Raw genomic sequence first — 242,815 nt, 5'->3', positions numbered from 1 at the left:
TGTGCTGATGAAAATGGCGCCGGAAGAAATGGCAGCAGTTTTACGGGCGCCCAACCAATTGTGCTATTATGTGGGGGGGTTTCGCGATATTTGTCAATTATTTCGTACATAATGTTTCTGTAACCGTATCTTACGGCAGAATAGAGCTTCTATACGGTTCTACAGCTGCAACATCGAGAGCATCCTGACCAGTTGCATCACAGCCTGGTACGGCAATTACTCGGCCTCCGACCGCAAGGCACTTTAGAGGGTAGTGCAAAGCTGCTTGCCATCCAGGAACTCTACACCAGGCGGTGTCAGAGGAAGGCCCTAAATATTGTCAAAGACCCCAGCCACCACAGTCATAGACTGTTCTCTCTACTACCGAATGGCAAGTGGTACAGGAGTGCCAAGTCTAGGACAAAAAGGCTTCTTAACAGTTTTTACCCCCAAGCCATAAGACTCCTGAACAGGTAACCAAATGGCTACCCGGACTATTTGCATTGTGTGCCCCCCACAAACCCTCTTTTACGCTGCTGCTACTTGCTGTTTATCTTATATGCATAGTCACTTTACCCATACATTCATGTACATACTACCTCAATTGGCCCTACCAACCAGTGCTCCCGCACATTGGCTAACCGGGCTATCTGCATTGTGTCCCACCACCCCCTCTTTTACGCTACTGCTACTCTCTGTTCATCATATATGCATAGTCACTTTAACCATACCTACATGTACATACTACCTCAATAAGCCTGACTAACCGGTGTCTGTATATAGCCTTGCTACTGTTATTTTCAAATGTCTTTTTTCTCTACCTACCTACCTACACACACACACACACACACACACACACACACACACACACACACACATACATACATACATACATACATACATACATACATACATACATACATACATACATACATACCTTTTTTCCGCACTATTGGTTAGAGCCTGTAAGTAAGCATTTCACTGTAAGGTATTCGGCGCACGTGACAAATAAACTTTGAATTGATTAGATTTTGAAGCCAGTGCTCCTTGTTTGAGTCAGGTGGCCAGTGGTAAGAGTCAGTTCAAAAAGACTAACCAGCCGAGTTAGGCTCATGCTGGTTTCGCTGGCAAAGATTATGCACTATTCCTGATATGCTCTGTAGGGTTTTCAAAGTGAGAATCTGTTAACATGAGTCATCTTTGGATTCAGTGGAGGAGAGTGAACAATTGGTGGTAAACGTGCCTTTGATGGCGTTTTCTCTCCCAAAGCAGAGTTCCTCCAGGTTTGGATGAAGGTATTTATCTCCTGTCCCTGCAGCTGTGAAGTGTCACTTACCCCTGCTTAAAGTTTTTGCAGATGAGTGGTGAGTTACTTCACTCCAGAGACTAATAATGGATAATCCTAGCACAGTGCTTCCAAATAAACGTGTCGGTTCATCTGGATTCCTGAGAGGGACAGGCGGATGTATTTGGATGAGCCTTTTTCGTTAAAAAGGTTGTTTGGCTCGGGGCCCTTCTCCCCAAGCATTTGCTGTGGCAACAGTACCCCCAAGTGGCTTGGTCAATGGGGGCAACCAGGGATCTGGTTGCCGAGGTCCCTGAAACCGGTCTGGGCCAGGTATCAGAACGCACAATTATTTCTGCATGTTCAGAAACACAGTTGTCAAGAGTGATGGATATGAATAACATAAAATGATGGGAATTGACAATTCAGATATGGTCCTGTGTATGACCGGTAGGGGGCAATGCAGTTCAATCCACATGATCCTGGCTGGCTACCTACCTTCCTGCTGTCCCCCACCCACTGGGCAACGATAGTGTTTTAGGTTCTCTGTTGTGTGCCTCTCCCTGTTCTCAGTGGTTAGTACATGGAACTTCATGTCCCACTTCTCATTAATGTGATGGCTCGTTGCAGTGATATATGACAGCGTGTTCATAGATGTCCAACAATCTGTTGTTAACTCCACATATGGCATTTGAGACATTGCGCTTTGTACTTGCAGAACATTCATTGTAAAATTGATCCATCAGAACTGTCACGACATCCTCTACCATTGACAATGGCTGCATATCAACTGCAATCATTTCTGTAATCAGCAATGGGATTTTCTCACTCTGTCCCTTATCACACTGCTGCCAGCAATTGGTTGGGTCTCAGGGTGCGTCCCTTTCAGCATTACATCTGTACTGCCACTGTAGCCCAATTCCACCTCGCAAGTTTGAATTTCATCACCTACTCATTTAACTTCTCGAAGTATTGCCATACAAGACTTCGCTGCTTTCGCATTAAAAAATATATATAATAATAATAACAAAGGAATTGCAGCAATCTGCACACAGTACCCCATAATAACAAAGCAAAAACAGGTTTTTGGAGAAAAAAAAATTGAAAATTCTTACGTATTTACGTAAGTATTCAGATCCTTTGCTATGAGACTTGAAATTAAGCTCAGGTGCATCCTGTTTCCATGGATCATCCTTGAGATGTTTTTACAACTTGATTGGAGTCCACCTGTGGTAAATTAAATTGGTTGGGCATGATTTGGAAAGGCACACATGTCTATATAAAAGGTCCCACAGTTGGCAGAGCAAAATCCAAGCCATGAGGTCGAAGGAATTGTCCGTAGAGCTCCGAGACAGTATTGTGTCAGCGCACAGATATGGGGAAGTCTACCAAAACATTTCTGCAGTATTGAAGGTCCACAAGAACACAGTGACCTACATCATTCTTAAATTGAAGAAGTTTGGAACCACCAAGACTCTTTCTTGAGCTCTCTGCCTGGGCAAACTGAGCAATCGGGGGAGAAGGGCCTTGATCAGGGAGGTGACCATGAACCCGATGGCCACTCTGACAGCACTCCAGAGTTCCTCTGTGGAGATGAGAGAACCTTCCAGAAGGACAACCATCTCTGAAACACTCCACCAATCAGGCATTTATGGTAGAGTGGCCAGATGGAAGCGACTCCTCAGTAAAAGGCACATGACAGCCCACTTGGAGTTTGCCAAAAGGCACCTAAAGGACTCAGACCATGAGAAACAATGTGCCTTTTACTGAGGATTCGATTCCATCTGGCCACTCTACCATAAATGCCTGATTGGTGGAGTGCTTCAGAGATGGTTGTCCTTCTGGAAGGTTCTCTCATCTCCACAGAGGAACTCTGGAGTGCTGTCAGAGTGGCCATCGGGTTCTTGTTTCTCATGGTCTGAGTCCTTTAGGTGGCTTTTGGCAATCTCCAAGTGGGCTGTCATGTGCCTTTTACTGAGGAGTCGCTTCCATCTGGCCACTCTACCATAAATGCCTGATTGGTGGAGTGCTTCAGAGATGGTTGTCCTTCTGGAAGGTTCTCTCATCTCCACAGAGGAACTCTGGAGTGCTGTCAGAGTGGCCATCGGGTTCTTGGTCACCTCCCTGATCAAGGCCCTTCTCCCCCGATTGCTCAGTTTGCCCAGGCGGAGAGCTCAAGAAAGAGTCTTGGTGGTTCCAAACTTCTTCAATTTAAGAATGATGTAGGTCACTGTGTTCTTGTGATGAGACCAAGATTGAACTCTTGAAGATTGAACTCTTTGGCCTGAATGCCAAGCATCACGTCTGAAGGAAACCTGGTACCATCCCTACGGTGAATCATGGTGGTGGCAGCGTCATGCTGTGGGGATGTTTTTCAGCTGCAGGGACTGTGAGACTAGTCAGAATCGAGGGAAAGATGAATGGAGCAAAGTACAGAGAGATATTTGATGAAAACCTGCTCCAGGGAACTCAGGACCTCAGACTGGGGCGAAGGTTCACCTTCCAACAAGAAAATGAACCTAATCACACAGCCAAGACAACACAGGAGACACTCCCCATCCAACCTGACATAGCTTGAAAGGATCTGCAGAGAAAAATGCGAGAAACTCCCCAAATACAGGTGTGCCTGTCACACCCTGATCTGTTTCACCTGTCCTTATGATTGTCTCCACCCCCTCCAGGTGTCGCTTATTTTCCCTGGTGTATTTATCCCTGTGTTTCCTGTCTCTCTGTGTCAGTTCGTCTTATATGTCTTTCAAGTCAACCAGTGTTTTTTCCCGTACTCCTGATTCTATTCCCTTTTACTAGTCCTCCCGGTTTTGACCCTTGCCTGTTTTCTGGACTCAGTACCCGCCTGCCTGGCCATTCTGCCTGCCCTGACCTCGAGCCTGCCTGCCCCTCTGTACCTCCTGCACTGAACTGGTTTTGACCCTTGCCTGTTTTCTGGACTCAGTACCCGCCTGCCTGGCCATTCTGCCTGCCCTGACCTCGAGCCTGCCTGCCCCTCTGTACCTCCTGCATTGAACTGGTTTTGACCCTTGCCTGTTTTCTGGACTCAGTACCCGCCTGCCTGGCCATTCTGCCTGCCCTGACCTCGAGCCTGCCTGCCCCTCTGTACCTCCTGCACTGAACTGGTTTTGACCCTTGCCTGTTTTCTGGACTCAGTACCCGCCTGCCTGGCCATTCTGCCTGCCCTGACCTCGAGCCTGCCTGCCCCTCTGTACCTCCTGCACTGAACTGGTTTTGACCCTTGCCTGTTTTCTGGACTCAGTACCCGCCTGCCTGGCCATTCTGCCTGCCCTGACCTCGAGCCTGCCTGCCCCTCTGTACCTCCTGCATTGAACTGGTTTTGACCCTTGCCTGTTTTCTGGACTCAGTACCCGCCTGCCTGGCCATTCTGCCTGCCCTGACCTCGAGCCTGCCTGCCCCTCTGTACCTCCTGCACTGAACTGGTTTTGACCCTTGCCTGTTTTCTGGACTCAGTACCCGCCTGCCTGGCCATTCTGCCTGCCCTGACCTCGAGCCTGCCTGCCCCTCTGTACCTCCTGCATTGAACTGGTTTTGACCCTTGCCTGTTTTCTGGACTCAGTACCCGCCTGCCTGGCCATTCTGCCTGCCCTGACCTCGAGCCTGCCTGCCCCTCTGTACCTCCTGCACTGAACTGGTTTTGACCCTTGCCTGTTTTCTGGACTCAGTACCCGCCTGCCTGGCCATTCTGCCTGCCCTGACCTCGAGCCTGCCTGCCCCTCTGTACCTCCTGCACTGAACTGGTTTTGACCCTTGCCTGTTTTCTGGACTCAGTACCCGCCTGCCTGGCCATTCTGCCTGCCCTGACCTCGAGCCTGCCTGCCCCTCTGTACCTCCTGCATTGAACTGGTTTTGACCCTTGCCTGTTTTCTGGACTCAGTACCCGCCTGCCTGGCCATTCTGCCTGCCCTGACCTCGAGCCTGCCTGCCCCTCTGTACCTCCTGCACTGAACTGGTTTTGACCCTTGCCTGTTTTCTGGACTCAGTACCCGCCTGCCTGGCCATTCTGCCTGCCCTGACCTCGAGCCTGCCTGCCCCTCTGTACCTCCTGCATTGAACTGGTTTTGACCCTTGCCTGTTTTCTGGACTCAGTACCCGCCTGCCTGGCCATTCTGCCTGCCCTGACCTCGAGCCTGCCTGCCCCTCTGTACCTCCTGCACTGAACTGGTTTTGACCCTTGCCTGTTTTCTGGACTCAGTACCCGCCTGCCTGGCCATTCTGCCTGCCCTGACCTCGAGCCTGCCTGCCCCTCTGTACCTCCTGCACTGAACTGGTTTTGACACTTTGTCTGTCCACGACCATTCTCTTGCTTACCCCTTTTGGATTGAATAATACATATCAAAGACTCAAACAATCTGCCTCCTGTGTCTGCATCTGGGTCTCGCTTTGTGTCCTTATAGTGCCAAGCTTGTAGTGTCATATGCAAGAAAACTCAAGGTTGTAATCGCTGCCAAAGGTGCTTTAACAAAATACTGAGTAAAGGGTTTGAATAGTGTTTATTTTTAATAAATATGCAAAAATGTGTTTTTGCTTTGTCATTATGGGGTATTGTTTGTACATTGATGAGGGGGACATAAAAAAAAAAATTAGAATAAGGCTGTAATGTAATTTTTGGGGGCAAAGTCAGTTTATTTTGATTGTACAAATTCTATGGCATAGGCTAAATCTGTGTCTAGAATAAATGCAGGCAGCAATAGCCAGACATGCATTAGGTTATTTATTAGCCTATTTCATTGATAATTGAATAGAACTAAGTAAGTGAATCATGCGCATTTTCATATGTCGTTCTTGTTCTTTGTACTCTGAGATGGTCATCACTATTTACCACAGCCACAAAGCCATAAAACCCTGCATATTTCTACAATTTATCTTCTTAAAATCTGATTTTAAACCTAACCCTAAACTTAACCACACTGTTAACCTTATGCTTAACCCTAACCTAAAATTAATTTTAAAACATCATACATTTCAATAGAGCACATTTTTTCTCTGTGGCTGTGGTAAATAGTGGAAACCCTCTGAGATGCGCTCTGAGTGATAGTGCAGTAATGTGCACGTGAGATATAGGCTTTACAGGCATTTAAAGCCCACTCCTGGGTTTTCCGATCACGAGTGAATCCTATTATGAGACGAATAGTAGTTTGACGAGGTCGGCACACCCCTGTTTATAACTAACTGTACGTTGTGTGGATGGAAACCGCCTGACACACACACACACACACACACACACACACACACACACACACACACACACACACACACACACACACACACACACACACACTCCTTAACTGCCCACTTGTCATTCTAATCACAAGCTCTGAATGAGAATTACACTTGACTAAATGTGAATCTCTACACTCCACTATTTCTGATAGCACCGATACAGCTTTCCTGTCGCTAACATCTTTAAAAAAAAATCACACGCCCAGTCTATACTAGCAAGGCACTTTTAAAGTGCGTTCTGAAGCAGAAGTTGTGAAGTCTGACTGACAACCTGTAGCCAGCGCCGTGCTGCTAAAGTGCTGTTGTGGATTCCCTCTCACAGTGTAAAAATCAGCACGGCCTCACACCCAATCCCTGGAGCCACTTGGCAAGCCATGTGCTGAGAACTACTGTTCAACAGAGGCTATGTTCTATCTGATGTCTGCTCTCTCTGCAGGCCAGGGGTTTGGAGAGCAGAGCCTTTCTGCTTATCAGCAGGCAGGAGGAGTGATAATGGGTCTGTGAAGGGCTGTTCTTTGCATAACCCTCCGGGGAGAGTTTCTGAATGTGTTATTAAACGCTTCAACTCCCTCCCTAGCACTTTTATCCCCCTGTCTATCCCTCCCTCTCTCTCCCTCCCTAGCACTTTTATCCCCCTGTCTATCCCTCCCTCTCTCTCCCTCCCTAGCACTTTTATCCCCCTGTCTATCCCTCCCTCTCTCTCCCTCCCTAGCACTTTTATCCCCCTGTCTATCCCTCCCTCTCTCTCCCTCCCTAGCACTTTTATCCCCCTGTCTATCCCTCCCTCTCTCTCCCTCCCTAGCATTTTTATCCCCCTGTCTTTCCCTCCCTCTCTCTCCCTCCCTTTTCTTTCTCTCTCCCTCCCTGGCACTTTTATCCCCCTGTCTTTCCCTCCCTCTCTCTCCCTCCCTAGCACTTTTATCCCCCTGTCTATCCCTCCCTCTCTCTCCCTCCCTAGCACTTTTATCCCCCTGTCTATCCCTCCCTCTCTTTTTTTATATATACCTCTCCCTCTCTCTCCCTCCCTTTTCTTTCTCTCTCCCTCCCTAGCACTTTTATCCCCCTGTCTTTCCCTCCCTCTCTCTCCCTCCCTAGCACTTTTATCCCCCTGTCTATCCCTCCCTCTCTTTTTTTATATATACCTCTCCCTCTCTCTCACTCCCTTTTCTTTCTCTCTCCCTCCCTAGCACTTTTATCCCCCTGTCTTTCCCTCCCTCTCTCTCCCTCCCTGGCACTTGTATCCCCCTTTCTATCCCTCCCTCTCTCTCCCTCCCTAGCACTTTTATCCCCCTGTCTATCCCCCCCTCTCTCTCCCTCCCTAGCACTTTTATCCCCCTGTCTATCCCTCCCTCTCTCTCCCTCCCTAGCACTTTTATCCCCCTGTCTATCCCTCCCTCTCTCTCCCTCCCTAGCACTTTTATCCCCCTGTCTTTCCCTCCCTCTCTCTCCCTCCCTAGCACTTTTATCCCCCTGTCTTTCCCTCCCTCTCTCTCCCTCCCTAGCACTTTTATCCCCCTGTCTTTCCCTCCCTCTCTCTCCCTCCCTGGCACTTTTATCCCCCTGTCTATCCCTCCCTCTCTCTCCCTCCCTAGCACTTTTATCCCCCTGTCTATCCCTCCCTCTCTCTCCCTCCCTAGCACTTTTATCCCCCTGTCTATCCCTCCCTCTCTCTCCCTCCCTAGCACTTTTATCCCCCTGTCTATCAGCTCCCTCTCTCTCCCTCCCTAGCACTTTTATCCCCCTGTCTATCCCTCCCTCTCTCTCCCTCCCTAGCACTTTTATCCCCCTGTCTATCCCTCCCTCTCTCTCCCTCCCTAGCACTTTTATCCCCCTGTCTATCCCTCCCTCTCTCTCCCTCCCTAGCACTTTTATCCCCCTGTCTATCCCTCCCTCTCTCTCCCTCCCTAGCACTTTTATCCCCCTGTCTATCCCTCCCTCTCTCTCCCTCCCTAGCACTTTTATCCCCCTGTCTATCCCTCCCTCTCTCTCTCTCCCTAGCACTTTTATCCCCCTGTCTATCCCTCCCTCTCTCTCCCTCCTTAGCACTTTTATCCCCCTGTCTATCCCTCCCTCTCTTTTTTTATATATACCTCTCCCTCTCTCTCCCTCCCTTTTCTTTCTCTCTCCCTCCCTGGCACTTTCTCTCCAATTCTCCCTCTATCTCTCATCTGTAGGAAATAATCTGCACCCTCTTTCCCCCACAGAGTTTGAGTGTCAGGAATGAATAAAGCCTTTTCTATTGTAAACCTGCCTGCACTCTTTATGTCACTACCCAGCAGAGAGTGATGGCTTTCCTCGAGAAGGCAGTCATGGGGGGATTTTTGGAGCATTGTGTCAAGCGCCGCACACCGCCATTTGTAATTTGATTTACCGCCTCAGGTATTTTCCAAAGGGGATTTTAATTAAAAAGTGGCTAAAGGCTTTGGAGGGGAAAGTGTGCTCACTTTTCCAGTGACTGGAAGTCTGGTAATGACTGTCTTGTAATGCAGCTGAGCTGCTACAGTAAAACTGTTCTCCTGTTCTCTAAATAGGGCCTGTCTACCAGGAAGCTGGAGCCTGGGGGATTGGGAGATGCCAGTGGTGGTGGTTGTGGTGTGGCCAGGAATGGTGGTAGGAAGGGGTATGCAGGGGGAATTACCACTGGAAAGAGGAAGGGGCTGCTGTGGGCCCCAGGCGCTCTGTCTCTGGATGCTGTTGAGGAACACACACACACACACACACACACACACACACACACACGCACACACACACACACACACACGCACTAGAGGCAGATGGTGTCAGAAAGCTGTTTGGTGGTTGTTTGTGTTGATGATTGTTTTAAGGGTGCTGATAGTGTTTGAGATAACAGCTTTGCGTTGAATCATGAAATAATCTTGTTATTGACAGATGGCCTTTTGAATTCAGAGGAAGACTAGTAATGATGACTCATGGTAAACAATGAGCCATGTTACAGTACATTATGCCAATTTGACGTGTCTGTGCGTTCGTTGTGAGGTGACGCCATCATCCTGACCAGGCGGTGTGTCCTGTCTTGCCCCAGAGTTCTGGAGAGGATAGGTGCGCGGGCTCTGGTGGCTCATGTCAGGACGTTTGCAGACTTTCTGGTTGATGAGTTCTCCACGTTGGCCGGTGGCCAGCAGCTCAACAAGTGTATCGAGATCCTCAACAACATGGTGTGGAAGTACAACATTGTCACGCTGGACAGACTCATCCTGTGCCTGGTAAGGGCATGAACATTATTTATAATAAGGGTTAAATGGAGAAAATCGGACCTCTCTGAAATGAAAATGGATGGCCCTCCCTTTAGTTAAACGTATTTGAACTAAACCCAGTCTTAACGCTTGGAAACGTGCCCCTCCTCTATACCCCAAATAATGAATTTAAACAAAGTGGATAGCAGAGAACATGTCTACTGTTAACACTCACGTCTTGGACTAGAATTTCTAAGCAAACAGCTGGAGGCAGGGCTTTCTCCTATAGAGCACCATTTTTATGGAACGGTCTGCCTACCCATGTCAGAGATGCAAACTCGGTCTCAACCTTTAAGTCTTTACTGAAGACGTATCTCTTCAGTGGGTCATATGATTGAGTGTAGTCTGGCTCAGGAGTGGGAAGGTGAACGGAAAGGCTCTGGAGCAACGAACCGCCCTTGCTGTCTCTGCCTGGCCGGTTCCCCTCTTTCCACTGGGATTCTCTGCCTCTAACCCTATTACTGAGTCACTGGCTTTACTGGGGCTCTCTCATGCTGTCCCTGGAAGGGGTGCGTCACCTGAGTGAGTTGATTCACTGATGTGGTCATCCTGTCTGGGTTGGCGCCCCCCCTTGGGTTGTGCCATGGCGGAGATCTTTGTGGGCTATACTCAGCCTTGTCTCAGGATGGTAAGTTGGTGGTTGAAGATATCCCTCTAGTGGTGTGGGGGCTGTGCTTTGGCAAAGTGGGTGGGGTTATATCCTTCCTGTTTGGCCCTGTCCGGGGGTGTCCTCGGATGGGGCCACAGTGTCTCCTGACCCCTCCTGTTTCAGCCTCCAGTATTTATGCTGCAGTAGTTTATGTGTCGGGGGCTAGGGTCAGTTTGTTATATCTGGAGTACTTCTCCTGTCCTATTCGGTGTCCTGTGTGAATTTAAGTGTGCTTTCTCTAATTCTCTCTTTCTTTCTCTCTCTCGGAGGACCTGAGCTCTAGGACCATGCCCCAGGACTACCTGACATGATGACTCCTTGCTGTCCCCAGTCCACCTGGCCGTGCTGCTGCTCCAGTTTCAACTGTTCTGCCTTATTATTATTCAACCATGCTGGTTATTTATGAACATTTGAACATCTTGGCCATGTTCTGTTATAATCTCCACCCGGCACAGCCAGAAGAGGACTGGCCACCCCACATGTGCTCTCTCTAATTCTCTCTTTCTCTCTTTCTTTCTCTCTCTCGGAGGACCTGAGCCCTACGACCATGCCCCAGGACTACCTGACATGATGACTCCTTGCTGTCCCCAGTCCACCTGGCCGTGCTGCTGCTCCAGTTTCAACTGTTCTGCCTTATTATTATTCGACCATGCTGGTCATTTATGAACATTTGAACATCTTGGCCATGTTCTGTTATAATCTCCACCCGGCACAGCCAGAAGAGGACTGGCCACCCCACATAGCCTGGTTCCTCTCTAGGTTTCTTCCTAGGTTTTGGCCTTTCTAGGGAGTTTTTCCTAGCCACCTTGCTTCTCCACCTGCATTGCTTGCTGTTTGGGGTTTTAGGCTGGGTTTCTGTACAGCACTTTGAGATATCAGCTGATGTACGAAGGGCTATATAAATAAATTTGATTTGATTTGGACGGACCAGAGCCTTAGATATGCCGTTTTATAAACTGTTCTTCGTCCTGTGAGTATTACATGGTAATGCAGTAGTTTTCATAGCGTACCGTGGACAAGAGTAGGGATGGAAATATCTCCTTTATAGTAAAAGCCTTGCATGAATCTATCATCATATTTGCTGAGAAAAATAGCATTTTATAAACATTTCATGCAATTCTACGTCATTTTACATATTAGCAGAATCTTTTTTAATGCCACAGAGCAGCCTGGTGACCTAAAGGCCGGAGAGGGAGCACTCGTGACAGTATTTTACAGCATGTTTGCGCTGTTATAGATCACTTTATATAATCGGATTTGTATTACTTTCTTAAACATCTTATAAGTGGTAGGCCTGTCCTTTTTAACATTTTCTTTAAGAAGAGGTAGGCCTATGGCATACCCTCTGAAACACCCTCAATTCGAGTCCTGGTTTTAACTTCACAGCTTCTCACTGACCCGGAGGTAGGCTCTTTAAAGAGCGCATGGTGGGTGGAGGAATTGACCGATAAATCTATGGATATAGCAGCCTATAGCCTAATTCCGTCTATCAAACAGGTAGGCCTACCTGTTATTTATTAAATAGGAAGAAAGGCTACAATACAAATCCCTCTTTGTTGTTAAAGTCTAATTAAAATGAACTGTTTAAATGAATTATGACTACTCGGATTTACCTACTTAGAGCACCATGAGCTGTCCATTTCTGATTTATTTTTTTATTTAATCTTTGATTAACTAGGCAAGTCAGTTAAGAACAAATTCTTATTTACAATGACGCCTAGGAACAGACAGAGATACACTGACCTGACAGAGACAGGTTAACTGCCTTGTTCAGGGGCAGAATGACAGATGTTTACCTTGTCAGCTCTGGGATTCGATCTAGAAACCTTTCGGTTACTGTCCCAACACTAGGCTACCTGCCGCTCCTACTATGTCACGGCTGCTGTTTCAAGTTTCAGCACCACAGTGTAAGTTACTCAAATTTGACTTATTGTGAAGTCAATAACTCTGATAAATACATCATGGGCAAGAAACATATTGTTAGTTTTATCAAATCAATTCTAGTAGTAGCAAGCTATCAAAATTGACCTCCGGTCCTCCTTCTCATCTTCACGCTCTCCTTCTCAAACAGAACAGAACATAGGCTATAGGCACACAAGAGAGTTGAAGAAGCCTGACATTCTTCCTGAACTGCCACCGTAGGCCTACACAGCACAGCATTGGTTAGGCAGCACACAAAACGTTTTGATCAGCAAGAGCAGAGCAGGCCGGGGCTCTAGATTGGAATATCCATTGCAGTTTGTAATGCAGCCTAGTTGTATTTACACCATCCCAGCAGCGATCTTAGAAATATAAATTGGCTCTGTGCTTCTCCCGAGCATGCATTTTGTAGCCGATAGGCCATGGGTCATTTGATTGAGACCATACTATAGGCGCACTTGATATTGCGAGCCCAGAGGAGAATCAGAGATGAAAAGCTGCATCGGGCACACGTTGATATACACTGAGTATACCAAACATTAGGAACACCCTCCTAATATTGAGTTGCTCTCAGAACAGCCTCAGTTTGTTGGGGGCGTGGACTCTCCTTCTTTAAGGCCAGGCACCACAGTCAAACATTTTGATTTTGCTTCCTTCCATCTGTCGATTTTCAGATTTTGGGATATTTTACTATAACTTATAACTACTACTATGACTTCCCTACTTTCATAAAATGTAAAAAATAAATTGTCAATAATGTATATAAATACTTGATTTGTATCATTTTATCCCAACTCCGTCAACTACACCTAGCATACATTGTGTTCTTGTTAGCATGTTTCATGTAGATATTCAACCACTATTTTTAAAACTCTCCATGTTGAATCATATATCGTTCAAAAGCTTGTTTTCCGGAGCATATCGTTAGCTAGTCCATACATGGCGATATGCTTTGTAGACTTAGTGATTTGTGCTGAAATATTAGTAATTTCCTGACATCCGATTGGTTACTGGCATTTAAAGACCCTTTCCGGCAACCTGATTGGTTAAAATGCCTCACGTGCGCGCAGCACGTCCTTGTTTGAAAATATCTCTGGCGAAGGATCTACGTAAAGAGAGACAAAATGAGCAGATCTCGAAGAATATACCAACAGTATGTGAATAAAAATAGTTGAGCTCAGTTAGCCAATGCGAGAAAAGTATTGAATGAAAGAAAAAATTAGCCTGATCAGCTGATCGAGGCAGTGGCAGTACAGGTAGATGAGCAAAAGGAGGTAGCCGGCAGCAGCGCGTTGAGACGCAAATGAGTTGAGACGAAGATGACAGCTAGCAGCGGTCAACCAGCCAGCAGCCAGCCAACAGTGTCTTTTATTCCACGTCACAAATAAACCAACTTGTACATGATTTAATTTCCCCTACGTGTCTACACACTGGACTGAAAATCACTATTGACCCCACCAACCAGGGATTCTGTCATTCTGTCATGATACAATGTAATGTGCACACTGCGAAGGTGATCGTGATGCATTTAGAAGAAGTGTTTACACTTCCTCCAGGCTGCAGCACTCCTAGCACTCCGCTCCAGGAGAGATGTGGCATTTTACATAAATATGAGGATAGTTCTTCTAGCCCAAAAACTTGAACTTGGTTATGCAACACTTAAGAAAATAAGCAAAACCCTAGGGATTCCTTCTTGTGTCTCAGCTCATATCAGAGACATGACAAGAGAGTGACAGATAAATACAAGTGGAGTGTAGCCCATTATTGTCAGGTGACTTGCTATGTATAGATTTCCTTACTCCAGCAAATGTATTCAAAGTGAATAAACAGAGTGATAGGAAAACATAACTATACAATGAGACAATCACATAGGCAGGTCTACATTGTCATATGGCTGTAGCCTACTGTGATTACTGAGAAATTAGCTTTACGTAAAGTAAATACATGCTGATATGCAAATATTTACATAGGGTAACATGCTGATATTTAGTCATGCGGTTATGACAGGAATGTCGACAGACATAATAAGTACCCCCCCCCCCCCACACACACTTTAGTTGCAGAGATTCAGAGAGGGATACAGTCAATGTCATCATAGACATAGACATTCTTGTATCCTTTGATGGCACTTTGCACAATAGAGGTTTCACTTCCAACTACGGGATAGGTGTGTGCATAGACATTGCAACAGGTCTAGTGATAGACTATGAGGTGTTGTCTTCATACTGCCATGCATGTGTGATGAAAAGGAAAAGTGGAATTAGTGAGGAGGAGTTCAGAGAATGGAAGGATTCACATGACTGTGCTCAAAACTTCTCTGGTTCGAGCAAAGCAATTGAGCAGGAAGCAGCTAAATGCATGTGGGCCAGATCAGTCAGTCGCTACCACTTTCGTTACACCGAGATGCTCTCAGATGGGGACAGTACTGTATACAATGCAGTTGTCAAATTAGATCCCTACCCAGGCATTGAGATAAGGAAACTAGAATGCATCAATCATGCCCACAAGAGGATGGGAACAGCGCTTCGTAAACTTAGTTCAGAGAAACATTTTGGGGGGAGAGGTGTAGGGAAACTCACTGCACAAAAATGTAAGAGTCTGCAAAACTATTACAGGGGTGAGATTCTTAAGAACCAGGGTGATATAGAGGGCATGAAGAATGCTATCTGAGCTGGTCTTGTCCATTCCATGTCAACATCTTGGTGCTGGTACCAGCGAGCCCTAGAAAATGGTGAAGATCCACCCAGTCACAAAAACCATGGAGGCCATACATTTTTGAATAGAGAGGTTGCACAGAAAATGGTATCTCTATATCATAGGATGTCAAATGATAACCTCCTCAAAAGAATGCAGCACGGAGGAACCCAGAATGCAAATTAATGTCTGAACTCTAATATGGTGCCCCAAAACTGTCTTCGTGGGCAAAAGCCACATTGACGCAGCAGCCAGTATGGCAGTAGCCACCTTCAATGAGGGAGCCACTGTTATATCAAATGTGATGGACAAATTGTGGCTTGACAGCACCTTGGTGACACTGGAAGCAATCAGAGAGGAGAATGCTAGGCGTGTTGTGAGAGCTGATGCTGCTTCAACGGAGTGTGTCAAGAGTAGGCACAGGTCCCATGACACAGTCATGAAAGTAAAGCGGCACTAGCAACAACTCAAAGAGGACCTTACATATGAGGCAGGCATACAGTGCCTTGCGAAAGTATTCGGCCCCCTTGAACTTTGCGACCTTTTGCCACATTTCAGGCTTCAAACATAAAGATATAAAACTGTATTTTTTTGTGAAGAATCAACAACAAGTGGGACACAATCATGAAGTGGAACGACATTTATTGGATATTTCAAACTTTTTTAACAAATCAAAAACTGAAAAATTGGGCGTGCAAAATTATTCAGCCCCCTTAAGTTAATACTTTGTAGCGCCACCTTTTGCTGCGATTACAGCTGTAAGTCGCTTGGGGTATGTCTCTATCAGTTTTGCACATCGAGAGACTGACATTTTTTCCCATTCCTCCTTGCAAAACAGCTCGAGCTCAGTGAGGTTGGATGGAGAGCATTTGTGAACAGCAGTTTTCAGTTCTTTCCACAGATTCTCGATTTGATTCAGGTCTGGACTTTGACTTGGCCATTCTAACACCTGGATATGTTTATTTTTGAACCATTCCATTGTAGATTTTGCTTTATGTTTTGGATCATTGTCTTGTTGGAAGACAAATCTCCGTCCCAGTCTCAGGTCTTTTGTAGACTTCATCAGGTTTTCTTCCAGAATGGTCCTGTATTTGGCTCCATCCATCTTCCCATCAATTTTAACCATCTTCCCTGTCCCTGCTGAAGAAAAGCAGGCCCAAACCATGATGCTGCCACCACCATGTTTGACAGTGGGGATGGTGTGTTCAGCTGTGTTGCTTTTACGCCAAACATAACGTTTTGCATTGTTGCCAAAAAGTTCAATTTTGGTTTCATCTGACCAGAGCACCTTCTTCCACATGTTTGGTATGTCTCCCAGGTGGCTTGTGGCAAACTTTAAACTAAACTTTTTATGGATATCTTTAAGAAATGGCTTTCTTCTTGCCACTCTTCCATAAAGGCCAGATTTGTGCAATATACGACTGATTGTTGTCCTATGGACAGAGTCTCCCACCTCAGCTGTAGATCTCTGCAGTTCATCCAGAGTGATCATGGGCCTCTTGGCTGCATCTCTGATCAGTCTTCTCCTTGTATGAGCTGAAAGTTTAGAGGGACGGCCAGGTCTTGGTAGATTTGCAGTGGTCTGATACTCCTTCCATTTCAATATTATCGCTTGCACAGTGCTCCTTGGGATGTTTAAAGCTTGGGAAATCTTTTTGTATCCAAATCCGGCTTTAAACTTCTTCACAACAGTATCTCGGACCTGCCTGGTGTGTTCCTTGTTCTTCATGATGCTCTCTGCGCTTTTAACGGACCTCTGAGACTATCACAGTGCAGGTGCATTTATACGGAGACTTGATTACACACAGGTGGATTGTATTTATCATCATTAGTCATTTAGGTCAACATTGGATCATTCAGAGATCCTCACTGAACTTCTAGAGAGAGTTTGCTGCACTGAAAGTAAAGGGGCTGAATAATTTTGCACGCCCAATTTTTCAGTTTTTGATTTGTTAAAAAAGTTTGAAATATCCAATAAATGTCGTTCCACTTCATGATTGTGTCCCACTTGTTGTTGATTCTTCACAAAAAAATACAGTTTTATATCTTTATGTTTGAAGCCTGAAATGTGGCAAAAGGTCGCAAAGTTCAAGGGGGCCGAATACTTTCGCAATGCACTGTATATATATATATTATTATTATTTATTTTTTTCTGACTGCACTGTCCTCTTGAAGCATGTGTTCAAGCTTCATGTGTTAAGTATATATATTTATATATATGTTTTATTTTATATAGTCTAGAGCCCGTTCTCAGACTTCTCCCCCTCTCAATGACTGGTTAGCAGCCGCTGTTCGACCTACGAGCCTTGACCCCATGCTGACCTCTTGAGGACGACGCTGAGCAGAGCGTTGCCAATGTCCTTGCCGGGCACTGCCAGGGCCATCAGCTCTACACAGGTGACATGCAGGGCGTGGGCGGCCGGATTGGGGAACTCGTTGAACCTCCAGTCACAGTTCGGGAATGGCCCGACAGTCAGGGAGAATTTCAAATTCCAAAAACAATACCATTAGCAGTATATATTTTGTTTGAGCAAAATAACAGTATTAGTCTTGGCAAAATGCATAGAATTGCAGGACATTTATCTCGGCTCCATGGAAAAATGTGTAGAATTGTGGAAAATGCATGCTATACCAGGCTGTGTACACAATCAAAGCTACAGACCACAACCATTCCCTCTCCCATTCCCTCTCCCATTCCCTCACGTTCTCCCAGGTGGTCCAGTAGCGTCTCCGGACAGCAGCTCCAGGAAGCGATAGATGACAATGTTGAAGACGAGCAGGATAAGGAGGCACACGTTACCTAAGTAGATGGGCAGGTAGTGGGACTGATGCTGCATGGGTGGATTTACATGCTCCGCCTGGCCCTCAAAGTACATGAAACGTCAAACGCTGTAACTGTATCATCTTTAAGCTGTATTAAAAGAGCATGTTTGATAAGAGCAAAACAGTAAGTTGTCAAAGCAATAGTCACCACAGCAGAACAGAACGAGAGACAACCCATTTCCACTGCTCAGTTAGAGAACACAGTTGACCCAATGTAAATATCAAATTTAAACAGGATCAATCTTCAACAGGGAATGGAGCAGGCTGGACAATAGCGGCCTCCCTTTGACATTCACGTTCTTATCGCCTTGAGCCACTCTGTGCCTAGTGGTTCTTTCAAACTGTTTTTCAGGCAACGCTGCTCTTTTCATGCTAGCAGACAGCAGAGCTGGAGCCAGTATGGTACCTTGTGGTAGGTCATGTGCTTGGTGTGTCAGTCGCTCTGCAGCCAGTGTTCGGGGACGTTCTCCTTGACGAGGTCTGAGCCGCGGTTGCGGTTGTCGTTGGGCTTGAGGAGGAGGAGCTGGATGATAAAGTAGCAGACCTGGGCCTCGTTACCCTCGTGACTTCTCATGGCCTGGACAGGAGGGGGGAGGAGAGGGAGAGATGGGAAGAGGGGAGAGATGAGTGAGGGAAGTAATGGGAAAGAGGGAGAGGTTAATAGGGAATTAAACAATTGTTTGATAGCTGCTGAACCGGCACAGATTAATATTGAACAAAGAAATATGAATGTACATTATCACAATGTAATTGAAGCTTCCAAAGACTTAAATAGAGGTCAAACATATGACTGGACCATAGTTCTAAATATGTTTGTCACATCCTAAGGGATGGATCGAAATTTACAGAATGGTTACCTGGAGGAAAATTTCAGTCCCGGGGAGGGTTTAGTCTTTTTTAAATCTAGTCCAGCAGAGGGTCATGTAATTGATGAATTTAGAATTAGTTGCTTATTAGGCTACAGTATACACTGAGAATACTAAACATTAAGAACACCTGCTCTTTCCATGACAGCTTTTATCTGGTCAGTCCCTTATTCCCTTATTGATGTCACTTGTTAAATCCTTTCAATCAGTGCAGATGAAGGAGAGGAGACAGGATAAGGCCAGGCACCAAAGGCTAATAGGGATTTTTTTTCTTATTTAGTCTAGTCAAACTGAATCTTTACCAGTTGAAAGTATACATAAATACAACATATTATTGTATTACAAGTTTGATATATTTTAACATTAAAATATGCAAATGAGACAACCTCCTTTAATATGCGCTAATTTGCATATTACAAGAATCCATTTTTTTTTCAACACTGCTTCAAGGCAGAATGTTTTCATTTTTTATTGTGATAAGACACTCAATGGTCAGACTTTTACAGATCAGTTTATCAAAATATTGATAAACACTTCACATGTATGACTGATGCTTATTGTTCATATATTTACATATAAAATGCCTCCTAAAATCAAAAGATATTTAAAAAAGCCTCTGTAAAAGTCTGACTACAAGACCTAAGAACCTGTGTGTGGAATAATGTGAATGTACGTCCTTGGAAGACTGAGCAGAATGAATTGGCACAGGGGAAACATGTCATTTTCAGAAAATGGCCGATAAAGATAGGCTAATGCAATTAAAATGCACTTTCCATAAATATGACCATTTGTCACATTAATTAAACTCTTATTCGTATATCACTTCAAAACCGACAAATACACATCAAATATACCTTTTACAAATAAATACATGAGCATGTTTAATACATTTGTTTCTAGCAATAGAGCATATGCTTTGAATACTGGTCTGTTGTGCTAATATGCAGTTTTGGGCAAATTCTCATATCGCTTTGCTCAATTTGTCACATACAAGGATTTTGTATGGCTGTTGAAATGTGCAGAACATTAATCAGCTACAGTGCCTTGCGAAAGTATTCGGCCCCCTTGAACTTTGCGACCTTTTGCCACATTTCAGGCTTCAAACATAAAGATATAAAACTGTATTTTTTTGTGAAGAATCAACAACAAGTGGGACACAATCATGAAGTGGAACAACATTTATTGGATATTTCAAACTTTTTTAACAAATCAAAAACTGAAAAATTGGGCGTGCAAAATTATTCAGCCCCTTTACTTTCAGTGCAGCAAACTCTCTCTAGAAGTTCAGTGAGGATCTCTGAATGATCCAATGTTGACCTAAATGACTAATGATGATAAATACAATCCACCTGTGTGTAATCAAGTCTCCGTATAAATGCACCTGCACTGTGATAGTCTCAGAGGTCCGTTAAAAGCGCAGAGAGCATCATGAAGAACAAGGAACACACCAGGCAGGTCCGAGATACTGTTGTGAAGAAGTTTAAAGCCGGATTTGGATACAAAAAGATTTCCCAAGCTTTAAACATCCCAAGGAGCACTGTGCAAGCGATAATATTAAAATGGAAGGAGTATCAGACCACTGCAAATCTACCAAGACCTGGCCGTCCCTCTAAACTTTCAGCTCATACAAGGAGAAGACTGATCAGAGATGCAGCCAAGAGGCCCATGATCACTCTGGATGAACTGCAGAGATCTACAGCTGAGGTGGGAGACTCTGTCCATAGGACAACAATCAGTCGTATATTGCACAAATCTGGCCTTTATGGAAGAGTGGCAAGAAGAAAGCCATTTCTTAAAGATATCCATAAAAAGTTTAGTTTAAAGTTTGCCACAAGCCACCTGGGAGACATACCAAACATGTGGAAGAAGGTGCTCTGGTCAGATGAAACCAAAATTGAACTTTTTGGCAACAATGGAAAACGTTATGTTTGGCGTAAAAGCAACACAGCTGAACACACCATCCCCACTGTCAAACATGGTGGTGGCAGCATCATGGTTTGGGCCTGCTTTTCTTCAGCAGGGACAGGGAAGATGGTTAAAATTGATGGGAAGATGGATGGAGCCAAATACAGGACCATTGTGGAAGAAAACCTGATGAAGTCTACAAAAGACCTGAGACTGGGACGGAGATTTGTCTTCCAACAAGACAATGATCCAAAACATAAAGCAAAATCTACAATGGAATGGTTCAAAAATAAACATATCCAGGTGTTAGAATGGCCAAGTCAAAGTCCAGACCTGAATCAAATCGAGAATCTGTGGAAAGAACTGAAAACTGCTGTTCACAAATGCTCTCCATCCAACCTCACTGAGCTCGAGCTGTTTTGCAAGGAGGAATGGGAAAAAATTTCAGTCTCTCGATGTGCAAAACTGATAGAGACATACCCCAAGCGACTTACAGCTGTAATCGCAGCAAAAGGTGGCGCTACAAAGTATTAACTTAAGGGGGCTGAATTATTTTGCACGCCCAATTTTTCCGTTTTTGATTTGTTAAAAAAGTTTTAAATATCCAATAAATGTCGTTCCACTTCATGATTGTGTCCCACTTGTTGTTGATTCTTCACAAAAAAATACAGTTTTATATCTTTATGTTTGAAGCCTGAAATGTGGCAAGAGGTCGCAAAGTTCAAGGGGGCCGAATACTTTCGCAATGCACTGTATATATATATATATTCTGACTGCACTGTCCTCTTGAAGCATGTGTTAAGTGCTCCCAAGTGGCGCAGTGGTCTAAGACACTGCATCTCAGTGCAAGAGGTGTCACTGCAGTACCTGGTTCAAATCCAGGATGGATCACATCTGGCTGTGATTGGGAGTCCCATAGGGCGGGGCACAATTGGCCCAGCATCGTCCGGGTTTGTCCAGGGTGTCATTGTAAATAAGAACTTGTTCTTAACTGACTTGCCTGGTTAAATAAAAGTCCCTGTTATTATGCAGAAGCCTTGTGTGAGGAATGGATGATGAGTCATCTTGAAGTGGTGCTGAATCACTGCAGTGTTAGTTTTCTGCAGAGCTCAGTTAGACCTGTGTGCCCTGTGATGACAGTGTGTTGTGTTTTGTTATGTTGTGTGTGGATTGGCCTCCTGATGTCATGTGCCTTTTAACAGCCAACTGCTGTTGCCTCGGGGGAACATAAGTGCCTGGATGAACGCTGGTGATCACTGCCTTGCCTGTAAGATTCCTCTCTAAGCACGCACGCATTCACGCACCCACACACACACACACACTTTGTTATAGATCAGGAATGTTGTTCATGGCATACAGCAAACTTGTTTTTCCCCATTCGCATGATCAAGTTTCAACTATCCATGAAAGACAAGGTCCATAAATTGTGGTATTTTATTGCTCAATGTGAAATTCTGGGCAGTTAGACAAGAGTGATGGCTTTACCCAAATAAGCATTACTTCATCTGTCCTCCAGACTCCCGTCTGAAAGCTTCTCTAAAGTCTGAAAAGTAGTGAGCTTAACGTTGTATGTTTTCCTCTCTAGGAGCCTTACTGGGTGGTCCTGCAGGACCGTATTATGAGTGTTCTGGGCAGCCCATGCCTCACATCAGAGACTGAGTGGGTGGGGTACCCCTTCGCACTTCTGGACCGCCTGCCACCAGTCTTACTCTTAGATGTACTGCAGCTACGTGCTGGCCCTGGCCAACACCATCTGGCACCACTCCAGCATTGGACAGCTCTCCCTCCTACCCAAGGAAGACGTACCAGTATCCCCCTGATTAGCTGTTTTCCACCCCTCTAGTCCTGGTACCAGCTGCCCACTGATTAGCTCTTTTCCACCCCTCTAGTCCTGGTACCAGCTGCCCACTGATTGGCTGTTTTCCACCCCTCTAGTCCTGGTACCAGCTGCCCACTGATTAGCTGTTTTCCACCCCTCTAGTCCTGGTACTCCCTAAAGTGTCAGCAAGTGCCTTTCCTGCTCCGACGGACTGTCATGTGAAATGACAGCAGAGCTATGGCCTGCTGAGATTACATTACTGTAAAGCAGATGGAAATGCCATCAGTGTGGGCCGTGATGTGTGGGAGGGCGGAACATGAGACATGGGAGATCTCAGCGGGCACCGCAGCATTCTGACGGCAGAGCCCGGTGACGAGACACCCCTAGTGGCACAGGCAGCCGAGTGTGTACGCCTTCACACTGACGCTTCTGAAACACAGAACACACATGGCTCTCGCTCTGGAAAAACTGTGTACACACACACACACACACACACACACACACACACACACACACACACACACACACACACACACACACACACACACACCTGGGATCTATCTTGTCATCTGCAAACAAACTCTGACGCTTTTGTTCTGCTGTACATCTGGTTTATTATCAGCTGTCTGTTCATTCAGAAAAGCCTGTAGTTTATCATTCGAATTCAGTGCCTCCATTGTCTTCTTCCATTTTCACACAGCTCTCACAGTGAGAGCCTTAGTCACTTAGCATCAGGTCCTTGGCTTTACAAAGCCTTTCATTAAGTTCTGTAGAGATGTTTTTGTCCTTTTCTCCTCCTTCCCCATATGTCTTTGAGAGAGCAGTCCATTCTCTCCTCTTCAGTCTCTATCTTTCTCTAGGAGACGTCTAACATCTCCTCTCTCCTCCCTCCCCAGGTTCCTGTCTGAGGTGCTGAAGCCCCTAGTAAAGACAAGAGTTCCAACTCCTCTATGTGGACAACCTGGTGGGGCCCTTCCTCCAGCGCTTCCAACAGGAGAGGACCCACTGCATGCTGGAGTTCCATTTCTGTCCATATATCCCCCCTCCTTTCCTCCCCCATATCCCAGTATAACCTGAATACACCATACAATCCCACACAAAAGGCCTGTAAATGAAATTCCCTTTCACACTCCCTCGACCATTAGAGAGAATAGAACTGATGGTGGGTGTGTGGGTGGGTACATATATGTGTGTGTGTCCACGTGCTGTGTGTGTGCACATTTGTATGTGTGACCTGTGCGTGTGGCCCTGAGGTAAATCCCAGGGCTGGTCCCCCATCTCCAGGTTTAACCTCAAGAAAATGAACAATAGCTTGGTAGATTAAAGGGGGATTAGCTGGCTCAGGGAGAAATCCTGTTATTTGCGGAGAGCAGAGAGGGAGAGTTCAGGTCCTTGGTATTGGCTCCTCTCCCCAGCGGCAGTGTCTCTTCCCTGGGCTGCACTGTGGCTTCCCATTAATCTGCAGTTCTTCTGTTGACCAGCCTGCCACCCCCTGGACAGCTCATTGACAAAAATAGCCATTCTTAGAAATTCTTCGGTTTTTCACTCTAGCATTGTGTTCATGAGACGTGCGACACACCATCGCCATTCAATCAGGGACTGATATGCCTGTTCCTTTCTTAAAGATCTATGTTGTGAATCGCAGATTGGAGTGGCGTTCCATGAGATGCTGCAGACTGTGGACCAACACAGTCAACACCTGTCCTTCATGGACCCCATCTGTGACTTCCTCTACCACATCAAGTACATGTTCACCGGGGACAGCCTCAAAGGCCAGGTACAGTAAGAGCAATACTGTGTGCTGTACCTTGTCCTGTAACTGTATGCTCACTTGTTTCTGTCCAGTCCTGCATTTGTCCAGCCTCTCCTCGCCTCCTCTAATTATATTGTCAACACCCCAAATAAAAAAAATATCATTTGTTTGTCCTCCAAACATTTCCTCTTGCATTTAGCTTTGATGTCACTCTCTGCAGCGTCCCACTTCATTTCAGCGTCTGAAGCTGGAGTTGGCGTCTCTCCTCAGTAGAAGTAGAGCAGAGATTAGTTGAATTCTCCTCCCTCCTCAGTCCTCTGACTGAGAGCCCAGCTTATCCCTCGTATTTCCTAGTGTTGAGTGTCTAATGTTAAGAGCCTACTAATGTGTGTATGTGTGTTCCCAGATGGAGAAGATCATCATGGCCACGAGACGCAGCATCTGGCCACGAGACGCAGCTATCACCCACAGCAGCAAGATGGAGCCTGCAGCCGCCAGTGTTCCCCAGCCCTCCTCCTCTGTCCTCACTTGACCCCCAGAGCAACCACAGCCCCTCCATCCTCCCCCTGTCTTTAGCCCAGTAACACACCCACACCAAGGGAGGAGTCTACAAGCACCATGGCCGTGGTCCCACTGACACCAGCTGACACCAGCTGAAGTATTGAGATGGACACACTCCATGAATGTGTAGGTCAGGGTTGCATACAGACAATATGATCCCGAGAGTCTGGTCTCCTGAGAGTGACCATGCAACGACTCAGTGCTGTGGTGTGTTTTGCTAGCACAGACTGGAATATGTTCTGGGATTCATCCAATGGCATTGAGGAGTATACCACCTCAGTCAGTCACCGGCTTCATCAATAAGTGCATCGACGACGTCATCCCCACAGTGACCGTACGTACATATCCCAACCCGAAGCCATGGATTACAGGCAACATTCGCATCGAGCTAAAGGCTAGAGCTGCCGCTTTCAAGGAGTGGGACACTAATCCGGACGCTTATAAGAAATCCCATTATGCCCTCAGACGAACCATCAAACATGCAAAGCGTCAATACAGGATTAAGATTGAATCCTACTACACGGGTTCTGATGCTCGTCGGTTCTACACCGGTTCTACAAAGGGAAACCCAGATGCGAGCTGCCCAGTGATGCGAGCCTACCAGACAAGCTAAATGCCTTTTATGCTCAATTCGAGGCAAGCAACACTGAAGTATGCACTAGAGCACCAGCTGTTCTGGATGACTGTGTTATAACGCTCTCGGTAGCCAATGTGAGCAAGACCTTTAAACAGGTCAACATTCACAAAGCCGCGGGGCCAGATGGATTACCAGGATGTGTACTCAAAGCATGCGCGGACCAACTGGCAAGTGTCACACTGACATTTTCAACCTCTCCCTGACGGAGTCTGTAATACCTACATGTTTCAAGCATACCACCATAGTCCCTGTGCCCAAAGAAGCGAAGGTAACCTGCCTAAATGAATACTGCCCCATAGCACTCACGTCGGTAGCCATGAAGTGCTTTGAAAGGCTGGTCATGGCTCACATCAACAGCATCCTCCTGGATACCCTAGACCCACTCAAATTCGCATACCGCCCCAACAGATCCACAGATGACGCAGTCTCAATCACACTCCACACTGCCCTTTCCCACCTGGACAAAAGGAACGCCTTTGTGAGAATGCTGTTAATTGACTATAGCTCAGCGTTCAACACCATAGTGCCCACAAAGCTCATCACTAAGCTAAGGACCCTGGGACTAAACACCTCCATCTGCAACTGGATCCTGGACTTCCTGACAGGCCACCCCCAGGTGGTAAGGGTAGGCAACAACATGTCTGCCACGCTGATCCTCAACACTGGGGCCCCTAAGGGGTGTGTACTTAGTCCCCACTGGTACTCCCTGTTCACCCACGATCGTGTGGCCAAACATGACTCCAACACCATCATTAAGTTTGCTGACGACACAACACTGGTAGGCCTGATCACCAACAACGATGAGACAGCCTATAGGGAGGAGGTCAGAACTGGCAGTGTGGTCCCAGGACAGCAACCTCTCCCTCAATGTGAGCAAGACAAAGGAGCTGATCGTGGACTATAGTAAAAAGGCGGGCAGAACAGGCCCCCATTATCAGACGGGGCTGTAGTGGAGCGGGTCGAGAGGTTCAAGTTCCTTGGTGTCCACATCATCAACAAACTATCATGGTCCAAACACACCAAGACAGTCGTGAAGAGGGCACGACAACACCTTTTCCCCCTCAGAAGACTGAAAATATTTGGCATGGAACCCCAGAAAGTTCTACAGCTGCACCATCGAGAGCATCCTGACCGGTTGCATCACCACCTGGTATGGCAACTGCTCGGCCTCTGACCATAAGGCGCTACAGATAGTAGTGCGTACGGCCCAGTACATCACTGGGGCCAAGCTTCCTGCCGTCTAGGACCTATATAATAGGCGGTGTCAGAGGAAAGCCCATAAAATTGTCAGAGACTCCAGTCACCCAAGTCATAGACTGTTTTCTCTGCTACTGCACAGCAAGCGGTACCTGAGCGCCAAGTCTAGGACCATTTGGCTCCTTAACAGCTTCTACCCCCAATCCATAAGACTGCTGAACAATTAATAAAATTGCCACCAGACTATTTACAATGACCCCCCCCCACCCCCTCCACCCCCATTTGTTTTGTACACTGCTGCTACTCACTGTTTATTATCTATGCATAGTCACTTCACCCCTACATACATGTACAAATTACCTCAACTTAACCTGTACCCCCGCACACTGACTCGGTACCTTTTATATAGCTTAGTTATTGTTATTTTGTGTAACTTTTTATAATTTTTTACTTTAGTTTATTTGGTAAATATTTTCTTAACTCTTATTGAACTGCACTGTTGGTTAAGGGCTTGTAAGCATTTCACAGTAAGGTCTACCATCTACCGTATTCGGCGCATGTGACAAATAAAGTTTGATTTGATTTGTTCCAAAGCTTTAAAACAGCCAGTCAGTCCAAACACAACCGAGCGCAACCAGACACAGACATGAACTGTTACACATCACAGACATTCACTTTTTATAACCTTTAGCTTTATAGTGCTTTTTTTTATAGATCTTGTTGAGGAGTGTATTGGAAAAAGACAAGTGTTTCCTCTGCAATCATTGGTCTCCTAGTGTGTATATAAAAGACGAGGGTTGATGTCTGCTTCTCTGCTCTGTTATTGCTCTTCCTTTGTAATAACATGAGACGGTCCAGTGCCTTGTGACTCCCCACTTAATCATGAAAGAGGTGGTTTATGTTGTATTTTTCACATTAAATAATAATAATGAAAATGTCTTAGTACCCTGTAGTCTGTGTTGGATTGTTGTTTGTCTGATCATCTGTGTTATTCTGTACTGAGCTCTGTAGAAAGGATCTGTAGTCTAACAGCTCAGGACCTCTGCCAGATGTCTGTACAGATGTATGATCTTAATTTGATCACCCTGTTGCAGGATAACTTTGTAGTGTGCTTGAGATTTAAAAAGGCTTCTGAAGTCTGTCATTTCACTTCGAAATGTCAGACATGATATTTCCTTACAAAAACATTTATCAACCCCCTACAAAAATGTCCATTAAATATAATCCACATACTTCACGTTTCCTTTTGTTGCAGGATTATTTTCCTGCTGTAGCAAACTGTCTCAAATTAAGATCCTACATCTGTATGTTGATGCACAAACACTAAGGTCAGAACAAGGTCAACAACTCACTGTTCTTTAAACACAAACTGAGTGGAGAGGCTTAGTGTGTTAACAACACCATCTCCACATGATTGGAGTGAGTCAATCCACTCATAGTGAGATGTGTGAAAACATGAGAATGGATTTGAATGTATATTGATTGATTGGTTCTGAGGAAGCTCTAGAACTCCTCAAGCAGAATAAGAAGCTGTCAAGTGGATTTGACTGAATTATCGTAATTAACCTTGTCACTTGTGTTCCCTCTCCGGCATCTAGGTCACCAGGCTGCTCGTTAGGGCGCACACCTGTCACCAGCGTTTCACGCATAATGACACTCACCTGGACTCCATCTTGATTACCTGCCCTTTATGTCACTCCCTTTGGTTTCTTCCCCAGTCGTCATTGTTTCTGTTTTATGTCGGTGTGCTGTTTGTTTCTTGTTTTGTTCATTTCTGAATTAAATGTATTCACTCCCTGAACCTGCTTCCCAACTCTCAGCATACATTGTTACAAACCTCTTGTGGATTCTCTTGTCTAGTCCTTTGATGGTGTTTCATATAGTATTCTCTTATACATAGAAACAACTGCAATGTTGCTAGTGTTTTCTGTGCCTGTGTTTATTTGATTTACCAGGTGTGATAATTCAGAAAAGTCCTTTAGATGTGTTATGCAAAGTACACACCTTCATATCTCCCATAAATGAATGTACAATTTGGGTCAATCATACCTTATCACTGCCTTCAGTGCCGGTAGCTTTTTTTCAATAATTTGTCAGACATCGACAGTAAATTAGGTGTTGCTCCTAAAGCAGGCTCTTAAGACATTACCAAGATGGAGATGGGGCTCTGACAAACAGAATGACAGCACTAGCAGTCAGTGGGGGGGATGTGTGATTTCATGTCAGCACTGTTGCAAGGTCTGTGCCAACTGGAATGGAAGTAATTTTAGGTGGGTACTATGTACAGTATGAGTGGTAGTTCTTTCAGAAAGAGTATATGATAGCAACTTTTTAGGAATGAGTCCAGTGTTCATTAAGACGCACAAGGCTACTCTCTCCTAAAGGAGCCTTTCACCGTCCAAGGACACTAATGTCACATTGGAATAGGAAATGAACTCATAGACGAGTGGAATAGGGTAATCCACTTTTATGTATTTACTTAACCTTAGTAATTCATTTCCATGCCCTAGGATTCTTATAGACACGCATACTGAGTGACAGGCGTTTTGCTGAGTGATGACATCTAACTGGTGCTGTAGGGGCGGGCCAAGGGGTTGTGAGCGTTACACTGCATTGTGAAATCTCGACCAATCACAGCAGGCACCGCATCACTCCATTTGTTGTTTTATACTGCATAGCGCAAGTGATGCGTGCTTATGGAAACTCGCAAGAATTGATTTGCCAATCAAAAGTTTGGGCTTGACCAAAAACATCCCGGGTTGAAGCCCCGGAAGCCCAGGCCTAGTGCGATGTTCTATGGATTATGCGATTCGCATAATCTATAGAAAGAAATAGATTTTATAAAGAGGTTTCAGAAAGCTGTCAACTGCTGCCCTGAATTATGTATACAGTATAAGATCATTGTAATTATGGTGCTGTATGCAATGACACTAATTTAAAGATGCTCTTGATAAAAAACTGGGGCAGTGTATTTGCTATCATGCCTCTAGCACGTGTTGATATAAATTTAGCTGAGTATATGGTTTTACATTTTGTCTCTCCCATCTTTCCAGTTGGAAACTGGAGAAATATAGTAGCTTAGACCAGCATCCCCCAACTGATGGACAAATTTGGCCCGCAGGTGGATTTATTCCCCCGTCCTCCCCCCTAAAGTTTTCTAAGCCAAAAAAATCATACATTTTTAGATTTTCATTGTTGGACATAACAGACTGTAAAAACCCCAGGTAATCAGCTCCAAGTGATTTACATTTTGGAAATCTGTTCCCAAGTATTCCCGTGTATAATAGAGAGACACGTGAAATGCATCAAGTGGTTGCTGAAGCTGAAACTCAGTAAAAAAGCAGCATACTGTGGAGTCCTGGAGGACAGTGGCAAAGCACTAATGGTTTATCAGTGTTCATACTTCATACATTCCTGAACTAACCCTTACAGTATCTATTCTCCCAGTTGCCCTTCCAGATCGTTCACACCACATGACTTTTGATGGCTATGTATATTATTACATATCAATATACTATTGATGGCTATGTAAAAGGGAGGTGGCAACGGGCTCCCATCGATACAAATGATCACTGAGATGCTTAGCCTACGTACCGGGGTATTTGTCATCTGAGATGTGGAGGGGTTTCAGTTACTCACATCCTCTCAAATGTTTTGTATGCCCCTGGGGATCTATTTGCACAATTATTGTATCATCATATTTATGTCCCTGGATAACCGCCCAATAGTTTATTTGGCATTAATGGTTTGTTGTTTGGATTTGATAATATGTAGCTGCTGGGTGACATTAATAGAGTTATTCTCAGGAAGTATAATAATAAAATAATTTGGGAAAAGACGATATAGAAATACACGGTAAAGGCAACACAGGCCAATCGAATTTCGCTTGCTCATGATAAATCTAATTAATGAGAATAGATGTTACGTTAGGTTAAGATTTCTACTTTATGGAATTATGTAAAGAAAGTGTCACTAATAAATAAGTACACAAAGTCTTCCAGTAGCAGAACTTACTCTCTCCTACACAACCAGGATGCCCAAACAAATATTGTCCTTTACAGAGAGTTTTGGCTTGGTTACTGTGGAGAGACAGGGCCAAGTCTTCAGCTCCTACCTCACCTCTATTTCCTGTTAATGGTTCCAAGGGCCTGCCATTGGTGGACTGTTGCAGTTGCCATGGTCACAGTGACCAGCCAGACCTTTCAGACCAGACCAGAGATCCAATGTGACTCCAGGGAGCCTGAGGGAGAGAGCGAGGGCAAAAATAAGGAGGAAGAACTGAAGAGGGAGGGAGAAAGGGAGGGAGTGGGGACAGTCTGGGTAAGGTGCTTTGCTGCTTCCTGTGTCCAGAGGATCAGGCCCTTTCTGTAGGGTCGCACAGGTGCTAAAGCATGATTGCTTTCAGTAATCCCTGGTTCAAGCCGAACCGGTCAATTAAACAAGTGATGCTACTTGTACGAGGGCTGAAAGTTTATGTTCTGTTGAAGGGAACAGGCTAAACATAAGATTGTTTTTGTTCCTTATTCCAAAATGAAAAACAACCGTTTGTTTTTCTGGAAGTGCATGCTGTGTCTGATGTTTGATTGTAGGCTGCACTGTAATTGCTGCTATACCCCCCCACCTATTCAGTTGCCGTTAAGAGCTACAGTGCCAAAACATTCTGTTATATTATAAAGTGGGATTAAAATGGATTTAATTGTAATTTTTTTGTCAACGATCTACACAAAATACTCGTCAAAGTGGAAGAAAAATTCTAACATTTGTAAAAATATAAATTAAAAAAGTCATAATTTTACAACAAAAAAAAAAACGGTAGGTAGTATTCAACCCACTGAGTCAATACATGTTCAAATCACCATTGTCAGTGATTAAAGCTGTGAGTCTTTCTGGGTAAGTCTCTGAGGAGGACCGAGCACGCGCCCATTCTCATCGATGGGGCTGGAGTGGAGCAGGTTGAGAGCTTCTAGTTCCTTGGTGTCCACATCACCAACAAACTATCATGGTCCAAACACACTAAGACAGTCTTGAAGAGGGCACGACAAAGACTATTGCCCCTCAGGAGACTGTTACAGGAATTAAATTCCTATATGTTTTAATACTCAATTAAAATTAAACACGGTCAATTCCTAAGAATTTGTAAGGCTCTTATTTGCATAAAATGGACAGAGACTAGTCTCAAAATCAATCAGCAGCCTTTATTCTCGAGAGTACTGAACATGATACAGTTTACCACAGGTTATAATCTGAAAATGACGTCATTCGTTTTCGTACTACCCCGTCGCATCTCCACTCCAGTACAATGGCTGTGTAGTTCTCAAGCCTTCCCACATCGTCTCTCCCAACTTAGATAATTTATGACCCGAGCCAAGCCTGTCTGCCTGTGTAGATAAGCATTCTAGCCAGTCTGATGATAAATTCATTCATTTCTACCAAGGAACAGACAGTCATTGTTCTACTTCTTGATTATAATTACACACATTGTATTCAGTACTAGGATAAAAAGAAAATTCATACATATACAGTAACATAATAGTACTCTGATTAGTCAGTCCTGAATGAAATGTATACATAATTAGTCATTATTGATTAAAAAAAATCCCTTAACAGAGACTGAAAATATTTGGCATGGGTCCTCAGATCCTCAAAAGTTTTTACAGCTGCACCATCGGTTGCATCACTGCCTGGTATGGCAACTGCCTGGTATGGCAACTGCTCTGCCTCCTACCGCAAGGCACTACAGAGGGTAGTGCGCACGGCCCAGTACATCAATGGGGCCAAGCTTCCTGCCATCCAGGACCTCTATACCAGGCGGCATCAGAGGATGGCCCTAAAAATGGTCAAAGACTCCAGTCACCCTAGTCATAGACTGTTCTCTCTGCTACTGCACGGCAAGCGGTACCAGAGCGCCAAGTCGAGGTCCAAAAGGCTTCTTAACAGCTTCTACCCCCAAGCCATAAGGCTCCTGAACAGCTAATCAACAGCCTTGGTTTCTCAAATGACTGCTTCGCCTGGTTCACCAACTACTTATCAGATAGAGTTCAGTGTGTAAAATCGGTGGGCCTGTTGTCCGGACCTCTGGCAGTCTCTATGGGGGTGCCACAGGGTTCAATTCTTGGGCCGACTCTTTTCTATGTATACATCAATGATGTCGCTCTTGCTGCTGGTGATTCTCTGATCCACCTCTATGTAGACGACACCATTCTGTATACATCTGGCCCTTCTTTGGATACTGTGTTAACTAACCTCCAGACAGGCTTCAATGACATACAACTCTCCTTCCGTGGCCTCCAACTGCTCTTAAATGCAAGTAAAACTAAATGCATGCTCTTCAACCGATTGCTGCCTGCACCTGCCCGCCCGTTTAGCATCACTACTCTGGACGGTTCTGAATATGTGGACAATTACAAATATCTAGATGTCAGGTTAGACTGTAAACTCTCCTTCCAGACTCACATTAAGCATCTCCAATCCAAAATTAAATCTAGAATCGGCTTCCTATTTCGCAACAAAGCATCCTTCACTCATGCTGCCAAACATACCCTCGTAAAACTGACTATCCTACCGATCCTTGACTTCGGCGATGTCATTTACAAAATAGCCTCCAACACTCTACTCAGCAAATTGGATGCAGTCTATCACAGTACCATCCGTTTTGTCACCAAAGCCCCATATTCTACCCACCACTTTCTGAAGGCACTGTACATCATTATTACATTGTTTCCCTTGCAATTGTATTTTATCAAGTATGTTTACATTGACTGCATCTGAAAATGTAATGCATTCGTAGTCCTTGTTATTCTCCCAGCAGGCTACAACAAGCTCTTTCTCCAAATGCCACGCTCACTCGTCTGAGAATTAACGATACGGTGTGCCAGACAGACCTGTTGTTTGAAACCTGCTCAGAAGGCTGATGGGGCATCCATGACTGTCTAATCTGGCCTGACCCTGCCCTTGCCTTTCCCCAGCCTGCACCAGACTTCTCAGACACTCAGCACCTGCCCCCAGGCCATTAGCCCCAGCCTCTCGGGCTTCTCAGCCCTCCAGTTTCTCAGACGCTCAGCCTCAGGACCCCAGCCCGATCCCCTCCATCTGCTGCCTTGCGTTCTGCCCCTGGGACTCCTGATGAATAGTAATCAGGCCAGAGCTGTCATTAAATACTGGAGAGACAGCCAGCCCTGCTCTGGATGACAGGATGGCCATTAATTACGTGACACAGTCACAAATGGCACAAATCAATGAGCTGCAGATGTGAGACGGATGCCAGGAAATATGCATAAAATGTTTTCCCAGAGTACGTCACCATACATCAACGTTTCATGGCTGTAGCTTTTTCCTGCTGTGTTCAATCAATGCCATTTCCATATTATTCATGTTTTCTTTCCGGCCATACCACTCTCAATGCATGTAACAAGTTGACAATGAGTTAAGTTGATATACACTGAGTATACAAAACATTAACATGACAGACTGACCAGGTGAATCCAGGTGAAAGCTATTATCCCTTATTGATGTCACATCTACTTAAAATCAGAGTAGATGAAGGGGAGGATTTTTAAGCCTTGAGACAACTGAGACATGGATTGTGTATGTGTGCCATTCAGAGGGTGAATGGGAAAGACAAACAATATAAGTGCCTTTGAACGGGGTAGTAGGTGCCAGGCGCACCAGTTTGTGTCAAGAACTGCAACACTGCTGGGTTTTACATTTTCCTGTGTGTATCAACAATGGTCTCCCACCCAAAGGACATCCAGACAACTGTGGGAATCATTGGTGTCAACATGGGCCAGTATCCCTGTGGAACGCGTTCAACACCTTGTAGAGTACATGCCCCAACGAATTGAGGCTGTTCTGGATGCAAAAGGTGTTCCTAAAATGTTTATTATACTCAGTGTAGATAATTGATTTGCAGTCACTATTTGAAATAGGAAATTGTTAAGCCTCTACAAGAGAAAGGCACAGTTGTAATTTCCTAAACTGATGCTTTATCATCTCCCCGGCTGATGATGAGACAGACATATGATATGAACCATTGAAGTCTTTGACAGACTCCTATTTGTGTGAGATTTATAGTGTCTGTCGGTGATATCATAAGATTCTTCTTCCTGAGCCTACAGTGTGTCTGAATGATTCAGGAGTGCCTGTTGCTTGTCATTGCATGTTTGCAGAATACTGTTCTGTGTTACCTGGCAACATAAATGTAGATGGCAGCCTGAAAAGCCAGGGTCTGTTTCTGTCAGAAAAGTCATGCCCTCACAATTCAACATTAACTATTTCCATTTTAGGATTATGTAAATTCATGTAAGTTCACATTCTGAATCATATGGTCCTTCTGAATCATATGGTTGTATACATTTTTATGATGCTCTTAAAAATAACCTTTATACTGTTGCAAATCTCTCTGAGAAAAAAGAGCTGCAGTACATTTGTATTCTGTCTGAAAAGCTTTAGCCATAATGACTAAGCCAAAGACTTTTATAACTAAACCAAGATAGACCACACACTGTCGTTTCCAATGGGAACAAATAAGTCATAGCGGGCATAACAAGCAAGGAGCTGGGCAGAGCCAAGCATGAGCTAACGAGATCCTATTGGCCCTTTCTAGGATGCATCTGCATATTTCCGTTAGGGAACGCCTACTCTGAAGTGCGCGTGTGCAATAACTCAATTCGCCTTTGCACTTCTAAACAATGCAATTTTTTAAAACGTTAGCAAAGGGTAAAGTCTACAAAACATAGTCCACTCTGTTCATAACAGACTGTAGTTTTGGGAACGGAGGAGATGGCTGCCGTTTTATGGGCTCCTAACCAATTGTGCTATTTTGTGTATTTTTTCATGTTGTTAATAACTTATTTTGTACATAATGTTTCTGCCATGGTCTGTTATGACTGAAAAGAGCTTATGGATATTAGAACAGTGATTACTCACCTTGAACTGGAGAAAGATATTTTCTTTAACGAGTCGGACGCAAAGGATTTACTGCTGATACCGGACCAGGCCCAAATCCCTGTCATTCGCATGAAGAGACGCCGATATAGGAGACGCAGGTCCGAGTGCCTTGTGAGAATTCGTCGGCGAGTGGGTAACCCCCCTCTACCATCCGTCCTTTTGGCCAACGTGCAATCATTGGAGAATAAACTAGATGAGCTCCGTTCGAGACTATCCTACCAACTGGACATTAAAAACTGTAAAATCTTGTGTTTCACCGAGTCATGGCTGAACAATGACATGGATAATATACAGTTGGCTGGATTTTCCGTGCATCGGCAAAACAGAATTGCTGCCTCCGATAAGACAAGTGGTGGAGGTCTGTGTCTATTTGTCAATAATAGCTGGTTGGTTTTCTCAACACACAGAAACGCGTACAAAGCTCTCCCTTGCCCTCCATTTGGCAAATCTAACCATAATTCTATCCTCCTGATTCCTACATGCAAAAACTAAAGCAGGATGTACCATTGACTCGCTCAATACGGAAGTGGTCAGATAAACTACAGGACTGTTTTGCTAGCACAGACTGGAATATGTTCCGGGATTCATCAGATGGCATTGAGGAGTATCCTACATTAGTATACTACAGGAGTATACTACATGTAGTATAACTACATCGATGATGTCGTCCCCACAGTGACCGTATGTACATACCCCAACCAGAAGCCATGGAATACAGGCAACATCCGCACCAAGCTAAAGTGTAAATCCTAGACGCTTATAAGAAATCATGTTATCACTCCGACAAACCATCAAACATGCAAACTGTCAATACAGGACTGAGATTGAATCCTACTACATCGGCTCCGACGCTCGTCAGATATGGCAGGGAATGCAAACTATTACAAACAACAAATGAGCCTACTAGATTAGCTAAATTACTTCTATGCACTCTTTGAGGCAAGCAACACTGAAGCATGCATGAGAGCACAAGCCGTTCCAACTTTGTGATCACGCTCTCCGTAGCCAAAGAGAGTAAGACCTTTAAAAAGGTTAACATTCACAGGGCCGCAGGAATTCTGGAATTCTGATAGATTTTGGTTATTAATGTAAAGATGTAATTTAATTGTATTATTATATGTAATACAAAACGATGGGTTAGAAGAAGCCTACATAACCAACCCACAAAGTAAAATGTAATCTTTGTATCTATAAAAAATGTATCTATATGGCCAGCTATGTAAACGTTAACATTGCTTTATCCTGCAATAGATGGTGTTCAATTGGTAACATAGATTTTTGTCTTCTAATGCCTTTTTAAGGGAAATAAATCTAAAAGTAACTGAATGTAATCAGATTACGTTACTGAGTTTGGGTAATCCAAAAGTTACGTTACTGATTATAATTTTGGACAGGTAACTAGTAACTGTAGCGGATTACATTTAGAATGTAACCTATCCAACCCTGCCAGCCACCAAAGGTAGATAAAAAAAATCTAGCCGCTGCTCAGATTTTTTTCAAACCCAAATACTTTTTCCCTGCTAGAATTACAGCAACAAAACACCAACAAAATGTATGAGCATGCTTTGGAATGTTCCTAAAACAATACATGTATTACTAGTAAGAAGTAATGTGGTATATTATTTAATAACATTTTTGGTGACCTGAGTCTTATAACCAAAGCATTTCACCTGCCTCTTAGAAGCAGGTGACTTCTCTTCCCCTAGCAGTTGAAACTAAAACATGACAAAACAACCAAGCTTGTGAACAAAGTATCCAAGAAACACAAGGACAAAGTCTCACTAGTAGACTTTCATTTCAAGTAAATTGGATCAACTTTTATGCCAGTGTGCAACGCTTCTAAAATAAATATTTCGCTCGGCTCTTCAAGTGCACACAGCCTCAGCCAGACAGTCTTGCAGTACGAGGTGGAATATAGGATTCATCTTTTTTTTCAGCGATTAATTTACCAGCTATGAAACAAAACGGCAGAATTTATTTGACTATTAATATGATCATACTTGACCATTTTCTATTCACAAATACGAGTGAAATGCTCGCACTGTGTATCCCTGACCATCCACAAACTGTCACGACTTCCACCGAAGTTGTTCCCTCTCCTTGTTCGGGCGGCGTTCGGCGGTCGACATCACCGGCTTTCTAGCTGCCACCGATCCATGTTTCATTTTGTTTTGTCTGTTTACACACCTGGTTCCCATCTCATAATTATGTTCCTTATTTAACCCTCTGGTTTTTCTTTCTGTTTTAGCGTGATTGTCTTTCGTGTGTTGGAGTTGTATCCTGTTTTGTCCTTGTTGATAACGGGATTTTTGTTACGTTCTTGGATTGAGTAAACACAGTGTTTTTTTACTCTTACCTGTGTCCTTATGATGTCCGCCTCTCCATCAACAGGATCTGGTGGGATTCAGCTCTCGCTCCCGAGGGCGTATGTTGGGACAGCTGCCAGGTGTCAGGGGTTCCTACTCCAGCTGGAGCTCTACCTGGCATCTGTCCGGCCAGCTGCTTCGGGATGCGAGATAGTGAGCGCCCTTATCTCCTGTCTGAACGGTAAAGCCCTGGAATGGGCCAACGCCATCTGGGCCAGGGAAAGACAGACGTTGCATGACTATGAGGAGTTCGCCCGCTGTTTCCGGGCGGTATTCGTTCATCCCCCGGAGGGGAGAGAGGCGGGGGAACGCCTATTTCATCTACGTCAGGGGATGAGGAGCGCTCGAGATTTGGTGCTGGACTTTAGAACTCTGGCGGCCGGCACATGATGAAATGAGAGGGCCCTGATCGATCACTACGTGTAGCTCAGGGACACCGCCCTTACACTGGACAAGCTGGTGGACTTATCGATCTGGTTGGACAACCTGTTGGCCTCCCGCGGACGTCCAAACCAGGTCTCCACCATGCACATTCCCCCCGAATATGCCGATATGGCTCTCGCCTTCTGTAAAAAGAAGGCGACTCAATTACCACCCCATCGACAGGGGGATTGTGCGATAGATCTCTTGGTAGAAGCTGCACTTCCCAGGAGTCACGTGTATCCTCTGTCACAGGAGGAGACGGCGGCTATGGAGACATATGTCGCCAAATCTCTGGGACAGGGATACATTCAGCCTTCCATCTCACCTGTCTCCTCGAGTTTCTTTTTTTGTGAAGAAGAAGGATGGAGGTTTGCGCCCATGTATTGATTATCGCGGTTTAAATAAGATCACGGTAAAATACAATTACCCGCTACCGAGTCATTACACAGGGCGTGCTTCTTCACAAAATTGGACCTCAGGAGCGCTTACAACCTGGTGCGTATCCGGACGGGAGATGAGTGGAAGACAGCATTTAGCACCACTTCTGGGCATTATGAGTACCTCGTCATGTCGTACGGGTTAATGAATGCTCCATCAGTCTTCCAATCCTTTTTAGATGAGATTTTCAGGGACCTGCACGTGCAGGGTGTAGTGGTGCTGTTTTGTCCTTGTTTGATAACGGGATTTTTGTTACGTTCTTGGATTGAGTAAATACAGTGTTTTTTTACTCTTACCTGTGTCCTGCGCCTGACTCCTTCGCTATCTTCTAGATCACATATGTCAGAGTCAAGGCCCGCGGGCCACATCCGGCCCGCAAGAAGGTTTTTTACGGCCCCTGGGATGATCTTGATTTATTATTAGAACCGGCCCGCAGCAAGCCGGCAGCCCGCAGATCTTTTACACGCACCAATACTACATTTCCCACAATGCAAAGGTGACGCACCGAGCAGTAGGCTGCTTCATTTCAATATTTATTGGCACAGCAGTCGTCAGCATCACAGTAAAATTAACTTTCAGATACCCATCAAAAATGGCAAAACGGAAGGTGGATACTGAGAACCGGGGGTTTCAAACAAGGTGGGAGTCGGAGTATATGTTCACGAAGGTAGCTGGAAAACCTGTGTGTCTTCTGTGTGGAGAAAGTGTGGCGGTACTGAAAGAGTATAATCTGAGACGACATTATGAAACGAAACACGCGGACACACACGCGGACGCAACTGTCAAGGCCAGTTTTATTTTGGCAGAAGAGATCGCTAAATCAGCCCGGCCATTTACGGAGGGGGATTTCATCAAAAACTGCATGATTAAAGTTTGTGACGAAGTTTGCCCAGAAAAAAGGCAACTCTTTTTAAATGTGAGTCTGAGCAGAAACACCATTGCCGAGAGAGTAGACCAGTTGTCCATCAATCTAAAAGAGCAGCTTGTGAAAAAGGGAAAAGATTTTATTGCATATTCCTTGGCTGTGGATGAGAGCACCGACATTTCTGACATTGCCCAGTTGTCAATTTTCATCCGCGGAGTGGACTCCAACCTAAGCGTGACAGAGGAGTTTTTGGCTTTACGTCCTATGCATGGCACAACTACGGGGCATGATTTGTATGAAGAGGTGTCAAGATGTGTAAATGAGATGGAGCTGCCTTGGGAAAAACTCGTGGGTTTGACAACCGACGGAGCACCTGCGATGTGTGGACACAGGAGCGGACTGGTGGCGAAGATACGGGAAAAGATGCAAGAGGAAAACGCGACAGGTGAGCTGACAGCTTATCATTGTATCATACACCAGGAAGCGTTGTGCGGTAAAGCCTTGAAAATGGAGCATGTAATGAGCATCATCACGCGCACAGTTAACTTTATCAGAGCCAAAGGTTTGAATCACCGCCAGTTCAAGGCCTTTCTGACGGAGTTAGAAACGGAGCATGGTGATTTGCCTTATCACACAGAGGTGCGATGGCTAAGCCAGGGAAAGGTGCTTCAAAGATGTTTCGAGCTTCGTGAGGAGATTTGTCTGTTCTTGGACAGCAAAGGGAAAGACACAACACAACTCCGAGACGAAATGTTTCTGTGTGAAATGGCTTTTCTGTGTGACATTACGAGTCATCTGAATGCAATAAACTTGCAGCTGCAGGGTCGGGATCGTGTCATCTCTGATATGTACAGTACAGTGAAGGCATTTAAAACCAAACTGACTCTGTGGGAGACGCAGATGCGGAAAGAAAATTTGAGCCACTTTCCCAGCTGCCAGACCATGAAAGAGAAGCTCTCTACCAGTGCGTTCCCGAGCACACAGTTGGCTGATAAAATAGGTATGCTTGCCGCTGACTTTCGACGCCGATTTGCTGACTTTGAAGCACAAAAAAGCAGGTTGGAACTGCTCGGTAACCCATTTGCTGTTGACGTGGAAAGCTCACCACCAAACCTCCAAATGGAGTTGATTGACCTCCAATGCAATGATGCACTGAGGGCAAAATATGCGGCAGTGGGTGCTGCGGAGTTCGCCCGTTTCCTCCCCGGCACAATGCCCCAGCTGCGCATCCAGGCTGCTCAAACGTTGTCTATGTTTGGCAGCACATACCTGTGTGAACAACTGTTTTCTTTGATGAACCTGAACAAAACATCACACAGAAGTCGACTTACTGCTGAACACCTCCACTCAATTCTGAGGATTTCTTCAGCTCAGAGCCTTACCCCGAACATTGATGAACTTGTGGAAAAGATGGGACACCACCAAGTATCACCCTCAACCTCAAACAAGTGAACATTACTGTGCAATCACATATTTAGAGTTTTTACTCAGTTCAAGTTTAAAAGTTAAAATTTAATATTTGTTTTCACTGCATGTTACTTCTCCTTAAACAAAGTGTTGTTTTTGATTAATAGATTTTTGCACTTTATTTTTTTGTATTTCAATCCAATTATATTTTTAAAATATTTCAGTTGAGTGGATGATAGAAAATTGCTATTATTGTTTTTTCTTTGAAGTAAATTTAGCCCACTTTTGCTAAAATAGAAAATATAGTCTACTGATGGTGCCTTGAATACCGGTTTCTTTCATTTAATGTTCATGTTATGGGGATATTTATATAAAGGAAATTTGTCTTTTGTGTCTGTTGAAAATTAAAGATTACTGACAGAGCCATAAGAAAATATTGCTTTATTTATCTGATCATATTGTAATATATTTGTTAGGTTTTCAGTAGGTTCAATTAGGTTCACTAGACTATATGCGTCATTTAAAATTTTTTCAATGAACATTCGAACAGTCCGGCCCTCGTCTTGTAGCTGATTTTTTTATTTGGCCCTCCGTCCATTTGACTTTGACACCCCTGTTCTAGATAGACTCTGACACAAACGTGGCTGATGAAATGGACATTTTGCATGCCAATGTCAAAATTGGCAGGTGTTGGCAGGTGTTCATTTTAGGTCCTGGTCTCTGGCCTCTAGTGAACTCCAGTCATTTGCAGCTGAATGGAAAACTTCCCATTTCCCCCTCCATCTTTAGTGCTCTATTCTTTCACCACCAGCCAGGGTTTCCATGGAAACAGGGAGGATTGGTGTCTACCTGGTGTTTGTCAGTCAGTCTGTCATTGCCCCCCTCATGGCTGGCGTGTAATCTGCCTGCATCGTGGGCCTTGTTAAACCACCTTATTCGCTATTCATTACTTCAGCTACAAGCACTCACATCAGCCTCCAGAGGATGAGATGGAGGCAGACCAGACCCCGCTCGCCGGCTGCAGGCTTGTTCAGTCCAGCGACATGGGCCTCCCTCCCTCACTCCCCAAAGAGCAGCCGTGGCCTGGAGATGTGGGCTGCTGTCCAGAGATAGTGTACAGGAGTGTGTATACAGGAGTGTGTCTACGCTTGAGTGCTTGTGTGTGTGTCTGAGAGAAAAAGAAAGATAGAAAGGGAGGGAGGGAGAGAGATAATCCAGTGTTTCATGAACAATTGTAGAGTTTAATCCACAGTGATGACAGTGTGATGTGGACAAGAGACAGAAACAAAGCCAGAGCAAACCGAGTTCAGAGGAGCCTACAGGACAGTCACACCAGAGTCATGCGGTCACAGTTGACAAGCTAACATGGTTAAGGCTACTTGAGCACAAAGCAGTGTTACAGGGATTCAGACATTCAATTCAATAGATCTTTATTGTCCCAGAAAGACAATTCTTGACATTGCTTCCTATTGTTTCTAGCTCACAGATGCAGTTATATACCAGGCAGGCACACTATAGTATAATGACATACGTCTGTAGGCTGAATACCATTATGATTACACGATAGATCTGTTAGAGTAATACTCCACGAATTGGTACACGGTGTGGCATCCATCATTGCTACTGGGGGCATAGTCATTTTTTCACAATTGAATAGGCATCAGGTAATTATGCAGGCCAGCCCTCAGGCAGTTCTGGAGTGTTTATGGGGGAATTATAATCAGAATGAGAAGAGTTTTGGGAGAGCGTTCAAGATGACAAGCACTCGTTCTGGTAATCACACTTGATAAAAAGTGCCCAGTCTACCCATACACAACTGCCCTAATCAAGACAGAGGCATCGAAGGCAATGCTGTCTGAAGGGCACCTGCACCTGCAACAGCCACCTGAAATACATTACATGGACAAAAGTATGTGGACACCTACTTGTCAAACATTAATCATTAATACGGAGTTGGTCCCCCGTTGCTGATATAACAGCCTTCACTCTTATGGGAAGACTTCCACTAGATGTTGTAACATTGCTGCGGGGATTTGCTTCCATTCAGCCACAAGAGCATTAGTGAGGTTGGGGCACTGATGATGGGCAATTAGGGCTGTCTCGCAGTTGGCATTCCAATTCATCCCAAAAGTGTTTGATGGGGTTGAGGTCAGGGCTCTGTGCAGGCCATTGAAGTTCTTCCACACTTATCTTGACTAACCAATTCTGTATGGACCTCACTTTGTGCACGGGGGCAATGTCATGCAGAAACAGGAAAGGGCCTTCCCCAAACTGTTGCCACAAAGTTGGAAGGGCAGAATCATCTAGAATGTCATTGTATGCTGTAGCATTAAGATTTCTCTTCACTGGAACTAAGGGGCCTCACCCGAACCATGAAAAACAGCCACTGATCATTTTTCCTCCTCCACCACTATGCATTCGAGTAGGTAGCGTTCTCCTGGCATCCTCTGAACCCAGATTCATCCGTCGGATTGCCAGATGGTGAAGCGTGATTCATCACTCCAGAGAACGCGTTTCCACTGCTCCAGAGTCCAATGTCGGCAAACTTTACACCACTCCAGCCGACACTTGGCATTGTGCATGGTGATCTTAAGCTTGTGTGCGGCTGCTCAGCCATGGAAACCATTTCATTAAGCTCTCAACGAACAGTTATTGTGCTGATGTTGCTTCCAGAGGCAGTTTGGAACTCAGTAGTGAGGGTTGCAACCGAGGACAGACGATTTTTACACGCTATGTGCTTCAGCAGTCGGCGGTCCCGTTCTGTGTGCTTGTGTGGCCTACCACTTCTACTTTACAATAACAGCACTTACAGTTAACCAGGGCAGCTCTAGCAGTGCAGAAATCTGACGAGCTGACTTGTTGGAAAGGTGGCATCCTATGACGGTGCTACGTTGAAAGTCACTGAGCTCTTCAGTACGGGCCATTCTACTGCCAATGTTTGTCTATGGAGATTGGCTTTCTGCTCGATTTTATACACCTGTCAGCAACAGGTGTGGCTGAAATAGCAGAATCCACTCATTTGAAGGGGTGTCCACATGTAGTGTAGGTGGATCTGGAATCCACATGCTTGGTTCCAAGTACAGCTCAAGGTTGCTTTATTGTTGGATAAAAGCGATTATTTTCCAGAGAAATATAAATACATGCGCTGGTATATGTCTCTGTGCTTTTCTGTTCATTCCACTCCCTCACACTGCAGACTGGCTTTAGGCATTGCCTCAGGGGGAACTGAAGACTTGGCCCAATCTCCCACAGTAACCAAGCCAAGGCATTCTCTGCAGATGAAGATGAGGGAGAAAGTAAACTACTGGGATGCTTCATAGAATTATTTATTCGATAAGTAACACCATCTTCATATCAATAAAGTCTGAAGATAAAATCAATTTTCATTAGCTCGATTAATCATGAACAAATTGTAAACTATTTTATTTGTAAACCTATGTCATCATGATGGTTTTGTGTATCTTCACAACTTTAAGGTTACGTGTCTGAACTCTATTTTGAGAGGTAATGTTACGTGGATATCACAGCTCTTCCAGGAGAAGCACAATCGCACAGGAACAGTACTGACTCGAATTAGGGTGCACTGAGCTACTGAATAGATATCGCCCCCTTGCCTACACACAGTAAGATACCACACCATGATCATGTGCTGTGCCTTCTACATATCTGGTTGCCTGTGTTGTGTTCCCCTGTTTGAGTGATGCTGTGCTGTGGAGATTAGTTATGCAGTAGGATGATAAAATACATATCTTCAAGCGGTTTGACGAGGCACACAAGATGAGTGCATGTATTACTGAGCTTGCGGTGTGTCAGAGCAACATAGTGGAGGGAGGCAGCAGCTAGAGCCGCGTGGGCCTCACATGCTCTCCTCAACAACAATGTTATTCTAATGAATGCTATTCCCTCACATATCTCCCTTCATTATAATGTGGAAAGCTGGACGGCCACTTCTCCTCTAGCTGTGTAATAGGGAGTGATAACGATCTATCACAACTCTGACTAGGGGTCTCTATCAGGGCTGGAGCTTTAGATCTTTCCCTAGAAGGGAGCCTGGGAGGATGGAGGGGAGCCCGGGGAGGATGGAGGGACATGTTCCACAGGAAGTCATAACAGCCTCCCCTTCATTAGCAGACAGAGAAATAAATGGATGAAGAGAGAGAGCTAGAGAAAGAGAGAGAAAGAGAGAGAGAAAGGAGGAAGACATTCTATAGTCAATGGAGGTGTCTCTCCAAAATGGTGCTGCAGCTGCACTTTATGATGTCTGTGGATGCACAACCCTGAGAAGATATAGCAACACCGAACCCTCCCGCTCCATTTCCCGCTCACTCTTATCTCTTCCCAGGCCAGTAATGAGACTGGGAAGCCTAGATTTAAAGGAGGGGTAGAGGGGCAACAGCCATCCGACATGAAAACATACTATGCAGGCTTTACAGTTAATACTGTCATACTGTAGTATACTGCAGTCTTTACAGTTAACTATAGTATAAATACTATAGTATTTAGCAGATTGTAGTATTTACCGTAGTGTTTTTGCAGACTGTAATATACTGTTGTGTTCAGTGTTTTTGTTTTATTATCTTTGACAAAGAGGTGGAGGTTTTCTCCTTGAGGAAACCTACTGGAGAAATACTAAAATAGCATAACATGTAGGTAGGACTGGGGTCTGAATGGATAGCTCAGAGCTTTTGCTCTTTTAAAAACCTGTATTGAACACAATTTATTGTCTATACTTGGCATGTAGGTTTCTCAGTCATGGGTGGCACAAATTGGGATATGGGGAAGGGGAATGGGCAGGGTATATGCTAATTAGATACTGTAGAATTTACTATAGTTAAAAAAGTGTAGTGTTTTTGTGGACATTACTGTAGTATTTACTACAGAGTTTTTTGTGGTTAATACTGTAGCATTTACTATATTATTCTACAATTTACTACAGAATTCTATAGTACAGTAAGTCATTTGGGCTGCCCTGTGATCTCAGCTAGTCTAGTGGCTTCTGTGGAACGGATATTGCGTCAACAGAGGAGTTGACCATATGTGATAAACTGTACGGCTGTTTTAGACTAGTGCGTAGTAATGGAACAATGTGATAGTGTGATACAGTACGCTTGTTGCGCTAGCTTTGTTAACTACAGGTAGTTTAAGTAGCTAGATCTGTTCACTCACTCAGGAATAACATCTTCATCCACTGATGGTTTCAACCCTTTCAGTCTGTCTGAACTTGCTATAAAGGGACTTGAAAATATTTGCTTTCATGGTCAGGGATAATAGTGGGCTGAAATCTAAAATAAATAGCATTATAACTATGGGGGCTTCTCACTGTCTATCATTCTCTCTCTCCCTCCCCAAGGCAGGCATGATGAACCATTAGTGGCCTTCATACCCACTGACCATTGTAAGGCTAAGCTGATTTACTGGAATAAATGGCTTTGTAAGCACAGACACAGCGACTTAAGTGCTGGATTAAATCAAGACTTTGACCAGACCCACTCTATCTCAGCACTCGTCAAATAAATGTGAACATGCATTTCCACCATCATAAATAGTGCTTTAGCAGTTCTGTGATGTGTTGACCAACTCCACTGGTAGTAGTAGGTTTGTGATTCATTTCTCAGTAATGGAGGCAGGGGAAATTATGAAGTACTCCTCAATGTCAGGGATCCACCTACCTGGCTACCTGTAGTAGACACATTTATCAAAACAAGCACACTGTATCACGCTATCAGATCATTCCATCACTACGCAGTAGTCTACAACAGCAGTACAGTTTATCACCTAAGAAAGATCAGCTCTCTTGATGCAATTTCACTGCCGCAGGAGCCGCTAGGCTAGCTGAAATCACAGGGATATGACAGTCTGCAGTAGCAGGGCTGCTGAATCTATCTCCTCTCTATCCCTACTGCCTCTATCCCTACTTTAAATCTGGGCTTCCCAGTCTCATTACTGGGGTGGGTAGAGATAAGCGGAAGCGGGAAACGGAGCGGGAGGGTTTGGTGTTCCTCTATCTTCTCGGGTTTGTCAGGCTGTGAAGGCAGCGGCTGGTTACACAAGGCTAATAGCCCTGTCGGACCAGAGGTAATAACATTAGGGGGAAAAAGGCTTTTCTTTTCTCTCTCGTCCACCACTACAGTCCAACGACGTGATACACCACGGTCAGAATGGATGGGTGGAGCGCTGAAAGGTTCCCAGAGGGGTGAGAGATGAGGGTTTCATTGTGTAATTCTGGAGTTCCCATGAAACAGAGCTTTGTGAAGAGAGATGGAGAGGGTGTACTACTGTGTCTGCAAGAATAATGTAGAATGTAGAATGTAGAATAAAGCAGACTTCCTCAACTGTTAAAGGGTTCGAATTCTCACACATTAGTGTCATTTTTAGTTGTTGATAATTTCACTATTATCAAGGCCAAAATACATAAAGCTTACCTCTGCCATCATGAAGTGCTTTGAGAGGCTAGTCAAGGATAATATCACCGCCAACTTACCGGCCACCCTAGACCCATTTCAGTTTGCATTCCGCCCCAACATGTCCACAGATGACGCAATCGCCATCACATTGCACACTGCCCTATCCCATCTGGACAAAAATAATACCTATGTAAGAATGCTGTTCATTGACTACAGCTCAGCATTCAACACCATAGTACCCTCCATCATCAAGCTGGAGGCCCTGGGTCTCAACTCCACCCTGTGCAACTGGGTCCTGAACTTTCTGACAGGCCGCCCCCAGGTGGTGAAGATGGGAAACAACATCTCCACTTCGCTGACCCTCTACAATGGGGCCCCACAAGGGTGTGGGCTTAGCCCTCTCCTGTACTCCCTGTTCACCCACGACTGCATGGCCATGCACACCTCCAACTCAATCATAAAGTTTGTAGACGAAACAACAGTAGTGGACACCAACAACGACGAGACAGCCTACAGGTAAGAGGTGAGGGCACTCGGAGTGTGGTGTCAGGAAAACAACCTCTCACTCAACGTCAACAAAACAAAGAAGATGATCGTGGATTTCAGGAAACAGCAGAGGGAGCACCCCCCTATCCACATCGAAGGGACAGCAGTGGAAAAGGTGGAAAGTTTTAAGTTCCAGGGCGTACACATCACAGACAAACTGAAATGGTCAACTCACACAGACAGTGTGGTGAAGAAGGCAGAACAGTGCCTCTTCAACCTCAGGAGGCTAAAGAAATTTGGCTTGTCGCCCAAAAGCCTGACAAAGTTTTACAGATGCACAATCTAGAGCATCCTGTCGGACTGTATCACAGCCTGGTACGGCAACTGCACCACTCTCAACCGCAAGGCACTCCAGAGGGTGGTGCGATCTGCACAATGCATCAGCCGGGGCAAACTACCTGCCCTCCATGACATCTACAGCACCCAATGTCAGAGGGAGGCCAAAAAGATCATCAAGGACCACCCGAGCCACTCCCTGTTCACACAGCTATCATCCAGAAGGCGAGGTCAGTACAGGTGCATCAAAGCTGGGACCGAGATAGAAGCTGTTTTACAATCTCAAAGCCATTAGACTGCTAAACAGCAATCACTAACGCAGAGGCTGCTGCTTCCATTGAGACCCAATCACTGGACACTTTAATAAATGGATCACTAGTCACTTTAAACAATGCCACTTTAAATAATGGAACTTTAATAATGTTTACATATCTTACATTATTCATATCACATGTATATACTGCATTTTATACCATCTACTGCACCCTGCCTATGCCGCTCGGCCATCGCTCATCCATATTATTTTTTGTACACATTCTCATTCACCCCTTTAGATTTGTGTATATTAGGTCCTTGTTGGGGAATTGTTAGATTACTTGTTAGATATTACTGCACTGTCGATACTGCACTGTCGATACTAGAAGCACAAGCATGCTACACTCGCATTAACAGCTTCTACAGCTTTCTTTACCCCTCTCTAATAAATACCGCTACACCATGTGTATGTGACCAATAACAGCTGCTAACCATGTGTATGTGACTAATAACATCTGCTAACCATGTGTATGTGACTAATAACATCTGCTAACCATGTGTATGTGACTAATAACATCTGCTAACCATGTGTATGTGACTAATAACATCTGCTAACCATGTGTATGTGACTAATAACATCTGCTAACCATGTGTATGTGACCAATAACAGCTGCTAACCATGTGTATGTGACCAATAACAGCTGCTAACCATGTGTATGTGACTAATAACATCTACTAACCATGTGTATGTGACCAATAACAGCTGCTAACCATGTGTATGGGACCAATAACAGCTGCTAACCATGTGTATGTGACCAATAACAGCTGCTAACCATGTGTATGTGACCAATAACAGCTGCTAACCATGTGTATGGGACCAATAACAGCTGCTAACCATGTGTATGTGACCAATAACAGCTGCTAACCATGTGTATGTGACCAATAACAGCTGCTAACCATGTGTATGTGACCAATAACAGCTGCTAACCATGTGTATGTGACTAATAACATCTACTAACCATGTGTATGTGACCAATAACAGCTGCTAACCATGTGTATGGGACCAATAACAGCTGCTAACCATGTGTATGTGACCAATAACAGCTGCTAACCATGTGTATGTGACCAATAACAGCTGCTAACCATGTGTATGGGACCAATAACAGCTGCTATCCATGTGTATGTGACCAATAACAGCTGCTAACCATGTGTATGTGACTAATTACAGCTGCTAACCATGTGTATGTGACCAATAACAGCTGCTAACCATGTGTATGTGACTAATAACATCTACTAACCATGTGTATGTGACCAATAACAGCTGCTAACCATGTGTATGTGACCAATAACATTTGATTTGAACTATTTCATTGATCTATGCACTTCACCATGTCATGTTTTCAGCCTTTATTCTACCTGCTGTGTGCACTGCAGTAATCCCTCTCTCTCTGTCAGAAAAGCATCAACAAAAGGACAGACAACAATGTTAGGAATGTGGGAAATTAAAATAAAAGCAGAAAACTCGCTGTTCAATTTCCAAGGTTTGGATGGTGGTGAAAGGAAAAAGCACTCTGTGTGTGCAGTCTGTCGTGTCCTGCTGTGTGCCTGTTTCTCCAGCCCTAAGGTTTCCGCTGGAACAGGGAAAATACACTATGAACACATGCTAAATCAGGATTGACCAGCTTTTATATTTTCTGATGAAAGAGCAAAAAGTTGAAAGAACATATGGATCGTAAATGCGACAGTTGTATTTGGTGCATCGGCAAAATCATTAGTAGCAATAGGAAATTGATGAAGCGAGAAAAATACCAGCTCTCCCCTCATTTAACACAAATCAAACAGCCTCATGCAGGTTAATTATTCACTGACAGGATTTATGTTATGTTCTGTTCCTGAGAAAATCATCTCTGCACAATCAATTTGTCTTTGTCTTTGTTGTGAAAACAGCAGTAATTAAACTCTCAATGAAAGTGTTGGGAAGTGGAAATAGCTTCATTATCTATGGGGGGGGGGGGGGGGGGGGGGGGGTTGGATGCTCAGTGCTACTATGTTTTCCTTGTCCATGTCATAAAAAGAAAAATGCTAAATTATTGTTTGTGCATCTAATGAGGGGTGATTATTCTGGATCTATTTCTATCTGTTACCCATCACTGTAAAGCCAAACGCTCTAATCTATCTCTTCCTGCTTTAGTTCCATTAGTTCAGAATAGATCTGACATATTTTCTTTTCTGAATGAGAGATGTATGAATTATTATAACAATGAACAAAAACAGGAAAGATCTGGTTATGAATACATAATGAATGGAATACAAACATGGAGGATATGAGACAAATGTTAAAATATGCCCCAGAAAGCATAAATATTCACAAGGTAGAATGCAGTAGAATGAGGTGGAAATCACAGGCCTGCCAATGAAAACAGTAAAATATTAAAGATATGTTCTCCTAGTGGAGTGAGCCTGCATGCTGTCATTGTCTAGGAATACTTGCCAGGATTTATCATGAACAGTTACATTCATGCAAGGTGTTTGGGGTGACACAGCCACAAGCATAGCTACATACAGTGGGGCCAGAAATGATTGACACCCTTGATAAAGATAAGCAATAATTCACATACTGAGCTATATTGTATACTCTACAAAAATTGGGAGATTATATATTATATATTTGTTTAACAAGTAATACTTTCTTTCTCAAAAAGGTAGGGGGTCAAAATTATTGAAACCTAAAGATTGTTTTTAATAATGTCATCAAAAATGTAGTATTTGCTCCCATATTCCTAGCATGCAATGACTGACTACATCAAGCTTGTGACTCTACAAACTTGTTGGATGCATTTGCAGTTTGTTTTGGTTGTGTTTCAGATTACTTCTCAATCATTATTCACGATTCATTCAAGACTATCAGAAATTTCAGAGTCATATACCTAGAAATATAATAGTGTTGAAGATGGAGGTGATTTTCCAAGCATTAAAATATATTGTTTTTATTTTGGACATATGATTGACAGTTCACATGGCTCTGGCTCACAGGGTTAGATGCACATGGTCTCTTCTACATAGGGCTGTAAAGCAGCCAGCTAGTCCATCATAAAACACAATCTTAGAGAAAAGGTAGAGAGTAAAGAGCAAATGTCTGCTATATGATTCATATGACCCTAGTATCGACAGTGGAATTCAGCCACCAGATAACAATTAAATACTCAATTCTGACTTCACTCAAACATGGATTACAAATATATTGAAATAAATTGTTCTGGGACTGATATCATAACATGACACATTTAACTTGTGTGTGGCTGTCATGATCGACAGACAGTGGGGTCATTCTTGAATTGGAGCGTCAATTGGGCATGGCATAGAAAACATTTAATGTATTTAGGTACATCTTCCCATTCTAAATCAACTAATATGACAGCTTAAAGTGGGACTGACAGCATTTTATCTCATTAAAATCTGTTCATATACACCCCTAGGAAGAATATGACATCTTTTAAAACATTTGACACTCAGATATGGTCATTTTCACATTTTCATACATTTTTAGAATGTTTGTTACGTACTGTATACTAAAGGCATTTGTGAAAATTATATAGCAATAGAGTGTAAAAGCGGCTGTGCTTTTGGATACAATTCAGTAAATAAAACCTAATAAAAACATCTGTCTCGTCCAGGACCAGTTTACGCAGACCGGTGCACCATAGCCAGTCAGAGCTATATGCAAACAAGCCATTTGCACATGGCCTGACATCATTCACTTTGAACCGGACTGTGCGTTTACAGGCAGTTGCAACGGTGCGACTTTAGATCATTAGAACGCATTCACCAAAAGCCACAAAATACACCTGAATAGATTTCTGTAAATATGTCAATACCACTTGGGAGTCTTCTTACATTTGGGAACTTTAAAGTCCAATTGATCAAACAACCATGAAAATGTAGGCTCTTTCCCTCAGTTATGCACATCAACAACTTCAAGATCAACAACTAAGGCTAACCTGCGAGACATCTTATGAAGGAACATTAGATAAACCCTCTCAAACCTTTTCAGCTGGTTGGTCGCCAAAATTGCACCGATAAACGATGGGGAATTGTAACCTACTCGTCCTTCTGCAGCTTGTCCCAACCAAGCACCCACATCTAACTGGCTAAAGTTAGCAAGCTTGCTAGCTATCTACTTCCAGACACAAATTCAGAGCTGGTTAGGCTGTTTACATGTTATCTAGAGCATTCCTGACTAACTATTACTTTCTTTGCCTACGTTTACTGACACCGGTTATATTCAATGGATAGTGAGCATTAGTAAATTCATCCGTTATTCTGTGCTTTGGCACACTCAGATGAGCCTTCTCTGAAATCGGAATAGATAGCCAAAGTGAATTCCTCCTTCGGCCGCCTTTCCTTCCAGTTCTCTGCTGCCAATGACTGGAACGAACTGCAAAAATCACTGAAGCTGGAGACTCATATCTCCCTCACTAACTTTAAGCATCAGCTGTCAGAGCAGCTCACAGATCACTGCACCTGTACATAGCTCATCTGTAAATAGCTCATCCAACCACCCCATCCTCATACTGTTATTTATTTTGCTCCATTCCACCCCAGTATCTCTACTTGCACTCATCTTCTGCACATCTATCACTCCAGTGTTTAATTGCTATATCTGTAATTATTTCGCCACTATGGCCTATTTATTGCCTTACCTCCCTTATCCTACCTCATTTGCACACATTGTATATATACATTTTCTATTGTATTATTGACTGTATGTTTGACTATTCCATGTGTAACTCTGTGTTGTTGTTTGTGTTGCACTGCTTTGCTTTATCTTGGCCAGGTCGCAGTTGTAAATGAGAACTTGTCCTCAACTAGCCTACCTGGTTAAATAAAGGGGGAAAAAGTGCATTTTCGAATGCAAGAGATACTATATGCTACTATATACTATATTCTGCTATATGCTAATAGTCATTCAAGTTCTTACTAGCTAACCAAATGACACCTGAATCTCGAGCTGTGTATAACCAAGGAAAATTGATGAGGGGGAAAGTCACTCACCCACTCCTTCAATGACATGACATCCTCCTAGCAGCTAATGTCAGGCTGCGTTTTCTTTAGCTTGCTACATAAATAGATACGCTAGCCTATTAGCCATGTTATGACTGACTTGTGATCATTGCCCTTGTGGGTTTGATTGTAATGTCATTGCCAGCCTTAGTTACATTCGTCCGTTTTGGTCCAAAAATCTGTTTCACCTGTCTTTGTGCTTGTCTCCACCCCCTCCAGGTGTCGCCCCATCTTCCCCTGTGTATTTATACCCGTGTTCTCTGTTTGTCTGTTGCCAGTTTGTTTTGTTCATCAAACCTACCAGTGGTTTCCCCCTTGCCCCTGTCTTGTCTATAGTTCCTGTTTCTAGTTTTCCTGGTTTTTTACCTTTCTGCCTGCCCTGACCCTGTCTGCCACCCTGTACCTTTGCCCCACTACTCCGGATTACCGACCTCTGCCTGACTTGAGCCTGCCTGCCATCCTGTACCTTTGCCTGCCCGTGTTCGATTTAATAAACTTCTGTTACTTCGACACTGTATGCACCTGGGTCTTACCTTCAAACGTGATACAAAATATTGAGCCATTCAAACTGAAACCATGCATCCTGAATGTAGGCAGCAAACAATGTACCAGGCCAGCTGTGATTTACAGGCTGATAGCAATATTTTTTTTGGACTACCAAGAAACACATTGGTGAATTATATGAATCATGCATTGAACTGAATCAATCTATTCTGCCAATAATGGCTTAGTGTACATCATGGAATGTTGAGGCAAACAATACCTATTTTTAAAACCTCTTATGAAGTTGGTTTTGTAGCATAAACTGGGAATTTGATATTTTTGACTGATATGATTCTGTTTCATATCTGCAAAGTAGTTCAAATACGGTCAGTTCCACTTAATGACTTTTTTTAACATTGTGTCACTAGTATCAGTAGTAACACGAGACATTTTAAGTTGAGGATTTTCTTAAATGGAGCCCACAGATGGTCAAATCTAAGGTGATTAACCCTTTAAAAATCCTTTGCACAAAATTAATCAGATCACTTACATAATGTTATTTCCCTTCATTTAAATTAAAACCAAGTGACACTTTGGTTTTAGACACAATTATCAATGGAAACTATTCCATGAAAAGGGTGTGATTAGCTAACAATTTTCTTTAATATAGACCACTCCCCTGATACAGTTTTCCACTGGAGAGAATTGTTGGTAACACCAATTACATAAAACTGAGGGACAGACATTATACTAGCCGAAAATAGGTATTTTAATAGCCTTTTGTTTTTATTGATCTATACAATATATGAAATACTTTCGTTCACTCTCTAGAATTCTAAATAATAGATGTCTCTAAATCCCCAAAACATTTCACAACAACTCTACACAAGACACTTTGCATTAACATAGTTTTGCAGTATAAAGGACTTATGTTTTATCATTGATAAACAGCATAAAATATAAACAAAAACATGCATGATGTGTAATTGTCTTTACATTTTTATGATTACAAAGCCAAGGGATGAAAATACCTCCACAATTCAAGAACAACCCAATGGCTTCAATGCGGTAGTCATATCATACTGAGAGCTATTGAGTAGAGGGGAGTTTATGACGATAAAGACTGGTCTGAAGAGAAGGCTGCACTCTTAAAAAAAGGGTTCTTTGACTGTCCCCATAGGATAACTGTTTTTGGTTCCAGGTAAAACCTTTTTGGGTTCCATGTAAAACCCTATGGGTACAGCCGAATAACCCATTTAGGTACTAGCTAGCCCCTTTTTATTTAAGCGTGTAGTGGCTCTGGCAGGGAGCGTGCATCGATCGGAGCAGGCAAAACCAGAGATTCAAAAAATGATAAGTATAGTTTCAGCCCACAGCCTGCCAATCCTTATCCGCTCACGCTGTGCACTCCTTTGTCTTTTTCTCCTGCTTTGGCAGATGGATCCAGAGCTGAGGCGAACGGGAGCTTTGAGGGCGAAGACCAAAAATAGAAGCATATGAGTAAAAAACTGAAAAACAGCTTGAGGCAGATGCTTTAAAAATACAAGAAGTCACTGACCCATCTGTTGCGAGGAAATCCCAATATAAGGGTGCAGTGTGCATTACACAAGGCTCGCCATCACAGCACCTAAGAGTGAGAGCTCTTTGCCTTTAACCTTCCCATCGCCCAAGATAGACACCATAGTTCCCAGGTCCCCCTTGAGAAAGTGGTTTCTAACCTCAAGGGTCTTGTCCTGGTTAAATAAAAACAAATAATCTAAAACCACATGGGAAACAAACTCTGTTAAATCAATCTTCATATCATGATTTTTGTATTGTTCATTGTGGCTAGACATGATTCACAAACAGTTGACATCCAGCACACCTGTTATACAGAACAACATCTCGACTGTTGAGACCATGAGCAAGGAAGCAGACAATGTTGTAGCATCCCATGACACATCTGTGACAAAGCATATATTAAGGTTCTGGTGAAATGATGCAAAAGATCAACAAAAACATCAAACAAAAGCCTCAGTGAATAGCCTGTCTTTATTAAAGCCACTTGGAAGTGGTATTTAAAGCATAATGCTAAAAGCAAGTAAAAAAAACAAATTCACAATGTGCTTTTTTCCCCCAACTAGTTTCTTTCTACTCATTTCAAAATTAAACATTTTCAAATAAAATTAATCATGGAAAAGTGTGTACTTCCTGTTGTGTTCGTTCTGTGGTACAGTGCATTAGAAAAGTATTCAGACCCCTTCCCTTTTCCCGCATTTTGTTACAGCCTTATTCTAAAATAATTTCATCTAATATTTTCTCATCAATCTACACAGAATACCCCATAATGACAAAGTGAAAACAAGTTTAGAAATGTTTGCAAATTTATTAAATATAAAACAAATACTTTATTTACAGTATGAAACTCAAAATTGAGCTCAGGTGCATCCTGTTTCCATTGATCATCCTTGAGATGTTTGAACAACTTGATCCAAAATCAAATCTTATTTGTCACATGCTTACTTACAAGCCCTTAACCAACAATGCAGTTCAAGAAATATATATATATTTTTTAAATCACCAAACTAAATTAAAATTAAATTGATTGGACATGATTTGGAAAGGTACACACCTGTCTATATAAGGTCCCACAGTTGACAGTGCATGTCAGAGCAAAAACCAAGCCCTGAAGTCAAAGGAATTGTCCGTAGAGCTCCGAGACAGGATTGTGTCGAGGCATTGATCTGGGGAAGGGTACCAGAACATTTCTGCAGCATTGAAGGTCCCTAAGAACACAGTGGCCGATCACAGAACACAGTGGTCATCACAGAATGATAGACCATTCTTAAATGGAAGAAGTTTGGAACCACCAAAACTCTTCCTAGAGCTGGCCGCCCGACCAAACTGAGCAATCAGGGGAGAAGGCACTTGGTTAGAGAGGTTACCAAGAACCCGATGGTCACTCTGACAGAGCTCCAGTGTTCCTCTGTGGAGATGGGATAGTCCTTCCAGGAGGACAACCATCTCTGTAGCACTCCACCAATTAGGTATTTATAATAGTCGCCAGACGGAAGTCACTCAGTAAAAGGCACAACAGCCCGCTTGGAGTTTGCCAAAAGGCACCTAAAGGACTCTCAGACCATGAGAAATAACAGTCTCTGGTCTGCTGAAACCGAGATTGAACTCTGACCTGAATACCAAGCGTCACGTCTGGAGGAAGCATGGCACCATCCCTACGGCGAAGCATGGTGGTGGCAGCATCATGCTGTGGGGATGTTTTTCAGTGGCAGGGACTGGTAGACTAGTCAGGATCAAGGGAAAGATGAACGGAGTAAAGTTGATGAAAACCTTGATGAAAACCTGCTCCAGAGCGCTCAGGACCTCAGACTGGGGCAAAGGTTCTATTTCCAACAGAACAACGACCCTAAGCACACAGCCAAGACAATGCAGGAGTGGCTTCGGGACAAGTCTCTGAATGTCCTTGAGTGGCGCAGCCAGAGCCCGGACTTGAACCCGAGCTAACATCTCTGCAGAGACCTGAAAATAGCTGTGCAGCGACCTGACAGCGCTTGAGAGGATATGCAGAGAAGGGGAGAAACTCCCTAAATACAGGCATGCCAAGCTTGTAGCGTCATACCCAAGTAGACTCGATGCTGTTATCACTGCCAAAAGTGCTTCAACAAAGTACTGAGTAAAGGGTCTGAATACTAATGTAAATATTATATTTTAGTTAATATAATTCTTTATAAAATTGCAAAAAGTTTTTAAAACCAGTTTTTGCTTTGTCACAATACCCCATGTGTGTAGATTGATGAAGGGAAAAAACATTCAATCAATTTTAGAATAAGGCTGTAACGTAACAAAATATGGAAAAAAGTCAATGGGTCTGAATACTTTCCGAATGCACTGTATCTATCTACTGTGTGTAGTACACTAGCCTACTACAGTATCTGTAGTTCCTTGGTGCTGTCGCCGCACTGCTGGTGGGAGCTGGGAGTGTTCAGCCAGAGATCTCCTGGCGGATGCTAGCTTGGACAGCCAGCTGTGATAGATGCTCCTTTATGTCCTGTAGGTTCTGAGACAGAGAATGATTGTGTGTGCACCGGGCCTTCCTAACCAGACATGCTGCATCACCAGCCCCTCCTACAGGGGACAAACAAACAAACACGAACCTAACATGATCCTCATTGCTGGTAGGTCAACCTTTTTGTCATATTTTAACATGCATATTTTACCACAGGTAGCACATGGGACCCACTCTTCATTTACCTTTTCAAGTTTTAGCCACTTACAGCACAGATGAGACAGGATGGTGTAAACATAGTTCACAGCATATTGTCCAGCTGCATAGATGAGCTCATTTTCCCTGGTCTCAGGTTTTTGAGTTGCAGTTCCTTTTGTAGTGCTGTTTTGTTTTAGCTTAGTAGAAAGACGGCGAATGTCTTTGTACTGACTGCACCTTGGAGGGCCGAGGTACAGCCTAACCTAACCAAGATCAGTCTGTAGTGTGTGTCGTGACATGTCAGCTCCACTCTGAGCATTGGAACGACCCACACCTCACATATCATATTAATCAGAACAGAAATTTCCTTCAGAAGGCCAACTCTTTCTCCCAGGGCACAGATAAATCAAGAATGAACAAAGGTCCACACTAGACAGATGGACTGACAGACATGACAGGAGGGGTTGTGTGGCCCGAGGCTGCCTTGATCATTGGTGACAATCAGGTACACAAAATCAAGAACACAAAAAACTGCATATGGATTCCACACTCAATCCAGAGTTTTGCCACAAAACCTTTCTTCCTTCTCTAGTAAAACACCTCAACTGGGCTTGATCCAGTAACAGTACTGCCCATTGGCTCCTGGGTCGGTTGGCTGGCTGCCTGGCTGCCTGCCTGAGTTCCTGCCTGACTGGTTAGTGTCCAGTGCTGCCTGGGGGAATTGGCTGTGGTCACTTGCTGCTGGCACTGGTGTCGGCTGTTTTGACAGCGTTAGTGTTGAGGTTGTCTGAGGGCCGCGCCGGATCAGATGACGCGGCCCCGTTGTGTTGAGTCTCGTCCATGAACTGCTGCACGGCCAGCAGCACGGCGTCTTCCACCAGCCTCTTACTCAGGCTCACAAGCTCCTCATCGTCAGGCTCCGGACCCTTCTTGACACCTATACAACCAACGACACCACAACAGCTAGCATCACTACCCTGTTACTACTCACACCATGCAGCCTAGCAGCTCTAGGCTATATTACACTCGCTCTATTCCAGCCCAGTGTCAACTTCTGTCAACACAACAAGAGCCTCCTTGGTTAAATGCTCTTCAAGGCTTAAAGTTAATCAGTTAGTAGTGATGGTAAGATCATACAGTATCAAAGCACATTCACAAAGAGACTGGGAAGTACATTTGAGAAATTAAGTGACCTGTTTTTAAGGGTCTGTGAATTCACTATGGCTATAGTTGCATGAGATAGTCAGTGCCTGCAGTAATGTTCTCTTGTTAGCTATTGTATCAGTGACAGTCTGCCAGTGTGTTAGAGTTGGGATTGTGCATTAGAATGACAGGGGATTGGGTATTTACAGTGAGAACACTGAGAAGCTAGCGGAGACTAAAGCAGGACAAACACTGCTATCAATCTTTCATGCGGTTGCTCCAGTAGTGTTTGTGAGTCAGTCAGCTAGTCACACAATAACATGTCAAGGGAGGGAGTCAGGGAGAATACAGTGCATTAAATGAAATGGTGCTTTGGGCCTCAGAGAGCCCACAGAGACAGAGAGGCACGTACTTGTCCGAGCAGCCCGAGGCCCGCTCTGAAAAAGATCTGCAAGACAAACAATAGCCATTTAGCAACAGAATAGCACTTCTCAAATCAAATCAGACTCCATTTCTCACAGAGGAGTTTGTGTGGCAATTAGTCTATTCAGTTTTTAGATTGGCCATACATATTTTGATTGATTGACAGAGCATACCTTGATTTCAGTACTGAATGATTTGAGCTTGATAAATGTCAACACTCATTTTGAAATAGTACTTCAAAAGTACTCATAATACTTCACACATTTGATTTATGTGGTGTTTCATGGTCTTGTACTCAGAGGACCACTGTGTTACAGAATCAAGTAGTCAGATTAAGAAAGATTAAGAGTATTATTTTTCTCTTTGGGATGAGTCTCAATCTCCAAAGACATTTAATTAAATACTTACAGCAAAGGTGGATAAATAATTCGCTTTCTTTAGACTGCAAAGTAATGACCTTTTTTGTTAACCTACAGTGTGAAGATTAGAATAAAGAGAGAGCCGTTATATTAGTGACACGTGGAGCGTTAGTTCCTCATCGTCAGGAGTGTGAAGAAAAACATAACTCAATCAAGGCAGGAGAGTGCACTTTGAACCATGGAAGTCCTCAGAACAGAGACACAGTGTACAATACATATAAGGTTGTGCAGACATCCATTGAACTCTATGCTAGTCATTCTATTTCTAGGTATGCATACATCACACCTAGAGGAGACAGCTTTGCGTTGACTTGACACCAAACCTGAACATCGTAGACTAGACTTTCTCTTCCACTCTAGCTATAATATTGAGCAGCCGGAGAGGCTAAACTCTATTCCATTAGCTGCTGCACAACCATATGAGAGCAGTAAATGCTCCATCAGCACCCACAATAGTGTGAGCGATAAGGCTGACAGATTAAGAGCTGGCCAGCAGGGCGTATCAGAGAGAGAAGTGGTTCACCTTTTCATTTGGACTGAGACGATGGAAGCCCAAACCCAGTCTCGCCTAGGTTCGTAATCATGGCGATAGCATTAGAATGAGTTTGAGAGTATTGAACTATGCAGGTATCGAACACCACTCACTCAGTCTGTCTCTCTGTTGCCCTCTCTCCTCCACTCTTGTGGCCAGACATTTCATTAGAAATGCCAGAAATGTAAGTTGCTTTCCTCCATCCCCGGGACGGGGAGCTGTGCAGTGGGGCCTGCCTGGAGGTATTTCCTGAGGAAACGGCAGCTTCATTAGAGACATCCTGAGAGGAGAGTTCCTCCTAAACCACCAGGTCATCTAATGGAAATGAGGCGACAGGGGGCCTGGTGGCCTGACAAGGTTGTCATTGGGTCTCAGCTCCAATCTTTCCTAACGAGGTTAGCAAAGGCTGTGTGTGTGATAAAGCAAAGCATGTCTCTCTATCTTGGCCAGGTCTTGTTCTCAACTAGCATACCTGGTTAAATAAAGGTGATTTTTAAATGTTTTTTAATAAAACATCCAGTATGAGACGGAGTAAATAACAAATGGCAGGAGAGAAAAGGGCAGGGCTTTCCCAGGGCACAGTGGCTACATAAAAGCAAGCAGAAAGAGAGACAGAGAGGAGTGCAGACAGGCAGCAACAAGCAGGACAATAATGCATAGCAAGAAACCAATCAAGGTTTCTCTCACAATATGGATGCAGCATAGAACACACTGAAATGAGAATTGTATCACAGATCCAAATAAGGCAACAAGCACAGATTTTCTGTGTGTGTGTCTTTGTTCTGAGTCATTCCCCCATCTTTTCTCCTCCAGTGGCTGCTAACTGCACTGTGAAGGACAGGCATACCGATCAGCTCTAGCTGGGTACAATCCCCCCCTCTTACCACCACCCCACCCCTCTCCGCCATGCTGCCTTTTAAAATCCCAAAGCCATTATGTAGCCCTGTCGGGGTTGTCAGAGGCTCTGGGCTCACAGTTTGTGCTGGTGGAACAAAAGACAGCCCCTTTTTCCATGGAAAATACAGTATTCACACGGCCAGCCAGCGGCGAAACGAGCACACGCTTCTCGCACCCAGCTGTGCTCACGAGGGATGGCGACGTCAGTCATCACCCAACAAGCATCTGACCTCTTACAACAAACCTATTCACCCCTCTCATTCCCTTTGCCATCCCTCTATTTTCCCTCTCTCACTCCCCCTCACCCCCTAGCAAGAAGTAGGGCAAACAGGCTCTCAGAACAAGGCAAGCTCTCTGACTGCAGTGTTTCAGAGAGAAAGGGCTGCATAGAGTTTGAGACAGAGAAAGAATGCAGACAGAAAATGCTGCCAAATCAAAAAATACATCCCAATTTAACCTGGCTTTGCCAGAATGGTCAGACCTTTGGACCAACTCATAAAACTGTCTTGAGAAATAAAACATTAATTGGTTAGCAGCATGGGAGCTGCCAGTGCTGAGAGTGCTGCAATGTCCATTGTTGGAGAGGCTGTTAGCGCACAGCAGCTCTAGAAAGAGAAACTGTCAATTTGACTGACAGCCCCAAGTCCACATCTACACACTAGTTACAGAGACAGGAGCATGCACATTTATGGCATGTGCACGGTGTTGGACTGTAAACTCCTCCGCAACGCCAAGATGAGACCTAAAGTGCAAATACAAGTACACACGCACACAAAATCACATACTTACCCACACACACTACAATTATGAGCCACTTTATTTCTCCTATAGATCTGATTTAGAGTCCCAGCCACATGCAAACCATAAGACAGACACACACACACTTACTGATCTTCTCCTCCGCTCGGGAGAAGGGAAAGCAACACAACTGCCCCATGGCCGATCCTCTCCGCCTCTCTCTATCACTCCCTGCTCTATTCCGTTGCAAACGGATGAGTGGTAAAATCCAGTACAGCTTCCACACCGCCTGAGATGGAGTGAGTGAATGAGGGTGTAAACGAGGGGCTGAATGCTGCGTTCGCTCTGTGATAGAGAGGGGAGGGGTGTGAGAGTCCGGACAACGTGACTGGGAAGATTTTAATTTACTGGCAATTTGAGAAATTTACCGGAACCATATGCATTGGATGAGTAACCCATTAGGGCATCCACCCACAGTGCTCAGAATAACAGAAATCATACTTAGATTATGGTAATGCTTCTTAACAGAACATGCAACTCCTGTAATGAAGCAGCCAATAAAACGTCATTTTCAAACATTTGCCAAAATGCAATTTGCTGTAAATCACTATTCTAAAACAGCACACCTGATAGCAGTTCCGTAAAGACAAGGACATTTCTAAACTTTGAACGGTAGTGTACATTTGGCAAATGTATTTCCATGTACTTCCCTATTGGACCCACCGCTATGCCATTTCGCTCCTGTTCTATTGGTTTTCGTATCAACTTTCTTTCGTTGTCCAGAGCCAAAGGCACAATTCCAGTCATATCAGCAACCCATCCTAGTTGTTGCATCTTTAGACTCCCCCTCTTTCAAGTTCATAAGAGATTTTAATCTGAGCCTGTAATTGAACCCACAAATGCTGATGCTCTAGATACTCAACTAGTCTAAAGAAGGTCAGTTTTATTGCCTCTTTAATCAGACAACAGTTTTCAGCTGTGGTAACAAATGCAAAAGGGTTTTCTAATGATCAATTAGCCTTTTAAAATGATCAACTTGGATTAGCGAACACAACGTGCCATTGGAACACAGGAGTGATGGTTGCTGATAATGGGCCTCTGTACACCTATGTAGATATTCCATTAAAAATCAGCGGGTTTCCAGCTACATTAGTCATTTACAACAGTAACAATGACTACACTGTATTTTTGATCAATTTGATGTTATTTAAAAATTTTACAAAAAAATATTTTTTCAAAAACAGGGACATTTCTAAGTAACCCCAAACTTTTGAATGGTAGTGTATATAATGAATCCTGTCCATACAGAAATAAATAAAATAAAAGCCTGACATAGCCACAGAGGAATTGAGGATCAAATTAAAAAAATTGCTATTGATTGTTTCAAATCACAAGCTTGTAAGCCTATGTCTATTCAGGAAGCCTGTGTGCCAATAGGCCTAGCTGATTATTGAGTTGCGGCCGTCAGTGAAAAGCATCTAAAATATGTCTGAAGATAACGGGTCTCGAGTATAATTTAAAATGTTGAGACAAGGGGAGGGGTGTTTGGCGAAGATATAGGCGAGTCTCTCTCCAGAATGGCTCAGCTGTCTACTTCCAATTCTTGCGCGTTCACTGTGTGAATTGTTCGCCCTTTAATAGAAATGTTTTATCAATTCCCCATTACATACAGTGAGTGTACAAAACCTTAAGAACACCTGCTCTTTCCATGATATAGGCCAGGTGAATCCAGGTGAAAACTGGGATCCCTTATTGATGTCACTTGTTAAATCCACTTCAATCAGTGTAGATGAAGGGGATGAGACAGGTTAAAGACTTAAGCTTTTTGACAATTGAGATATGGATTATGTGTGTGCCTAATTTTTGTACACTCTGTGTATTTCAAAACTATATTATTGAAATTAAGCTCATCCACAAAAATTCGCATTTGAAAATCATAACTGGCACGCAGAATGGTACAGTAGGATACATCGTAAGCATCCCGACATTCACGCACCAGCTATGAAGTCTTTATGAAATAATTGCCTCCCGTTTCAGTGGTAGGATGTAGCCTATAGGCTACTTTGAAGCGAGGTAAGACATGCCTCATAATATAAAATAAAACATTCAGAATTAAAACCATTAAGTATATTTTCAAAATGCATACTGCCTTTAGCTCACATTGTAAAGTGGTGGGTGACACACTGATAGCCTGTTGCCTGCAGTTGAATGGGAGGCGAGCTTAAATTACCAGTTGAGAAATAAAAATAGTACCTCTTTAAATCGTGCACCAAAACTGTTTTACACACATAACTGCATTTAGAATTGTTGCACAATGAATGGGATAATAGAGGCACATGTTTTATTCCAGCAGCAAGCAGCTGAGGAGCTGCAGGAGAAGTTCTCAAAATAGGCTCTGTGTGCTGGGCGTGTGATAGTTGTGTTGGATAAATATGACACATGACTAGCAACACACAAAAGGCCAATTTAAATTTCACTAAATTATGCAAATGAAACTATAGACAAATAAGCATGACGGTCAAACGTATTGGTATTTCAATCAATGAACAAAAAGCATTATGCAATAGGATTTCTTTTTTGGTCATTTTGGCCGACGACTGTTATTTATTGGCTTAAAAAACAAATTGAAGCACTACGACTAACTCACATTTAATGCGCTAACCTACAGACCCAAAAGATCAAATAAGAATCACACCAACAGATCAAAATGTCAAAGTGCAACAGAATGCTGTAAGTGAAAATCCAATCATCCTTTTCTACAATTCAAAAGTTGAACAATTGTAAATGCTTTTAGACAGTGGCTTTTCGAGCAAAAACTAAGAATAGAATAATGACATGTCAGGCAGAGAGACAAGACATACACAATCTAGCTATAGGTAATGAACACATCTCTGATGTCCACTTCATTATTAGCCATCTCTGCTCTGACCCCACTGGCCCAGGTACCCCTCTCAACACTGTCACCACCTCTTACCCACCATCCAAGGCCCACTAGAAGGCAGCCTTTGTGAAATACTACGCCAGGGTAACTACGGTCCTCTCCTCTACTTAACCCTCGACATACAAGATTTAATTAGCAGCTAATTCAATCTAGTCTGTTGGTATTCAAAACATATGTGATTGTGGAGGAGTGCGAGATGGATGGGTGGGCACACAAAGGCCAGCTTGGATCTCTCTCACACACACACACACACACACACACACACACACACACAGACACACGGCCATGACAGGGTGACGCCTGCTTGGAAAATAATGAAATAAAACTGCTCTCTGGAGGTCAGCACTGCTAGACGCCTGGAAGTCTTTACTAAGGGGGAAAAAATGGTCTGTCTATCAGTCTGTGGACCTAGTCTAGATGACGGTGCTGATCTCAGACACAGCTCTGTTATTGTTGTTAAACACGGATAACATCAGAGCTATTTTAGCTTGGAACGCCAGCGTTTATTATTTCTGGAATGTCCCACTGATGGTGATTTACCAGGTCTAGTTGCGTTTGAAAGATGAAAGCCTTGATTAAATCAGATCTATCGACATGTATTGAAAGTCAAATGCACCCGAGCATTACTTTTAATGTTGGACAGCGTGAATCTGACAGATACTAAATGAATCAGGGACTTGTTTTTGTGCGAGAAATGAATAGATTTATTCAGACAGTGCAGTGCAGTGCAGAGACCACTGAGTCTTACAGTGTAGATCATCCACATAATTAATAATCGCACAACAAACAGCATCAGATCCATACAACAGCATGTTTCATATGCAGAGTCTGAGCGAGCAGGTAGGGCGAGGCCCTTGTTGTGCGGTGACAGGTAGTCTAGCAGTTAAAAGCATTGGGCCAGTAACCAAAAGGTTGCTGGTTCGAATCCCTGAGCCAACTAGGTGAAAAATATGTCGACGTGCTCTGAGCAAGGCACTTAACCCTAATTGCTCCTGTAAATCGGTCTGGATAAGAGCATCTGCTAAATGACTAAAATGGAAGCAGGGGGGAAGTTATCGCAACCAGCATGGGTCCAACTCACCTCGCATTTTTCCTCCACTAGTTACTGCTTATCTATACAGGGGGATTTTCTTATCGTTCACAGAGCTACTGGTATTGACGAGGTTTGACGAGGCAGCTGAACATCTTATCAAAGCTTTGTTGCTCGGCATATGTGAGCCTAAGTCGCTCCAAACTGTGGTTGTCATTGATGGGACTATGCTGTACTCTTAAACTGTGATTGGAAGAGATTTAGTTGGTCAATCTATTATGGAGGACCAGCAGCTGTCTGAGTGATGAGTTGTGGCCAATCCTAGATGCTGGATTAAACCTGAGTCAGGCCGTTAAGGATGTGTGATGGCATTGTAACAGGCCATTGATGGACCACATACACGGCAGCATTTGTCCTCAGCTGGCTGAGTGGGCCAGCAGTCTCCAGCTCCCAACAACAGTAACCACACAGCTGCTTCTACTCTAAAAAAAGAGATTCACTCACACGTGTAGGCAAAATTATGCACACACGCTCGTGGACACAGACCAAAATGGGCACACATACACTGTTAAACCCTCCCCCATCCCATTGTGGTGCTACAATGTGCCAATCGCTGTGCTTCAATGGAACAGGAGAAAAATTACAGGGTACAAAAACACATGACTGGATGTTCATGATGAGCTAGGGCAGTTCTAGGGCAGTTTCCCAACGCCAGTCCTCCAGTAACCCCCAAAGTACACGTTTTGTTGTAGCCATGGACAAGCACACCTGATTCAACTTGTTAACTAATCATCAAGAGAAAGAAAAGGTTTCTGGCCAAGGAAAAAGCTTTTAACAGATTAAATGATCACTCTAAACCAACAAATTGACAATTCTTCTAAAGATTCAATTACAACATTACCATTACTCAGTGGAAAACAGAGAGAGCTAGAGAGGTTTGGAGCCACATGGATAGAACATGTGAAAAATGCTCCAAACATTTCATGCATTTACAGCAGAGAAATGTTGCCAGGAGAAATATATCAAAAGCGAATTTGAGAGAGAATGGCATTGTCATCTCCCAATGATATATATAATATTTCAAATAGCTGTTCACCTTAGAGGAAGACAGCCCTAAAATCTGACCATTCTCAGAGATTTTATATAGAATCACCCCCACCCGAAACTTACTGACGAGCAGCAAGATTTGATCGAGGAGGAACTACTTTATGCCGTTGAATCATTCAAAAATAGGCAAGTCACCAGGTTGATGGAATTCCAATTGAGGTATATAAAATGTTCTTTACAGAAACCCCTACTATCCGGCACCCACCACGTGAGATTCATTTCATTATTAAAGCAACATGCAGAAGTTCAATATAAAGAGCCAATTAAACTGAAAAATTGGAGACCCATCACGTTACTTGGTTGTGATGACTGTATAATGTCGAAATTGTATTTCTTTAAAAGTTAGAACAGCATAACAGCATGCCGTACAACTATAAAAAACTATAAATGATTTTGGTCATTGTGTATGCAATTCTGTATTTGTATGGAATTGCAGAGTAAATTGATACACTGCTCAAAAAAATAAAGGGAACACTAAAATAACACCTCCTAGATAAGAATGAATGAAATATTCTTATTAAATACTTTTTACTTTACATAGTTGAATGTGCTGACAACAGAATCGCATAAAAATTATCAATGGAAATAAAATGTATCAACCCATGGAGGTCTGGATTTGGAGTCACACTCAAAATTAAAGTGGAAAACCACACTACAGGCTCATTCAACTTTGATGTAATGTCCTTAAAACAAGTCAAAATGAGGCTCAGTAGTGTGTGTGGCCTCCACGTGCCTGTATGACCTCCCTACAACGCCTGGGCATGCTCCTGATGAGGTGGCGGATGGTCTCCTGAGGGATCTCCTACCAGACCTGGACTAAAGCATCCACAAACTCCTGGACAGTCTGTGGTGGATGGAGTGAGACATGATGTCCCAGATGTGCTCAATTGGATTCAGGTCTGGGGAACGGGCGGGCCAGTCCATAGCATCAATGCCTTCCTCTTGCAGGAACTGCTGACACACTCCAGCCACACTCCAGTCTAGCATTGTCTTGCATTAGGAGGAACCCAGGGCCAACCGCACCAGCATATGGTCTCACAAGGGGTCTGAGGATCTCATCTCGGTGGCAGTCAGGCTACCTTCGGCGAGCACATGGAGGGCTGTGCGGCCCCCCAAAGAAATGCCACCCCACACCATGACTGACCCACCGCCAAACCGGTCATGCTGGAGGATGTTGCAGGCAGCAGAACGTTCTCCACGGTGTCTCCAGACTGTCACATGTGCTCAGTGTGAACCTGCTTTCATCTGTGAAGAGCACAGGGCGCCAGTGGCGAATTTGCCAATCTTGATGTTCTCTGGCAAATGCCAAACATCCTGTACGGTGTTGGGCTGTAAGCACAACCCCCACCTGTGGATGTCGGGCCCTCATACCACCCTCATGGAGTCTGTTTCTGACCGTTTGAGCAGACATATGCACATTTGTGGCCTGCTGGAGGTCATTTTGCAGGGCTCTGGCAGTGCTCCTCCTGCTCCTCCTTGCACAAAGGCGGAGGTAGCGGTCCTGCTGCTGGGTTGTTAACCTACGGCCTCCTCCACGTCTCCTGATGTACTGGCCTGTCTCTTGGTAGCGCCTCCATGCTCTGGACACTACGCTGACAGACACAGCAAACCTTCTTGCCACAGCTCGCATTGATGTGCCATCCTGGATGAGCTGCACTACCTGAGCCACTTGTGTGGGTTGTAGACTCCGTCTCATGCTACCACTAGAGTGAAAGCACCGCCAGCATTCAAAAGTGACCAAAACATCAGCCAGAAAGCATAGGAACTGAGAAGTGGTCTGTGGTCCCCACCTGCAGAACCACTCCTATATTGGGGGTGTCTTGCTAATTGCCTATAATTTCCACCTGTTGTCTATTCCATTTGCACAACAGCATGTGAAATGTATTGTCAATCAGTGTTGCTTCCTAAGTGGACAGTTTGATTTCACAGAAGTGTGATTGACTTGGAGTTACATTGTGTTGTTTAAGTGTTCCCTTTATTTTTTTGATCAGTGTATATTTCAAACGTATTGGGAAGATATGACAAGCCAAAATCATGGAAGCAGGTCTTAAATTGTACATATAAAACATCAATAGATACATACTCAAAAGCCTTTCAGTTAAAGATATTCTATAAAATTCTGTAAACAAAGCTGTCCTGATGCCAGATGGTGAAATGTGCTCCAGAATCCAATGGTGGCGAGCTTTACACCACTCCATCTGACGCATTGGGAATGGTGAATGGTGCTATGCCATGGAAACCCATTTCATGAAGCTCCTGACGAACAGTTCTTGTGCTGACTTTGCTTCAGCATTTGGCGGCCCCGTTCTGTGAGCTTGTGTGGCCTACCACTTGGCGGCTGAACCATTGTTGCTCCTACACATTTCCAGTTGACCAGGGCAGCTCTAACAGGGCAGATTTGGTGGAAAAGTGGCATCTTATGATGGTGCCAGGTTGAAAGTCACTGAGCTCTTCAGTACGGGCCATTCTACTGCCAAAAAAACAGAATGGAGCTAAGCATAGGCAAATTCCGAGATGAAAACCTGGTTCAGTCTGCTTTCCACTAGGAGATTAATTCACCTTTCAGCAGGACAACAATCTAAAACACAAGGCCAAATCTACACTGGTTGCTTACCAAGACGACAGTGAATGTCCTCTTTCCATGATTAAATGAGGTGGTTCGCGCTTTCAGTTTTGACTGAATGCCGCCATCCCAGTTTCTGGTTAGGGGATGTGACCAATATAATGTGATGATACTGAGTGTGTCCGAGTTAGTTTTGACTTAAATATGCTTGACAATCTAAATCGCAAATACCTGAAAATGGTGGTCTAGCAATCAACAACCAATGTGACAGAGTTTGAATAATTTTGAAAAGAATGGGAAAATATTGTACAATCCAGGTGTGGAAATCTCTTAGAGACTTACCCAGAAAAACACTCAGCTGTAAATCGCTGCCAAAGGTGATTTTACAAAGTAATGGCTCAGGTGTGAATACTTATGTAAATGAGATATCTGTATTTCTTTTTCAATCAATTTGCAAAAATGGCTAAAACATGGTTTTCACCTTGTCAAATGTCAATCTTGAATTTGGGCTAGAACACAACAGAATGTGGAATATGTCAAGGGTTTTAAATACTTTCTGAAGGCACACATAAGCAGATGCACACTAAAGATAACAAGGCCCTTCCTATCACCTTTCTGAATATGACTAGTGTTATTCATCGCTGTGCCATCATGGCTTACTCACTACACAAGATAGACGTTTCTAGTTGCTACCCAAGACGAACATCCAAGGTACATTATCAGCTGGCCAAGCCTAAATACCACACACACTTTCACCCACTCAAAGTCGAGGCCATTATCATTAAAACACACTTGAGCCTATATAAATATCAACTTACAGTGTATAGTAAAATCGGTCTGAAATGCCAGGCAAAGGATTTAGGCAGCACAATTAATAAATATTACCACAATATATCAATACATACACAGTGATCATTTTAAATGTAATGATGCCTCCAACTTGAGCAAGAGGACTGTCCAATAGGCCTATTGCACACGATGAAAACATCCTGTATTTCCTAGACATAGTTCAGCAGGACAGCTCAAATGCTATTCGCTCTCTTTTACCAATGAGGCCTGGAGGAATTGAGCATGTGCACCCCTAATCGGAGATCCTCCTACATCCCCCTAACTGGAGATCCTCCTACATTTACAAAAACAACACTGTTATAATACACCACCACCCTGCTACAGCAATGTCCAGCTCACAAAATCCTAGTTGATGTGTTCTGCAGCAGAGGAGGAAACAGCCTATCTTTAGGACTGTTAAAAATGGCTGGTCAGCTGATTTTAGCCATGCCTTCTGGTTAGTTCTAATCAGGCAGCTTAGTCTCCCATTCAGAGGACCCCCACTTTTGTTAGTGTCTTATTTGTCAATGTCACACAAAATAATCACCACCATATCTCGTTCAGCCTGTCAGCAGCCTTGATTCCCGGGATTTCAGTTTGTTAGTCTATGGCCCCAGCACGCTTTGTAGTCAGAAACATGAATTTTACATAATTATGACATAACATTGTAGGTTGTGCAATGTAACTGCAATATCTAGACTTCAATAAAATATGGAACGGTTTCGTATTTCACTGAATGAATAAAACGTTTTGTTTCTGAAATGATAGTTTCTGTATTTGACCATATTAATGACCAAAGGCTCATATTTCTGTGTTTATTATATTATAATTAAGCCTGATTTGATAAAGGAGTCAGACTGAGCGGTGGTAGGCAGCAGCAGGCTCATAAGCATTAATTCAAACTTTACTGCGTTTGCCAGCAGCTCTAAGCGCTGTGCTTCAAGCATGGCTGTTTATGACTTCAAGCCTATCAACTCCCGAGCTTAGGCTGGCAATACTATAGTGCCTATTAGAACATCCAATAGTCAAAAGGTATATGAAATATAAATGGTATAGAGAGAAAGTCAACGCGTCATAATTCATATAATAACTACAACCTATAACTTCTTAACTGGGAATATTGAACCACCAGCTTTCATATGTACTGAGCAAGGAACTTAAACTGTCGCTTTTTTTACATGGCACATATTGCACTTTTACTTTCTTCAACACTGTTTTTGCATTATTTAAACCAAATTGAGCATTGTTTCATTATTTATTTGAGACTAAATATATTTTATTCATGTATTATATTAAGTTAAAATAAAAGTGTTCACTGTTCATTCAGTATTGTTGTAATTGTCATTATTACAAAATATTAAAAAAGCAGATTAATCATCATCGGCTAATTTTGGTCCTCCAATAAATGGTATCGACGTTGAAAAATCATAATCGGTCGACTTCAAGTTCTCACTGGACCTGAGTCTCAGTTAACTGAACCATGAGTGGTCAGATGTGTGTGAATGTGGACATCTTCCATTAAACTCCTTATCCTTGTTCGCCTCATCCTTGTTCTGATCAGACATTCTGTAGTGGTTGCTACTGGCCTTAAGCCAGCACCTAAGATTTCTTATTACATTCATGGTCTTTCGATTCTCTACAACCCTACCCCTATTTTTCAAGAACCCACCAGTAGCACACCTCTCGCCAAATTCACCTACACTACCTTCTGCTAGTCTGCTGACGAAATGTAAAATCAAATGCATTCGTTACATAGTTTACAGCAGGTGTAAAATATAAGCATTTTGCCCTGTGTGCTAGCTCCCTCAGCAATGCAGTACATTTAAGGAATAAGGCATCTCAGGGGTTTGTGGTAAATGGCCATTATACTATGGCTAAGGGCTGGTCCTGGATACAGCCCTTAGCCGTGCTATATTGGCCATATACCACAAACCCCTGAGATGCCTTATTGCTATTATAAACTGTTACCAACGTATAAACAAGAGTAAAAATACATGTTTTGTCATACCAGTGGTATACAACAGCTTTCAGCCTATCAGCATTCAGGGCTCGAACCACCCAGCTTATAATAATTAATAATTTAAAAAAAATTAAGTTACCAGTAGCACGCTCCTCTCGCCACATTCACCCACACTACCTACCGCTAGTCCGCTGACAAAATCAAATGTATTCGTCACAGTTTACAGCAGGTGTAAAAGGTGCAGCAAAATGCTTATGCGCAAGCTCCCTCAACAATACAGTACATTAAATTAATAAGTAAAAAAATAAAGAGGTAGAAGAGGAAGCATCCAGTAGACAGTAATAGACTACTATAAAGTGGGTAGTGGAATCAATAGTATCAATAGCATATAATATACTGAAAAAAATTAAATGCAACAATTTCAAAGATAGTATGAAGTTTGAGTTCATAAAAGGAAAGCAGTCAATTGAAATCAATTGAGGCCCTAATCTATGGATTTCACATTACTGGGAATACAGATATGCATTTGTTGATCAGATACCTTAAAAAAAAAAACACAGTATCTGGTGGGCTACCATTTGCCTCATGCGACACAACACATCTCCTTCGCATAGAGTTGCTATGGAATGTTGTCCCACTCCTCTTCAATGGCTGTGCAAAGTTGCTGTATATTGGCAGGAACTGGAACGCGCTGTCGTACATGTCGATCCAGAGAATCCCAAACGTGCTTAATGGGTAACATGTCTGGTGAGTATGCAGGCCATGGGAGAACTGGGATATTTTCAGCTTACAGGAATTGCATACATAGCCTTGTGACGTGATGGAGGCGGATAAATGGAAGAACAATGGACCTTGGGATCTCGTCACGCTATCGCTGAGCATTCAAATAGCCATCAAATAGTTAATTGTCCATAGCTTATGCCTGCCCATACCATAACCACACCGCCACCATGGGGCACTCTGTTCACAACATTGATATCAGAAAACTGCTCGCCCAAATCTGCCCGTTCCAGTTGAAACCGGGAGTCATCCACGAAGAGTACAGTTCTCCAGCGTGCCAGTGGTCATCGAAGGTGAGCATTTGACCACTGAAGTCGGTTACGACGCCAAACTGCAGTCAGGTCAATATCTTGGTGAGGACGACGAGTAAAACAGATGAGCTTCCCTGAGACGGTTTGACAGTTTTTGCAGAAATTTTTTGGTTGTGCAAACCCACAGCTTCATCAGCTGTCCGCAGGTGAAGAAGCCAGATGTGGAGGTCCTGGGCTGGTTACATGTGATCTGCGGTTGAGGCCGGTTGGACATACTGCCAAATTACCTAAAATGACGTTGGAGGTGGCATATGGCAGAGAAATTAAGATTTAATTATCTGGCAAAAGCTCTGGTGGACATTCCTGCAGTCAGCATGCCAATTGCACTCTCCATCAAAACTGGAGACATCTGTGGCATTGTGTTGACAAAACTGCACATTTTACAGTGGCCTTTTGTCTCCAGCAAAAGGTGCACCTGTGTAATGAGCATGCTGTTTAGTCAGCTTTCCACACCTGTCAGGTGGATGGTATGGCACCGAGAGAGATGGTCGCTTCGAGTTCTTAGGAAACTATGCAGTAATATTATTATTATTATTATTTTTAAATGTATAATTTCTTACATTGTTACCCCAGGAAATCTTAAGTCTTATTACATACAGCTGGGAAGAACTACTGGATTGAGAGCGACTTCAACATTACGACCAGGAATAAGACTTTCCCGAAGTGGAGTCTCCCGTTTGGACCACCACCCAGGACAACGAAGGTAATTCCAGTAGGCAATCCAAAACAACGAAGCCGCAGAAGGGGCAGACGAAGCGGCCACCTGGCCACGCCCCGTAGACGGGAGCGGTGTGCACGAGTATACTACTAGCCAATGTCCTGTATCTTGACAACAAGGTAGATGAAATTTGAGCAAGGGTTGCCTTCCAGAGTCAGATTGTAACATACTGTTTCACGGAAACATGGCTCTCTCGGGATATGTTGTCGGAATCGGTTCCGACAGAGATAAACACCTCTCTGGGAAAAGGCCTGGCGGTTGTGTATGCTTTATGATTAACGACTCATTGTGTAATCATAACATAAAGGAACTCAAGGCCTTCTGCTCACCCGATCTAGAATTCCTTACAATCAAGTGCCGGCAATTCTACCTACCAAGAGAATTCTCGTCAGTTATAGTCGCAGCTGTGTACATTCCCCCTCAAGCAGATACCAAGAAGGCCATCAAGGAACATCACTGGACTACATGCAAAAGGGAAACTATGCATCCTGAGGCTGCATTTATTGTCGCTGGGGATTTTAACAAAGCAAATATGAGAACAAGTCTACCGAAATTCAAGCATATTGATTGCGCTACACGCATGCGCAACACCCTCGACCACTTCTACTCTAACTTCCCCAACACTCTGTTCGTCAAATCCAACCACAACGCCATCTTTCTCCTTCCGTCTTTTAGGCAAAAAACTCAAACAGGATGTACCAGTGATGAGAACCTTTCAACACTGGTCGGCAAGATTGTTTAGATCATGCGGACTGGAATATGTTCCTGTCAGCCTCTGAGAACAACATCGACCTATACGCCGACTCAGTGAGTGCATTTATAAAGAAGTACATTGGAGATATTGTACCCACTGACTATTAAAACCTACCCTAACCAGAAACTGTTGATGTATGGCGGCATTCGCGCAAAACTGAAAGCGCGATCCACCGCATTTAACCATGGAAAGAGGTCTGGAAATATGTCTGAATATAAACAGTGTAGTTATTCCCTCCGCAAGGAAATCAAACAAGCAAAATGCCAGTACAGGGACATGGTGGAGTCGCAATTCAACGGCTCAGACACGAGACGTATGCGGCAGGGTCTACAGGAAATCACGGACTACAAAAAGGAATCCAGCCACTCCAGGGACACCGACGTCATGCTACCAGACAAACTAAACACCTTCTTTGCCCGCTTTGAGGATAATACATTGCCACCGTCGCAGCCCGCTAACAAGGACTGCGACCTGGGTCTCAACCCCACCCTGTGCAACTGGGTCCTGAACTTTGACGGGCTGCCCCCAGGTGGTGAAGGTAGGAAACAACATCTCCACGTCGCTGATCCTCAACACTGGGGCCCCACAAGGGTGTATGCTTAGCCCTCTCCTGTACTCCCTGCTCACCCACGACTGCGTGGCCATGCACACATCCAACTCAATTATAAAATTTGCACATGACATTGTGGCGGATAATTTTAGAAAGAGGGTCCAGATTGTCTAGCCCGGCTGACTTGTACGGATCCAGATTTTTTTGTTCTTTCAGAACATCAGCTGTCTGGATTTGGGTGAAGGAGAAGCGGGCTGTCAATAATGGACTAGTGAAACAAACACCAAAATATTTTTGGTGGACTTTTCCTTTAAGCTGGAGACAGACAGCTAGCTCATTTGGGTGCTCATATGAGGCACAGAGACAGCGTTTGGGATAATAGGGTGGTCGTGTCTAACCCTGCTCATTCCTTCAACTCTACTCCCAACAATTAAATTATCACTAGAGAGCTCATAACAACTAGTGAGCTACAGGCAGAAATCAGCAATGCTAAATTGTAATTATTTCCACCTCTACGGCCCATTTATTGCCTTACCTCCCTACTATTCTACATTTGCGCGCACTAAACATAGATTTTTCTATTGTGTTATTGACTGTACATTTGTTTATGTGCAATGCAACTCTGTGTTGCTGTTTTTGTCACACTGCTTTGCTTTATCTTGGCCAGGTCGCAGTTGTAAATGAAAACTTGTTCAACTGGCCTACCTGGTTAAATAAAAGGTGAAATAAACATTTTAAAATCCCAGTAACGAGCCACCTATGGGGAGGGGGGCACCCTTGTGGACACTGACCCAAATTGTCCCGCTCACCCTGGGGAGACTAATATACCCCTTGAACCCTGTGAACAACATGGAACGCGGAGTAACTGAGACAGAATTAAACATGGACGCCCAAGCGTCCAACATACGTTGTGATTTCGTGAAACTGTATAGCCTGCATGATCGGCAACTTGAAGGCACAGGGGGCTCTGGAAATGGCTGATGTAGTACCCCATTTGCCAAACGTGGGAGCAGTATTTTTTTGTGGAGGCCCCTCGCTCTGGGAATTACCCCAGCCAAGTGATCGGGGGCTGCATGCAAACCCTGTTGTTTTCTTCATTCCCTCCAACTCCAGGAACTAAAAATATGAATTGTGTTGCCATAACACCAGGGGAAAGCTAATAAGTTATTCGTCAGAACGTAAGCATGCTAGCCAACGTTACCCAGAACGCTTTTTAGCATAAGTTAGGCTAGCTAGCCTCTGACCGCAGAAAGGTCTGTTTAGAATAACTAAGCGAGTTACCGCTACGTATACCAAACAAAAGAGCTACCCCAGAAACTTCATCATAGGGAGGCAGGAACCTGGCTAGCATGCTATGCAGTGCTTGTTTAGCTAGCCTGGTCTCAAAACTCCACTTAGGACCAGATCGCTTTATCAACAAGTCTAGGAAGAGGCAAGCGGTGCTAGACCGAGGCAGACAGGTGGCGGGGGGTACCCACCAGCCTCTCGTAACTGGTGACCGAGCGCACAGGAGCCGGTTGGGTGCAGGCAGCCACCACATACTCTAGGCAGACAAGACATTTGCTCCCACCACTCAACCCAGCTCCGCTTCCTGCATCTCAGTCTCAGTCGAGGTACCAGCATCCAGGACCTTGGCTGGGACCGAGATGCAGGAAGCGTTGGTAACTACACATTCTGTAAATCGTGAGTAAGTATCTTCCAGAGAAATGCTATAACCGCACAACTGGGAGAATGATCTCGACCCAGAGCCGGCTTAGCCATCATCGTCTCTGTCGTTTTCATAGCCATCTTACTCATTGCACCAGCAAATTGAATAACTAATTGTCATTAGAAAACTTATTAGAACAAGGATAACCTTCAGTGTACAACCGTCAGCACACAACATCCAGGGGGTGAATAGGCTCTACCACTATGGGACAGTTTAGTTGGTGCAACCTAAGACCATCTTGTTTTGCAATTGTTTTAGTGGCGTGAATCGTTCCTGAGTTGAAGGAATGAATTCGAGCCTCACGCTTATCACCTGTGGAAGGTGGGGCTTCCAGCGAGAGGCCGATTTCATTGGCCTTGTCAGGCGTGATTGTAGATCCTTCAACCGAAATTGAGAGTGCGACCCCCCCATATTCAACTAAAAACAACATGACATTCAGCCACCCTAAAATCTATTTCCTAATCAATACATAGCAGTTTCTCAGACAGCAGAGTGAATAATGAATAGCGTATAATCCATAATATGAGAGGAACCAGCCTGCAGCATCCTTGGCGGTTCGCACAAAACAGAGTCATATTCACAACATAGTAACACTATCAAATCTAAGTCTCACACATACATGGGTTAACCTCTTGCCCCAACCTTAGAGGGTGAGTACGGCAACAGTGTTTCAGAACTGTGATGTCAGCTCCTTGACATGGGTTTCACAGCTGGCTGCTTGTGTGAGGTGAGAGAGAGGGAACCCTCAGTGTGCTGGGTCCTGTCTGTGACACCAGTCTGACTCAGTCAGGGGAGTGGGGCCGTCTCATCACAAGGCCAGCTCAGTGGCCCACAGTCCCCACAGGACCTAGGCCAGTGCTGGGAGCAGCTAGTAAAGATCAGAGGGCTGGGGAGAGATCCCCGACCTGCCAACTACACACATCTAGTGGGAAAGTCCTGGAGAGCTTGCCTAGCTGACACTGCTACCCAACCATAGCCTTCATGAGTCCAAGTGACAGCTGACGGAGACAAGAGAATAATATACTATATATGGACTAATCAACTCACACCAGTGTGTATGTGCACACCAATCCCAATTCTGTCTTCATCGTACCAGCAGTCATATTTTAATTGTGTGTTTATAGGTTGTTTTCAAATGAGAAATTGGCCATGGAGCTGAGCTCTATTTCTGTAATGTATAACAAACACACCCTCCTAAATCAACACCCTTCCAATTTATAGCCTGCCCGCCGCTGACAGTTTCCTTATCCAGTTGGAGTCCTTCCAGACCAACCCGGAGTACCAGGCAAATTAATATAGCATTTCTATTGGAGCCATGTTGCTCGCAACTGGATGATTTTAGACATTTCCATGTTAGTCATGTAGACCAACCAAAAGCTCTGTGGACTAACTAATTACAGATGAACAAGGTCTAGGCTATACCCAAACCATAATAGCCAAACCATATTTTTATGTTTTGTTGTCGACCCTACATACATCACACTGAGCACACACACTGGTTGAATCCACGTCTTTCCAATAAAATGACGTTGAACCAACGTGGAATAAACATTGAATTGACGTCTGTGCCCAGTGGGATGGTACATATTTGATATGCAGAACAAGTCTGTTCCCAGTACCACCAATTTCACATGCTGTTAGACAGCAATCTGAAGCAAAATTAACTTGTTCCTGATCGTCTTAAAAAGCAGACTTAACACACACAGCCAGAGGAGCGCACAGTGGAGACAGTCAGTGCACATGAATTAGGCTGCCCTGTTCCCACAACGCTTCTTCCCTCGTCAGCTCGGTGTACTGGCTAATGAATTCCAAGCCTTTAGCTGATCTCACACAGACTATTTCTCTCACCGCGGGTGCATTCGACTTTTGCCAAGCTTGTTTTTAAGTGGCTTTAAGAGCAAAAACTAAAATCTCCAGAAGTTGGAGGCCAAACATAAACATTCCTGGGTTTTTAAACAATTAGGCTAATTCAAAAAAAGGTCTGTTCTGTGGTTTACTCAGTCAAAATAGAACACGAAGTGAACGGCTGACAAGGACACTTGTTCCCAGAGAAGAACATCATCCTCAAATAATTTATAAATCCAAAGAAAGCAAGCAGGGAATTCGAACAAAAAACAAGTACTAAAAGCCACAAAACACAATCCCCACCAATTCTATCTTGATTATGAGTGTCTATTGATTGTCAGAACAAACCTCTGAGGAATATCAAGGCAGGTCTGAACAACAAGCATCTTAAACCTCCTAATGTTAGTCCCTGGGTAAAGAGTTGACCAGATGATGTAGAGGAAAAGCACCACCCTCACAGACAATCACCTAAAAAAAGATGATAAACTCCCTCTGCTGGTCAAAATAAAAACAAAGCAACCCGCAAGAATTCCGGGGCAGTTTGAAAATAAAATCTAGGGTAAAAAACAATAACATCCCTTGCTACATCACATTATATGAACTGGTTCTGGATTTTTTTCTAGGATAAATATTAAATCCCAGGAAGAAAATCCCCACTGTACTCACTATTAGTCTGTATTATGATATTTGGACTTTCCTCAGGTTTAGTTTACCTCCCAAGTTTTGGAGTAAATCAAGTTATGTGCATAATTCATGTGATATTGAAGTGGTACAGTAGGTATGAAGCAAAACATGTTGTGTTCATCTCTTTGAATTCTAAATTATGTCAATGCGGACAGCAGATGAGATTTTCAGTTACAATTTTTTCAAGTCTGCCTCATGTTTCTACTCACCGAAACTGACCTCGGTGGTAGAATCCATCTGGGGTCTTTTTCTTCACCATTGAGCAGAGGGCCAGTCTGAACACCCTCTCGTTTCCAAAGTGGTGACAAGCGTAGTCAGAGTACAGCTTCTTTAAACCCTGGGAGACAACACAGACAGACATGGGGATGTGCACAATGTCACATCTGACCAGATATCAGAACACACCCATCCACCCTGACCCCACACAGTAACAAAGTATTCTCTAGGCTGCCTGTTGTCTGGTGGGAACGATAACACCAGCAGGAAATAGGTCATCCACTGCCAACAAACCGATAAAACAGGGAGCGTCCATCTTCCCCTCCTACTACCCCCCCCCCATATCCCTCCTCCCCTTGCCAGACCACTGTACATCGACTGCCATAACCATCATTCACTCAGCCAGGACGGTAAACATGTCACACAGTGGACCGCTGCTACAAATTCACTCAACCTGAGTGAATATCATGGTTCACAGTTTGATCAAAGGGCCTTCTTCCTGCCATGGGACAGTGACTTAGTATAAAGATACTGTTAAGTTTATAAATGGCTTACACTATCAAAGCATATCCAGACTATCACATCCAGCCGTGATTGGAGTCCCATAGGGCGGCGCACAATTGGCCCAGCGTCGTGCCAGTTTGGCCGTCATTGTAAATATGAATTTGTTCTTAACTGACTTGCCTAGCTAAATAAAGGTTCCATTTATAAAAGAAACTGTCAGGTATATTGTATTATTACAACTACTGATTTTCATTTCTAAGTCACTGAATGTGCATAATCAGACTTATTTCATGATAATCTACACATTATTATAATCAATGACATTATCATAAGGACTTTGGTCTTGCAGGGTAAATTGCGTAAATTGATATGAAAGACAGAATAAATACACACACACACTTGGCTTTGAATTCTCTAACAATCTTACCTACACAACCAAATAAGGTATCCCGCAAAGGCAGAAAAGGTTGCCAGTAAGAAGGGATAGTGAAGCTGCGCTAGATCTCCACACAGCTGTGTTTTCTCTATGCATATCGTTCCAGCAGGAGTGAGGAGGCTCACCTGACTGTGTAGAGGAGGAGTTTTGGACAGCTTCATGAAGGGAAGGTGAGAGCTTGAAGGCTTTGCGGTCACCAGACGAGATGCATTTCTCCTCAAACGTTTTCCTCACAAGACCTGGCGCAAATGACCAGAGACAGAGCGAGGGTGATGGGAAAAACAACAGCAGATCTATTTGTAGTTCAGGACCACGAGGGAGAGAGCAACTTTAAACCAGAGTGGTGTAAGACAAGGAGATAATCAATAGGAGGAGAGGGCGGGGGTATAGGGGTTAGTGGAAGAACACAAATGGCCAGTAAAAGACAGCAGCTGATAATCTGTTAGTGTCTCTATTTTAGGGAAGCTTTCTCCATCTAAAAAAGCACAGCCTCATTGAAAAAAGCTTGTAATATCTAAAAAGTACAAAATAATAAACATATCAGATTTGGATTATGCAAGAAAAAAAAGCAAAACATTTAAGATGCACTATAATACAGAATTAGCTCCACCATTTTGTGGTTGCTAAAATTGGAAGTAAGCCGAATTTCAGTTTGTGACAAAACAAACAAGTATAGTGTAGACAAACATTGTGTGAAATACATTTTCCATAACTACAAATAATTGTATTTTCAGCCGGTGCACAAAACTGAAAGATGCAAAAACTAAAAACATAGAAGAAGAAAAAGTGCCCATTGAACAGATCTACCGCTTCTTAGACTTGCTTTCAATGACAATAACTGATCTAGGACTAGAGCTGTTGTGGTGACCGTATTACTCCCAGTCACAAAGGCAAGTGAAGACAAGTGACCGCCAGTTAAGTCACAGTAAGTAGGCTTCTCCAAGCTCTGATGGTCATGAGCAGCCAACCAATCGTGCTAACTGCCTGGTACGCAGCCCTCTAATCACTGTGACATCAATGCAAATGTAATCAAAAATTACATGAGCCCATGTTGCGCAACATATCTATAGGCTATGCAATTACGTGATGGCTTCTATAAAAAATAAAGTATCCCATCAGCTTTCTATATCTCAACTTCCCTAATATTAAGCACATTGCTTTTCTTTACAACAGGAGTATAGCCTACCTGGCTGGCACAAATTAACCACGGGAAAGCTTCCTCCATTCGCTATTTAAGTGCATAGGTGACACTTATCTTTTCTCGCTACCTTTTCTCGCTTTTCTCGCACCTGTGAATGACGCCTAGCATAAAAAACAATGCCTTATATATTTTTTTAATTACTTTTTCGAATCATACGCGCACACCTCATGTAGCCTAGCCCATAGTCTTGATATGGTTTGGATCACAACTAGAGAACATAACTTCTTAAAATTAAGCACCTTAATCCGCTTTACAAGGGGTGTTGAGCCTGTGACAACCCTCCCACTCTGTCTGCTCGTACAGGATGTCGGTGGGCGGAGCCGGGAGGGTAGTCAGCAACATGGGACACCCCTGGGCTCAGGTGTGTTCCGGGTATAAATAAATACGCCTTTCCCGCATACATTGAAGAGACTCTCTCCACGCAGACACACTTGTTTTTAGTTGTGGCAATTTGGGGCTTCTTTGAGTTCATTTGTTATGGCACCTCTCAACACCATCTATATACACACACAGTTAATCATATAGTTAAGTTTAATAAATATATTTTGTTATGCCGTTATCTCAACGTTTTCTCCCTTTTTTTACGGGCTACGAGACAGTTCGTGACAAGCCTAACTGGCATACATAAGCAGCGAGTGCGTTTTAAAGTTTGGGGAAGATCATTGTCACCATAAAAATGCACCTTTATAATAAAAGTATTACATGCATAATTACATTTGCGGTCACTTCTGCTAATGGAACATTATAGCCTACTACAATGAGCGCATAACTGGCTTGTGAAGAAATACACTATTAGGCTATCAACATTTTAAGCTAAATGTTGTGATCTTATGCATACATTGCATAAAAAAGGTTGATGCAAGTGGTATTAAATTTGGGATCTGGCACATCCCACAGCTGACCCAGACTATGTTCGGAATATTTATTTCTCGCACAGAATGTCAACTTTTGTACTATGAGAGATAGTAGACTGACATAGGCTAGTGTTTTTGCTGTTCGTTAGGCCTACTCATCTTGTTGGCTGATGAAAAGTAAAATGGACAGTTAGTCCAATATCTTCAATATGCACCTCGAAATTCATAACTCCCTCACTAGCTTTAAGCACCAGCTGTCAGAGCATCTCACAGATCACTGCACATAGCCCATCTATCTACCTACCTCATCCCCATACAGTATTTATTTATTTATCTTGCTCCTTTGCACCCCAATATCTCTACTTGCACATTCATCTTCTGCACATCTACCATTCCAGTGTTTAATTGCTATATTGTAATTACTTCGCCACCATGGCCTATTTATTGCCTTAACTCCCTTATCTTACCTCATTTGCACTCACTGTATATAGACTTTTTGTTTTATTCTACTGTATTATTGACTGTATGTTTGTTTATTCCATGTGTAACTGTTGTTGTATGTGTCGAATTGCTATGCTTTATCTTGGCCAGGTCGCAGTTGTAAATGAGAACTTGTTCTCAACTAGCCTACCTGGTTAAATAAAGGTGAAATATATATTTTTTTAAATGTGAATTTGATCAGGTCGCCCAAAAAGTTACATTATCAGGTCCTAAACCAATTTAGGACCGATTTAACCATTAGTGTCACACTTGAACATAACTCAGAGAAAACATATCACATGTGGCGTTCCACAAGGTTCCATGTTGTGCAGTTCATACATAGTGATTTCAGAAAGTACTCAGATCCCTTGCCTTCTTCCAAATGTTGTTACGTTACAGCATTACTCAAATGTATTAAAAACATTTTCCCGCATCAACCTACAACCAATACCCCATAATGAATACCTACAAGTATTCAGACCATTTGGTATGAGATCCAATTGAGCTAACGTGCATCCCGTTTCCATTGATCACCCTTGATGTTTCTACAACCTGGTAAAATCAATTGATTGGACATGATTTGGAAAGGCACACACTTGTCTATATAAAAAAACGGTCCCACTGTTGACAGTGCATGTCAGAGCAAAAACCAAGCTATGAAGTCGAAGGAAGTCTGTAGAGCGCCGAGACAGGATTGTGTCGAGGCACAGATCTACAGGCATTGAAGGTCCAAGAACACAGAGGCCTCCATCATTCTTAAATGGAAGAAGTTTGGAACCACCAAGACTCTTCCTCGAGCTGGCCGCCCAGCCAAATTGAGCAATCGGGGGAGAAGGGCCTTGGTCAGGGAGGTGACCAAGAACCCGATGGTCACTGACAGAGCTCCAGTGTTCCTATGTGGAGATGGGAGAACCTTCCACAATCTCTGCAGCACTCCACCAATCAGGCCTTTACGGTAGAGTGGCAGCCCGCGTGGAGCTTGCCAAAACACACCTAAAGGACTCAGACCATGACAAACAAGATTCTCTGGTCTGATGAAACCAAGATTGAACACTTTTGCCTGAATGCCAAGCGTCACATCTGGCACCTGGCACCATCATTACGGTGAAGCATGGTGCTGGCAGCATCATGCTGTGGGGATGTTTTCAGCGGCAGAGACTGGGAGACTAGTCAGCATCAGGGGAAAGATGAACGGAGTAAAGTACAGAGAGATCCTTGATGAAGTCCTGGGCACTCGGGAGCAGGTTCCCAGACTGGGGCGAAGGATCACCTTCCAACAGGACAATGATCCTAAGCACACAGCTTTGGGACAAGTCTCTGAATGTCCTTGAGTGGCCCAGCCAGAGCCCGGACTTGAACCAGATCGAACATCTCTGGAGAGACCTGAAAATAGCTGTGCAGCGACGCTCCCCATCCAACCTGACAGAGCTTGAGAGGATCTGCAGAGAAGCATGTGAGAAACTTCCCATATAAAGGTGTGCCAAGCTTGTAGCTTCTTACCCAAGAAGACTCAAGGCTGTAATCGCTGCCAAAGGTGTTCCAACAAATTACTGAGTAAAGCGGGACTGAAACACATATTTTTAGCGTCGCTTTTCCTTAGGCTGCTTTTTAGTCATTCAGTTTTTAATTGTTATTCTTTAGTTTATCCTTTTATGTAGTAAATATTTAAGTTATTTTCATTGTTAATTCGATTATCCCCCCCCCCCCCCCGTGACGCACATTGCGTTGCATTCCATGTGTGAAATGTGCTGTATAAATAATTGATATTGCAGCTTAAATATTCATTTATGAAAGCATACCATTTAAAATGGCTAAAAACAATGCTCTTATACACAGATTGATTCTAAAATTGGCAGCCCAACTCACATCAATATACAGCTAGAAAGGCACGGTGAGTGACTGCAAAGACTCCGCACACGGGATGAAAGCAGGTGGAGGAGAATGGGAAGCGAGAGAGTAAGGAGAGGGGGGTTGGGTGGGGGAGCAGCAGCCGACTAGCAGTAGCACCCACCTGCGATCTGGACCAGTTTGACAAGGTTCTCTCCCTGGGCCAACTCTACAAAACGCCACCTTCCTGAAGTGTCCGATGTTGTGGAAGGGCAGGATGAGCTCTCGCCCCCGCAGCAGGTCCTGCAGTGATGCCTTCATCTGGGCCACTGCACACACTGCCCTGCAGTCAGCAGAGCACAGCATTAATCCCCTCCATCCCTCCCTCGCTCTCTCTCTACTTCATCCTCTTTCCACCACGGTCACACACCGGCCAGTCAGGCTAATACATACATTTACCCCTGCAGTATTTAGTGATGCAAATATACATTTCCTGGAATGTGTACACAGTCAGACATGTGTTGTTAGTCATAGGGAGATACAGTTCTAGGACTATATATTTAGTGGCTATGGAAGTTCAAGAAAGTGGAAGTGGTTACCTACATTGTGTTTTACTGTATGTTTTCAGAAAATACCACACTGCACTGAATATTTTCACCTATGGACAAATTATATTTTAAATCAGTGTTCTCTCTGCAAATGTGTAGGATAAAGCAACAGACAGAATATAGCTTCTGCCATCTATAAACAGAGGGTGGCTGTTTGGTTGAAATAAGTGAGATCAGCTGCAGATACTCACAAGTTTACTTCCTCTTGACTGGCCAAGTGGGTCACCAGCAGCGTGATGTGGAGACTGGCTACAGGCACCAGAGCCCGAGTGAGTCCGGAGTCCCTCTGCATCACCAGGGCCTGCACTGATCTGCACAAGTAGAGCATGCCATTCACTCTCTGGCCATCCAGTTCCAGCAGTTGCCTTGTGATCACATTTAAAGTGAAACAAGCAGTAATTTATTCCAATTATCAGTGAGCTCATGTGGAGAAACTTTTAAGAAATACCGCAAAATAAAAATATAACATTTACTTTTCAACAAACAAAAAAACAAATTCATAAAATTGTACTTTACGATTTGTGATGGGTATTGAAACAAAGTAGTTTGGACCTTGTGTTTTCTTTCTCTCTGCATCCTCCTCACTCTCTAACCAAACACCCACCTACCTCTCTTTCGCTTCTTCTTCAAATTGGCCTCTGGCTTGGTAACTAGGGGAAATGTAGCACAATGATTAGTGTTTTACAGGAGACAAATGTGTGATTCTGCTATTCTGTAGTTGGATTTGACTGCCCTTCTGTAAAACCAACCGCGAGTCAAGTCAACAATGCATTATTTATCGCCACTAGGCAGCTGGAGGAAATTTGAATTCAAGGGCAGCTGCGGTACAAGGAAGGTCCTTGCATCAATTGGCAACTACTACAAATAACCAGTCATTATAGACTTATTAGAGTTGGTGCCACCAGCATAGAGCCCTGTCATGGTAACTACTGAACTCATCCTCTCTATAAAAAGGTATGTTACAACCATGTTATATTAGTCTGGAAATGTTAATTTAAGTTAACCTAGATACAACTGCATACATAAAACGGCATAAACTGTTTACAGCCAAGGTTGTTCCATATTGCTGTAGCTGCGAATAGAAGTTCTGACATGAGATTGTCAGAGCATTCTGATGACTTGGACTTCTGTTTACTTCCACGTGGCTTTTGGGGTCTCTTCTTGATCCTCTTCAGTATTTCATTTTCTGAGGAACAAGGGGGAGATGATGACAGCATGCAAATGGCTAAGATGGATCCTCCAAATATCGCAGACATAATTTCCAACAAAAAGTGCGTCAAGACTCTGGGTGAATGTAATGAATATTTGAAGCTAGTGAACACAAGCTATTCCTTGAAAGTAGTTGAGCAACAGAAAAAAAACTGCTCACAGTAAAATGTATGGTCTGACTGAATGGATTATGTGTGTGACTCACAGGAGGATGCGGAGGGGAGAACGGCTCATAATAATGTCCAGTACGGAGTAAATGGATTCAAACATCTGGAAACCATGTGTTTGATACCATTCCACTCATTAACACGAGCCCATTCTTCCCAATTAAGGTGCCACCAACCAGCTGTGGTGTGACTCCACCCCATCCATTGTGTTGCTTTGACAACAACAAGAATGCAAAGTTTCTTATGATGCAGTGTTAGAGCGATGATCATAGAACTTCTGATATTAAGCCATGGAACTGGCCACCACCAAGACAGTACATAACAATATAATGTACTTCGATGAAAAAATATATATAAAAAAATAAGGGGGCTCTATCTGTTTGTGCAGCATGTCATCCAATGACTATGGAATGCACTTAACCTTTGATGTTACAGTGAGAAGAGAATGTTCTCACAATTCTCTAATAATAGTTATTTTTAAAATCTCATTTTAAATTTGTCACATGGGCTGAATACAACAGGTGTTTCACCTTACCGTGAAATGCTTACTTACAAGCCCTTAACCAACAACACATTTAAGAAAATATTTACAACAAACAAGTAACAATAATGAGGCTATATAAAGGGGGTACCAGTACCGAATCAATATGCAGGGTGCAGGTTAGTCGAGGCAATTTGTACATTAGGTAGGGGTAAAGTGACTATGCATAGATAATAAACAGCAATTAGCTAGTGAAGTTAAGTCTTTCAATGTTCCATTGAGGTTGGACTACTTAAATTTCACTCCTTGACAAGAGTCAATAGAGTCTCAAAGCCACAAGAGGGTAGAAGACATTGTAAACATTGCTTGTTAGGGGGATGTAGTTGCAGAAACAATGGAATGGTTTTGTCGACTTCCTCAATCGCTGTTCCAAATTACAATGTGGAAGACGAAGGTGCTGTTTTACACAGAGTCAATGAAAAGCTGTCGCGCCCCACCCGCAAACTTTGGAATCAAAGAGGCCAGGTTACACTCATTTAGCGCATTTCTGTGATGATAATAGGTTATATATATTTCTTACCAGGGGCGATGAGCTCCTTCACATTGCAGTGCAAGTGACTTTCCTCAGCAGCAACTATATCAGTTGATGGATCATGTGCAGGTGACGGCAAGAGGTCGTTGTCATGTTCCTTGCTACTCGTCTCGAGCTCAACAGCATAATCAGTCCCAGTGACCGACTGCATTCCAAAGAAGTTAACTGACCTTGAGGTAAATACAGAAAAGTAGAAACCGTTTTGATTAGCTTCCTTTGTCAAATTTAGCGTTCGGCTTCGTGCAGTTTGCACATTGATGTTCTCGGACTGCAAGCTTTCTGTGAAGCAGGCAAATCCCTCTAATAGATTTAAGAAGTGAAGTCTGAGCAGGACAACCTAAATGAGACTAACCAGCTAACTACATAGCATTTGGAGTAAGGATAGTTAACTCACGAGTGACCAGGCCATAGCATTCAGTCTTTTTATTACTAGCTAGCTAGCGACCTTTAGCTAACTAGCGCCTGTCATCTGTTAAAACACGTCTAATTCAAGTTAGCTAGTAACGTCGCTAGCAAACTGAAAGGCTAGCTTGGTAGAGAATAAAAACAAAATGTCCAGCATTTGTTTTCAGCATAAAGTTAAATGGTACTTTTTGCAGCAAACCTGCAAAATGTGTGCTTACTCCTAGCTAACATAACTCACTACACATGTAAACACAAGACTACGGATACTCAAAATGATCAAATTACATACGCTTATTACAAAAACAAACGTTAGAACCAGTTTTTGACAATCAAGGCAGCGTGTTACCTTTTATATTTGTTTGTCTGTAAACGGAACTGTAAACGGAATTTAAATTAGCTAGCTTTTTTATTTGACCTTTATTTAACTAGGCAAGTCACTTTAGAACAAATTCTTATATACAATGATGGTCTGGCAAAAAGCCTTTGTCGGGGACGGGGGCTGGATAAAAACATATATAAATAATAACAAATATAGGACAAAACACACACGACAAGAGAGACAACACTACATAAAGAGAGACCTAAGACAACATAGCATAGTAGAAACACAACATGACAACAACATGGTATCAACACAACATGGCAGCAGCACAAAACAGGGAACAAACATTATTGGGCACAGACAAAAGCACAAAGGGCAAGAAGCTAGAGACAACAATACATCACTCAAAGCAGCCACAACTCTCAGTAAGAGTGTCCATAGTTCACTCTTCAGAATATATAACATTTTCAAATACAGATGTAGTGATGTTGATTAGTAACCTTCACTTAGCCCAATACTTGAATGGAGCCTAACCTTACTGTTACTGCTTATTAAAGTACCTTAGCTACCGTATGTTATTTTCATAGGTAGACTGGCTCTGGCAGCCAAATACTCAAACTAAATGTGAATCGATTCTCAATTGCAATACGGTTCTAGAAATATAAAGCCCACAACTTTCATATCACGCCAAAATAATTTCACAAATGCAAAATGCACAATTACTGTACAGTTTTAAACAAAGATTTATAGAAACCCTGGATTACTAATGCTATGTATTGGCTTTGAAGCCAACGGTAGGCCACATTGGCAATCCTCAGAAAACCAGTCCTCCATAGGAATGAATGGAATTCTACAGTATTTCATTTAAATGTTTCAAGGACAAAATTACATGTTTTCAAGTATTTTTGTTGTTGTAGTGAGGACAGTAACATTAGTACTTTCAAAAAAAGTCTACCTTAATGAAAATGTTTTTCTATATATTTTTATTTAAATTAGTATATTTAGCTCACATTATATAATTTAAAAGTAAGCATTAAGGTGTCTGTAATAGAATGAACATGGCAAAAACAAATGTAGACATTAGTAAATACATTTCTATAACTTTTTTTTACAACGGCGAGGGAGTGCCAAGATGGAAGCGCAGTTGCTTCAAAACAGCATACCTGTTGTCAGCTAGTGTGTGTGTGTGTGTATATAAACTGTATGTGTGTGTGTGTGTGTGTATATATACACTGCTCAAAAAAATTAAGGGAACACTAAAATAACACATCCTAGATCTGAATGAATGAAATATTCTTCTTAAATATTTTATTCTTTATATAGTTGAATGTGCTGACAACATAATCACACAAAAATTATCAATGGAAATCAAATGTATCAACCCCATGGAGGTCTGGATTTGGAGTCACTCAAAATTAAAGTGGAAAACCACACTACAGGCTGATCCAACTTTGATGTAATGTCCTTAAAACAAGTCAAAATGAGGCTCAGTAGTGTGTGTGGCCTCCACGTGCCTGTATGACCTCCCTACAACGCCTGGGCATGCTCCTGATGGGGTGGGGGATGGTCTCCTGAGGGATCTACTCCCAGACCTGGACTAAAGCATCCGCCAACTCCTGGACAGTCTGTGGTGCAACATGGCGTTGGTGGATGGAGCGAGACATGATGTCCCAGATGTGCTCAATTGGATTCAGGTCTGGGGAACGGGCGGGCTAGTCCATAGCATCAATGCCTTCCTCTTGCAGGAACTGCTGACACACTCCAGCCACATGAGGTCTAGCATTGTCTTGCATTAGGAGGAACCCACGGCCAACCGCACCAGCATATGGTCTCACAAGGGGTCTGAGAAGAGCACATGGCGAGCACATGGAGAGCTGTGCGGCCCCCCAAAGAAATGCCACCCTACACCATGACTGACCCACCGCCAAACCGGTCATGCTGGAGGATATTGCAGGCAGCAGAACGTTCTCCACGGCGTCTCCAGACTCTGTCACATGCTCAGTGTGAACCTGCTTTCATCTGTGAAGAGCACAGGGCGCCAGTGGCGAATTTGCCAATCTTGGTGTTCTCTGGCAAATGCCAAACGTCCTGCACGGTGTTGGGCTGTAAGCACAACCTCCACCTGTGGACGTTGGGCACTCATACCACCCTAATGGAGTCTGTTTCTGACCGTTTGAGCAGACACATGCATATTTGTGGCCTGCTGGAGGTCATTTTGCAGGGCTCTGGCAGTGCTCCTCCTGCTCCTCCTTGCACAAAGGCGGAGGTAGCGGTCCTGCTGCTGGGTTGTTGCCCTCCTACGGCCTCCTCCACGTCTCCTGATGTACTGGCCTGTCTCCTGGTAGCGCCTCCATGCTCTGGACACTACGCTGACAGACACAGCAAACCTTCTTGCCACAGCTCGCATTGATGTGCCATCCTGGATGAGCTGCACTACCTAAGCCGCTTGTGTGGGTTGTAGACTCCGTCTCATGCTACCACTAGAGTGAAAGCACCGCCAGCATTCAAAAGTGACCAAAACATCAGCCAGGAAGCATAGGAACTGAGAAGTGGTCTGTCATCCCCACCTGCAGAACCACTCCTATATTGGGGGTGTCTTGCTAATTGCCTATAATTTACACTTGTTGTCTATTCCATTTGCACAACAGCATGTGAAACTTATTGTCAATCAGTGTTGCTTCCTAAGTGGACAGTTTGATTTCACAGAAGTGTGATTGACTTGGAGTTACATTGTGTTCCCTTTATTTTTTTGAGCAATATATATATATATCAGTAGTTTTAACCGGTTTTTATCAATTTTGAACCTGAGATTTTTTTTTCATTGACATGTTTTTTGGCAGCCTTCGTCCATTACATACATTACATGTTTTCAGGGGGCATGGAATAACAGGTGGTCCTTCTGTCTTCTGTAAACACATACTGTAACATGGCGATATGGCCTCATGGGAACATTAACCCTATAAATGTGTGTGTCAAATTAACGTTTCGTTTTTTGGAAATTATTTCTCTCTGATATGAAAGATTAGGACCTTAAGCGTCCAAATCCGTACTGCAAGAGATGCGTGTTAGTGTTCAGACCGAGCAGCAAGGATCTGAACAAAAACCCATACAAAAGACGCCTTCATCCAATGACTCTGATGTGTAATTTAATGGAACTGATTCATGATCAGGCGTTAACCTTCACTGTGCTTTGACACTGTTACTGAAACACAGTGTTTCTGTTAACTGATACAATAGCTAAATGACAATGGTGTGAGGTGATTACAATATTGTATAGACAAGGTATTTACAAGATAATAATTTTCCTTCAGCTAAATTCAGAGCACTAATTTTGAAATTTTAAAATTTTGAAAGTTGTCAATCACTTTTCTGTGCCTGAGCACTGTTACTTCCTGAAAACAAATAGCCAGCAGCAGGTGGTGATAGAGTATCAGTATATGCCTGTTAACCTCAATTAGACTAGGCCACACCCATTCTTGTAACAGAAGACCTCAGGACATGGTAACGCACACATGCTGTGTAGATGGCCTAGTGTACAACCCCAACCCAGTCCTAGAACAAACGAGACACAAACTAGATAGAATAGAGTTTTTATAACTGTATGTCGCCTTTCTTCGTGTATTTAAATAACTGTCAGGAAAAGACTGATTAAATCAATACATAATATACACCCTCCTGTAATAAAGACAGAAGTCACACACGTTGAAGTGAAGGGCAGATCTCTAAACAAGCCAGCAGTTTGTCATTATGCAACATTGAGCTTATACAGTATTGAAATATTACATTAAAAAAGTTTAATTAATGTTACCTTTCCATACAATCTTTTAAAAGTACACCACGATACTTCTTCCTTGTTCACCATCCTCTCCCCAGGTAACACCTGTATTGTTTGCGGAACAAACAATGCCTTGAAAAAAAGACTCATGTATGTTCTTCTCTCTACCGTTAACGCCTTTGTTTGTGTTTTGTGACTACACCACTGGATTTGGTTTCAGATTGTGGGGGAGATACCTGCTATCACAAAAAGGGAACAGGTGTAATAGCAGGACCAGTTTGGTGACTCGTTCTTTAACCGAACAGAAGCAGACAGGTGAAAGCCTGGAGAGTCTATCTCCCCATCTTATCTCTTGGTGCCTATATGAATTTAAGTACACAATCTCTGAGGTGAGTGAGAATCTGAAACGCCTATATTTGCTCACAGTTCCTTCATCCAGGATATGTGTACCACAGGAACATAGGCTCTGGTTACAGAGCATGTTTTGTTGATAATTTTTTCATAGTAAATAGAATAATGAAAATTGGGGTGCAATGTTATACAACAGCTATCATTCATAGAACCACCATATTAAGATGTTTTACATGTAAATTGTAGCTGTGTGTGTGTTTCACAAAAATCAAAAAACCTCTTCTTACACTGAAATATTCTTGAAATGTACATAATCATCTCAAAGGTGTTTAATTGATTGTGGTATGTACTGAATGTCAGTCATTAAAGGCATGTACGCGTGCAGTCATAAAACAGATTATAAAGTGGAGGATTACAATTCATGGCATTTGAGACATTCAATTGGCTCCACTGTCAGGCACCTGTACCACCGCAAAGTCATCCTGCATCATGGAATCCATTTATGACATTACAGAGAGGCTATTGCATGAAAACGTTATGAAGAGAGCAGTTGCTGTCAACTCAATCATCAGTCAAACACACTTCCTTATAAAGTCATCTTTTTAACCAGGCTGGCTGTGTTCAAGACTCTGCCCCAAGATAGCATCAACAGGATTTACGTGCACACAGAGTGAGAGTCACTGCTCCAAGTATTTTCTCTCTCCCTCTTAATCCACTGTTTCCTTTAACACTAGCCATCCTCATTGGTCAGCAGTAAGGAGACCTAGATGTACTGGAATTTGCCACATCGAAGGCGAATCTGACATAGCTCTTCTACCGTTGGTGATGTTATTAACCTAGAGCAACCTCTTTGCCGTCAAAGAGTAAGCAGCTAGGGTATCTTTTAATACACTCGTTTTTTTAAATGGATTTTATATCTACGGGCCAGTTGGTGGATTGTGATAATTCTTCTAACTAATCCCTTGGGGTAAATCTGTCACCATGTTTTGAGATTTGATTAGAAACAACAATCCTGGGGGGGTAACAGAGGACAGTTTGATTCCCTGGTAGTATCACAGCACATATCATGCTAATCAATGAACTAGGATATATGTCTGTAATTGATTATTTGTGGTTTAAACAGGAAAAGCACTATTGAGGTACATAATTTCTTACATCTCATTTTAAAGTCTACAGTATATGGGTGTGATCTTATGTTGCACAACCTCTGAAAGCATATGAAACTTGAAAATGAAAATTAATTATAGGCCTAATTCTCCCTTTGCTTTTATTTTGCACATGGATCACTTGGAATGAATCGGTGGATGTCCCTCTCAACTGTGATTATGATCATCTTCTACTGGTGAGTTGGATGTTACTTTTACTTTTATGTGTAAAGAAAGACTTGTTTTACATTTGTGCTTTAATCCTATTTGATATTTACCTTTCAAAACCTTCTGCCAAAATGCATATTTAAAATGTGATTCCTCCGTCTATTTTATGTATTATTTGGTTGGCTGAAATTAAGATGTTGGTTTTGGTTTCATCATGGTTTGATGTTTAAGATGCAGGCCTTTTGACATATGACCCTATCACATGACAGTGTTGTGAGTGTCTTTTTAGACCTCAAGGGCACAGTCCTGTTATTTGGTACAGCACAGTAGCAATGTACTAGTAAGTAACTTAATGTACCTTGTGCAGTAAGTACTAGCATGTCAAGGTTATAAACAAAGACAAGGCCATTGATCCATTTCGCTACAAACATACAATAAGAGGCAATCAATGCATTAATAATGAACCCTCAATCTCCTAGACTTTAATGGTATCTATTGATCCTCAGTGCCCACAACCGAATATCTGCTCTGTAATGGATATTTGATGGCAAGTGAAAGTGCTAATGATTGTTTTGTGTGTGCTGCTGCACTACCCTGCAGCAAGGTGGTCCATTCTTTATTTGTTTTGCAAAGTAAAGCTGTTGATATACAATACCAGTTAAAAGTTTGGACACACCTACTCATTCAAGGGTTTTTCTTTATTTGTACTATTTTGTACATTGTAGAATAGTAGAAGACATCAAAACTATGAAATAACACATACAATCATGTAGTAACCAAAAAAGTGTTCAACAAATCAAAATATATTTTATATTTGAGATTGTTCAAATAGCCACACTTTGCCTTAATGACAGCTTTGCACACTCTTGGCATTCTCTCAACCAGCTTCATGAGGAATGCTTTTCCAACGGTCTTGAAGGGGTTCCCACATATGCTGAGCACTTGTTTGCTGCTTTTCCTTTACTCTGCAGTCCAACTCATCCCAAACCATCTCAATTGCATTGAGGTTGGGTGATTGTGGAGGCCAGGTCATCTGAAGCAGCACTCCATCACTCTCCTTGGTCAAATAGCCCTTACACAGCCTGGAAGTGTGTTTTGGATCATTGTCCTGTTGAAAAACAAATGATAGTCCCACTAATCGCAAACCAGATGGGATGGCGTATTGCTGAAGAATGCTGTGGTAGCCATGCTGGTTAAGTGTGCCTTGAATTCTAAATAAATCACAGGCAGTGTCACCAGCAAAGCACCATCGCACCTCCTCTTCCATGCTTCACGGTGGGAACCAAACATGTGGAGATGTTTTTTTCCCTACTCTGCCTCTCACAAAGACACATCAGACCAAAGGACAGATTTCCACCTGTCTAATAATCCATTGCGTGTGTTTTTTGGCCCAAGCAAGTCTCTTCTTATTATTGGTGTCCTTTAATAGAGTTTTTTTTTGCAGCATTTGACCATGAGGGCCTGATTCACGCAATCTCCACTAAACAGTTGATGTTGAGATGTGTCTGTTACTTGAACTCTGTGAAGCAGTTATTTGGGCTGCAATCTGAGGTGCAGTTAATTGCTGATTTCTGAGACTGGTAACTAATTAACTTATCCTCTGCTTCAGAGGTAACTCTGGGCCTTCCTTTCCTGTGGCGGTCCTCATGAGAGCCAGTTTTATCATAGCGCTTGATGGTTTTTGCGACTGCAATTGAAGAAACTTTAAAAGTTCTCGAAATATTCCGGATTGACTGACCTTCATGTCTTAATATAATAATGGACTGTCATTTCTCTTTGCTTATTTGAGCTGTTCTTGTCATAATATGGACTTGGTATTTTACTAAATAGGGCTATCTTTTGTATACCAACCCTACCTTGTCACAACACAACTGATTGGCTAAAACGCATTAACTTTTAACAAGGCACACCTGTTAATTTAAATGCATTCCAGGTGACTACCTCATGAAGCTGGTTAAGAAAACCAAGAGTGCGCAAAGCTGTCATCAAGGCAAAGGGTGGCTACTTTGAAGAATCTCAAATATAAAATAGATTTTGATTTATTTAACACTTTTTTGGTTACTACATGATTCCATATGTGTTATTTCATAGTTTGGATGTCCAAACTATTATTCCACAATGTAGAAAATAGCAAAAATAAAGAAAAACCCTTGAATCAGTGGGTGTGTCCAGACTTTTGTCTGGTACTGTAAGTCATCTGATGCTGCTGTTGTTGAACTTGGAACACATTACTCTGTGATACTAAATTGGGCCTATTTAAAAAATATATGTTTAGTCTGTTCAGATAAAAATGATCCTGTGTTGTTTATGCTCCAAATTGATTTCCAAAAGAAACTTAAAGGCAATATTTCAACCAATTATCATTGGATACTACTGTAAATGGAAAATCATTTCAATTACAATATATTTTCAGTAGTGGGAGCCACTTCACCACCCCAACACAACATGCAAATAATTTTAGGCCACCAATAGAAAACGCCGACATTTACAGACTGGTGGAGGAATCAATCACAATGCAGTCTCTGATACTTGTGAAATGCCCAAGCCAATTAAATTGGAGAGGCACATGTATTATTTTTTTTACTGGGGGGAGTTAGTGTATTATCGACAGTTTGATTTTCTCAGACAGATTTTGGTCTGGGAATTTCAATTTTAGGTTTATCAGAGCACATTTTCACGAGACCACGTTGTAAAAGCTTTTCTTATTTCATCTGAACTGCATCAGGTAAGTTGATGTAATGTTATGGTGCTACCTAATTTGCACACAATTGGTAGAACGATAAAGTGAGGTAAACAAATCAGTTATTTTAAAACGCTACTTACATGATTGTAGCCTGCTAGATAATTAGCAATGCTATGTGGTAACGTTATCAAACATTTCAAAATTGTTTTCGCTTGTAACTAGTTAACTGGTAAGCTAGCAAGCCATGCAGTTAATAAACAAACTTTTTAAAATATATTTTTTTAAGTATTGGAGCATCCCCAACTGTTCCTTCCAAATAGGCCTTTTTTTCTTGGTTGCTTGATAATGTTTAACGTTATAGACACCTTTTTTGGATGTTAATTACCGGCCGTAACGAGTGTAAATGATGATACCAGTAGTTGCTCAGCGAAACTCCATATTGGCTGATCAACAAAGGTATTTTGACACTATAACGCGTGCCGAACTGGTGAATGGGAGTTTGAATCAGAGCTTTCTTTCTGGGCGTTAGAGTTCTCAGGCAGAGATACTGGTTCAGCTAAGTTAGCTGGCTAATTTTAAAATCAATGAATGTCAATTAGCTACTTGGTTCTCTCAAGTGCTACCAAACAATTTACAAAATACCGCTTGCTCGCTAAATTTGACTAGTGTATCATTCGTGCCGTAACTATGTAAACAAGGGGTCGCTAATCCACAATAATTTTGTAAAACCATCTGTGCATTGGTTGCGCCCGCCCCCGTTACCTTGTGTTGGAAACTCCTGCAAGTTTCTCTAGCTGACGTTAATAATTGTCGATTTCACTATGTGTTTCAGGATATGCCCAGCTATATTTTGGTTTGCTAGGTTCAATTTCAGTGGAGTAAATTATACCAACTATATAGCTCGCAGAGAATTCTTAAAGCAAGAGTGCCAATGTTAGCAGCACAACTCACGAGCGGATACTGCACTTGTTACGTCAATAATTTATGAGATTGTATATAATTGTTGCTAGTTAGCCAACGTTAACTACAATCGGCTTAAAAGTTGGAGTTGTTAGACATAGCGCATTGAATAAACAGGTTATCAATTCGTGACTTGGATTTCTTTAGTGACTCCCTCAAATCCTCATAGAATATTTCGAAAGTAGTCATGATTGCAGAAACGGCATGTACGGTCAGCGACCCACTGCCACAGTGTTTGTTTGATTTCACTTGCAAGGCAGAAAGCTAGCGAAGTTAGCTGATTACAAACGCTATGCTTTCCAAAATGTCCATGTGTTACATTGTGTATAGCAATTGTTACATTGCTCTCTCACTGGCACACATTAAACTTTGCGTGTTTGCAGGAGGAGAGTGTTTGATGTTAAATTGTGCTCTATAATGCCAGCAAGCATTGGGCCTAAACATCAGTTACAGTATACTCTTGAGATATTTATGATGAGATGCAATGTTAAGTCATGCTTCATGACTTGTCAATACTTCCGCCTGCAAATTACTTGCAAGGTCATTTGTTTGAAAGGATGAAAGTGAACACAGTGCCTCATTGTGGCTTGTTGTGTCAGATGGCCTAATGAGACATGGTTAATTGTTTGGGGTTGCTTATCTCATAATTAGAAGGTGGGTAGCATGGCAGTACACTGGACAGTGAGTTATTGTGTGAAGCTGCTGATGCAATGTCAGAGAGGGCCATAGGTTTGGTAGTTGGCATATTGAGTGTAGGTGGGTTCCCTGGTTAAATTGTTCAATAGTCAACTATTTGAGTTTATTGAGCTTTATTAGTAAATAAGTCTAGAATTCTCTTTTAATTAACCAGCAGGGATAGACTAGTTCACTTACTAGAAGAATGCCATGTTCCCGTGGCACAGAGTTGAAAACGGTCTTCATGGCACACTTAATTGTTAAACCTTTCAATGGGTAGTTATGGTACAACAAATTCTGTTTTTTGTTTGAGGCTTTTGGGCCACACCGGACACAATCTAGGAGAAATACAGACCTGCTTGAGGTAACTTGGGCTCCAGTTTGAATCCTAGAGCCGACAAGGGTAACATATTATGTGCCCTTGAGCAAGGCACTTAAACTGTGATCCTGGAGCAATTAGGGTTATGATGGTTGACCCTGGCTGTGACCCCACTCTCCGCGGGTGACTCAGGAAGAGTTAGGATATGCACAAATCACATTTCCAATTCACACATGAATACACACTTGTACATGTGTGAAATAGGACGACTATAAGCACCCACCAAATGATGTATTTGTCGTAGGGAATTGATGCCAATGCTCCTGCAGCTTCAAGATTTCTTTCTTTGACATACTGTACCAGTCAAAAGTTTGGACACACCTACTCATTCAAGGGTTTATTTTTTTAAATGATTTTCTACATTGTAGAATAATAGTGAAGACCTCAAAACTATGAAATAACACAAGGAATCGTATAGTAACCAAAAGTGTTCAAAGTAACCACCCTTTGCCTTGACAGCTTTGCATTTTCTCAACCAGCTTCATGAGGAATGCTTTTCCAACAGTCTTGAAGAAGTTCACACACATGTAGAGCACTTGTTGGCTGCTTGTCCTTTACTCTGCGGTCCAAACCATCTCAATTTAGTTGAGCTCGGGTGATTGTGCAGGCCAGGTCATTTGATGCAGCACTCGTCACTCTCCTTGGTCAAATAGCCCTTACACAGCCCGGAGGTGTGTTTTGGATTATTGTCCTGTTGAAAATCAAATGATAGTCCCACTAAGCGCAAACCAGATGGGATGGCTTATTGCTGTGGTAGCCATGCTGGTTAAGTGTGCCTTGAATTCTAAATAAATCACAGACCGTGTCACCAGCAAAGCACCATCACACCACCACCTCAGTGCTTCACAGAGGAACCACACATGCGGAGATCATCCGTTCACCTACTCTGCGTCTCACAAAAACTCTTTGGTTGGAACCAAAAATTTCAAATTTGGACTCATCAGATCAAAGGACAGATTTCCACTGGTCTAATGTCCATTGCTCGTTTTTCTTGGCCCAAGCAAGTTTCTTCTTCTTAATGGTGTCCTTTAGAAGTGGTTTCTTTGCAGCAATTTGACCATGAAGGCCTGACTCACGCAATCTCCTCTGAACAGTTGAGATGTGTGTTACTTGAACTCTGTGGAAGTTGTTTGGGCTGAAATTTCTGAGGCTGGTAACACTAACTTATCAATCAATCACATTTATTTATAAAGCTCTATTTACATCAGCCGATGTCACAAAGTGCTATACGGAAACCTAGCCTAAAACCCCAAATGGCAAACAATGCAGATGTAGAAGCCCAAAACCTCCTAGAAAGGCAGGAACCTAGGAAGAAACCTGAAGGAACCAGGCTCTGAGGGGTGGCCAGTCCTCTTCTGGCTGTGCCAGGTTGAGATGTTCAAATGTTCGTAGATGACCAGCAGGGTTCGATAAAAGTAATAATCAGTGGTTGTAGAGGGTGCAACAGGTCAGCACCTCCGGAGTAAATGTCAATTGACTTTTCATAGCCGAGCGTTCAGAGTTAGAGACGACAGGTGCGGTAGAGAGTTGAAAACAGCAGATCTGGGACAAGGTATCACCTCCAGTGAACAGGTCAGGGTTTTATAGCCGCAGGCAGAACAGTTGCAACTGGACAGCACCCAGCACACACATGCATAACAAATCATTTTCAGCCAGGGAGTTGCGACACGAAAGTCAGAAATAGCGATGTATTATATGCCTTACCATTGAAGATCTTCTGTTGGCACTCCAAAAGGTCCCCGTTACATCACAAATGGTCCTTTTGTACGATAAACCATTAAAACTCAGTTTAGCTGGCACGCTTCAGTCAATAATCCACTCGGTTTCCATCCTCTAAAATGTATACAAAATAAATCCCAAACGTCACCAATAAACTTATCCAAACAAGTAAATCAATGTTTATAATCAAACCTTAGGTACCCTAATACGCAAATAAACAATAACATTTAAGACGTAGAATCTTTGTCTTTACCGGAGAAAAATACCAAAGAATGCGCTCTCATTCATGCACTTGGAAACACTGCAGCCAAAATGGGAGCCACCTAGAAAAACTACAATTTCTGGCTCATTTTTCCAAAAACCAGCCTGAAACTCTTTCTAAAGACTTGACATCTAGTGGAAGCCCTAGGAACTGCAATCGGGCATGATTTTGCCCTATTATAAAAGTGCCAGCCATTGAAATCAGTGGTAGGATTACTTTTTTTTTGGGGGGGGGGGGGGGTGATTTGTCCTCTGGGACAATTTCAGTTCTGTTATACTCAGACATTTAAAAAATTTTAGAAAATCCAAATCTACCAATTATATGCATATCCTAGCGTCTGCGCCTGAGTAGTAGGTAGTCTACTTTGGGCACGCTTTTCATCCGGACGTCAAAATACCACCCCCTGTCCCAAAGAAGTTAACAGGAAGCCAGTGTAGAGGCTACCACTGGAGTAATATGATCACATGTTTTTTTTGTTCTAGTCAGTATTCTAGCAGCCATGTTGAGCATTAACTGATGTTTATTTGTGCTTTAACCGGGTAGCCAGAGAGTAGAGCATTGCAGTAGTCTAATCTAGAAGTGACAAAATGCCGCCATCCTCTTCCTTATGTCTGAAAAACAGGCTTCCAGGAAAGGCAATTGTGATGCCACACCACGTTTCATCGAAATGTTCAGTTGTGTGTTGTCCACATAGCAGTGAAAGTTAACATTATTTCCGAATGATGTCACCAAGAGGAGATGTATAGTGTAAACAATAGAAGTCCTAAAATGGAACCTTGAGGAACACTGAAATTTACAGTTGATTTGTCAGAGGACAAACCATTCAGAAACAAACTCATATCTTTCTGACAGATAAGATCTAAACCAGGTCAGAACCTTCTTTGTAGACCAATTTGGGTTTGTCAATGGTATCAAAAGCAGCATTAAGGTCTAGGAGCACGAGGACGGATGCAGAGCCTTCGTCTGACGCCGTTAAAAGGTAATTGCACTCACGAAGGTCGTACGTCTCAGTGCTATGATGGAGTCTAAAACCAGACTGAAGCAGACTGATACATTATTTGTATTCAGGAAGGCATATTGAGGAATGGGAGACTCTATATAGGCCAGCATTTAAAAAATAATCATCTTGGTCAAGATTTGAATTTTTTAAGAGGCTTTATTACTGATACTTTTAGTGAGTTTGGAACACAGCTGGTGGATAGGGAGCCATTTATTATGTTCCACATAGTAGGGCCAAGTACAGGAAGCAGCTCTTTCAGTAGTTTAGTTGGAATAGGGTCCAGTATGCAGCTTGAAGGATTAGAGGCCATTACTATTTTCATGAATATGTCAAGAGATATAGGATTAAACAACGGTGGCTAGGAAAAACTCCCTAGGAAGGCCAGCACCTAGGAAGAAACCTAGAGGAACCAGGTTGAGGGGTGGCCAGTCCTCTTCTGGCTGTGCTGGGTGGTGATTATAACAGAACATGGCAAAGATGTTCATGGATGACCAGCAGGGTCAAATAATAATTGAGGAGTTAGAGCCCTGTCTATGTTCTTATATGAGATGAGAACACCCCTCCAGCTAGGATTGAGTCCGTCACTCCTCAGCAGTCCAGGCTTGGTCCTGTTTGTGGGTGAGTCCCAGAAAGAAGGCCACTTATCTACAAATTCTGTCTTTTGGGAGGGTCAGAACCGTTTTCAACCAGCAATTGAGTTGAGACTCTGCTGTAGAGCTCATCACTCCCCCTAACTGAGAGGGGGCCAGAAACAATTACTTGGGCTGTAGACAATCTTTCTAGTTATCCTTTGCATCAGAGGTAACTCTGGGTTTTCCTTTCCTGTTGCGGTCCTCATGAGAGCCAGTTTCATCATAGCGTTTGGTGGTTTTTGCGACTGCACTTCTTGAAGTGTTCCGGATTAACTGACCTTCATGTCTTAAAGTAATGGACTGTCATTTCTCTTTGCTGATTTGTGCTGTTTTTGCCTTAATATGGACTTGGCCTTTTACTGAATAGGGCTGTCTTTGGTACACTACCCCTACCTTGTCACAACAGAACTGATTGGCTCAAATGCATTAAGAAGGAAATAAATTCCATAAATTAACTTTTAACAAGGCACACCTTTTTAATTTAAATGCATTCCAGGTGACTACCTGAAGCTGGTTGAGAGAATGCCAAGTGTGTGCAAAGCTGTCATCAAGGCAAAGGGTGGCTACTTTGATTCAATAGTTGTTGTTTTTTACGACATGATTTGATAGTTTGATGATTTTGTCTTCACTATGATTCTACAATGTAGAAAATTGTAAAAATACAGGAAGATCCTTGAATGAGTTGGTGTCAACTTTTGACTGGTACTGTATGTCTTTGAGTATATAGAAATTTTAACTGGAATCATGCTCTATAGGATTTAGCCTGTGACTGTGGGTTAACACTTAGCTCATGGTCCATTAGCTTTAAGAGGTTGAAACGTCTCTGTAGTGTATGGGAGGGTGAGCGTGAAGCTACAGCATAGGGTGTTTGTTAGACTACCTCAGGCGAAGAGCATGAGTTTCTTTCAAGTTGCATCAAGATGGTATGAGGTGGTAACTGTCCCCTTTCCTCTGTTCAGTACCTCAGAAGGACTGTAAACGTGCTCCCTTTTCTGTGTACTTTACCATCAAGGACATTGTGTAGTCATGTGTGCAGTCCTCTCCACGGATCCTGCCCCCCCACTTGTTAGTGGTGTTTGGATTTATCTGTGTTGTAGGCTAAATGTAGCATTCAGTATGACCCCTGTGTACTCAAAGACCCCTGTTGAACAGGCTTTCAACTTTACTTTCTCAGAGTAATCTCACTAACCATTCAAATGCTCCATATTGGCACCATTGCCAGCTGTCAGATCAAACACTGATATGCCAATTCTAAATTGCTGCAAAAGAGAAAGAAATACCAGAGCTCTGAATTGTCAAACTCATACTGTCACTACAGGTAAGTACCTCAGATTCTGATTGGACAAAAGTGAGGTGGGGATTTACTCCAACATTGGGTCTTGTGGTGAGCTTCCTGTTGGAACAGACCACTCTACGTGTCACTCAGTCTCCTAATTCTGCTGCGGACTGTGAGAGATTGCTTAACCATTCGGAAGGGTTATGGGAACATCCCGCTTTTAGAGTACTGTGTTCCCGACATCCTGCCTTGGACACTGTTTTTCCACAGGGATTGTCAGTGGTTTAGGCTCTTATGGAATCACTCAACAAATAAAGATTACAAACTCTGTGCAACACCAACTCTGTTGATTCTCAGTTTCATATTGAGCATTTTTCAAACATGACCTTTCCAATCCAACACAAGGCTTTTGATTCCGTCACCTTCAAAGCTCCATACAATTCTCTCAACTATACTTGTTTGCAACAAGTTGGGTTCATAGATGGAGCTAAACAAAATTCAACGTGACCAGAAATTACTTGCTCTCTTAGTAAGCCACCATGTTGCAGCTTATCTCAGAAGCTGCACTACCAGCCCTTTGAATGGCACAATAAATGCAATTTTCTGCTCATTACTGACGAAAGGGGGAGTTTGCCATCTCCTAGCAAGTGTCCTGCTTTGAAACAGCACAGGGGGAAAAATAAATGTTCCCCTTAATTGGATGCCTGTGGCTTGGCACCCTCCCAAACATAGTTAAAAAGAGATTATCTGCAGGAGTCCAATTTTGCAGCAAGGGCTTTCCATGTCAGTAAGGCAGGGGTAATTTGAATCAAATTATACTTGTCTTGGAATCTAGGCACATTTGTCTTAGAAAAAATAAAGTTGCATTCTTTACAAATTTACAGCACCCCTGGGACGTTGAGTTCCAATTGTGTTGCATTTTTAGTTGTGGATATACACTAGTCTTTTGCCCTATGGTAAGGGATTTTGCTGCAAGATTAATTTATATTTGTGTCTTTAGATGTAGGTTTCAAAGTTGGGAAACATTAGTTGAGTGATACAGCTTTTGAATTTGCACAAGTAGTGAAGGCTGGGGCACAGGTGTTCTTCAATCCCTCCTTGTTATATGCTCCTCTGAACCCCTTTGTGGACACCCCTTCAAATGAGTGGATTTGACTAGTTCAGCCACACCCGTTGCAAATGAGAGTATAAAATCGAGCACACAGCCATGCAATCTTCATAGACCATCATTGGCAGTAGAATGTCCTTACTGGAGAGCTCAGTGGCACGTCATAGAATGCCAAGTTTCCAACAAGTCAGTTTGTAAAATTTCTGCCCTGCTAGAGTTTTTTATTTTTATTTATTTTTTTACCTTTTATTTAACCAGGCAAGTCAGTTAAGAACAAATTCTTATTTTCAATGACGGCCTGGGAACAGTGGGTTAACTGCCTGTTCAGGGGCAGAACGACAGATTTGTACCTTGTCAGCTCGGGGATTTGAACTCGCAACCTTCCGGTTACTAGTCCAACGCTCTAACCACTAGGCTACCCTGCCGCCCTGGTTCCCTGGTCAACACAGAGAAAAGAGTCAGCCAGAGAATTGAACCCTGTGGCACCTCCATAGACTGCCAGAGGTCCGGACAACAGGCCCTCCGATTTGACTCACTGAACTCTATCAGAGAAGTAGTTGGGGCACCAGGCGAGGCAGTCATTTGAGAAACTAAGTTGTCTGCCGATCAGAATGTGGTGATTTACAGTGTTCAAAGCCTTTTCCAGGTCGACGAATACGGCTGCAGAGTAATGTCTCTCATTGATGGCAGTTATATCGTTTAGGACCTTGAGCGTGGCTGAGGTGCACCCATGACCAGCTCTGAAACCAGTTTTCATAGCGGAGAAGTTACGGTGGGATTTGAAATGGTCAGTAATCTGTTTGTTGACTTGTCTTTCGAGGACCTTAGAAAGGCAGGGTAGGATCGATATAGGTCTGTAGCAGTTTGGGTCTAGGGTGTCTCCCCCTTTGAAGAGGGGGATGATCGCAGCACCTTTCCAATCTTTGGGAATCTCAGACGATACGAAAGAGGTTGAACAGGCTAGTAATAGGGGTTGCAACAATTTTGGTGGCTAATTTTTAGAAAGAGGGTCCAGATTTTGCCTCTCTTTCAGAACATCAGCTATCTGGATTTGGGTGGGGGAGGCTTGGGCGAGTTGCTGTGGGGGGTACAGGGCTGTTGACCAGAGTAGGGGTAGCCAGGTCGGAAACATGGCCAGCTGTAGAAAAATACTTATTGAAATTCTCAATTATAGTGGATCTATTGGTGGTGAGTGCAGTGGGCAGCTGGGAGGTGCTCTTATTCTCCATGGACTTTAGTGTCCCAGAACTTTTTTGTGTTTGTGCTACAGGATGAACATTTCTGTTTTGAAAAAGCTAGCCTCAACTTTCCTAACTGCCTGTGTATATTGGTTCCAAACTTCCCTGAACTTCCCTGAAAAGTTGCATATCGTGGGGGCTATTTGATGCTAATGCAGTACGCCACAGGATGTTTTTGTGCTGATAAAGGGCAGTCAGGTCTGGAGTGAACCAAGGGCTATATCTGTTCCTGGTTCTATGTTTTTTTTTATGGGGCATGCTTATTTAAGATGGTGATGAAGGCACTTTTAAAGAATAACCAGGCCGAGTGATCATAGGGGTCCAGTGAGTAGTTAGGCTGGCTGGAGATACTGCGATTCAGACAGTTAGCAAGCTAGCAGAAGGGCCTTAGGGACGTCGCGACGGAGGAATTGTGTTAGAGCCTCCTCGTGTGGTTACGTCGATAGACCAGTCATGATGAATTAATAGGGTTCCGTGTAGCTAAGGGGTCCAGTCCAATTGGCAAAATAGGTATAGTGGCCTAAGAAATTGGCCGATGGATCTCTTCAGCTAACAACTGTTATTGTGAAGTGGAAACATTTAGGTGCAACAAAGGCTCAGCAGTGAAGTGGTAGGCTACACAAGCTCACAGAATGGGACCACTGAGTGCTGAAGCCCATAGCGTGTGAAAAGTGCCTGTCCTCGGTAGGGCGGACCCCATTTAATCATCTGGTCAATTGTTTGGTCGATAGGCTGTTGGTCGACCGAGATTTCTTTAGTCAAGCAGTATCTCAAAATCGGCGTACAAGATGCCTGTCTGAGTGGACTGATCCGTTGCGGAGGCCGGGGGGATGGCGCAGTCCATCAGTCTAAGACGTGCTACTGAAATTGTATATGGTTATATTTCATAAGAACAATGGTGCAACACTAATAAAAATTATATTTTCGAATAAATAACAAATGTTGTTTTTCTCTCGTTGGAAAGCGGTTGCTGTCCACGGTAGAGGTCCGATTATGATTTTTTAACGCTGATACCGATTTATTGGAGGACCAAAAAAGCCGATACCAATTAACCGGCCCTATTTATTTTTAAATAATAAAAAAAATGTAACATTTTATTTATTTGTATTAATGACAATTACATCTACTGAATGAAAACTTATTTGAACTTTAATATAATACATCAATAAAATCAATTTAGCCTCAAATAAACAATGAAACATGTTCAATTTGCTTTAAATAATGCAAAAACAAAGTGTTGGAGAAGAAAGTAAAATGTATGAAATGTATGTAAAATGTATGAAAATGTATGGAAGCTAATGTTTAAGTTCCTTGCTCAGAACATGAGAACAAATGAAAGCTGGTTGTTCCTTTTAACATGAGTCTTCAATATTCCCAGGTAAGAAGTTTTAGGTTGTAGTTATTATAGGACTATTTCTCTCTATACGATTTGTATTTTATATACCTTTGACGGATGTTCTTATAGGCACTTTAGTATTTCCAGTGTAACAGTATAGCTTCCGTCCCTCTCCTCGCCCCAACCTGGGCTCTGCGTGCAATGAACACGAGAAGTGACACAATTTCACCTGGTTAATATTGCCTGCTAACCTGGATTTCTTTTAGCTAAATATGCAGGTTTAAAAATATATACTTCTGTGTATTGAGCTAACTTATCTGGGATATGGGACGCATCCCACCTGGCCAAAAGCCAGAGAGATTGCAGAGCGCCAAATTCCTATAAAAAATCTAACTTTCATGAAATCACACCTGTAAGATACCAAATTAAAGCTACACGTGTTGTGAATCCAGCCAACATGTCAGATTTCAAAAAGGCTTTTCAGCGAAAGCAAACAATGCTATTATCTGAGGATAGCACCTCCGTAAACAAAAGAGAAAACATTTCAACCCTGCAGGCGCAACACAAAACGCAGAAATAAAAATATAAATCATGCCTTACCTTTGACGAGCTTCTTCTGTTGGCACTCCAATATGTCCCATAAACATCACAAATGGTCCTTTTGTTCAATTAATGCCGTTGATATATATCCAAAATGTCCATTTATTTGGCGCATTTGATCCAGAAAAACACTGGTTCTAACTTGCGCAACGTGACTACAAAATATAATAAAGTTACCTGTAAACTTTACCAAATCATTTCAAACTACTTTTGTAATACAACTTTAGGTATTTTTTAAAGTAAATAATCGCTAAAATTGAAGACGGGATGATCTGTGTTCAATACAGGAAGAAAACAAACTGACCTTTCTGGTCACGCGCCTTTTATCTAACAGTACACTTCAAGTGACCCTTGTTCAAGATGGCCGTACTTCTTCATTACACAAAGGAATAACCTCAACCAATTTCTAGACTGGTGACATCCAGTGGAAGCGGTAGGAACTGCAAGAAGGTCCCTTAGAAATCTGGATTCCCAATGAAAACCCATTGAAAAAAGTGACCTCCAAAACAAAAAAAATCTGAATGGTTTGTCCTTGGGGTTTCGCCTGCTAAATAAGTTCTGTTTTACTCAGACATGATTCAAATCGTTTTAGAAGCTTCAGAGTGTTTTCTATCCAATCTACTAATAATATGCATATCTTATCTTCTGGGGATGAGTAGCAGGCAGTTGAATTTGGGCATGCATTTCATCCGGACGTGAAAATACTGCACCCTGTCACCAAGAAGTTAAAGGCATTGGTGTTAGGTACCGTCTTGCAACGATTGTGCTTTTTTTCGCAAATGTGCTTTTGTTAAATCATCCCCCTGCGTTGCATTGATTATATGCAACGCAGGACACTATAGAAAATATCTAGTAATATCATCAACCATGTGTAGTTAACTAGTGATTATGATTGATTGATTGATTTTATTTTAATTAGTTTAATGCTAGTTTAATGCTAGCTAGCAACTTACCTTGGCTTCTTACTGCATTCGTGTAACAGGCAGGCTCCTCGTGGAGTGCAATGAGAGGCAGGTGGTTAGAGCGTTGGACTAGTCAACTGTAAGGTTGCAAGATTGAATCCCAAACTGACAAGGTAAAAATCTGTCGTTCTGCCCCTGAACAAGGCAGTTAACCCACCATTCCTAGGCCGTCATTGAAAATACGAATGTGTTCTTAACTGACTTGCCTAGTTAAAGAAAATCCAAATCGGTGTCCAAAAATACCGATTACCAATTGTGATGAGAACTTGAAATTGGCCCTGATTTAATCGGTCGACTTCTAATCTATACAGTACCTGTTTGACAACACACACAATATTCAGTCTATTCTTGATCTTCAGCATTCTCCACAACTAGTCACATTTATTCCACACATCTGACTTCCCCTTTACCTGAGCAACCTATAAACTCAATAGTTTAATATTTATTTTTCACGTACTCTGCATCCATTTTGCCGTTACGGTGTTGAGTTTGTTATAGCTAATTTATTGATGTGCTTTAGGCACGGCCTGCCCGTTCATTAGGCGGCCAACTAGGGCGGCATTTTCTGAGCTAAACTGATCAAGACTCGCCACCAACAGCGCACACAACCTCACATTCTGCCCCAAAACAATGATGATTTCTCTCAACCAGTGCGGTATGGGCTTTTTAAGTGAGCGCTGATGCCGCCCTTTGATAAGCAGTGCCCACTTCAACAAAGGCAGGGGCACAAAATATTTGCTTGTCCGTTCCCAGCGCGCCTCTCCAGGGTGCTGTTGGAGAGACTTATCTCTGCAGCGCTCCACCAACGTTCAGTCAAAAAAATGATCTTACATAAATCATGTAACCGATATGGTAGAAAGAGTATGTGTTGCTCGCGGTTGGTAGAAAGAGTATGTGTTGCTCGCGGTTTGAGCAAGAAAACAGTAACTGATTTGATAAATTGAACTAAGTGCAGTGCATAAATAACATATGAATAGCCTACATGTAGGCCAATCAACTTTCACAGTGAATGCTTTTTGTTGTATTTTGTGCATATTCTGGAGTGATGAATCACGCTTCTCCCTCTGGCAGACCGACGGACATCTGGGTTTGGCCGATGCCAGGAGAAGACTACCTGCCCGAGTCCATTGTGCCAACTGTAAAGTTTGGTGGAGGAGGAAAAATGGTGGCTGTTTTTCATGGTTCGGGCTTCGCCCCTTAGTTCCAGGGAAGGAAAATTTTAACATTACAGCATACAATGACATTCTAGACGATTCTGTGCTTCCAACTTTGTGGCAACAGTTTGGGGAAGGCCCTTTCCTGTTTCAGCATGACAATGCCCCTGTGCACAAAGTGAGGTTCATACAGAAATGGTTTGTTGAGATCAGTCTGGAAGAACTTGACTGGCCTGCACAGAGCCCTGACCTCAACCCCATTAAACACTTTTGGAATTAATTGGAAGGCTGACTGCCAGCAAGCTCTAATCGCCCGATCTCACCAATGCTCTTGCTCTCTTCTCCCAGAAGACTGGAGGTTGATATATCCGCAAAGGGGACCAACTCCATATTAATGCCCCTGATTTTGGAATGGTATGTTTGACGGTGTTTTTTTATATATATATCTCAAACACAGTACATGACCAAAAGTATGTTGGTGTAGTCTACATATCAGTGTCTCCTGCTAGGTGTCCTGCAGGATGGTGAAGCAGTGACGAAACCCCAAGCTGTGTAAACAAGATATTTAGGCGGTGCAGCCACTCTACTTCTGGTTATTGGGGCAGCAGCACTGGAAAATCATGAGAATGCCCTGTCGCTTCCCACTTTTCCCATCAGGAAAATGTCTGCGCCACTGATTTCCGCTTCTGTATGGGGAATTCCAGTGATGATCACAGCAAAGACTATCCTTCCGAGGGTCGTCTCTGGCTGTCTGAAATGTGTCCGTCCCCACCGTGGAATACTAATTGAAGCCGTGTTCACAGCCCCTTGTTGTATCCTCCACCACTACAAGTAGCCCGTGCCAAACAGAGGGATCCTCAAGATCTTTAATCCACTATTAGCAGATTGGTTTAGTAAACCGAGGAGGCTATTGCCCATAAGTCTATTTTGGACCGCTATCTTTTTCACCCCAGCTAAAGAGAAATAGATGGAAGTTATTGACCGCTCTTATTAGCCCACAGATTTAGCTGGATTGATTATTCTAAGGAGCCTGATTTTAAGCTGCTGAAGGATTTGTTTGAGTAGTGCGGAATTGTGAGTTTGCGTGTCAAAAGAAAGCTTTTGAATTGCCTTCAAAAGGTAAACACCGCTTGGACTCCCCATAAGCCATGATAAAGTAAATCACATGTTCTTTAAACTGCGGGGTTCAGTTCTCCATACCCTTTAGTGAGACAAAAATGCCCTTGTGTTCATGCTGGAGAGGGAGAGATAAAGGAATGGGGATTAGCGGATGAGACTGAGGAAACGACCAGGCCGTAATGGGACGGATGGAGTTTGTCACCACGTCAGACTTCCTGTTACCCCAGGCCTACTCCGCGGGGACAAAGTTCACAGGGCTGTTTAGGGCAGATTGCAGGAGGTGCTGATGGCTCCTTCTCTGGAAAACAAACATGGCCCCTAACTATGACGACTAAGAGCTGGCCTGGCGAAACAGGCTGCTGCTCTGCTACGGTCCTCCTGTGCAGTCACACACTTTATTTGAGTGTAACGAATACTTTGTCTTGCCAAAAAACAGCGATTTCCCGCAAGGACTGCTGTTGAGGAGGTATATTAAAACAGATCATGGGAACATTTTTCAGTTTGGTGATTTACTGTCACCAGAGCCAAGAACAAGTCTAAACACCTGATATTTATTTTTAATTATTTATATCACCGTAGTGATGTAGTATTTTTGAACATGTATCTTTTCTTTTTTATATATATTTTTGTGCTAGTTGGCTGTACCTGCACCAAAACACCCTTTTCCATCATAACTTTTTTTTTTAAATAAGGAGACAATTTTTTTTCAATATTTTTATTTCCATGATTGATCAACTTGTTTTTTCATGGCTCGCTCTTGTCCCTCTGTAGCAGACATGGTGCTCAGAATTACAGAAATCTCATTTAGATTCGGTTAATTCATATTAACAGAACATGCAAGTTGAGGATGCAATGCTGTGCGGTCCTTCATACCAAATTCTGATGCACACTTTAAAGATGTTAAAACAACTGTCCACGTTTTAGTTTTCCTCAGCCACCAAGATGAGTAACGAACAGCAGTATCATTAGCCTATGTCAATCTAGTGGAATATTTTAGGGGGTTAGATCAGCTTTAATATTGTGGATTGTGGCTTCTATCAATGTAAAATATAAACGCAACATGCAACAATTTCATAGATTTTTGCTGAGTTAAAATTCATATGAGGAAATCAGTCAATTTGAAATTAGGCCCTAATCTATGGATTTCACATGACTGGGAATTTGGGTATGCATCTGGTCACAGTTGCCTTACAAAAAAAGGGCTTCAGGTGCTCAAGGTATTTTTGTGCATTTAAAATCGCTAAAATGCAATTGTGTTCATTGGTCACTAACTCTACATGTACATATTACCTCAACTAACCGGTTCCCCCCGCACATTGACTCTGTTCCAGTACCCCCTGTATTTAACCTCGCTATTATTTTACTGCTGCCTTAATTATTTGTTACTATTTTTTAAAAAAATTATTTTTTACACAACACTTTTCCCCCTCCCTAGCGTTTCAAAACGGTCACGTAAATAAGTGCTGAAATTCATTATTTTAAAAGATGGAGATGAAGGAAAAATACTGTTTTGAAACAGCTAGCTGTGATACACATCGGGACATTTGACAATATTGTAAATATTGTTTAGATACAATTTGACGACATTTTTGAATGGTTTCTCATTTTGTTCTTGACCAAAGTTGAACCCTATTTAAGGGAATACATTTGTTTTTCAAGGAAGCTCTCAGAATAACAAAGCTGTGGTGTGTTTCCAAGGGAACCCCCGTGCGTGCACCTGTGCAGAGATTACCTCCATGTGGCCCCTTGGGAACACTCATCTCGTTGCTCAAATCACTAATGGGAGATGAAAAGGGAATTTAGCGAGGGACCATGGGCATTTATAACTGATTTGTATTATTCAGATTTGGAACACTCAGACATTCAGAGAGAATAAAGGGGGAATGGGCGGTCTTGTAGGGCGCACAGTCAGCCTGTATTACTGTTTAAACGCAGCACACTGGAGCCCTCTCCACATGAATGTCCCTCCATTATGACACCATTTTAACCTGTCAGTGGCAAGGAAGCACTATGGACTACATCTTAATTTTGCCCTCATCAACATGGTGGTGCTTGCTCTTGGAGTGCTGCATCAGATGACAAAACATGTTCTTACTTCCAGTTATTCACTGTTCAGGACAACGTGCCATTTCAATGAATTTGTCATTGCTCATACTCTGGTGGATGAAAAACAAAAACCTGGAGGGTTGTTATCAGTAGGTGTCATAGATAACCACTGAATCATGTCACATGGCTGGCTTGCAGTGCAACACATCAGGTTTTAAATTTGTCATAGTTTAGTGTGGAATTGTTGAATTTGAAAATGACGTATTCCATTACCCAAAACTCTTGTCTGAGTGTGACAGATGGCTGGCATTGTCAACAAGGATTAGGACATGGTTTGTTTTTCTCAGGTGATTAACGCAATACATATTTTTACTCAACAGATGACCCTCACAGGTATCTACCATATACCACTCATCCCCATGTTTGTTGGGAAAATAGCCTCAAGTAGCCCTAAGGCTCGACACACGTAAAGGATATGCTCTAATCTACAGAAAAACAAAGAAATAGTATAATCGTTTCAACAAGTCTCCGTTGAGCCTGTGAGAGGGTCACTGTTAGGGTTGGTTATCATTCATTAGATTAGCTCTACCACAGTCTGTCCCAGCCCAGCTGCTCCAAAATGCTGCTCTCTCTGCTTTGAGGGAGATGACATTTTCGGGGTCCAGCCCAGAGTTGGATTAGAACCTCTGGCTCCGGACTCCAATCTATTGTGTGTGGGCGGGAGTCCGGGGCGTAACGTGGTCACTGCTCTAGAACCCAGATGTGTTCCCTCAGGAGGTCCATTCCAGGGCTGTGCCCATAGAATAAAAGCTATGACATCACTAGTCCATCAGCCCAAAGACTTTAATCCACAATAACAACTCCACCAGACTCAACAGCTGTCTGGATTAAACAGGCGTTATTCTGTGTTTGCTTTAATCTGTATGATAATGCCCTTGTACGAAATGTACTGTACTTCACCCTAACAGCCAGCTATGTTTTGTGTGTCAATATCAGAGGAATGTTCAAATCTGATGTCTGACTGGAATTTGAGCCTAAATCTTTTGGCAGCATATTTGTTAGTTTACAGACAATGCTTGGAATTTTGACACTGACCATTATTATAACACTTTTGTTTTCCTGCCCAGATGATGAGAAAGTCTTAACGGACAGTAACTTTTTGTTGGGGGGGAATCTCATGTAAAAGAAAAAGGCTATCATTCAAGCTATGCACATCATGAAGAAGGGCTCAATGTGAATCTGTTTTGCAATCGTTCTTGAATGTGTGGGCTCCCAGAGCACGCTGATGAAATCCAGCCCGGTCTGGAGCAGGGGTTGAAGCTGGAAGTTGGCTCTCTGGACTGGGGTCCCTGCAGTGGTAGTATCTATGGCCAAATAAAATCTAGTCCAGACACTGAGCAACAGAGATCAAATGCTTCAGGGGCAAACCGGAGGCCAGGAAGTGTGCTAATATCAACCCAGTATCTCTGTGGGGCTGTGTCCTATACATTGTGTTGTTGGTATTGGAGTCCCTCCTTCCCTGCATCAGTTCTAGGAACAGCTGAAAAGCTTCCAAGAGGAGGGAACCATTAACTAAAGCTGTCCTGTCACCACACTGTATTGCTGGCTTTATGTAGTGCAACTTGACGCTGGAGTTAAGCGATATGCCCTGATTCTGGATTTCTGTCCCTCGACACAGCAAAATCTGCAGTGCTGCAGCCAGGAGCTTATTTTTATCTCTGGGAAGGACAGTTGAGGATGTGAGGGAAAAATGGGACTCACACAATGCTATATATGGCATGTTTTAAGTTGGTCTTGATATCAGCATTATGAAGTCTGAACTTGGAGTTTCTGTGCTTTACCCTCTTGGTTGTATGATGTCATGAGACAGGCTCTAGCTCATGTGTTCTTGCGACTGTCTATTTAAATTTTCTCTCTGATGTAATGTGTAGATACACCTAATATTAGCCTAAACCATCTGACTGGGGGTGGACTTAACACAGTAAACACTTGTCTTTGTATAGTTTGACATCAACAAACTACTTTCACTTGCAAATCAAAGAGAACCTTTGCAGACACAGGAAGCCACATTTGATGCCCTTCATTGTTACTGTTAACGAGCTGCAGTGTTCTCTGGTGTCCGAAGCAGGTAAAGAAGCATGGATAGCTGCCAGTGTGTGTGGCTGAAGATGACCTGCATGTAATTTAGATCATGTAACTGAGAGGAGTTATTCTAGGTGCCTACATCACCCCTTCAGACACCATCTAAACCAGTGATGGTCATGGATTCTCTGTAGAATTCTAGGACTCTTATCTCTTATCTTTCCCTTCAAGCCATAAATAGCCTGCCGCTTAGTCCTTCACTGCTCAACCAGGCCCTGTGAGAGCCAGCCAGAAGGGGACAGTGGGACACAGTAGCCCAGCGGCTGACAGTGATTGATCACGATATTGTTGTAGACTTGCAGGCAGTGTGAGACAAAGTTGGTCACAGTCACTGCCTCAGCTATGGATGGTGACGATGGGAGGAATTCATAGACCACAAAGGAGATGTCCAGATAAGAGAGATTGGGAATTGAGGTTAGGTGTAGGTGGCTCAATATGCATTCATGTGGGTTTTAACACATGGAATAAATCTGTCTTGATAAACTTGTAAGTGAAGATATTTTAGATTTTACTGGCATTGACCAACAAATTTGATCTTCTGCATAAATATCCAAGTAAAATTGTTCCAGCCTCTCATAACATGATTTTCTAATTTAACAACAAATAAAGCAATTTGTTCTACACCAGTGTTTCCCAACCCTGGTCATCGTTTACCCCCAACAGTACACAGTTTAGTTGTAGCCCTTGACGAACACATCTCATTCAGCTCATTGAGGGCTTGATGATTTAGTTGGCAAGTTGAATCATGTGTGCTTGTCCAGGGTTACAAAGCAAATGTGTACTATTGGGTGTACTCGAGGACCAAGGTTGGGAAACACTGAGTCTGAGGCGCTGCGCTCCCAATGTTTTGGAGTTACTCTGGTTCAGACACTGCTGATTATGTGAGCAGAGTTGAGTGGTCGGATATCCCAATACCCATCTATTTTTGACTACCTGGACCTACCATTTTGGGTTTGAAGTATTAAAACCATAGGATTTGAATAAAGTATTTTAATTAACAACATGAAAAGGTGACAGTAAGAAAAGCTCATTGCAAATATGCTACTGTACATGCTGTATGAAGCAGCATACGAACACTAAATTGCAGGGCTGTAATGGTAAACGTATTTGTAGCGAACCGTTCGGTACAGGGATTTCAGATCGGTCAGCAATATGAACCACAATGAAGTCGGAAGTTTACCTACACCGTAGCCAACTACATTTAAACTCAGTTTTTCACAATTCCTGACATTTAATCCTAGTAAAACTTCCCTGTCATAGGTCAGCTAGGTTCACCACTTTTATTTTAAGAATGTGAAATATCAGAATAATAGTTGACAGTGATTTTATTTCAGCTTTTATTTCTCATCACATTCCCAGTGGGTCAGAAGTTTACATACACTCAATTACTATTTGGTAGCATTGACTTTAAATTGTTTCACTTGGGTCAAATGTTTCAGGTAGCCTTCCACAAGCTTCCCACAATAAGTTGGGTGAATTTTGGCCCATTCCTCCTGACAGAGCTGGTGTAAGTGAGTCAGGTATGTAGGCCTCCTTGCTAGCACACGCATTTTAAGTTCTGCCCACACATTTTCTATAGGAATGAGGTCAAGGCTTTGTGATGGCCACTCCAATACCTTGACTTTGTTGTCCTTAAGCCCCTTTGCCACAACTTTGGAAGTATGCTTGGGGTCATTGTCCATTTGGAAGACCCATTTGTGACCAAGCTTGAACTTCCTGACTGTTGTCTTGAGATGTTGCTTGAATATATCTACATAATTGTCCTCATGCTGCCATCTATTTTGTGAAGTGCACCAGTCCCTCCTGCAGCAAAGCACCCCCACAACATGGTGCTGCCACCCCCGTGCTTCACGTTTGGGAAGGTGCTCTTCGGCTTGCAATCCTCCCCCTTTTTCCTCCAAACATAACGATTGTCATTATGGCCAAACAGTTCTATTTTTGTTTCATCAGTCCAGAGGACATTTCTCCAAAAAGTACGATCTTTGTGCAGTTGCAAACCGTAGTCTGGCTTTTTTATGGCGGTTCTGGAGCAGTGGCTTTTTCCTTGCTGAGCGGCCTTTCAGGTTATGTCGATTTAGGACTCGTTTTACTGTGGATATAGTTTATTTTGTACCAACATCTTCACATGGTCTTTTGCTGTTGTTCTGGGATTGATTTGCACTTGGAGACAGAACGCGTCTCCTGAGCCCTATGATGTTTTTACTTGTGTGATATTGTTTCTACAGATGAACGTGGATGAACGTGGTACATTCAGTTTGGAAATTGCTCCCAAGGATGAACCAGACATGTGGCGGTCTACAATATAAATAAAAAAATCTCTGAGGTCTTGGCTGATTTTCTTTAGGTTTTTCCTGTGATGTCAAGAGCAACTAAGCCTTGATTTACCCCCCCCCCTTGAAATACATCCACAGGTACACCTCCAATTGACTCACGTGATCAGAAGCTTCTAAAGCCATGACATAATTTTGGGGAATTTTCCAAGCTGTTTAAAGGCACAATCAACTTAGTGTATGTAAACCTCTGACCCACTGGATTTGTGATAGATTATTACACTGTCTGTAAACTGTTGTTGGAAAAATGAATTTTCATGCACAAAGTAAATGTACTAACCAACTTGCCAAAACTATAGTTTGTTAACAAGACATTTGTGGAGTCGTTGAAAAACGAGTTTTAATGACTCCAACCTAAGTCTAGCAGAGAAATGGAAGGAAAGGCGGCCAAAGAGGTGTTGGCTTTGGGGATGACCAGTGAAAAATACCTGCTGGAGCGACTGCTACAGCTGGTTGTTGTTATGGTGACCAGTGAGCTTAGATAAGTCGGGACATTACCTATCAAATACTTTTTGGTGACCTGGAGCCAGTGGGTTTGGTGACGGATATGTAGCTTGGGCCAGCCAATGAGCACATACAGGTCTCGGTGGTGGGTGTGTATGGGGCTTTTGTGACAAAACAGATGGCCTTGTGATAGACTGCATCCAGTTTGCTGAGTAGAATGTTGGAGGGTATTTTGTAAATGACATCGCCGAAGTTGAGGATCGTTAGGATTGTCAGTTTTACGAGGGTATGTTTGAGGTTGACCGATGTATGATTTTTTCAATTCCGATACCGATTATTGGAGGACCAAGAAATGGCGATACCGATTTAATCGCCCGATTTAAAAAATAAATAAATAAATAAATAAAATAAAAAAAAGTGTAATAAAAAAAAAAAAATATATATATATATATATATATATATATATATATATATATAAAAATAAATTGAAAAAAGAAAAAAAAAAAATATGTATAATACATAAATCAATTTAGCCTCAAATAAATAAATACACTTTAATTTTTTTTAAATATATTTTATTTAAAAAAATCGTATTATACATCAATAAAATCAATTTAGCCTCAAATAAATAATGAAACGTTCAATTTGCTTTAAATAATGCAAAAACAAAGTGTTGGAGAAGAAAGGAGAAGTGCAATATGTGCCATGTAAAAAAGCTAACGTTTGAGTTCCTTTGCTCAGAACATGAGAACATATGAGAGCTGGTGGTTCTTTTTAACCTGAGTCTTCGATATTCCCAGAAGTTTTAGGTTGTAGTTATTATAGGACTATTTCTCTCTATACGATTTGTATTTTATATACCTTTGACGGATGTTCTTATAGGCACTTTAGTATTGCCAGTGTAACAGTAGCTTCCATCCCTCTCCTCGCCCCAACCTGGGCTCGAACCAGGAACACATCGACAACAGCCACCCTCGAAGCAGCGTTACCCATGCAGAACAAGGGGAACAACCACTCCAAGTCTCAGAGCGAGTGACGTTTGAAACGCTATTAGCACGCGCTAACTAGCTAGCCATTTCACTTCGGTTACACCAGCCTCATCTCGGGAGTTGATAGGCTTGAAGTCATAAACAGCTCAATGCTTGAACCACCATTGTGAAGAGCTGCTGGCATAACGCAGTGAAGTGCTGTTTGAATGAATTTAGCTAAAAGAAATCCAGCTGGTGCCTACCATCGCTCATTCAGACTGCTCTATCAAATATCAAATTATAGACTTAATTATAACATAACACACAGAAATACGAGTCTTTGGTCATTAATATGGTCGAATCTGGAAACTATAATAAAAAATAAAAAAAGTTTTATTTCAGTGAAATACGGCACCGTTCGGTATTTTATCTAACGGGTGGCATCCCTAAGTCTAAATATTCCTGTTACACTGCACAACCTTCAATGTTATGTCATAATTGCATAAAATTCTGGCAAATTAGGCGACCCAACCTGTTGCCTATACCCTGACTCTGCGTGCAATGAACGCAAGAGAAATGACACAATTTCACCTGGTTAATATTGCCTGCTAACCTGGATTTCTTTTAGCTAAATATGCAGGTTTTAAAATATATACTTCTGTGTATTGATTTTAAGAAAGGCATTGATGTTTATGGTTAGGTACACGTTGGAGCAACGACAGTCCTTTTTTCGCGAATGCGCACCGCATCGATTATATGCAACGCAGGACAAAACTACACATGGTTGATGATATTAGTTTATAACTAGTGATTATGATTGATTGTTATTTATAAGGTAAGTTTAATGCTAGCTAGCAACTTACCTTGGCTTCTTACTGCATTTGCGTAACAGGCAGGCTCCTCGTGAGGCAGGTGGTTAGAGCGTTTTACTTGTTTAACCGTAAGGTTGCAAGATTGAATCCCCGAACTGACAAGGTAAAAATCTGTCGTTCTGCCCCTGAACAAGGCAGTTAACCCACCGTTCCTAGGCCGTCATTGAAAATAAGAATGTGTTCGTAACTGACTTGCCTAGTTAAATAAAGGTGTATAAAAAAATCTGCTATATCGGGGTCCGAAAATACTAATTTATGAAAACTTGAAATGGACCCTAATTAATCGTCCATTCCGATTAATCCGTCGACCTCTAGTATGTTTGGCAGCATGAGTGAGGATGCTTTGTTGCAAAATAGGAAGCCATTTCTAGATTTTCATATTGGATTGGAGATGCTTAATGTGAGTCTGGAATGAGAGTTTAGTCTAACCAGACACCTAGGTATTTGTAGTTGTCCACATTATTTTAAGTCCGAGGTGTCCAGAGTAGTGTTGCTAGAGGTCGGGCAGGTTCGGGCAATCGGTTGAAGAGCATGCATTTAAGAGCAGTTGGAGGCCACGGAAGGAGTGTTGAATGTCATTGAAGCTCGTTTGGAGGTTTGTTTGCACAGTGTCCAAGGAAAGGCCAGATGTATACTGAATGGTGTTCGTCTACGTAGAGGTGTATCAGAGAATCACCAGCAGCAAGGGCGATGCATACACACACACACGCGCGCACACACACACGCAGAGAGAAGAGTTGGCCTGAGAATTGAACCCTGTGGTGCCCTCAGACTGCCAGAGGTCTGGACAACAGGCCCTCGAGTTCAGTGTGTCATTGATCTGCAAAGTAGTTGGTGAACCAGACGAGGCAGTCGTTTGAGAAACCAAGGCTATTGAGTCTGCTGATAAGAATGCATTGATTGACAGTCGAAAGCCTTGGCCAGGTCGACAAATACGGCTGCGCAGTATTGTCTCTTAACGATGGAGGTTATGATATCGTTTAGGACCTTGAGCGTGGCTGAGGTGCACCCATGACCATCTTGGAAACCGGATTGCATTGTGGAGAAGGTACGGTGGGATTCGAAAATGGTCGATCTGTTTGTTAACTTCGCTTTCAAAAACCTTAAAGGCAGGATGGCTATGGGTCTGTAACAGTTTGGGTCTAGAGTGTCTCCCCCTTTGAAGAGGGGGACTGCGACAGCTTTAAAATCTTTAGGTATCTCCGACGATATGAAATGGTTTGAACAGGCTAGTAATAGGGCTGGCAACAATTTTGGCGGATAATTTTAGAGAGTGCCCAGATTGTCTAGCCCAGCTGATTTGTAGGGGTGTAAACTCTTTCAACATCAGCTATTTGGGTGAAGGAGAAGCGGGGTATGGGCTTGGGCATTTTTCTGCGGGGGGTGCAGAGCTGTTGGCCGGTGCAGGGGTAGCCAGGTTGAAAGCATGGCCAGCCGTAGAAAAATGCTTATTGAATTTATCGGTGGTGACAATGTTTCCTAGCCTCATTGCAGGTAGGCAGCTGGGAGGAGGTGCTCTTATTCTCCATGGACTTTAGTGTCCCAGAACTTTTTGGAATTAGTGCTACGGGATGCAAATTTCTGTTAGGAAAGCTGAGGCTAGCATTTTCAAACTGCCTGTGTATATTGGTTCTTAACTTTGCTGAAAAGTTGCATATCACGGGAGCTGTTCAATGCTAATACAGTACGCCACACAATGTTTTTGTGCTGATCAAGGGCAGTCAGGTCTGCAGTGAACCAATGGCTATGTCTATTCTTAGTTCTTCATTTTTTTTGAATGGGGCATGCTTATTTAAGATGGTGAGGAGGGGACTTTTTAAAGAACAACCAGGCATCCTCTACTGACGTGTCAATATCCTTCCAGGATATCCGGGCCAGTTCGATTAGAAATGCCTCCTCGCCGAAGTGTTGTAGTGACTGTTTGACAGTGGAAAGGGGTGGTCGTTTGACTGCGGGCCCGTTACGGACGCAGGCAGTGACCGCTGAGATCCTGGTTGAAAACAGCAGAGGTGTATTTGGAGGATAAGTTGGTCAGGATGATATCTAGGAGGGTGCCCATGTTTACAGATTTGGGGTTGTACTTTGTAGGTTCTTTGATAATTTGTGTGAGGTTGAGGGCATCTAGCTTAAATTGTAGGACAGCCGGGGTGCTATACATATCCCAGTTTAGGTCACCTAACAGTATAAACTCTGCAGATGGATGGGGGGGGCAATCAATTCACATATGGAGTCCAGGGCCGAGGGGGGTCTATAACGAGCAGCAACAGTGAGACTTGTTTCTGAAAAGGTGGATTTAAAAAAGTTAAAGCTCAAACAGTTTGGGCACAGACCTGGATAGTATGACAGAACTATGCATGCTATTTGTGCTGTAGATTGCAACTCCGCCTTTGGCAGCTCTATGTTGACGGAAAATGTTGTAGTTGGTGATATAATTTGTGGCCTTCTAAACCAGTATTCAGACACGGCTCGGACATCAGGGTTGGCGGAGTGTGCTAAAGCGGTGAATAAAACAAATTTAGGAAGGAGTCTTCTGATAACATGCATGAGAAAGGCTTTTATGGTTACAGAAGTCAACAAATGAGAGCACCTGGGGAATAGGTGTGATGCTGGGGGCTACAGGGCCTGGGTTAACCTCTACATCAGCAGAGGAGGAGTAGGATAATGGTACGGCCAAAGGCTGTAAGAACTGGTCGTCTAGTGCGTTGGGAACAGAGAATAAGAGGCAGATTTCTGGGTGTGGTAGAATAGATTCAGGGCATAATGTACAGACAAGGGTATGGTAGGATGTGAGTACAGTGGGGGCAAACCTAGTCATTGAGTGACTATGTGAGAGCTTGCATCTCTTGAGACACCAGTTAAACCAGGTGAGGTCTCTCCATGTGTGGTGTGTGTGTGACATAAAGCATGTTGAGCTGGACTAGGGGCTCTACAGTGAACTGAAACCAATAACTAACCGAAGCAGAAGAAGAGGCATATTGACATTGGAGAGAGGCATGTGAAGCCGAGTGATCATAGGGTCCAATGAGCAGCAATGGATGAGTCCAGGAGCCTTTCGGTACTCGCTACTATGCTAGGCGAGTGGGATGCACAGCGTTTATAAAGCTAGCGGGCCGGCGCTAGCAGATGGGTCTTCGGTGACATCGCAACGGAAACGCTTGTTGCAACCACATCGGACTATTACGTCGGCAGAGCAGTCATGATGGATCGGCGGGACTCAAGTGTCGCCAATGAAGGGTCCAGGCCAATTGGCAGAAGAGCTATTGTAACCCATGAATTAGCGGGTATACCTCTTTCGCTAGCCGGGAGAAAGGCCTAACTGGTGCTTACTTTGGGACAGAGGCGGAAGCCAGCGGTAGCCACTCGGATTGCAGCTAGCTAGCTGCGATGATTCATTGTAAATGGCACAGAGCTTGCGGCAGGAATCCGGTGATGTGAAGAAAAGCAGTCTGTGATGCTCTGGGTTAATTTTGCGCTGTGCAGACTGGTAGGTATTGACCCGAGCTAAAGCTGGCTGGTGACCGAGCTAGGTGAAGACCGCTAGCCGTGGCTAACAGTGACTAGAAGCTATTTAGCTGGCTAGCTTCTGATGGCGGTTCCAGTTATAACATATAAAAATAGCAGATCTGTACCATGTTGGGGAGGCGGGTTGCAGGAAAGTATATTTAGATTGTAGGTGGTAAGTGCGATAAAAATGTATATGAGGGGAAAAAAACGACGACTTAATTTTTAGATGGGACAAGACAAACATGCGTCTGACTGCTACGCCATCTTGGATTCTATGTAGTTAGCAAACCAGGCCAAAGACCTCTGAGAAACTAATACTCCTTAGCTGGCCCACAAGAATGGAATGCTCTACTGTATCAAATGCTTTGTCAATAAAAATAGCAGCACAACATTGCTTAGAATCAAGGGCAATGGTGACATCATTGAGGACCTTTAAGGTTGCGGTGACACATCCATAAGGGCAAGGCAGCATGGCTGAGTAAATTAGGAACCCTGACTTAAGGAAGTGATGATTTAACCTGTTGCGTGTAGGGGCCAGTATTTTGATGTTTGGATGAAAAACGTACCCAAATGAAACTGCCTATTTCTCAGGCCCAGAAACTAGAATATGCATATAATTGTTTAGGATAGAAAACACTCAAGTTTCCAAAACTGTCAAAATATTGTCTGTGAGTATAACAGAACTAACGCTTTTACAACGATGACCCCTCCAGATTGTCAATTCAGCCAATAAATGGTATGTATGTACGTTTTCGATCATCTTGATTAAGTATATATTTTGCTTAGATGTGCTAAACCTAAACAGTGTACCAAATTATTCATCTGTTTCTCATTCAAGTACCATGTCGCGATGCGCCCTGTGTGTCTAATCTGTTTCCCACAAAGGAGGCGATAGGAATCCCATTGGGCAATGAATGGAGAAACTACCCACCCAACTGACAGTCAACGCATTGCATTCACTTTATCATGCTGCGTCACGCGGTTGCTAAGCTAATCATCACGTTATCCCTTCTCAACGTCGGGGTATGATTCAAGAAACCTGCCTAATTTCCTCAAGTACGTAGTGTCCCGATTCCAAAGCTAAACTCATCAAAAAAAGAAAGTCCTCTCACTGTCAACTGTCTATTTTCAGCAAACTTAACATGCAAATATTTGCATGAACATAAGATTCAACAACTGAGACATAAACTGAACAAGTTCCACAGACATGTAACTAACAGAAATGGAATGATGTGTCCCTGAACAAATGGGGGTCAAAAGTAAGTCTCTATTTGGTGTGGCCACCAGCTGCATTAAGTACTGCAGTACATCTCATCCTCATGGACTGCACCAGATCTGCCAGTTCTTGCTGTGAGATATTACCCCACTCTTCCACTAAGGCACCTGCAAGTTCCCGGCCATTTCTGGGGGGAATGGCCTTAGCCCTCACCCTCCAATCCAACAGGTCCCAGACGTGCTCAATGGGATTGAGGTCCGGGCTCTTCGCTGGCCATGGCAGAACACTGCCATTCCTGTCTTTCAGGAAATCACACACGGAACAAGCAGTATGGCTGGTGGCATTGTCATGCTGGAGGGTCATGTCAGGATGAGCTTGCAGGAAGGGTACCACATGAGGGAGGAGGATGGCTTCCCTGTAACACACATTGTTGAGATTGCCTGCATGGCGGAGCCTTCACCTCCAAATCGATCCCGCTCCAGAGTACCGGTCTGGGTGTAACGCTCATTTCTTCGGCGATAAACGCTAATCCGACCATCACCCCCTGGTGAGACAAAACCGCGACTTGTCAGTGACGAGCACTTTTTTGCCAGTTCTGTCTTGTCCAGCAACGGTGGGTTTGTGCCCATAGGCGGCGACGTTGCCGGTTAGGCAGGTCCTCACCAGACCTCACAACAGGCCTACAAGCCCTAGGCTTGCCTTTCCCAGCCTATTGTGGACAGTCCGCACTGATGGAGGGATTGTGCGTTCTTGGTGTAACTCGGGCAGTTGCCACCCTGTACCTGTCCTGCAGGTGTGATGTTCGGATGTACCGATCCTGTGCAGGTTACACATTGTCTGCAACGGAGAGGACGATCAGCTGTCCGTCCTGTCTCCCTGTAGATCTGTCTTAAGCGTCTCACAGTACGGACATTGCAATTTATTGCCCTGGCCACATCTGCAGTCCTCATGCCTCATTGCAGCATGGCTAAGGCATATTCACGCAGGGACCCTGGGCATCTTTCTTTTGATGTTTTTGAGTCAGTAGAAAGGCCTCTCTAGTGTCTTGAGTTTTCATAATTGTGACCTTAATTGTCTACTGTCTGTAAGCTGTTAGTGTCTTAGTGATCGTTCCACAGGTGCATGTTCATTAATTGTTTATGGTTCATCGATTCCCATGCTTGTTCAGTGTTTAAACCGTTTACAATGAAGATCTGTATTTTTACAAATTGTCTTTTGAAAGACACGGTCCTGAAAAAGGGACGTTTTTTTGCTTAGTTTATATACGATATTACAGAAAGTTCATAATCTCACATCTTGGAAAAGATTGGCCATGTTGTACTAATTGTAAATGAAATTTGTGCTAATGTTCAGTTTTTTGTTAGCTCCCAATTGATTCCCATTCACTCCTTGATGGAGAGCGTTCCTTGTCCCAGAATCTCCCAGAATGCAGCATGCAGTCCATTGGCGAAGCATGGGCAATGTAGACAATGTAAATAATACAATTCTAATGGAGTTTCCCATCTCCTCAAAAGTATTTCTGTGGGTAAGAAATGTAATTTGCGCTCACTCTGGGCAGAGACTAACTAAGTGTAACTCTGTGAAATAGCCTCCTAAATTGATAGTGCAGTTTGCTGATATTGGCTTTTTTAAATTGTTGTGTACCTATGTTTTCTAGCTTTCTATCATAGGAGTTTGGGGTGGATTATCCATTTTAAGCGCTCAGCATTTAATCAACATTTCGTTGTATTAAATCATTTTTGTCTAAATTGCACATATAGGCTGTGAAATAGTGCCTTTCACTATTAGAAACACATATGTGATGTTGCCTGGACAGCAGGGCAGCAGCAGAGGATACCCTCTGCGCCTTCAGAGCCTTTCAGGACACTCCTGCCAGCCTGGGTAGGGATGCAGTTTATTTTGTATTTCTCTATAGCTAGGCCTAAATGTTTTTATGCAAAATAACCCTATCAAAACAAAGCTCCGTGAAAGAGCTAATATGTCAGTCCTATTGGGCCAAAATCAGTGATACCCTATTGTATTAATAATAGAATGAAAATGAACTAAACTTTTAAGATATCAGATATAAAAAAGAAATACTTTGCTACAATGAAACACTTGGCTAGCTACCCACCTTGTTTCTTTGTTATGTGCTACACCGCCATCCTTTCGGGATATGTCTTTTCAAATTCCACAATGATTCTTTAGTTGTGGACACTACATCACCGCACTCCCTCTCATGCTCTTGGTCCTCATCTTGTAAGTCACCTTGATGTGCATCATCAGCTACATATTTTTTTTTTTTATAAAATATTTACCAAACTCCATGACAATAGTTAAAGAAAAGGCTATAGCAGCACACACGTAGCCTACAAAAGCATGCTGGGCCGGGCATGCCCGAAGTTCATTAAATGAGCAGTACTGGAGTGAAATTGGAGTGAGTGAGGAGGCTGACGCTCCAGCCTTTTGGTAACTCGCTCCAATCTCCAGTCAAATTTAGCTCTCTCCGCTCCAGCTCCGCTCACATACTCTGGTCTGAACTCTAGAGCGACATTGATTCAAACAGGCTTTTATTCTGCCATTGAGATGCATGCACAACTGTGAACTTCCTGTTGCTATAGCAACTCTCCTAAATCCCAGATAAAGTTTGGTTTAGATGTGGTACAAAATATATGCTTCAGTTCTGGAACTTGTGGCTATTTGCTCTTCCCCGTATCCATTTAACAGCCAAACTCATTGTTTGACCTCCAAAAAAGAAATCTGTACTTTGTGTGCTTCGATACCGTTGCCGAAGGCTTCAGAGGACGGATAAAATGTACATTTAGTGCCATGAGACCCGGAGAAATGAGCCTCTGTCTGTGGTATTTTCATCCTTTGGGGTGTCTGGACATTCTTCTTAGTTTAATCCTGCGGTGACCTTCCCAATGATGGGGCTGTGGCTTCGGCACGACACACAGCTTTGATCTCTCTTGGGGCATGGACCCCTTCACAGGGCACACTTTGAGGATACCGACTCTTCAGAGTGCCCCTCCAAGAGTGCTCCATTCTCTGGTGTATTACTGTACAATGTTGGACACATGGCTATTAACTCCCACTATCGTGTGTACTGTAGATCCAGCTGTTTCACTGTACATTGAAATGACTCGGACTTCCATCTGTCACCCAAAGTTTTCAAGTTTTATTAGTCGTATGTACAGGATACTCATGGTATACATCGTCCAACTAAATACAGGTTCCTTCTCGACAATGCAACAACAATAAGAAATAATACAAGATAAGAACATAAAGTAAATGGCAGTAGAATAGAAAAATGTTTGCATAAGTATACATTTAATAGAAGTATGTGTGATGATGGCACTAATACTGGGATAAAACTTTGGCCAAAAAGTAATTCAGGGCAGCACCAGCTTACACCATTAGAATAATAGAGTTAGAACTTTGTTGATTCTTGTACTGTAAGCCTCTGTTGTGCTGAGAATGGGCCTACCTCTTGTCTACGCTCTGGAATGATGTGTAAAAATTGATAATTTGAGGACTGGCTCTTTAAACTCCAGTCATTTAGGTTAGATGGGCATCAAACCACAGTGGGTCTGCATGTTAAAGCTTGTGGTTAGTGATCTTCTGCCACACAGAGCTGGTTTGAGACTGTTATTAAACTAGCTTTTGATTGGAGTGTCCCCTGAGGAGACTAGAGTGGACACTACTGACGAGGAGAGAGATCCCTGAATGCTAGTGTCCACCAACAACCCCTCTCTTGGCACATACACTGCGGGGGTGGGGTCTGCCTCCTTCTTTCACTCTCTCCCTCCTCCATACCCATTATTTCTCTCTGTCACATTTGGCTCACTCTCTCTCAGCCTCATTCTTCTCTCTGGCTCTCTGTCCCCCTGAGTTTGGTGCTGAGTGCGGTAATGACCGCAGCGTGTAGAGCAGGAAGCTGATCAGTTGGAATAGAGCACAGGAAGGTGACAGGAAAGGAAAGTCTGAGTCGGACATCAGAGGGGAGAGATCACGGTAAGGCGCTACTTGGTGCTCACACCCAGCCCTGCACCACAGCTGTGCACTGGCTTACTGTACTGAGGATACTGCTCTGAGGCTGACGCGGCTGGCTAATAGTCAATGCAGTTCATCTTCCGTTCACTTTGATAGAATGTCAAAATCAAAATCTGATTTGAGTTTAGCGGGACACCGAGTGCTCAGGACGCAGCCATTCCAGGAACTTGTGATTCATAATGTTGATTAGATATGGGGATAAACCAAATGTTTTGCTTTGGAATTTGAAAATAATTTCCTGGCAATTTGACTTCAGCTAGGCAATGTACCCGCGTTTAATGAGTTTTGATTGGACTAATCAGTGAGGGGCGTTGTCTTGGTTGTTGTTGCAGTGACATCCTTGTTTTCCCAAGCACATCATTGTCAGGCCCTTGTGTGTGGTTAAGACTTGAGTATTCCTTATGCATGTGTGCTCTGTTGGTGATTATAAAATTCCCCATGTGGTATTGTCACAAAGCGAGGAGATACGAGGGCGTTTCTTTCAATCGCTTGATACGCAAACAACACCGTGCTACAATAAAATGGCTAACCTGTGTCTAAAGATGAAACAGAATGGAAGCCATGGCAGTTTTTTCATAGTATTCTTCTGCCACTGTTGGGGGATGTGTGTCGTTTTTATTGGAGGCTGGGGTGGAGTCGTGGGTTGGAGGGTAGAGTTGTGGGATAAGGGGGAAATGAAAGCCTGCTTGTCGCAGATCCTTTCGAAGCTGCAGCATTCCTGGTACGGTATTCCCGGTACGGTATCCTTTTGAAGCTGCAGCATTCCCGGTACGGTATTCCCGGTACGGTATCCTTTCGAAGCTACAGCATTCCTGGTACGGTATTCCCGGTACGGTATCCTTTCGAAGCTGCAGCATTCCTGGTACGGTATGCCCCGTAGGGCGCAGACACTAAGCAAAACAATCAGAGTAGACCGCTCTCTGCACTACCTGGACTATAATGATTTTCATATCGAACAGTACAATAACGACAAACACACTGCAGTCAATTGGGAATGACCAGAGATTGTTTATCACAAGCCACGTTTCCATCCACAGTTTTTATGCAAGTAAAATCATCAAAATATTTAAATCATGACAGCTGTGATGGAAACAGGATGTTTTCGGCACAGTTGTGTAAATGCCAGCAATTTGTTTATCCGGCATGTGGGATCTTTTGTGTCGGTAAAATGAAGTATGTGAGAAATTGAGGTGGAAACAGTTTATGAGCAAATATTGATTATAAGAACCATCATACCGAAGTAAACTTGGAATCACACAATGATATGGTGTGTGGTCCTCCCACTACGACTCGGGGAAACTGCAGTTTTATTAGGCTACAAATGAAACAAGTGCTGAACTTCACTGGGTGGTGAAAGTGCACGGTGAGTAAGCTTGATGCTCCTTTCCAGTAAATATTGATGGTCTTATTCTGGTGACATGATGATCGACGCTTGACTACCCTTGACAAATACAAATATATGCTCACTCTTATCCATAATCTCATGTAGACAAGACTACCCACACTGTATCTGCGAGTTGTTGGCTAGAGCGCAGGTGCCAAGATCAGAGTAGGCACATTTGCCATTTAACGCGGTAGAGTTAAATTCAATGGAAACACATTGCACTTTTATTTGGTACATGAAAGCTTAATAAAAGTCATTTCATGTGCACTTTGTCATTGCACATTGATTTTTATCTACAAGTCCATTTGATGGAGAAACACCATTCATGAGAAATATCTTTACGCAGATTTTTTTTTAATATACTCAATTGGATGGAAACCTAGCCAGACTGTCACACAGTGAGTGTCTGTAACGAGAGAAAATCATTTCCTTATCGTATACACGTTGTCGGTGTACACTTAATTGTCCAAAAGTGTCTAATTAGTGTAATGAAGCGATAGGCTGTTGTGGTGACGGGTTTGATACGACTGGAGATAAGCCAAGTCCCTCATCACCTCCATGTAGCCTACACTTGAGTTTGATGTGTACAGCAAACGCACGCACGCACACTTAAAATACATCTGACTGTCACCCACAGTTTTCCTAAGGTAACTGACGATTATATAGACGACGTAAACCGAGACGTATGTTTTTACAAGCAAAAACATTTTGGCTAACCATAACCCACCTCCAGGACCAGAATGTGTTATCTGACCTCTGGTCTATTGTGTCTGTCTACTGGATTATGTCTGCGATGGTATGAGTTTATTAAAGAAAAGATCTGATGGCATGCGACTGGAGCATGTCAGTCACATCTCTCTATAAAGATGCCATTTAGTTCTTTGCTGACAAGGACCTTGATTTGGTTCTGACAGGCTGTGTTTCACAAACTCCCATGATGTGCAAGTGTTTGCAGATTAGTTGATTTAGCCTGCACTCTGCTGGGGTGGCCAGACCATAATGCCACTGAATGGCCGCGCTAGTCGCTCCCCTGTGGCAAGGTTGAGTTTTGAACCTGCAGGCTATAGTTTTAAACATAATATTCTATTTCAGGTCATCTCTGTTGTGATTTCATATACCAGACTGAGCCTGCCCTACATTCAAGGTGTATTATTCACAGTGAATTGATGTTTAAATTCAAAATAGTATTTTCTTGATTAGATTAGGCCTAGATGTATCCTATTTCTTCAAATAGATTGATTTATAGGTCAAATCTGAACCAATTTGATGTGTAGTCTAGGCCTACACAGCATGTCTTCATTTGTTTCTGTATGTGTGTCCTAAATGTAGCCCACACATCAGTGAGGAAACAGTGTCCATTACGATGCCATTCATTAAGTTGCTCACGGTTAATGCATGTCATCTACAGTTTACTTTTTTGGGCTCTGTCATTTGATTTGTTGCAGAGGTCTTTTACTTCAGTTTTAACTTGATTAAGACTAATCTGATCTGAAGAAGCCCGAAATGTGTCCTAGCCAGTTCTTTCCGTTACATTTAGCTACCAATGTGTCCCTCGCCCCTTTTAATTATTGTTAGAATAATACTAGAATGTCCTTTCCTTGGTTACATTTTCAACCGTTCCCCTGAGTCTTCTCAGTTGCTGCCTGCCTTAATTCCTGTGTCAACATGTCACATGACCTGCTGTAAAATTTGCAGAACCCAAAAATGACCATAAAATGGCTTCTCTCCCTCAACCCAGTGGCCAGTCATGTGCGAGGGACCATTTTCTATTTATAAATCCCCCTGTGTGTTGCCTAGTGTGTGCTCCTCTCATTGATTATGACAAAAGTAACTGAAGTGAACCATGGAATGCCAGGTACATTAATTATCAATTCTGACTTGATTGTAGAGGTAGCTAGCTAAGGTTAATATTTTCAATACAATCACATTTGTAATCAGGAGAAAGGAAATAAACTGATTTAGTCAGGGTAGATAATTTAGGTTAATTTGTCTCTATGGAGACTGGCTGAGTCATTGATCAAACCTGCAGCACTTTGTCCATTTTAATTTCAGAGGGTACAGTTGCAGTCGGAAGTTTACATACACCTTGGCCAAATACATTTAAACTCAGTTTTTCACAATTCCAGACATTTAATCCTAGTAAAAATTCCCTGTAATAGGTCAGTTAGGATCACCACTTATTTTAAGAATGTGAAATATCAGAATAATAGTGATTGATTTATTTCAGCTTTTATTTCTTTCAGCACATTCCCAGTGGGTCAGAAGTTTACATACACTCAATTAGTATTTGGTAGCATTGACTTTAAATAGTTGGGTCTAACGTTTCGGGTAGCCTTCCACAAGCTTCCCACAATAAGTTGGGTGAATTTTGGCCCATTCCTCCTGACAGAGCTGGTGTAACTGAGTCAGGTATGTAGGCCTCCTTGCTCGCATATGCTTTTTCAGCTCTGCCCACTAATTTTCTATAGGATTGAGGTCATGGCTTTGTGATGGCTACTCCAATACCTTGTTGACTTTGTTGTCCTTAAGCCATTTTGCCACAACTTTGGAAGTATGCTTGGGGACATTGTCCATTTGGAAGACCCATTTGCGACCAAGTTTTAACTGATGTCTTGAGATGTTGCTTCAATATATCCACATCATTTTCTGTCCTCATGCTCATGCTATTTTGTGAAGTGCACTAGTCCCTCCTGCAGCAAAGCACCCCCACAACATGATGCTGCCACCCCTGTGCTTCACGGTTGAGATGGTGTTCTTCAGCTTGCAAGCCTCCCCCTTTTTCCTCCAAACATAACGATGGCCATTATGGCCAAACAGGTCTATTTTTGTTTCATCAGACCAGAGGACATTTCTCAAAAGTACGATCTTTGTCCCCATTTGCAGTTGCAAACCGTAGTCTGGCTTTTTTTATGGCGGTTTTGGAGCAGTGGCTTTTTCCTTGCTGAGCGGCCTTTCAGGTTATGTTGATTTAGGACTCGTTTTACTGTGGATATAGATACTTTTGTACCTGTTTCTTCCAGCATCTTCACAAGGTCCTTTGCTGCTGTTCTGGGATTGATTTACACTTTTCGCACCAAAGTACGTTCATATCTAGGAGACAGAACGCGTCTCCTTCCTGAGCGGTATGAAGGCTGCGTGGTCCCATGGTGTTTATACTTGCGTGCTATTGTTTATACAGATGAACGTGGTACCTTCAGGCGTTTGGAAATTGCTCCCAAGGATGAACCAGACTTGTGGAGGCCTACAAAAAAAAGTGCACCTCCAATGGACTCAAATCATGTCAATTAGCCTATCAGAAGCTTCTAAAGCCATGACATAGTTTTCTGGAATTTTCCAAGCTGTTTAAAGGCACAGGGAATTTAGTGAATGTAAACTTCCGACAGACTGGAATTGTCATACAGTGAAATAATCGGTCTGTAAACAACTGTTGGAAGAATGACTTGTCATGCACAAAGTAGATGTCCTTATCGCCTTGCCAAACTATAGTTTGTTAACAATAAATTTGTGTAGTGGTTGAAAAACTAGTTTTTATGAATCAAATCAAATATTATTTGTCACATGCAGATAATGCGAGGGTAGCGAAATGCTTGTGCTTCTAGTTCCGACAATGCAGTAATAACCAACAAGTAATCTAACCTAACAATTTCACAACAACTACCTTTACACTTGTTTGTATAAGGAATGAAAGAATATGTACATAAAAATTATATGAATGAGTAATATACAGAACGGCATAGGCATGATGCAGTAGATGGTATCGAGTACAGTATAACCTACATTACTCATATGTAAAAATGTATGAGGCATTGTTTAAAGTGCCTTGGTGTAAATTTTTTACATTTATTAAAGTGGCTGGAGTTGAGTCAGTATGTTGGCAGCAGCCACTCAATGTTAGTGATGGCCTTGAGCCTTGGCTTTGATGCACCTGTACTGACCTCGCCTTCTGGATGATAGCGGGGTGAACAGGCAGTGGCTCGGGTGGTTGTTGTCCTTGTTGATCTTTATGGCCTTCCTGTGACATTGGGTGCTGTAGTGTCCTGGAGGGCAGGTAGTTTGCCCCCGGTGATGCGTTGTGCAGATCCCACTACCTTCTGGAGAGCCTTACGGTTGTGGGAGGCGCAGTTGCCGAACCAGGCGGTGGTACAGCCTGACAGGATGCTCTCGATTGTGCATCTGTAGAGGTTTGTGCTTTTGGTGACAAGCCAAATTTCTTCAGCCTCCTGAGGTTGAAGAGGCGCTACTGCGCCTAAACCACGCTGTCTGTGTGGGTGGACCAATTCAGTTTGTCCAGGATGTGTACGCCGAGGAATTTAACTTACTACCCTCTCCTCTACCGTCCCGCCGATGTTTCCTGAAGTCCACGATCATCTCCTTTGTTTTGTTGTGTGAGGTTATTGTCCTGACACCACACTCCAAGGGCCCTCACCACCTCCCTGTATACCGTCTCGTCGTTGTTGGTAATCAAGCCTACCAACTGTAGTGTCGTCCGCAAACTTGATGATTGAGTTGGAGGCGTGCATGGCCACGCAGGCGTGTGTGTACAGGGAGTACAGGAGAGGGCTCAGAACTGCACCCTTGTGGGGCCCCAGTGTTGAGGATCAGCGGGGTGGAGTTGCTACCTCCCCATCTCCATCTGGGGGTGGCACGTCAGGAAGTCCAGTACCCAGTTGTTGAGGGCAGGGTCGAGTCCCAGGTTCTCGAGCTTGATGGCGAGTTTGGAGGGTACTATGGTGTTAAATGATGAGCTGCAGTCGATGAACAGCATTCTCACATAGGTATTCCTCTTGTCCAGATGGGTTAGGGCAGTGTGGTTGCGATTGCGTTGTCTGTGGACCTATTGGGGTGGGTAGCAAATTGGAGCGGGTCTAGAGTGTCAGGTAGGGTGGAGGTGATGTGGTCCTTGACTAGTCTCTCAATGCACTTCATGATGACGGAAGTGAGTGCTACGGGGCGGTAGTCGTTTAGCTCAGTTACCTTAGCTTTCTTAGGAACAGGAACAATGGTGGCCCTCTTGAAGCATGTGGGAACAGCAGACTGGGATAAGGATTGATTGAATATTTCCGTAAACACACCAGCCAGCTGGTCTGCGCATGCTCTGAGGACGCAGCTAGGGATGCGGGCCGGTTTTAGAAGCGGGCCGTGTTAGTGGCACTGTATTGTCCTCAAAGCGAGCAAAGAAGTTGTTAAGTCTGTCTGCGAGCAAGGCATCCTGGTCCGTAACGGGGCTGGTTTTCTTTTTGTAATCTGTGATTGACGGTTACCCTGCCACATCCCTCCTGTGTCTGAGCTGTTGAATTGCAACTCTACTTTGTCTCTATACTGACGCTTAGCTTGTTTGATTGCCTTGCGGAGGGATTAGCTACACTGTTTGTATTCGGTCATTTTTCCGGTCACCTTGCCCTGGTTAAAAGCAGTGGTTTGCACTTTCAGTTTTGCACAAATGCTGCCATCAATCCACGGTTTCTGGTTTGGGAATGTTTTAATAGTTGCTGTGGGTACGACATCGCTGATGCACTTGATAATAAACTCGCTCACCGAATCAGCGTATTCGTCAATGTTGTTTGACGCAATGCGGAAAAGGGCAAGACTCCATCCTAAGTGTATGTAAACTTCCGACTTCACCTGTACGTCCTTCTCTCTGGAACATGATGCTTCCAAAACAATCTGTCGGATTCACATTCTCCAATATTCTCCTAAAACCATTATCCAGATTCTCAGCTCTATCATTCCGTGATTTATTTTGAGCTGTGCCCTTTTCTGTGAAATGGAGAGGATACATTTTTTTTTTTTTTTTTTTTTTACATTGGATGAAAGTAGAGAGTCAGAGCTAGAAAATGGTATATCATACACTGCAGTTGAGGAACAATGGGAAAGTAATTTTGCTTTGAAAGTTGATAAACTTACAAACCCACTTTTGAGAAAATGGCCCTTTAATGTTTTGGTACCTACTGGAGAGCTCTTCTTTGTCTACACCCATTCAGCATCGTTCACACCCTCTTAAGACTTAGTCCTATCCATCTCTATGGATTCACATGTGAGGCAGTGTGGTGTAAACACTATATCAAATAAAATGTTTTCTCTCACATGCACAGGATACAGAAGGTGTAAACGGTACAGTGATAGTGGCAAACCTGAATCTCTTAACTTTTGAGTCCTGTTGTCATGTTGAGTAAGTGCGCTGTGCAGAGCCGTGTCCTTGTCACTGATATTTGGGTTGAAGCCTGGTTCTGCCTGTGGCTACTGCACCTCTCTGGTTGGGGATGCAGTTAACAGTTAGCTCCTTAGCAACCAGCCATCGATGGCCACTGCACATGCCATTTTAGTGAGCTCCAATATTTGTCAGCCAAATCTGTCAAAAGGAATCACGGCTGACAAACATACAGCTGATTATTATTTTGCGTCATCTGTTTTTTCAGTTGTTACATGATAAAATAACTAATATAATTGATTTACACTTTGACCTACCTGCAACATGACATCTGTTTGCTAATAGACTATCATATGTACTCACATCACTAGCTGTGTTATCTTCTTCTGGTTTAACTGTATTCTCTCTCTCTCTCTCTCTCTCTCTCTCTCTCTCTGTGTCTCTGTGTCTCTGTGTCTCTGTGTCTCTGTCTCTCTGTGTCTCTGTCTCTCTGTCTCTCTGTCTCTCTGTCTCTCTGTCTCTCTGTCTCTCTGTCTCTCTGTCTCTCTGTCTCTCTGTCTCTCTGTCTCTCTGTCTCTCTGTGTCTCTGTGTCTCTCTGTCTCTGTGTCTCTGTGTCTCTCTGTCTCTCTGTCTCTCTCTGTGTCTCTCTGTGTCTCTCTGTGTCTCTCTGTGTCTCTCTGTGTCTCTCTGTGTCTCTCTGTGTCTCTCTGTGTCTCTGTCTCTCTCTGTGTCTCTGTCTCTCTCTGTGTCTCTCTGTCTGTGTAGTGTGACTTGGGACCATGACGACAGAGGTGGGATCTGAAACAGAGGTGAAAAAAGAGCCGGAGAAGGCGGAGGAGCAGCCTGCAGAACCTGAACGACCAGCCACCAACCAGACAGACGAGGTCAAGGTCGTTGAGGCTGCCGAGCAGTCCAACGAAAGCCCCGCTCTGGCCACAGACTCAGCAGAGGCAAAGGAGAACCAGGAGGAGGCCCAGCCTGCCGACAACGCCACAGGACCGGAGGGAGAGGAGCCCCCAGCCTCACCACCAGCTTCAGAGAAGAAAGGCATCTCCAGGTTCCTCCCTCCATGGCTTAAGAGGCAAAAGTCTCAGAGCACGGTGGGACCCAAAGAGAGCCAGGTGACACCCAAGGAAGAGGGAGGTGTGGTTCTGTTGAAGGGGGAGGGTGAAAAGGCGGAGCAGGCCGAAGCAGAGCAGACATCATCGACCACAGCAGCTGAGCCACAGGTTGAAGAAGAGCAAGTGAACGGCGAGGCGGAGCCAGAACAGAAAGAGGAAGTGAATTCAGAGGAGCAAGCGGAGAATCATTCCACTGGCAGTGCAGAAACTCAGGTATGCTAGCCGATATTCGCCATATAAATTCTCTACACACCCCTTACTGTTTCTCCATTATCTTTGCATTGGTTTTTCAATTAAACTATTCTCAGATTTAGATGGATTCCTGGCAGGTGAGAACCCAGATTACTATGTTTACTGTAGCTTTACTTATTGAGATGGTCTGCTTCTCTGCTGGCTTGCTGACAGTAGTGTGTCATTGTTGACCTTGCAGTCACCCAACTTGATTCAACCACAGCAAGCCAAGCAGGGACCCTGAGGAATGGGTGCCACTTATTTCAATCCACTAGAGCTCTCTGCCAATGTTCATCCTTTGCAACCCTGAGGTTAGGAGTTATGAGTTTAAAAAAACAATGTATGTTGATACAGTATTATTCATCAGTCACAGAGAAGGTACTGCTCTATTAGTATAGAGATGTTGAATGTTCTCCTTATTGGTCTTTTATAGATATTATTTAATAAGACGTTTGTATTATGTTGGGATCCCTGCAAGCTATTTTGCTGCAGGAGAAACATCTCCTCGTTGTGCTTGTCGATATTCCAGCCAAACCCTTGTCCATGTTAAAAATGTTATCCACCCGATGACATCATCTGCGGTGATCAGGCCAATGGAAAACATGAGTTCGGCTGGTTAAAAGCAGTGTGTACTGCGATCAAAGTTACACTCTTGGTTCTCAGAGCCGTGCCAACAATCTATGGCACTAAGCAGAACTAGGCTACTCTTTGACAAATCACTGTTGACAAAATGGCCTGCATGGATTTAAAGGGTTGTTCTGTCTCTGATTCTCCTCTTGGTGATTTGTGTCTAGCCTGCTAAGGAGGAGAAAGCATCAGAGAAATCTCAGGAGAAGAGTGCAGCGGAGGAGGAGAAAAAAGAAACAGAGGAAGGAGGAGAGGAGAAGAAAGACCAGGAAGAGAGCTTGAAGCCCGAGGGAGGGCGTTATTTTATCAAGTCGCCTCTGAAACTGACCAAGAAGGTGAAGATGGTGATGTGTCATGTGATCATGCTGGATGGAAGCCAGTTCCCCTGTGAGGTGGAGGTGAGTGTCTTAAGTCTATCCCATTGTTCTAAGAAAAGTAACACACTCTATATCAAAGTCCAGATCCTGGACGAGATCACTTCAGATCATATGTGACCGACCGCCTTGATTCGGTCTTATGTTGCAAAAAAAAAATATATATATATTTTTTTTTACATTGGATGAAAGTAGAGACTCAGAGCTATAAAATGGTATATCATACACTGCAGTTGAGGAACAATGGGAAAGTCATTTTGCTTTGAAAGTTGATAAACTTGCAACCCCACTTTTGAGAAAATGGCCCTTTTAATGTTTTGGTACCTACTGGAGATCTCTTCTTTGTCTACACCCATTCAGCATTGTTCACACCCTCTTAGTCCCATCCATCTCTATGGATTCACATGTGAGGCCATGTGGTGTAAACACACTATATCAAATAAAATGTGTTTTTTTCTCACATGCACAGGATACAGAAGGTGTAAACGGTACAGTGATAGTGCTTGCATAGTTGCAATATCAAAAACAGAAAGTGTCCAGATTATGCTTACCTGACACACTTGGCTGAATTGATGGGTCTCATGTGAAGGAAATGCTATAACCCCCTCATCTAGCTAAGTGGATGGGTCTCTATTTCCTAGAGTAGACAGTACACATGTTCATGAAATACAATTGATGGCCGTAATCACCCCCAGACACACCTGCTATTTTGATGGGTCCTGTTATGATCCATTGTCTTTTCTTTGGACTTGTAGCTAGCTAACTAAACAATGAACCAGAATAACCCCAACTCATACTACCAATACAAACATTGTCATAGCTGTAGTATGAATCTGCAGGTAGCGCAAGTTAACAAACTAGGTTCAATGTTAGCTAGCTAACATTAGGTTATAACTAGCAATGCAAATGGATTTCTGATTCGAATAATATTACTACACCGATCGTACATGTAACGTTAGTTAGCGAGACAGCAAGCTAATGTTTGCTAGCTAACGAACAGTACGCTTTAACTTGCAATAAAACAACATTCTGACTAAATTAGAACGTTATATCTGGAAAATGTACCTAGACTCTTACCTGTATACATGGATCAACGCATCACGGCAGACTGTCACCATTTAACTCCGTTTTGTTTGTAGCTACATCTTGTTTGCCCAGCTTTGTGTCAAGTCACTCCGGTTCACACTGACTGTGGCATGTGCAGAAAGTAGCCCATCACTTTTTCCTACTGATCTGTCGATGGCGCCTGCTAAATTCAGGGCATCAATGTTGAGAAAAGTACCAAAACTTTTGTACTTCTCGATGGCTAATGTTATATCTTTCAAAAACAGCATTGTAGGAAGGACTGTCAATGCACACTGAACAGCTCACGTAAAAGACTTGCTACGTGGAAGACCAATCCAAACTCATCTCTCGGCATGCCCAGCCATTATCACAGCCATTCATGGCTAGTGGGAAGGTTCCTGCTTTTTTTCCCATGGCTAAACCAACTAGAATCGTAATTTACCAATTTTATTTGTATTTATGGATGTAATACAAGTTTAAGGCACATGAAAGTTCAAATGTTCCAGACGGCATTTCTGCCCCCAAAAACATATTGATTAAAAAAAATCTGCTTACGTTCAAATGCTGCTCCTGTGAAGTAGTGACGTGCGACATACGCCTAGTTTCCTGAAATGAGTCACATATCGTTGAACATTGGTGATAGAAGTCAGACCAGATGTTTCAAGTGTTTACTATAGTGTATATTGTGAGGAGTTCCAAGGTTATTTTGAAGCTTGTGGTAATTGCCTTTTTTCTATCCTTCAGAGGAAAAAAATAGCCTACCTTTTAATCCTGTGTTCTGACAGATTAATAGCCTAGTTCACATGTCAAACTCATTCCACTGAGGGCCTGCGGGTTTTCACTCCTCCCTTGTACTTGATTGATGAATTAAGGCCACTGATTATTAAGGAACTCTTCTCATCTAGTTGTCTTAAGTCAGGCATTCCCAAACGTTTTCACTCAGGCTCCCCTTCCAGCATTGGAGAACATCCTGCCCCCCCCCCCAAATCTATTTCTATGTGCACAAGCACTGTTCATCACACAAACTGTTCACACCCTTATTGTTGGAGAGACAATTTTGCACGTTTTAAAGCTTATTTTCTGAAAAAACAATTCAAGGGGTACAGAACATTTAGCAGATTTAAAGTACATTTTCTTGCAATTATATATATTTTGCCATGTCTCGTGAAATTTGAGTGACTCGGAACGTTAAAACAATCTATGGGCTAAAAAATGTTAGCTGACATGGGCTAGTTGATTTTGGACGTTTGACAAGTTCTAAATAGCTCTAAGGTATACAATGACTAACATGACGAGGAAAACAGATGATGCACTACCCAATTACACCTTTCAAGAGTAAGTTGAAAGCCGGACTGAGTTTCTCGGGGCGCGCCCCACCATTTGGGAACTACAGAGGAACTGTGAAATAAAATATAAAACCACTGGTCTAGGTCTTAATTGAAAGGGAAAAACCTAAAACCAGCAGACACTAGGCCCTCCATGGAATGAGGTTGACACCCCTGGCTGAGTTGTATCTCTGCGCTAAGATTCAGAACCATTGTCATGTTTACTTAGTATTGTCCCAGGAGAAAACAGTACAGTGCACCCATCCCCTGGATGTATTGGAGCTGTCCACAGCACTGACTGTAGCCTCTCCTTATTCTATGAGCCTCATTAACGTAATGTTGTTTAGTGCAGGAAGAGGAGAGCGTAACGTATAATCCTGTTGAATAGATTGCCAGGTTTTCATGTCAGGCCCATTGTTATTTCCTCCCATGCTACCGGTCGACCCTGGGACTATTTATAGCTTCTCTGCTATGTGCTGCTGCTTCTGCAGATGATCTCAACAGGACATCAACCTGTAAACACAGGACAGGTGGTGACTGGATGATTCTCACCAAACTGGCATTTCACAACAAACAAACACACAAACAAACAAACAAACAAACAAACACAAACAAACAAACAAAACAAACCCCTTGACTTTTTACACATTTTGTTACTTTACAGCCTTATTCGAGAATTGATTAAATAAAAATCCTCAGCAATCTACACACAATACCCCATAATGACAAAGCAAAAACAGCTTTGTAGAATTGTTTGCAAATGTATTAAAAATAAACATACCTTATTTACATAAGTATTCAGACCCTTTGCTATGAGGCTTGAAATTGAGCTCAGATGCATCCTGTTTCCATTGATCATCCTTGAGGTTTCTATAACTTAATTGGAATCCACCTGTGGTAAATTCAATTAATTGGACAGGATTTGGAAAGGCACACATCTGTCTATATAAGGTCCCACAGTTGACGGTACATGTCAGAGCAAAAACCAAGCCTTAAGGTCAAAGGTATTGTCCGTAGAGCTCTGAGACGGGATTGTGTCGAGGCACAGATCTGGGGAAAGGTACCAACAGACTTCTGGGGCGTTGAAGGTCCCCAAGAACACAGTGGCCTCCATCATTCTTAAATGGAAGAAGTTTGGAACCACCTAGACTCTCCTTAGAGCTCGCCACCCGGCCAAACTGAGCAGTCTGGGGAGAAGGGCCTTCGTCAGGGAGGTGACCAAGAACACGATGGAGCTCTGTCAGAGTGACCAGAGTTCCTCTGTGGAGATGGGAGAACTTTCTAGAAGGACAACCATCTCTGTAGCACTCTACCAATCAGGCCTTTATGGTAGTGGCCAGACAGAAGCCACTCCTCAGTAAAAGGCACATGACAGCCCGCTTGGAGTTTGCCAAAAGACTCTCAGACCATGAGAAACACGATTCTCTGGTCTGATGAAACCAATATTTGACTCTTTAGCCTGAATGCCAAGCATCACATCTGAAGGAAACCTGGCACCATCCCTAAAGCATGGTGGTGGCAGCATCAGGCTGTGGGGGTGTTTTTCAGCAGCAGGGACTGGTAGACTAGTCAGGGTCGAGGGAACGATGAATGGAGCGAAGTACAGAGGTCCTTGATAAAAACTCGCTCAGGACCACAGACGGGTGAAGGTTCACCTTCCAACAGGACAACGACCTGTTGCACAAAGCCAATTCAACGCAGGAGTGGCTTCGGGACAAGTCTCAATGTCCTTGAGTGACCCAGCCAGAGGCCAGATGTTCGATCGAGTTGAACATCTCTGGAGAAACTTAAAACTAGCTGTGCAGCAATGTTCCCCATCCAACCCGAAATGTGAGAAACTCCCAAATACAGGTGTGTCAAGCGTGTAGCGTCATACCCAAGAACACTCAATGCTGCCAAAGGTGCTTCATCAAAGTACTGATTAAAGGGTCAAAATACTAATGTAAATGTGTCATTTCTGTTTTATTTTCTATACACTACCAGTCGAAAGTTTGGAGACACTTACTCATTCAACAATTTTTCTTTATTTGTACAATTTTCTACATTGTGGAATAATAGTGAATACATCAAAACTATTAAATAACACATGGTATCATGCAGTAACCAAAAAAAATGTTATACAAATCTAAATATATTTTAGATTCTTCAAAGTAGCCACCCTTTGCCTTGATGACAGCTTTGCACACTCTTGGCACATATGCTGAGCACTTGTTGGCTGCTTTTCTTTCACTCTGCAGTCCAACATATCCCAAACCATCTCATTTGGGTTGAGGTCAGGTGATTGTGGAGGCCAGGTCTTCTGATGCAGGACTCATCACTCTCCTTCTTGGTTTATTGCAGCAGAATGCTGTGGTAGCAATGCTGGTTAAGTGTGCCTTGAATTCTAAATAAATCCTTGTCACCAGCAAAGCACCATCACACCACCTCTATGCTTTATGGTGGGAACCACACATGTGGAAATCATCCATTCACCTACTCTGCGTCTCACAAAGACACGGCGGTTGGAACCAAAAATCTCGTTTGGAATTATCAGACCAAAGGACAGATTTCAACCAGTCTAATATCAATTTCTTGTGTTTCTTGGCCCAAGCAAGTCTCTTCTTATTATTGGTGTCCTTTTAGTAGTGTTTTCTTTACAGCAATTTGACCATGAAGGCCTAATTCACAGCCCAAGTAACACACATCAAAATCAACTGTTCAGAGGAGACTGCCTCTGAACAGTTGATTTTGATGTGTGTTACTTGAACTCTAGCATTTATTTGGGCTACAATCTGAGGTGCAGTTAATTGCCGATTTCTGCGGATGGTATCTAATGGACTTATCCTCTGTAGCAGAGGCAACTCTGGGTCTTCCTTTCCTGTGGCGGTCTGAGAGCAATTTTCATCATAGCACTTGATGGTTTTTGGAACTGCACTTGAAGTTCTTGGAGTTTAATGCATTGGCTGACCTTGTCTTTAAAGTAATGATGAACTGTCATTTCTCTTTGCTTATTTGAGCTGTTCTTGCCATAATGTGTACTTGGTCTTTTACCAAATAGGGCTTCCTTCTGTATACCACCCCTACCATGTCACAATACAACTGATTGGCTCAAACACATATTTTATTTGTATTATTTCACCTTTTATTTAACTAGGTAAGCTAGTTGAGAACAAGTTCTCATTTACAACTGTGACCTGGCCAAGATAAAGCAAAGCAGCGTGACACAAACAACAACAGTTACACATGGAATAAACAAGCGTACAGTCAATACAATAGAAAGTCTATATACAGTGTGTGCAGATGGGGTGAGGAGGTAGGCAATAAATAGGCCATAGTAGCAAAGTAATTACAATTTAGCAGAGTAACACTGGAGTGATAAATGAGCAGACGATGATGTGCAAGTAGAGATACTGGTGTGCAAAAGAGCAGAACAGTAAATAAAAACTATGGGGATGAGGTAGGTAGATTGGGCTGGCTATTTACAGATGGACTATATACAGCTGCAGCGATCGGTTAGCTGCTCCGATAGCTGATGTTTAAAGTTAGCAAGGGAAATATAAGTCTCCAGCTTCAGCGATTTTTGCAATTCGTTCCAGTCACTGGCAGCAGAGAACTGGAAGGAAAGGCAGCCAAAGGTGTTGGATTTGGGGATGACTGATGAGATATACCTGCTGGAGCGCATGCGGTGGGGTGGGTGTTGTTATCTTGACCAGTGAGCTGAGAAGGCAGAGCTTTACCTAGCGTAGACTTCTAGATGACCTGGAGCCAATGGGACTGGCGACGAATATGTAGCGAGGGCCAGCCGACTAGAGCATACAGGTCGCAGTGGTGGGTGGTATATGGGGCTTTGGTAACAAAACAGATGGCACTGCGATAGACTGCATCCAGTTTGCTGAGTAGAGTGTTGGAAACTATTTTGTAGATGACGTCGCCGAAGTCGAGGATCGGTAGGGTAAGTTTGGCGGCGTGAGTGAAGGAGGCTTTGTTGCGAAATAGAAAGCCGATTCTAGATTTCATTTTTGATTGGAGATGTTTAACATGAGTCTGGAAGGAGAGTTTACAGTCTAACCAGACACCTAGGTAGTTCTCCACATATTCTAGGTCAGAAACGTCCAGGGTAATGATGCTAGTCGGGCAGGCGGGTGCGGGCAGCGAACGGTTGAAAAGCATGCATGTGGTTTTACTAGCGTTTTTATGAGCAGTTGGAGGCCACGGAAGGAGTGTTGTATAGGATTGAAGCTCGTTTGGAGGGTAGTTAACCTCTCTAGTCTATGTGGGACTTTAGTGTCCCACCTGGCCAACATCCAGTGAGATTGCAGAGCGCCAAATTCATATACAGAAATACTCATTATTAAAATTCAGGAAAGATACAATTATTTTACATAGGTTTAAATATTATTAACTTGTGAATCCAACCACTGTAAGATTTCAAAAATGCTTTACGGCGAAAGCATACCTTACAATTATTTAAGAACATGGCCCAGAAGACAAATCATTACAAACAGTAACCAGCCAAGTAGAAGAGTTACACAAGTCAGAAATAGAGAAAATGAATCACTTACCTTTGATCTACATATGGTTGCACTCAAGACATTCATTTATTCAATAAATGTTCCTTTTGTTTGATAGTGTCTTTATATCTGAAAACCTCTTTGTTTACATGTTTTCTTCAGTAATCCACAGGCTCAAACGCAGTCACAACAGGCAGACAAAAAAAATTAAAATTGTATCTGTAAAGTTCATAGAAACATGTCAAACGATGTTTGTATTCAATCCTCAGGTTGTTTTTAGCCTAAATAATCGATAATATTTAAACCGGACAATAACGTAGTCAATATAAAAGGTAAACAAGAAAGGCACTCTCTCGGTCGCGCGCATGAAAAAGCTCTGACACGGCAGGGTCCACTCATTCAGACTGCTCTTACTCCCTCATTTTTCAAAATACAAGCCTGAAACAATTTATTAAGACTGTTGACATTGAGTGGAAGGCATAGGAACTGCAATTTGAGTCTTAAGTCAATGGATACTGTAATGGCATTGAATAGAAAACTACAAACAAACAACAATCCTACTTCCTGAATGGATTTTTCTCAGGTTTTTGCCTGCCAAATCAGTCCAATTATATGCATATCCTATGTTCTGGGGCCTGAGTAGAAGGCAGTTTAATTTGGGCACACTTTTCATCCAAAATTCCAAATGCTGCCCCCTACCCTAGAGAAGTTAAGTGTCCAAAGAAGGGCCAGATGTATACAAAATGGTATCAGGGAATCACCCGCAGAAAGAGCGACATCATTGATATATACAGAGAAAAGAGTCGGCCCGAGAATTGAACCCTGTGGTACCCCCATAGACTGACAGAGGTCCGGACAACAGGCCCTCCGATTTGACACACTGGACTCTGTCTGCGAAGTAGTTGGTGAACCATGTGAGGCAGTCATTTGAGAAACCAAGGCTATTGAGACTGGCCAGGTTGATGACGGCTGCACAGTACTGTCTTTTATTCATGGCTTAGGTGCACCCGTGACCAGCTCGGAAACCGGATTGCACCGCGGAGAAGGTACGGTGGGATTCAAAATGGTCAGTAATCTGTTTGTTGACTTGGCTTTCGAAGACTTTAGAGAGGCAGGATGGATATAGGGCTATAACAGTTTGGGTCTAGAGTGTCACCCCCTTTTAAAGAGGGGGATTACCGCGGCAGCTTTCCAATCTTTAGGGATCTCAGACGATACGAGAGGTTGAACAGACCGGTAATAGGGGTTGCAACAATGGCGGCGGATAATTTTAGAAAGAGAGGGTCCAGATTGTCTAGCCCAGCTGATTTGTCCAGGTTCAGGAAAGAAATTCCACATGACTTTTAACAAGGCATACCTGTTAATTGAAATGTATTCCAGGTGACTACCTCATGAAGCTGGTTGAGAGAGTTCACCCCTTATTTTGGCATAAGTACTATAACTACATGCATGTTTTTTCAATGTCAAAAGTGGACTTAAGATTTTTTGGGTTTTAAATGCTTATGTCTTTACAGCCACTTAGTTTGTTAGGAAGTGGTTATGTATGGTTTTAAGGTATTTTAGATGTGAGTTCTGGTGGGCCTTTGCACTTCAGCAATCAAAGGGATGGTGGGGTGCTCAACAACTTTGACAAAAATCATGAAGTGCTTACCAATAAAAACAACCAAAGAACTAAATGGAGGTAGAAAGGAGTTAAGATTTGATTTATTTTGATGTCTTCCTCAACAGCAGGAAGATGCCAGATTGACATCGAGCCGTCATTCACCTACTGGCATCTTGTATAATGGATTATAGTGAGCAAAAATACATTGCAGCTTCTGTTGTTGACTTCTCCAATTCTTCCATTCTACCTTGAATTGGACTTTTGGATGTTTTTCTTTTTTTTTGGTAAGCACTAATGTATTTTAAGAGTATCTATCTAAATTGAATGGTATCCTATGGGCACATGGCATAACATGATATGCCTATAAAGTATCTAAATATTTGGGGACATTGACACAACTGTCTTGGGCTCTACAATATAGGTAAGTGCTAAAACAGGTACACATCCTCTAAGTGGCAGGGTTGTTTACTTAAACACAAACTCCAGATGGTGGCTTTAAGTAAATTAAATGGTTTATACACCCATATTTCTTAACAACCCCTACTTTATCAAATAACTGTTTTACAAAACATCTATACAGTAGGTGTGAGCAGTGGTCCTAGTAAATAAAGCTACCAGCACAGCACACCTATTGACTACATTAGAAAGAGCTTATTATCATTACAATACGGTTCACATTACCAAAAACATCCTAAAAATGTCTGTATTGAGGTGTGTTTCGGTAATGTCCTTGTCGCAATCTGGAAGTAATAGGAGAACGCAATGACGAGACCACATCACTAAAGCCCTTTTCATGCCTTTTTATTTATCTAGGCAAGTCAGTTAAGAAGTACGCTGGGCCAATTGTGTGCCACCCTATGGCACTCCCAATCACGGACAGTTGTGATCCAGCCTGGATTCGAATAAGGTACTATAGTGACTAGAGGTTGACCGATTAATCGGAGTGGCCGATTTAATTAGGGCAGTTTTCATAGCAATCGGAAATCAGTGTTTATGGGCGCCAATTTGCCTATGCTTTTTAGTAATTTCGCTAAGGAGAAGGTCAAGCGTTGTAAAGGGGGCGTTTGAGAATAAGATTCTCGTTTTGAAGGCATTTAAGTGAAGAAATTTAAGTGTAACTTGTTCTCTAGATTCGTGGGTCATTTTTAAATATTTTTTAAAATAAACGATTGTAGTGTTTACAGCAACTTCAAGAAGTCTTACTGTAACGAGAAACATGTCCAGACAATATTTTACATAAAGATTAGTTTGCTGTAAACTTCAACCAGTATACTATTTTTATGATTTATTGGACAAACCGCAACATATTTTGTTTTATTCAAATAAGTTAGTTTTTTCTAAAGTAAAATTGTATAAAATTACCTGCAAATTTAATCTGGACACATTTCGGTAATGAGAATTTGGGTTGAAAATGCACAAAATTCAGGTGAATATGTAACATTGATTTAAAAGATAACTGTGCCATAAACTAGGCATCTTAGTCTTCAGAATGACAGTTGATTGTTGCAGATGCATCATGTTTGCAACTGTCTTGGTTTAAAACTGGTTTCATGAGAATCACCCGACCATCTAGGACACACAGCAGGGAGAGGAGTGCACAGAGACGAACATCAGGGAGATGAGATTTAACCATTTTGCTGACTCTGCTTCTCTCAGGGACCATGACAACGTTGCTAATACTGTATTTGGTAGGTCTAAATCTCAGCTGGGTTAAAGGATTTATTGTTGATTTAGGCCCATCTCTAGAATGCAATAAATTATGGTTATTTCATTTTTGATCTTGAGCCAGTAAATTCTGGTGTGCCCTGTAAGAGGTAGGATAGAGAGGCTGAACACATCAAGGCAGCCAGTCTTGGCTCACTAAATGGTTCTCATCGTCTCTGCATGGTATAGCTGTTATTATTGGACAGGTTTGTGGCTGAATTCTATACCACTCTAGCCTGCATCTCAAATCAGTCAGTCTTTTTTTTTTTTCTCTCTCTCTCTGTTTGAGCTCATGTATTGTTTCTCCAGCTCCACATATCAGATGGTTTTACTCGTTATTGTAATGTCAGTATACAGTACCAGTCAAAAGTTTGGACACCTACTCATTCAAGGGTTTTTCTTTTATTTTTACTATTTTCTACATTTGTAGAACAATAGTGAAGACATCAAAACTATGAAATAACACTTATGAAATCATGTAGTAAACAAAAAAGTGTTCAACAAATGAAATTATATTTGAGATTCTTAAAAGTAGCCACCCTTTCCCTTGATGACAGCTTGGCACACTCTTGGCATTCTCTCAACAAGCTTCATGAGGTTGTCACATAACAGATGTCTTGTTAAGTTAATTTGTGGAATTTCTTATTGCGTTTGAGTCAGTAAGTTGTGTTGTGACAAGGTAGGGGTGGCATACAGAAGATAGACTTTTTTTTTTTTACCAAATAGGGCTATTACAACATGACAGCTCAAACAAGCAAAGAGAAATGCCAGTCCATTACTTTAAGACATGAAGGTCAGTTAATCTGGAAAATTCCAAGAACTTTGTAAGTTTCTTTAAGTGCAGGTGCAAACAGGAAAGGAAGACCCAGAGTTACCTCTGGTGCAGAGGATAAGTTCATTTAGAGTTACCAGCCTCAGAAATTGCAGCCCAAATAAATGCTTCAGAGTTCAAGTAACAGACGCATCTCAACATCAACTGTTCAAAGAAGACTGACTGCATGACTAAGGCCTTCATGGTCGAATTTCTGCAAAGAAACCACTGCTAAAGGACACCAATAAGAAGAAGAGACTTGCGTCAGCCAAGAAATATGATCAATGGACATTAGACCGGTGGAAATCTGTCCCAATTTTTGGTTTCAACCGCTATGTCTTTGTGAGACAGAGTAGGTGAACGGATGATCTCTGCATGTGTGGTTCCCACCGTGAAGCATGGAGGTGGTGTGATGGTGCTTTGCTGGTGACACGGTCTGATTTTATTTAGATTTCAAGGCACACTTAACCAGCATGGCCACCACAGCATTCTGCAGCGCTGGTTTGCGTGTAGTTCCACTGTCATTTGTTTCTCAACCTGACAATGATCCAAAACACACATCCAGGCATTCCTCTTGAAGCTGGTTGAGTGAGTGCAAAGCTGTTGTCAAAGCAAAGGGTGGCTACTTTGAAGAATCTAAAATCAAAACTATATTTTGTTTTGGTTAACACATTTTTTGTGGTCCATACAGTTGAAGTCGGAAGTTTACATACACCTTAGCCAAATACATTTAAACTCTGTTTATCACAGTTCCAGACATTTAATCCTAGTAAAAATTCACTGTCTTAGGTCAGTAAGGTTCACCACTTTATTTTAAGAATTTGAAATGTCAGAATAATAGTGATTGATGTATTTCAGCTTTTATTTCTTTCATCACATTCGCGGTGGGTCAGAAGTTTACATACACTCAATTAGTATTTGATAGCATCGACTTTAAATTGTTTAACTTGGGTCAAACATTTTGGGTAGCCTTCCACAAGCTTCCCACAATAAGTTGGGTGAATTTTGGCCCATTCCTCCTGACAGAGCTGGTGTAATGGTCAGGTTTGTAGGCCTCCTTGCTCGCATATGCTTTTTCAGTTCTGCCCACAAGTTTTCTATAGGATTGAGGTCAGGGCTTTGTGATGGTCACTCCAATACCTTGACTTTGTTGTCCTTAAGCCATTTTTCCACAACTTTGGAAGTATGCTTGGGGTCATTGTCCATTTGGAAGACCCATTTGCGACCAAGCTTTAACTTCCTGACTGATGTCTTGATGTTGCTTCAATATATCCACATAATTTTCTGTTCTCATGATGCTATCTATTTTGTGAAGTGCACCAGTCCCTCCTGCAGCAAAGCACCCCCACAGCGTGGTGCTGCCACCCCCGTGCTTCACGGTTGGGACGGTGTTCTTCGGCTTGCAAGCCTTCCCCTTTTTCCTCCAAACATAACGATGGCCATTATGGCCAAACAGTTCTATTTTTGTTTCATCTAACCAGAGGACATTTCTCCAAAAAGTAGGATATTTGTCCCCATGTGCAGTTGCAAACCGTAGTCTGGCTATTTTATGGATATTCTGGAGCAGTGGCTTCTTCCTTGCTGAGCGGCCTTTCAGGTTATGTCGATATAGAACTCGTTTTACTGTGGATATAGCTACTTTTGTACCTGTTTCCTCCAGCATCTTCACACGGTCCTTTGCTGCTGTTCTGGGATTGATTTACACTTTTCACACCAAAGTACATTCATCTCTAAGAGACAGAACGCGTCTCCTTCCTGAGTGGTATGGCGGCTGCGTGGTCCCATGGTGTTTATAGTTGCGTACTATTGTTTGTACAGATGAACGTGGTATCTTCAGGCATTTGGAAATTGCGCCCAAGGATGAACTAGACATGTGGAGGTCGACAAATTATTTTCCTGAGGTCGTGGCTGATTTTCTTTTGATTTTCCCATGATGTCAAGCGAAGCACAGTTTGAAGGTAGGCCTTGAAATACATCCACAGGTACACCTCCATGTCAATTAGCCTATCAGAAGCTTCTAAAGCCATGACATCCTTTTCTGGAATTGTCCAAGCTGTTTAAAGGCACAGTCAACTTAGTGAATGTTAACTTCTGACCCACTGGAATTGTGATACAGTGAATTAATGTCTGCACAAAGTAGATATCCTAACCAACTTGCCAAAATACATTTTTGTCGTGGTTGGAAAAACAAGGTTTAATGACTAACCTATGTGAACTTCTGACTTGAACTGTATGTGTTATTACATAGTTCTGATGTCTTCACTATTATTCTACAATGTAGAAAATAGTAAAAAATAAAGAAAAACCCTTGAATGAGTAGGTGTCTCAACTTTTGACTGGTACTGTACAGGTGAATTAGCTTTCACTACATTGGACTTTAGCTCACGTTTTTAAGTCTGGCTCCATTTGGCTTCTTCCATGGGTTTTCATTTTTTATCATCTGGTTTGGCTGTGTAATGACCAGTGTTGTGTGTCTAGGGCTGGGAGATCATTGGACTGGGCCTGTGTCTGGTGGAGGGCTGGATGCCCTCTCTCTCTTGTCCTCGGATGCACATGAAGCCTGAGTATGGGTGGGAGTAATGTGGTGCAATGCACAGGTTCCCAAACATTTTCACTCAGGTCCCTGTTCCAACATTGGGGAACATCTTGCAAGTGTGCCCCATATCTTCTTGCGCATTGTACGTGACCCAAACTGTTCACTCCTCTTGTTGGTGGAGAGAACATTTAGCAGGTTTTTGTCCTGCAACTCTTTGTTTTGTCGGAGGTGCAAAGACAATTTTGCAGTTTTAAAGCAAAATTCCATACATCTTGCAATTTGGGAACCACTTATGTTTTGCACTACTGGGGTAAGCGCCCGTACTGATGGAAGTGGGTAAAAGATCAGCCAATGAGCTGATTGAGAGGGCCGTCCCTTAATCCGACCTAGACGCTGGAGGGATTGGGGCGGGTGACACCCCTGCCCAAGCCCCAGGGCCTGGCTGGGGTAAAAGCAGGGTGGATGGCGGGGGCTCGTCTGGTTCTCACGTCTGGTTCTCTGAAGCCCACCACGGGCAGGGCAGATTAGCGGGGGGTTCTGAGCCCCCCACAGATTAAACCTATAGCATATGCTGTCCCCCGCAGACACGTGGCAAACCAACCCTCCCTGACTGCAAAGTCATAACCAGTCATCATGTCCTCCAGTCTGTCAGCCAGTTATCTCTACATATAAAAGACTAAAGGACTAGGAAGAGGTAGAAGTGACAGAGGGCAGTGATCCAATGATCCACTCTGTAAAATAGATGGAGCTGCTTTATTCTTAATTACAAGTCGAGTGTTAAAGCTAGTTGGTTGCGGAAGTCTACCTCACCAGGCTCTGATCTGTTATGTTATTGCTTTTGACTGTCTCATTGGTTATTCATGTGTAGGATAGTCATTTTAATATCCCAGAGGCTAGAGAGGGTTGAACTGTGTGATCGACAGTGTTAATGGTCGATCCCAGGGCCGCTGAACATGCGTTTTGCGATGGAGGTATGGTTTGTGAATGGGGTCCAACACTAATTGCACAGTGCTGTTTGAACAGAGACAGCTTTGTTCGCAGTTTCAGAAAAGCTGAGGCATCAGTACATGCCATTGTTGGGGAGTATTCAGCCAGAAGACAGTGGCAAATTTATAATGAGACTGCAGTGGAGGAATTACATCTATCTGAGAGCGTTTAGAAAATAAATGAGGACAAGAAAGCATTCCAGAGATTAACCTTAATTTTTGGGAGAAGCAAAGCAAACGCCAACACTAACCCTCAGTGGAAAACAATTGCATGTGTCATGTTAACACACTAGGGTCGCTTCAGACATTCTCAACAGTCTCCCGTTGTAAAAATGATTTATAGGCTGCTCTTCTCTCATTGTTGTTTAGTTCCTTAGTCATCACTCAACTGCAAGCTAATGTCAATGCAAAATGAGTGATATAACTCTTAAACACTATAGCACAGCCTGAGTTTACTCTCTCGCTGACTCCAAGGTACTCTCTAATCTCTCTACCCTGAGAAGTTACACTGAAACCAGTGCAGAATGGAACCTGCTGGAACTCTGAGGCTCTCCGGGTCTCTCTACCCGCCCTCCTCGTCTCTGCTGCTCTCCGGGTCTCTCTACCCGCCCTCCTCGTCTCTGCTGGGCTGTGTAGCACCCAGGCCAGGCAGACCGAGCCCATTAGAACTCAGTGGGGCATTGAGGTGTCTCTGGGAGACTGCAGCCTCGGCGGCGCCCTCCCCCCCTTTCTCCTCCCTCCCCCTCTTTCCTTTTCCTCTCTCCTCTGGGGGTCTGGGCTTCAGGGTGGATCCACTGGTGGGATGGGCATGAGGTGCCACTGGGCCACAGGTTAATGACTACGACTCTGATTATCCTATCCTTCATTTTCCTGTCTCTTACTTTATTGATCTTCCTTCAATCAACCCCTTTTGTAATGTCAGTGTACTAGAAAATAATATTCATGCATATCTAAAGAGGACTAGCCTATAAATGAATCTCCGCTCACTCTGTAGTACCAGCGAGAGAGCTGGAGTCTAATGCATAAGCTATCATAGAAACACCGTGCTCTGATACTGCCACACTACATAACGCATGATTCTCAATCACTCTGACAAAGCCCTGCAACTCAAGGTACGGTATATCCTTGTCCTCACGCATACAGTATTTTCCCTTGCGTTGTGAGTGCCTTGCAATATAAGAGTGATGAAACCGTAATATGTTGTGTCAACAAACAGTAATGGCGTCTGGGGCTCATTAGAGAGGAGAGGCACAGTCAGTGAGTGCAGCAACACGGTCCTCTCCTCTTCAGCCAGTGGTGTGGCTCTGTGCAGTACATTGTTGCCTCCACTGCGCTTTGCTTGGCTAGACTCCTGCTGCATTATTTAGCCGTCCAGCTCATCGAGCATTAGGGCTCCAGTCCCGATGGATACATTTGAGTCTAATCCGCTGTAACAACCCAGAGCTCTGGGGATCCAGAGAGACCAGCCTCACCATCACACAACACACTTCTCTGCAGATAGAAACAAAAAGGCTTTTAAGGGTGTTTGAGTTATTGTCTGTCACATTCTCTCCTTGCCCCACGATTTTCTAGATGTTTGAATGTGTGAGTTTAATTCTCGTCGTGTTGGAGAAGAAGAGGTGGAGTGTTTTACAGCTGATTCTCTAAAAGCCTATGGGAAATTATAAAACTGCATCTGGATATCAGGGTTCTTCCAGCCATGGACAGACGGCGTCACATACTCTCCTCTGTCTCTCCCCCACTCTGTTCCTCTCTCCCACCCTGTCTCTAATTCCCCAGAGATGGAACCATCCCTTCTCTGATTGCAAAACAATATCCAGACCATCAGGAATGCACCCATAAAGCCAAATGAGTAGAAAATCCAGTGTGGATTCCCAGTGTTTAAAGAGGCCTAGATTTTGGGCCAAATCTGTCATTTGTTTAGTAGGACAATGTGTAGGCCTACTTGAGTAGAACATCGAATGTATTGCGATTCGATGTTCCAAACATATTGCTCACAATATTCGCTCACCAGCTAGTTTATTAGGTACACCACCCCGTTCACAAAAATGGATTGCTCCTACAGACTGTGAGAGGCAGGCAATGAGGCATTCCGTTACTGTTCAGTTGAACGTTAGGTTATTGGTTTTGCCCATTCTAAGTGTCTTTGTGCGTGGTATGACCGTCGGTGCCCGGTGCGCTGGATCCAGTATCTCAGAAACGGCCACCCTCCTGGGCTTTTCACGTTTACTGAAAAATAGTGCGACACCCCAAACAATTCTAGTTAGCAGCAGTCCTGTGGGCAAAAACAGCTCATTGAGAGAGCTGGAAGGTGAATGGCAAGAATTGTGCAAGCTAACAGGTGGGCCACAAATAATGGTGCAGTACAACAGTGGAGTGCAGAACAGCATCTCAGAACTCGTCGAACCTTGTTACGAATGGGCTATTGCAGCAGACGACCACCTGTGTTCCACTACTATCAGCTAAAAACAAGAAGCAGCAGCTCCAGTGGGCACGCGATCACCAACACTGGACAATTGAGTGGAAAATCAACACCTGCAAGATGACAGCGAGTTCAGTTTACTTGAGTGGCCTGCACAGTCCCCAGACCTCAACCCAATAGAGCATCTTTTGGATGAGATGGAACGGCTGTTCGCAGCAGGAATGTACCTCGGCAGCTACTGCGGGATGCCATCGCGTCAGCATGGACTAACATCCCTGTGAAACGTTTCCGACACCTTATTGAATGCCCTGAAGAATTCTGGCGGTTCAGGAGGCAAAGGGGGGCCCGACTCAGTATTAGCTGTTTGTCCCTAATGAACTGACTAGTGAGTATCTGCTGCGCAGAGACGAGAGCACAATGAGAAAATTAGTTTTGATCAGTCATTGAAATAAATATTGCAATATGTCAAAGAATATCCCAATATGTAACTATCAAATATTATATATATTTAAAAAAATGACCGTTGCTAAAACAATGTATACAAAATAACAGTAACGTAGTTGTAGTCACGCTCGTTACCTATAATTACAAAGTCATTCACCTCACTGTTACTTTGGTGAGTAAAAACTGCTTCCTACCCTTAACCATGTGCTCTGTTAAATCCTTAGCAGAATTTCAATTAGGCTGCAGTAATGCACCCAGCACTAACCCATCTCCACTTAGCCTGCTAGTCCTCCTCACTGGGTGTATTGTTGGCTGTTCCACTGTTACTCTATGCATCATCTCCTGCATCGCTGCATTATTGAACTTTCGTGTGTTTTCAGGGCAACTCGCTAACATTCATAATTCGACCACTCATTTACTGTAATGTGCCAAAGCATGACTTTATGTTTCCAAAGATTTCTGGTGCTTTGTATACACCCTTTGTAAGCTTGGCGCACATGTATAGGGAATGTACACACAAAAACTGACGTAAAACATACGCAAACTCGCTTGACGTGTGATTGCAAATGAGGTACTAATTACTAATGCTCTATGCTCCTTCCGTGGCTAAAGCTGACAGGGCAAAGCCCTTGGTCCTGAAGTGCCCTCTGTTAGCATGTTAATGACTAAGCTAATTGACCTGCACTGTAGCGCGCTGGCCAATGGAAGAAACCTAATGAGGCAAGCTAGTAGTTCGCTAGCATAGCATAGGCCTAGCTACACCTTTTTGACGGGTGGCTTCAGTCCATAGAGACCCATAGTGGATGATCTGCCTCTCATGCACAAGTTTGTTTCCATGGAGCATTGTCCTGGTTACGACAGCCCTCAGGAAGGAGCATCTCTCTCACCAACACCATGGGGATTAGGGTCATGTGTGTTTACCTCACCTCCAGTTGAACATAGCGTAAATAGCTCTGATTTTATTTTTTATTTTTTTAAGGCTGTAAGAGACTGTGTTAGCCTATTTGGATGGAATATACAGTGTATGGCCTGAAGTTTTATGAAGCCTTTGGTCTGTGGCTCTGTACTGTTACACCCACCAATGAGATTGGGTTGCTTTTCTCGTTCCAGTGAGATGTTGCCATCAAACATATTTTATTGGGAATTACATGACACTGAGCAGGAGGCAGTAATTCATATCAGGACTAGTCTGCTTGTGCTGCAGTCTCTCTCTGTCAGGCACAATTATCAGCCTAGGGCACAGACGGTTCCATTGCATTTGCACTGTAACCCAAGATTAAATTTGAAGCATCTGAAATCTCTGGGTTTTTTTTGTGTGTATTTTTTCAAGTGCTGAATAATGCACTCCAAGGCAATGGCTTCTGCATGATCAATAGTAAACATGTGTAAAATCAATTTTGTTCTGTGCCAACAATACTTAATGACTGTTGACCAGTCAGCACTAAAGTGCTTTAGTAGTAGAAAGAGCTGGCCCTGAACATTTGTCTTCCCCATCAGCCTTGTTTATTTTATCAAACTTATCTATCCAGGCAAGTTAATTAAGAACAAAATCTTATTTACAATGTGAAAAAAAATCAACTGAGTTCCTGTTCTGATTGATCAATATGTAGCTCAGAGGGACGTGCCATGGCAGAAGATGCAAGGTAATATGTAAAGAGGTTTATTTGAAACCAAAGGCAAAACCTTAGACAAACAACTCAGAATCTACTGGCGCCAAATAGTCTCTCAGGGCTGCACTCCTCTGGCTACCAGCATGTTGCTGCCTCCCAGCAGATAGTCTAAACACACACACTCAACATACTATCTAATGTAACAGTGTCTGTTGTCAGGGAGAGGGGAAATTAAGAGGTATTCAAAAAGCCTCAAGTGTCTTTCTCTGAAGTGCTGGCTGATACCAGCATATCTTAAATGTCTCGACCCTCCCAAGGAGGAGAAACACAAATGCACAGCATTCTTTATTCCCCCACCCCCCTCGTTCTAGAATGCAGCGTCATTGTCCTTTGTGAACTTTTTATGGTTATTGTTCCTTCTGCCTGAGGCAATGTGTTACCCCGGGGAGGTGTGTGGTAGAGTTTGTCCCCTTTGTCCACACTGCAATTCATCTCAAATTGCTCCCTCATTCCACAAGTGTCAAAGGACCAATATGCAGTGATCACGCAGTTCATGGGCTTCCGTGGGGATTTTTCTGTAATGCCCATACTGTCTAGTTCTGTTGTGCAGGTGAATACAGGACCAGCTGAAGAAAGCTGCCAAGCTGTCCCAAACTGCACTTTTGTCTGTCTGCAGGGCAAATATCACCTCACACCCAAGAGATGCCCCGGGGGAGTGCATTCTCTAGAGTTTCTGACACTTTCCACACACAACCATTACAACTGTTGCATTCATGAGCCACATATATTAAACTCCACGTAAATTAACCCTGTTGTAACGAACTGTGAAAGATTGTGTCATTTAAGGTTTTGTCATTTAAGTTTTGTAAGGGTGTTTTCCGTTAAATGAAATGCATGAGGAATGATGGGTGGTAGAAATATTTATCCCGAGTCTAGTTCTCAAAATAATCTGCCTCGCTGCGGGTTGTAGGTCGTTATTTCTAAATGTCAACTGTTCTTTCTAATTGATGATTACTGTAATGTTTTTTCATTCTCTTCCCTTTGTTCTTCCCTCTCTGTAGAAACGGGCCAAAGGCCAGTACCTGTTTTTCAAAGTGTGTGAAGCCCTGAACCTACTGGAGAAGGACTACTTTGGGTTGAGTTTCAAAGACAACGCTGACCAGACGGTAAAGTTTTTTTGTTTTTTGTACCACATTCTTGTACAATAAGAGGCTTTTCCAGAACAGCAAACACATTACAAAATACAAACTCCTCTTGTACATAAAGCTTTCCAATCCATTTTTTTTGTATGTTTTGTTTCTGAAGTACCAGTACTACTTCAGGCATAACTACGTCATGAAATGTATCATATAACCTTCTCACCTAATGGCACAGATGTTTTTGCAATTATGTCCTAAACGTTTTACATTGTTTCTCTGCTACAATAGCAACAATGACTAATGGCTTGACTTGTAACTGATACCACATAATATTCCTCAAGATCAATATGCACTCTTTAGACATTCTAAACCTTCAGCGGGCCTGATAGACCATATAATTGATCGTTTTAACCAAGGCCTGTGATGGATGATAAAACACAGGGAAGTACTTTAAGTCCACCCCATCCTCACAGGATGTCTGAAGTGTGCAGTAAACCTCCAGAGAACCCAGATATGCTTCCAGGGAATAACATTCGTTATTTTCCATATCTGTGTCGACACTGTTTATTGGAGAGTGCTGTAATATCACTGGTTGGAGACAAACGAGGCTCCGCTCACAAACTTCAGTCCAAACTGACTCTGCTCTTGAACACAGGCCTTGTTCACAGACTGTATCCTTCTCACATCTTATGGTTTTGGGCCTGGATGTTGAACTCTCCCCTGCACACTGTAATTGGAGCTTAACCTCTCTAGGGTACGTGGTACGGTAGCGTCCTACCTGTCAACAGCCAGTGAAACTGCAGGGTGCCAAATTCAAAACAGAAATCCCATAATTAAAATTCCTCAAACATACATGTATTTTACACCATTTTAAAGATACACTTGTTGTAAATCCAGCCAGTGTCCGATTTCAAAAAGGCTCTACGACGAAAGCAAACCAAACGATTATGTAAGGTCAGAGCCAAATCACAGAAAAACACAGCCATTTTCTAGCCAAAGAGAGGAGTCACAAAAAGCGGAAATATAGATAAAATGTATCACTAACCTTTGATCTTCATCAGATGACACTCTTAGGACTTCATGTTACACAGTACATGTATGTTTGGTTCGGTAAAGTTCATATTTATATAAAAAAATCTGAGTTTACATTGGCGCGTTAGATTCAGTAGTTCAAAAAGATCCGGTGGTTTTGCAGAGAGCCACATCAATTTACAGAAATACTCATAATAAACATTGATAAACGATAAGTGTTATTCACAGAATTAAAGATATACTTCTCCTTAATGCAACCGCTGTGTCAGATTTAAAAAATAATAATTTAAAAACATGAGTACGGCGCTCAGACGACAAATCAAGCCAAATTGATATCTGCTATGTTTGAGTCAACAGAAGTCAGAAATAGCATTATAAATGTTCACTTACCTTTGATCTTCATCAGAATGCACTCCCAGGAATCCCAGTTCCACAACAAATGTTTGTTTTGTTCGATAATGTCCATCATTTATGTCCAAAATCCTCCTTGTTGTTAGCATGTTCAGCCCAGTATTCCAACTTCATGGCGCACGAGCAGACAAAGTCCAAAAGTTCCGTTACAGTCCATAGAAACATGTCAAACGATGTATAGAATCAATCTTTAGGAACGTTTTTAACATAAATCTTCAATAATGTTCCAACCGGAGAATTCCTTTGTCTTCAGAAATGCAATGGAATGCAGGTCGCTCTCATGTGAACGTGCGAGACTGAGCTCGTGGCTGCTGGCAGACCTCTGACTCCTTCCCCTCTCATTTGCCCCCACATCACAGTAGAAGCATCAAACAAGGTTCTAAAGACTGTTGACATCTAGTGGAAGCCTTAGGAAGTGCAACATGACCCCATAGACACGGTGTATTCTATAGGACGAGTCGAAACTACAAACCTCAGATTTCCCACTTCCTGGTTGGATTTTTTCTCCGGTTTTTGCCTGCCATATGAGTTCTGTTATACACAGACATCATTCAAACAGTTTTAGAAACTTCAGTGTTTTCTATCCAAATCTTATATGCATATTCTATATTTTATGGCAGAGTAGCGGGCAGTGTAATTTGGGCACACTTTTCATCCAAAATTCCCAATGCTGCCCCCTACCCTAGAGAAGTTAATGAGACAGTCAACACGCTCCACTGTCTCTGCAGGCTCCAGATCAGTCCGTGAGGGAGACTGTTGGGAGCGAGATTAGCATATTTGCAGTGGGGCTAAATGCTGACTTTTGTTCCACTTTGAACTGGAAACTGTAGGCTAGCCACGGGGGTGGGGTGTGGAGATGAGGGAAGAGGCTAGGCTGTGTAGTTTAGTGGAATGTGTTTTCATCATGTGTGTTTGTTTATATGAAAGTGGTGTGCTGAAGTTCAGGGATCAGACCAGTAATGACCACCATGGCTAGTTTTGTTGTCTGTGGTCTGGACTGGTGCTAAATTGAGAGTTATGCTCTTTACAGTAGCTCTGTGCAAAATGCTACCTTCTGTCTTGTGTTTGATTCTACTTTTCTTGACATACCTGATCTACTAAAGTACCTGAGAAGGGAAATAAAAGGAGGTCCTAGTGTATTTGTATTAGAAACGGCACCGTGTTCTATGTTTAGGTGGTATAGTCTGGCCAAGTAGTTAATTGCAATATGAATGCTTTTACAATCAAAATCCCATCTCATTATTCTAACGTGTTGCCAATCACCGTGGTTACTCAACAGGGAAATTTGAAGTCTGTGATTAATTGGTAGAAGTTTGATACTGTGTTACAATTTCTGCGTACTTGTTAATACCAAAGCTAATATCTCCTTTGTTTCTCTTCTATAGTGCTGGCTGGACCCTACAAAGGAGATCAAACGTCAGATCTGCAGTAAGTTGTGGCTTTTTAACCTTTTTGAAACTTTCTGTATGAAGTGTCTCATTAAGTAACATGGCCACCGGAGTTCACACCAATTGGCTTTACTGTACATACCAACCTCAAGAAAGACTTCCACACTATACCCTATAATTTCTCCTAACAAAGCACTCGATCACTCTATCCCCCAAGTCTATTCCAGTAAAACGAATAACTAATGTTACTGTTGACATTTACTGGATCTTGAGCAGATACGTTATTTATCGTCTCCTGGAGTGACATGCTCTTTTCACATCTGGTAACTGGATTGCAGTAATTCTGGATGGTGCTGGGGGGATGTGTTTGGGATGATGTGTGTTGGGTGGGGGGAGGCTGCTCACCCATCCCCAGTCTGATACTTCCAGAGCACTGCCAGTAACAACGACCAGGCGTTTATAAACACACAGAGGGAATTCACTCTAGTCATGGGAACGGCAGCTCCGGGCGGAGGTACTTTCCTGTCCAGGGCCTGGTATGCGTTAGTCTACAGCGGCCCAAAACTGGCCTCTTTCTCTCTCCTTAACTTGATGTATCCGTTTGCATCATGTTCAGAGTCGCTGGGCTGGTCTGGTCCCTCCTTCAGGGGAGAGAAAGGGAATGGGATCCTCCCTCTGAAAGATGCAACAGTCAAGGCTGCTTCATGTGTTGTACCCCTGCCTGGTTCAATAAAGACCCATTGTGCTGCCTGGTAGTGATTTTAATGTTGTTATCCAAACCCACATCTGCAGGTCGCCCAGGATCCAGTCACTGCACTAAGCCAGGCACAGCCTGGTGCCTTTTGGTCGTTCTGTGTTTGAGTTTTCTGCCACACCGACTGTGACAGCGGCTGTCAGTGACGATGCAAGAACATTTAAGAGCAGATGACCGTCAGCAAAGAAATCCCCATTTTACCTGGCTGTCCAGCAACCAAAGCTATGCCTGTTTTCTCGACTTATCTCTGTCTTGTTTGAACTGTTTGAACACCTTGCGTCAATGAGTGAGGAACAGATGCCCTATACCTGTCTGTCAGCCACAGTTTGCTCTCTGAGATAATGCTCCAGATCCGTTGACTTTCTGACAAGTGAGACCACTGTTATACTGACTTGACTGATTCCGGTCTATAGGCACGCAGAGTTCACTACCAAGTCTGTAACTGAGATCACTAGGGGTTTATGGTCACTGACTGCCCGTGGGATCCAGGGAAATGGTAGATATTGGGACACTCCATTTTCTTTAAAGGCGGTGTAGCGCCTATTTCTCAATGCCAGAAACGCATATAATAGTAACTTGGAGTACCCCAAGAAAACCTTCCCAAATTACAAAATCTTTAAAGCAATTGTTATAATATTGTCGTTCTAAACATTGGGTTTGAGGTTTTCTCCAAGTCATCTCTAGCTTTGTAAAAACAATCCCACAATGTCCTGGGGTCAGTGTCACATGGTGAATTAAAAACTTATTAAAAGTAGGATCAATTTGAAAATGAGACGGGTAAATTGGGTGTCTACTCGTCAATCTGCGGGGCACATTTCATCCCTGAACTTCCAGGGCTATCAACAATGGAAGGATGACTTTAACAAGAAGTTGTTTCTCAAAGTGGATGCTGTCCATTGTGGCGCTAAAGCATCTCAAACAGCCGTGAGCATTATCCCTGGCATAGAAGTGAACTGGGTAAATTAAATAGCTAGCAAGCTTGCTACCTCTATGCTCTATAGAGTTTTCTATACGGCCTGCCGAGGGCTGGCTCTACTGAAATGCCATGCTTCGGCCGTGGATCCGATCACAGATCGGGTGTTGTCTCGGAGAAGCCACGGAGCCATACTTTCTTTGGAGGGGTGGATTTTATGGTCAATGTGTTCAGTTGCTTCTTGTTGAAGTGACAGCAGATAACGTTAGCTTGCAAAAGCTAGCTATCCTCTTCCTACATTTTTGGATGAAATTAAGCTAGTCTCAATCTTTCTGCTTAACAATATTGTCTCTTGAACGACGTTCCTCGAGTTTCCCAGCCGTGGCCTGCATAGGCTATGTGCCTGTAGGCTATGTGCTTGAAATCAACAATGGTGGACATAAAGTTATTGTTTGCAAAAATGTATTATTGGCAATGGCAGCTAAACTTTTTGTAGCTACCTGCACAGACAGCTGTGTGTTATGCTGTTTGTTTGTTGTGTTGTACTTACCAGTACCCAGTGTTTGCAGGGTTTGACAACCTACTATCTGCCAACCACTGGAATGTCTAGAATGTTCCGGTGCCAAGCATCCTTGTGGTTGGTGGAGCACTGCAAGTGTAAGACCATGCTTAGCCATTGTTCTCTCTTACGTTAACCATCTTAACAAGAGATTGTCAGTGTTGTTTTATACTGGGATCCTTGATTTATTTTGCGTGGGCAACAGCCAAACAGTAGCCTGTTTTGAGTTGTTAATAAACGGGGAATTCGTAAACTCAATCCTCTGTCTGGACTTTTGTCGTTTATGATCTAGCCAGGTCATTACATTATAAACACTAAATGTAGACTTAAATGTGTGGAAGACTTTACTATACACGTCACAATTCCCGACATAATGCAAACAGTCTCTTTTCTGGCAATTTATCCTCTCACTTTACCAGCATTGCTTTGTGTAGACGCAAGAAAAAAATACTTTTAATATGAAATGCTTGATGACATTTGTTTTCTCTCATACTCTACCGTGCATTCTAATTCTAGCGTGTACATGTGCGTAAAAAAAAAAGTTTTTTTATTTAGGCTTTAGTCAATTACTAAAAATGCTCTTATCCAGAGCGATTTACAGGAGAAATTAGTGTTAAGTGAATTCCTCAAGGGCAGAACGAAAGATTATTTTCCCAACTACTCGGCTCTGGATTCGAACTAGCAACCTTTCGGTTACTGATCCAACGCTCTTAACCTCTAGAGCAGTGGTTCCCAAACTTTTTATTGTCCCGTACCCCTTCAAACATTCAACCTTCAGCTCAATTGTTGTTTTTTGCCATCATTGTAAGCCTGCCACACACACACACACACACTATACGATACATTTATTAAACATAAGAATGAGGGTGAGTTTGTCACAACCCGGCTCGTGGGAAGTGACGACGAGCTCTTATAGGACCAGGACACAAATACAAATCATTTATTTTGCTCTTTATTTAGCCATCTTACATATAAAACCTTGTGAATAACTCACCACAGGTTAATGAGAAGGGTGTGCTTGAAAGGATGCACATAACTCTGCAATATTGGGTTGAATTGGAGAGAGTCTGTCTTAAACCATTTTCCACACACAGTCTGTGCCTGTATTTAGTTTTCATGCTAGTGAGGGCCGAGAATCCACTCTCATAGGTATGTGGTTGCAAAGATCATCAGTGACTTAACAGCGTGATTTGCCAAGGCAAGAAACAATGGTTGCAGCCCTATCCAGAAATATGGCGGTGGATTCTGATTAAAATCCATTTTCACAGAACCGCTTGTTGTAATTTCGATGAGGCTCTCTTGTTCAGATATCGGTAAATGGACTGGAGGCAGGGCATGAAAGGGATAACGAATCCAGTTTGTGTTGTCCGTTTTATATCACATTTGACATTGTTCGTAAGCTTGAGTTCATTTGCACACAAAAAAATCATAATGATGGAAGACCTGTGTGTTGTCCTTGTTAATGCAGACAGATAAGAGCTCCAACTTCTTAGCCTCAATTTTGTCCTGCACTTTGAATATAGTTGGAGAGTCCCTGTAATCCTAGATTCGGATCATTCAGGGGAGAAAAAACATCACCCAGGTGGGCCAGTAGTGTGAGAAACTCGTCATCATGCAAGCGGTCAAACAAGTGAAAATGATGGTCAGTAAAGAGAACTTTAAGCTCGTCTCTCAATTCAAAAAAATACTTCTCAATACTTTGCCCTTTGATAACCAGCATCCTTGAAGGCCAGCATCCCGGAGTCGCCTTTTCACTGTTGATGTTGAGACTGGTGTTTTGCGGGTATTATTTAATGAAGCTGCCAGTTGAGGACTTGTGAGTCATCTGTTTTTAAACTAGACACACTCATGTACTTGTCCTCTTGTTCTGTTGTGTACCGGGGACTCCCACTCTTTCTATTCTGTTTAGGGCCAGTTTGTGCTGTTCTGTGAAGGGAGTAGTACACAGCATCGTACAAGATCTTCAGTTTCTTGCATGGAATAGCCTTATCTCAGTACAAGAATAGACTGACGAGTTTAAGTAGAATGTTATTTGTTTCTGGCCATTTTGAGCCTGTAATCGAACCCACAAATGCTGATGCTCCAGATACTCAACTAATCTAAAGAAGGCCAGTTTTATTGCTTCTTTAATCAGGGCAACAGTATTCAGCTGTGCTTTCATAATTGCGAAAGGGTTTTCTAATGATCAATTAGTCTTTTTAAAATGATGAACTTGGATTAGCTAACACAATGTGCCATTGGAACACAGGAGTGATGGTTGCTGATAATGGGCCTCTACGCCTATGTAGATATTTCATAAATCTGCCATTTCCAGCTACAATAGCCATTTACAACATGAACAATGTCTACACTATTTCTGATCAATTTGATATTTTAATGGACAAAAGAATATATATATTTCAAAAACAAGGACATTTCTAAGTGACCCCCAAACTTTTGAACAGTAGTCTATATATTTTTTAAAATGTGATTCACATTTTTATTTGGCGTGCCCCCGAACAGCATTGCGCGTACCCCTGGGGGTATTACTGCTTGTGGATATGATTCTATGATATGGCACTCCCCTCCCAATTCCATTTCATGCAAACTGCTGTGCCTGTGTGCCCTGTAATAGCACTCTATAGTGTGTGTGGTACTAGGGAATGGAGGCTAGCCTATCACATGAATTGAGGCCTCAGCTCACACCCATTTATCTTCAGCCTGTGACTCAGACTGGAACGTTTCAAGGATAATTGAAAATCAAAAAACAGGCCAGAGATGAGGGGGAGACTGAAATCCCTTGTGCCCATGTCATACCACCACAGCTGACTTTTTGAAGGTCATCTTTATAAAAAAAACGCTTACTTTGTAAGAGTCTGCTCATGAATGCTTACTTAGAAAATTACCCTGATTTCCAAAGCTGTTTCTGTGCTAGATGACACCATTTTTTTGCTATCGATTTTTGTCCATTCCCACCTGAAATACTACACCTAATTGGACAGCTGAAGATACTGTTCTGCACTGTTTCTCTACCGCTCACACACACACCAAGAAATCACTATGTTCTTGGACAGATCCTCACCTAACTGCTCCTTGCTTCCTCAAACGGTCACTGATCTCTCCGCTCGGTCTGACCAAAGGACAATGGCTACAATATGACCACAGTTGTAACAGGAGAGGAACAGTGGCAGTTTAGTTTGTGGGGTAATTTTTGGAATTCCTCTTTAATAACATATCCTGTATCCCATGCCCGTACTAAGCATGTGTGAATTTGGCATGGTTTTCCTTCTTGTGTTTTGTAGATTTAAAAAGGGGGGGAAAAGAGCATTGTTTATGATTTTCCTTGAATTCTCGATGTTGTACAGACTTGAAAAGAGAAATGAATTAATCCCCTAATGTCATTTTCTCCACACAGTCAATGGAATTCCTTCCTTGCCTGGCCCTAATTCCTTATCTTCCTTCTCATGAGGCCCAGGGTTCTGGGAAGAATGAAAAGCAGAGCCGTTCAGTTCTGCAGCATGGAATCCCTATATGATTACTCTGTTCAAGCATACTGTCCAGACCAGACCAGTTAAACTCACTCGCCTGCAGCTAGACTCTCACTCTCCACTGATGAGCAGACACAGAAAACCTCTTATTTCACTATCCCTTTTCTGGATGAAAAAGCCTGAATTCCTCATGTTTTGGAACATAAATTTCAGGGAAAGAGAGTGGGAAGATCATTTAAGTCTGTTATGTCAGGACACGGTGGATATTTGTTGTAAATTGAGCCATTGCATAACATCATGTCTCCCACCCAGAAGGTGAGAGACTGTGATCATCATCCATCTCTTCTCTCCCCGGTGTAATCAGGATAGCGCTACCCCCCGACCCACCCCTTCTCTCTCTTTCTCTCTTAGTTAGCGGTTGCTAGGTGACAACCAGCCCTACCCTAATGCTGACGAGGCTCTAGGCATTGCCACATCAAGCCAGTGGTCTGTGACTGGACACACACACAGAGTTGAGTAGGTAGTGTGTATTAGCACTGCTAATCCTGTCTCATCTCACATGGCGGCTCTCTTATCGCTGACAACAGGAAGTATAAGCCCATCTGGCCCCCATTTGACCCCAACACTAGTAGCCTCTATATAAAAAGTAGGCTACTACTAGAAAGTAGATTTGCTTATATAAAAGTGAATCCATATCATGATTTAGTGTTGAAGATTTGACGTTGATTTTATAAACCCTTTTGTGGGAGTTGAGTGTGTGGTTCTGAAATGTTTTCTGCTAGCTGGTTGAATCCAAATGTAGTCTATTTTACTGATAAAGTCCCCTCAGCGTGTCTAATGATGAATACTCAAAATGGAAAAGGAGTGTAATTTTAAAGGCCTTGTTTCTACTCTGCCATTTTAGATTAGTCTCTGTGCACGACCAAATCAAAACAACTCCTCAGGCTGGCCCATGTCTTTCCAGGCTTGATAAAACTTCCACTTCAAAGCCTCTCCTCGCAGGTCTTAGCTGTTGTGTAATTGCTTACAGCGCTCCTTCCCAGTGTGTTCTCTTCCTCTTTCCATCTCTTTGCCCCCTCTCCCCCGTCTCTGATTTCTCTCCCCCACCACACCCACACTCCTTACGGACAGTCGATGAGCACAGCTGTTTGATCACGGGTGTGTTCTTAGCACATCTGGCTCGGGAAGATTCCACCATCGCTTGTTTTTCTTTGTTGGTTACTTGACACTAAACTAATAATTGCCTTCCTCTACATACAGTACAAACGCTCACCCAAATGCTTAGCCGGAGTCACTTCTAGGCTTGAACACGTGGCCTGGCGCCTCAGAGGAATGTATAATATGTTGTGTTATGATAATGAAGGATGCATTTCCTTTAGTCTTTAAATCAGACGAGTCCTGTTCTCTCTCCACAGATGCCTCCTGGCAGTTAGCGTTCAATGTCAAGTTCTACCCTCCTGATCCGTCCCAGCTGACCGAGGATATTACCAGGTATTGTACTGTCCGTTTCATAAGGAAACAAAGGTCAAACAGCCACTCCTTTTCATTGTACATTTGATTGTTTGGCTTTGTAATGTTAGTCATATAGCAATGAAATGATCTGCCCAGTTGTGCAAACACAGAATGTATGTATGCCACGCAGGTGGCCCGGAGCAGTCAATAACCTACAGTCTGTTAAAATGTTGCATTCACACTTTTGACATCTTTCCAGAGTATTTTGTACTCAAGAAATGTAAATAGTTGTACTGTTACGGTATCTACAGTACATGTTGTTTTTCGGCCAGCATGCACACGTAACTAACACATAAGCAAGCACTGTTATTCACTGTACCACTGTGAATATATAAACCTCTAATCCTGTAAAGGGAGCTGTAGTACTGTGCTGCACAGTAGTTGCACACCACAGCAGCAACATGCAGTAGACCCCTGGTCGATAAGGTCAGAAGAGCAGAGCACAAGGGGGAACGGTATGCTGTACACGGAGTGTTCAATGTCCGTGTGTTCCCCCAGTGTCTCATCACACTCGGCTCTGAGCCCTCAGCGGGATCACTCCGGTTACTCCATAATCTAGCGTAGAATGCCCTCTTTGATCGGCACCCGTCAAAAGGTTGCAGCAATATCGAATGCAGTGGAGCTGTCTTCAGCCTCCAGAGTTTAGTTTCAGCACAGCCCCAGATCCAAGGTCACAGGCAATCATCTCACACACCTACCTTTTTTTGTCTCTCTCTCTCTGTGTCCCATTACCGCACACGCTATTTCTGCTGTTGTGAGTCTGCAGGCTGCTGCTGTACTGTAAGGCACAGGAAACCGCCCCCACACACACCACGTTCACGTGCTGAATGTCATGTCAGATCTGAACTAGTGGATTAGTGTCATGATAAACATACAGACCAAATGTACAAAATCTATTTCATGCCCTTTGATCCCATCTCGCTCGCCTCTCACTCTCTTTCTTCCCCTCCTCCCATCTCTCCATCTCCCTGTAGATATCTCCTGTGCCTTCAGCTGCGGCAGGACATAGTTTCGGGGCGTCTGCCCTGCTCCTTCGTCACCCACTCTCTGCTGGGTTCCTACTCCCTGCAGGCCGAGCTGGGAGATCACGACCCCGATGAGCAACGCCTCGACTACATCAGCGACTTCCAGTTTGCCCCCTCACAGACTAAGGAGATGGAGGAGAAGGTGGTAGAGCTCCACAAAACTCACAGGTCAGAGCCGTGTGGGGTTAAAGGGATAGTTCAGAGAACTATCCCTTTAAAGCAAGCAAGAGAAAGTGACACAAATCAAATCACATTTTATTGGCCACATACACATGGTTAGCAGATGTTAATGCTTGTGCTTGTGCTTCTAGTTCCGACTATGAAGTAATATCTAACAAGTAATCTACCAAATTCACAACAACTACATTATACACACAAATGTAAAGGGATGAATAGAATATGTACATATAAATATATGGATGAGCGATGGCGTGCGGCATAGGCAAGATGCAGTAGATGTTATAGAATACAGTATATACATATGAGATGAGTAATGTAGGATTTGTAAACATTATTAAAGTGCCGTTATTTAAGGTGACTAGTGATACCTTTTATTAAGTCCATTTATTTACGTGGCCAGAGATTTGAGTCTATGTTTGTAGCAGCCTCTATGTTAGCGATGGCTGTTTAACAGTCTGATGGCCTTGAGATAGAAGCTGTTTTTCAGTCTCTCTGTCCCAGATTTGATGCACCTGTACCGACCTCGCCTTCTGGATGATAGCGGGGTGAACAGGCAGTGACTCAGGTGGTTGTTGTCCTTGATGATCTTTTTGGCCTTCCTGTGATATCGGGTGCTGTAGGTGTCCTGGAGGGCAGGTAGTTTGCCCCCGGTGATGTGTTGTGCAGACCACACTACTCTCTGGAGAGCCTTGCGGTTGAGGGCGGTGCAATTGCCGACCAGGCGGTGATACAGCCTGACAGGATGCTCTCGATTGTGCGTCTAAACGTTTGAGTGTTTTTAGATGATAAGCCAAATTTCTTCAGCCTCCTGAGGTTGTGACGCTGTTGCGCCGCCTTCACCACACTGTCTGTGTGGGTGGACCATTTCAGTTTGTCCGTGACGTGTAAGCCGAGGAACTTAACTTTCCACCTTCTCCGCTACTGTCCCGTCGATGGGGATAGGGAGGTGCTTCCTCTTCAGTTTTCTTGTAGTCCACAATCATCCCCTCTTCTGACACTGACATTGAAGTCATCACTGAAGGGGCCTCTTTAAAACCACACGGCTGTGGGGACTGGGGAAAGACACCTGTGTAGAAATTAGATTGGAAATTACCCCTGGCCTGTACTAAACCCTGTGATTATCATATTTTGAATTCCCTGTTTTCAGCACCTCCCATTTGTCGATTGAATTATCATTGACTTGAACTTTTCACCTCTGTTTGTTTTGTATTGTTCTATGTTTTGTCTACATTCTAGGGGGATGACTCCTGCTCAAGCAGATACCCAGTTCTTAGAAAACGCCAAGAAGTTGTCGATGTATGGTGTCGATCTCCACCATGCCAAGGTGACTGACACACGGCCCCAGGCACTGGGTTTTGAAATGTCCAATCCAACCAGAGATTTTGTTTAAGAAATCACTCCTGTATACATGTTTTGGGAAATACTAGGAAATACATTTGTGATGTTTATAAAATGCCCTGCAATGAGAAAATGTCAACCTCATAGCTGTAAAAAAACGATTGAACTGTAAGTTCTTAACAAGGAGACATAGCCTACTGGTCAGTATCCAAACTTAGTCATTTGTCAAGGAACTGTTCTCCTACGCTCCATTCATTGTGTATGAAAGTATGTTGAAACTCCTGTGAGAGCACACAGGACTCAGGGAGGCTCCTTTGATGTAGTGTGCAGTGAGGGGAAGAGAGGCAGGCAGAAAACACAAAGCAAAAGCAGAAAGTGCATCAGCTGTACAAATACATGTGGTGGAGCCGGAGCTCTTTTCACTGGGCCGTCTGCATGGGAACAGCCCTGTGGAATGAACCATTCTCTCTCCCGGTGTACTGGACATGGGTTGAAAATACTCCCAGAAATGTTCTGTTGGTCTAGAGCACAGAGGGGGATGGCGAGAAGGGGGGGATAGGGAGAGGACGAGAGAGGGGGGGGCAGTTCCCAACCGTCAGTAATTAGTGAGAAAAGTGCATGTCAGGCCCTTATGTCCTCTCTCTCTTTCAGTAGGTAGGCAGACAGCCACGTACAAGGGTTGTGTGGAGAAGCATGTCATGGCCATGGGGAGTGAGAGGGGGTGGTTGAAAGTCATGCATTGGTGTCTAATAGTTGCCATGCCCATCAGCGGCGATGGATTTTCCTCCTCGTTTTACAGTTTGATACACAAATCAATAGCCACTCAGTATCAAACTATCCATATGTCCCAGACTTAAAAGACCCTTTATGGCATCATGCAAGTTCGATAACGTTACCATTGAGTTATGGTGGGATGATTGCATAACCAGCCTTATTCAATTGTATGTAATCTTATTCCATTGTGAGCCTTGGCAATATTATAAATCTTCTGGACTGAAATCTGAGAACGTTGTCTGTTCTCTATCCATGTTGTCTGTACTGCTGCAAACGTGACTGTTTTCTGTTTATTATACTTTGCTGAACTGTTGCTTTGGCTGTTGTCTTTGTGTCTGCAGGACTCTGAGGGAGTGGACATCATGTTGGGAGTGTGTGCCAATGGCCTGCTGATCTACAAAGACCGACTCCGGATAAACCGCTTTGCCTGGCCAAAAATCCTCAAGATCTCCTACAAACGTAGCAACTTCTATATCAAAATCAGGCCGGGAGAGGTACAGAACCGCACCACTCTCAGAGGAAAAACAAGATATTTCCACAATTTACTCTTGTCCTTTCCAAAACCCCACTCCAGAGATCAGCTGTAGGAAAGAGACTGTCATTGAGCCAAATACTGACAATGTTAGGACATGGTTTGATTGTGGAGATGGAAATGCTGATGTTTAGATATTTATTTCTCAAGGCCAATCCATATCTCGTTTTTTGTGGAGCATATGTTTTCTAACTTGGCTAGTTCTTGTACTCGGGGGAACTCGGCTATATGCTCTGTCTTACAGACGGAGCAGTTTGAGAGCACCGTGGGCTTCAAGCTGCCCAACCACCGCTCTGCCAAGAGAGTCTGGAAGGTCTGCGTGGAGAATCACACCTTCTTCAGGTAACAATCACACTCTCCGCTCCCATGTCAACGACACCAACATAAGTTTAACCTTGAACTCACTGCATCAGACTCTAAAAGATGTCTGAACCAGAAGGAACTAGTGTGTTAGGTCCTCTGAGGGCGGTTGTTTTTTAATGATTGCACCTTTCTTTATAGTGTTCTGTTCTACCTTGCAACTTTATCTATAGGCCCTTTCTAACCTGTTGACTCTGTGAAATGTGTCTAAGCTAACACAGTTAGTCCTACCCCATGTCAGTGGGGAGTGTTAAATGCCCCCCCCCCCCGCAACCCTATGCACTTATTTGTTCAGGCAGCTTCTCTGTCTGAGGCCTAAAACCATGGCCATTATCATGCGCTTAACTTCTTATGGTATAGGGGACGCTTGTATTTGTGGTACAGATGCAGCATCATCTTTTCCTACACTTAAATTGCCCTTGCCTAATGATTTGCGTCTCAAGCCCGGCTTGCAACTCTGCTATCCTCACCACAAGGCGATAGTAATCCTGTATATTAAGAGTACAGCGACTGCAATGAGAAGGCATCATGTTACTTAGTTTGTTTTGTTTTTTTTGCCCTGAGGAGGTCCTGTAGATCCATGTCCAGATGAAGCATCCGGGGTGAAAAATGTGAATTAAAAAAGTTGTGAGGATAAAACTAAGACCTTGGTAAACTTGTTACGTACAGAGTTTGATGAAATACTTAAAAGTAAAAAGCAAAAGTTTGTCAGGTAGCCAAGTAGAAACAAACGGTACAGCAGTATGGAGACAATGCAGAAGTGTGTTGCGTCACATAATAAATCCCACCTGCTGCGCATCTCATTATTTGACCGTTTTTAAGAGGATTGTCGGCACACGCCAAATTGAAACCAGATACGGCATGGAGATCCTCGGCTGTTTAATCGAGTTGTGTTATTCTTGGCATGGACAACGAGGAGGGGAGCCACAGCCTCAACAAACACAAAGCAACAATCACTCACTGCCTTGCCTTCAACCCAACCAGTAATATCCCAAAGCCCTGTAGCGCCCCTCTTTCTCCTCTTCTCTCATTCAGATCTGTGTGCAAAAGAAACTCCTACTAATGACTGTCCTTAATCTGTAAAATTTGAATTTCAAACACTGCCATCCACTTTAATGGTCTTGTATATTGATATCAATACCTATGAGGGCTTTTAACATCTCTAGGGTATGTGGGACGCTAGCGTCCCACCTGGCCAACATCCAGTGAGATTGCAGAGCGCCAAATTCAAATACAGAAATACTCATAAATATTCACAAAACATATTTTACATAGGTTTAAAGATGAACTTCTTGTGAATCCAACCACGGTGTCAGATTTAAAAAATGCTTTATGGTGAAAGCATACCTTACAATTATTTGAAAACATGGCCCAGCAGACAAATCATTACAAACAGTACCCAGCCAAGCAGAAGAGTTACACAAGTCAGAAATAGAGAGAAAATTAATCCCTTACCTTTGATCTTCATATGGTTGCACTCAGAAGACATTCATTTACTCAATAAATGTTCATTTTGTTCGATAAAGTCTCTTTATATCCAAAAACCTCACGTTTTCTTCAGTAATCCACAGGCTCAAACTCAGTCAAAACAGGCAGGCAAAAAAATCCAAATTGTATCCGTAAAGTTCATAGAAACATGTCAAACGATGTTTATATTCAATCCTCAGGTTGTTTTTAGCCTAAATCTATAATATTTCAACCGGACAATAACGTTGTCAATATAAAAGGTAAACAAGAAAGGCACTCTCTCGGGATTGCGCATGAAAAAGCTCTGTGACACGTCAGGGTCCATTCATTCAGACTGGTTTTACTCCCTCATTTATCAGAATACAAGCCTGAAACAATTTCTAAGGTTTTTGCCTGCCAAATCAGTTCTGTTATACTCAGACACTATTTTAACAGTTTTGGAAACTTTAGTGTTTTCTATCCAAATCTACCAGTTACATGCATATCATATCTTCTGGGCCCTAGTAGCAGGCTGTTTAATTTGGGCATGCTTTTCATCCAAAATTCTGAATGCTGCCCCATACCCTAGAGAAGTTAAATTGTCCCGCTTATTAGCAATTTGTTCCGAAGAGTGGCTTTTCTTGGGCTGTGATGTGAGGGCATGATGTCATGACAGACCCGGGCCCGGGCTGGGCTGGGATGGAGGTCATGCTGGGATGCTGAGATCATAATGGGATCCACAGACACCCTGACATCCCAGCAGCACACCTAGGGCCAGTGTGTTTAAATAGGGTTGAAATCAGCCCTGGCCTGCATGCCCCTGGGATAAACAACAGAACAGACCCCTTCCTAGTCTGCCTGTATAACAGCAGAGAGCAGAGCCTTGGAGAGGACCCCAGTATGGCTTAACCTGACACCACTAGAAAGATGCCAGAGACATCTGGACCCCAGCCTGCCGCTCCCTCAGGCTGTGTGTGTGTGTGTGTGTGTGTGTGTGTGTGTGTGTGTGTGTGTGTGTGTGTGTGTGTGTGTGTGTGTGTGTGTGTGTGTGTGTGTGTGTGTGTGTGTGTGTGTGTGTGTGTGTGTGTGTGTGTGTGTGTGTGTGTGTGTGTGTGTGTGTGTGTGTGTGTGTGTGTGTGTGTGTGTGTGATAAATGTCTGAGTGAGGGGCCCTGCAAAGCAAATGGGGGGAGATGGGCGGACAGGAAAGCCCTGTCTCCATAGGAGATAAGGATAGGGGCAGGAACGATTTTGAATATCTAGCCTCAAACACAGCTGTTACGCAGAGCCAGCGGAGGAGAATAGGAGACCGCTTACTGTTCGGCGCCCAGAGTTTGATGGGGTTTACAGCTCATGTTCACGTACGGTCACTGACAAACAATGAGACTGTTGAACGGATCCCTTTTACCTAGGTCTTCATGACTCATTCATAATCTCTGTATTTACACACAGAGATAGCTAGGTTTATCACTTCCACCTGTGGTTAGCCTAGGTCACAGGCAGGACATTTATAAAAAAAATATAATAATAATAAAAAGCTTTTTTTATTATTATTATAGTGAAAAAAGACCAATACTCTTTATCTATATAGCCTCACTGTCATCCAGTAAACTGAAATAACATATCCACATGGAGTTTACACACTGAACAAATATGATACAGTATTTGTTTGTTTTCAGAATAGTTTCATTTTATTTTGGTCCTATTCTCACTCCAGGTTGATGACTCCAGAAGCGCCCACTAAAGCCAAGTTCCTCACACTGGGCTCTAAGTTCCGCTACAGTGGGCGGACCCAGGCCCAAACACGACAGGCCAGCACCCTCATCGACAGGCCGGCACCCTACTTCGAGCGCACCTCCAGCAAGCGCATCTCACGAAGCCTGGATGGAGGTAGGCAGTGGCACTAGACAACACACACACACAGTTGGGATTTGGGTTGATGTATTGTTATGCCCAGTGCCCACTACCTTGGACTATGGGCAGCGCTGGTATTCTGGTAATGAGTACAGTATGAGTCAGTCCATAGCTGTCTCTGCAGGCGAGGAGATGAGTGTTACTCAGTGGAGCATAGCCTCTGATTCTGGCCTACACTAGCAGCCGGTCTCTTTGTGATCATGAGAGGGTTCTCATTCAGTCAGCTCAGTGCAGACACCGTAGGGGGGCCGTCACAGAACCACAGGCTACCTCAGCCCTGCCATCAAAGAGACATTTAGATAAACTTCTGAAGAAACACTCCCAAAACAGCGAGCGAGAGAAGTAGATAAAGTAACAAAGGACCTGCAGGATCAGAGGAAAACCATTACCGTGAGATATACAGAAACGGACCCGTTCCGTGACAACGCTCATCAACGTGCCTCAGCATGCATTCTGTTCCCCCGCCAACCATTCAAATTTAGAGGGAACAAACCACTATCCTCCTAGTTTTAGTCAGCTCAAACTGTCTGGTGAGCTGAACTATGCTGGTTTTGCATTTAGCCAAACATGTTACAATGACTAGGGATGAACATTCCTATAGCCTACTATGAGGCTATTTCTCTTTTCCAAGTGCTTTTAGAAGAACCATTTTGCAGTGTCCTGTACAACGTCAGTCAGTGTTTAGCTGTAGGCTTGGCACATTCCCCCACTGTCATTGCTATTGGCTATATACAGGAAATGGCTCTAACATCTTTTTCCCCTTTGTTGGAGCTTTGGGAAGGACTGTGGATGAAACTGGACTTGTTCTTTTTGACCAGGGGATTTCAATGTGTTTCTATGACCAGACCCAGGCTGTGTATGTTACATTGTACATTTAACATGGGAAAGAAACAGTGCCACTAAAACGTTAACAAGCATGACGGATGTTCTCAGGCCAAGGTCTATGTGAATTTGTAAGCCTATTTTCCACCATAAAAGCATTCTAGAAATTGCTCTGAGCAAAACCTAGTGTCTTTGCGTGATGTGGGGAATTAGACTAAAATACAGTAATAGTGGACTGGCCCGGCTGCTATGCAGATTAAATGCGGGTGATGGTGTAGCTGAAAGTGAAGTAGTAATTAAATGGCGACGCTTGAAAATTTACAGTACCTCTTCTGACAAAGATTAGTGTGTTATATTGACTGTTCAGTTTTTTGCTTCCAACTTCAGCAGCACAAATCTAGGAGGAGAATCCTAGATGAACATGAGTCACCAAAGGAATGGCAATCTCGATACTTTACTTTGCCATGAATAGCCTACCATAACATTTAGCAAGATGAGGGCTTTCGCCTTTCTTCCCTCTCTGTCTAGCTTGTAAATCTAGGATAACTCAACTCAGTCCCAAATACCCCATGTGTACTAGGGCCGGGCCATTCATTATTAAAGGGTTACTCGACTCACTCACGCTAACCTGGGCCTGCTCTGGAATCCCTTTTCTTTGTTTCCTCACTCCTTCTTTCCCCTCCTGTATGTAGGGCCTCTCTGAGCCTCTTGATCATTCATCATCAGCCCAGTACTATTAATTCCTTCGCCTTCTTCTGTAGTAGAGGGAAAAATAAGAAGAGGGTGGGAGGGAACCATTTTGTTTTCTGTCTGGCCAGCCGTGGAGACTTCAATCTCTCTCCTCTGGCCCCTGACTATGGCCCCCAGAGCTTCAGATACAGTCACAGCAGGTGTGAGACTGGGACTCTGAAAGAGACGGGGCTAGCCGAGGAGAATTTGGTCCTGGTCTCTGGATAAATCCCTCTCCCCCTCCCAACACATGGCACAACAATACAGGGAGTGGCGGCTGTGCTGTGGGTGGCATGGTCAGTTACTGATGATATCAGGTTCCATATCAAACCCTTACTACTAAACCTCAAGAATCCATGACTACACCGCACCACTGTGTGTGTGTTGGCACTGCTAAATACGCTACTGTACACTACGGCTAGCATGACATGTCAATCATTACTGTAGTTTTACATAGACCTAGCATTTAGCCAAAGAACTGATCCTGTGTAATTTCTCTGACCTCTTTCCATCTGAATAGCTATTGGACATAGGCATTTACTATACCAAAACAAATAGCCATGTCTGGTATGTACTATGAATCCGTGCAATTATGGTCTTATCTCATCCACAAAAGGCAGGTACATTTAATTTTTATTGTTTTCATATGGTCCAGATTAAACTGTGCTCTGGGGTTAGACCGCCCTCTGCTGGCCATGCATTGACATTAGCATGATGTGCTGAATTGAAGAGCTCTCTGAAGTATACATACATGAATGGAGAATATGAATGTTCTATAAAGCTTGGATATGTGTCATCTTGCCTGTGCCCCTTCAGCGCCAGTGATCAACATGATCGAGGCCCATGACTCGGCCCCCACCTCTGTGGGGAACGGCAGGGAGCCTGGCCTGGAACTCTCCTCTGACTCTTCCAAGGTGAGAGGAGGTAGCGGGATGATCTAACTCAATCTCTTGTCTTTCAAGGAAGAACCAAACATCTGACATCCTGTTGTTGAATTGGAAATGAATAGTCTGTCTGACTAATGCCTAATAATTTTGTCTCAAAGGAACTCAATTAATTATCTCCACTCTCTAGCCTAGATTTATTGACTTAATCTTGGTTTTGTCACCCCCCCCCCCCCCCACTGTAGCACTGTGGAGTTGAATTAGCCAGAGTTATAGGATGACATTCTGAACTGTCTGCTTCGTACCATAACTCCTATTAGGAGAGTGCAAGACTCTCTTGACATGTGGGTGCTGTATAAAGGATCATATTCATCCTTAACATAACAGTGACTTGTCCATAATGCAATATCATTATTTCATTATTGGGGGGGGGGGGGGGGGGGGGGGCACTGTCTTAGTTGTACTAGGGGTAATGTACACCAATAGGATCCCCTCCTAACATTGTGATATTAATCGAGACTCCACTAACTGGATTCTTGCTCGGCGGATGTTGTCCTGCCATGGTCAGGGAAGATTTCTGGTTCTCTGGGGGGTTTACCTGGAAGTAAAAATTAAGGGGACAGGGCTAAAAGTAAGAGTTTTGAATTCAAATTGAATAGGAACAACCAGAGTTTAACTGTGCTATATCTCTAACTCAATCACAAAGACCTTCCTGTTTTTGGGTTGCTTTAGATTCTTCCCCTTCCTGTCATCTACTCTGACTTCTCTCTGCATCTGTCCACTAGTGTTCTCAGTTCTGATCCTGTTGTTGTACAGTTGTAGAATGCGCTTGACCCTCCTCCCCCAGCACCTCTTGGACCCACCCTTTGACCCCTGACCTCTCACTGCCCCCACTATGTGACCTCTTGTCTGCACCCGTGTTACTCTGCTGCACCCCTGACCTAACACGTCTCACTAATGGTGTTTCTTTCTCCCCTCTTTTCCTGCGCACACCTTCCTCTTACCATTTTTATTATTTTTCACACATTTGTTTCTTCTTCTCTTGGTTGTGATTACTGCTTGTTTTTCCCCCTCAACGCTTCCTTCCCTGCATGGTGTCTACATGTGGCCTTCTCTCTCTTTCTCTATATGGGGGAAACGACGGGTTAATCACTGTGTAGTCAATCTTCATGTTCCCCCTGTCCTTATCCTCCTCCAACTCATCCATCCCTCCCATCCTGGACACCATCTCTGAGCTAGACGTTCTGTCCGACATCTCGGAGGACGACCCCCTGTCCTGGGGCCAGCTAGATGGGGACGGGGACTACCCGGGTATTTGGGATCCTGATTTTACCCCCCAGCAGCATGCAGACAGTTTGGCTGCAACAGGGCACTACCATCACCAGTCTCTAGAGGCCTTTCCTCCTCCCTCCCCCCTGGCCTGCAGCTCAGAGCCCCAGGAAGGGTCACCCGTCCTGGCCAATGATGTGGCTCAGTCCAGTCTGGGCTTCTCCGTGCTGGGGATGTTGATGGGCCTGGGCTTCCTGCCCTTCTCTCTGCTGGATGCGGACGGCTACCTCTGCTTCCCCAGCCTTCCCAAGGACTGTGCTGCCTGCTTGATCCCCTCGGGGCTGCAGCGCTACCTGCCCCTCTCCTCCCCCTCCCTGGTGCCCTCATTCATGTTCATCTTGGCTTTGCTGCTGTCTGCCTCCCAGTCCCTAGCTCTGGCCTTCCTCCTGGCCCTGCCCCTGGCCCTGTCGCTCTGCTACCTGGAGCATAAGGCACCTGTCCCCGCTCATCCCCCTGTGGCCACACCCTGCTCAGACACACACACTGACACACACACTTCCCTGCTGCAGGAAGAGCTGTGTGACCAGCTGTGTGACCCCGCCGCCTGAATGGCACCATCTCATCACCCCCCTGCTTCTGTCAGCTCCTCCCACCCCTCACCTTAGCCAGCACGTCTGTGTTCTGCACTCCCTCCATCCCCGTTATATTTCACTCTCCTTTCTTCTTAAAACCCTTGATTTCTGTATAAAATTACTAAATAGAATTTCAGTCTTTCGCCATTCTTTAGAGATCTTAAATTAGTTATTAAATACTAATCACTCTTATTGTACCAGTATTGGCTGCTCCGTCATAAAAATAATTTAAACCTTTTTAGTGTTGTAAAATGATAATTCTTATTCCTGTGTCCCTATCTGTTTGGCTGTAAATGCCATAGTCATACGCAGGTAGATTTAGTGTGTATATATAGCTCTGTTTTCAAGTTAGTTTTGCCCTATAAGGACGTCATTGCCTGTGTTGCACCCCCTGTCCCATTCAGTGTTATTAGTCGCCATTTAGTACACCCGGGTTTCTGACATTTAGTACACCCGGGTTTCTGACATTTAGTACACCCGGGTTTCTGACATTTAGTACACCCGGGTTTCTGACATTTAGTACACCCGGGTTTCTGACATTTAGTACACCCGGGTTTCTGACATTTAGTACACCCGGGTTTCTGACATTTAGTACACCCGGGTTTCTGACATTTAGTACACCCGGGTTTCTGACATTTAGTACACCCGGGTTTCTGACATTTAGGCAACAATAAGTAACATGAAGTAGGAAATGACACAAAACAGTTAAATCAGCTCTATACAGAAAAATGACCAGTATTCCGAGGCCAGCATGTGCATCGCCCCCATCTCATCAGGTCTCACTCTCATGTGGGCAGAGCCTGGGCGCTCCTCCCTCTGTCACATGACATTGCACCGTTAGGTGGTGCTGCTGGGAATCAGGCTTTCTCATCATCCATTTCACCTTTTTCTTTTCCCCGACAAAAAAACATTCCCACTACAAAAACCACGCAGGTAGAGGAGGAGCCTAGCGAAAGGGCGGCGGCCACACCTACTGAAGGCACTGAGGTCTGTGAGGGCAGTGGGCATCTTTACCAGCATACTGCACCTTTTAAGATTATTTGTAATACAGTGTATATACACGGAGCTCTGGGCAGTGCAGGTATCAAACTAACATGTCCTTTTCTCCTGGGTGCTAACAGATGAAAAGAGATGAGCCAGACTCCTCCCAGCAGGTTGATTGATTAACTGTGATTGATTGTTTGATGGTGACTTTGTCTATAGATCATCTGGGCTTTTTCACATCTTCGCTGCTCTTTATTTTGTAACCTGGGTTTCACTTGTCCTGCAGGAATGTATGCTTTGTTTTTGGTTTCTTTGTGCTGCTGCCACTGTGATCTGTGACGTGTATGGTTTTTCTCAACACACTGCTGTTCAACCACACGCCACCACAGCTGAACATGCTGAGGATAGGACATTGTTCTGGATAGGAAATTGTTCTGGATAGGCTTGCCTTAGCTGCAGCATTCTATGGATTAACACCCAAATAAGCTCTACCTTGTGAGGAGTAAATATTCTCTATCTCTACAGTATTATAGTTAATCACTACACAGCTAAGGTGACGTGTGGTTTAGACAGGGTCCATTCTGGTCTGCCCTGACCAGTAGTGGACGTCCAGTGTAGTTCTGTCCCAGTCTCCACAGCCTCTGCTCTGCAGTGGAACTGTCCTGACTGCACAGATTCTCACCTCTGGGCGCTTAGGCATTTTATTTCCTTTTTTATGTATTTTTCACAAATGCGTCTTCATTTTTTGATTCCACAGAGCGGAAAGTTGAGAGTGCAGGGGGAAAATATATATGTCAGACATAGCAATTTAATGTTGGAGGTTGGTATGACTGTGATAACTATTGGCCCGTAACTAAAGGGAATCAAAGCCCAAGCCTGCGTCCTCTCTTGGCTCCTGTCCCAGGCTGTCTTCTCCAGTCTACCTTTCACTCTCAGGCTCTATCTCTGTGTGTGTTTTTGAACACCATTGCATGATTTTGCATGTGGGATGGGGTGCATGTCCGACCAAAAAGGGTTTATTGGGGCGAGGGGTGCGCTGATGAACGCTCAACCTCTCCTGTTTTTGAGTTGAAAATTGTTTTGGATATTTAGTATTTTCCGGGATGTGTTTTTAACAGGACTAATGTTTCCCTGACCCAATAAGGGATTTTCCTGCTCTGATTTGCTTAATTTAAGTTGTGCATTTGTAATGGTGTGATAACAAACTAAACCTACCCAGAGTGTTCTATAATCTCACACATTAGAAACGTGGAACTGTCATTAGTGCCCTTTAAAATGGTGTAATTACCAGAATGTCTTTAACCTCCTATAGTCGCTGTCTGCTGCCCCGCGTCTCAATCCACCACATCCAGACCATGATACATCCCGAAAATCGGTCTTCTCACAAAATGGTCTGTAGTGTCGGAACGGTTTGTCCTATTATTATGACCCTCTATGGAAAGATGAGACTCTCTCACAAACACGATTGTGTCTTGGGGCTCGTCTGAAGTCAGCACAGCCGATCTGCCAACATTGGTCTGTAGCGTCCTAACAGTTTGGGCAACAAACTACCATGTGGAAAGGTGAGACTCTCACAAACATGCCCACAGGCCTTACAAGACTTGTCTGAAGGTCCCTCGATACTAGTTGCAGTACAGTACCAGACAAAAGTTTGGACACACCTACTCATTCAAGGGTTTTTCTTTATTTTTACTATTTTCTACATTGTAGAATAATAGTGAAGACCTCAACTATGAAATAACTCATGGAATCATGTAACCAAAAAATCTATTTTATATTCTTCATTGTCCTGTTGAAAAACAAATGATATTCCAAATAAGCGCAAACCAGATGGAATGGTGTATCGCTGCAGAATGCTGTGGTAGCCATGCTGGTTAAGTGTGCCTTGAATTCTAAATAAATCACAGACAGTGTCACCAGCAAAGCACCATCACACCACCACCTCAATGCTTCACAGTGGGAACCACACATGCGCAGATCATTTACCTAATCTGTGTCTCACAAAGACACGGCAGTTGGAAACAAAAATGGCAAATTTGGAGTCATCAAACCAAATGACGGATTTCCACCGGTCTAATGTCCATTGCTCGTTTCTTGGCCCAAGCAAGTCTTCTTATCGGTGACCTTTTAGTAATGGTTTCTTTGACGCAATTCGATCATGAAGGCCTAATTCACTCAATCTCCTCTGAAAGGGAAAGGGGGATACCTACTCAGTACAACTGAATGCATTCAACTTCCGCATTTAACCCAACCCCTCTGAATCAGACAGTTGATGTGATGTGTGTGTTACTTGACACTGTGAAGCATTTATTTGGGCTGCAATTTCTGAGGCTGGTAACTCTAATGAACTTATCCTCTGCAGCAGAGGTAACTCTGGGCCTTCCTTTCCTGTGGCGGTCCTCATGAGAGCCAGTTTCATCATAGCGCTTAATGCTTTTTGCGACTGCACTTGAAGAAACTTTGAAAGTTCTTTACATTTTCCGGATGAACTGACCATGTCTTAATTAAAGTTATGATGGTCTGTCGTTTCTCTTTGCTTATTTGAACTGCTCTTTCCATAATATGGACTTGGTCTTTTACCAAATAGGGCCATCTTCTGTATATCACCCCTACCTTGTCACGACATAACTGATTGGCTCAAATGCATTAAGAAGGAAAGAAATTCCACAAATTAACTTTTAACAAGGCACACCTGTTAATTGAAATGCATTCCAGCCTCATGAAGCTGGTTGAGATAATCCCAAGAGTGTGCAACGCTATCATCAAGGCAAAGGGTGGCTACTTTGAAGAATCTCAAATATAAAATATATTTTGATTTAACACTTGGTTACTTTCTGATTTTTTTTCTCACTATTATTCTACAATGTAGAAAATTGTAAAAAAAAAAATAAAGAAAAATCATAGAATGAGTAAATGTGTCAACTTTTGATTGGTACTGTATATATGGCGACTGTTTTGTGGCCTAAAATAAGGGGTAAGCGTGTGTGTGCACATTCATTGTTTCCTGATCTTTCAAATCTCTCAGATATACAGTACCGTTCTGCCATGTAGAACATAGTAAAAATAAAGAAAAACCCTTGAATGAGGTGTGCCCAAACGTTTGACTGGTACTGTAGGACTCACTTCCTTTAGTCCCCAGAATATATCTATCTGTTCCATGTATGTAGTAAACGTTATTCAATTTAGTTTGTATGGGCTAATGGCAATAAGGCCAAAATACATTTGATACCTCAAGGGGTGTACAAATTCTAAATCAAATGATCCTTGGTATGACCTTGAAACTTTTCCACATAGCTTACAGGGCTTAGACTGTTATGGCTTAAATGGCAGTTACTATATGACCTTGAGATCAAAAGATTGGAGAAATGTACTTAAGAATTTACTCAACTCGTGGTGAGAATTGTAAATGATAAACAGCTTTTCAACCTTTCTGGAGTATGTTAATTTGAAATAAGAATGATATAATTGTATGTATAGTGAAACCGCCCTCCATGTCACTTATCGCCATGGCAATAGCAGGTGCCTATGCGATGTATAATTTTACACCTGCCGACTTGTGTGACAACAAGACTAACACAGTTCAGAGTCAAGCCCTTGTTCAACAGTCTCATAAAGGGGAAATGTGTCCCTCTGGTTGGGTTCCACTGGCAGTTCCACGTTTTGATGTTCAGGTGTACTACTGAGCTAAAGGGTTTAAACTCATAACAATGCCTCGCCTCACTGATCCCTCATCACAACCCTTGATCAGTGTGGATGTTTTGTACATCCTCCTCTCTAAAAGGGGTCACAACAAGTTGAACCCAGAGTGCTTTCAATTCGATATTATCTGATAATTAGATTGAGGTCTTATTTGGGACAGTGCGTAACCATTTGAAATGGGTAGTGCCCAATAATAACCTGTACATTCTGTGGAGTGATATCGCCTCTTGGTGGCTCCTTAGGAAATGCACTCTTTACTCTGCGCTAGGTCTAAAACAGTTCACCCATACACACACTAAAACTAACCATAAACTGCCATACACACACTAAAACTAACCATAAATGGGCAGTCAGTGAGGCTTGGCACCCTTCCTGTTACTATCATGGTTTACAGACTAATGTACCTGTTGTCCTCCCCTCTCCCCCACCATGGCTGTGTGTGGCATCCTCCTGACACCGCTAGGACCTGGATAAGACTCAGGAGGATGTTTTGAAACATCAGGCTAGCACTAGTGAGTTAAAGCGCAGTTTTATGGAGGCCACCCCTGAGACGCGTCCCAGTCAATGGGAAAAGCGCCTCACTGCCAGCCCGGCTACCAGCCTGCGTCTGCAGGCCCAAGGGGTACGTGTCCAGCCGTGTCCTACCGCCAGTCCTCCTGTCCCACCAGCCTGCCTGCATGTCCTCTACTCTCCTCCTGTTTCCACCTCTCTAGTCTGCAGGGAGGCCCTGGCTCCAACCTCTGTACCCTGGTTCTGACTCTGTATGATTGATGTGACCGTTGGATATAGAAGTATCACCCCTTCTCCCTCTTCTCCTTCTCTCTGTGTACCTAATTCCACTAACACTTTCTTTTGTAGCTACACATGCCACACTGCCCCAACCGGTGTTCTTTTGCGCTAGATTTTCTGTGTTCACAATTTTCTCAGCCTCTTATGTTTTGAAGTGACACTGAACATAAGGGTATATTTGCACTACTGTTGAAAATTCCTTTCTTTCTGAGCTTTAATCTTCACTGCTGTATTATTTAAAAATGGTATGCTTCTTTCACTTGTGCATCGGTGTAACTGCTCCTCCTTTCAGCTGGACAAGGCTCACTTTTGATTTCCTACTTCGTGTCTCCTCTTGGGATTTCCCACCCTGTGTTTCAGACCTGTGTTTGATTGTGTTGCGTGACGTACTGCATGCCTCTTGTCACTCTGTGTCTACACCCAACAAGCAGGTGATAGTGTTCACACACAGGCCTTGGGCCACGTCCTGCACCTGTGTGATAAACAGTGTGTGTGGCATGTCTTTGTTACAGATGTGCTGCCTCATTCCTAGAACACAAACCTCCATTATCCCTGTCTCCCTCTTTGTTTCACAGCTGAAAGCTTCTACTGTGGCACCTTTTCCAGCTTTCCTCTCTCCAGTTTCTCTGATGTCAATCTGCCACCCTTAGCCACTAAACTTTTAAGGGCACTTCTATGTTTTCTGTTGTGTTTTTTGAACTGTGTGGATTAGCTTGTGAAAGTTACAGTTTGTCTTCTCTCCATAAATGTGTTTGTCCAGCATCTAACTCTGACCTCTTTGCTTTGTCATTCTCTAACCCGTGTAGAGCTTAGAAGAGGAAAATACCTCTATTTAATTCAGTAAATTTGCCTGCGAGTCTGGTCTGGTTGACCCTGGCTGTAGCACCATTAAGAGAGCAGCAGAGGGCGCTGTATTCTCTAGCCCAATGGCCTCAGCTCCACTCACTGCCCAGGTGCTCCTAAGTACAGATCAAATAAAACCATGCCACAACTAATGTATTGTCCATTGTTCCTTCTCGCTGCTGCCGTAGCAAGTTCATGACCAGTCCAGACCACCACACACAATCAAAGTAATGGCTGAATTTACAGTGTATACACATTATTGTGACAAGATGTGTCATTAGCTTGTCAATGCACAAACCTACTAATTTTGTACACAAGCTGTAAGAGCACAAACAAGGCTGGCCATAAACTTGAATATTTTCTCGACATTTCATTCTCTTCTGTCATTCGCCTCTTGTTCTGAATGTTTGTTCTGACTTTAAGTGCTCTGAGTGTCACTACACTATATGTTTTTATATAGAACTGTTAAAAGTTCCCTTACAGATGGGTAATGAGATGCTAATGTTTGTGCATGGCAGAGTCTCTCCCTCCTAACCCGCTCAGAGGGGAACCTGTACAGTGCTATAGTAACTAACCCTAGTGATTCCTGATGCCATGCTGGTGAGTGACCATTGCCTTTGTTCCACAGAGGAGCCCCCCACCCACAACCCAGGAGCCTCTCCCTGACCTCACAGTGGACACGGTCTCTAAGGTGGTCCTCCCCCTCATCTAACACACCCACCTTCTGCTTTCTCTCCCCCACACATATTCTTAACTGCCAGCTCATCAGTTGTTTTATTCCAGACATCTCTTCTTCCACCCATCCATATCTCTCTGTTTGCTGGTTGCCATTATGCTGACTGTTCTTCATCTGTTGCCATTTCCATCCCTCCTTATGTTTGTTGCGTTGTATTTTTTAGTTGGTGTTGTCCTTTGTTGGGTTGTGTGGTCATCTTTTACGTTTTTGTTTTTTTCTCTCTATTCCGTTTGTTTTTGTTTTCTGGTTTAGAGTTCAGATGACAAACAGAAATCAGACGAGACAACGTTGCAGGCAGCAGAGGTTGAGATAGAAGAGACGGTAGTCGTCGAGGAGATCAGGGTGGCACCCAAAGGCTCTGTCACCATCACCACCCCCGAGGTGGTGGTCACCCCTGTCGCCGTGGAGACAGAGGTCGAGAAGCCTGACGAGGAAGTGGTAGAGGAAGTGATAGAGGAAGTGAAGGAGGAGCAGAAGAGGCCTGTGAGCGTGTCCTCGGACAGCCACAGTGAGAGCGAGGAGGAGGCAGGGGAGTACCACCCCCAGGTCACTGTCAGCACCTCAGTGGAACAGATCAAAGAAGAGCCTGAGGAAGAGGAGAAGGAGGAAGTGGACAACCATGAAGAACCAGAGCAAGTCGCAGAGCCCGAACCACTCCCAGAGGTTGAGGTAGAGACCATGCCTTCCCCTGCAGTAGTGGAAGAAACGCCTATGGCAGAGCCAGAGACAGCCCTTGTGGTCGATGCCCCCGCTGAGGAGGAGCGCACCGAGGACATCCTGGTTACCCCCGAGGAGGCCCCTAACGGGCATGCTGAGGACCAGCCTGGCCTGGTGGCTGTGGAAGAAGAAGAGGAGGAGCCCAGAGTCAACGGGGACGCGTCTCACGCTGAGACGGAGCGTATTCCTCAGGTTATTTGTTGCTCTGAGGTAAATGAATGGCTGCGGCCTCACAGAGCTGCGTAGTACTGAGCCATGCACACTTCTGACCTTCACCACCACCCACCACCCTCCTACCTACCTACTATATACCTAGCTACCTACTGTACCTACACACCTACCTGCTGCTTCTCTACTGTCTGTCCGTGCTTCTCTCGCTTAGCACCTGAGCGTCATAGCAATGGGAAGCTATCTGAAGGCCTTTCACCTGCACAGCGGTCGCTTGGGCTATTTTTCTAAGCAAGTTGAATGTTGATAAGTGATAATCGTAAGAAATAATGGCTAATATCCCCCAGCAGACGCAACAGCCATTGTGGATCTGTGCCAAAGTGCTGCCCCCTACTGTCAATCTGCACCCCCCCCAGACTACTTCACTGTAATCATTACCACCTCAGTGCAGCACGTTTCTGTTGGGGTTTTATTTTGACTCTGCGTACTGTGTCCCTTCATACATTCATACATTATACATACTGTGAGCACTGTATTGGTCTGTATTGGTATTGTGCACTGCATGTTGTGTGTGTGTTACAGTATGTGGATTGTGTCTCCTCCCCTGTATAGGGTCTTTATCTGTAAGTGCTTGGGTAAGATGCGTTATTGCTTGGTCGTTGGCATTAATTGGGTTTAGTCACCAACGTGACTGTCTTCAAGGACTCGTCCTCCCAACCACTTAAATGCCACAGCGTTCATTTGTGGGAACGTCAATGCATGTCTGTGTCAAGCTGTTGGTAGCCTGTGGCAAAGATCAAAGCAAAAATGCATTGTGCACTTACATAACAATTACAAAAACGTCTGTATATTATTTGCCTTTTTTGCATTTTCAGTTGGTAACTCAGCTGGCATGCGCTTGGTTGCATGGTTACGCCGAAGAGATTGTAGTTTATAGTTCTGTGAGTTTTTGTAACGTTCATTTGCAGCCTGTGCATGAGCTCTGTTCCTTCTACTTTAGCGGTTGTGCTGTTTTTGCCTGGCCTTTGCATGTGGTATTTGCGTAGTGAAGTGGACCAGCATGGTGTGTGTGTGTGTGTCTGTCCTGACTCTCTCCCTCCCTGCCCCCAAGCCACCTGTGGTGAAGACCGAGATGGTGACCATCTCAGACACGTTTGCGGCCCAGAAGACTGAGATTGCCACTAAGGAGGTTCCCATCGTACACACAGAGACAAAGACCATCACTTACGAGGCTGCACATGTATGACCACTCTTTCAATAGACCACCACCGCTATATAGCTAGTGTTCAGCCGGGAATATGATGCTCAACCTGGCTCTGTTTGTTCTCCAGCTGGACGGCAGTGGAGACAGTGAACCAGGCATTCTCATGACCGCCCAAACCATTACCTCTGAGTCGCTGTGCACCACCACCACCACACACATCACCAAGGTAACTACATGTAACCATACACATCACCATGGTAACCACACGGCCAAACACGCCACAAAGTTAACCACACACACACACGTCATCACGGTTACTACACACTTCACCATGGCAACCACACACATTGCCATGGTAACCTCCAAGCCACATCCATCACCATGGTAACGGCCCAGCTCTCCCTGGTCGATTGTGTAAACACCATGGTATGAAAACTGTTGCAGGGAGGACTGGATTCCCATCTGGCAGCATTATTCAGTGTAATCTGTGTGCAAATGAAGAGCAGCCTGCTCTGTAGTGTCGATGCTTGGGGCTGTGACTGGCACCGACCCAGCCCAGCCCAGGCATCATTCCTCTGTTGTGACTTGATGCTGACTCCTAGATGCCAAACGCCTGGCTTAAGCAGACACCTGACAGCAGCTGCACTGCTGGACAGTATCTCTAGCAAGCTTGCTGAAGAACTCTGGTTTTCATCTGCTCTCTTGCTGGTGGCACCAAACTCATTTATACACATAGCTGGGGATGTTTTCTTTTTAAATCCTCCTCCCTGGGAGCACACATGTCCACAAGGAGATACTTCCAAGATTGAAAGATTCAAACTTGATGAAATTCGGCTCAGTGCATAATTTAAGCCTCCTGATGGATTTGTTGTTTTACTAGTACAATATGTCTGTGCACTTATCCTGAACATATGTCTGTTTGCAGACATTAAAAGGTGGTCTCTCAGAAACCAGGATCGAGAAGCGCATTGTCATCACCGGAGACTCAGACATCGACCACGATCAGGTGAGCGTCAGTCAGTCACAACAATCAGACACGCCCTCTGGTGGGAACCAATTACACAGTACACCACAGCAGCTTGTACTACTGAATGGAAGTTGTCGGTCTAATACATTGGTCACTTTTGTCCATTTAGTGAACATTTATACTTAATATGGAAATTAAATGAGGATCTGTCATATTTATATATCATATGCCATACTACCAACTGCAATCAATAGCTCGCTCATATTGTGTAGTGAATGTCTCAGCTGAAAGAGATGCATCGATTCCTGTTACAAGACCCAGCTTTCTGATTTATAGTGTCAAGAGTTAGTCTTTTACCTCCCTCCGTATGAGAGCGCTGCTGATTTGTTCTGTTCTCTGGACATTAAACTAAAGAGTACAGCAGACTGATACACTCCATACAGAAGTCCCTGTAGAACAGACAAATATTTACGACAACATATGTTTCCACAGTAGAAGTTCACCACAAACCCCAAAGGGACAAGCATGGGCAGACTACCAAGTCATGCTTTCCATATCCTCCTCAACCCCTCCCATCCTTTGTCCTCTCATTTGATGTTTTACCGATTGTTTTGTTGTTGCTACCACTACTTTTCTCATCTGTGTCAATTGTTTTCGGTTCCTTTGTGTTCCATTATTTCCGTTAATGCCATCGTCTCCCTTTCCTTTTGGGTGTGTTGTTGCTGGGGCGTGTTGCCACCCCGGATAGGCCTTGGCCCAGGCTATAAAGGAAGCCAAAGAGCAGCACCCTGACATGTCAGTGACCCGGGTGGTGGTCCACAAAGAGACAGAGCTGGCCGAGGAGGGCGAGGACTGAGGCACCAGGTAAGGCCCAAGGGCGTGGTGATTAGAGGGGTATAGAGTGAGGGAGGAGTCCCTCTGCTCTTACTCTACAGGAGCCCTACTAGCCCAAACAGACAGCACATCAGCGGCATCCGCTGGAAATAAGTCCCCCCACATGGTGGAACTGTCTGTCTCCTTGTCTTTGTCTTTGAGTTCTTCATCTTCTCTGTTAACTCCCCGGTTGCTCTGTCTGCATTTGACTGAGCTATTTTGGCATGAAATGTCACAATTCATACAAAATGTCAGAACCAAACATCTGCAGATGTATAATTTTGTCTGAGCAAAATATTTTTGTTTTACTTGCTTTGCTAACCTTGTGACATCACTGTCTGTATTCTAACATGCACAGTGCTGGCAGACTATGGCACCACACTCCACCAGACATTATGACACTTCATACACATTGGAACAGCAGATTAATGACTATGCTAATTAATTGGTGTAAGGGAGGAGGAAACAAATATTCCCTGTAGGTTGTTAGCTTGAAAGCCCTTTACAATAGCTCTCATCAGTTACTCAACTTTGTCAGCCATTGGACATGAAACCATTATAATCCATTGAGGTCTCAAAAAGCTTGGATCACGCCCAGAGAATTGTTTTGAAAACACCTCAATTACTTCAGTCACAAAACAGTATCTGGCTCATCAAAAATGAGTCAGAAGTGGGTCCATACAATAGGATAAAATGTACCCACAGCAAAGCAGAGGCTCTGAGCCAATTGTTTTGGACAGTGAATCCATGGGTGCTGGGTGGATCATATGCCTTCATTACTTTGGTATTACTCTGTATAAACTAGCTCATTGCTCTGCCTCCACCCTGTCCATATAGCGGTATATCCTCGGGTCGTTTGGCAAGTTCAGACAGCTCATCATGCCAGTTGTCCGATGCACAGCGATTTGTTTACATTACAGTAAAGCTTTGGTTTACAATCCATCTCCATGCAGAGCCTACTCTGCACTTCAGCAACGCAATAACTGCCAACAGGAAAGTGGGACTGATAAAAGTAGTCAATTTATTTCCACTTCAGAGGTGGCCCAGATAGAGCCCCAGCCAGCCCAGCTCAAGTGTTTAGTTCTGTCATGCCTCTCCAGTTCTGCTGAATTGGGGGGGAAATGAGCAAGACTGCAGTGGTTGCTGAGAATAGAGTAACACTTTGATTGGTGAAGCAGCATGTGTAACCTTCTGTGAGAATGCTGCGGCAGCTGTTGTCAGATCATCAAGTGCTTTTGTCTCGCTATAGTCTCCCTCCTCTCTACCTACCTGGCATGACGTGAGAGATACCTCTCTCATCAAAAGACTTTGAAGCAGGCGATGGAGTACTAGCTGGTTTGGGTTTGCCCCAAGGAGATGGTGGCTTTAAATCCCAGTAGGCAAGTATCTAATGAAAATCCAATTTATGCCCTATTAGCACTAAAGCTCAGGATTTGGCCACTTTCAGTGAAGCAGATGAATTCTTCCTAATTAAATTAGAAAATAGTAGATATGATCAACTGTATAATCACTGTTAATCAGTGCAAGGCAGTGGCATTACCATACCAAGCTATTTTAGGTTATATCGAATAGAGCTCTAGACACCTCTTTAAATTACTCCAGTTGGTGTTACTCATTCATGTTAAATATAATATTCATCCCTCTCTCCTTGTCTTTCACAGAGCTGAAGAGCCTGTGAAGTTCATACATGGATGTTTGAGAAACTCCTGTCATCTCCCAAACTGAGAGTCAACCTGGTGAGAAGACAAGGTGAAGACAACCCTGAGGCTGAACTCCTATGTGTCTGTTTCATCGCACGCCTTCCTTTTTTTATCACTCAGAAGAGAACCACTTAGCTAATGTTTGTAGTGCGTTTTTATTCTTATGTGTTTTTTGCTAAAAGAAGAAAAAAATGGCTATCATTGTTAAAACCAGATAGGATTTATCAAGTGGTAATTTTTATTGTTGCGCAGTATTCACATTCCTAGTATGTACAGACAGCTGGTGCTATGAGAAAGTACATTTCAATATCTAGCTTCCTGGATGCTTGCATCTGTATGTGGACATGAAGTAAGACTAGGTGGATATTAGCTTTGGACCTAGTCTTGTTCTATGTTCTTAGAGCCAGATGTTTATCAGTTTTTTTTTTGGGGGGGGGGGGGGGGACAGAAGAACAGCAAATGAATTTAATTGGGTGAGTTTCCAAGGGACCAGCAAAGGGTTAAGCACTGTGTCATTTTGTACATTGCAATACAGTGCCAACACATGTTCTTCTCTATGCATTCAAAACTGAAGCATTCCATTAAAGTGCAGGTGCTTTTCCAATACCTCACTCAGAAAAAAAAATGTAAAAAATAAAAAGCTTGGACACTTTTTGTTTTCTGTGACTTTCTGGCATCATTAATCCTAAATATATTTGTAGAATTTTTTTGGGGTCTTTTAAACTTTTTTTTTGTGTATTTATCTGTAAACTGATTTACTGTGATGTTGATGAGGTGTGTTTGCCCCTTTTTTTTAAAAAATATTTGTAATATATTTCAGAGGTTTTTTTGACAGCTAAAAGAAACACAGCTGCCACCATTTTAATATTTTACCTGTAGATTAAAGAGATGGCTGCCTCATGCCTAGTGCTCTCTGCAGTCTGACCAACCCCACCAAGTCCAATGACGGCATCAATTAGCTCTTTGGACCATGTGTATAGCAGATCATCTTAGATATTCAGCAGTTTGAAAATTGTTTTCCCCCTCTCCACCACAGCCACCTAACCCTCTGTGTAACACTGAAATAAACATTTGTTATTCTCTAATTGGATGACTTTGGTTTCTTTTTATACAACACCCTTCAGCAGCCAAACATCTTTGAGTTCTTGCTTGCTTCCTGTTGAACCACAAAAAAACAGACCATCCTCAAAAGTTTTCATTGCTTTAGAAAAGGCTCAGATCTTTTTACAGAAGCTCATTGTGGACTTTTGAGTTCTGGGACCTGTCAACCATGGGCAATAGTCTGAAAAGAGCTTGAACAATTCTTAGAAATAATTGAATACTGATGGTACAATTAACAATTATTTTAGTAATAAAATATGCACATTGTCTCTGCATTCCAACAGTTTGTAAACTGTTGGAAACTGTAAACTGCAATGTTTAAAAGCTGTGAGGTCTGAGCCCTGCTGAGATGCAGAGCTCCATCAGTAATACCATCAATAATGAAATGGAGAAAGTATCGACAGGTGGCTGAGCCTTTAAGGCCAGCTCCACACTAAGCCACTTTCTAAAGACTTAGTTCTCTCAGATGGGAAAATTTCTCAAAATTATGTTTTTGTATGTTTGAAAAGTAGAACTGTTTCTATGCTAATGCAGCTGTAATTCAGTAATATGCAGCAAGTCAAATCCTACCAGGTTTACACAGGCTGGTTGTCCAGTAACGGTATGCTACAAGTAAGATGTTACAGATATTGACTAACTTTAAATCATGTAATTGTATATTGTCTATTTTTAGATCACTGACATTATCCAAAATCACTAATTTGTTAACTATTATTACAGACCGAGCAGAGTGCAGTTGAATAAGTACCTTCCAGTTCAGGTAAACAATGATCTGCATCAGCAGCAGAATGACGGGCAGTAAGACCCCAATCCAGAGCAGCCATCCAGGGACCACCCAGAGAACCTCTGACAAACACCAAGCTAGACATAGTGGTAACTGGTGAGGGTGAGGCAGGCCTTTGGCCCTGTGGCACGCTGCTGTAGAAATACCACTTGTGATTTGGACTTTGTTCTGTTTAAACAACCCAGAGATTACTAAGATTTACTACTGCCTGGTTAATAGTTTACCCAACCCTGGTGCTGGGTGGCTAATCCAGCACCAATCCATGATGTCATAAACATAGTCTCCACTTTGGATAATTATCATTTCTCTGAGAAAGTAGGAAGGGTTTGATGGACACGTCTGGTCTGTTGAAGTAAACTGGATATTTGAGAGATTGTAATTGGCCGAACAGAGATTTTGAGTGAAGCTGTTGTTGGAAGGTTCTGTGTGAATGTCTATTGATTGGTTTGTTTAGTTGTAGTACATGTGATAGAAATAGATTGACTTTGCTATTATAATGCTCTCTGACTGTGTGGTGGAAGTCTCTATACTTCTCCCAAACAGTTACTTATTCAGAATACAATTGAAATCAGAATTGATAACAGATCACTGCCATTTGTCTTCCAAATCCCCAAGCTATTTCCAATTGTTCATATATAGAATTTAAAAGGATTATGACTTATTATAAACAGGTGATGTTTCCTAACTTTCGTTATTGGCACGATAAGCACTGTTTGCTTCGAGAAACAGGCTTTATTCTCCGCTGCGCCTTTGAACTTAATTAAGTTCGGCTATCGAATGCTGTCAATATGCAGTGTGTTTCTTGAATAAACATGAGAGAATGTTCCCTAAACACTAAAGATATAAAGCCTCTGTCTGATATGATTAGAGGAAGGATTTACAACACTTAATGAGCAATTCTGAACCCAATTTACCCCCCCCCCCCCCCCCCCCCCCCGCCACACACACACACACAGGGATTGCATTTCATTTTCAATAAGGGGTTCAAGATTACAACCAACTGTTCTGTGTAGGAAGAATGTTATACTGCTTCATCTGGCCTAGTAATGTTCAATTCTTTGCCGTTTTGGTTATTTACTTATCCAGTTATACAAATGAGCCTTTGGGGGATACTGCGATTAAAACCCCTTTTTCGCAATCATCTGGATATCAGGCCATTTCTGAGGCTGTCTTGTTTTTGTGGTTTCTTGTTCATTTGCATAGAGTGAGAAATCCATCAGATTAATCTTTGATCTGCTTTGTGTAATTAATCACTCGACCCTAGCAACAACCATCACCGCTCAGCTATCAGATTGCGGGACAGACACTTTGACCGCTAATTTTGACTTCCAACCATCATGATCAATGAATTAGAATATCTCCTCCCATTTGATCATTAGCTTATTTTGGCAACAAAAACATTTTGCTCTGCCAGGCATCATGGTTTCTTGGGGATGTCTGTGCCAACTAAGGATAAAATATATTCTGATGATATGGATGGTTAGTCCTCGCATCCATTGCGCTGTCTATGAATTTGAGTGTGGCTACATTTCTCCAGACCCATCTAGAGAATGAGTGGCTGCTTTAATTTTTCAATTAAGGATTCTAGCTTTAAGGAATTTTCTCTGACTCACTTGCTCTCATGTTCTCCGGAGAGGGGATGTACTTAACATACAATCACTGTGCTTATTGCATACAGAGGTAGAATATTCAATGGCATTCAGCGTTGTGGGTGGCTTTTCTATGGGTACTAGGTCTTGCTATATCATACTAAGAGAATACACCTTCAGCTTGACTTTAGACAACACAAACCCCACAGCTCTGTCAAGCTCAGTTCCAGACAGAGAACTGTATGTATGATCGAACTCCATGTGCACAGTGTCACTGTCTGGATGAGTTGAGCCCTCTCTCATAATGGAATCAGCTGGTATAACTGTCTCTTCCATCGGGCCCCATGTCTCTTACTCTGGCTACTCAGCCATGCTACTTCACAGGAATTAGTCATGACTGACATTTCCACAGCTAGCACACTAACTGGAGTTTTAAATGGGTATCACTCTGGTTCGTGGGGCAGTCATAGGTTTAGGCTGGATTTTGAGGGTGTAGGGGCCAGGGTGTGCTGCTTTTATATAAATAGTCTTTGAGGTCTCTAGTACAATTTTGCACAATAATATCATCACTGGTTTGAGACTACAAAATCAACCAAGTCTGCAAAATAATGCTGCTAATAGGTTTATATAAAACAAATACTGTGTTGAAGAAAAATAGTTCAGCGATTTAAATGATTTAATTATAATTTCTACACACTTTCTACCCAGTTTTAGTTGTTTAAGTTCAGGTTGAAATGTTTTACTCTAACCCGTGACCCAAATCTGGGAAAATATTCCTGCAGCAATAGGACATGTTTATAATTTTGGGTTGCGTTCCACCAGTTGAGAACCGCTGATCTAAACTCCACAAACTGTCACAAGAGCTAAAAATAGTTCATAAACAGTCAGTCTATTAAAAAGAGAGCGAATATTACTCCTTAATGAATGGAAATGATAAAGTTCAAACAGCACCACAAAACATGATCAGCATGTAATTACCTAGCCCCAACCCAGAAGAGATTGAATTAATTATGTTTAGACTAACTCAGGCTTCAGTAGGTAAAACCATGATACTGAACCATGATTGAGGAGCGACTGTAATTTGATCACCCTGTTGCAGGGGAACTTTCCTACAATGCAGGACATTTTAAACTTGTATTTTATTTGAAGTTTGTAATTTCCATTTTGAAATTTCAGGTTTGATTTTCCTTCACATTTCCTGCTGCTGCGTGATTTTGTACTGCTTTAGCAAATTGGCTCCAATGAAGATCCTACATCTGTCAGTGGATGTGCCACTACAGTGATCAGGTCTGGGCCCACTCATTGCCCCACCATCACACTTCTCCTGCATTCAATCACATGCCTGTCAATCATATTGACAGTCACTGGATGAGACATAATGGAGGGGCTTCTGATAGTGGTTAATCAAGGCTAAATTGGTCATTGGCGTTGTCATGCGGAGCATACTGCATTGTTGCCATATTTTCTCTCCTAGATAGGAAATGAGCATTTAACAGCCATTTGTATGTTGGTGAGACTACAAGAACATTTTCAATTCCTTTCTGGGGTTTTGTTATGTATTCATCCAGAGTTGCCAGTGTTCTATGCATGCCATCATGCTTCATTTTGAAACCAGCAGACTATTTCTAGTCACCAGCGCTCAGCATCAACCCAAGGTTATTTCAGTTTTCAAGATCACATGTTCTCAGAAATGTCTCTTTCCACCTCATCTTCCACCTATTGATTTTGCTAATCTCTGAAAACATTGTTTGACCCCCTGTATTGTCCATTGTAAATGTATGACTGCTGTCTACAGCGAGTCAGTACAGCTGACCTAAGTTTGTAGGTATAGAAAAAAGGAGTTGCCTGGTGATATGTCTGTATGTTTCCAATCTTGGAATGTTCTCAAACCATTACCGTCCATGATATCGGTAAGGATACGGATTCCACATTGGGGGGATGCAAAAGTACGCCCTCCAGATCGCAAGGCATTTTTTGTGAAACTCTTGTGTATGGGCATGCCATTTTGATTCCCAGTTGCATTGTTTTTTAATTTTGTGCCAAATCGAAATTGTGAGCAATAATAGGACCCAAGCGTGGTTTACATTGTTCAAGGGATATATCAGTGAAGAGCACTTCTTCCAGAGTAATAGGAAGCACCATATTTCTCTCTATACTCAGCCAGGGGGCAGAATAATCATGTCTAAGCCAATTTATTATGGGGTGAAATGATAGTGCCTGGAAATGCAATTTAAAGGATAGTCCTACGTCGTTCCCTCTTTGTAAATGTGTTAATTTTATCTGTGATCGTTTACCTTGCCATATACATTTTGAAACTATTAATTTGATCCCAATAGCCAGAAGGGCGAGCCATGGGAAGCATTGAACTACAGAAATTCAGCCGTTGCAATGTATTAATTTTGACAATAGATATTCTGCCGCTTAAAGCAACTGGGATATTATTCCATCTACTGAGGTCAGGTTTAATTGATTTGAGCGTTCTGTTGAAGTTTCTGGCAAAGGTTTTCTCTAAGGAAAGAAATGTATCGATTCCTATATATTTAAAATGGAAAACTATTGGGATTCCATATGTAGAGATGGAGTTGTCCATCGGGCGCTTGAGAAGATTAATTTTATAACTTGAGATGAAGCTGAATTTATCTATGATCTTCAATGCGTTTGGGAGCGATTCAAGTACATTGTCTAGATATAGTAAAATATTGTCTCTCTAATGAGATGAAGTGATCAGTAGAGTTTAGGGAAGTTTGTGTTATTTCCTTGATGAGTTGCCTGAGCCAGGGGTTCATCGATAATAAGAATAGCAAAGGGGAAATTGGGTCACCTTGTCTGCTTCCTCTAGTGATTCTGAATAGCACAGAACAGATATTGCCTGTTACAACTATGTCTGAGGGATTGGCATATAGAATGTTAATCATATTAATGAAATTGCCACCATATGTTCTAAGACAGACTAGTTCTAGTTTATCAAGAGCTTTTTCTGCATCGGAAGATATAGTCCAAGTAGCTGTTGTTTCTGATGAAGCATCTAAAATACGTAATAGTTGACGGAGGTTTACGAGGATACATTTTTTTTACTAACCTGTTTTGATCCTTGATGACCATTTCGGGTAAGTAAGGCTCGAGACAGAACAACAACATTTTGGAAAACCTTTTAATATCTGTGTTTATCAGGGGCACAGCTTTGGTTTTAGAAGTGGCGTCGGTTTTAATATTGCAGATACATTGTGGCTTCCATCAATGTAATTGTCTGCATCATTTCCTGTCCCTATCTTTTTTGTAAATATATATATTCCTTTATTATTTTCCCCCGAACCCTATCATCCCTCCCCTAATTGGTGTAAACTAATGGACAACAACATTTAGGCTTCTACTTCCAGATTATACATTCCAAGGACACAGTATATTTCACAATGGTTATCTTTTTTGTTTTAGTCCCATCCTTCAACTCCACTCAACCCCTCCCATCTATCTCTGAACATGACCCAGTTTGGATTTCTATTTGCCATATATTTTTCAACTGTGCTGGGATGTTTCACAAAAGTTATTAATATTTATATTCTCATAGTTTCTACATATTGTAATTTTAAAATAAACATTTTTGCTAAGATTATTTTTATATTTTTTGATCGATTGATAATGAATTATTAAATCCCCCCAGCTGTGCTAGTTGCAGAGGGGGACATAATTTGTCAGGGGGCCCTCCCATTTTTTGGGGCATCGAAAGCACATTTCCTGCATTACTACACAATCTAATATGATCAATGGCCCTTCTAGCCGTCTCTATATAGAACAACAAAAAAGAAGCAAAAATTCCCACAGTCATCAAGCGTTTTAGTAATTAATAAGACTGAACTAGATCCATGATGCACCTTTAACCAATAGCTTAACCAATGAACCACTCTTACAAATAAAGTACAAAGACAACTTTTGACTATCTTTAAGACAACCTCTAAGGTACATAAACATTTCAGACCGCCCAGCCAACCCGAGCCGCCTACACGCCCGACCCCCACCAGTCTAGTCAATAACTCAACTCTCTCCCCAACTTCCTTCCCATCTTTTTTTTGTCTCAAGGGAATGGTTTGGAAAACAAAAGTTGAATGAAAACTCACATACACATTAACACACACAAACTGTACACCCTCCATTTATTTCATATCATAGGTCTAATAGTACTGTAGAGCCCTTTTTACTTACACACAAATAGCTGGGTCACCCTGTCCTGCCCCTAAGAGTCCACGGCCTTGTAGCGCCCCAATCCAGCACACACCACTCAGCTTTATGGTCTTAGTGAAACATTCATTATTGGTTTCAGGTGTGTTAGGCCAAGGCCAGAGTGACAACAGTACAGCAGACCCCCAGGGCCAGAACTGTGCAGCCCAGCTGCTAGGGATTGCCTAGATCTTCCCTGACGTGGGAATGTTTTCAATACAGACTCCTTTTGTTGTACAGTATTCCATACAGTGATGGAAAAAGTACCCAATCGTCATGCTTGAGTAAAAGTAAAGATACCTTGATAGAAAATGGCTCAAGTAAAAGTCACCCACTAAAATACTACTTTAGTAAAAGTCTAAAAGTATTTAGTTTTAAATATACTTAAGTATCAAAAGTAAAAGTATAGTTAATTTCAAGTTCCTTGTATAAAGCAAACCAGACGGCATCATTTTCTTGTTTTCTAAATTTACAGAGAGCCAGGAGCATGCTCCAATACTCAGACATAATTTACAAACTAAGCATGTGTTTAGTGAGTCTGCCAGATCAGAGGCAGCAAGGATGACCAGGGATGTTCTCTTGATAAGTGTGTGAATTATAAAATGTTCCTGTCATGCTAAGCATTCAAAATGTTACAAGTACTTTTGAAAGTCAAGGAACATGTATGGGGTAAAAAGTACAACTACTTAAGTAGTACTTTCAAGTATTTTTACTTAGGTACATTAGTACTATTCCATTTAAGAAATCCAGACCTTATGAATGTTGCACAGGATACCCTTAATCTTAAAACAAATATAGTGATACAGTGTACATAACTTGAAATTGCTTCCATATATTCTGGGAGGATAAACAACCTTCCAATTAATAGCAATGCATTTATTAGCCACTATAAAAGCTAAGTTACACAGTTTCTTCTGATAAGTCTCCAGTATCAACATTTCCAAGCAAACAAAAACAGGGAGAATCTGTAGACATGCTGAGATAAAAGACTCATACTCTTTGCCAGAATTCATCCAGCCTTCACAAGATAACAACATATGCAATATGTCCCCATTTGTATTTTACACCTCCAGCAGAATAATATTACTGAATGCATGATATACAGATTCACTGGAATATAGTACGTTCTATGGATCGTCTTAAACAGCAGTAATTTATGTCTGAAATTATATGAATATGACTGGGCATTCTAACATATGTATCCATTCATCATCATCAATAGTGTCTCACAGGTCTTCCTCGCATTTTTGTTTTACATATTTTGTGTCATCGGGAAACGACTACCAACCCTTGATACAGTTTGGAAATCAACTTTGGAGGTTTGTCAGACTGCCTTAAAATAGCATCTGGCTTGTCCAGTGTTAACTGCACAGAGGGAATAAAGTGTTGTATCTGCAAAAATTCACCTCACCTCCATCACAGACTGTTATTTTCTGGCTGCCTTACTCTGCTGAGACCCCTGTCACCATCTAATCCTCCTAAAATGTGGCATGACAAAGAATTACCTTGGTGTACATTTATACATTATATTATCCAAGAATTGAATCAATGGTTCAATAATTGAAATGCCCATTATTCCCAGATCCCAGACTGTAGCTTTAAACTTAAGGTGCTGTCATGTAGCTACTCAAGATGCAACTTTTGTATAATTCACTGAATATACTGCAAAATTCACCTGAGCTCCGTAGACTGGTCTTCCCTGGCTGTCTGACCCTGCTGGGACTGCTGTCACCATCTGATCCTGCTAAGACAGGTATTCCCAAACTGGGGTATGCACAATGCCTTTGGGGGTACTCCAAATCACATTTAAACAAAGAAATAATAATTTCTTCACATTATCAAACAGTCCATTTATAATTTCCAACGGTCTGTACATTTGGCTGAGGTTTTTTTTCTCACCTGAGTAGCCTTCACTTCACTGCCAAAAATAAAATTAAACCATCTACTGTTCAGCGAAATAACAACACATTGTCAAATACAGGTAGCCTTGTCAAATAATAACATCCAATCACATTAACCGTTACTCTCTTGCGGGAATTCCACTAACAGTCCGTATGTATCCAAACGTAACTGCTGCTCATTCCGTTTGCTAAAAAATTGATAAATGGTTAAAAGTAAAGCCATAGAGACACATACCTACTCTACTGGTAGTACTGATACTCTCAGCAGTACTACACCTGCACCTGTTGATGACACAAGTTGTTCTGCTTCCACGAGCACATCCAATGCTAATGCAATCAGTAATTCTACATTTGTTGTTAGCCCAGCTAGCATGGACACTGACAGTGACACTGATGCAGCCGAAGAGCTACTGCTCCCTTACCCGGGAAAGCACCGAACAACAGACGTTGGACCATCGAAGAAGCGCAACTATTTTGTATTTATTTATTTGACCTTTATTTGACCAGGTAGGCAAGTTGAGAACAAGTTCTCATTTACAATTGCGACCTGGCCAAGATAAAGCAAAGCAGTTCGACACATACAACGTGCAAAGTAAGTCATAGGTGCAAAGTAGAGATAGGCGCAAAATAAATAAATACAGTAGGGGGAGAGGCAGTTGTTTGGGCTAAATTATAGATGGCCTATGTGCAGTAATATGTGAGCTGCTCTGACAGCTGGTGCTTAAAGCTAGTGAGGGAGATAAGTGTTTCCAGTTTCAGAGATTTTTCTAGTTCGTTCCAGTCATTGGCAGCAGAGAACTGGAAGGAGAGGCGGCCAAAGGAAGAATTGGTTTTGGGGGTGACCAGAGAGATATACCTGCTGGAGCGCGTGCTACAGGTGGGTGCTGCTATGGTGACCAGTGAGCTGAGATAAGGGGGGACTTTACCTAGCAGGGTCTTGTAGATGACCTGGAGCCAGTGGGAATATGATGATGACTGCATTTGGGGTTCACTTATATTGGGAGTAGTGCCTTTCCTCAGCCACAGTGTGTTATGTGCAAAGTACTATTTCACAACACGATGGAAACTTCACTCTTGCACAGACATTTAGAAACAAAACCTGCCAATTTGAAAAATAAAAAATACCATTTAATAAGAAGGGGCTAGAAGCGTCTGATATGGTGAGTAACCAAGTGGCTAGGACAGGCAAGCCCCATACTAATTGTGGAGGACTTCATTCTTCCTGCTGTCGCGGATATGGCTGGGATAATGCTGAGGGAAAAGGCCTATACAGACAATGCCTTCCTCAAAAAACACTGTTTCACGATGCGTCAGTGACATGGCAGGAGATGTTTTGAAACAATTACAGCTTCGCATACAAGCCAGTGAATTCTATGCTTTACAGCTAGATGAGTCAGGTGGCGAGCCTGGCACAGCTCCTGGGATATGTCCGTTACGATTTTTGGGTGTCAATTAAAAAGACATCCTCTTCTGCAAACCACTGGAAACCAGGACAATAGGAGAGGATATTTAAAGTACTGGACAGCATTGTGACATCAATTGGACTTTGGTGGTCAAGATGTGTTGGTATCTTTGCTGAAGAAAGTCTCCAGCCTTGGGCCACATAGCATCAAATTCGTCATGGGAAACATTCGATATGATTGGTCATCGCCCAGCGGTCCGCTGGTGATTTGCATAAAGTTGGGAAAAGTTTACATTTTTCACCGCCTACCACGCCCCCATCACACTGCCCAAAGATCCCCGCCCTCTCCGCTTCTCACCACTTTCCTTCCATTGAAATGAATGGGAAGCAGCGTTTCACCATGCGGCATCCTGTGCTAGTGTATCATGCCCTTGGGCGTGAGTTCAAGTGCGTCTAGTATGTGTGGTCTCATTGAAATAGAGTAGGCTGTCTACATGGGTGGAGAATCACGTGGCCGTTAACTTGAATATGAAATGATCTTAAATATAATTAGACTGTAGATTACTACACTGTCTATAAATAAATAGTAATAACGAAAAGAAGTGGAGGGTGCTCAACCAATGTGAGTCGAAGTGCAATCAAAATGTTTTAATCATGATTGCAAAGGAAAACGCACAATGCACACAGGTTAGGCTACTATGGTGAGAGCTTGCACCTTTTCATTTTCAATAAGTATGGATTACCCATTTATTTGTCTCTGACTGCAAAACAGTAGGCTATATCCTATAGGCCTATGCAAACCGTAGCAGGTGTCACTGTCATCACTCTTGCTGCCTCCAGTTCAGTAGCCATACCTGTGAGATCAGGTGCGCGGGTGTTCTCAATTAAATAGAGTAGGCTATAGCCAATGTATACATGGGCGGAGAAGCACGGGACAGGTTATCTTTCCAAGGAAATGTACTTCCTAAATAGGCCTATGATTACACTATAGTTTACTACATTGCTTAGAAATAGGCCTAAATATTGATCAACAATTATTCTGTCTGAAAATCACCCACTCCTAAAAGATAGGCTATTCATATAGCTCAAGAGAAAGTGCAAGTCTCTCCAACTCTGCTCTCTTCAAACTACATCTAGCATATTGGCATCATTCTCCTTCTTGCCCTTACACAGCCTGGAGGTGTGTTTTGTGTCATTGTCCTGTTGAAAAAAAAACAATAGTCCCACTAAGCGCAAACCAGATGGGATGGCGTGGCGTATTGCTGCAGAATGTTGTGGTAGCCATGCTGGTTAAGTGTGCCTTGAATTCTAAATAAATCAGTGTCACCAGCAAAGCACCATCACACCACCTCTTCCATGCTTTACGGTGGGAACCAAACATGTGGAGATCATCCGTTCACCTACTCTGTGTCTCACAAAGACACAGCGGTCTAATGTCCATTGCTTGTGTTTCTTGACCCAAGCAAGTCGCTTCTTCTTATTGGTGTCCTTTAGTAGTGGTTTCTTTGCAGCAATTTGACCATGAAGGTCTGATTTCACGCAGTCTCCTCTGAACAGTTGATGTTGAGATGTGTCTGTTTCTTGAACTCTATGAAGCATTTATTTGGGCTGCAATCTGAGGTGCATATAACTCATTTAACTTATCCTCTACAGCAGAAGTCACTCTGGGTCTTCCTTTCCTGTGGAGATCCTCATGAGAGCCAGGTTCATCATAGTGCTTGATGTTTTTTGCGACTGCACTTGAAGAAACGTTCAAAGTTCTTGAAATTTTCTGAATTGACTGACCTTCATGTTTTAAAGTAATGATGGACTGTCGTTTCTCTTTGCTTATTTGAGCTGTTCTTGCCATAATATTGACTTGGTCTTTTACCAAGTAGGGCTGTCTTCTGTGTACCAGCCCTACCTTGTCGCAACACAACTGATTGGCACAAACACACTAGGAAGGAAAAATGATTCCATATGTGTTATTTCATAGTTATTTAGTTATTTCACTATTATTCTACAATATAGAAAGTTGTAAAAAAAAATATATAAAAAAAAAAAACCTGGAATGAGTAGGTGTGTCCAAACATTTGACTGGTACAGTTTTAAATCCTGTAGATTACATTAGATTTATATTTGATGGTTTGATTCCGCCTATCAGTGGTAGAAGAGAGTGCCGCATAATCATTGTTTGCTCTTCAAACACTGCTCTACCGTCAAACAGTGCTCTACCATACGATTTAATGAGCCTGTTTGTTTTTATGTTGAGCAATGTGAGGTCAACAGGTAATTATTTTCCACAATGATTACACTTTAAAACTAAACTATTACAATGTTTACAGTGCCTCCAGAAAGTATTCATACCTCTTTGCTTATTCCACATTTTGTTGTGTTACAACCTGAATTCAACATTTGACACACTACTAAAGGACACCAATAAAAATACCCCATAATGACAAAGTGAACACGTGTTTTTATACATTTTTGCACATTTATTGAACATTTAATACAGAAATGTCTAATTTCTAAGTATTCACACCCCTGAGTCAATACGTGTTAGAATCTCTTGTGGCAGCGATTACAGATGTTCGCCTTTCTCTAAAAGCTTTGCACACCTGGATTGTACAATATTTGCACATTATTAAAACAATTATTCAAGCTCTGTCAAGTTGGTCATTGGTCATAGACAGCCATTTTCAGGTTTTATTTTTGAATTTTACCCCTTTTTCTCCCCAATTTCGTGGTATCCAATTGTTGTAGTAGCTACTATCTTGTCTCATCGCTACAACTCCCGTACGGGCTCGGGAGAGACGAAGGTTGAAAGTCATGCGTCCTCCGATACACAACCCAACCAAGCCGCACTGCTTCTTAACACAGCGCGCATCCAACCCGGAAGCCAGCCGCACCTGGCTACCTTGGTTAGCGCACACTGCGCCCAGCCCGCCACAGGAGTCGCTGGTGCGCAATGAGACAAGGACACCCCTACCGACCAAGCCCTCCCTAATCCGGGCGACGCTAGGCCAATTGTGCATCGCCCCACGGACCTCCCGGTCGTGGCCGGTTACGACAGAGCCTGGGCGCGAACCCAGGGACTCTGATGGCACAGCTGGCGCTGCAGTACAGCGCCCTTAACCACTGCGCCACCCCTGTCTTGCCATATTTTTATGACGATTTAAGTCAGAACTGGAACTAGGCTACTCAGGAACATTTAATGCCGTCTTGGGAAGAAACTCCAATGTAGATTTGGCCTTGCGTTTTAGGTTATTGTCCTGCTGAAAGGTGAATTTATCTGTGTCTGTTGGAATGCAGACTGAACCAGGTTTTCCTCTAGGATTTTGCCTGTGCATATCTCTATTCTGTTTATTTTTATCCCAAAAAACTCCCTAGTCCTTGCTGATGACAAGCATACCCATAAAAAGATACAGCCACCAAAATGCTTGAAAATACAAGGACTGATACTCAGAGATGTGTTATATTGGATTTGCCCAAAACATAATGCTTTGCATTTAGGACATACAGTTCCGTTTTTTTTGCCACATTTTCTACAGGTTTTGCAAACAGGATGCATTTTTTTATACATATAAAAACGTCCTTCTTTTCACTCTGTCATATAGGTTAGTATTGCAAGTATCTACAATGTTGTTGATCCATCCTCAGTTTTCTCCTATCACAACTATTAAACTAGATGTGTAATTAATAACTTCACCATGCTCAAAAGGATATTCAACGTTTGTTTGTTTTTTACCAACAGGTGCACTTATTTGCGAGGCATTGGAAAAACTCCTTGGTCTTTGTGGTTGAATCTATGTTTGTTTGTTACATTACAGCCGTATTCTAAAATTGATTCAATTGTTTTTTCCCCTCATCAATCTACACACAATAACCCATAATGACACTGCAAAAATGTATAAAAAAAGAAAACTGAAATATCACATTTACATAAATATTCAGACCCTTTACTCAGTGCTTTGTTGATGCACCTTTGGCAGCGATTACAGTCTTGAGTATGACGCTACAAGCTTGGCAAACCTGTATTTGGGGAGTTTCTCACATTCTTCTCTGCAGTTCCTTTCAAGCTCTGTCAGGTTGGATAGGGAGCGACGCTGCACCACTATTTTCAGGTCTCTCCAGAGATGTTCAATCGGGTTCAAGTCCGGGCTCTGGCTGGGTCACTCAATAATATTCAGAGACTTGTCCCAAAGCCACTCCTCTGTTGCCTTGGCTGTGTGCTTAGGGTTGTTGTCCTATTGGAAGGTGAACCTTCACCCCAGTCTGAGGTCCTGAGCGCTCTGGAGCAGGTTTTCATCAAGGATCTCTCTGTACTTTGCTCTTTTCTTTCCCTTGATCCTGACTAGCCTCCCATTCTCTTACGCTGAAAAACATCCCCACAGCATGATGCTGCCACCACCATGCTTCACCGTAGGGATGATGCCAGGTTTCCTCCGGACGTGGTGCTTGGCATTCAGGCCAAAGAGTTAAATCTTGGTTTCATCTGAACAGAGAATCTTGTTTCTCATGGTCTGAGAGTTTTTAGGTGCCTTTTGGCAAACTCCAAGCGGGCTGTCATGTGCCTTTTTACTGAACAGTGACTTCAGTCTGGCCACTCTACCATAAAGGCCTGATTGGTGGAGTGCTGCAGAGATGGTTGTCCTTCTGGAAGGTTCTCCCATCTCTACAGAGGAACTCTGGAGCTCTGTCAGAGTGATCATCGGGTTCTTGGTCACCTCCCTGACCAAGGCCCTTCTCCCCCGATTGCTCAGTTTGGCTGGGCGTCCAGCTCTAGGAAGAGTTTTGGTGGTTCCAAAGTTCTTCCATTTAAGAATGATGGAGGCCACTATTTTTGGGGACCTTCAATCCTGCAGACATTTTTTGGTACCCTTCCCCAGATCTGTGCCTCGACGCAATCCTGTCTTGGAGCTTTACGGAAAATTCCTTCGACCTTATGGCTTGGTTTTTGCTCTGACAATTGTGGGACCTTATATAGACAGCTGTGTGCCTTTCCAAATCATGTTCAATCAATTGAATTTACCACAGGTGGACTCCAAGTTGCAGAAACATCTCAAGAATGATTAATGGAAACAAGATGCAACGGAGTTCAATTTCGAGTCTCATTGCAAAGGGTCTGAATACTAATGTAGATAAGGTATTTCTGTTTTATATTTGTAAAACGCATTATGGGGTATTGTCTATAGATTGCTGTGGATTTTTTATTTAATCCATTTAAGAATAACGCTGTAACGTGACGAAATGTGGAAAAAGTCAAGGGTTAGGAGTACTTTCCGAAAGCACTGTAAGTGGGGTACAGAGTTGAGGTAGTCATTCCAAAATCTTATTAGGCAGTATTATTGCACACAGAGTGAGTCCATGCATTTTATTAAGCTCATTTTGCTCCTAAACTTATTTAGGCTTGCCTTAAGAAAGAGATTGAATACTTATTGACTCAAGACATTTCAGCTTTTCATTTATAATTAATTTGTAAACATTTTGTGGAAAGTCAAGGGGTGTGAATACCTTCGGAAGGCACAGCATAGGCATTGCAGTGGGTGTCTAGGAGACATTTTTATAAAGTACATCTGTCTGGGAAGAGCTGTTTTAGCCCAGGGTGGGAAGGGCTGGGAGTTGAGATTTGGTTCTAATTAGTAGGCTGCTCTTTTGCATTGGGCAGGGTGTTATTGCTGCAATTTTATATTATGGCTTGTTTGAAACCTTTGTGTAAACGGTGTTCCTGAAAACAAGGCTGTGCTGCCAGCTGCTTCAATAGGGTTTGAATGACGCACATTTTTCCATTCTTTCAGCGCGCCAATTAGTCAGGCCCTGAAAGGTTTTTGAGCACGACAAAAGGAGGAGAACAAATAGCAAGTGCTCCAATTAATTTATACTAGCTGTGTTTCTGTTCTGTCCATCAGCCCTGCTGGCTGGTAGGCTCATCTTTGTGGGCTCTCCCAATCTCTCCCAAATGGAGCCCAGCCAGACATTGGAAGAAGACAGAATCAGACAGGGCACTGAAAGTCTAGGATGAGGCACACCTTCCTATCTGACGATCATAACATGTTTATCTATTAACTGGTTACTTTGGTAGTACTGCTGGCTTGTTCTCGTTTACCAGAGCCTGCAGCTCTCAACCATTTATAGTACATATGGAGTGTTTACACAGCTGCTTGTGTGGTTATACATCCATTTGTGGGAAAGCAAGAAGGAATGGACAGAGAGAGGGATTCATTATGGAGAAATATAGTTACAGCAGGTGGTGTTCTCTGCAGCAGAAGGTTTGAGTAAAAGTGTTTGACCTCTGCCCTCTGTGTTATCACTCCTCACAGCGAGCCTCTGTACCTTGTTGATGGCATGTGTGTGTGAATGGCTCTTCTAACATGTCCCTGATAAACATGTACCTTTCCTTTCTCTCTCCCTTGAGGTCTCATTAGTTTACTGGATGCATTTAAATCTGTTTTTCATTCTATAGAAGCTGCCAAGTGTGTATATACCATTATATAAAATATACCAGAATACAAACATGGGTGTAAAATACAGTTCGTTAAAAGATGAGAGTGATTTTTTGTGTTGGACAGGGGACAGTAGGAGTGATAATGATTTCTTCTTTCATTACTTTGTGTTGGTGAGTAACGGCCTAGACTTATCAACCATCATTTGATATAATTTTAGTATTCTGTTAATGGATTTTACCTAAGGACTTTGTTTTCCCACTTCTGTAAACACTGTTGTATGAGTGAAGCACACTGATACCATAGGCTGCTTCCTGACTATTCCCTCCCACGTGGGTTATGAGAAAACTGTTATGATTATTTCATTGTGATTTGTTTTTAATCGATCTTGTGGTACATCTTTCTGAATGTGATTATGGAGCAATAATATATTCTGACCATCACATGTCAATGGAGTATATATGTTATCTTGGGCATTTTACAATATATCCGTGAAAATGCACTACTTACATTTTTGGGAAAATCTCCCATTTAAGTGTAACAAATCAAATCAAAATGTTTTGAAATGCTTGAGGAAACAATGCCTGGTTTGTTGGGTAACTATGGAAACAGTGCTGGTGTGTAATTGTGACAGAGTTCTAAGTCTGTAGCATATTGTAATTGCAGGAATGATGCATTTAGAGCAACTGTTTGTATTGTAGGCAACAGAGGTGAACTGGCCAGGGGTGTAGTTGATAGCGTTTAGCATTCCACTGTTTTGTTGTTATCTAAGGGGATGTGTTTGGAATAGTAATTCAGCATCTAGATATCTGTGTTTAGTGTGTACAGCCCCTAGATCACCCAAATCCTGGTGGTCTATCGTTCTAAAATAGTTTCAGCCCAATGGAACATTTGATTACTGTTGGTCCGTATACATATCATTACAGTACACACATTTTTGCTATCATAGTACAGTATTTTACATTGTTGCATGTACATAGATTGTTTAGCAAATGTAATGATACTGTATGTGTACAAGCTGCAGGACAATCTCCACTCTGTGGAAAGAAAAACCTATTAGTGAAGAAGCCCACAGCCTTCCTTTAACCCTCAGGGGCAGTTTGCTTTTTGGGTCATAGAGGAAACTCACACTAAATATATGTGTTTTTGGCCCCATGAAATGATTACATGCACAATCTTGGCACTGAGTAATGCCAAGTTGTGGGCATGGAGGAAAATCCCATCTGTCCATTTAGAGGATTTGTTTAAAAACAACGTGACATGAGAATTAGGATATCATCTTTTGCAAAGATTTGATTGAAACTCATGGCAGTCAGTTTAATTTCATACCCTAAGACTATATGTTTGACTGAATATAGTCTTACGCTGATGGGAAATGACACAAGGGCAGGGGTGTTATGGCAACAAAAGGGTTCTGTCCAATGGGAAGCCAGCATGCTACATGACATTGTCACTCTGTAACAGCTAAATGTTTTGCATAAGCACGGCATATGCTGTAGATTTAGTGACATACAGCTTGACCTCGGTGTAATTGCTATTCCTAACTCCTTTTCTCCTCCTCTTCTCTGAAAAAGAAAGGGATGGTTTCTATAATACAGCCCATCTGCCATCATATCTGGGACAACGTGGGATTGTGTTTGCCTGCTTTGAGGTGAAATATGTTTCATTTACCAGCCTTTCTAAGTAACATGAATTGAGAGAGCCATGTATTTTAACTTGTAGCTACAGTAGAGAACGTTGCTGTCAGAAGGGGATTATTGGGAAAGTAGGGTAAAGTATGGAAACAGTATTACAGAGCTATTGTGTGATGTTAAATGCTCTAGGGACCACATTTACAGTACAAAACCTTTCTCACTGCTTCCATGTTTACATCTGAGATTTTCAGAACGGGATAAAAAAAAGATGTTGACCACAAAAGTACAGTATATAACGGTGAAGGTAAAGAGCTTCAAGGTCATACTTGATTACGAACACTTAGCACGTCTTCATGTAAATAATGTATGTCTGTTCTGTGTTTATTCTGCTTGTAGAGAACAGTCTCGTCAAACTGTAACTTTCCTTTGAATGCTGTTTTTGACTGTGTACTTCATACCAGTCGTTGCCAGGGAACAGCATTTAGTGGTTAGAACGCAGCTGATCCCACAGGACTGAAGTGTTTTTGGATGGAGGCTGTCTTTCTGTTCCAGGCTGGAGTCTGGGTCTGCTAGGGAAAAGCTGTGGAGAATGTTCCTACTGTATCAGCAGTAGCAGCAGAACATATTCCCTTACTGACTCTACCTGACATGTAATAACCTAACCCGATACAGCCTGTCTTCAGGATCTGTCTCAATCTTTGACTCTAAGATTCATTTCTTCAGTATACTGTGTCCCTCAACTTCTGTCTGAAATGTCTGAATATGCATTGAGATTGTCAATTAAAAGTTGGTATGTAACTTAATGTATTCGCTGTCACACATTTTCGCATCACACATTTTCTTGTGCTCTTTTGTACATTTGTATTCTTCCTAATTGGCAGCATTTTGTGTTACTGCTTGATTGGTGTCAAGGATTAGAAGGAGATTCCACCCTCTGTAGAAACTTGTTTTTCCCATGGTTGGCGTAGCAACCCAATAAATTCATCAGCATGTAATGTGTGGGAGGTTGATTAGGATTCCATCATTGGTCCTGCAATGACATGTGAACTGAAAATACTGTATTCTCAAATTAACCATGTCCTCAACTTGTTCTGGTTTACGACAATATCCAGTGTCATGCATCCCATACTGGTGTACTGACAAGCGCCATCGTCGCAACATCACCAGCTGTGTTGAGTGGCAAGTCTACTGAATGTTGTACTGTATGTGTGTTCACAATAAAAGATTATTTACTTTATCTGTCCTGTATACACACTAACAGGTTGATGAGCTGGCCACGTAGTGAGCTTCAGACCAAGACCAAGGGAGCACACCAGTCAGTTACACCTTGGTATCATGGCCTTGTTTGGTTTGCAGACTCATCTGTCTTTCATCTACGGCACTTCACTCTGGATGAGAATGGCCTTTTCATTAAAGCAGATTGCAGTGAAGTCCCCACCGCTATTTCCCCTTTCAGAAACGTTTATGTGTGGATTTCTGTATGGTACTGTTACTTGACATTATAAAATGTGTGAAGTGGATGGGTTGGCATGTCCACATTCTGAACTACGTTTGAAAACTGTTTCAGACACTGAGAGCTACAGTAGTTGGGTGCAACACCTTTTCTGGCATAGACAAGCGGATCATTTTCTGACATTGTTGTTCTAGATTGATATCAACATGAATTAATTACTGTAGTTTAGATCTTTATGGAAACGTTATGACAACAACTATCAGTGATTCACCACCTGCTTGACACTTGCCCTTTGTGAGCGTAGAATAACAGTAGCACCTGTTGACTTTCCTGTCTTTTGTTCTAGAGAGACAGTCTTTTCTCAGTGGCATAGTAGTACCGGCTGGAAGCGTCATTCCCTCTAGAGCCCACCACTCATCAAAACATTCCCTGGAAGCGATGATCTATAACGTATAAACTCTAGACTGAAATAGATCCAGTGCCTCCTGCTGCTTCTCCCCTCCCTCTTCACATGGCTGTAGCCCACACATTGGTCCTAATGACTCCGGAGCCAGGCCGGATTACTACCTGTCACCACTATAGGCTTTAATTACAGTGTATTTCCTGGTAAGACAGACACCCCGGAGGTGAGGATTGGTTTAGAGCCAGGCGTCTTATTCTCATCAGCCTCAATCAACACTCGGCTTCATTTTCACTCATTGCAAAGATCCATCTTATTAGATATCATCCATTCAAAATCCATGATCTTTGGTTTGTTTTGTAAGGTGGTGACATTTTCACTCTAACAAGTATTCATACACACTTTAGGATTGATTTTCAAATGGATTGCAGACATTGAATCCCCTCATCGAAAGGCATCAACCTATTGATACAGTGCTGCATTTTTAACATTGTACATTTAATTACAAGGTGCTCTATAATATCAAATCATGAATCAAGGAAGTCTAAGACCAAAGGGATGTTGGTTCATGAGGTCAACAATGTTCTTACTAAATGATGGGACAGACCAGATGGTTGAAGACTAGAGCTGTGTTTGAATATTGATACATTCTCCAAAATTCTAAGTATCAGGGATGCAAACTAGTCACCTTTCGGCGAAATACGCTGTTTTGAATCCAAAGTGCAAGGTGCAAATCTGTCGTTCTGCCCCTGAACAGGCAGTTAACCCACTGTTCCTAGGCCGTCATTGAAAATACGAATTTGTTCTTAACTGACTTGCCTAGTTAAATAAAGCTTAAAAATGTTTTTAAATGCATATCATTACAGCAGTTGCTTGTATACACCAGTATGTTAGCTAGCTACATAACGTTAGTTGGCTACTAATACATCGAACTTGCCAGTATATTAACTATTACATAGTTGTATATGATATGTCTGTCTTGCCGAGTTGAGCCATATAGGTTTTAACATAGGAATGGACACAAATATTGAAACATTTAAATCCAGATGGAGGAAACATTTATTGACTTGATTATTCATGTAATTCTTAGCTTAGGGAAGTGGTATAGGCATTGTGCTTTCTCAATGGACATTGTTAATGAAGTCTCCTGATTTCTAGCTAGTAATTTATTATGCTTACAAACTACCAAGAAGTTGCATAGCAACAGCATCTACTTCCGGTAGACCCGCGAAGCGCTAGTACACTCAACTGAAAGGATACCGTTTGTTTACAGTACACTGAAAAATGAACAAGTAGTATATACTCATTAAGTATGTAGTATACAGTATGTTAGTATGGGTATTCGAACACTGCTTAGGAGTAAGAGGAAGACTGTACGCTTTTAGTTCAGGTGTTCTGAGACTGAGACAGCTTGTCTCAGCTGAGAGAGAGGAAGAGTTGATTGTATTATCAAGGGGATAATCTCAATTGCATAATCCTCGCATCCTCTCTCCTCGCCTCCTTCTCAAAACCCATTAGAGAAGGTCAGAGGGGAGGGACCAATGAGTCTACAATTGAGAGTCGCCCTATGTGTCAGTGTAGCCATGGTGTTTCCTGTGTGTAGCAGAGATCACAGCAAAGGCTGTCTAAGATGCAGGACACTGATCTATATCGCCAAGAGATTCCTTTTGTTCTGACCTGACATCCTTTAATAAGAATGCTATATATAACCAATGCTATTCAATCTGACTGGAAGTCATTATTGTAAAACATACATATGTTTTTCATCTACTGTATATCCAATAACGAATGCTCAGTGAACAGTAATAATACATGCATGTGAAAACTCAGTGTATTCTCTGTGTAATGGAACAAAGACTTATTAAGACAGAATAAGATACTGTATCACCCTGATGCCACAGTGCAGCAGAGTACAGCAATCAGACACACATGGCTTCAGTAATTTCTACATTTATTTCATGATGTTATGCTGAACAGGATGAGGGCATTCAACTGGTGTAGAGTAGGAGGGGAAAATCAATTTAGCTCATTTCCACTGCGTTCCTGCCTGCGGTCTGTAATATGCTTAAAAATGCTGAAGCAAAATCTGTCTCATTATTGTATGAAATGGGGAGATAAAAAATAACCAGGATCATTGGCAATTTATCTGCCTATTGCGTGTGATGGAAGGGCTTTTAGCTGACAGAATTTCTATGGATACGGAGGATGTATCGGGCAGGGGTGCATACTTTGGCTGTCTTTGCATAAGGTGGCCAGTCAGTATCAATCCTCCGTAGGTACCTCAGGTTTAGGGACTACAAAGGGAAACCCCCACAGTGGGCAGCCAATCTCGGTTTCTGCAGGAATCCAACGGTACCCACTCAGAGTTCCATTGGGTGTTTGTGACGTTAATGTCTGATTGTGTAGTGGTGTTTCCTGTTATCACACTGCTGCCTGTATGTTAAAACCATTTCTATTTTCTATTAATTTGACATCTTGAAATATCACTTCAAACTGGCAGTGTTTAAGACCACAGCAGAACTGCTACAGCATGTACTATACAGACAACATGGCTGTGAATCACAATACCCATTTTTTGTGACCAAACCAACGATTTGTTCAGATATCCTGGACGGATGATGATGAATCACATTTGTATTGTAACTGTGCCTATTTTTCTCTTAATTAAATGAGAATTTCCATAAAAAATGCATTGGGATTTAAATCAGCTCTGCCTTGCCTCTTGCTCCAGAGGCGTGGGCTACATGGTGAATGAAGATGGATACTAAAAACACCATCTGAGCAAAGAATCCTCCATTTGCTCTATCCTGGCAATATGATGGGAATCTAATGAAATACACATTCTTCCACAATTGCAAACTCCATTTTCAACTGAGAAACTGGCAATGAACGAAAATGAATTTACCAGAAGGGTCACCTGAAAACAAATGCAACTTTATCCATATACCACTGTGTATTCAATAGGGGCTGGGTTGAAAATCGACAACCTCAGATTTCCCACTTCCTGTTTGGATTTCTTCTCAGGTTTTTGCCTGCCATATGAGTTCTGTTATACTCACAGACATCATTCAAACAGTTTTAGAAACTTCAGAGTGTTTTCTATCCAATAATACTAATAATATGCATATATTAGCAACTGGGACCGAGGAGCAGGCCGTTGACTCTGGACACCTTTCATCCAAGCTACTCAATACTGCCCCTGCAGCCATAAGAAGATAAGATCACATCTCTGTATTCCACTGGAGGAGGTGAGGATTGGAACTTGAATAATCACTTGGGGATTCTCATGTGGTGAATCTCATTAGGGAACGAGGGCTGGTTGAAGACAATGAGAAACAATTGGTTTCACCATGTTCAACCAAATAATAATTCCCTACTGTCTCCGTAGAGAGGTGCTGTATGTGACCATGTGATGCTACAGTATGTAGTGCAATATCTTCCTTTGGATGGTGTCATTCCAATGGGACACGCAGTTGCAGATGGCCGCTGCGCATTCTGACGTGAAACAATGGTATTTACTGTCGATTATCTAAGTGTTGCCTATCACTTTAGTTTTACATTGTTTACATAGAGAAAAGGTCAGGCTGTCAGGATGTCTGTTAGACCTGTTCTGTACCCCCCTCCACTTCTCAAACCTCCAGCTGTTTCTGCATTACCATAGCACACTCAGTACTCTCCACTAGAGGTCGACTGATTAATCGGAATTCGGTATTTTTGGACACCGATTTGGATGATATATATATTTTTTTTACGCCTTTATTTAATCTTTATTTAATTAGGCAAGTCAGTTAAGAACACATACTTATTTTCAATGACGGCCTAGGAACGGTGGGTTAACAGCCTTGTTCAGGGGCAGAACGACAGATTTTTACCTTGTCAGCTCGGGGATTCAATCTTGCAACCTTACAGTTGACTAGTCCAACGCTCTAACCACCTGCCTCTCATTGCACTCCATGAGGAGCCTGCCTGTTACGCGAATGCAGTAAGCCAAGGTAAGTTGCTAGCTAGCATTAAACTTATCTTATAAAAAACAATCAATCATAATCACTAGTTAACTACACATGGTTGATGATATTACTAGTTTATCTAGCGTGTCCTGCGTTGCATATAATCGATGCGGTACGTATATGCGAAAAAGGACTGCCCTTGCTCCAATGTGTACCTAACCATAAACATCAATGCCTTTTTTTAAATCTATACACAGAAGTATACAGTGCCTTGCGAAAGTATTCGGCCCCCTTGAACTTTGGGACCTTTTGCCACATTTCAGGCTTCAAACATAAAGATATAAAACTGTATTTTTTTGTGAAGAATCAACAACAAGTGGGACACAATCATGAAGTGGAACGACATTTATTGGATATTTCAAACTTTTTTAACAAATCAAAAACTGAAAAATTGGGCGTGCAAAATTATTCAGCCCCCTTAAGTTAATACTTTGTAGCGCCACCTTTTGCTGCGATTACAGCTGTAAGTCGCTTGGGGTATGTCTCTATCAGTTTTGCACATCGAGAGACTGACATTTTTTCCCATTCCTCCTTGCAAAACAGCTCGAGCTCAGTGAGGTTGGATGGAGAGCATTTGTGAACAGCAGTTTTCAGTTCTTTCCACAGATTCTCGATTGGATTCAGGTCTGGACTTTGACTTGGCCATTCTAACACCTGGATATGTTTATTTTTGAACCATTCCATTGGAGATTTTGCTTTATGTTTTGGATCATTGTCTTGTTGGAAGACAAATCTCCGTCCCAGTCTCAGGTCTTTTGCAGACTCCGTCAGGTTTTCTTCCAGAATGGTCCTGTATTTGGCTCCATCCATCTTCCCATCAATTTTAACCATCTTCCCTGTCCCTGCTGAAGAAAAGCAGGCCCAAACCATGATGCTGCCACCACCATGTTTGACAGTGGGGATGGTGTGTTCAGCTGTGTTGCTTTTACGCCAAACATAACGTTTTGCATTGTTGCCAAAAAGTACAATTTTGGTTTCATCTGACCTGAGCACCTTCTTCCACATGTTTGGTGTGTCTCCCAGGTGGCTTGTGGCAAACTTTAAACAACACTTTTTATGGATATCTTTAAGAAATGGCTTTCTTCTTGCCACTCTTCCATAAAGGCCAGATTTGTGCAATATACGACTGATTGTTGTCCTATGGACAGAGTCTCCCACCTCAGCTGTAAATCTCTGCAGTTCATCCAGAGTGATCATGGGCCTCTTGGCTGCATCTCTGATCAGTCTTCTCCTTGTATGAGCTGAAAGTTTAGAGGGACGGCCAGGTCTTGGTAGATTTGCAGTGGTCTGATACGCCTTCCATTTCAATATTATCGCTTGCACAGTGCTCCTTGGGAAATATTTTTGTATCCAAATCCGGCTTTAAACTTCTTCACAACAGTATCTCGGACCTGCCTGGTGTGTTCCTTGTTCTTCATGATGCTCTCTGCGCTTTTAACGGACCTCTGAGACTATCACAGTGCAGGTGCATTTATACGGAGACTTGATTACACACAGGTAGATTGTATTTATCATCATTAGTCATTTAGGTCAACATTGGATCATTCAGAGATCCTCACTGAACTTCTGGAGAGAGTTTGCTGCACTGAAAGTAAAGGGGCTGAATAATTTTGCACGCCCAATTTTTCAGTTTTTGATTTGTTAAAAAAGTTTGAAATATCCAATAAATGTCGTTCCACTTCATGATTGTGTCCCACTTGTTGTTGATTCTTCACAAAAAAATACAGTTTTATATCTTTATGTTTGAAGCCTGAAATGTGGCAAAAGGTCGCAAAGTTCAAGGGGGCCGAATACTTTCGCAAGGCACTGTATATTTTTAAACCTGCATATTTAGCTAAAATAAATCCAGGTTAGCAGGCAATATTAACCATTTGAAATTGTGTCACTTCTGTTGCGTTCATTGCACGCAGAGTCAGGGTATATGCAACAGTTTGGGCCCATCAACTCCCGAGATTTGGCTGGTGTAACCGATGTGAAATGGCTAGCTAGTTAGAGGGGTGCGCGCTAATAGCGTTTCAAACATCACTTGCTCTGAGACTAGCAGTAGTTATTCCCCTTGCTCTGCGTGGGTAACGCTGCTTCGAGGGTGGCTGTTGTCGATGTGTTCCTGGTTCAAGCCCAGGTAGGGGCGAGGAGAGGGACGGAAGCTTTACTGTTACACTGGCTTTCTTACATGGCGCATATTGCACTTTTACTTTCTTCTCCAACACTTTGTTTTTGCATTATTTAAACCAAATTGAACATGTTTCATTATTTATTTGAGGCTCTCTACTTTCCACTACTACTGTACAGTACATACCATGAATGAGCTAGATCTACCACCGTTTTCACTGTAACTGAATATCATGGAACCATCTTTCTGAAGATAAAATATCTCCGAACAGCAGCAGGCCTATTAGCACCAGAGCTAACACCCTAATAGCGTTTCAAACATCACTTGCTCTGAGACTAGCAGTAGTTATTCCCCTTGCTCTGCGTGGGTAACGCTGCTTCGAGGGTGGCTGTTGTCGATGTGTTCCTGGTTCAAGCCCAGGTAGGGGCGAGGAGAGGGACGGAAGCTATACTGTTACACTGGCTTTCTTACATGGCACATATTGCACTTTTACTTTCTTCTCCAACACTTTGTTTTTGCATTATTTAAACCAAATTGAACATGTTTCATTATTTATTTGAGGCTCTCTACTTTCCACTACTACTGTACAGTACATATCATGAATGAGCTAGATCTACCACCGTTTTCACTGTAACTGAATATCATGGAACCATCTTTCTGAAGATAAAATATCTCAGAACAGCAGCAGGCCTATTAGCACCAGAGCTAACACCCTAATAGCGTTTCAAACATCACTTGCTCTGAGACTAGCAGTAGTTATTCCCCTTGCTCTGCGTGGGTAACGCTGCTTCGAGGGTGGCTGTTGTCGATGTGTTCCTGGTTCAAGCCCAGGTAGGGGCGAGGAGAGGGACGGAAGCTATACTGTTACACTGGCTTTCTTACATGGCACATATTGCACTTTTACTTTCTTCTCCAACACTTTGTTTTTGCATTATTTAAACCAAATTGAACATGTTTCATTATTTATTTGAGGCTCTCTACTTTCCACTACTACTGTACAGTACATACCATGAATGAGCTAGATCTACCACCGTTTTCACTGTAACTGAATATCATGGAACCATCTTTCTGAAGATAAAATATCTCCGAACAGCAGCAGGCCTATTAGCACCAGAGCTAACACCCTAGAGGTGAGATCAAACAGGGTTGAGAAATGTACTAGCAGAGACTACGAGGACAATGTTGAGGAGCAAGTTGCCATGGGGATATAGTCTCTCCAGCTCTCAGAAGGAAATCAGTGCATTTTTTTCACAACAGCCCTCACCTTCTTTTCAGACATCTGGCCTGCTGGCTTTACAGTGTGAAGTTACACAGCTGTGTCTGAAGAGCTACCGCTTCTGTGGAATCAGTTACTGTGAATTAAATTTTTATTACATGTCTCTTATTCGAAGAGTAGGAGGATATCTATGCACTCTGTGAAACCCTGGTTTATTATTTACAATATAATGTAGTCATCATCTGAATGTAATAGCAACAACAACATCACTACTAAGTTACTCTCCCTAGTCCATATTTCCGTTTACAGTTGAAGTCGGAAGTTTACATACACTTATGTTGGAGTCATTAAAAGTTGTTTTTCAACCACTCCACTTATTTACAAACTATAGTTTTGGCAAATTGGTTAGGACATCTACTTTGTGCATGACACAAGTCATTTTTCCAACAATTGTTTACAGAAAGATTATTTAACTTATTATTTACTGTATCACAATTCCAGTGAGTCAGACGTTTACATACACTATGTTGACTGTGCCTTTAAACAGCTTGGAAAATTCCAGAAAATTATGTCATGGCTTTAGAAGCTTCTATTAGGCTAATTGACATCATTTGAGTCAATTGGAGTTGTACCTGTGGAAGTATTTCAAGGCCTACCTTCAAATGCAGTGCCTCTTTGCTTGACATCATGGGAAAATCAAAAGAAATCAGCCAAGACCTCAGAAATAAAATTGTAGACCTCCACAAGTCTGGTTCATCCTTGGGATGAAGACTACAGTTTCCAATTGCACATGGGGACAAAGATTGTACTTTTTGGAGAAATGTCCTTTGGTCTGATGAAACTGTTCTGCCATAATGACCATCGTTATGTTTGGAGGAAAAAGGGGGACGCTTGCAAGTCGAAGAACACCATCCCAACCGTGAAGCACGGGGGTAGCAGCATCATGTTGTGGGGGTGCTTTGCTGCAGGGGGGACTGGTGCACTTCACAAAGTAGATGGCATCATGAGGTCGGAAACATATGTGGATATATTGAAGCAACAACTCAAGACATCAGTCAGAAAGTTAATGCCTTGTCGCAAATGGGTCTTCCAAATGGACAATGACCCCAAGCATACTTCCAAAGTTGTGGCAAAATGGCTTAAGGACAACAAAGTAAAGGTATTGGAGTGGCCATCACAAAGCCCTGACCTCAATCCTATAGAAAATTTGTGGGCAGAACTGAAAAAGCGTGTGTGAGCAAGGAGGCCTACAAATCTGATTCAGTTACACCAGCTCTGTCAGGAGGAATAGGCCAAAATTCACCCAACTTATTGTGGGAAGCTTGTGGAAGGCTTCTCAAAATGTTTGACCCAAGTTAAACAATTTAAAGGCAATGCTACCAAATACTAATTGAGTGTATGTAAACTTTTGACCCACTGGGAATGTGATGAAAGAAACAAAAGCTGAAATAAATCATTCTCTCTACTATTATTCTGACATTTCACATTCTTAAAATGAAGTGGTGATCCTAACTGACCTAAGACAGGCAATTTTTACTCGGATTGCTATTCTAACTTCCGCGACGCATATAAGGCCCTCCCCCGCCCTCCTTTCGGAAAAGCTGACCACGACTCCATTTTGTTGCTCCCTGCCTATAGACAGAAACTAAAACAAGAAGCTCCCGCGCTCAGGTCTGTTCAACGCTGGTCCGACCAATCTGATTCCACGCTTCAAGACTGCTTCGGTCACATGGACTGGGATATGTTCTGCATTGCTTCCAACAACAACATTGACGAATGCGCTGATTCGGTGAGCGAGTTCATTAGAAAGTGCATTGACGATGTCGTTCCCATAGCAACGTTTAAAACATTCCCAAACCAGAAACCGTGGATTGATGGCAGCTTTCGCGTGAAATTGAAAGCACGAACCACTGCTTTTAACCAAGGAAAGGTGACCAGAAACATGACTGAATACAAATAGTGTAGCTATTCCCTCCGCAAGGCAATCAAACAAGCTAAGCGTCAGTATAGAGACAAAGTAGTGTGACAATTCAACGGCTCAGACACAAAAGGTATGTGGCAGGATCTAAAGTCAATCAAGGATTACAAAAAGAAAACCAGCCCAGTCTCGGACTAGGATGTCTTGCTCCCAGGCAGACTAAATAACTTTTTTGCCCGCTTTGAGGACAATACAGTGCCACTGACACGGCCAGCAACCAAAATCTGCGGACTCTCCTTCACTGCAGCCGACGTGAGTAAAACATAAAAATGTGTTAACTAGAGGTCGACCGATTATGATTTTTCAACGCCGATACCGATTATTGGAGGACCAAAAAAGCCGATACCGATCAATCGGACGATTTTTTTTATTTGTAATAATGACAATTACAACAATACTGAATTAACACTTATTTTAACTTAATATAAAACATCAATAAAATCAATTTAGCCTCAAATAAATACTGAAACATGTTCAATTTGGTTTAAATAATGCAAAAACAAAGTGTTGGAGAAGAAAGTAATATGTGCCATGTAAAAATGTGTGCCATGTAAAAAAGCTCATGTTTAAGTTCCTTGCTCAGAACATGAGAACATATGAAAGTTGGTGGTTCCTTTTAACATGAGAACATGAGAGTCTTTTTTTTTATCTAACGGGTGGCATCCCTAAGTCTAAATATTCTTGTTACATTGCACAACCTTCAATGTATGTCATAATTACAACATTCTGGCAAATTAGTTTGCACTGAGCCAGGCAGCCCAAACTGTTGCATATACCCTGACTCTGCGTGCAATGAACGCAAGAGAAATGACACAATTTCACCTGGTTAATATTGCCTGCTAAACTGGATTAGTAGTTATAACTAGTGATTATGATTGATTGTTTTTTATAAGATAAGTTTAATGCTAGCTAGCAATTTACCTTGGCTTCTACTGCGTTCGCGTAACAGGCAGGCTACTCGTGGAGTGCAATGGTTAGAGCGTTGGACTAGTTAGCTGTGCGGTTGCAAGATTGGAACCCCTGAGCTGACAAGGTGGAAATCTGTCGTTCTGCCCCTGAACAAGGCAGTTAACCCACAGTTCCTAGGCAGTCATTGAAAATAAGAATGTGTTCTTAACTGACTTGCCTAGTTAAATAAAATATATAAAAAATAAATAAATGTTTTTTTTATTTATTATATAATCGGAAATCAGCGCCCAAAAATACAGATTTCCGATTGTTATGAAAACTTGAAATCGGCCCTAATTAATCGTCCATTCCGATTAATCGGTCGACCTCTAGTGTTAACCCTCACAAGGCTGCAGGCCCAGACGGCATCCCCAGCCGCGTCCTCAGAGCATGCACAGACCAGCTGGCTGGTGTGTTTACTGACATATTCAATCAATCCTTATCCCAGTCTGCTGTTCCCACATGCTTCAAGAGGGCCACCTACTTAATATAATGTTTACATACCCTACATTACTCATGTCATATGTAAATGTATATACTGTACTCTATATCATCTACTGAATCTTTATGTACTATATGTATCACTAGCCACTTTAAACTATGCCTCTTTGTTTACATACCCTACATTACTCATCTCATATGTATATACTGTACTTGATACCATCTACTGCATCTTGCCTATGCCGTTCTGTACCATCACTCATTGATATATCTTTATGTACATATTCTTTATCCCTTTACACTTGTGTGTGTATAAGGTAGTAGTTTTGGAATTGTTAGGTTAGATTACTGGTTATTACTGCATTGTCGGAACTAGAAGCACAAGCATTTCTCTACACTCGCATTAACATCTGCTAACCATGTGTATGTGACAAATACATTTTATTTGATTTGAAATGTCAGGAATTGTGAAAAACTGAGTTTAAATGTATTTGGCTAAAGTGTATGTAAACTTCTGACTTCAACTGTGTAAGAAATCTCTCTGCACCATCCGACGAACCGTCAAAACAGGCAATGTGTCAATACGGGACCAAGATAGAATTCTACTACACTGTCTCTGATGCTCTTCGGATGTGTACGGACTTGCAAACTGTCACGGATTACAAAGGGAAATCCAGCCGGGAGCTGTCCAGTGATGCAAGCCTACCAGACTAGTGAAATACCTTCTGCTTCAAGGCTAGCAACACTGAACCATGCATGAGAGCACCAGTTGTAGCCGATTGGAGTAAAAATGTAAACAGGTTAACATTCACAAGGCCGCAGGGCCAGACGGATTACAGCTGGCAGTGTCTTCATTGACATTTTCAACCTCTCCCTGACCCAGTCTGTAATACCTACATGTTTCAAGCAGACCACCATAGTCCCTGTGCCCAAGAACACCAAGGTAACCTGTCTAAAGGACTATCGCCCCATAGCACTCACATCTGTATCCATGAAATGCTTTGAAAGGCTGGTCTTGGCTCACATCAACACCATCATCGCAGACACCCTGGACACACTCCAATTTGCATACCGCCCCAACAGATCTACTGATGACGCAATCTCTATTGCACTCGCACTGCCCTTTCCCATCTAGAAAAAAAGGAACACCTACATGAGAATGCTGTTAATTGACTACATCTCAGCATTCAACACCATTTAGCCCTCCAAGCTCATCACTAAGCTAAGGACCCTGGGATTAAACACCTCCCTCTGCAACTGGATCCTGGACTTCCTGACCGGTCACCCCCATGTGGTAAGGGTAGGCAACAATACATCCGCCACGCTGAGCCTCAATACTGGGGCCCCTCAGGGGTGCAGGCTTAGTCCCTTCCTGCTCTTCCTGTAAACCCAGAACTCCGTGGCTGCGCACACCTCCAACACCATCATTAAGTTTGCAGACGGCACAACAGTCGTAGGCCTGATCACCGTTGACGATGAGACAGCCTACAGGGAGGAGGTCAGAGACCTGGCAGTGTGGTGCCAGGACAACAACCTCTCCCTCAACATTGAGATGATCGTGGACTACAGGATACGGCAGGCTGTGCACGCCCCCATCCTCATCGACAGAGCTGTAGTGGAGCAGGTCAAGCACTTCAACTTTCTCGGTGTCCACATCACTAAGGAATTATCATGGTCCACACATACCTCCGGATGCCGAAAATATTTGTCATGGGCCTCGAGATCCTCAAAGTTCTACAGCTGCACCATTGAGAGCATCTTGACTAGCTAGATCACCGTTGGTTATGGCAACTGCTTGGCATCCGACTGTAAGGCGCTACAGAGGGTAGTGCGTACGGGGCCGAGCTCCCTGCCATCCAGGACCTCTGGCAGGAAGCCTTCCTCTGACACCAGGCGGTGTCAGAGGAAGGCCCAAAAATGTTTGTAAACACTACAGCCACCCAAGTCGTAGACTGTTTTCTCTGCTACCGCACGCCAAGTGGTACTCCGAGTCTGGAATAAACAGGAACCTGAACAGCTTCTACCCCCAAGCCATTTGCACTAACTGTTTTGACTCGCCACATACACTGCTGTTACTGTTTATTATCTATCCTGTTGCCTAGACTCTTTATCCCTACCTATAAGTACATAACTACCTCAATTACCTCGTACCCCATGCATATCTTATTGGTACTGGTATCCTGTTTATATAGGGGGTACCAGTTATTGTTACTCAATGTGTATTTATTCCTCATGTTATTAATTCTCTCTCTTTTTTCTCTCTGCATTGTTGGGAAGGGCAAAATATCATAACCTGCAATGTCAGAATCCAGAACATAAATATATATGTATATGATGTTGTGTATAGACATTATTGACTGTATTTGAATAGAAAAAGTGGCCTCCTGAGTGCGCAGGGGTCTAAGGCTGTGCCTCTAGAGATCCTGGTTCGAGTCCAGGCTCTGTTGCACCTGGCTGCAACCAGGAGACCCATGGGGCGACGCACAAATGGCCCAGCATCGTCCGGATTAGGGTAGGGTTTGACCGGCAGGGAAGCCAGGGAGTAAAGGGAGTTAGGAGGGCTGGGGCTGAGCAGCCTGGCCTAAAAAGGACTTTCCCTATTCGGGCCAAGTTGTAGTCCAGAAGAAATAGTTATCCAGGCCACGACATCCCTCATAAGGATGAGTCAACCCCTTTCAAAAGACATGAAGAGAAAACCACGTAAATGCATTTTATGACAGTTAATTTGAATTCTCATATGTACTGTATTTTAATGGGAAGCTGTGAAGGGGATTTTCAGGTGAACACAAAGGAGAGTGGTCATTGATAATATCATATAACAAATCTATCCAGTTTATTACAAGAATTCAGGGAGAACACCTCCAAAGGAAATGTCTAACCACACTGCACCGAATGTTCTGTAAACACCAGCCCGAGAGGCTTGAAGGTAGTCACAACATCAGCTGCTACAGTATCGCACAGTGTCACAGATACATTATCAGTGTGACCTCAGCCCAGCCTGGCCTCAACTTTAATCACAACATTCAACATTGGCAGACATTTGATAATGGCAGTTAAACAGGTCAAATGTAGGAACATCAGTACTTAGTCACAACAGATAATTAATTATAGACTCAAATAATTATCAAATAATTTCCCATTTGTTTCTTCTTAAAGATATTTCTACATGTCTTCATTATTGTGGGGAACCGCAGAGGGACACTAAATGTTATCATTATGTTCAAGTACATTGAAAGCATTGCACAGAAGGCATTGCACAGTGCAGAGCTCTTGTGCTTTAAGGAGGTCCTTGTACAGTTCTTTACAGTTGTCGTTCCAGACTTGCACCATGTTGTCTGTACCTTTTTTGTGGATATAGAATGTCTTTATTCGGTGGCAGTTCTGGAGGCCATAATACCAGTCAAATGTCTTTTCATAGCTGTTGTTTGTGACATTTATAGATGGCCTCATCTTACACACCACCAGCCCCTAGTTGGAGTTGAATAACTGACTCATGACATACAGTATAACAGAAAGCTTTGTGTGTGCGTGTGCACGTGCCTCGCGTCTCTGTGTGTGTGCATTCGCTTTTGTGCGTGTGTCTTTAGACCACATATTATCAAAACCCACACACTGTGTGCTGTCCTTTTTAATAGTGGGGGCTTCAACTTTTGAGAAGGACTAACAAAGAGGATTAGTGGTCCACCTATCAGGATTATATATTTTTTTAATTTAGTTCAATTTGCGACAGCTTTTTGGAGGACACTACCAAAGTCCAGTCCTCTTGCTCCAAACCACTGTTTGGCCAAATAATTTTCACAAGGAAGTATCATGATTGATTCCAACCTTTGGATATTGGTCTCTGACACTTGATAAATACTCCCCATAAAGTCCTTATAGGTGGTTTGACTTTAAAGGGACAACAATTGTATCAATCACAGTGGGCTGCATTCATGTCTCATCAGGAATAAGTGATGCAGGGAAATAAATGGTGGAAGTTACTGGCATTTAGGATTTTATGGTCCAAAATGTTTTTACTTCATGTACACCTGTGCTGTTAGATGAATCTTGCTATTTGCCACTCCGACATCAGCAACAATACTGCAAAATACACATTTCATGCACCCCTTGTCATGAATGAATAGTGTCGCTAGCCATTTTTCTGACCAGGCGAAATCATGTAGCAGCATCATCACTATATAAAAAATAGTAAAGGGTTGTTTAATCTCATCTAAATAGCCAAAAGGTTCAATATAGAAGCACAAATCAAATAAATTCTAAGGGTGTAGAGCAATTATAATTTCAACAGGCAATACATGTGGGTGATAATTTGGTAAATTGAAGAAATGCAATATTCATATCTAACCCCCGGTGGCAGCCTGCTTGTCTTTATTCAGTTCTCATTGTCACATTTGATTGCATTAGAATTAAAACTATACAAACAAAGAATTAATTTAAATATGAAAGGCACCTTGCCACAGTTATATGAAAATATTTGTAATAGCTTTTGCGACCAAGAACCTGGAGTAATTTAGTAGGGTGTAGGGTGTCTGTAGATCATTGACACAGCACACCTTACAGAGCTAGTGAAGGCACATGAGGAGAGGCTGTCTAGGGGCAAACAATACAGATACTATTGGACAATTGACTGTATGGACTTAACCTTGATGCACCCAGACATTTTAAAGATGCTTTTTAGAGTTGTACTTTCACCCCAAGTTAACAACTGTACATTAAATACAGTATTCATACTTGCTCAAGGTAAACAAACATAAAACACACTGTTTATATCCTCAATAGTCAAATGAGAATGTGTCTGGTAAAATTAGAATTGTTCAACTTTCCCCTGCTAATACAGAAACCCCCCAGAAAATGGATTTGTGTTTGGATGATGGATTCAGGGAATGAGAGAGATAGGAATGCAATGGCTGAGAGATATTGTTGTACATTTTTTGATAGAATGCGAAACAGTTGCTTTCTGAGTAAATCATTTTAGTCACTGGCTAGTGTACATAATTCATTCATTTGAGCTTGTAACATCTATTGACATATTAATGTCATTATGATGCACAGCTGAATTAATAAAGAAGAGAGGACTGTTGTATAGCTGCCAAGGCCAACAGTGGGAGGTTTAAACTAAACTGTGCTCTCTCTCTCAACAGGGTTGACTGCTTAATTATTGACTATATACAGTATCAGTGAAAAATTTGGACACACCTACACATTAAAGGGTTTTTCTTTATTTGTATTATTTTCTACATTGTAGAATAATAGTGAAGACATCGAAACTATGAAATAACACATATGGAATCATGTAGTAACCAAACAACTGTTAAACAAATCTAAATATATTTTATATTTGAGATTCTTTAAAGTAACCACCCTTTGCGTTGATGACAGCTTTGCACACTCTTGGAATTCTCTCAACCAGCTTCACCTGGAATGCTTTTCCAACAGTCTTGAAGGAGTTCCCACATATGCTGAGCACTTGTTGGCTGCTTTTTCATCACTCTGTGGTCCAACTCATCCCAAACCATCTCAATTGGGTTCAGGTCAGGTGATTGTGGAGACCAGGTCAACTGATGCAGCACTCCCTCACTCTCCTTGGTCAAATAGCCCTTACACAGCCTGGAGGTGTGTTGGGTCATTGTCCTGTTGAAAAACAAATTATAGTCCCATTAAGCGCAAACCAGATGGGATGGCGTATCGCTGCAGAATGCTGTGGTAGCCATGCTGGTTAAGTGTGCCTTGAATTCTAAATAAATCACTGACAGTGTTACCAGCAAAGCACACTTCCTCCTCCATGCTCACGGTGGGAACTACACATGTGAAGATCATCCGTTCACCTACTCTGTGTCTCACAAAGACACGGCAGTTGGAACCAAAAATCTCAAATTTGGAGTCATCAGACCAAAGGACAGATTTCCACCAATCTAATGTCCAATGCTTGTGTTTCTTGGCCCAAGCAAGTCTCTTCTTATCGGTGTCCTTTATAGTGGCTTCTTTGCAGTAATTCGACCATGAAGTCCTGAATCATGAAGCCCTGGGCTCCAGAGTGGTGCAGCGGTCTAAGGCACTGCATCTCAGTGCAAGAGCTGTCACTATAGTACCTTCAAATCCAGACTGTATCATATCTGGGCAAGATTGGGAGTCCCATAGGGCGGCGCACAATTATCCCTGGGTCGTCCGGGTTTGGCCGGGAGTAGGCCATCATTGTAAATAAAAATTTGTTCTTAACTGACTTGCCTAGTTAAATAAAATAAAAAATAATGCAGTCTCCTCTGAACAGTTGATGTTGAGATGGGTTTGTTACTTGAACTCTGTGAAGCATTTATTTGGGCTGCAATTTCTGAGGCTGGTAACTCTAATGAACTTATCCTCTGCAGCAGAGGGTGGCTATTACTTTGAAGAATCTCAAATATGAAATATGTTTTTATTTATTTACTTTTTTGGTTACTACATGATTCCATATGTGTTATTTCAAAGTTTTGAAGTCTTCACTATTATTCAACAATGTAGAAAATAGTAAAAATAAAGAAAAACCCTTGAATGAGTAGGTGTGTCCAAAATTTTGACTGGTACTGTACATTTAAATGGATTGTAGAGGCCAATTTATTATATGGTTATTAAAAAGCTTGATTTATTTTCTCAAGCTCTCCTCTATGAATGTGTTGATGACTTAGCTGCAAGTAAATGGGTGAAATTAGTATTTTAGGGCATAAATAAGGAGTTTATTATGCACTATTATGTACTAAATGTTTGTTTATTATTGGAATTAATCACACTAAAAATAGTTTTTGTCCTGAGTGCCAAGGGTCTAGTGGGTGAGATATTCAGGGTCAGGGACATATTTTAAGTTGTTTGAGTAAGTGATTGTGTTTTGATCTCCATTCAATTATTAATAAGAGGGACCTGAGTAATTCAGAGATTTGACATTGAAATATAGTGTATAATAAGCACCACTTACAGGAGGGATAACACTGCTGGCAAAGTGGACAGATTATGGCAATCAGTGACAGCAATGGAACAGTTACCATGAGAGCTGTGTCAGGCCTTTCTCTCTAAATATTCACAAATAGTTTCACAAATATGTCTATCATCACCAGACACTTTAAAATGTACATGTCTTTCTCAGACAATTAAAGGTGACTAAAAAAGCCTTTGCTGTACAACACAGCCATTATTGTTTAGCCTAATCCACCTTGTTTTAGCCACCTTTTCAAACCGCATAAAATGGATGTTAAATAGCAGTGTCTTTGCTTGTACACGAGGGAATGAGGTTAACCAATAGGATCTCTGCAACGCTCCGCATTGACGTGCACAGTAAGGCCGATTTCTTTAATGAGGAAAATGAATGGAATGACAAGAGCTAGGGATGGAGGAGGAGTAGGAGGAGGGGCGTGTAGCTAGAGAGAGATGCTCTGGGTGCCCTTCGGGTGTTCCCTTCATGCAGGAATAATTTAATTGGCTGATTAAGAGGGATTGGCGGAGGGGAGTCAGGGCATGGGTCCCCTGTGGTCAGATGTGTGGGCAGATGATGTACTGGCAGGATGTTGAAGGAAGGAATGGGCCTCAGCTTGAACTCTCCCAGTCTACATGATTCTGTACTCGATAGCCAAACAATGCAGCAGGCCTCAGCAAATGTCATTATATTCATATGATGGGCTGAGGCTGGTATAGGACCACTTTTCACAGGCCCTGTTAACTGTGGCTGTTCTAAAAGTATCCTTTGAAGAATGACTAGGTACAGAATGCAGGCGAAAATTGTTCTGCCAATAGACATGCTCCTTAAAGCTTCTCTTTAATACTGCAAAATGCACACACCTTCCACATTTGTTTAGCCATCCATTTCTCCCCTTTTTCTCTCTCGGATGTGTCTGCATGTCATTAAAAAGTGTGTGGGGCATGAGTAGCTGGCCATGAAGTCTTTCCAGTTGAATGAACAACGAACACTATCTTACTCTAATTTACTCACTGTATAAATCCAAACATACTGTCATGGCCGGCTCCAGAACGAATCAGTTGATTTCTGTAGTTTTTTTAAACGGGACCTCCTGTGTGCTGCAACTCTATACTCAACTAGGCCTATTGCCACGTGTGCTGCCCAAATTTCTGGATTCCCAAGATGTAATTGGCATAGGCCTCTGCACTTGTGATTTGAAACCATCCACAGCTGTTTGTTTTTTTAAGTGGCAAAGTCGAGCTCTCTGCTAAAATATTTTGAATTATTTTATTTAGACAGGAGCAATTATATAATTTTTGCAAAACATCAATTTACAATTTTTTTTTACCCTTATTTTACCAGCCAAGTTGACTGAAGACATTCTAATTTCAGCAACGACCTGGAGAATAGTTACAGGGGAGAGGAAGGGGGGTGAATGAGGCAATGGGAAGCTTTAGGAACCTTAGATATAATGATATTCCAGTTAAACAGGTGAGCATCACACTCATAGTGTTGTCGACAACGTTACCATCCCACCTCACATCACACACTGTGCAAACAGTGGTATGTGACGGGGTTGACTGTGTGCTGCTCAGACCTTACTGAGGGATTGATTCAGCTTCACGGTTTCAGACACAACCTACACGCCCCCTCTTTACCAGCGATCACAATGCCTTCATTTCCCAGAAGGCTAGGAGGGTGCTGCGCTCTACCCTTTAATGGACTGCTCAGAGGATATTCCGGATTAAGATAAATCTCTCATTCTCATACTGACATTGGTGACGGCAGACACACTATGCATTAATTTCCCTCTTACAGACAAACTAGATATATTTTGTACCAAGTTACTATTTCTGTATTCCATACTGTAGAGAATGTAACTTTACTGACATAGGCCCTGACCTTATAACCAAACTTTTGAACCTTTCAAATATCACTTGTCAACTGCCACTGTAAGTGGCAAATGTTACACAAATTAATATTTCAAACTTTTTAGCACTAATACCAAATAATACATTTTATAGGACAAAAGTTTTGTTGCATTCCAAATAAGGCTCACTAACATGTCTATTATTCCATCCAGGTAAATCTCATACATTCTTTGAAACAGAGGAAGGAAAAGGAAATGCCTAAAACATTATCTAACTGTTTCTAATGTAGCCTACTATTTCTACTTTAACTGCGTCTGCATTTTATCCTGATTCAAAAGACCAAGAGAACCAAACTATTACGAAGCCAGACAGGTCCAGAAATAGTACATTGTTTTACACCAACATTACGGACTTGATTTTTTAAGTTGCAGAAAGCATAGACTATGCACAATAAAGCTGTTAATGTTAATGCGAGTGTAGCGAAATGCTTGTGCTTCTAGTTCCGACAATGCAGTAATAACCAACAAGTAATCTAGCTAACAATTCCAAAACTACTACCTTATAGACACAAGTGTAAGGGGATAAAGAATATGTACATAAAGATATATGAATGAGTGATGGTACAGAGCGGCATAGGCAAGATACAGTAGATGGTATTGAGTGCAGTATATACATATGAGATGAGTATGTAAACAAAGTGGCATAGTTTAAAGTGGCTAGTGATACATGTATTACATAAAGATGCAGTAGATGATATAGAGTACAGTATAGACGTATACATATGAGATGAATAATGTAGGGTATGTAAACATTATATTAGGTAGCATTGTTTAAAGTGGCTAGTGATATATTTTACATAATTTCCCATCAATTCCCATTATTAAAGTGGCTGGAGTTGAGTCAGTGTGTTGGCAGCAGCCACTCAATGTTAGTGGTGGCTGTTTAACAGTCTGATGGCCTTGAGATAGAAGCTGTTTTTCAGTCTCTCGGTCCCAGCTTTGATGCACCTGTACTGACCTCGCCTTCTGGATGATAGCGGGGTGAACAGGCAGTGGCTCGGGTGGTTGTTGTCCTTGATGATCTTTATGGCCTTACTGTGACATCGGGTGGTGTAGGTGTCCTGGAAGGCAGGTAGTTTGCCCCCGGTGATGCGTTGTGCAGACCTCACTACCCTCTGGAGAGCCTTACGGTTGTGGGCGGAGCAGTTGCCGTACCAGGCGGTGATACAGCCCGACAGGATGCTCTCGATTGTGCATCTGTAGAAGTTTGTGAGTGCTTTTGGTTCCTGAGGTTGAAGAGGCGCTGCTGCGCCTTCTTCACGATGCTGTCTGTGTGGGTGGACCAATTCAGTTTGTCTGTGATGTGTACGCCGAGGAACTTAAAACTTACTACCCTCTCCACTACTGTTCCATCGATGTGGATAGGGGGGTGTTCCCTCTGCTGTTTCCTGAAGTCCACAATCATCTCCTTAGTTTTGTTGACGTTGAGTGTGAGGTTATTTTCCTGACACCACACTCCGAGGGCCCTCACCTCCTCCCTGTAGGCCGTCTCGTCGTTGTTGGTAATCAAGCATACCACTGTTGTGTCGTCCGCAAACTTGATGATTGAGTTGGAGGCGTGCGTGGCCACGCAGTCGTGGGTGAACAGGGAGTACAGGAGAGGGCTCAGAACGCACCCTTGTGGGGCCCCAGTGTTGAGGATCAGCGAGGTGGAGATGTTGTTGCCTACCCTCACCACCTGGGTGCGGCCCGTCAGGAAGTCCAGTACCCAGTTGAACAGGGCGGGGTCGAGACCCAGGGTCTCGAGCTTGATGACGAGCTTGGAGGGCACTATGGTGTTAAATGCCGAGCTGTAGTCGATGAAAAGCATTCTCACATAGGTATTCCTCTTGTCCAGATGGGTTAGGGCAGTGTGCAGTGTGGTTGAGAGTGCATCGTCTGTGGACCTATTTGGGCGGTAAGCAAATTGGAGTGGGTCTAGGGTGTCAGGTAGGGTGGAGGTGATATGGTCCTTGACTAGTCTCTCAAAGCACTTCATGATGACAGAAGTGAGTGCTACGGGACGGTAGTCGTTTAGCTCAGTTACCTTAGCTTTCTTGGGAACAGGAACAATGGTGGCCCTCTTGAAGCATGTGGGAACAACAGACTGGGATAGGGATTGATTGAATATGTCCGTAAACACACCTGCCAGCTGGTCTGCGCATGCTCTGAGGGCGCGGCTGGGGATGCCGTCTGGGCCTGCAGCCTTGCGAGGGTTGACACGTTTAAATGTTTTCCTCATGTTGGCTGCAGTGAAGGAGAGTCCGCATGTTTAAGTTGCGGGCCGTGTCAGTGGCACTGTATTGTCCTCAAAGCGGGCAAAAAAGTTATTTAGTCTGCCTGGGAGCAAGACATCCTGGTCCGTGACGGGGCTGGTTTTCGTTTTGTAATCCGTGATTGACTGTAGACCCTGCCACATACCTCTTGTGTCTGAGCCGTTGAATTGAGATTCTACTTTGTCTCTATACTGACGCTTAGCTTGTTTGATTGCCTTGCGGAGGGAATAGTTACACTGTTTGTATTCGGTCATGTTTCCGGTCACCTTGCCCTGATTAAAAGCAGTGGTTCGTGCTTTCAGTTTCACGCGAATGCTGCCATCAATCCACGGTTTCTGGTTTGGGAATGTTTTAATCGTTGCTATGGGAACGACATCTTCAACGCACGTTCTAATGAACTCGCTCACCGAATCAGCGTATGTGTCAATGTTGTTGTCTGACGCAATACGAAACATATCCCAGTCCACGTGATGGAAGCAGTCTTGGAGTGTGGAATCAGATTGGTCGGACCAGCGTTGAACAGACCTCAGCGCTGGAGCTTCTTGTTTTAGTTTCTGTCTGTAGGCAGGGATCAACAAAATGGAGGCGTGGTCAGCTTTTCCGAAAGGAGAGCGGGGCAGGGCCTTATATGCGTCACGTAAGTTAGAATAGCAACGATCCAAGGTTTTTCCAGCCCTGGTTGCGCAATCGATATGCTGATACAATTTAGGGAGTCTTGTTTTCAGATTAGCCTTGTTAAAATCCCCAGCTACAATGAATGCAGCCTCCGGATATATGGATTCCAGTTTGCAAAGAGTCAAATAAAGTTTGTTCAGAGCCATCGATGTGTCTGCTTGGGGGGGAATATATACGGCTGTGATTATAATCGAAGAGAATTCCCTTGGTAGATAATGCGGTCGACATTTGATTGTGAGGAATTCTAAATCAGGTGAACAGAAGGACTTCTGTACAGTTCCTGTATGTTGTTGTGGCCACACCACGTCACGTTAACCATGAAGAATATGCCCCCGCCCCTCTTCTTACCAGAAAGATGTTTGTTTCTGTCGGCGCGATGCGTGGAGAAACCAGCTGGCTGCACCGACGCCGATAGCGTCTCTCCAATGAGCCATGTTTCCGTGAAGCAAAGAACGTTACAGTCTCTGATGTCCCTCTGGATTGCTACCCTTGCTCGGATTTCATCAACCTTGTTGTCAAGAGACTGGACATTGGCGAGAAGAATGCTAGGGAGTGGTGGACGATGTGCCCGTCTCCGGAGTCTGACCAGAAGACCGCTTCGTTTCCCCCTTTTACGAAGTCGTTTGTTTGGGTCGCCGGCTGGGATCCATTCCGTTGTCCTGGGTGAAAGGCAGAACACAGGATCCGCTTCGCGAAAGTCATATTCTTGGTCGTACTGATGGTGAGTTGACGCTGCTCTTATGTTCAGTAGTTCTTCTCGACTGTATGTAATGAAACCTAAGATGACCTGGGGTACCAATGTAAGGAATAACACGTAAAAAACAAAAAACTGCATAGGAACACGAAGCGAGGCGGCCATCTCTGTCGGCGCCGGAAGTCATTTGGATTCCCATTAGCTGCCAAGGCAGCAGCTACTCTTCCTGGGGTCCGGCAAAGTTAAGGTAGTTATACAATTTAAAAAACATTACAATACATTCATTACAGAATTCACAACACACTATGTGTGCCCTCAGGCCCATTATTGATTGTCATTGTCACCGTACTCATGCATAACAAGATGAACACATCAGTGGCCACTGACAAAGTAGTCACTCAAGCCTACTTTGTCAGTGGCCACTGACCATTGTATAGTCAAACTGTGCTCTTACAGATCTTTTCTCAATCAATACAGTATTTAAAAGCAGTATGAAATATTACTTTGCCTATAATAATGATCATTCTCTTGGCTCGAACAAGCACACGTTAAGACATTTTTCTGAAACACGATTTGACCTCTGAACTTAGAGGTGCCTTTAGAATGGGGCAGGAGGGTGGGTCAAACTATGTCACTGCAGAAGTGGGCAGAGATTGGTTTAGAATGTAAAGCAGGACCTACCCTAGTTATTGATCTGTTGGGAGAGTTACAGTATCTGTCTGAAGGATTTTATTTCTCCCCTTTTATGCTGTTGCTGCAAGGTCTGGGTTTCCGAGACTATGACCCAACACCATCAGCTCAGTGTGGACAGGACTGGACAGATCTAGCTAGACGTACTCAGGTTTTTATGAAATTAGCCAGCAGTTCAGTTACATAGCTTCACATTCCAGGTCAGGCTTCATCCATGTTACAAAGGTAGATATTGATCATGCACTCGTCGCTTACTCGAGGCGTGCTTGTAACTGCGCGTTCATGTTGAACATGGATAGTCGAACACCAAACTATTCATTGAGACAATGCCGAAACATCAATCCATGGGCGAGTCAGTGCCACATTTACATTTTTGCCAAAATCTAAATGAAAGAAGAAGAAAAAACTGCAAAATGTGCTATTTGAAGTGCCAAATTGATTCTTTGGTGTGCTTATCAATGCACAACTCAATTTTTCCCATACTCCTACCAATACAATTACTTGTATGAAGTGATACAAAAGTTTTAGTGCGTGTGAAGTTTCCAACGCATCCTGTCATTACTAAATGTGTTGTGTGATTTGAATATTGCTATTTTTAACACACAAGAACATTTGATCAATAAAATATTTTGTTACCAGTTATCCCGAGTTGAACTCCAAGTTGACCAAAAACACCTCTATCTAGATCCGTAGTACACCACTCTGGTCACACTGATTTACCAACACGCCTCCTGGATAATGAGGATGGGGAATAATAGGCCATGTGACTAAGTATTTCTGAAACTATCCGGCGCCATTGTCGCAACCCCTATTACCAGCCTGTTCAACCGCTCTTTAATATCGTCTGAGATCTATGGGGGTGCCATAGGGTTCAATTCTCGGGCCGACTCTTTTTTCTGTATATATCAATGATGTTGATCTTGCTGCAGGCGATTCCTTGATCCACCTCTACGCAGACGACACCATTCTGTATACTTCTGGCCCTTCCTTGGACACTGTGCTATCTAACCATCCAAAGAGCTTCAATGCCATACAACACTCCTTCCGTGGCCTCCAACTGCTCTTAAACGCTAGTAAAACCAAATGCATGCTTTTCAACCGTTCGCTGCCTGTACCCGCACGCCCGACTAGCATCACCACCCTGGATGGTTCCGACCTAGAATATGTGGACATCTATAAGTACCTAGGTGTCTGGCTAGACTGGAAACTCTCCTTCCAGACTCATATCAAACATCTCCAATCTAGAGTCGGCTTTCTATTCCGCAAAAAAGCCTCCTTCACTCACGCCGCCAAACTTACCCTAGTAAAACTGACTATCCTACCGATCCTCGACTTCGGCGATGTCATCTACAAAATGGCTTCCAATACTCTACTCAGCAAACTGGATGCAGTTTATCACAGTGCCATCCACTTTGTTACTAAAGCACCTTATACCACCCACCACTGCGACCTGTATGCTCTAGTCGGCTGGCCCTCGCTACATATTCGTCGCCAGACCCACTGGCTCCAGGTTATCTACAAGTCCATGCTAGGTAAAGCTCCGCCTTATCTCAGTTCACTGGTCACGATGGCAACACCCACCCGTAGCATGCGCTCCAGCAGGTGTATCTCACTGATCATCCCTAAAGCCAACACCTCATTTGGCCGCCTTTCCTTCCAGTTCTCTGCTGCCTGTGACTGGAACGAATTGCAAAAATCGTTGAAGTTGGAGACTTTCATCTCCCTCACGAACTTCAAACATCTGCTATCTGAGCAGCTAACCGATCGCTGCAGCTGTACATAGTCCATTGGTAAATAGCCCACCCAATTTACCTACCTCATCCCCATACTGTTTATATTTATATACTTTTCTGCTCTTTTGCACACCAGTATCTCTACCTGCACATGACCATCTGATCATTTATCACTCCAGTGTTAATCTGCAAAATTGTAATTATCCGCCTACCTCCTCATGCCTTTTGCACACAATGTATATAGACTCTTTTTCTTTCCACTGTGTTATTGACTTGTTTATTGTTTACTCCATGTGTAACTCTGTGTTGTTGTCTGTTCACACTGCTATGCTTTATCTTGGCCAGGTCGCAGTTGTAAATGAGAACTTGTTCTCAACTAGCCTACCTGGTTAAATAAAGGTGAAATAAATAAAAAATTAAAATAAGTAGAGACATCACTAATAAGAGCGGGATGCCTCTGTGTGACTTTGGATGCAGCATAATGGTAATTATGGTAATTATGCTGCATAATTTCCAATAGCAGGTCATGAAAGGCAATAACAAGGTGCTGAAGGTCCCGGGAAGCTCAGCCAATTAGTAAGCACAGCCTTAGCTTCTAAATAGTTTGGGCAAGAAACGGTTTATAACGAAATTTGACATTTAATGTATAACTGAACAGAGGTGACATCCTCATTGCAAGACAGTGTCTTACTGTATAAATGAAAGTACAACAAATGTTATTTTACGAAATCTCATGTTTTGACCCATGAGTCTATGCAGTTCTCCTCTGTCAAATGTAGCATCTGCCTAGCTGCAGTCGGGGTCAAATACTGAGGGTGCCTTTGTTGCCATGGAATTAAGAGGGGGTTCTGGACCCCTACCTAAACTATGATGGAGATTGATGCCCCTAATGAGGTAGAATAGCAGCTAGAATAGCATCCTGAAGGCCCAGGTCTAACCCAAAGCTCCCATTCCCCTGGTGAGTGAGTGAGGTCTAAACCCCAAGGCTCTTAACAATTAACCCAGAGTACCCAAAGAGCACCAGTGGGAGGATCTAGCAATGAGGCAGAAGAAACAAAGAGATTTATTCAATTAGAATTTAAAAGTAGTTTTTTTCTATTGATGTAAAATGTATGATAAAAATACATTTTTGGGTTTGTTGATTGAAATGGTGGCTGTTTTATGGGCTCCTGACCAATTGGGCTATTTTGTGTATTTGGGAAATGATCTTAATATGATGTTTCCACCATTGTTTCCTATGAGTGAAAAAGCTTTTGGATATCAGAACAGCTATCACTAACCTCCATTTGGATGAGGACTTTTACTTCAATGAGTCGGAGGCAAAAGACATATTGATTATCCTGGACCAGGCGCAAGTCCCCGACACTCGAAGAAGGAGGAGACAGCGCTATATAGTGGAGACTATGTCGGAGAGTGGATAAATCAATTTTACCTTCCATTCTATTGGCGAACGTGCAATCACTGGAGAAAAAGCTGGATGAAGGACTGTAAAATCATATGTTTTTCCAAGGCGTGGTTGAACAAGGACATGGTAAATACACAGCTCAAAAAAATAAAAGGAACACTAAAGTAACACATCCTAGATCTGAATGAATGAAATATTCTTATTAAATACTTTTTTCTTTACATAGTTGAATATGCTGACAACAAAATCACACAAAAATGATCAATGGAAATCAAATTTATCAACCCATGGATGTCTGGATTTGGAGTCACACTCAAAATTAAAGTGAAAAACCACACTACAGGCTGATCCAACTTTGATGTAATGTCCTTAAAACAAGTCAAAATGAGGCTCAGTAGTGTGTGTGGCCTCCACGTGCCTGTATGACCTCCCTACAACGCCTGGGCATGCTCCTGATGAGGTGGCGGATGGGATCTCCTCCCAGACCTGGACTAAAGCATCCGCCAACCCCTGGACAGTGGTGCAACGTGGCGTTGGTGGATGGAGCGAGACATGATGTCCCAGATGTGCTCAATTGGATTCAGGTCTGGGGAACAGGCAGGCCAGTCCATAGCATCAATGCCTTCCTCTTGCAGGAACTGCTGACACACTCCAGCCACATGAGGTCTAGCATT

General features: G+C 42.9%; 2 protein-coding genes across 20 annotated transcripts; one reads left to right on the top strand and one right to left on the bottom strand.

The window, feature by feature from the left end:
* Positions 1-56,077: 56,077 nt before the first annotated feature.
* LOC139415094 (A kinase (PRKA) anchor protein 7) lies at positions 56,078-88,942 on the bottom strand. Its single transcript, XM_071162905.1, is given in 10 exon segments — positions 56,078-59,203; positions 59,822-59,857; positions 80,417-80,534; positions 81,479-81,529; positions 81,531-81,592; positions 85,900-85,951; positions 85,953-86,058; positions 86,515-86,634; positions 86,932-86,973; positions 88,761-88,942. Coding segments are annotated over 8 exon segments (732 nt in total). The 5' UTR covers positions 86,616-86,634; positions 86,932-86,973; positions 88,761-88,942; the 3' UTR covers positions 56,078-58,997.
* Positions 88,614-194,888, top strand: LOC139415091 (protein 4.1-like). Of its 19 annotated transcripts, none has more exons than XR_011634932.1 (23): positions 97,534-97,663; positions 137,894-138,462; positions 139,275-139,505; positions 159,539-159,643; positions 162,445-162,487; positions 169,556-169,631; positions 170,627-170,845; positions 172,094-172,181; positions 173,311-173,463; positions 173,746-173,843; positions 177,024-177,196; positions 179,588-179,685; positions 182,490-182,543; positions 182,678-182,710; positions 186,703-186,861; positions 188,500-188,562; positions 188,860-189,534; positions 190,604-190,732; positions 190,824-190,922; positions 191,622-191,702; positions 192,412-192,527; positions 193,786-193,915; positions 194,198-194,888. XR_011634932.1 is itself a non-coding variant. In XM_071162893.1 (22 exons), the coding sequence occupies exons 2-21, from the start codon at positions 137,908-137,910 to the stop codon at positions 192,517-192,519; spliced, it is 3,240 nt and encodes a 1,079-aa protein (XP_071018994.1). In that variant the 5' UTR covers positions 94,905-94,967; positions 137,894-137,907; the 3' UTR covers positions 192,520-192,527; positions 194,198-194,888. The 19 variants fall into 19 exon arrangements, 12 of the variants coding, with proteins under 12 accessions (XP_071019003.1, XP_071018994.1, XP_071018993.1 ...); XR_011634931.1 differs by lacking the exon at positions 97,534-97,663 and adding an exon at positions 129,375-129,556; XR_011634937.1 differs by lacking the exons at positions 97,534-97,663; positions 182,490-182,543; positions 182,678-182,710 and adding exons at positions 88,614-88,948; positions 93,495-93,663 and having other exon boundaries at positions 137,918-138,462.
* The last annotated feature ends 47,927 nt before the right edge of the window (positions 194,889-242,815 follow it).

This window comes from Oncorhynchus clarkii, chromosome 8 (assembly GCF_045791955.1).
Source record: "Oncorhynchus clarkii lewisi isolate Uvic-CL-2024 chromosome 8, UVic_Ocla_1.0, whole genome shotgun sequence".
Classification (NCBI taxonomy): Eukaryota; Metazoa; Chordata; class Actinopteri; order Salmoniformes; family Salmonidae; genus Oncorhynchus; species Oncorhynchus clarkii.
Note: the sequence above shows the minus strand (reverse complement) of the source record. Positions and strands in the feature narration are given on the sequence as shown.

Bases quoted from the DNA above. Each gene is read 5' to 3' on its own strand.
- LOC139415091 (XM_071162893.1), top strand. From the start codon at position 137,908: ATGACGACAGAGGTGGGATCTGAAACAGAGGTGAAAAAAGAGCCGGAG. The intron at 170,846-172,093 runs GTCAGAGCCGTG...TCTACATTCTAG, and splicing joins GAGCTCCACAAAACTCACAG to GGGGATGACTCCTGCTCAAG. The intron at 173,844-177,023 runs GTAACAATCACA...TTCTCACTCCAG, and splicing joins GAGAATCACACCTTCTTCAG to GTTGATGACTCCAGAAGCGC.